Here is a 288358-nt window from a genome sequence, read left to right as displayed (position 1 = left end):
ATCTTACTGGAGTGAGATGGTATCTTAGGGTGGTTTTGATTTGCATTTCTCTGACTGCTAGAGATGGTGAGCATTTTTTCATGTACTTGTTGATTGATTGTATGTCCTCCTCTGAGAAGTGTCTGTTCAGGTCCTTGGCCCATTTGTTGATTGGGTTATTTGTTATCTTATTGTCTAATTTTTTGAGTTCTTTGTATACTCTGGATATTAGGGCTCTATCTGAAGTGTGAGGAGTAAAGATTCGTTCCCAGGATGTAGGCTCCCTGTTTACCTCTCTTATTGTTTCTTTTGCTGAGAAAAAACTTTTTAGTTTGAGTAAGTCCCATTTGTTGATTCTTGTTATTAACTCTTGTGATAATGGGTGTCCTATTGAGGAATTTGGAGCCCGACCCCACAGTAAGTAGATCGTAGCCAACTTTTTCTTCTATCAGACGCCATGTCTCTGATTTGATATCAAGCTCCTTGATCCATTTTGAGTTAACTTTTGTGCATGGCGAGAGAAAGGGATTCAGTTTCATTTTGTTGCATATGGATTTCCAGTTTTCCCAGCACCATTTGTTGAAGATGCTATCCCTCCTCCATTGCATGCTTTTAGCCCCTTTATCAAATATAAGATAGTTGTAGTTTTTTGGATTGGATTCTGTGTCCTCTATTCTGTACCATTGGTCCACCCGCCTGTTTTGATACCAGTACCATGCTGTTTTTGTTACTATTGCTTTGTAGTATAGTTTGAAATCTGGTATCGCTATACCACCTGATTCACACTTCCTGCTTAGAGTTGTTTTTGCTATTCTGAATCTTTCATTTTTCCATATGAATTTCATGATTGCTTTATCTATTTCTACAAGAAATGCCATTGGGATTTTGATTGTTATTGCATTAAACCTATAGAGAACTTTTGGTAATATCGTCATTTTGATGATGTTAGTTCTGCCTATCCATGAAGAGGGTATATTTTTCCATCTTCTAAGATCTTCTTCTATTTATCTCTTTAAGGTTCTGTAGTTTTCATTGTATAAGTCTTTCATCTCTTTTGTTAGGTTGATTCCCAAGTATTTTATTTTTTTTGAGGATATTGTAAATGGAGTGGTTGTCCTCATTTCCATTTCAGAGGATTTTTTGCTGATATACAGGAATGCCTTTGATTTCTGCATGTTGATTTTATATCCTGCCACTTTGCTGAATTCATTTATTAGCTCTAATAGTTTCTTTGTAGACCCTTTGGGTCTGCTAGGTATAGAATCATGTCATCTGCAAATAGTGACAATTTAAGTTCTTCTTTTCCTATTTTTATGCCTTTAATTTCTTTCGTCTGTCTAATTGCTCTGGCCAGTGTTTCGAGAACTATGTTGAACAGAAGTGGTGAGAGAGGGCATCCCTGTCTTGTTCCAGATTTGAGAGGGAATGCCTTCAATTTTTCTCCATTCAGAATGATGCTAGCCTGAGGCTTAGCATAGATTGCTTTTACAATATTGAGGTATGTTCCTGTTATTCCTAGTTTTTCTAATGTTTTGAACATAAAGGGATGCTGTACTTTGTCGAATGATTTCTCTGCGTCTATTGAGATGATTATATGGTTCTTATATTTAAGTCTATTGATGTGGTGAATAACATTTATTGATTTCCGTATATTGAACCAGCCTTGCATTCCAGGGATGAATCCTGCTTGATCATGGTGCACAATTTTTTTGATGTTTTTGAATCCGATTCGCCAGAATTTTATTGAGGATTTTTGCGTCTAGGTTCATTAGAGATATAGGTCTGTAGTTTTCTTTCTTTGAAGTGTCTTTGTCTGGTTTAGGAATCAGGGTGATGTTGGCCTCGTAGAATGAATTTGGAAGTCCTCCCTCTTTTTCTATTTCCTGAAATAGCTTGAAAAGTATTGGTATTAGCTCCTCTTTAAAGGTTTTGTAAAACTCTGCTGTATACCCATCCGGTCCTGGGCTTTTCTTAGTTGGTAGTCTTTTGATGGTTTCTTCTATTTCCTCAATTGATATTGGTCTGTTTAGGTTGTCTATATCCTTCTGACTCAATCTGGGAAGATCATATGACTTAAGAAATTTATCGAATGCCTTCACTATCTTCTATTTTATTGGAGAATAAGGATTCAAAATAATTTCTGATTATCTTCTGTATTTCAGAAGTGTCTGTTGTGATATTGCCTTTTTATTCCGTATGCTAGTAATTTGAGTTCTCTCTCTTCTTCTCTTCATTAGCGTGGCTAAGGGTCTGTCGATTTTATTTATTTTTTCAAAGAGCCAACTTTTAGTTTTGTCAATTTTTTCAATTGTTTCTTTTGTTTCGATTTCATTAATTTCAGCTGATTTTAATTATTTCTTGCCTTCTACTTCTTTTGCTGTTGGTTTGCTCTTCTTTTTCTAGGATTTTGTGATGAAGTATGAGATCATTTATTTGTTGGTTTTTTCTTTTTTTAAGGAATGAACTCCAAGCAATGAATTTTCCTCTTAGAACTGCTTTCAATGTGTCCCATAGATTCCGATATGTTGTGTCTGTGTTTTCATTTATCTCTAAGAATTTTTTAATTTCTTCCTTGATGTCTTCTATAACCCATTCATCATTCAGTAACCTATTGTTCATTCTCCAAGTGATGCATGATTTTTCCTTCCTTCTTTTATCATTGATTTTCAGTTTCATTCCATTATGATCAGATAAGATGCATGGTATTATCTCTTCTCCTTTAAACTGGCTAAGAGTTGCCCTGTGACATAATATATAATCTATTTTTGAGAAGGATCCATGTGCTGCTGAGAAAAAAGTGTAACTGCTTGATGTTGGGTGGTATATTCTATATATGTCAATTAAGTCTAGGTTATTAATTGTGTTATTGAGTTCTATAGTTTCCTTATTCAACTTTTGTTTGGAAGATCTTTCCAGTGGTGAGAGAGGTGTGTTGAAGTCTCCCATGATTATTGTATGGTGATCTATTAGACTCTTGAGCTTGAGAAGAGTTTGTTTGATGAACATAGCTGCACCATTGTTTGGGGCATATATATTTATGATCGTTATGTCTTGTTGGTGTATGGTTCCCTTGAGCAGTATGTAGAGTCCCTCTTTATCCCTTTTGATTAACTTTGGCTTGAAATCTATTTTATTTGATATGAGTATGGACACTCCTGCTTGTTTCTGCAGTCCATAGGAGTGATATGATTTTTCCCAACCTTTCACCTTCAGTCTATGTATGTCTTTTCTTATCAAATGCGTCTCCTGGAGGCAGCATATTATTGGGTCTTGTTTTGTGATCCATTCTACTAGCCTGTGTCTCTTAATTGGTGAGTTTAAGCCATTAACATTTAGGGTTATTATTGACATATGGGTTGTTCTTCCAGCCATATTTGTTTATTTATGTTACTTAACATGGTTTGTTTTTAGTCTTTGATTTTTTCCCCCCTTTACTGTACCACCTCCCACGGTTGGTTTTCATCGTTATTTTTCTTTTCCTCTTCCTGTAATGTTTTGCCAAGGATGTTTTGAAGAGATGGTTTTCTAGCTGCAAATTCTTTTAACTTTTGTTTTTCGTGGAAGGTTTTAATTTCATCTTCTATCCGGAAGCTTAATTTCGCTGGATACACAATTCTTGGTTGGAACCCATTTTCTTTCAGTGTTTGAAATATGTTATTCAAGGATCTTCTAGCTTTCAGAGTCTGTGTTGAAAGATCAGCTATTATCCTGATTGGTTTACCCCTAAATGTTATCTGCTTCCTTTCTCTTGTATCTTTTAAAATTCTCTCCTTATTCTGTATGTTGGGCATCTTCATTATAATGTGTCTAGGTGTGGATCTCTTATGATTTTGCACATTCGGTGTCCTGTAGGCTTCTAGGATTTGGGATTCTGTCTCATTCTTCAAGTCTGGGAAGTTTTCTCGTATTATTTCATTGAATAGATTGCTCATTCCTTTGGTTTGGACCTCTATACCTTCCTGTATCCCAATGACTCTTAGGTTTGGTCTCTTTATGTTATCCCATGTTTCTTGGATGTTCTGCTCATGGTTTCTTAAGAGTCTTGCTGAGCTGTCTATGTTCTTTTCAAGTTGAAATACTTTGTCTTCATTGTCTGATGTTCTATCTTCTAAGTGTTCTACTCTGCCGGTAGTATTCTCAAGTGAGTTTTTAAGTTGGTTTATTGCTTCCTGCATTTCTAGGATTTCTGTTTGTTTTTTATAACCTCTATCTCCCTGTATAGCTGATCTTTTGCTTCTTCGATTTGTTTATGTAATTCATTGTCGAAGTGATCTTTCATTGTCTGATTTTGCTGTCTAATGTCTTCCTTGAGACTCCAGATCATCTGAAGCATATATATCCTGAATTCTTTATCTGACATTCCATCTGCTGCAGATATTACCTCTTCTAATGTTGAGTTGACCTGCATTGCTTGTGGTCCTTTCTTTCCTTGTCTTTTCATACTGCTCGTGTTTCTTTCTGCTTGGTGAAACTGTTGTGTTATTGACTTTTTCCCCTGTATATTTATATTGCTCTTATATAGTTGCAAAGTCTCCTTCAAAGGTGAGGGCGGTGGCTCTGCCCCTCCTCCTATTGGGACAATGTGCCTACCCCGCCGGCAGGCCACTGGGCCTGTTCTGCCGGTCGGTAGCAGGTCTGCCTTCCTTGCAGGTGCAGGCGGCAATTCTGCCCCTCCACGGGCCGCTGGGCCTAATCTGTCTGTGGGTTGCAGGTCTGCCCCTCCGCGGGTTGCTGGGCCTGTTTTGCCAGTGGGTCGCAGGTTTGCCTACCTTGCAGGCACTGAGGCAGCTCTTCCCCTCCACAGGCCGCTTGGCCTGTTCTGTTGGTGGTCGCAGGTCCGCCTACCTAGCAGGCAAGGGCGGTGGCTCTGTCCCTCCACCAACCGGGGCGATGTATCTACCACGCTGTCGGGCTGCTGGGCCTGTTCTGCTGGTGAGTCGCAGGTCCGCCTACCTTGCAGGCGCTGGGGCGGCTCTGCCCCTGCACAGGTTGCTGGGCCAGTTCTGCTGCTGGTCGCAGGTCCACCTACCTAGCAGGCACTGGGGCGGCTTTTCCCCTGCGCCTTTTGCTGGGCCTGTTCTGCCGGTGAGTCGCAGGTCTGCCTTCCTAGCAGGCGCTGAGGCGGCTTTTCCCCTGCGCAGTTTGCTGGGCCTCTCACAGGTATCTTTTAATTCATGTAATTTAAAGAACTAATGGTTAGGTTAGATGGCAGCTGGATATAAAATAATTTTGTGAATTCCAAGTACAAATTGGGATTGGTTTTGTTCTTACTGTTGAGTTAGAAATATCTTCTATGACCCTCTAATATACTTTAATCTTTGGAACAATAAAATATTGAACTAATTAGTTAATTTGATCAATATAAGATATCATGAGAAATTAAAGTTCAAATAAAAATTCAGCTATATGGCCAAGAGACAAGTCCATGTATTTTCAATTAAATACTTTCCTATGTATAAATGCATTTTTCTTTATAACATTTAAATTAAGATGACCAAGATCAATCAATGGGTTATAAATGTTGTTTCATAATAGGTCAAACCTACTAAATAATATTATTGTCTTTAAATACATGATTTGGTAATACTATAGATGAGTCTTGATGTAGTTATTAATATGTAAAAATGTGTATATTAGAAAAGAGTAAAGAAAACTGGTCTAGTCCTAACTAAAGTGGCAAAATACTTTTCCTGTATTGTGCATGCATTTTGGAATCTGTTGCTTTCACTGCCTTGCATTGGTCAAACTACAGTCAGATTTCTCTCCTCACCTCAACTTTGGCTTTCCTCTGAGTCCAATAAAGCATTTAAATGGTGAACATCCTATCTTAAGAGCTCATCGCAAGAATGAGTTGAAGTCAGCAAGAAAATATCCTGCTTGAACCCCAATAACACTGTCTTTTCACCCCTTGCTCATTCATTATAAAGGAAAAAAAATCCTTGTTGGCTCTGCTTATCTTTCCTTATAAAAGAAAGATTTTGCTTTTGTTTTCTTTTGAGTAGCAACAGATCCTGAGATCAATGTGTACTCTCTATTGTGATAGTCTTCTTTTAATTAAATTTCTCTTTATCTAGACTAGATTTGTTTTTATTTGATATTCTGAAATATTTACTCCTACTTTTCAAAATCTGTTCACATTTGCAATATTTCTCATTATTATTTTGGATAATTAATGACTGTAAATAGCTATAAACATTGTCCTTATGTTGCCATCTGCTGTGAATTTCTAAATTATGTTTACTTTGGCCAATAATCCAGTCAAGGCTATAGCCATTTCTGATTCACATGCACCATTTCTTTTAGGACAATCAACAATGAGTCAATTTTAAAATGTCACCATCTCTGAGGTCAGACCTCAAAGTGAGAAAAGAAACAAAATGAGCAGAGTGTCTAGTGTGCCTAGGTTATTTTTGCCACTTTCCAGGAGTTTGTTTGGCAGCAGAAAAATTTGTGCTCCCAGAGCACATTCTTATACTCTGAGTTTCTGATTGTTACAGTTAATTTTTTTAGTATTCAAATGAGAGCTGCCAGTTTCATGGGGAGGTGGTGGAGAAAAAAAATTTTCTAAATGTATTTGCTATATTTATGTTAATTTTATTCATATGAAAATATTATAATCATTTGAATATGTTTTAATAATTGAATGCTTGACAAATTGCATAAAATTACACAAATATATATATTACCATGACTGTCAGCAAAAACTACAAATTACTATACCTGTTTGTTATTCTATACATAGTAACTGCATAAGGGACATTAAGTTCTGGAGATACTGCTCAACAAATTTGTGAATCTTTATTAACATAGGTGCATCTTTTCCTAACCATGGTATTGAAAGTTGGAGAGCTGAAGTGTTCAGATTTAGCCAGATGAACTGTAATGTCTTTTGTGGATTTGATCTAAATCAAACAAACAAGAAAGGCTTGCCTTACCCCTACCCCCAATAATAGGCTTAATAAGATTTCTGCTTATTCTTCTAGTAGATACAAAACTTCTGTTTATTCTGCCAGTAGCTATTCAGGGGAGAGGACTCACTCATTAGCTGACACTGCTAGACTGTTGCACAGGATCTGTGATGCAGCTGTATGTCAAAGCAGTCAGCTCACATTGTCAGAACCCCATCAGTAGGTCCCAAAATGCAGTGTCATCTACTCAGTACACACCCAAACTGTGACTTCCTTCAGTTGGAAAAAGTCTGCCTTTCCTCAAATAAGGTTTTTGTACATGATACATCATTTATTTTTTTAAATAATTACTTCAAACAGAATAATTTCATAAATTTATCTAGAATCAAATTTAACAATGTTTAAATACATTAAATTGATCATAATTATATTCAAACAAATGAAATATTTATAATAATGTATAACTATGTGTATAACAATATTATATGGTAATGTAAATATTATAAATATATAATAATGTAAAACGAACAATTTATTAAAAAATTGGCCAACTCAGTTACTCATATATAATAATAGAAAAATAATTATGTCTTGCATTTATAGAAACTAAATATTTATAATATTTTGTTATTTATATTTTATCATATCTTATTTTCTGTGCAAATAGTAACTATGTTGGTCAGTATTTGTTGTAACATTGTGTTCGTCAAATAGTAACGAATACTTTTTTTTTTTTTTGTGGTGCTGAGGGTTGGAATCCAGGGCCTTGTCTATTCAAGGCAAGCGCTCTACCAACTAAGCATATCCCCATCCCCCTGAATATTTTTTTTATAAGCTATATTTTCTAGTTGCAATCCATTTTAAAAATTAAATATATCTCATGTTAAAGAATCTCCCTCAAATGTGTTCATATATTTATGTTGCAAATATATCACAATAATTCACTGGGAATGACATTTAGAAAAAAATCTAAATCATTTAACTTTGTCAAATATCAGTATATTATTAATATAACATTCATTCTAATATTATTTATTTAATTTCAATTTTTACTTTTTTAGAGTTGCAGTACTTCATGGTCCCTTGTGTATTACATTACATATACTGTCTACAACACAAAATTCTCCATTAAAAACTTTTCAGTATGAATATAATTTTTATCTTTAATATGACTTTCTTAAATTGTAGAGAATTAAGTTTAAAATGGCTTTTAAATATGTTTAAATAGAGATAAGTTTAATAAAGAATTTATTGTCAAAACTATCATGTTTGTAATCTTCCAGTGTTCTATGTACAGAAAATTGGCAACAAATTCCTGGAGACTCTACAGGTTGTTTTGGCAACAATAATATAGTTTTCATAGTTCTGATCACTTTTGTTTATCAAATAGTGTTCAACCCCTGGATTTTGAAAGAACATGTATACATTAAATTTTAATGCTACATAATTTTATTTTTACTGTTAGTATTAACACATGATAAAATTGTTTATGAAATGTCAACTTTAGGATGAAAATTGTCAAAAGCACATCTTTGGTTTAATTGTTATTATTAATAACATTATTAGTAATATCACCTATAATTTCAAAAGTACTGAAATTTTTCCCAATTTTATTGTCCAACTTATAAAATGTTTGTGACAAAGTATACTTTAATAGAAAATGAACACGTATCTATCTTAGTTTGGTAATTGGTAACATATTACCATTTAGTCTTTATTCATTTATTTGATTAAAAAGTTTGAAAATAAATTTCAGGTCTTCTGATACTTCACCCCTAAATATTTTAGGATGTATATGAAAATAAAGGCAGTGTATTGCATAACACTTAATTATCATTTTAACACTATATTAAAAAGTTACCTAATTTATGGTCATATTCAAATTCCTACACTTAAACCCAAATTATATTTATAGTTTTATTAAATGAACTAGAATTCAAGCAAGATTCACATATTTAATTACATTATCATGAATTTTAGTCTCTCCAGATATTTTATAACACTATATGAGGCACTAAATACATGCAAGATAAAAAGACAAAGAGAATAAAATAGAAAGTCTAGAAATTATATAACATTTTATCTATGACCAAAGTAGAATAGTTTGAAAAGTTTTTTTTTTTTTCAATAAGTGGTTCTGGCTCAATTGTAAAGTTACATTTAATGTATGAATCTTATAGTTCATGCCAGGCACTAAAATCAATTCAAGATATAGTATAGATATAACGAAATAGAGAACAATAAAACACAGGAGAAATTCATTATCATGTAACAGTAACTAAGGTTTTCTACCATAGTCCCCCAAATTCTATTACTAAAATAGTAAAATTGATAAATTTTATCATATTAAAATTAAGAACTTCCATTTACTGAAAGAAACCAAGAAGACATGGTAAAGTAAGGCATGAAATTCAATACCAATTTGTAATACATACATCTAAATGTAGCACATTCTCTAGTGTGTTAGCCACCAGCATTCACTTCACAATTTGCTGGGAGCATTTATAGTTGACACAGTGCAGCTCAATCTCCCCTTTTAGCAAACTGCCCCCTGCTAAAGGCATCAGTCTTATCTCAAGTCAGACCTGTTCCCAGAAGTATTCTGCATCTAATGACATGGCAAAGTGGCATGAAACCTTGATTTGGCAATGTTCTATGGAAACATTCACAATTCAGAGGTCCTGGGGGGTCAGCAGAGGTCTTTGCTGTGACTCTGTCATACCAAACCGTCTGTATCTCCTTCATCCTAATTCTTCCCATTCCTTTCAGATTTTGGTCTTGGGATCACTCCATCATAAATTCCCTGCAGGCTTATCCCCAACTCAGTCTGTTACCCAATGATTCCGAACTGTGGCAATGACAAAGTGTTCTCAGAATTTGTAGGATCACACCCTAGTAGAAAACAGACAACAGATTTGAAAAGCAGTTCAGTAAAACGGATATACACATGGCTAAAGAAAATACCAGGCCTTTGTGTGTGTGTGTTACCAGAGGAAGCACTGGTAATACCTATATGAATACACCAATATGTATAACTATAAAAACATAATAAGGTAGAGTACTGGAGAATTTGTGAAATAAATATACCTGTCATATATGGATGGAAGAAATATGCAGTGGTAAGATTATGTTGAAAAACTGGTATCACCTTCTAGAGCTGTAACCAAACAAGTTTTTTTTTTTTTGGGGGGGGTGAGGTGGATAAACCCCAAAGAACTATATGGATTCAAAGAAAAAAAATTAAAAAAATGTTCACAGCAACATTATCACAGCAATAGTTATATATTTACTTATATAAGAGAAGAACAGGTAAATAGAGGTGCTTTCATGACATAGTATACTATAGAGCAAGAAATAAAATATCTAGGTACAGTGGCACACACCTTCAATCCTAGTGGTTCACGAGGCTGAGTTAGGGAGGATTGAGTGTTCAAAGCCAGCCTCAGCAAAAGTGAGGAACTAAGCAACTCAGTGAGAGCATGTCTCTAAATAAAATACAAAACAGGGCTGGGGATGTGGCTCAGTGGTAGAGTACCCCTGAGTCCAAACCCTGGTAGCCCCCACATCCAAAAAAACTAAAGAAAAAATAATAAAATACATTTTATATGCGATCTATGAATAGATTCAGACATAAAATAAGAATTCTAAATTCATAAATAAAATTCAAAAGCATCCAGAACTAACCTATAGTGCTATAAGTCAATAGGCAAATGTTTTCTCTGTTGGATTTGCTCTCTCAAATCCTCACATTTTTAGAGAAAAATTAGCAACCCAACTTCCAGCAGAGACAGAATTAATCTGGGGTAGAGGATAAATCCCAGGTCAGAACTGTTGCTATAAATAGTGAATTCCTTGAGGAAAACATGCAGTCCTGCCCTCAAGACACTATCTCAAATGAGGCAAGTATCCCGAAACTTAACTAGATTCCAGTAAAGAAGAAAGATCTTTGTGCAGTAGAAAGATCTGACAGAACTCATAAAGGAGTAAAAGCTGAGAGATCTGAATACAGGCTGAAGTCTGAATGAACTCTCCTTACCATTCAGAGAAGGAATAGGAGAGTCTAGTTGAATCCTTTTAGGTGCAATGGATTTAAACACAATTTCTACCCAAGCAATTAGCTAGCCTGTACAATATGTAGACACTGGGCAGCTCTTGAGAAATAATAAAATTAAGAAAATTTCACAAATAAAATTCAGATATCAGTAGCCACACAGTAAGGAAAAGACAGATTTATAGAATAAGTTCAGGAAATTTGTTTAATTAAAAAAATCAGAGTAGAGAATTGCTACAATGCCTTATCTAAAATATGCACTTTTAAGAAAAATTAAAGTCTTAAAAAGAAAACAAATTGTTTTACATTTCCCTAAAATTCAATGAGATCAAATTGAATTTTTCAAAATTATGCTTATTTACAACTCATTTGAGAGATAGGGTTGCAAAATAACCTAACAGAATATAATACAATAGGTAATATCCCTTAGAGCTGTGATGAATATAGCACTACATTACTCTTTAGAGGAGCAGAGAAAGAAGGAGGTAACCACACCAATGCATAAAATATGAGAAGAGATGAGATTGCAATGAATTTGAAAGGGTTACATGTGAGCTCCCTTGATGTATTAAAAGTCTCTGGTACCCCTGAAACAAAGTGAGTTTGCACCCATCTATTTCTTAGGCTTCAGTAAAGCTTAAAAATTGAAATGGGAAGAAAGCTGAAAAATATTTCCTCTGAAACACAGGTGTACCAGGCACAATATAATCTGAGGGTAGAACAGGAAAAACAAGTACATTCCTACCATTTAAGGATGTGGCAAGACAACTCAGAAACCTCCTCTTAGCTCCAGGTGAGCAGCTTCTTCTGTCAGTCATATGAGGATAAACTACAAACTTTAGAACTCTACACCCCACTCCAGGTCTTATGCTAAGTATGAGGCAGCACTCATCTGCAATGAAAAGGACCCAGCAGTTTGTGCTGTCTGTGTAATGACTATGTGCCTAAGTTCCTTGTGACCCAGGAATGCTTGAACAAGATCCTTCAGTCCCCAATTCTTTCTCTTTTACACTGACACTTCAAATACCCCAGGCATGTTAGGCTGGTGAGCAGTGCTTATGGCATGTTGTAACAAGATATAGGTCATTTAGGACATTTCAGTAGAAACTATCCAAACTAACAAAAAATAGAGACAAAGAATGCTAAAAAAATATGAAGAAAAAATGTGTCTAAGGTCTGCAAGATAAGAATAAATATTTTAAATGGGATAACGAAGTGTTAATAAATGGGACAGAAGAAATTCTTGAAGAGCTAATTAATAATAAAATATTTCAGCCCATATCCCATGCAGCTCACCACTCTGTAAGGAGAATAAATGCAGAAAAATCCACACCAATGTCTGAAAAGTAAAAGAGCCAAAAAAACAAGCAAAGTAAAATCTCCTTGAGAGTAGCCAGAAAGGGGGAGAAAAGTACAACAGATTCAGTGAACCAATCTTTAAAATTATGGCTGAAACTGAAGATAATGAAATCAACTTTTGAGGTACTGAAAGAAAAACACATTTTAACTGAGAATCATATTCTAGCAAAAACAATCATCCAAAGTGAAGATATTTCAAATAAAATAATAAAACTAAATAAAGACTTTTGAGGGCTGGGGTTGTGGCTTAGAGGTAGAACACTTGCCTATCATGCATGAAGCACTGGGTTCGATCCCCAGCACCACATAAAAATAAAATAAAGGTATTGTGTCCACCCACAAGTAAAAAAAAAGTGCTTTAAAAAAAGACTTTTGAAAATTGAAAAATAATTTTACTACAAAAAATGTTAAGTTTTTTTTTTATTATTATGTTTGAGGTGAAAAATGACAGAAAGCGTGTTCTGAGGAAAGAAATATAGGATGCTAGAATCAAAAAATGTATGGATAAATATAAAGGTCCTTTGAACAATATAATAAAACAGTATCAGAACTTTAAATAATAATAATGACAATGTAGTACAGGGGTTATAATTATATGCCACCAACAACTTAAGAATGGCATCTACTGTGACCTCTTTGACATAGAGTACTTCTATACTTCTATAGAGCACTTCACACAACATTGCAAGTTACATCTTATCAAGTACACGTGAGACATTCAGGGACTTTTAAAACTTCTATTTAGATATTTTCTTTCTTTCTTTAAAATATTTTCCTTTTAAATATCATTGAGTGTGCAGTATTCTCAGACTAGCTAGTAAGACAAAGCATTTTCTTTGGTGTTTCACAATATCTTTATACATGAGGGTATTTATGTAACACTAATCCATTTTGGATCATCTGTTATCTGGAAAATATTGCAGCATTCAAGCTTATTATTTTTATGAAAATTTCCAAAGAGCCATAGGAACACCTGGACACACATAACCACAGAAACATACATGTTGCCTTCAAGTGAATTATAGAAGAGGAATTGGACATTGGGAGCTAAAGACATGCCAGAGGAATTTCTCTGACACTTTTTCCCAGAGCTTCCCTTCCCTTCCTCTTTCTCTAGGCATCCCCATAAAGATCTTGGAAGGTATAGGAGATTAATTAAATTTCATAATTATTATATCTCTACCCTTACTTTGGCTAATGCCTTATTAGGTCTTTCTCAAGAACCTGCCAATATCTTGGTGTTAGATAATATGGACTTTAGTTTGAAGCCTAATGAGAAATAATTTTAGAATGAATTCAGTGCACATAATTCATAGTACAGCTTACCAGAGAATAACTTCAAGCTTTTGCATTGTTTTTAAATTATTCAGAATCTTTCTGTTCTGAAACTCAGGCACACATTTTTCTTACTTAAAGTACTGGAATACATAGAATATACTTAGCAAATACAGCAATTTTCTGAGATCTACATACTTTCTGCATCAAAATTTGCTTGTCTTTACTGTCACTCGTCTAGATGAAAAAAAAATATTCAACCAATGCTACGCATTACTAATACTTTGGAGAACATTCTTATGAGTGAGAGAGAGAGAAATAGAACTGATGTAAAACAATGCACACAGGAAATTTGTACACAATGAGGTGAAAGTAACAGTCTGATTCTTAGGTTAATTTTGACCTTTAAGTTTCTTATATATGCCTGGCAGTTTTCTGTAATTATGCACTTATTCTTCAGGATACTCATAGTAATTGGCAAGCATGTAACCTTTTTAAAAACATTAGTGATATCAAAATTGTCATTAAAAATCTTTCTCATATATATGTATATGTTATATAAATGTACAAATTTATATATAAGTATATATAATATACTTGTATATATTCATGTATATATTATATGTAATATAATATACTTTATATATTCATGTATATATTATATGTAATATAATATATATGTATATTTGTACATATTAGTATTAAAGCATATAAGTTTATGTACAAGCAGAGTCTTTGTAAATTTCTGTAAAGCAAATGAGTTTATGTATAAGCAGAGTGAAGAAGAATCTTATATTAGTACATTCTAGAGATTGTTCATTTTCTCTAGTAAATAAAAAAAATCACAAAACCAGAAAATGGCACTCAAAACATCTTAGTCCATTACAGTTGCAATACACTAGAATGTACTATGCTGAAAGAAACATAATGGCATTACATCCACCAAAAATGGCAAGCAAGAGAAGCATCACACTCACATCTGAGATAATTGAAACTTATATATTAATAGTCACCAAATCTTAATATGGTTCACCTAATCCAAATATGAACATATGACATAGACATATTTAAAACCAGAACACACCAGAGAAATAGCAACCAAGAAATAAGAAATACTTCATAAAGGATTAGAAATTTACCTGGAAAAGAAATGACTACTACTTTAGTTCAACACAAACATAAGAGCTCAAGAAATACTGCTTTGGAATTACAAACAGAATGCTATAAGATGTGGTCTCTAAAATCACTAGCAGAATGCTGGAAGGAAAGAATGAACAATATGAGAGAATAATATAAAAAAAAGATTTAAAAAGTAATAAAATATGCAACAAAAAAGACTGATAGAAATGGAATGAAAGGAACCAAAATTGCAATAATACAATTGAAATACACACTCAATGGTGATTGATGAATGAGTTACTCAGTTTTTCATGACTGTGATCAAAATATCTGACAAGAAGAGCTTAGAAGAGGAAAAGTTTTATTTGGATTCATGCCTTCAGAAACTCAACCCCATGGTCAGCTGACTCCCTTGGTTTGGGCCTGAGGTGAGGCAGACTGTCATGGCAGAAGGCCTTGTAAGAGGAGGGCTGCTCAGTGCATGGCAATTGGGAAGCAGAGGGGAGGGGATCAAGTGAACATGAGTAGCCAGGGACAAAATATAAAAATATAATCCCCACAAACATGCCCCTGGTGGCATTCTTCCTATAGCCAGCTCCACCTGACAATAGTTACCACCCAGTACAATAGTCTTTAAATTATTAACCTATCAAAACTATTATTCCACAAGTTAGATTATAGCTCTCATAATCATTTCACCTCTGAACATTGCTACATTGCCTAACATGAGTTTTTTAGTGTGCCACCTCATATCCAAACTGTAGCAATGAACATCTGTCATCCATCTGTACTGCAAAAGTTTAAAATAAATAAATTCTAAAAATTAGTAAAAAAAAAGATACTAGGTAATGTAGGAACAAAGTGCAACCTAAAAGATAAGTCATCATAACAATTTAAACAAAAGCAATAGGCAATACATGTAAAAATATGATTCAGAGCTGAAAAAAATTAATTATGCAGGAAAAAGAAAGGCTCATTTTGTTAGTTCATTTTATAATGTTTCTGGAGCACCTATTGTGTGCCAGGTAAACAACAAAATAGAATAATGTTTTGTCTCTCAGAACATATATGCTAAATAAAGTGGTGGGGGAAACAAACAAACATATACACAAATTTCTAACACTAGTCTACATCAGAATCATGAAAAGCAGCAATCAATGGACAAAGAGAGATCCAAAAATAAGTAGACATTTAAGATTGATGATTCAGGAAAGGCATCTGAGGATGTGACCTCTCAACTGGTTTCTGAGAATAAGATGATTATAATGCCAAGAGAATGGGCATAAATATTCAAAGAAGAGCAAAAACAGAGGTGATGAGACAGAATGATTGTTGCTTGAGGAACTTGATGATCAAGTTGCTGTCTTGGTCCATTTAGACAGCTATCAAGAAACACCATAGATGGTGTGGTTTATAAAATACTCACAGTTATTCTCACAATTCTGGAAACTGGGAAGTCCAGATCAATATTCTAGCAAACTCAGTATCTGTTAAGAGCCCAGTTCTCAGCAGGAATTCCTTGTTCATATACAGCAATATTGTCACTGTTTCATCTGATGTTGAAAGGGGTTAAGGGAGTTCTCTGAGACCTCTTTTACAAGGCCACTAATTTCATTTATAAGGTCAGTGCCCTCATGACCTAATCTCCTCTCTAAAGATCCATCTTCAAATATCATCACATTGGAGGTTAAATTAAGACATGAATTTTAGAGGGACAGAAATATTAAGTATACAACAGATGTGGCAAAGCATCAGGAAGCATGACACAAAATGAAGTTGTAATGATGAAACAAATTCCAATTTTGCAGCACCAGATAGGCCAAGGTAAAGAGTTTTTATAGTACTAGTACATTTTGGAAATTTCAATGATATACAATTATAGATAAATTTTTATATATTTACATATGTATATATACATACACACTATATATGTATATATATATATATAATTTTAAATATCTTATGTTTGTGGTTATAATCAGGCTTGTTCTAAAATTCTCTTTTTAGAAAATATGAGGAAGACTATCACATAAAATTTTCCTTATGATCATTCTGAAATCTGTGTCTTTATAACTGAAAATTTTTCTGAGACATGCAATGATTTTAAAAACTTCATACATAGTCAGGTAATCATAAAATTTTTGAATTCTGAGTAAATAAAATCATGTATTTTTGTGCATTTCATTTTTCATAATACTTTTAAGCTCGTGATTTTTCTTAACTATATTATTACTAAACATTTGAAGTACAAGAAAACCTTTCCTTTGCATTACATATATTCTGGTTTTATGCATCTTCCTTGTATAAAATACCACATCCTTAATTCATGATTTATTTATTTTTATTCTCATTGTTATATATGACAGCAGAATGCATTATGATTCATATTACAGTTATAGAGCACAATTTTTCTTATTTCTGGTTGTATACAAGGTATATTTATACCATTTGTGTCTTCTGCATACATATACTTAGGGTAATGATGTCCATCTCATTCCACCGTCTTTCTTACCCCCATACCCCCTCCCTTCCTGTCCTACCCCTTTGCCCTATCTAGAGTTCATCGAGTCCTCCCATGCTCCCCCTCCAAATCCCACTATGAATCAACCTCCTTATATCAGAGAAAATATTCGGCATTTGTTTTTTTGGGATTGGCTAACTTCACTTAGCATTATATTCCCCAAGTCCATCCATTTACCTGCAAATGCCATGATTTTATTCACTTTTACTTCCGAGTAATATTCCATTGTGTATGAGTATCCACATTTTCTTTATCCATTCATCTACTAAAGGGCATCTAGGTTGGTCCACAGATTAGCTATTGTGAATTGGGCTGCTATAAACACTGATGTGGCTGTGTTCCTGTAGTATGCTGTTTTTAAGTCCTTTGGGTATAGACCAAGGAGAGGGATAGCTGGGTCAAAAGTGGTACCACTCCCAAGCTTCAAAGGAATTTTCATACAGCTTTCCATACTGGCTGCCCCATTTTGCAATTCCACCAGCAGTGTATGAGTGTGCCTTTTCCTCCACATCATAATCAATACTTATGGTTGTTTGTATTCTTAATAGTTGTTATTCTGACTGGAGTGAGATGAAATCATAGTAGTTTAGATTTACATTTCTTTAATTGCTAGAGGTGTTTAACATTTTGTCATATATTTGTTGATTGATTGTTTATACTCTTCTGAGAAATGTCTGTTCACTTGCTTGGCCCATTTAGTCATTGCTACATTAGGTAATTTTGGTGCTTAGCTTTTTGAGTTCTTTATATTCCCTAGAGATTAGTGCTCTTTCTTATGTGCAAGTGGTAAAAATTTGCTCCCAAGATGTAGGCTCACTATTTACCTCACTGATTCTTTCTTTTGTTGAGAGAGCTTTTTAGTTTGAATATATCCCATTTATTGTTTCTTGATTTTGATTCTTGCACTATAGGAGTCTTATTAAGGAAGTAAGGGTCTAATCTGATATGATAGAAATTTGAGCCTACTTTTTCTTTTAATAGATGCAGGGTCTATGTTTTAATTCCTAGGTTCTTGATCCACTTTGAGTTGAGTTTTGTGCATGGTGACAGATAGTGTTTAATTTCATTTTGTTGCATATGGATTTCCAGTTTCCACAGCACCATTTGTTGAAGAGGCTGTCTTTTCTCCAATGTATGTTTTTGGTGCCTTTTTCTAACATAAGACAAGTGTAATTATGTGGGTTAGTCTCTGTGTCCTCTGTTTTGTGCTATTGGACTATCAGTATATTTTGGTGCCAATAAAATGCTGTTTTTGCTACTATTGCTCTGTGTTATAGTTTAAGATCTGGTATAGTGATGCCACCTGCTTCACTCATCTTGCTGAGAATTGCTTTAACTATTCTGGATCTCTTATTTTTTCAGATGAATTTCATAACTACTTTTTCTATTTCTATAAGGAATGCCATTGGAATTTTAATTACAATTGCAGTAAATCTGTATAATGCTTTTGGTAGTATGGTCATTTTGACAATATTAATTCTGCCTACTCAAGAACAAGGAAGAAATTTCCATCTTCTAAGGTCTTCTTTAGTTACTTTCTTTAGCCTTCTGTATTTTTTATTGTGGAGGTCTTTCATGTCTTTAATTAGATTGATTCCCACATTTTATTTATTTATTTGTTGGTTTGTTGGTTTGTTTTGAGGTTATTTTAAATGGGATAGTTTACCTCATTTCCCTTTCAGAGGATTTGTCACTGATATACAAAAATGCATTTTATTAATGGGTGTTGATTTTGTATCCCGCTACTTTACTGAATTCATTTACTAGCTCTAGAAGTTTTCTGGTGGAATTTTTTCAGTCTTCTAGGTATAGAATCACATCATCAGCATATAGTGCTAATTTGAGTTCTTCTTTTCCTATGTGTATCCCTTTCATTTCTTTTATCTAATTGCTCTGGCCAGTGTTTCAAAAACTATGTAAATAGAAGTGGTAAGAGAGGGCATACTTGTCTTGTTCCAGTTTTTAGAGGAAATGCCTTCAATTTTTCTCTATTTAGAATGATGTTGGCCTGGGGCTTAGCATAGACAGCTCTTATAATGTTGAGATATGTTCCTGTTATCTCTAGTTTTTCTAGTGTTTTGAACACATAGGGGTGCTATATTTTGTAGAATGCTTTTTCTGCATCTATTGAGGTCATTGTGTGGTTCTATAAGTCTATTGGTGTGATGAATTACATTTATTGATTTTTGTATGTTGAACCAACCTTGCATCCTGGGGTTGAACCCCAGTTGATTGTGTTGCACAATCTTTTTGATGTGTTTTTGTATTTGATTTGCCAGAATTTTATTGAAAATCTTTGCATCGATGTGCCGGGTTTCTGTTCTCTCAACTAAAAGAATTTTATTGAAAATCTTTGCATTTATGTGCTGGGTTTTTGTTCTCATGACTAAAAGGCTCAGGGGTCACTCCAGGTAAACTGGGCTAACGGGGCTGTGCAAAATAACCACACAAGAGACACAAATACCTTTTACTTTGGGGTCGCTGTGAAGACTCCTCTGAACTTAAGGGTCCTCAGGAAGAGAGAGAGAGCACGTGTTGACCCTTTTATTGAGGAGAAGCTATTCAAATGAGGCAAGGGGTCAGGTTTCAGGGGGCTGAGTCTATCTTCATGATGTCCACGGTCAGCAGGTTGATTGAAATCTAGGTAGGCCACACCCAAGGGTACAGTAAGAGAAAGGGACACACACAAGGCACTTCCATGGAAGATTCTATCCTAAACAGGGCAAGGGGTTATATTATAAAGGAACAGGTGAGGATAGCTCCACCCATGGGGCTGTAAGAAGACACACCAGGACATGAAGACAGTCACTGGAACCCTAGAAGAGCGGGGCAGTTTAGCAGCATGGGTGCCTGACTGCCACTCGTGCAGCAGGGGAGTTAACTCAGTCACATGCGATGTTGGTCTCCCACATGTATGTTCACTAAAGATATTGGTCTGAAATTTTCTTTCTTTAATGTGTCTTTTCCTGGTGTTGGAGTCAGGATGATATTGGCCTCATAGAATAAATTTTGAAGTGCCCCTTCCTTTTCTATTTTCTGAAATAATTTGAAGAGTATTGGTATTAGTTCTTCTTTAAAGGTCTTGTGTATCCATCTGGTCCTGCACTTTTCTTGGTTCCTAGGCTTCTGATGGCATCTTCTATTTCATTGCTTAAAATCGATCTGATTAAATTGTATATATCATCTTGATTCAATTTGGCAAATTATACAACTCTAGAAATTTGTCAATGCCTTTGATATTTTCTATTTTATTGGAGTACAAGTATTCAAAATGATTTCTAATTATCTTCTGTATTTCTGTAGTGTCTGTTTTGATATTCCCTTTTTAATCACATATGTTAGTAATTTGAGTTTTCTCTCTCCTGCTCTTCATTAGCATGGCTAAGTGTCAGTCAATATTACTTATTTTTTAAAAGAACCAACTTTTTGTTTTATCAATTTTTTCAGTTATTTCTTTTGTTTCTATTTTATTGATTTCAGCTCTTATATTAATTAGTTCTGTCTTATACTGCTTTGGTATTGATTTGTTCTTCTTTTTCTAGGACTTTGGTATGTAATGTTAAGTCATTTATTTGTTGACTTTTTCTTCTTTCAAGCAATGAACGCCATGCAATGAACTTTCCTCTTAGTATTTCCTTTATAGTGACCCAGAGATTTTGATACATTGTATCTGTGTTCTCATTCACTTCTAAGAATTTTTAATCTCCTCCTTGATATCTTTTGAAACCCATTGTTCATTCAGTAGCATATTATTTAGTCTTCAAGTGTTGGAGTAGCTTTTATTTGTTATTTTATCATTGATTTCTAATTTTACTTCATTATGATCTGATAGAATGCAGGGTAGTACATCTACTTTTTTATATTTGCTAAGAGTTGCTTTGTGGCATAATATATGGCCTATTTTAGAGAAGGGTTTGTGTGCTGCTGAGAAGAAAGTGTATTCGTTCATTAAAGGATGAAATATTCTATATATGTCAGTTAAGTCTAAGTTATTGATTGTATTATTGAGTTCTATAGTTTCTCTTTTTAGCTTTTGTTAGGACTATCTATCCAGTGGTGAAAGAGATGTGTCAAAGTCACCAAGAATTATTGTGTTGTGGTCAATTTGACTTTTGAACTTTAGAAAAGTTTGTTTGATGAACATAGATGCTCCATTGTTTGGGGCATATATAGTTATAAATGTTAAGTCTTGTTGGTGTATGTTTCCCTTGAGCAGTATGAAATGTCTTTCTTTGTCCCTTTTAGTTAACTTTAGCTTAAAATCTACTTTATTTGATATAAGAATGGAAACCCCTGCTTGCTTCCACAATCCATGTGAATGTTAAGATTTTTCCCGACCTTTCACCTTCAGTCTGTGGATGTCTTTTCATATTCGATGAGTCTCTTGGAAGCAGCATATTGTTGGGTCTTTTTAAAAAATCTAATCTGCCAGTCTATGTCTTTTGATTGGTGAGTTTAGGCCATTAAAGTTCAAGGTTATTATTGAGACATGATTTGTATTCCTAGACACTTTTGTTTATTTTTGACATTTAACTTGACTTGGTTTCTCTTTTGATTACTTTTTCCTTTAGTGTAATATCTCCCTTTGAAGATTTTCATTGTTGTTTTTCAACTCTTCTTCATGGAATATTTTGCCGAGGATGTTCTGTAGTGCAGGCTTTCTAGCTATAAATTCTTTTAACTTTTGTTTATCATGGAAGGTTTTTATTTCATTATCAAAGATAAAACTTAAATTTTAAGATTCATGGTTGGCATCCGTGAATATATGCTGTTCTAGGATTTTCTAACTTTCAGGGTCTTGGTTCAAAAATCTGCATGTAATCTAATTGATTTTCCCTTATATGTAATCTTATTCTTTTCTCTCATGTTTTTTTTAAATATTCTCTCCTTATTCTGTATGTTAGCTGTTTTCATTATAATGGGCCTTGTTCTGGGTCGGTTGTGATTTTGTGGATTTGTCATCCAACAAGCCTCCTGAATTTGGTTTTCTATATCATTCTTTATGTTTGGAAAATTTTATGATATTATTTCATTGAATAGATTCCTCATTCCTTTGGTTTGAACTCTATGCCTTCCTCTGTGCCAATAACTCTTAAGTTTGTTTTTTTTTTTTTTCATGCTATCCCATATTTCTTGAATGTTCTGCTCATGGTTTCTTACCATTTTCACTATATGGTCTACATTCTTTTCACTATCATATATTTTGTTTTCATTGTCTGAGGTCCTGTCTTCCAAGTGGTCTACTCTGTTGGTGATGCTTTCAATTGAACTTTTAATTTGGTTTATTATTTATTTCATTTCAATGATTTCTTTTCTTTTTTTAGAACCTCTGTCTCCCTATTGAAGTAATTTTTTGCTTCCTGTCTTTGTTTATGTAGCTCTTTGTCAAAATGATCTTTTGCTGCCTGTATTTACTCTCTTATATCATTCTTTAATTCAAAGAAGATTTTAATTATGTACATCCTAAACTCCTTATCTATCCTTTCTTCTGCTGTGGTAGCCATGGATTCTAATAATGTAGTATCTTGGTTTGTTTGGGGTACCTTTTTTTTGCCTTGTATTTTTATATTGCTGTGTGCCTTCCCTTCTAGCACTGCGGATCTAAGAGGTTAGCAGTTTTTTACCCTATAAGCTTATAGCACCCCTATGAGGTTCTAATACCTCACCACTGAGGTGAAGGACAATGTTAGAAGATCTCAATATAAATGGTATACACCCTAAAAACAAATGTTTGCTATTAATATGTTTACAGTTTGGTCACAATTCAATTATTATTGACAATATACTCATAGGTTTGTAAATGGGCTTACAGTTTCTGATGGTGGACAAAGTATCAGGGGTGAGGAGTAGGATGATATGCTGAGGATGTAGGAGGTGATATTATAGTATTATAATAATAAATATCTTAGGAAGTGTGAAAGAGAAATCTAAAGAGGAAGATTACTAGTAGGAGAAGGGAGAGGAAGTAATTTTGGGTATACAAATAAGTGGGAAGATAGTAGAGTATATAAAAAACACATATACATTAAGAAAACAAAAAATGTTAAAATAGTAAAAATTGGTGGGAAAAAAAGGAAAAAAAAGAATATACAACACAACTGTGATATACTATTCAGAACCCCCATTCCTCAAAATCCTAATGTTGGGAATATGATGGAGGGAGAATGGAGAGGGAAAAAATCTTGAAGGAAGAAACAGGGATTGTTTTGTTTGGAAATCAGTACCTCTCCTGCTTTCCTTCTCATCCAATAGGTGGTGTCATTGTTTGTTAGCTGGTATCTCAGCCTTCAGGATGGTGAAGGTAACCAGGGTGTCACTATGCCTGGTTAGGAGCTGCTGAGGAGAGAGGGGAGTTAGAAACTGGGTACCTGGCCAGTGGGAGTTCCAACTGGGAGTTGCCCCTACTGAAGATGGTAATGAAGGTGACCCAAGATAGAGGCTCCTGGTTTCAGAGATGGGGAGTCAGGTTGGGTGGGAGAAGCTGGACAATGGCGTTGGATGATGATTTCAGAAATGAGCTCTATGGCATGCAGTGTTTGGCTGTCGGCTGACTTCAGAGCCTGTGTGAAGTTCTCTGGTGCAGGCAGGCTACTGTGCTTAGGGAACTATTTCCACTGCTGCACAGTCCCAAGATGGTGGTGACCAGTGGAGCCCCACATTGGTAGATGGGGGTCCACATAGGAGTGGCGGCCGGAATTTCTTCACATGGGAAGCTACCAGGTGTTCTCTGTGGGAGCATCCATGATTTCTGCTCAAGTGGGTAGCTGAAAGTTCTGGATGAATGGTATTGCCAATGGTCCCTCTTAGGTACCTGGTAATCCTGTGTGGGCAAGTAGTTGGGAGACTTACTCTGATGCTGAGGCCTGGAGCCCTGGAAGGGCAAGGTGACCATGATTCCTGCACAGGAGCAGGAATATCTCTCTCAGAGAAGAAGTATTCGCACTACTTGAATCCCAGGTCACTAAGCCACAGAGAATGTTACCTCCCTCTGGCCCACCATCTTGGATCTCATCTCATGATTTAAATTTTATACATCGGTTTCTATATGGCAAAGCATATATATAAAGCTGTATATGAAAATACAAAAGAAAAGAATCCAAGATGTTCTAAATCCCCCAGCCTTTACCATTGTCACTTCTCTACCTCATTCAATGGCAACTTTTTAAGAACAATTTCCTTTTGTTTTCTCAATATATTCCACTTGGTTTTGTAGAAACAACTACTGTTTCTGTTAAATTTTATAATAATAGCGTTGCAAATATGACAAAATAGCTTAATTTTATGTATTTGATTAATTGCAGTATTTAATTATAAGTTCTATAAAACACTTTGGAGGAAAAATAAGTATTGGGGCTGGGGATGTGGCTCAAGCGGTAGCGCGCTCGCCTGGCATGCGTGCGGCCCGGGTTCGATCCTCAGCACCACATACCAACAAAGATGTTGTGTCCACCGAGAACTAAAAAATAAATATTAAAAATTCTCTCTCTCTCTCTCCTCTCTCACTCTCTCTTTAAAAAAAATATTTAAAAAAAAAAGTATTGATAACACACAACTCAACTATTTTAGTAGAACCAACCAGAAGGAATGTTGATGTATGTGTGTTTTAGTTTGTTTAAGATTGAACCCAGAGATCTATTGCCACTGAACTACATTCCCAGTGCTTGTAATTTTATTTTTGAGACAGGATTTCACTAATTGTTTAGGGTCTGACTCAGTTGCTGAGGCTGCTCGGGTCTTGAACTTGTAGTCCTCCTGCCTCAGTCTTCTGAGTTTCTGGGATTACAGGCATGCACCACCATGCCCAGTGGAATGATGATATACTGAAGAGTAGTTTATGAACCATGTGCAATTAGCACACTGTGGGAATTAGAATTTGTATTTTATAGAGGAAATGGAGAATATCAATTAATATGATTGGCCTTTTAGAGGAGGCTAAAGATTCTGTCTCTCTTTCTCAAAAACGCATGTACACATATGTTTTACCTCTATGTATATTTTTGTACTTATTTGTGACTTACTGAGTGTAAAAATAAATGAGGAAAAGTGCTAGCAGTGTATTCATGTGACCAGGACTGATGTAATACTGGTTATCTTTCACATGTGTTTCCCTGACATGATTGATACACTAGACACTAAGCCACTTACAACCGCTCCTTCAACCCCTGAACTCTCTGTTTTTATCACCTGATTTTTTTTCTTCTATCATTTCTTTATCAGTCCAGGAAATCCTCTCATGGCTGAATGGATCTAAGAAAACTCTACAATAGCTCTTAAGAGCACTCACCCTACATGTGGCTCAACTAGATCCACTTAAGGCCAGTGTAGGAATACCCACCAGTGTAATTTATGAAAAGAAAACAAGAATGTGACCCCAGACATATTCTATATGCCTCAGTCAAAAATTTGCACAGCCAATTTACCTGAAGAATCACATAGTTTTTTTAAGAGTTTATTTTCAAAACCTGTATCACATTTTATCAGTTTAGAATACTTTCTTGCCCCAAGTTACAAAAGACACCACTAAAATCCACAGTGCCATACAGTGTAGTAACTAGGATAATTTAAAAATTGCAGGACACTCAAACTGTGTAAAAAAATTACAACTTAGCAGGGCACATGCCTGTAATCCCTGCAGCTAGGGAGGCTGAGGCAGAAGGATCCTGAGTTCAAAGCCAGACTCAGCAAAAGTGAGGTACTAAGCAACTCAGTGAGACCCTGTCTCTAAATAAAATACAAAATAGAGCTGGGGATGTGGCTCAGTGGTCGAGTGGCCTTGAATTCAATTCACAGTACCAAAAAAAATATTAAAACTTAGTACCAGTATACAGGAATTAAATGTAAACAAAATACCTTAAGTCAAAGACAAAAAATAAAACAAAATGAAACATACATCATTCAGATGGCTTGCTATGATCTGAATGTTCATGCCCTTTCTAACTTATATATTAAAATCCTAATACCCAGGGTGAGGATATTAAGTCTGAATGGAATTAGTGTCCTCATAAAAAAGTACAAAGAAGACACAATGAAAATCAAAGTGCACCCTCATCAGATCCCCAACATACTGATACTTTGTGTTTGCACATTCCAGCCTCTAGAACTTTGAGAAATTTCTGTAGTTTATAAGCCACTCAGTTGACAGAATTTTGTGATAGCAACTCAAACAGACTGATACAGTACTTCTAAGAAGCCAATCCTTAAAAAGAGGCTCTGACATAGGATAATATTCAGATCTGGTTTTGTTTACTTAATGATTCTGCACAAATTACATTAATGAAAGCCATTATATTAAAGGGGGGAAAAGCCATAAGATTGAAATTTTTGTTCTTGTTAATAAATGTGTGTTCTTGCCAGGTATAGTGGTACACACCTATGATCCTAGTGGTTCAGGAGGCTGAGGCAGGATGATGGAGAATTCAAATCCACCTTCAGCAAAAGCTAGGCACTAAGCAACTCAGTGAGACCCTGTCACTAAATAAAATATAAAATAGGACAGGGGATGTGGCTCAGTGGTCAAGCACCTCTGAGTTCAATCCCTGGTACCACCCCCCTCCAAAACAAAAGTGTGCTCTTATATTTCAATGCTGCATCATAAGCAATTTTTTTTACATTATTGAAACATTTTTTTCCTCTTTTCCTCTATCAAGTTCTATAAAATACACACTTGGCCCTGATCCATCACCACAATCTTTTGTGGACTATGTGATCCCAGTACCTAAATGGGTCTCATTTTTACCATTCCTTCATTCTGTACCTCAGCCCACCTTCTCAGGTAGCTCTTAAATGATTTTGTACACATATCTTTCATATCTCCTATTCTCATAAGACAATGAATCTGCTGCCACAAAAATTACGTGATATTTTTACCTAAAGTAAGTATGTCTGCTTTGGTACATTCTCATTCTCATTTATTAAGTTTTGCTTTAAAAGTCTATAGTATTTTTTGCCTTTAAATTCAGAATAACTAGATTTTATGCAACAAATCAAGGTAGTAAATATGAACCTGACTTCTCATATCTGAATCAAAGAACGGTGTTCTAGAGATCCAGATTCCCTTCAATGTGGGCCCCACCCCACAGCTTGGTCATCCTCTGGCACGTGGAAGGCAACACCAGCCAGCAGTTTCTGCCCATTCATGGACCTGCTGCAGCCCATGCTCTACTCTCTTGCTGTGTTTGCTCTCATGTCTTCAGGTGTCTGATATCTACCTGTGACATTAGAAGTCGTTTCTGCTGCTCACACTTGTGGTAAACCCCTCCCAATTCGTTTTTAGCCTCCAAAACTTCAGTTTCTCACTCAGCTCTTTTACTTAGTTTTCCTGACTTTAGACTTTCCTTATGGCAGGTTTTGTGCTTCAACCTCATCTTTATGTTCTTTTAAGGAGAAGTTTACTAGACAAGCTAGAAAATGGGTAACAATTCAGAAATTATTATTCATAATATTTTTTAAATATCCTCTTTTTCCTTAAAAGCTATACAATCCCTATACAGTGCCTACAGATAGGCACCTGCATATTTGTTGACATTTTAGTGCTGCCTCCTACATACACTGGTGCTCTGCATTATAATTTAATTATATGTTTGGGAATAGGGTGGTGGTTGAAAAACCATCAAGTGAAATGGTGACTTCTTATAAAATAAAGAAATCTTTATTTCTTCTTCCCTTACAATAAATATGTGCATAAATATTAGTATGAATATGTGGGATTGAAAACAAAGTCTTCCCTTTTAGGGAGATAGTAGCATCTATGATTTTATCAGACATACTCTTCCTAGAAAGAGTGCAAAATGCCACAAACGTAGCTGAATGAAGGAAGGATTTCAAAACATAAATCTAGTACTTCATGCAGTCAAACATTCATTCCTAAAACACACATGGTATTAATTTATAATTGATATGGAATAAGATCTACTTGTGTATTCTCATTGGTTCTACGCATGAAATGATCTCTTCTTCATTAAGAATTGAGAATTTTCACTGTTGCTGCCAATCTGCAATAAAAGAAAAAGAACATATAACAGAAGCTGCTGTCTCATCTATACACCTTACTACTGTAGGCTGGTGTTGGAGGATGCCACTCAATACTACATCTGCCACGCCAGTCCACACAAAAACACTGTTTCATATAAGATTTCAGAGTAAACTAACTATCATGGTAACTCTGTATGTTAGTGTGTCTTTAGGTACTTTTGTGTTTATGCATGTAAGTGCCCAGGACACTTTGCAAAATCCCTTCTTTTAAGAGCCTTGTACCTACCTCATAAAAACCACCTCTGTTTTTTCTCTTTTTTTTTTTTTTTTTTTTTTTTTTGCACTGTTAGGGATTATCTCAGGGTCTTGCACATGTGATGCAAGTACTCTACCACTGAGCTACATCTCCAGGCTCAGAAAGCGCATCTCATATTTTGTGTATTCCTGCAGCACTGTCTCTGTGTTTTAAAACCTCACTGTAGGAACACATGAGTAATGTAGCTTAGGTCAATTTGAGTCTTTTCTTAAAAAAAAAAATGGTTATAATTGTACAGAATAGTGGAATTGATTGTGATATATTTGTACATACACATAACATAATTTGACCAACTTCACTCACTTTCCCCTCACTCCCTTTCCCTTTCTCTCCTCTCAATCCCCTTCCACTTTACTTGTGTGTGTGTGTGTGTGTGTGTGTGTGTGTGTGTGTAGTTCTAGGGATTGAACATTGAACCCAGGGCCTTGTACATGCAAGGCAAGCACTCTATCTATAGATATATCTATAGCTATATCCCCAACCCCCTCTACTTAACTATTTTTTCCTTTTTTCTAACTTTCATATATGAAAGATGACCTTTCTGAGCCTGGCTCTTTCACTTAACATGATACTCTCTGGTTCCATTCATTTTTCTGCAAATGACATACATAAATTCTTCTTTATGGTTAAATACCTGTGTTTACAGCAGCACAATTCTCAGCAGCCAAGTTATAACACCAGCCTAGGTGTCTGTTAACAAATAAAAAAATGTGATATGTATACACAGTGGAGTTTTTTGTTCTCTCACGCATTTTTTTTTTAATTGAGAGTGGAAGGAAGGATTTCCATTTCCTGAGATTATAAGTTTAAGATGATAGGCCTTTCATTAGTTATATTTCTTTGTTATGCGATGAAACCTTAAAAAATTGCAGAAATAAGAAACAGACTCTTGGTAGCACTGAATCTCAGCGTCAGTATCTGAAGACTTGATTCTGCTGGATTTTTTTCCTATTGTTTTGTGGGTTACTCAGTGATTCTCGAGGGTTCTTTCCAGCTACTAAGAAAAATGAATTTTCCTTTTGGTTTTCCTTCAGGCCATTTGAGTTGTGATTGTAGCACACATATCTAAAGACAAACAACTATTACTGAAATTGTTGGCTGGTAGTCTCAGAGTTTACACTATTCTCAGTGTACTTTAATCTTGAAAAGTTCAGAAAATGAATCTTCAAAACTTGGAAGAATTAGATCATCTCACAAAATAGTGGAGATATTCTTAAGATTATGGCTATTTTTCTGGAAGTGTAACCTGTTTCTAAATAAAAAATTCCTAATGCCAATGATAGGACTGCTTCCTGATTTTTGAAAGGTACTCAAAAGTCCAAGTTAGTAATAAAATTTACATCTTCCTTTTAGCAATAGATTATAAAAAATATTTATTCTACTTTCATTCTATTTGTAATTAAAGATTAAATTTTGCAAAATATAGGCCTTCAGGCTCTTAACACTTCCCCTTTTCTTACATTCTTAACATGCAGATAAGAAATACCTCAGGATTAATAATTAAACAAAGAACAAAATATGAACATTGATTAATACCTAGCATGAGCACAGTTTGAATCTAAGTGTCAGAAACTTGTAGACAGTCTTTTCTCATAAAAGAAGGTTTACACTACATGGATGTTCTCATACCTGAGGAGGAGCTTGAAATGACCACTCAGTACCCCCAGGGCAGCATATTCCAGTTGTTTACAGCTGGCCTGTGTTCTGACTGGCAGATGCCCATAAAATAGCAATCCTTGGGTTGTTAATGCCTTACAGATAATTCAAGGATTTTAAGCATAACTGCAGTGATAAGACCTCAAAAATGGAGGATATTAAGAAAAAAATTTTAAAAAGTAAATGAAAAAGAAATAATTAAAAGGAAAGCTAACCTCTCAAATTTTTATAACACACACACACACACACACACACATATATATATATATATATATATATATATATATAATTTTTAATTTTTATTAAAACCATTAGTTGTTTCTCTCTAATGGAAAAAGAAACAGTGATATGAAAGACCTTTTCTTTTTCCTTTCTCTCTCTATCTCCCTCCCTCTCTCTCATTTACTAGGAGAGAGGTAAAGCTGAGCCGGAATTTGCTACTCAACAGATAACTATCAGATGAAAGAAACTCCAAAAGCAGGAAGAGGTGTGAGAAATAGAAAGGCTGGTGGTCTATTTTCAGAATACAGTATTTAGCCTTAAATATAAAATTACTGAGATTAAGCAAAGCAGAGTAGAAAATAGAGTGGAACTAAACAGGCAGTTAACAGAAGTGTGTAAAAAAAAAAATGCACAGTCCTTTAACAAACAGGAAACAGGAAGTCAGAGGAAAGGGGCCATCCTGACCAACAGAGAGAGAGCCTGCAATAAGTACCTTGATGCATTCACCTCCAAAGAAAGCCTTCCAATCATAAGATAAGGGAGGAAAATACAACTAAAGATATGTTCCTTCAAATAAAATAGGAGAGAATAAAACCTAGGTGACTTTCAGAAACACCATACACCCCATAGTACTCAGCCAATGAGGAACTGAGGGAGGAACTTTGCACTCTAACTAATAAAAGGCTGATTGTAACTGCTCTCACCTAGATTCCCCATCTTGCAAAACTGTCTGTAAAAGTGTCCCTTTCTCTGTAGCTTTTTGCCTCAGTCCACTCTTTGGATTTAGACAGGTAAGCATATTCCTCACAGAGGGACTCAGCTATAAAGAAAAGAGAAGACCAAAATTTGCATTTTGGGAACAAGGAACTGTGGGCCAACCTGAGATATGTTTTGGTACTGGTCTGGGTGAGCAGCATAGATTTTTCTCTGCACCTTTCTGTCATTCACAAGGAAAGCATGATAATTTATACAAATTCTTCTATATTTTTACCAACTGATTTTGGAAAATAACTTTGTAAGTTTTATTTTCTTTTTTTTGAGCTAGCTTTGACATGAACATTCTAATAACACTTAAAGTACCTGAAGAAAAAGGTGACTAATAATAATATTTGTGTGTGTGTGTGTGTGTGTGTGTGTGTGTGTGTGTGTGTGTATCTATATCCAGGACCTAGGACATTTAAGTTTTTGGTTTTTTTTTTAGTTGTAGATGAATACAGTATCTTTATTTTATCTATTTATTTTTATGTGGTGCTGAGGCAAGCATTCTACCACTGAGCTACAGCCCCAGTCCCCCATTTAAAATTTTTTTTACTTATTTTCATGAGTAATATTGGGCTATAATGATATCAAAGATTTGACAACTGCTTAAAATAAATTGTAGCGTATTCTGAAAATACCTTCAATAAAATTGCAATATTTATTTGTTTAGTGGGCCAAATTCTTTCTTAAAAAAAAAAGCCAGGCACAGAGGCTGAGGCAGGAGGGTCACAAGTTCAAAGCAACTTTGTAAATCCCAGTCTCAAAATAAAAAATAAAAAAAGAGCTGGGGGTATTACTCAGTGGTTTAATACCCTGGGTTCAATCCCTGGTAGTAGATAAATGAATAAGAAAGAAAAAATAATGTAAGCTCACATCTTAAAAGCCTCCAATACCTCCCAATACCACTACCCTTTCACCAGGCTTTTAATCCTGTGAATCTTTGAGAGAACACAAACTATATCCAAATCTTGTCAACATCTATAAAATCACCCACCCTCTGCCAGAAACATAACCCTCACCTTGGTTTGTGTGGCATTTCCTTTAAAAATAGTTTATGGGTTTTGTTCCCTTTGCCTTCTGGAGTTTATGACCTCTAAGTTGGTTGACCTGGAGCATTTGTCTGCCCTAGAGGAGGGAGACATTAGACTGTCAGAGATGATGGAATGTTTTACAGTGAATGGTGTCACATCTAACAGGAATTTCATAAATTCCTTTCTTACAGGGGGAAGGCAAAGCCTGAAAAGTTAGGTCACATAGTTTTGTGTAAGAAATAGCAAAATACAAATGGAAACCATTTTTTTTCTCAAGAATTGCAGGAATAATGGGAGAAGGGGCAGTATGCAGATTTTAAAATAATTTCTTAAACAAATTTGTCTTTTGTAACCATAATATCTAAAGAAAGAATTTAGATGAGTGAATATCATTAATGTAGGAAGAAGTTTTTACCCCCCCCCCTCCACAACACCTCACATTTGGGTGTATGCCAGGGAAATAACTTATGGCTTCTTTGTGTAATTTGAGAGAAACTTTGGCAGTGCAAATAGCCATGAGAAAGTTTTTGAGGTTGCTTTGTTCTTTTGATGACTCATGTGATGTAAAGTATCAGAAATAGTCAAATGATTGCCAAAATGTGACACAGGGATTGCTAAGCTATGGAGGAACTGGTTCTTCCTCTAGTGATGTAGAGGGGACCACCAGAGTTGGAGCTGGAAGAGTGTCAAGGAAGGTATCAGAGCACTGGAGTCCAGAGCACTGGGATAATTGAACACTGTGGAGTAGAGATGGTGGGTGGAGAAAAGACCAGCTTCTGAGTTAAACCAGATCAAACATCAGGCTGCAATGCCAAAAAGCACAGCAGAACCCAGGGCAACAAACACCATTGTTATATAGAATATAAAAGGCAAATGACAATTCCAACATTTCTTTCCCTGGTTAATATCAGGGAAGGAAGACTAGGGGGATTGGTTTCCCAAGGAACTGACTATTCTTATCCAAAGCATACTGAAGCAAGAACACAAATAGTTCGTTTAAAACATCAAGCAAGTTAAACTTTAAATCAGATGATTTTTGTTATATTTCCCCTACTCACCAGTATATAAGGTTTGGAGAAAATCAGATTGGATGTAAAGAACATTTATTTTCTCTATTCATCTCATTTGAAGATGTCAAATATCACATCATCCCATTTGTCTCCCAGTAAGAAATTATTTCATCACGCAAGAAAAAAGAAAACAAACAAAAAAGAATGAATTGATGAATAATGTGTGTTGCTTCTTTTTAAGAACAATAGAAAAACATTAAACTTCTTTAATCAAAAGTGTGCTTTGAGTCAACATTATTAGGGGATATTAAAAAATCAAATTTCCTTTCCCTGAAATCCTAAATTTACATATAGTAAGACACATAAAAACGTATTTTTTTACATTTTTTATTATGATGTTTTAATATAATTGGCCAAAATAAAATAAAATCTATGGTATGATAGTTTCAATTTCTGGGTCTTAGTATTTGAGGCATGGATATAGTTTTCCCATCACCAAACATATTCTGAGGACTACTTACTCATAAGACAAACCTAGTGAGTTTTGAACTTTTTGCATTTTGCTAGAAAAAAGACCATTTTTTTAAAATATTGGGTAGCAGGAAAAGCTCCTCCCTCAAAGAATTTGAATTAAATCTACATTCAATTTGAAAGAATGTGAATTTTAATTGAATTTGAAAGGAATACACAAACTCATTTTTAGCAGGTTGTTTGGAAGTTTAATATAAAAATAAATCAAGTTAATTTTATGCAGCACTAAACAATTAAAGTAATTAAAGAGAAAACATCATTTTTGATGTTACCAGAAAAAGGATTTAACTATTTTGGAATGTACTGAAGTATAAACTCTTCTACAGGTAAAATGTTAAATCATAATTGCAACATATTAGAGAATTAATTAATTAAAATTCTAAATAAGGTGCTATGCCACACTTACATATAGAAATACATAATATCACAAATATGCCAACTTTCACAAAACTACATACTTAATAAAATTTCAACTAAAATTTCAACCAAGGTTTACATGTCATAATTCCAAACATTTTACTGGTGCATTAAAGAACCCAAGTTAACCAGGATAATTTGTAAAAAGAAAGACTAGGAAGGCTGCCCCCTTGAAAATGGCTTCCCTTTTGAATAAACTGAAATTTAAATAGTGTACTGTTAGCACTGGTAGATGAATTCTATAGTGAAGTAGAAGAGAAAATACAAAAGCACTGCCAGGTATTCATGGGACATAGGACAGAAGCAGCCTAATAGATCATTAACAAAATGAAGCACTTCTCAATATTCAGAGCTCTTGAAATGATAATTCAGGTAGTAAAATAAACATAAATGACATACTATACATGTAATCTAAAATCAGATTAAGAATTTTACTGTCCAAAAATATAACTTTTGAAATTTCAGTAGAAAATTTAGCTTCTTGGATTTTGAGTTCTGTTGTGGAGTGAACACTTTTTTTTTTAAACCAGATCCATTTAGTATCATCCAAAAAGTTAATGCATTTACTAAATTAAACTTGAAGACTTTTTTCAACAAAAGAAATCTGAAAAGAGAATATTGAGAGGGGCTAGGGATGTGGCTCAGTGGCAGAGTACTTGCTTCACACATGTGAGGCAATGGGTTTGGTCCTCAGCACCACATAAAAAAATAAAATAAAATAAACCAGCAAAATAAAGATATTAAAATATATATATATATTTTTAAAAAAGAATAGTGAGAGAAAATATTCATAATCATTATAACTACATAAGATTTTAAAAAGAAAGACAAATCAATAAGAAATTCAAGAATGAACCTATTGAAAAATTATAGCATAGGCTGGGATTGTGGTTCAGTGGTAGCGCGCTTGCCTAGCATGGGCAGGACCGGGGTTCGATCCTCAGCACCACATAAAAATAAAATAAAGATATTGTGTCCACCGATAACTAAAAAAAAAAAAAAAAATATTAAACTAACTCTCTCTCTCTTTCTCTCTTTAAAAAAATAAATTAAATAAAGGCATTGTGTTGTGTCCATCTACACCTAAAAATAAATATTAAAAAAGAAAAATTATAACATTTTACTGAAATAGAAACAAAAAATGAAACTAACAGAAATAAGAAAAAATGAATTTAAGTCAAAACTACACTGAGATACCATTATGCAACCATTTTGCTAACAAAAACTATTTGATAATGATAAATGTTAGGAGGATTTGGTCACACAGCATATCTTATACATGAGCATAGATATATACAAATATTTATAACACATTATCATTACCTTAAGTGAAGCATCACAGTCTTCCAAGAAAATAATTATACTCCTAAATTTATAATCAAGAGAAACCCATGCTCACATACAATAGAAGATATTATTATATAATATATTATTATATTATATTATATTATATTATATTATATTATATTATATATTTATATATATATATATATATATATATATATATATATGAATGTAAAAGGAATTTTTTAAAAATTGTTCATGATTTAAAGAATATCAGAAACAATCCAAATCTTTATGTTGAGAAATATCCAAATATGTTGTGGTATCTTAGCACATTGAAATATTATGAAATAATCAGATGAATAAACTATCATAACATGCACCAATAATTATGAGTCTTGTCAAGAGTCTTTACTATAAAAAATTACAATTCCAAGACTATGAGAAGCATGAAGGCTTTTAATAAAGTAAAAATAATTCAAATTAGAAATATACTTGTTGGGAATCTTTTGGGTGCACCAAAAGTATGTAGAAGAATGCATGTGAAATATGGATACAAGCTTTTGAAAGGTAAAACTAAATCCAATAAAGGAAAGTAGGGTAATGGGATGGACAATTCTATATATAGTTACAGATTAAGTTGTCTTCTGATAGGTTAATTTTCCTTAAAGTGAAAAGACTTAACTAAATACACATGCATGCCTGTGCATGTGTGTGCGCACACACAGACACACACACACATAATAAATGATGGCACAACAGTGAAAGTGAAACAAGTTTTATGTTTATGAGAGAAGGGAGTTCTAAGAAATTTTAATTAGCAATTACAGATGGAAAAAGTGAACAATATATACAAATATGATTTGATACAGAGAATGAATAGGTAGACTAATAAGGGAGGCAAAATCCATTCCCATTCATTTATTCCATTTTACTCTAAAGGTTAATGTTAGGGTGATACTTGGAAAAAATTCTGATCCTTTTGCTTCACTTATTGTGCCTATTATTAAGCAATCTGGTTTTATTTTTATTCCCTACCAGAAATACTAACACAGGATTTTAGGCACAACCAATTGCCTCTGTAGGCTCATGAAACTTCATCACATCGAGCAACCACTCCAGTAATGGTTTCTTCAAGTCAGGATGTCTCTGAGCACTGTATATATCATCCACCTATCATCACCCTGTCCAGGTAAGTCCTGTATTAGCAATGGAAACTCAACAGAGGGCATAATGGGCTATTAAAAAAGTATACTTTGAATGTCAGGATGTGATTTGTGTTTCATGTGATTGTCTTTTTCATGAACATAATCTCCTTGAATGTAAAAACAGTATCATTTCAAGAACCAAATCAGTGATACTTAGTAATATTTTGGTACTCCACAGAGGTATATTCAAGGAATAAATGAATGATTATTTTATATAATATGTTATGTATCTTATGTATCATAGACTGGCAAAAAATATGAAAGTAAACATTTCAATGTAGTAACATAACAATGTTTTCTGGGAGTCAAAGGCAAAGGAATGTTTCTGAGAATAGATCTTCATATGCTCAGCAAATTCAGTGTTCTCACACACATTTACTTCTAAAGAGCAGCCTAGACAATTATTTGTCTCTTCTAACCCTCATTTATTAGAGCTCTTGTTGGTTAACATGTTTGCCCTGAGTGAATCTTCACTTGGCCACTCTACTTTGGAAGCACTATTGCTGAAAGAAGTGGGGTTTTTGAAGAGATAATATAGTGAAGTGAAATGGTAGTGAATGCTTACATAAATATGAATACTGGAGAGTAAAAGAAAAGGACTAGAATGAATGAGTTGGTAAAAGAATACCATGAAGTCTTAGATAAAAAAATGATGAAAGCAACACTACCACCAAATCCATGCCACCAAGCTAGTGACTGAGGGGAATGGAGGCTGTACAGCCCAAGTGATATAGTCCATTTGGCTCATTGGATTATTTTCAATGACTTAGATCACTGGCATTAATTTTAGAAATTCTATTACCAACTCAACTCACCGTATTTAATTTCCCTATCCTCTTTACTGAATTCTAATGAAGGGGATTTTGAACTATAGTATTACATTTTAGATACATTGTTTGTAACATGAGCTGTGTTTGAAGGTTTATGGATGCTTACAGCAAGTAACTTATTAAGGGATGTCCAAAACTGCCAGAAAAAAGAAACATTGCCATGGTAGACTAGGTTTATGCTCTTTGTTCCTGTTAATTCCTCCTTTATTTCTAAAATGCATTACCAAATTCTCTGGGATCATAGCCTACATATATCTATTATTTAAATAAAGAAATGCTGTAAGTAAAAAAGATAAGGCAAAAGATAAGATAAATAAAAATAAAAGTTCAGGTGATAGAGCACATTGAAACATGGAGGTAGGGAATGCCTCTCACTGAACAGTAGTGAGGAGATAAATCACAATAGAACTTGAAAACACTGGAACTAAATGATAAATGAATAACACACTGAGAGAAGCAGAAGAGTTTGGAAGAAATTAAATATTCTATAACATGATTTTAAGACATCTATTTTAACTTAAAATATGAAATTGTGAGAAAGTTAGGTCTTTGGTCAAGAAAGGCACTTGTTCTGCTAGTCATGTAGATTAACCTAAGCACTCCATACATTAAAAAAAAAAATCACAGTGGCAAGTATTAAGGATTTTAATAAAAATGTGAATTATAACCTTAAAAAATCAGAGACCATATTTCTTCCAAACAGGCATCAGAACCTTGTTGAAATGGCATTAGCCAGTGGGAGGAAAAGCTAGAGTGAAGTTTGAAGTACACTGGACATTTATTTATAAATTGACCTCAACTTCTTGTCTGTACAATGGATAAGTGATAATTATGAAATGCTAATGAAATACCAAAAGTGTAAGGAAAGAGTTCTGAACTGAGGCTTAGGAAAAGTGAACTAAAGGAATTTATATAGAAAAATTAAATTAATTGTATTTAATATATTATTTTACTATATCAAATATATAAGTATATAAAGTTAAATACATATTACAATGACAAAAGGTCAGTAAAATAGTAGCAATAGTAATATTAGGCAGCATTATTATATTTTACTGTTGTCTGAATAGAAAATACTTGGGTTAATGACTTAACATAATTTAATAAAAATGCCTATACCCCAGTGATTAATGAATTTTTGTTAAAAAAACATAAAGTGAATAATTTAAAAAGAACTCTAATATTATATTTAAATAACCAAAGGCTGAATGTTTTCTCTGTATATGTAGATGATAACACACAATAAGAAGGGTGTGACAAATAGAAGTTCATTAGATTAGACAAAGGGGGATAAAGGGAAGGGAGAGTGATAGGAACAGAAAGACCATAGAATGAATTGGACATAACTTTCCTATGTTCATATATGAATATACAACCAGTGTAACTCCACGTCGTGTTCAACTGCAAGAATGGAAGCCTAATTAGAATAAGTTATGCTGTATGTATATATAGCATGCCAAAATACACTCAGCATATATAAAATTTTAAAAAATCTGAATAGAATGTTAACCACTTGGCCATAGTTTTCTCAGTCAATGGGCAAAAGATAATAAATACTATGACACACATATTCAGATTAGGTGAATTTAAAATACTGTGTAATGCAAAATTCTGGCTGTGCGTATTCCTACATACAAATGGATTGTGCAACCAAAGCAAAACTCTTACTTAAATCACATAAAAAAAATCATGAATATTCAAGTCATCTCCATGATGTACTAAGAATAAATATGAGCAATTACTATTTGTGTAATTATAAGACTTTTAATATATTACATTATACAATCCTTCTTATAAAGAAGACTACTCAGAGAAATAAAAAAAAAATTAACACTGCACTTTCTGAAAAAAAAATAAACCCAGCCATTTCAGAAAGTGCTAGGAGATTTCATTTCATCTATGCAGAATCTTCTAACATGTTAGAATTTACATTTCTTTAAAGCTCAAAAATCTATAATCTAAACAACTTTATAAATGGACACAAATATTTATATCTATACTAATGATGAGAAATGGGCAGCTGAGTTCCACTAATTACTGAGAACAAGCATGATGACATAAAAGCAAGTTAGGACTTAATTTGCAACTTGTTTTTTGGACGGGGTTCTGTAGTTGTCAGAAGAAATTTTTGACACAATAGTGAATCAATCTCTCTTGTTTGCTTCTTCATCCTTGTACCTGAAATATTACCTGGTGGCAGAGTGAACTGACCAAGGTGTGACAAAAGCAATCACCATTCTTCCTTGCTTGTCAGAGACACTTGATTTCATCCTATAAGGTAACCAAACATTTCCTCCACTGTGAGGACTTCTAGGATCTGTTGATTTTACTTACTTTTTTCTTCATCTGTGTTTCAAAAATGCTTTGCAGATACATCTCTTAGAACTTGTCCCATGACTCCTGTAGTGTGTGTTTGCGTGCCTTTTCCTCTGTGCTTATTGAAAGTATCTGCACACACATAAATCACTGCGAAGTCCTTGTACAATGAATAGAAAGATAAATGAATGATGTGCTTTGATGTGTTATGATCTGACAAATAATTTGCATAGAGTCCAGACAGACTCAACATCTATCTTGCTAGTTCTGATTATGTCGATTCTTAACTTTCTGAGTGTATACTAAATGAAAGTACCTGTTGACCATCTATCCATCAAATTGATTGCTCCTATTATTTCCTTCAAGTTCTTCAATATCAACTCAATTGTATCAGCCATTATGACACATTCTTTATAAAACCCTTTAAAATATTTTCAATGACCTAATATCCTTCATGGAATATTTTAAAAATATATCTAATGCTAGTTTTTTTCTTCTGAATTATGATATCTCAGAAGGCATCATTGTCTGTCACTACAGTACTCCATCTGCATTTGCCCACAACAGCTCGAGGCTTTGCCCAGAACTCATTATTTGTTGTTGCTTTAGTTAAATTAATTGATTATATATTTATAAATCAAAAAATCAAATCAAATTGAGAAAAGAGACTTTTATGCGAAACTTTAAGTCTTAAGAATATTTTCTTAAGAATAAATGTCTTCTTTTTTGTTGTTTTGTTTTGTTTGTTTGTTTGTTTGTTTTGGTACCAGGGATTGAGGGGCATTCAACCACTGAGACACATTCCTAGCCTTTTTTTGTATTTTATTTAGATACAGGGTCTCACTGAGTTGTTTAGTGCCTCCCTAAGTTGCTAAGGCTAGCTTTGAACTTTAGATCCTCCTCTCTTCACCTCCTGAGCTGCTGGTATTAGAGGTGTGCTCCACCATGTCCTGCAAGAATAAATTTCTCAATATGTATTGTACAGAACAAATGTAAAAATTAATGTTCAAAATGTTTTCTCTACATCCATTTCTTTTGTTAAATGAACAAATGTTTACCTCTGATGAAGTTGGGTCTGAGCTGAGGTTTGTAGGAAAAGATGTCTGTCTCTTGTGGAAGCTACTTAATTGCATTGTGGTATTCTCCTGTGATTTGTGATTGTACCTCAACAAATATGTAGTGATGAACAGCTTGAGTATGGAATTATTACTAGTGTTAAAATCTATGCAAACTTTATGTGGCTAATTTTCACTAACTCATATGATTAGATTATAATCAATAGTCATTGGAAGTTTATTATACAACATAAAAACTTAATTCTCCTTTAGATGTTTACTCTATATCATATTTTACAATTAAAAACAGTAACCTATTGTTAGATACAAACATGTAGACATCCTTGAATTTCAAAATCAAATTGTTAAAGATAAAGTCAAGTAGTTGCTTTCTACCCAAGACTTTACTTTTGCCAATTGGTTTAAGTGGCATAAAACCGTGAAGGATTGGCATTTTACTTCATAACTGAGATACATGGGCTTTACTCTCCAGATCCAGAATGTAAAGTTCATAATATATGAAAACATAAATAAAAAGAGTCAGACAAAGTCAAAATCATGGGGATAGAAAAATATCATTTGATTTTGTCTGTGGACATAGAAGCTGAGAAAAAGAAGTTACAGGATTCTTTGAAAGAATGTAATAAAACCCCTTAATTTATTGATAAGGACACTTTAGAACAATGGAAATGTTTATAAATGAAATAGCAAAGAGATTAAAATCTTGAAATTAGGGTCTTATGGAAACACAACCACAAGCCTGTTCTAGGCATGGCCAGAGGGTGCGCCTCCAAACACTTTATTCTCTCTTCCCTTTCCTTGACTTTTTTTCTTATTGCTATGAAAACTCTCTTAACACAGTGAATAAAAATGTGTTTTAAAAACAGACTTCACAGATACATCATCAATATTCTGTAACCTAGCACCCGGGTAACTGTAGGCAAATTGTTAAACTCTTCTGTGCCTTGAATTCTTCATGTAGAAATAAGAAATATACCACAACATTTGTCATGTGATATTTGGGAAATTAAGTAATTCAATACATGCAAAAATTCTTGAAAGAATACATAGGATATGTAATAAAAGTTACCTATTAATATTATAATAATTAGCTTCACTATCATGCTATCATGTGTCACCTCTTGGCATTTGTCTTCTTCAAAGGTATACAGTGTGCTTTTTTTCTACCTTATTTCTCACACTGAGATAATTATCCAAGATATTTATTAGATCACCACCAACTGGCCATATAATCTGTGCTGTTAAACTGCAATTTAAAACTGAAGATATTTTAATAAATCAATTCATCTAATATTTAGAGTTACTCCTGACTTAATATTTTACCTGTCAAATACAGGTTTCATTTTAAGAATAGCTCTTCAATTATTTAACTAGTAAGAGGAATGTGTAGAGGAATATGGGGCACTATATAGATTCAATAGGCTCCATAGCTTGGTAGAGGTTAAGGTCTTGCTTCAGTGGCTAGTTGGGTTTTTTTATCTGCAAGTAAAACTATTACAAGTATACAATAAAAAAATAGCAGAAAATTCTGATTAGGAACTTCTTCATATGGCAAAATTTCAGCAGTATCAAAATTATAGAAATATTCAATCAGATAAACCAACAGGTTTACAAAATAAAAATGAATTTCAGATAAAAGTTATAAATTGAACCAAAAAGTCTTTATATTTTATATAGTTTTTATATTTGTATTTGTGTTCATGCATAGCAAAATACACACACACGTTTTTATATGTAGTGAAACACAAGAGATATTTCCTCCACTTAAAGCACAAAAGTGAAACTATCAGAACAAATCATAATTCATTCTGGAAACTTCCTTTAATATGAAAGTTCATATTTTTAATATTTTAATAGATCATTCACTGAAATTTTTATTTATTTATTTATTTTAGTTTCGGCGGACACAACATCTTTGTTTGTATGTGGTGCTGAGGACCGAACCCGGGCCGCACGCATGCCAGGCGAGCGCGCTACCGCTTGAGCCACATCCCCAGCCCCCCACTGAAATTGTTTTTTTATGAGTATTGTTTGTTTTCCCTCTGGAAACGGCAGGCAGACAATTGTGTTTTAAAATAAAGAAAATGTAGGATGTTCTTCTAGTAATTTCAGAGAGTCACTTTTTTCTTATATATTAAGATTTTTTAAAATTTCTAAATTAAAATAGAAAACAAAATGGCATTTCTTACTAGGTTTTACCCTTTGCAGACTTATCGTCTTTGTCCAATGTTGTTCCTCTATGCAAAAAACTAAATAGTAGCAAGAAGAATATTCTCCCTGGTGTATCATTAAACTTTGAAAAATCAAACATAGTAACTTAAATAATAAATCCAGCGACAAATGCCAAAGCATATTGATATGAAAGGACTGAAAGTTTCTATTTATAACCTGACTGTATGCACTTAATGTCTACAGCAAAGACTGAATTGTTTGGGGTGGGAAACAGGAAAAGATATGATTGGTTATATTACAAAGAACTGAGTGACTGAAGCAAATAATGGCAGTGTCTATTGAATCACAATCTAGCAGAAAGGGGACTTTAGACAATGAACACCGACTATTTCTGTCTCCTTGGCAAAATAATTTCTTTCTTAAATGAGGTACTGTTTAAATTTGCAATTATGAAACTCCCACATTTTAAATATAGCTTTCACTAAGCTTAGAACTCAATTATATCTGACTTCTCATAATCTTCTGCCAGCCTGAATTTCTCATTGTAAATTCTAAAGTGGCATTTGCTTTTCCTCATGATGCTTGAGAGCTTGGTTAATGTGACTGGACCTATGAGAAAATGCTTTTTCTCAGTCCACAGATATACATGTATTTTGAGCCAGAGCTATAATTATGGGACATATACCAAGACAATACCATAATGTGAATCTTGTGAAAGAGATGGCTATTCTTCCCTGGGAAATACAAGATACCCAATTATTTATTTATTTGTTTGTTTTTATTTGTTCTAATTTGTTATACCTGACAGTGGAATGTACTTTGACACATCATACATAAATAGAGTGTAACATCTCATTTTTATGTTTGTATTAATGTAGAATCATAGGTAGTATATGCACACAGGGTAACAATATCTGATTCATTTTATTATCCCTTTATCATGTGCTTAGGTCAGGTGCCAAATAAGTCATTACCCTGCTCATACACCCTCCCCTCACTTCACACCCCTCTGCCTAATCCAAAGTAACTCTATTCTTCCATGGACAGCTGCCATTTTTTGTGACTTAGCATCCAAATTTAGCAAATTAGCAGGATAAAAATTCAACACCCATAAATCAAAACTTTCCTATATACTAGTGATGAATCTACAGAAAGAGAAATTAGAAAAACTACCCCATTCAAAATAGCCTCAAAAAAAAAAAGAAAATAAAATACATGGGAATCAATCTATTTAAAGAAGTGAAAGACCTCTACAATGAAAACAGAACACTAAAGGAAGAAGTTGAAGAGGACTAGAAAATGGAAAGACCTCCCAATCTCCTGGATAGGCAGAATTGATATTGTTAAAATAATCATACTACCCAAAGTGTTGTATGAATTTAATGCAAATCCTATTAAAATTCCAATGACATTCTTCACAGAAATGGAAAAAGCAATCATGAAATTCATTTGGAAAAATAAGAGACCCAGAATAGCCAAAGTAGTCCTTCGCAAGAAGAGTAAAGCAGAAGGTGTCACAATACCAGAATTTTAACTATACTACAGAGCCATAGTAACAAAAATGGCAAGGTACCAAAACAGACACATAGACCAATGGTACAGAATAGAAGACACAGAGACAAACCCACATAAATACAGTTATCTCATAGTAGACAAAGGTGACAAAAACATTCACTGGAGAAAAGATACCCTATTCAACAAAGAGTGCTAGGAAAATTGGAAGCCCATATGTAACAAATTGAAATTAACCAATTTTTATTTATAAAAGGTTACATTGCATCAAAATTATCTGTGGTGAGCATCACACACAGAACTATAAAGACTAGCTGCACAAAGTCAATAATAATAATAAAAATAGCAACAAACAGTTGAACATATACTAAAGGCTTTGCAGGAATTAACTCCTTTAATCCTCTTAACAGCCTTATTAGAGGCTATTATTATTATATTCATATTTTGACTAAGAAAATTGACACAAAATAAATAAACTTATTTTTCCAAAGTTAAACTGTTTAATGCAAGAGTTCAGATGTGAAACCAGGCAGCCTGACTAGAGGAGTATGCTCTGACTACCTGATGCAATAGACTGTTTTGTTGGCTGAGAGAGAGGAAGAACTTAAAGTAATGACTTACTCATCTTATTTGGCACCTGACCTATCACACTGAGTCTACAAACATGGTAAAAAATTTGGAGGCTGAAATGAAGAGCATTCATGAACATTAGAACTATGAACTCTGAATTGAGATAACTGACTAAATAAACAATATTTCAAGTAAAACTAAAGTTCAATAATTTTTTTCTTTTCATTACTGGGAATTGAATACAGGAGCACTGTATACATTCCACAAATGACCATGAAATGCCACTGGGACCTGGATACACTGGGTGTCTGTATTTCCTTGGTGCAAGGAGATTCCTTGGTGCAAGAAGGTGTCACCAAATTCTTCCTAAGTCTGGCCAGGGAAAACATGTTCCAAAAATGCACCTAGGGACTACATCCCCAGGCTTTTCATTTATTTGTTTGTTTGTTGATTGGTTGGTTGTTTATGTTTTGAAACCAGATCTTGCTATGTTCCTCAGGTTGACCTGGAACTTGTAATCCTCCTTCCTCAACATTATCACAACCAATTCCTAGAAATTATTATGATACTCAAAGTAACCTAATAGTCAAGATACTAAATCTTGGATGTCCAGTAAATGCATTCCATTATGTGTAATATTTTCTTCTTACAAAAAGGGGGTGGTTACTTTATATTTGCATTATAGTAGATTTTAAAAAGGATTTTAATATATTCAGTACTTCCACTCCTCAATAATGTAAATGTATACTTTTTGTTTTGTCTTTCAATAATTTAATAGATCTTTTTATATAATCTAGGTATAAATACTGTACTTCTTCCTCATCACTGATAAAAAGGAATATGAACATTCATTTATCAACCTGTAATATATTATTTTCTTGAACTAATAGCCTTTTGGGTAATCATTTAAGAAAGAAAAAATTCACAAGAAGTATTTCAAAATCTAATTCATTTTTTTCTAGTAAACGCTTCAAAATATTAAATGCTAATAGTTAATATTAATGTTGTTGTTATTGTTATAGGGTATGCCTTGCATACAGTTTACATTCTAGATAAAACAAGGATTAGTAAGCTGCCTGACACTCTATGTGGGCTTAACTGAGGCAAATGTTGGGCTGTAAACATCTTGATTTTTTTTTCCAGACTGGAAATACTATTGGTCATACAATATCTATTATAATTTTATCTATGCATTTAAGCAAATTCCAAGCAGTTATCTAAGACTAATGCTGACCTATTCTTTCTACACATGCGTAGAGATGACAGGTTCTGCTACTCAGGCCAAGATTTTTTTGGCCATCAGCTTTCACAAACGATCACCTGTCTCCATTCTAAACAACTGACTATTGAGAGGTGTGGATTTGTTCAGCAAAAGCTGTTCTCAGTTACCACCACCCCATCTTATCCAAGGCTCAGTTGAGAGACATTGTACGTAATGAAGGTGGCTTGAAATATCCTCCTAGTTTTCTTATCCATATCAGTACAAGGGTGAGGCTGGCATTTCCTCAGCCATCCACAGCATTACTTGAAATAATTTCACTTTCATCATATGCCTCTACCTCTGTTAAAAGTCAGAAATTTCCCCATGAAGGGCTGGGGTTGTGGCTCATTGGTAAAGCACTTGTCTGGCACCTGTGAGGCACTGGATTCAATTGTCAGCACCACGTAAAAATAAAGTATACAATTTGATGTTTAAAAAAAGAAAGAAATTTCCCCATGAAATCACTACTTAAATATACTACCTGGATATTGTCTTCTGTTTCATTTTCACACATTTTGTTCAGGAAAACTTCTAGGATAAATTGCCTCTATTCTTAGAATAAATAATAAGAACAATAATCATTTTGTTTATACCTTATAGGCACTGTGTATCATATCCCTTGATAGATTTCTCCTTTTTTCGATTGCCTATGAGAATGAATGAGCCTTTTTTAGCTCATACATCAAAGGGTATGGGTAATTTTGCAATGATTTTTATGTTTTACTCTGGACATTATTTTGTATAGGCATTGATTTTTTTTAAATTCTTGATGTTATCTTGCAGACTATTGACCCTTTTAAAGTGACATTTTTCTTGAAAAGGTGCATAAGATGTAAATAAAGTTAAGTACCATAATGCTCTTATTTATAATCCACTAAATCTTTTAACCAAAAGGTTCTCATCGATCTAAACTTCCTAATCTCATCCTCTGCAACAGCTGTGCAGTCTTCTTCAAGGCATCTAGATGGGTTTCCATGGTGCTTTCTAAAATTACTACTAAAGGTGAGTATAGGTCATCTACAAACTAGAACTTCACTTGTTAGACGCATGTTTCTGAGACAGAAGGCTAAGAAAAGAAAGACTGACACTTGCAGTTAGAAAGACATATTTCTAAGACATCTTAGTGAATAAGCACATCATGGCCAGGCTAAGACTATTTATGATGTAGGTTAGTGTGAAATAGAAGCAGAGCTCTCCATAGCATGGTTGTTCACCAGTACGAAAAAGTTGTTCACCAGGCCTAAGGAATTCATAATAGAGTATTTAAATCGCCTTTGATTTTACAATTGCATATTTCATTATGACAGCAATATTATAACAATAATTCTATCTTTAAAGTTAATAAGCATGAAGAAAAATTAAATACTCAAAATTGGCCTGCTATTGTAGAAAGTGGTGCATAAGAAGAGATTCCTACAGGGGCCAGCAGAGGAATGAAATAAGCAAATTTGCTAGAGTTCAGATGTGGGTAAATGGAAAGGGCACACATTTTCTTTACCTTATGATTGATGCTGTCAGGAAATAAGAGCTCTGGTAGTCTGAATTTTCTTGCCAGAAATATTCACAGTTTAAAAAGATGTCAAATAATTTTTAAAAGTACTTTCAAAATTAAAAAGCCAGCAGGCCAAAGAAAACAGCTTGGCAGTTTATGAATTTTAGTTTAAAATGTATATAAATACTTCAAAAGACAGCTTGTGTTTTTTAAATAAAACCTAGAACATTTCCAAAATAGGACTTGTATTTAAATTTTACAGAAAATCATGAACAGCTTAAAATATTTGTATTTGTGGAGCCATACATAGATTCAGCAACTTGTGGGTTTTATACATCTTTGCAATTTTGGAGCAAAGACTGAAAATCAAGTACATGTAAGTATTGAAAAATTTTATGATAATCATGATGATATGATAGTTGATGTTACAGAAGACATTTAACCTAATTTGGTGCATTCTAAAGAATAGCTCACGGAAGTCAGATGATGATTTTTTAAAAAGCTTCTTGATTGAAGCTTTCATGTATCACTTAGTAAGAACAGAAAAATGAGAGGTTGAGTCAGGTGGCAGAGTTTGTGGTGTAATTTTTGCACATATTAAATTACACATGACTTTTAAATCAAGAACAGAGGAATATTTCTAGATCTCATTTTATCATTCTGACTTTATCCAAAATCAAGTTATATTTTGATTGTGTTATCTCCTAAACAAGAATCTGCTAAATATCATGAAAATTAGACAAATGAGCTAATATTTGGATGATATTTATTGAAGAATATGAGTCTTAGAAGAATGGTCTTCTTTATAAATGCTGTTTAATTTATTTACTTGTTTTTATAACCCCACATCATTTTGAGAATGATCCTTGAAAATATAAAAATAATATATCATGGTAAAATATAACTTAAATGGATAAGAAAATTGGCTTAAAGTAACAGAAATATTTAGGAATAATGTGAATCTAATTCTGTCAATAGTATAGATGCATGTGTGTACACACATGGAAAGGATTGGAAAAGCAAGATCCTGGTAGCAAGTGAGTACCCACACAAAATAATAATGCATCTTTAAATTCTTATCCAATGGTTGGTCAAATATTTGGCTCTAAACTTGCTAATAGCCAAGACAAGTGGAAAATATGAGTGACTTTTGGAGTATTTATAAGGTAAGAGGAAATCAATGTTCTAATTTTATTTTTGAGACTAAAAGAAATGTTTTCTAAAATTTCACAAATAATTAATACTATCAAATATCACTTTTATAGTAAATATAAAGATGAACTGCTGTGCTTTTTGCAACATACACTCATAGTTCAAAGGTATCACATCAGGATAGAAAATCATCATGTAAGGAATAACATACAACATATTAAAGCACTGTAATACAATCTGGTCCTAATGGCATGGCTTCACTTAGAGCAAAGACTACAGGGTATTAACACAAGGTTTCTCAACCTCAGCCCTCTGAACATTTTACTCGGTATTCATTATGAGGGAGTGTGTTAAACCTTATAGGATGCTAACTATCACCAGGGGCCTCTTCCCAACAGATGCCTACAGCCCTTCTCTAACAGCTGTAACAAAAGTACTGAGGCATTGCCAAGTGCCCTTTGTAGCAGGGGCAAAATCAACCCTCATTGAGAATCAGTGTCCCAAGGAAATGCAAGGATTGGAAAAACCCTCAATAAATAGTATTCCTTTCAGGTAATCTTGTGAAAACTATGAAGCGGTTGTCATTGAATATTAGCCTGTCTTAGAAATACCTAGAGTAGAGGTATTTGTCAGATAGAACAGTATAGACAAGTTCAGGGATTTAGACTTGAAAATTTAGCAACACTGATGGAGAAACTCTTTACTACTTAGCAAAAATTCACTCTTTTTCTCTTTGGGCACACAATTAAATGGCACTTTTAAACTTCCCCTGTAAATGAGTTTCACTGAGTGACTGAGTTTTAGCGAGGGGAAAAGTAAGTAGATGTGCTAAGCATTATTTCTAAGAAAGACTGATAAGAAACAGGTCTGTGGGGCTAGGGATATGGCTCAAGTAGTCGTGTGCTCGCCTGGCATGCATGAGGCACTAGGTTTGATCCTCAGCACCAAATAAAAATAAAATAAAGATATTGTGTTCCCCTAAAACTAAAAAATATTTTTTTAAAAAAAGAAACACGTCTGAGCCCTACTTTTCTTTTCACCCACAGTCTTGATAAGTGCAGACAATGATGATCACCAGGGAGATGATGAATTCAGAAAATAGGATGAGACTAAGTTCTTTCATTACAAGTGGAACGGACCACTAGAAACACCTGTGCTGACGTGTTTTGAGGATGAGAAATACAATTTTATTGTGTTTGTGCCCATGAACATTTTGGAGTATGCATCTCAGTGGTTTAGCATATGCTAAATAATGCAATAAGATTGATCTCTTAACAAATGAGTGAAGCCAAATATCACATGGATATTTATATGTAGTATCAATTGAAAATAATTTTCATAAACATCATCTTTATCCTCAGTGGTGATATTATATGATACACATGATATAGCTAGACAATATAAAACATGAACTCAGCAGAATGAAAGAGTAAATAAACTAAGAATCAAAGAACAGATTATCCATCACTAAAATTCTGAAGAGAAGAGTTATGATGCTAACTTCCATTATTATTACCACTCCCAGTAAAGGAATATATGAAGTTAGAGCAATTAGATTTTAATTCTCAGGTCTCACTCCCTTTATGAAGCCTCTACAAATTTATCTCTCTGCCCATGTTAGTTGCTGTTATTTTTTCATTGACCATATATGAATTGCTACTTTATATTTTCCACTCTCATCTTCCAAAATCATAAAACAGACTTAGAACCTCTAAATCCACTGTTACAGAGACTTTGTTTTATTTGCTATCTTCTAGCATGTTGTCTCTGATTTAGTAAGTTGTCAGTAAATATTTGACCATAACTATAATAAAACATTTCCATTCTTTTCAATAATTATGAATGAAAAAAAATGATTTTTTGCAGAATATAATTGCAGGAAAATTTATATGATATTCACTTTTTCAGAATATTATTCATATAACTAATTATAAAAATAATTACAGTGTTATTTTAATATAGATGCTTCACTGAAAGTGTCTGATAAGCAAGACCAGATAGACTACCTTATAAATTAAGATAACACAGTATTTTATTTGGAATATTATAATAAATCATATCTCATAAAATTTGCTTGTAGAGCTAAAATAATATTTTTCTTAGTTTCAAATCCTGTGAAATACATTGTGATGCTCAAACTTTCTTGAGTCTAGTTTATTTCCCTTCAAGGAAAAAAATATCTAATAGTGAATTATTGTTAACTATCTTTATATCTTTTGAAAAAAATCTAATAGTGAATTATTGTTAAATATGTTTATAATCTTTTGAAACTTCTAGGTGAGCATAATAGCAAATATGTGATAATAGCTAATGTATGCTTTTAAAAATACACTCATATTTAAATGAAGGATATTTTAATTACATATCAAGTTTAGGGATTTTTAAAATTTCTCTTTTAACAGAAGAAAACTTAATTTTGTAGAATTGGTTCCCAGAGACTGTCAAGATGGTTTCTCAATTAATATTATAATTCATCTTAATATGTAAAAAATAAAAATTCATAAGATAGAACCAGAAGGGCTTTTTAAAACAAGTTTTCAACTTCAATAAAATTTAACCAACTTTATTTTTTCTCTCTAATTATGGGAAATATCATCTGTATTAAATCATATTTTTAATATGAAAGATATTTCTTCTTTTAGGTCATTTAAGATCTTTTTTTGATTAAAACAATATATTAAATCTGTAGCACACACCATTAGGATTTGTTGAGGTCTTTTTGTTGTTGCTATTGGTAAAAAATATTGTAATACTTACAACGTCAAAATACTTTAAAAGTAATGATACAAAGCAGAGCCTGGTGCATTTGCTTTCACTCTGTATATAGTAGGCATTCTGTGAGACAGAAGAAAAAGGATGTGAAATGTTACAGGTGAGGATCTAGGAATTGAGACTTACAGTATAAAGGCAGGTCATGTTGGACTTGGCAGATGGTTCTTTTCTAAATAAAATAACATCCAATCTTGCATTGGAAGACAGAGTTAAGCAGAAGAATGTATTTCAATAATAAATTATTTTTTTCATGCTAAAGATATATTTTCATACAAATGCTGAAACCTAAAACAATCTTGTGAAGTGCATTCAAGGGTTGAGGTTGTGGTTTAAGAGGTGGAGTGCTCTTCTTACATTCCTGGGGCATTGGGTTTGATCCTCAGCACCACATAAAAATAAAGTGGACATACTGTGCTAACCTATAACTAAAAAAAATAAATATTTTTAAAAAATAAAAAGCATTCAAGCTTTGTTAGACACACAAAAGCTGAGCAGCAGAAAAATTTTCACATTCACTGAAAAAAAAAAAACAAACAAAACTTGAAACAACAGTAAAATACCTTCATTTTAGTTTTGTTTCTTACTTCCAGTGTTGATGCAGGGATACTCTTCAGAACAGAAATTGCTCTTCTAAGAGGAAAGTGTGTGTCAGCCACAGCACTCTCTATCACAAACTTCAGAAAGCTAGAATCTCTGTTGACACTATAATTTTATTAAAAATTCCCTTCCATTCAATTGTAGAGTTGTCCTATTTGGCAAATAACATTATAGAATGCTCAATTATCTTGAAATTCAGATTAAACAATGAATTAGTTTTTAGAATCATCCCATCTCACATAACATTTTACATAGGCTAAAGTAGGCATTTATTTGAAATTCAAATTTAACCATGTTTTCTGTTTTATCTGTAAGCTCTACTCAATGGTATCTTTTCAAGAGATTAAATAAAAGCAGGATACACAGGTTAAGAGACACAGTGCCTCTGAACAAGAGCTTGCATTCATATAAAATTATATGTGATGAGATGAATCATAGTTCAAAAAAATATAATCCCAGGATTTTAAGGCAGATGATGCAAGTTAGAATCCACCTCTCAAATTTATGAGCCATGAGGGCTCTGGCAGGTCTCAGCATAATTGAGTCTTGTTCAAATTTTCATCTTGAGAATAATGTGAGTTTTATTTCTTGCACAGCATTACTCTGAAGAAAAGTTCACGTAACACTGAACACTAACAGGCCTGCAGTATGAAATATCTGTCTACACAATAAGTTGTACAGTGTTTTTATACTTTATGATTCCTTAGTGCAAAGTTTCTCTGAAACCATTGGGCTTGAACTTTCAGTTAGAATTTCAAATTTTTGATATTAATTTCAGGCCCTAAATGCCTCAGCTAGTATAGAAGGTCATGTAATGATATATATGGTAGGATCTAATAAAAATCCTATTAAACCCATTTTGTTTATAAATATAATGTAAATATTAAATTATAATCTATATATTTTAGCATTGATATTACAGTCTTTATGTGCACAGTTTCACATTGTAATTTCACAATACACAATACTATGTAAACATACATAGAACTGAGAGTAAATGAGTTAGGAAACAGAAAGTTTAATTATGCTTTTCATATCATCAAAATTTTGACTCAGGTAAACATAATACAGGGTCTTAGATGAATTCCTCTCTCATTCAGCAGATAATCTCTGGTAATCAGAAAGAACACTTGTTCCTGACTTGTGGGGGACTAAATTACCTATGTCACCTCTAAATGTTTATAAGTAACAATGGAGCACAAATTGAATATTATCTATTTTGAGCAGGTACAAGAAATCCCTGAATGACATCATTTTTTTTCTACGATGATTACTTTTATATATAATATGCCTGCCCTATGGCACCCAGATAGTTGTTCAAATATTTTTCCAAATGCTCTTGTGAAGGTGATTTTAGGATGAAATTAAAACTTAAATTAGTAGACTTTTGAAAAAAGCATATTGCTCTCTATAATGTGGGTGGGCTTTAGCCAATTAGTTGAAGGCCTAAACAGAATTAAGACTGACTTCTCCGAAGCAGGAAGGAATTCCGTCAGTATATAGCCTTTAGACTTAAACCTCATCATATTCTCTTTCTTCAGATCTTCCCTGATTTCTTTCTGGCCCAACCTGGATGTTTTGGACTTGCCCACCTCTGTGATCATGTGAGCCCTTATCCTAAACAAGGAAAAGTACACACACATACCAACACACCCACAAAAATTCTATGGGTTCTGTTTCTCTGAAGAACCCTAACTAATTGGCTATGATACTCTTTTAGGGGATCTACTTTCCTCAAGGAGACTAAGATACAATTCTTGTCACCTATAAATTTTTGATCAAATGCCATAAATTTGAGGCATAATACTTGAAATTAAATCTACAAATAATTAATGCACAATACTTTTATGTAAAAGCAAGGGATATCTTACTTAGTCCATATCAGACAAAGATGCATTGTCAACCTGCAGAAAGATGATGACACACCCACTTATCAGGGCTAAGTAACAGAACATCTCTGTCTCATCACTTCTCCCCACAGAATTCTGAGTGATGACAGAATGTGGGGCAACTGCCTAAACAAGGTATTTTCCCTTCCTTAGGTATAGACATCTAGGATGACTAACGGGTAGAATCTGTGAGTGTGAAAAGAGAAAACAGATTCAAATTTCATTCAAACTTTATGGTTTAAACATTTGATAGTATTGGAAATTCTGGAATTGTGGAGAAAGAACCCCCAGAACCATGTCCTCCATAAAATCAAGGAAAATATTGTGTTATAGGTTAGATATGAGGTGTCTTTTTGTTGCACACATGTAGTACTTATTGATGATTCTTTAAAGGTGTATGTATGCACAAATTTGGTCAAAATGCTGAAGGATAAAGTTGTTTTTCCAATGTGCACTTCTGTGAGCAATTTAAGAGTGATACAGGCTATCTATGTCTTTGCCAACTTTTGACATTACCAATATTTTTAATTTTAGTTCCATGAGTGGGTATTCATAAAGTAGCTTAATTCATATTTTTCTTGAATGAATAATAGTGAGGAAATTTTATATATTCATTGATTTTGGGAGTATTCTCATTTTGTGAAGTATGTCTTCAAGTCACTGATGCCACATTTTTAAATTATTGTGGCATTAGCTTATTATTCATACTATTATTTAGAGTTCTTTATAGGGGCGAAAAGTGAGTATTTTATTTTTTCTGTGTGTTACTTGCTCCTACTTTTTGACTTCCATTCTCTTAAAAGTGAGTAAATAGACAGAATTTCTTCCTTTTAGTATATAATAACATATTATCAGTATTTAAGAAGTATCTACTTGTTCAAAGAGAAGTTATGCTATGTGAATCCTAAATGCTTCCTGTTTAAACTTTTCCACTCAGATATATAATTACCTAGAATTGATTTTTATGTATGGTGTGAAGAAGGGGAAAATTTTATTTATTTCCACATTGAAATCTAATTGATACATGTATTTTTTAAAAACATGCTTTTCCTAATACTATGTTACCTTGACTTTTAGAATGCAGCAATTTTGGAAAGGGGCAACAAAACTCAAGAGGCACGAAATAAGTTTCTTATTTCTAAATGTTCTTGAAATCCAATTTTTGTTATCAGGACCCAAAAGCTGTCTAAAACTTTTTCCACTTCTATACTTCTACATTGTCAAACTGGATTTTAGGAGTCATTACTATTACTATTACTTGGGAAATCTGTTGTCAACTACTAGTCTGAAAAAAATCCAAGTTTCTAGAATTTCATTAAATATCCTACCTTCAATAATTATGGGGTCAAAAGGATCTGATAATATTAAATTTTAACTATTGGTGCTATTAGAGTTAATTAACAAATTATCAGAACCTCTATCACCAGAGTTTAGAAAGTTTCGAAAAGGAAGGGGCAACAGTATTGTCCTTGAACTGTTGAGACAGAGCCATCAGTTAATTGAGCTTTAGGAAGACAGGGTACTTTCTTTGTTCCCACCTGTGGTTAATTAAGAACTAAGCAAGTTGAAAAAGGTAGTTCAGAATGAAGTCAGAGAAGCCGGCCCAGGTGCATATTTTAAGATATGGGATGGCATGAACTTGAACAAGAAAAAATAATGGCTGAAACGAAGAGCTCCATGGTATCTTATATTAGTATGCTCTTAAGAAGGGTTGGGCCAAAATCCCCCAGCCTCCTAAAGATGCAGTCAGGTAGTGCCTCTGAAGCTGTCTGTAAAATGGGCTATGAGCAAAGCCACAGGAAAACTGTAGGTTTAGTTTCTCCTTTATTGGACTACATCCACTGACCCAAACTAAAAGTAAAGTTGTTATAAACCTCAATGTAGGGCTGGGGATATAGCTCAGTTGGTAGAGTGCTTGCTTTGCATGCACAAGGTTCAATCCCCAAACAAAGCACTAGAACAAAAACAACACCTCAGTGCAATCTGACTCCTCTTTTTTTTTTTTTGATTATCTTATTTTTTATTTTATTTTATTTTTTCCCATTTTTACCCCGTATACAGATTGCTGAATCACATCATTTACACTTCCATTGATTTACACATTGCCATTCTAGTGTCTGTTGTATTCTGCTGCCTTTCCTATCCTCTACTATCCCCCCTCCTCTCCCCTCCCCTCCCCTCTACTCTCTCTACCCCCTCTACTGTAATTCATTTCTCCCCCTTGTATTATTCTTCCCTTACCCCTCACTTCCTCTTGTATGTAATTTTGTATAACCCTGAGGGTCTCCTTCCATTTCCATGCAATTTCCCTTCTCTCTCCCTTTCCCTCCCACCTCTCATCCCTGTTTAATGTTAATCTTCTTCTCATGCTCTTCGTCCCTACTCTGTCCTTAGTTACTCCCCTTATATCAAAGAAGACATTTGGCATTTGTTTTTTAGGGATTGGCTAGCTTCACTTAGCATAATCTGCTCTAATGCCATCCATTTCCCTCCAAATTCTATGATTTTGTCATTTTTTAATGCAGAGTAATACTCCATTGTGTATAAATGCCACATTTTTTTTATCCATTCGTCTATTGAAGGGCATCTAGGTTGGTTCCACAATCTTGCTATCATGAATTGTGCTGCTATGAACATCGATGTAGCAGTGTCCCTGTAGCATGCTCTTTTTAGGTCTTTAGGGAATAGACCGAGAAGGGGAATAGCTGGGTCAAATGGTGGTTCCATTCCCAGCTTTCCAAGAAATCTCCATACTGCTTTCCAAATTGGTTGCACCAATTTGCAGTCCCACCAACAATGAACAAGTGTACCCTTTTCCCTACATCCTCGCCAGCACTTGTTGTTGTTTGACTTCCTAATGGCTGCCAATCTTATTGGAGTGAGATGGTATCTTAGGGTGGTTTTGATTTGCATTTCTCTGACTGCTAGAGATGGTGAGCATTTTTTCATGTACTTATTGATTGACTGTATGTCCTCTTCTGAGAAGTGTCTGTTCAGGTCCTTGGCCCATTTGTTGATTGGGTTATTTGTTATTGTCTAATTTTTTGAGTTCTTTATATACTCTGGATATTAGGGCTCTATCTGAAGTGTGAGGAGTAAAGATTTGTTCCCAGGATGTAGGCTCCCTGTTTATCTCTCTTATTGTTTCTTTTGCTGAGAAAAAACTTTTTAGTTTGAGTAAGTCCCATTTGTTGATTCTAGTTATTAACTCTTGGGCTATGGGTGTCCTACTGAGGAATTTGGAGCCCGACCCCACAGTATGTAGATCATAGCCAACTTTTTCTTCTATCAGACGCCGTGTCTCTGATTTGATATCAAGCTCCTTGATCCATTTTGAGTTAACTTTTGTGCATGGTGAGAGAAAGGGATTCAGTTTCATTTTGATGCAAATGGATTTCCAGATTTCCCAGCACCATTTTGAACTCCCACCAAACCCATGGGGGTTTGAAATAAATTACTAGAAACCAACCCATAATGTTTGGGTATTGGTAAAAAAAAAATAGATATAGTTTTCTAAACTTGTATATATTATCAGAAACTTAAACCTCTAGGATTGGCAAAGAAAATCCAAAACTAACAGTACTAAGAATGTAAATAAGGACCTATCCCTAAAATAATGTATTTAAAGTTTACCAATGCCTACTATAAATTGGTCCTTATGGAATCTAGATCTGGAGTAATCAAACTTCTGAAGACTGCTAGATAGTAAGTAACTAAGTCCTGTGGGTCACACATTCTGTTACAACTATTTAACTCTGCCATGCTGATGCAAAAGAAGCAATGGAAAATAGGTTACAAATAAATTTCATTAGGTTACAATAAAATGCTGCTTGCAAAAACTGGTGTTGAACCAGATTTGACCCTTTGGCCATAATTCTCTAGCATGAATATAAATCATGTTGTAAAAAAAAACATTATAAAAATAATTCTTCAATGTGTTGGGTTAGTTTTAAAAATCTGAAATTCGTTTTTATTCTGAATGTTGTCACATTCACTGTCATCTTTAATTTGCTTTCAAATCTTTAGGTAACACATTACTGAGATAATTACTATAATTATTTAAAGGCCATGAAAATCAGAATTCAAGTCCAATGTTAATTATCTTGAGAGACATATGACACTTTTACCTGAAAATGTTTTTTTTTTTTTCCTTCAAGGTTAAATGGGAGTTCTAGGTGGTATCTCAATCATTTGCATTTACATACTGGGAGATAATTGTCTGTCTCTCACATTTCTACAAATACTGCAAAAATACTAGCTGTTTTTGAACACACTATATTATCAAGGATGTTGGCAGGGGTGGTCTCATAAGAGGGTCTCCATGTGAATCAGAATGCTTTTTCTTGTATTCCACTATAATAAAAATAGTATCTTTCTGTGTGAGATAAAGGTGGAATAGATTTGCTTGCAGCCCTTATTTAAAAAAAAAACAGGTTTGCTAAACTCTATTCTATTCTATTTGGCTGTGACAGAAACATACCTCACCACCAATAGACTTAGGGTATAAAGAGAATCCATATGAATATGAAGGTAGCCCTTCTTGCTTGGTCATGAGAAATAAAATCTTTTATCTCTGATTCAGGCTTTCATGTGGAACTGTTGCAGACTAATTTGCTAGTTTGCAAGTGGGGTTAAAATTTGGAATGCACCAAAGTCTATGTAATCTATATTTTTTCTTCTTTTTTTTTGGAATTTTTTGATATAAATACTATCTAAGCTATATAATGTTTTACATTTTGTGTAACCCTCTTGAGGAAGATTAATATTTTTAAAATTTTTATTGGTGCACATTAATTATACAAAATGGTGGGGTTTTATTCTGGCATATAACTGTGTAGATTAAAACATAATCTATCACTTTTACCCTCCAGAATTTCTCCCATCCTTCCCTCCTGTCTTCCTTGATCCCTTACCTCCACATGTTAAAGCTATATAAAACAAATCCAAAGCCAATATCATACTGTATGGGGAAAAAAATTGAAGACATTTCCACTAAAATCAGGAAGAAGAGGAGGATGTCAACTGTCACCGCTCCTATTCAATTGAGAACTTGAAATTTCATACAGGGCAATTAGACAAGAGAAAGAAATAAAAGGGATATAAATATAGGAAAATAAGTCAATTTATTCCTATTTGCAGATGATATGATTCCATACTTTATAGACTAAGTTTCACTAGAAGACTGCTAGTGCTAATAGACAGATTTGTCAAAGTCATAGATACAAAATCAACATTCAAAAATCAAAAGTTTTTCTATACACCAATAATTAGTTCAGTGAGACAAAAGTCAGGAAATTACATCCATAATAGCTTCAAAAACTGACAGTACCTATCATCAATTTTTTAAATTAAAAACATAATGTATTCATAAGAGAATATGAAATTTCAACATATATGGATTAAAACTAAAGAAAGAGTAAAGGATTCTTACTCAAAATTTAAAAAAATCATCATAGTACTTCTTTTTCTGTCTTTTCCAACTGTTTTATTTTCTTATGAAAACCCAAATGATATTTCCAAAAAGTTATCTTTGATATGTTATAAATTTACAAAATCTTTTTTAAAAACCAGAAATCTAAGTAATTAAGCACAAAATGCAAGAGCTTTTAAAATTATGTCACCTGTGCCAAGCATTAGAATGTGGTTTATCTCTTCAGATTATTCATATTCACCTTTCTTGCATAGTCTACTTTAAATAAATAAAACAGGACTGAGAAATTAGGGTAAGAAATACACATTGTCCCATATTATATGTGAATTTCTCTGTAGTTTTCCCTGTATACCTCTCTGTTAAGTTCAGAATGTAGGTGAGTCAGTTCAGCACAGGTTTCCATCAGCTTTTAATAGCTAATGAATGGTTAAATTTTCAAAACACTTATTAAATGAGTATTAAATAATTAGTGGATGGGATTAGCTATATGAGTTTATTAGTCAGTTTTGCATTACTACAGTGAAATACCTGAGACAGTTATCTTTATAAAGAAACAGGTTTTATTTAACTCATAGTTTTGGAAGTCTAAGTCCATAGTATCTGCAGCAGTTCAGTTCTGGTGAAACCTGTGTCCCTTTGGGGACAGAAATGGCAGGAGCATGTGCTGGAGCAGTAACATGTTCTCGTTTTGAATCAAGAGCAATGAGAGAAACTGGCATCCGTAATTCCTTCTGCAAATATTCTCCCAATGATTTTAGGACCTCCCACTATTCCCACCTCTTAATAGTCAACACCATCTCCAAACATCACCACCGGAGACCAAGACTCCAATCACAATGGACCCTAAGAGGTCACCAAACCATAGCAATGAGATATTTATACCATATAAGTCAAGAAACATCACTATTTTTAAGTTCAAACTTTTTTTTCTAGGACATATTTTATGCCATGGTTAGTGGCAATAAATCCTACTCTTTGGTCTTTTCTTAAGCTTTCTGATGGATTTTGTATAATATCCCAAGGTGAATTGATATGACATTGTTTATTAAATATATATTTAGTTCATAATTTTCTAGTAATAGGGAAATTATTGGTGGTTCAACTAATAAATTACTTAAGGGAAAGAGGAAATACATGACAAAGTCCTGAATGGTAATCAGAATCCACAAAATTTTGGAAAAGTTGAGAAGAGAAATGAGATGTTAAAGAACAAAGTAGCAAAGTAAATATGAAAATACACAAGCTTAAAATATCCTGAAAAATAACTCTGCCACCCCAAAGTATGAGGGACAGGATTCATTCTTACAAATCATAGGTAACTAAAATCCCTTGATACTTTCTGAATCAAAACTATACTGGAATTTTATGAAAATCAGTCTGACAGTAATAAGAAAATTAGACATACATATCTATCTGCAAAGTATTTTTCCACATAAAGCAACAAGCTAGCAGAACATCATCTTTTTGTTAACATCAGGATTAAAAAATAAAATGTCACAAACCAAAGTGCATGTGTGCCTGAAACCCAATATTACAACAATCCAGATGAGAAAATAATATTCAGATGAAGGTCCTGTTTTTGAATTTTGGAAATGAAGTCATTAGGAGGAGTACCCAGTCCTATGCTACTGTTAAAGGATGATTGATCTGCTTTCAGACTGAACTGGTCTTAGAGATCCAACTGTTGTTAGATAAATAAATTAAAAAATATCCTTAGTGGTATGGGCCAAATATTTGCTGTGTATGAGATATTTAAGGACTGTGCTCCTTAAACCTGAAACCATACACACACTATCTAGGCAAGATATATTTTTATATTTATATATGCATATATACATTTTATATTTATATTGAGGATTTTTTATACTGAGGATTGAACCCAGAATTGCTTTACCACCCACATTCCCAGCCCTTTTCATTTTTTATTATGAGATAAGGTCTCACTAATTTGCTGAGGCTGAACTTGAACTTGTGATCCTCCTGTCTCCCAAGTTCCCCGACAATTGATTAATGTTTTATCTACTTTACCAAGGTATGATTGACATATAAGAAACAGTACATAGTTGATGCATAAAACTATGTGAGTTTGAAGATAAGTATATGAATCTGTCACCTTCATGAAGACCATAAACATATATGACCTTCAAAATGTCCTTCTATCTTCTATATTATTTTTTTTCAAATTTTAACATTTCAGATTCTTATTTAGTAGGTTTGGGATTATAACTAAGATTTTGTAGTTCTTGCAGGTCCCTGGGTGATGGCAATGCTGATAGTCTTTGAGTACCAATAAATTAATCTTGTGATAGATTAGTTGTAATAACCATTAATTATTATATTTCCCTGTGTAAAAGTTCAATAGGTAAAACCTATAATGCTTACCCTAGAATTCTCTTCTGATACTTCTAATGGAGCATGTCCCTGAACCTCAGCAGCCCCACCTGCTTGTTCTATACAGTGAGTGGCCTCTTGATCCAGAATGATCTAGAATAAATATAGTTACAAGTCTCCAAATGAGATCTGCTGTTATGCTACTCAGCTTCTCATTAGAAGCTGCTACTCAGCTTCTTCTACCTTTAATTACTGAAAGAGCAGGATCCCTAAAACTTTCTCCTGTGGACCAATAATAAAGAAACCATTTAGGGAATCTAGGGAACTTGCCTCATTGAAAAATAAAACTGGCACTCTAAATTGAGTATGACAGCCTTTATGCTCAATCATTTAAAAAACAAAACAAAATAAACAAAATCTCAGCCAAAAGAATAATCGAAACAAATCAGGTAGCTACTAGAAATTATTTACACTTTTACTTCATTTAACCTGATCCAGACAATCATCACCTTGAGAAATTGCATTCAAGTTACTGTTTCTGTTCCAAAAGCTGAGTTGAGCCCAGATAGACCTATTTGCATCTGTCCTCAGTGTTCTAGCCAGATTATTTTCCTGGGACCTGACTTTCTGGGTTATATAAATATATTGTTAAAACTGGGACTCACCCTTGGAATGTGAGCTTCTTCAGCCAAGCATCTGATAATACCAGAATAGATATAAATGTGTAGAATGAACAATTGCATTCATTATAAGTGGAACAAAAGAGAATACATTGTGTTTTTTTTTTCCCTATGACCCACTCTACTTACATATGAACAGAAATGAATATGTGAATCAGAAGTTATTGAGATTTGTACATTGCCAATTTTCAGGATGGTTTGGGTCTTCCTGGACAAAAATCAAAGAACTCTTCTCTGGCTCAAAGACAAAATGAATAGTGGGTACTAATTTTATAGTCTGAGCCTTCAACTCCAAAATGATACAATTTTTTTCATTATCAACTACTCAATATTTATGTTAAAACGTTTTTTGTGACTTCACATTCTAGGAATATTGTCAGAAAATGAGGGCATCTCCTGGTCATTCTAAATAAACATAACCCAGCAAATTTATAAATCTGTTTACACTGTTTCTATTACAAAATATTATTTGGATTTTATTTTAATATTCATTTCTGGTTTAATAGAATAATGTTGAAATATATGCATCTTGTTCTTTTAATGATTTCTTCAAACAAATAATTCTGAGGATTTTTATTTTCACAAAAAATTAAAATTTTCTTATATGAATAATACATTACTGCTGTAAAAATTTGAGACACCAGAGTGACATCATTAATTCCATATACCTTACCTTCAAACAATCATTCTAGTTTAGCTTGTATACTTGAGGTAACTATCTCTTGACAGCTTTCTATAAAACATACATATGCACATATAAGTGCTTTTAAAAGCATAATTTTATGCATTCCTTATTGTATAAACTTAGAGCTCAATATTATATAATATTTGCAATTTTTTTGTCTTTTTTAAGTTGATCAAAACTTTCCATTCTTCAAGAATGGAACTTTCCATACCAAAGTGTATCCCCATTTTAAAATTAGTTACATATAATAAATTATCCTTCATAATTTTATAGCAATTTTTATTTTCACTGAATTATTTGAGAATATTTCTATCATCTCAATTTTTTACTCATCATCTGTCCCATAACTATAAAATTAAATCATATTTTTGTTGACATTTATTTTACTTAACATTTATTTTAAAAATTACTTGTAGTTTTTAAATTATCATTAAATCTTGATACTGCATTAATCTCTGATTCACAAAATCTAATTTGACAGCTTTTAACAATTTCTGTTTTCTCAACAATTTATAATTCTTGACAGAATAACTATGAAGAACATAAGCATATGTTGAGAGAAAAATGAATGCAAATAAAATGAAAAATTAAGATAATAATTATCTTATATTAGACAAAGGTGCCAAAAACATGCATTGGAGAAAAGATAGCCTCTTCAACAAATGGTTCTGGGAAAACTGGAAGTCCATATGCAACAAAATGAAATTAAACCCCTATCTCCTACCATACACAAAACTCAACTCAAAGTGGATCAAGAACCTAGGAATTAAACCAGAGACTCTGAATCTAGCAGAAGAAAAAGTAAGACCTAATCTTCATCATGAGGGAATAGGTGCCAACTTTCTTAATAATACTCCTATAGCAAAAGAATTAAAACCAAGACTCAATAAATGGGATGGCCTCAAACTAAAAAATTTCTTCTCAGCAAAAGAAACAATCTGTGAGGTGAATAGAGAGCCTACATCTTGGGAGCAAATTTTTATCCCTCACACATCAGCTAGATCACTAATATCTAGGGTATATAAAGAACTCAAAAAGCTAAGCACCAAAAAATCAAATAACCCAGTCAATAAATGGGCCAAGGACATGAACAGATACTTCTCAGAAAAGGATATACAATCTATCAACAAATATATGAAAAAATGGTCATCATCTCTAGCAATCAGAAAAATGCAAATCAAAACTACTCTAAGATACCATCTCACTCCATTCACAATGGCAGCTATTATGAAGACAAACAACAATAAGTGTTGGCGAAGATGTGGGGAAAAAGGCACACTTGTACATTGCTGTTGGGAATGCAAATTGGTATTGTCAATATGGAAAGTGGTATGGAGATTGCTTGGAAAATTGAGAATGGAACCACCATTTGACCCAGCTATCCCTCTCCTCTATCTATACCCAAAGGACTTAAAAACAGCATACTACAGTGACATGGCCACATCAATGTTTATAGCAGCACAATTCACAATAGCTAAACTATGGAACCAACCTAGATGCCCCTCAGTAGATGAATGGATTTAAAAAATGTGGCATATAGACACAATGGAATATTACTCAGCATTAAATGAGAATAAAATCATAGCATTTGCAGGTAAATGGGTGGTGTTGGAGAAAATAATGCTAAGTGAAGTTAGCCAATCCCTCCAAAAAACAAATGCTGAATGTTTTCTCTGATATAAGGTGACTAACCCATAATGATGTAGGGAGGGGGAGCATGGTAGGAACAGATGAACTCTAGATAGGGCACGGGGTCAGCAATGCTGGTGGAATGTTATAGACATCATTATTCAAAATACATGTATGAAGACATAAATTGGTGTGAACATACTTTATATACAAACAGATATGAAAAAGTGTGCTCTATATGCATAATAAGAATTGTAAGGTATTCTGCTGTCATATATTTAAAAAATAAAATCAATTAAATATTACAAAAAAATGAATGGTGCATCCTTTTTCCATCTAGTCTACTTCATATTTATTTATTATAGAAAGAGTTTAAAACCCTATTTAAATGTTTTTGATTTTAAAAATTATCGAGAGTTAAATTGAAGAATTTATTAAGTTCCTTCACTTCAAGTTTTGTTCTGGTAGTTCTCTATTTCTCTGGTCTCCTCCCTTGACTGAAATAACTCAAAACTTGAAAACAACCCTTTTTAAGTTTTGGCCAGCCTACCCAGTTAGCTAAACCAAATGAAACCCTGGGAAGGACCTGCTGAACTAAGGCCAATTTTCTGAGTTACTTATCATTGATTTTCTTAGCCAATATTTTAGGTCTTGGGCACCATTCTTGTTTCCTTCATTCAATTTTCTTAAGTTTATCTTATTATTCTTAATATTTACGAATGTTTTGTAAGCAATTCCTTTAAATAGCACTTTCTTATTTTCCTTAACAACATATCACCCATGTCCATGATACAATTAGAAACATCAGCAAAGTTAATGCTGAGCAATAAACAAAACCTCACTCCATTATTTCCAGATAAATACAGTAAATCAGTGTCCTTAATTATTCACACTTGAAGATACATATCCCTCTAAAATTATTACATTAGCTTCTTGCATTCAAGTTCCTTGCCTTAGAAGAAGTCAATGTTTATAAACCAATATGTTGCACAGACTTTTAAGTATTACAACAGAGGACAGAATTCACACTTCATATACAGAAATAATGTCTTAAATATATTTCAATTAGTTCATGTTAAAATCATTATTCTTGCCTTTAAAATACATATCTGGGTTATTTTTAAGCTTTGACTTAGTCTCATAAAAACGTATATACCCCCAGCAAATTTTGGTTTGCACTTTTGTATTTGTTTCTGAGAAGACAAGTTGATGAAATGATTTCACACTTTAAATTGAACTTCACAGATAAAACATTATTTTGCTTTAAATGTTCCTAGTCTACCTGTACTTTCTTGTTGACTGCTAGTCCCCCCCCAGTAAATGAAGAGATTAAAATGTTTCCAAAAGTTAATGCATGAACTTTATTTTCAATCATTTTTAAGTGAGTCTAAGAAAATAAACCAAATCCACACTTATCTTTATATTTTTCTTTTCCTATTTTGTTGATAAGTATAATTTATACATAGCACATATTTCTCTTTTTTGAGAAAACAAAACTAGGGAAATAGGAGCTTATAAAAATTAAATGAATTTCACATTTGATTAAAATTGCATCATAAATAATATCAAGTCAGGAAGTTTACTTGAGAAACTAAACCAGAAACAAGAAATGGTCACTTTTCTCTATTTACAATTGCCATTGAAATGTGGGTGAAAGATCATTGCACATAATATTAAAAGTATTAATACTAAAATGACATATAAGTATGTAAAATAAGCATTCTGGCTCTCAATAGTTTCTTTATGTGAAGAGCCATCACTTTATGGATTTGTTTTCTACTCTAGTCCCTATATTTTTTCCTCTGAGTATTACCACATATGTGATTATACATAAATGAAAGAAAAATAATAAAAAAATGACTACAAAGTTTTAGGATAAATGTTTAGCAGGATAATTGTGTTCTTGTGTAACATATAGAAGTGAGATAAAAGCTACATGGAGGAGCTGAGGCTATAGAGTAGTGGCAGAGTACTAGCCTAGCATGAGTGAGGCACAGGGTTTGACCCGTAGCACCACATAAAAATAAACAAAGACATTCTGTCCATCTACAACTACAAAAATAGAAAAATAAAAAAATTTAAATCTACATAGAAAAAAATATGAGTTCCAAATTTTAGAAGGAAGAGTCTGAACTCACTGTGTTATATTCCTGTATTAACAAAAGGCATAGCACGAATATGGCACTGTAGGTTTGGTGAGAAGTTGGGGCTCCTCATTGTTATGTAAGAGCTGAGACTTAACACATGATCTGCTCATACAAAAAGGTATGGAAAACAATAATGACCGTAAGTCAAGACCTCAGCTTGTTGTTTGACCATGGTTAAAAAAATGAGACCTGGGGCCAACAAGAGAAAGAAAATAGAAAATAAAACATTGAAACTAATATTAAGGTGGAATATGAAACTATTTTGTCTAATTAAAAAAATTAAATCTACATATACGGAAATCAATAAATGTTATTCACCACATCAATAGACTTAAAGATAAGAACCATATGATCATCTCGATAGATGCAGAAAAAGCATTTGACAAAGTACAGCATCCCTTTATGTTCAAAACATTAGAAAAACTAGGGATAACAGGAACTTACCTCGACATTGTAAAAGCTATCTATGCTAAGCCTCAGGCTAGCATCATTCTCAATGGAGAAAAATTGAAGGCATTCCCTCTAAAATCTGGAACAAGACAGGGATGCCCCCTATCACCACTTCTATTCAATATAGTTCTCGAAACACTGGCCAGAGCAATTAGACAGACGAAAGAAATTAAAGGCATAAAAATAGGAAAAGAAGAACTTAAATTACCACTATTTGAGGATGACATGATTCTATACCTAGAAGACCCAAAAGGGTCTACAAAAAAACTACTAGAACTAATAAATGAATTCAGCAAAGTGGCAGGATATAAAATCAACACACATAAATCAAAGGCATTTCTGTATATCAGCGACAAAACTTCTGAAACGGAAATGAGGAAAAACACTCCATTCACAATATCCTCAAAAAAAATAAAATACTTGGGAATCAACCTAACAAAAGAGATGAAAGACCTATACAATGAAAACTACAGAACCCTAAAGAGAGAAATAGAAGAGGATCTTAGAAGATGGAAAAATATACCTTGTTCATGGATAGGCAGAACTAACATCATCAAAATGGCGATATTACCAAAATTTCTCTATAGGTTTCATGCAATGCCAATCAAAATCCCAATGGCATTTCTTGTAGAAATAGATAAAGCAATCGTGAAATTCATATGGAAAAATAAAAGACCCAGAATAGCAAAAACAATTCTAAGCAGGAAGTGTGAATCAGGTGGTATAGCGATACCAGATTTCAAACTATATTACAGAGCAATAGTATTAAAAACAGCATGGTACTGGTACCAGAACAGGCAGGTGGACCAATGGTACAGAATAGAGGACACAGAGACTAATCCACAAAGCAACAACTATCTTATATTTGATAAAGGAGCTAAAAACATGCAATGGAGAAAGGATAGCATCTTCAACAAATGGTGTTGGGAAAACTGGAAATCCATATGCAACAAAATGAAACTGAATCCCCTCCTCTCGCCATGCACAAAAGTCAACTCAAAGTGGATCAAGGAGCTAGATATCAAATCAGAGACTCTGCGTCGGATAGAAGAAAAAGTAGGCTCCAATCTACAGATTGTGGGGTCAGGCTCAAAATTCCTTAATAGGACACCCATAGCACAAGAGTTAATAACAAGAATCAACAAATGGGACTTTCTTAAACTGAAAAGTTTTTTCTCAGCAAGAGAAACAATAAGAGAGGTAAATAGGGAGCCTACATCCTGGGAACAAATTTTTACTCCTCACACTTCAGATAGAGCCCTAATATCCAGAGTATACAAAGAACTCAAAAAATTAGACAATAAGAAAACAAATAACCCAATCAACAAATGGGCCAAGGACATAAACAAACACTTCACAGAGGAGGACATACAATCAATCAACAAGTACATGAAAAAATGCTCACCATCTCTAGCAGTCAAGGAAATGCAAATCAAAACCACCCTAAGATACCACCTCACCCCAGTAAGATTGGCAGCCATGATGAAGTCAAACAAAAATGAGTGCTGGCGAGGATGTGGGGAAAAGGGTACTCTTGTACACTGCTGGTGGGACTGCAAATAGGTGCGGCCAATTTGGAAAGCAGTATGGAGATTCCTGGGAAAGCTGGGAATGGAACCACCATTTGACCCTGCTATTGCCCTTCTCGGACTATTTCCTGAAGACCTTAAAAGAGCACACTACAGGGATACTGCCACATCGATGTTCATAGCAGCACAATTCACAATTGCTAGACTGTGGAATCAACCCAGATGCCCTTCAATAGATGAATGGATAAAAAAAATGTGGCATTTATACACCATGGAGTATTACGCAGCACTAAAAAATGACAAAATCATGGAATTTGCAGGGAAATGGATGGCACTAGAGCAGATTATGCTAAGTGAAGCTAGCCAATCCCTAAAAAAATACCAAATGTCTTCTTTGATATAATGAGAGCAACTAAGAACAGAACAGGGAGGAAGAGCAGGAAGAAAAGATTAACATTAAACAGAGTCATGAGGTGGGAGGGAAAGGGAGAAAAAAAGGGAAATCAAATGGAAATGGAGGGAGCCCCTCATTGTTATACAAAATTACATATAAGAGGTTATGGGGGGAATGGGATAACAAACATGGAGGGAAATAAATTACAGAAGATGGGGTAGAGAGAGAAGATGGGAGGGGAGGGGAAGGGGGATAGTAGAGGATAGGAAAGGTAGCAGAATACAACAGTCACTAATATGGCAGTATGTAAAAATGTGATGTGTAACCGATGTGATTCTGCAATCTGTATTTGGGGTAAAAATGGGAGTTCATAACCCACTTGATTCTAATGTATGAAATATGATATGTCAAGAGCTTTGCAATGTTGTGAACAACCAATAAAAAAAAGGATGAAAGCACAGGATATAAGAAACCCAAGAAATAGGCATAATAGTAAAATGAGTAAAAAAATGTGTATTCTGGGGCTGGGGATGTGGCTCAAGCGGTAGCGCGCTCGCCTAGTATGCCTACGGCCCGGGTTCGATCCTCAGCACCACATACCAACAAAGATGTTGTGTCTCTCTCTTAAAAAAAAAAAAAGCCTAAGGCTTGAGACTTAAAAAAAAAATAGAAGAATGTGTCTTCTGATGGGAAATCCTGAAGCTAATAAAGAAAAGATTAATTACAATAAAATCATCCCTGTAAAAAAAAAATAGATGTCCAGGTTAGAAGTAAAGATAAGGACCAGGTTAAGAATAGAACCATCTGATTTTATTATCCCAACTCAATTCAATTCTATAATTACTTCCAGTGATCACTTTTAAGGATGGTTCAGAACAAAGAAACACCAGACTCAGTAAGTAGTCTCAATGATATTACAATTAGTAAGGAATACAGTGGCACATTGGTCCTACAATAAGACAAAACAATATGTTGGAAAGGCTAAATTAAGGCCACAAAACTTCATTTGGGACTTTGTAAGGCACATGATTGTTTCCTACACAATGAGAGGAACATTTATTTTAAGAGGAAGAATTAAAAGTGGGCATAAAGGATGTGTGTTCACAAAATTCATGGGCACTTTATTTGTTGCCTATTCACACTGTTGGAAAGGTAGGGACACTCACTCTAGATATGGGGATGACCAATCACCCAATACCCAATGCTGGACTGATGAGATCAATAGCATTTTATTAAGATATCTACTCACTCTGAGAGGAGGTTACAGCACTTCATAGGAAATCATAAAGGTTTTATTTGCAATCAGAATGAATGAGTAGAGTATGTGGGAGGTAGACTTCATAGTATCAAGAGGATCGATAACCCCTAAAAAGGACACCATTGGTTTGTTTTAATAATTTTGTAGGTTGGCAGAGAGCTGAATTCTACAACCCAGGAGTAAACAGAAAGTTTACCTGTTCCCTTTGATAAAGAAGGCTGTCTGGAGGCCTTTATTCATGGGAGCACAGAGGGGAGGGAACTTACTGTTAGACTATTAGAAGTCCTCTTGGTTTCACCAAATGCCAAAGCAGCACACATAAGAAACTTGGTGTTAGGCTTTACACTATAATCTGGCCATGGACAGGAAAAATGTGAGAAAATGCCATTTGAGACACACACACACACACACACACACACACATTACATGTTACTGAAATTTTGTGTTCGTCTTTATAGCTTTGAGGATGAGCAAGTCCTTGTGACTCCTCTGTACTGATATGTGCCTCTTTCTGATTGATTTCAGGGGTGATTTTACTGATGTCTATTAGTTGTCCCAGAAAACAATTCTGAGGTTTCAAACAGTCTGTCCTTCTAGCCAAGTCTATCTAGAGATCAATTAGGAAAGAACAACTACAAATCAGATGGGGACAGAGGAATATTTAGGGAACCTCAGTGAGCAGGAAGAGATCTGGCTCTGCTTGCCTTGCCAGTTAGTGACAGTAGCAGGCCAAACCATCTTGGTCCAGGAAGAGGGATACCATCTTATACATGCAGAATTGTGAACTCCCTGCCAGTAGTGACAGGAGTAAATGGTTGAGAGGCTGCCACTTAATCTGTCAGACATCACCACCTGTTATTTACCTGGTGCCAAAAGAGCTCTCTAATCCATATCTTTAAAAGGCCTCTAGGGATGGTTTGCAGTGACTACAGTGCCAAATTTATCCTGTCAGTGAAAGGCCCTGTGCGGTTGGAAAGTGTGTTTGAAAACTACTAAGTACTCTCCTGAGCTAACACTTTTCTTATAAAGTTAGAATTAGATACATTTAAGAATATATATTTTCCATTATTATGATGATATGATTATCACCTGTAATTTACATTTAATCATGATGTAGGTCTTTACTATGTTTCTCACTAAAATTAGTACTCTATATGCAGTGTGCTATTTAAAACCTGCCTTTGTGCTAAAGAAAGCATCTCGATACCAATGCTCTAGAGTCTTGAAAAAAAAATCTCTTAGATTCTTGTTTTTAAAATCCCCCACATATTTAATAAAATATGTCCTCATGTGTCGCAAATTATATTTTCAAATCTTTTCCAGTCAAGGGACCCATATCAAAGCAATGAAATCCCTTTGTAGAAGCCAATTTCCTGACATAACTCTAAATATAATTTTAATGCTCACAGATAAAGTCCTCAGACACTCAGGCTTTTATGCTTGGTATGAAGGCTCCCTTTTGTCTCTAAATAAATAAGAAACAAGTTATTTTTACAAAAGGCATATATCTGCAAGAGATTTATTTTACATATTCATATTATTACCCCCTGACCTCATCTTTGACCAATGTCTGTTAATTCTACCCACATCCTCAGCTAAGAGTCTGCAATATACATATATATTTTAACTCTAATTCACTGTTCAAAGTGAAAAATGCCAAAATTTAATAATTTCAATATCAGCCACTTTTAAGACACCACTTTACTTACGTAATGCAGATCAGTTGTTTAAAAACAAAATTTTGTATTTAAAGGACTAGATTAACAGTATCTTCATATAGGAAACAACTCATGGGCTCTGCATTGCATGTGGTACATAGTCCTGCATATTTAAAATACCCTTGAAACTCAAGTTACCATCTGTTAAGTGAACATAAGAATTCTGTCATAAAAGGATCGTTGTGAATGCACTGTTATTTTTGGCACTGTATCCTGGCTTCAATCAACAGAGGCTTAATAAATGTTACTTCTTACTTTATTGATTTTTCTCTAACTCTAATCTTCCTATAGTATATCTGTGTGTTTTGTTTTATAAAGTATTTATTTTACATGAGTTAGGTATGTTAATTTTTTAAAAGGCTTAAAATATGAATAATCAAATTGAAGAAATGAAATATACTAACAACTCCCCTTTTAGTATAATAATATTTTTCCTTATAGATATGAATTTTGTTATAATTATATCTTATGTCCATGTACATTTTTGTTAGCTATATATTTGTAACAAATATTTTTAGATTATATTACTAAACATAAATGTTTTGATTAATGCAACATATTAAATATCCTTTGTTGCACATTTAAAATATTTTCATTTAAAATTTTATTAATAATGCTGAAGGGCTGGGGATGTGGCTCAAGCGGTAACGTGCTCTCCTGGCATGTGCAGGGCACTGGGTTTGATCCTCAGCACCACATAAAAATGAAATAAAGATTTTGTGTCCACCCGCCAAAAACTAAAAATAAATATTAAAAAATTTTCTCTCTCTAAAAAAATGCTGAAAATGAATATCTATGCAATTTCATTTTATATTCATCTTCATTTTTGAGAACAAGTTCTCAGACTGGCATTTCTAATAATTTTTCTTCTTTTTTCTTTTATTTTTGGCAGATCTGGTTATTGAATCCAAGGCTCTGCACATGCTAAGATGTACTCTCCCATTGAGTTATATATTCCAGACTTCAGAATGGAGTTTTTAACTAATTGACATGAATAGATTTTTATATACATGGACACACACACACTCACACACACACACAAATGACAAAGATTTTTTTAATCTCTAATTCAAGTACAAAATACAATTGAAAAAAAAATTGTATGCATTGAACCTTTCATTATTTCTAAAACTTATAAAATAGTATTGAGTCTAATTAAACTTTTGTATATAACATTAACTTTTTTTTACCTTATTTACACTTTTATTATAAATTTAAAGACATTCCATGGTTTAGTACAACTTTTTTATTTTGTGGCTGTAACAATTATTTTCCGAAGAATCATTTAATTCAGATTGCTGTATTCATCAAAAGTGTTCATACCTTTCTTTTTGGTATATGAATATATTCACACTGTTAAATAAAACTACAACTTTCCCAAACTTACAACATTGCCTACATATACTATATGCAGATGCTCATTTGTTTCTGGCATAATGCATATGCAAATTTTGTAATGTTTAAATTATTCCCTCTACACTGCTGACTGCATATTAGTGTGTCATGCAGATTTTGTAAGACTTCCTTTTTAAAATTATCCTAGAAAATTGTATGTGTGACTGTTGCTCCCATTATATGTATTGTCAGAAATTGATAAGTTTCTCCCTATTTGGTACTTTATGGCATATTCTCTAACATTGGGGATTATCATAAAACTAAATTGCAAACCAACATATTTGGATAAATATTCAAAATGGAAACCAATTTTCAATACTTGTTATATGAATTTATTTGTAGCTAAACAAGGGCATAAAAATAAAGGATAGGCTATATTGCTATGCATATTTTATCATTTAAAGGTTCTATTTACAAGTTCCATGTTGTTTCCATACACAAGATGTTTACTTTCACAATAATAAGAACTTGCTTTTGATTTGGGGGAAAAACTTTTTATTCTCTTTTTAATTCTTTATTAATTAAATATAATATTGGGGTCCATTGGAAATAATTATATATGCATGAAATATAATTTACTAGTTAGTCCACACTACTTGCCCTGTTCTTCCCCTCCTCTCTCTCCCTGTTCCTTTTTCTCTGCTCTACGGATATCTCTTCCCTTACAGTTTTTATTTTTAAATTATTCCATTAAGGGTATATATATATATATATATAATGGCAGAAGTCACTGTGGTATATCCCTGGTACATATATATGTACACAGGAAATTCAGTCAGATTCATTCCATTGTTCCTCCCTTTTTCCATCTGTTATGGTTTAACTGTGGTGTTCCCCAGAAGTTCACATGTGAGACAATGCAAGAAGGTTCAGGGGAGAAATGATTGAGTGGTAAGAGTCTTAACACAATCAGTGATTTAATCCCTTAATAGGGATTAATTGAGTGGTAACTGAGTGGTAGGGTGTGGCTGGAGGAGGTGGGAACTGGGGCGTGGCTTTGGGTATATATTTGTATCTGAAGTGGAGTTTCTCAGCTTCCTGATCACCATGATGTGAGCTGCTTCCCTCTATCACTGTCTTCCACCATGATGTTCAACCTCATCTTGAGCATGGAGGAATGAAGCTGGCCTTCTATGGACTAAGACCTCTGAAACTATGATCCCTCAAATAAACTTTTCTTCCTCTACACTTGTCCTGGTCAGATCCTTTAGTCACAAGAGCAGAAAAAGCTGAAAAGAACACCATCTTTTTTTCCTATCCCTAATACCCCTCCTCTATTCCACTTATCCCTCTTCTATTTTCATGGAGACTTTTGCACTAAAGAAGATTGCCCTGTGGAGTTGAGGGAATTGGAGCTCTGACTTTGCAGTTATTTAGCCTCAGAATTAAATTCCTGAGCCTCAGTCTCTTATTAGGAAGTGACTTAAAAAAAAAAAAAAAAGCTTATCTCATGAATTGAAAACTGCTTCTTTCAAGAATCACCTAATTAAATATAACAATAAGCCCCTCATAAGGCTATTGTAAGAACAGATAAAATCCAAGGCTGGGGAGTGTGTTTGGCATATTTGTGTAGAATTTTATCTTCTAAGACTTGAGTTTTTCACATTTTTACCATAACAGAATTTGACAGTAAGCCTAATATGTCTTTGTTTACTGAAAAGAAAAGGTAATTTTTTTAAGGTCCTAGAGCTGATATCAATTTATGGTGGTTATTAGTATCAAAGTCATCTCAGAATTGAAGGAATATAATTACCTGAAAAAACAGCATGCGTTCAGAACAAGTGCATTGATGCATGACTTATAGTGTACAGTATAACCCCAAACAAGATCTATATTTTGTATTATTCTTAATTAAAAATTCTGGCAGTGGAAGAGATGTAGGAATTGCAGCTGATAAAGCTGAGAGCTACAGACAGGGAGACCAGAGTAGGGCAGAGAGTCTTTAGAGAAGATAAATTTGTAATAAAAAAGTTTGTGCTCATTTCTACACAATGCACAATTCTTCCTCTGCAAATTCCTTTTTAAACTGTTAGTAAGGACACCGATGGGAAGTTTTGTCCATAAATATGTGCCATACATTTATGAGAAATATTTGTAAAATCAAATATTTTGCTCTAGATCAATGATAGCTCTATACCAATTACTATTTCATTCAGTGGAATAAAACCTGCTTCGCTGTTAATGCACATAATGTCTCAGATCTAGCTATGGCAGAGCACAATAAAGGGAAAGAATTGATCCTGAAACAACTAATTTGTTCTCATTCCATTTAGAGTGTATGATTCATTGTATAGATATTTTTTTAATAAGCCAAACAGAACAACAAAAGCAAAAAAAAAGGAATAATAATGGAACTGTTTTAATTGTTCTGTGTTGGTAGTATTTCTAGGCAGTTGCCAGATAAAAATATGAATTTTATTTGGATAAATAGACCATACCCATTACTTAGATAATTCCAACAGATTGAATTTTAAGGATTATGAGGTCTCAAACAGTATAGACAACATATCTTTGACAAGTTTAGTATGGCTACATGATTGTTAAAAGATAGTCTTTTCAACAAAGGGTACTGGGAAAATGGGATGTTTACATGTAAAATTGAAATTGTTCCCCTACCTTATACCATACACAAAAATTAGTTAAAAATTGAAGAGTCGAATGCAAGACTTGAATGTTCTAGGGAAAAAAACACACAGGAGAAGACTTTCTTGACATTAGTCTTGGCAACAATTTTTTGGATATGACACCATAAATACAATAAAAAAATAAGAAGAACAGGTAAGTGAGACCAGAACAAACTGAAAAGTATCTTCACAACCATGGAAATGATCAACAGAAAGACAAAACCACTCAGATACATAATAAATCTCTATGTCTTAGAAAAGACATAGCTAATAAGGGATTAGTTTTCAAAGTGTTAAGAAATTACCAACTCAATAATTTTAAAAAGAATAACCTAATTAAAAAAATGAGCAAATATTTTCAAATACATTTCTCCAAAGAAGACATGCAAATAGCCAACAGATACATTAAAAGATAATTAGGAACATAATTATCTGGAAAATGCAAATCAAAACTACAAAGAGATACAACTTTACATCAGTTAGGATGAATATTATTAAAACACAAAGACAATAAGTGTTGATGAGATTGTGGATACATCAAAATCCTTACACACTGTGATGGGGATGTAAAATGGTATAGAAACTATGGAAAACAGTATAAAAACTCCTCAAAAATTAAAAACAGAACTACAATAAGATTCAATAATCTCACTACTTGATTTATATTCAAAGGAACTGAACCAGAGACACCTGAATTCCAATGTCATTGCAAAACTATTCACAGTACATAATCAAAATATAGAAACAACACCACTGTACATCAACAAACGAATAAAGCAAATACACACACACACACACACACAAACACATACATGCACACAGTGGACTGATATTCATTCTTAAAGAAGACGGAAATTCTGCATTTGAAAGAGTATGCATGAAATTGAAGGACATTATTCCAAGTGAAATTGACCAGTCATAGGAGGACAAATATTGCAGGATTCCTCTTATATGAAGTATTTAAAACACTCAAAATCATAAAAGTAGAAGCTAGAATGGTGGTTTCTAGGTGCTTGGGGGTTGGGAGAAATGGAGTGCTATTATTCAAAATGTATTATTACAATTATGCTAGTTGAATAATTTCTAGAGAAATCAGTGCTTATATTTAACAATATAGTATTGTACAATTCAAAGTTTGCTAAGAGAAAACATTTTATTTTTAGTGTTTGTTTCACAATAACAGACACAGGAAAAGGAAACACACATACAAAAAGTTTGGCAATTCTTAAATATGTTTACTACTCTGATTATGATGATGGTACTTATGTGTTTGCATATGTAAAAGCTCATCAAATTGTGCATATTAAATATGTACAGTTCTTTTAATATCAACTGTACTCATAAAAATTCAAATTATTAAACATTAAGAAGCACAGTTCAATGACATATTAGCAAAAAAATCAGATATACATGAGAAGATATAGATATTGAAATAATCAGATTATAATACAAAGTTCTTACAAAGTTAAAAAAGAAATAAAATATTTCAAATATTTGAAAAACATCATGAATAAACAAGCATCACTATAACCAACACAAATTTAGAAAGAATCCAGCTGAATTTCTAAAAATTAAATAATGACTAACTCAGAAATCTAACAAACTAGAAATTCTAGCAAATTAAAAAATTAATAAAATATTTGTAAATTAGCTGACCAATATGAATAAGTTTTCCAGAAAGAGGAACAGAAAAAGAGATGAGACCAAATAAGAAATGGTAATATTTTCAAAATACTAGATGAGGCATTATTTTTAAATTAGGTTTTCAGAAAGGAGAGTAAAAGGAATGCAGAATAGGTAATATTTATGATAATGCCTTAAAAATGATTAGAACTGCTGAAAGATACCAGTCTTAAATTTGGTAATTCTGATAAATACCAAATGAGATAATAAAAAGAAATAAAACTTGGATGATTCAAGGTAAAACTGCCAATAGTAACTGTTGAGAAAAAACATTAAATGCTACCAGATAAGAAAGACATAATCCACAAAATGACAATTAGGCTGACAGCAGATTTTCTAAGACATAAAAAACTGAAATAAATTTTGAACATACCTTTCAGTACAGAAGCATGTTCCTAGCAAAGCTGTATTTTAGAAATAATAGTTAAATAGACATTTTTTTTCAAACAAGCAAAAGCTGAGGGAGTTTACAATGTATCTGAAGTAAAAGAATTTGCATATTTTACTAGATAATGAAGGAAAATCACCAAATAAAGAAATTATTGGAAGAATGAAATGTGGGCAATAAACAAGTGTGTGAATATATTCAACCAAATTCTGATTGTAGATAATACTAAAATGTGAGAAAGAATATGAAAATCACTAGACAAAACTCAAAAATGAATAAAGGAAAAATGGAAAAAAATCAGAGTTAAGGCTTTAGTATGGTCTTACAAATTTTGAGAGAAATGTAAATATATTGCTCAAAGGTAGACATGGTTAAATATCTAGCCTCAAACATTGAATTAAAATGCATGCTTAAATCCCAATGGTAACAACCAAAGTGATAGGCACAGGCTATATAATTTCCAAACCAACGTAAGGGAAAGGTAGAATTAGAAAAATAATTTTTAAAAAGCCTCTTTGTGCAATAAGGGTTTGTGCAAATAAAAACCAATAAAAAGTGATAAAAAATTATCTGGAAATGTGCTTATGAATGAAAATAGTAATGACATTGATTTTTGTTCTTCTCTAGTTTTATGTCTTTTCTTTTTTGATCTTATGTCACTAATAATGCTCTACACTATAATATTGAATAAAGGTGCTCATGGAAAGTACTTTTTATTCAACTAATTTTCAGGGAAATGTTGTTAATGTATAACAAACGTGTATAATAAGCTTTTGTAGCTAGCCTTTAATGGATTAAAGAATTTTCTTCTTCAGGGTTTTTAAAAAATATTTTTTAGTTGTCAACGGACACAATACCTTTATTTTATTTATTTTTATGTGGTGCTGACAATTGAACACAGTGCCTCACATGTCCCTGGCAAACACTCTGCCACTGAGCCACAACCCCAGCTCTTTTGGCAGTAGTTTTTAAAGTAAATGCATAAAAGTTTTTCAGAGAATGTTTCATTTATTTCCTTTCATACATTTTGTGCAGGTTGTATTAAACCACATATAGTGAAAATATGTGAACTAGCTGCTTATATCAAAATAAATCCACTTCAGGGAGGTAATTTTTCATGGAAAAGAATAATTTTCAGATTCATATTATGATCTCATCATAAAGGATCTAAAATGTACAAAGATAAACAATATTATTTTAGAGTTAATTTATGTCTTTGAAATGTGATGAAAAGCAAGAAAATGATAAACATGAATCTAGAAGTGGTTGCACTACCTATCACAGAGACAGCTTCAACTATATTTGTAATATTCCCCTTCTTATTTATAATATTATATATGTTTAATAAGAATTAAATGCTTTATTATTAATAACATGTTTTTAGAAACCATCCTCTAAACTACACTGTGAATAACAATAGTAATTTAAATAAGGTGTGCTGCTTTTGCTTTACAACTGCTAATATAATAATTCAAAATGTTTAATAGCTGAATTTTATATGAAGCTTAATATATGCCATACTCTACTGAAATTTTTAAAAATATTCTCTCATTGAATAACATTTAATATTTTATTTCCCCTTTGCAGGTAAAGAAATTCATAATTGAAGGGATTAACTAATTTATGCAGGTATATCTGACTTAGATTCCATATCCATGTGATTAGCCCCTATTAACCTAATCTGTACAAACCCATATACAAACCCCTATTAACCTAATCTGTACAAACCCAAATTTTCTTTCAAGAATCCTAACCTTGGATCATACATAATGTGATATTTAATCTCAGCATTGCCTTAACTTTCTAAATATAATCTCAGAAATAATCAGAGTGCAAAATCTCATATACATAATGAATCTGTAGACTTCCTAGTCATTAAATATTTGCTCTAAGTGATATTTGAATGTATATTACAAAGAAAATTAGCTCAAGGAATATATCATAAAAATGTGTTCCATATAACATATTAAATTTTTTTCTGCATAAATTAGCTTTGTTATCATAAATCATTCTCTATGTTAAAAAATCACAAATAATCTTTAGTCAAATTCTACAGCTAATCACTCATCTCTAATCTTAGCCATGGATTGAGAAGAGCAGGACTGTGCTGGTCTTTAGGTCTTTAATGTGAAATAGGTCTCTATTAGTCCATAATACATTGGATTATGTCCATTAACTTGATCTTTTAATTTTTTTACTACAATGTTTACTGCATTGACACACATTTATTGCATTTTTGCAACAGTTTTTTAGTATTTCTTCCTCTACAAATTTGCTTGCTCTCTTATACCTTATTCTATTCTCTTTATGTATATTTATAGCTGAAATACTTAGATCTTGCACAAATCTTTCAATAGTGCAGAAACAAATAAATGAGAAATTAATAATCAGTAAATCATTTAGTGATTTTCTGAGTTGATTTTATCCCTTTTTGTTTGAACAATTAATACTATAATAGAAACTATGACTTCATATACTATAATATAAATTAGATTTAGAATACTCATCTCACAACCACAAAACTGTAAAATTAACATATATGGAAAAGTAATAGGAACCAGAATAGTTTTAAATCTGCATATTTTGTCATTGTATTATAGATGAAATTTAGCCTCATTGTTATCATAGTTTATAGTAGTGTTTTATAATGATCGTTTTTAATTTGCTTAGGTGGTATCGTATTCATGTGTCCCAATTTTTATTAATTTTATCTTTAGGTCTTTAATGACAAAAAATACTAGTGAACTAGTACTTATAGTTTCTATGACAGTAATACCTTAAAACAATTTAAAACCAAAACTATGAAAATGCCTTTTATTTAAAACTGTTCATCCTTTACATGAAGGAGATCCTTTGATGGCCAGAAAAATATAATGCTGATTTTCAGTATGTTTATAGAGTTGTGTAAAAAATTCTTTTTAGAACTTATATTATTCCAAATGGATCATTTGTACTCACAGGTCATTCCCTTTCTCCACCCCATGTAGAGCATCAGGCAACCACAATCTGCTATTTATCTTCAAAAGTTTGCCTTTCCTGGACATTGAAAATAAATGCAACAATTTGGCTGGGGATGTGGCTCAAGCAGTAGCTCACTTGCCTGGCATGTATGCGGCCCAAGTTCGATACTCAGCACCACATACAAACAATGATGTTGTGTCTGCCGAAAACTAAAAAAATAAATATTAAAATTCTCTCTCTCTCTCTCTCTCTCTCTCTTTAAAAAAAATAAATGCAACAATATAATATGTAGTCTTTAGTGATTGTCTTTTTATACTAAAGATAATATGTTCCAGGTTTATTATTTGTACTTTAGGATACATAAGTATTTCATTTATTTTTACTGGCAAATATAATTAATGAAACTAAAGGAATTAAATGACTATGCTTTATTTTGTTTATTCCTCAACTGATTCAGATTTGGGTTATTCCACTTGTTTGGCTATTTTAACCACCTTTTACATGCATAATACTCACCTGAAAAAATAATTCATAAATTCTATTGTAATGTTTTTATTTTCTACAAAGAAAGTAGCATGTAATGGGATTGTAAATTATATTTAATAAATTTTTTGAATAGAATTTTCTGGGCTGGAGAATGGTCATCGATGCTAGGTAAATCACCTATAATGGCAATTAAACCTGGAATTTGGGGCCTACCCCTCAAAAGTTCTGATTTAATTTATATAACCTGGGGTCAGAAATTTATAAAAGTATCCTGCATGACTTGAATAGGCTACCAGATTTGACAACCCTTATTATATAATTATATCCTTTTACCTAGCTTTTGCTTTTACCAAATGGATAAAAATATCTTCAGAAAGTTGCTTGAAGCACTGCTAGGCACTTTACGTTATGTGGGGTAAGAAGTTAAGTTCAGGTGAAAAAAACCCTGAGGTCAAATCAGGGGCAGGGAAATATCAAGTTCTCAGCCTATTCATGGTGCCTTGTGTGGACTTTCTCTGAAGAAAAAAATGATCTATTTTGTTTATATAGATCAGGCTTAAAATAAAATAGTGGAGAACAAATGATAATATGAAACTATGTAATTCTACCAATTAATTTTTCCAGAGGAAAATAGAGATGTTTATAGAGAAAATTTCTTAGTATTTCTCCCTGACTCACAGAGAACAAACCTTTGAAATTTTGAATCTCCAACATTCTTGTGTTTCAGACATCCATTTAAATGACTTCTCCTTAGGAAAGTTTCTCTAACCTTCCAACGTGAAGAGGTTGTCATATTATTAAAACCTATTTCTAATTGATTTTTTATTAATTCATCTGGTTATTTGGTTCCTTGGTCTACTGAAATGTTGGCTCTAAGTTTGAAGGGGTTCTGCCTTAATACTATTTTTTTTGTGTTGAATGAATGGTATATGTTCAACAACCATAAAAATGATCAGTTCTGGGCTAGGATGTAGCTCTGTGATACAGCAATTACCTGACACGTGCAAGTCTCTGGGGTTGACTCCCAATATTTGGGGACGGGGGAGTGAAAAATGACCAGTCTTCAAAACCTGCGAGAGTGAATAAGATCATGTTTGTGTATTCCATGTATATCATAATCTAGAGCAGGATGCATACTACTTAGAATATAATATCAGTTTTCTTGGAAATAAATTGTCTTTGGTGGTCAGCTAAACTTCATTCACTATAAATCACTGCTGATAGGGCTGTTATTAAGCACTCATATTTACTGAAAAACCCTTTTTACCAGGAAAGACAAATATCTCTGGCATTCTATCCAATTACTTGGCTTCTTTTTATGTCTTTCTCTTGTTTCTGATTGCTTAATGCACATTTAAATGCATTTATCTGATCAGTATCACTCGGAAAAGAAAGGAGAAAGTGAAAAGAGAAGCCATCTTTAAAGTTATTTTGCAACTGAATCTCAAAGTTTTAGACTTATAAATCTAATTTTATTGGAAATATTTTTAAAAAACCAAATAAGAAAATTTTGTATTAAGAAATTAATGGGCAATAATAATGATCATGATAACAGTTTTTACTTACGTAATGTCGAGTTTGCACTAACTCTTTGAAGCACTTTATATAGATAAGTTCATTTTAATATTAATAACTAACCTATGAGTTTAATACTACTGTCACCTTTATTTTAGACATAAAGAAACTGAAACATGGAGAAGCACTACAATTCTCACAATACTACATATTAATGATTGTCACTGGCAATCCTAATTCAGTATTTATTTTCCAGACCCCTCCGTGGGTTTTAATAGATTAAGAAAAAAGTGATGAAGCACCTTAATCCAATTGCACATACAAATAATGGACCTATGTCAAGAGGTCCTGCCCAGGAGATGCTGAGTTACTTATTTTTTTGACCTAAAATTTTACTGTACTTTTGGAAATAAAAACACACATATTATCACAGTGAATATATTGCTTTATTTCCATTGATCTAAGATGTAGTAAAATCATTCTGAATTAATGTAATAGCCATACTTCATTAAAGGGTAAAAATAGTGATACTGTGTGTAAAACAACAATGGATAGAATAGTAATCTAGGTGGATTTCTTAGATATTCTATAATAACCTTAAAGTTTTGCTAGCTCAGGTTGAAGATTAGAAAGGAAAAATAAAAAGCAAAATATAAATTCTACTAATTTGCATTATCCATTTAAGCTAAATGACTACATACAGTTGGCAGCCACATCACTTTATGTGAATTTGAATAGCTTATTTGGGAAGAAGGAATTGGAAACATAATTAAAATAAAATGAGGGCCCATACATTCAGGCTTATGATAGAGTAATGGCCCTAAAAGACAATCTGAAAAGCATAGAACAAATAATTTTCACACAAGTATATGTGTATAAATGCATATTTACATGCACATTCATTCACCATCTATATATACATATGCATTATATGATATATTCAGCTTTCTAGTAACTTAAACCTTGAAAAATTAAACCAATGAATATAACAAATAATTGCAAAAATTCAAAATAGTAGCAAATGCTTGGTCTTAGCATTATGTTGGAGTGCATGCATAGGCTTTTATCCTATCACTACTAAGTCTTCTATGAGGTTATTGAAAAAAATTTAAAGAGAAATAAAACCACAAAAATCAAAACAAAATTGACATACCATTAAGAAGAAAGAAAATTCAACATTTATTTGGACGAGATGATGGTTTAGCTTGCTGGAGGAATTAGCCATTCAAAGTTTTGTGGAAGAGGAACAGGATCTGGATTTGGTCAGGAATGATGGCACTGAATAATGTGAGTGTGGCAGTTAGCAAGAGAATGGAAACAGGAAGAAGTTCAGGATACCTATTCATATATGAAATGAAAAGATCTACTGTTAGGGAAAATTTGTTGGCTATTTTCATGTTCTAGATTCTGATGTGAGTTCACTATTTTAACTTTCAGAGAAAATCAATGAATTAGGTGCTAATTTTTATCTCCAAATGAGGAAAAACTTGAGTCTAAAAATCTTGCCCAAGATCTCCACGTAATGAATGATTGAAGGGAAATTTGAACCTATGTAGTCACATGAATGGTCTATGCTCTAAGGCACCATAGCTAGACTTGCTGACTCTCCTTCCTAACCAATAAAAATCAGATACTCACTTTCTGGAGAAATGAAGAAGATGAGATCCCAGGCACAATGGAAAATAGAAGTATGCAAGTGATTGGGAATAAAAGGGTAATGTTTAAAATATTACAAATACTATAGCCTATCAACTCCTTGCCTGGTGAGAGGATGATGAAACTTGGACTGGGAATGAGGAATTTGTGAGAGGTAAATCCCTTAGAAACAATTGCAAGATAGAATTGACAGGGCTAGTGATGGATGGGGATGTAAGCATTGAAAAAAGTAATGAAAATAGAATAACTTGGATTCTAATTCTAAAATAGGTGAGAGATGATGCCACTCACAATGGAAAATATTTGAGGGAAAGCATGTTTTCTAGGAATAGTTAGCATTTTGTATTTTACAGAAGATATTTGAAATACTTATTTGGTATTGAAATGGAAATTACACCTTGTCTTTTGAATACCTAGAAATGTAATGATTAGAGAGAGGAGTTTAAAATAAATAAAATTCATTAAAGATCACAATTTATTTCTGCAAAGAGAAGATACAGTGATGTTACAATAATAATACTTTCTATTGAAAGTATTATTTTTAGTATTATTTTTAGTATACCCTAAAAAGTAATTGGGAAGTGGAAACTAAAAACTATTAAACTGCCCAAACAAGTATTAAAATATTATGTCTGGTACTTCTTACAGGCAATTTCTCTAAATTCCTCCTACCATCTTTTTTGATTAATTATGTATTCCATACTCACTTATTTAATTACCAAGAGTTACTTTTTGATTCCTAATTGTTTTTAGAGAAGCTTCTGGAGTTTGAACTGCTATTTACTGAGAGTTCTGGAGAAAACAAAAACAAACAATAACAAAAACAAAGAATAAATAGATAAGGCTCTCTCAGAACTGGATGGACCTACTAAAGGATCACCACTGTGAATGAAGTAATTTATAAACATTTTAGTTCTAGTACACTTTTAGAAAATGATAGCTACAAATAATCCAATATAGCTTTCATAAAAAGACAAAATGAAAAATAGATTTAGTAAAACATTATATTATTTAGTAGGACGCAAAAATGATAGAATACTTCAAAATGGAAAACCTCAAAAATTCTGACATTGTTTTTACTCCAGTGTTCTAAATCCAAATAAATATTCAACCCTTGAGAAAATACACTTGGTGTATCTTTATTATGATTTTAATAAAGGATACCTAAAATATGTTCATCAACACAACATATGAAATTATATATATTAATGTGAATTGAGAGGTTTGCAAAATAATGCTCATAGCAGTAATATGTTATATCCAAAAGCTATAAGTAACCCAATTTTCCATAAGAAGAGTAATGAATAAACAATTTGCACAGAGGACTAAAAATATTGGATTACAAAATAAACATACAACATAAAAGCATGTTTTTAAAGAAAAAAGTCACATGTAGTCTGACTATATTTCTGTAAAGATTAGTAAATATGAAAATCAAAACTACTCTAAGATTTCATCTCACTCCAGTCAGAATGGCAGCTATTAAGAATACAAACAACAATAAGTGTTGGTCAGTATGGGGGAAAAAGGCACACTCATACATTGCTGGTGGGACTGCAAATTGGTGTAGCCAATATTGAAAGCAATATGGAGATTCCTCAGAAAACTTGGAATGGAACCAATATTTGACCCAGCTATCCCACCCCTCGGTTTATACCCAATAAATATTAACATCTATTTTTAGACAGATGAATATGTGATAAACTATAACCAATACCAAAAAATAATTAACACCAAATTCTAATAAAGTGCTTAAATCTGGGGTGAAGGGAAAGAGATGTGATTGCGGAATAGTTCTCAGTTGACTTGCAACTTCTATCTTTTCCTTAAAATAGATATCAGGTGTGGAAAGTATTATTTTTAAGTTAGATCTAAATATTGCAGCACTCCTGTATATGTCATTAATATATATAATTTTTGAAGTTTAAGAAGCAACATCTCTACAGTGGCCAGATCATTGTTGTCATTCCTGTTGAGCACAGAAGTCTTCTGAAAACACATGATAATTGCTATTTGCAGATTATCATCATTGCCATGAATGGTAAGGGTAGCATCATCTCCAATTTTCATTCTGTTCAGGCACAGAACGTTCCACAAACTCTGCCCACAGCTTTATTTTTGCCTTTGGCCTTGATTTAGCATGACACTAAATCTCCTCATCACCCCTTTTAGGTACTTTAAATCCACATCCAGACTAATTAATCATTCTTGGTTGTTTAACTAAGGTGTGTATTTGCCAGTGACAGCAATGGCTTCTAGCATAATTGAAATTCTCACTTAGGCAGTTGGACTGAGAATCTCTTCTGATCTGGTGTTCTGTGGAACAACTCTTTCTGCTTGCTCCTATTTCCAAATGTCCCTGACTCTTCTTTTTATTTCTCAATTCACATCCTTTGTCATTGAAGAATTTTGGTTCTAACCTCAAAACAATTTTTATTATTTGAGAGATAATTAAAGAGAAAGTTAACTCAGGGTTGGAAACAGCCTGGCAATGCAAGCAAAGCCTTCAGTAGGAGTGGCATTGTGAACACCACATGTGTTCCATTAGCATGCCTCTGGTGAGGTGTCACAGGCAATTAGCAACACCTATTTAGAACTCCCTGAGTACAGATCACCACATGAAGCATGCAACAGAAAAGTGAAAGGCAGCAATTAATTAAGAGTTCCAAAAAAATCTCACCAGATAAGAAACCTCCTCTCTCAGATATTATGTAATAGTTACACTTTGTAAGATTTAGAGTTCCTAAAGTCTGAACAAATCTTGTCTTCACACATAGGCAGGAAGCTACCATCAGCAACGCTGTCACTAGTGGCATTCTAAAATATTGTGAGACATGTATGTCTCATAACAGAAAATGGTTGAGTTAACTCATATTCTTAGACCACAATAAAAACAGAATTGAAGTGTTAAATTTGTACACAAATAAGTATAGAAAGGAAAAGGTGGGTTTTGTGCTGTGATGGGGCAAATGTAAGCATGGTGAAGTATCCTGATTATGGTGACTTGGTGGAGTTTTGTCTCCTGGGGCTAGAGAAAGACACATGACTAAAGAAGTGGATCAGAATCTAGGAAAAGAAACCAGAGAGGATGCATTGAAAGGTCTTCTTTCATGAAAACCCACAAATGCTGGAGAAGTTATAAATTGATAAATTCTTAATCCCTACCCTATTTTTTTAAAAAATTAAAGATTGATTTGTCAACGGAAGAGTTCCCAGAGAGGCCGAATGAGACTCATGAAAAGTAGGGACCATGCCTTATGTGATAGCAATAGACTTCAGTATGTGTCAGTCAGAGACATAGATAGGACACATATTCAAGAGAGAATGTGGGTAATCTGTAGAGCAAATCAGCAGCCCTTTGGTCTGTAGTATTAATATTTATAATATTAGCTCGGGGATGGACTAGAGATGGAGTCAGGGCAAAATTAGGTGAGTTCAAGCCAGTTTTTCAGCACTTGCACATTGCCTGTGTATCATGGTACTTTTGTGGTCAAGAACTTTGGCTGAGGACATGGGCCAGGCTGCTCACCAGTTGCTTGTATTGCATTTCAAAGGTTCATGCATGTTTCTTGCATTTTCACTCTCCATGGGCATTATCTTTATTGAGGCTCAATATAGCTTTCTTTTTCGGTACCCTCAAATTCCTATCTCAATTTCAATGAGAAATTTGTCATCCTTGGGAAAGATGACTATAGCCTAATACATGTGAAATATTTTTGCATTTTCTGCCATTTATTAATCTTTTTGGTGTTGAAGACAAAATTAAGGAGATGATTTTACTTAGGCTAATGCAATATTAAGAATATTTACCTATGAAGAGTATCTCAACGAAGAGGACATGGCCTGCATTTTACAGAGGCAAGTAAATAAGAAAGTTACTTGAGAGTTTTATAGGAGTCAAGAGGAAGTATGGAAATAGTCTTATCTGGGAATATACAAGGGCTGGGCGCTTCATCACCATTGACCCTATCCCAGGACATAGGATGGGGATTACTTCATAGTTGCTGCTTTCTGGAACCACAGGACTCAGACTTCATGGGTTCAACTGTGCCCATGAAGATGATAGTGTCCCATTATGGAGAGAGCACATGAGACACTCTTCATTAGTAAATGCTCTTCATATTGCATTAGCCAGGGAACTGGATAGGGTCAGTCCACAAAGCCTGAATCCTCTCTCTGAAGTGAGAACTACTAATGAATGACCCACTGTGTACCCAGTTGCATTATGGACTATAAATATATAATATAGGCAGTGTGCTCCTATTTCTCCTAACTGGTGTACAGCTGCTTGTATGCCTGTTCCTGGGCACTCTCTTTTGGTAGCTCATCATTGTATATTCAATACATGTGCTATTTCTGAAGTTTGCGTTCTGGAATCAGAATCAGAAGATATACAGAGGAGAGTTAACCAGGCTTCAACTAACATGTCAAATGTTTATAGACTAAACCTTCATTGTCATGAGTCACTAAACTGCATATGTTGTTTATTAAAATAAATACATTTTTAGATTAAAAATATATGGTATGTCCCATCCCATTATATTAGTATTTGTATGTATTGCCCAGTAGTTTTCCAGACCCCTCTGCTGGACTTTAAAAGCTTAGGGCCCTATCATCATTACACCATTTAAATATATCCTTGCAGCAACACTCTTCTGGGTGTTTCCCAAAGCTATCAAACTAAGTGTTGCTGTGGTTTGAATGTGACAGGAGGATGTCCACCCAAAGCTTCAGGTTCTGGCAACTTAGGCCTCAGGGTCCTGGAGCTGGGACTTTAAGAGGGGCTAGAGAGAGGTCCTTAGGTCAATTGGGGCATGCCTTTGAAATGTATTAGGTATTTTTGTAATTCTTGAGAGAGTGTTGTTAGAACATCCTGAGCCTGTGGCTACCTGCTTTTCATATGCAACTCTTCCTCCCACAGGTGCTCTCACCAGGGTGGGACAATATATGCTGTTAGGCCCTTACCAAAAGCCAAACCAGGGGGCCATCTGGTCTTGGATTTTGAAACTTCATAACAGTATGGTAAATAAACCTCCTTTCATTGTAAAGTTAATCTCCCTCAGATATTTCACTATAGTAATGGAAAACTGATTAGTAGGAGGTCTCTTATAAAATACGCTTCAAATTCATTTATTGTTTTGTTGATCCATAATTCAAAATAAAGCAGAGAAGTAATGGCATGAATAATAACTGAAAAATGCTTAGTTAACTTCTCAAACAAATTGACATTTTGAAAGTCTTCACTTATTAGAGTGAATATGTGGAGAGTTAAGTGTTTAATAAACAAAGGAGATATTTAGTGGACAGGGAGGCTTCAGGACCTTCAGATTATTCATTTTGGTTAACTGTCTCTAATTTTGGATTGTTAAATCCATTTTTTAACATTTTATACCTTTATTTATTTATTTATGTGGTGCTGAGTATGGAACCCAGCACCCTGCCCATGCTAGGCAAGTGAACTACTGCTGAGCCACAACCTAGCCCCCTGTTAAATCCATTTTTAAATAGGTGAAACACACTTTTGATTTAAAGTGAGCATTTTAAGCATAATAAATACAAACAGAGTAATACCTACCACCTCTTGTTTTTAGAAAATTATATTTAGAAAAGCAAAATTTTTAAGTAAAATATCATAATTTTATGATTCTCATAGCCATGCCATTACCTTTTTTACAGTGCATGGAAGATGAAAAGAGGGATCATTTTACTTTCAAATTAATTCCTATAATAGATCTAAAGTAACCAAAATATGGGTGTTTCTACCACGCGGCCTGCGCAGTGGTTTCATTAATGAGGTTCTGGCATTAAGTTAGTTAGAAGAGATCAAAATAAAACACACAAACCAGTTACCTTATTTATATTGCTAGGTTCGAGACGGCTGGCCTCCCTGGTTCCCGCCTGCAGCCGCCCAGCAGGGCAGCGAGGATTACTCTGGGCTAGCAGGAGAGAGAGAGAGCGAACACGCCGGGGAGTAGCCTTTTATTTGGGGGGACAAGAGATTCAGGGGAGAATTCCATCCAATGAAGGTTGAGGGGGGGCTGCACTCCAAGGTCAGGGTCAGTGATTGGGTCTCCAGGGTCAGTGGTTACGCACACCCCCACACGGATGGGCTCTCTCATCAGGAAAGGGTCGGGATAGCTCCGACACAGCCAGAGCGCCTCAGGCCCTTAACGGGAGTCACCCAATCACGTGTCAGAATGGCTCCCCACAGGTGTTGAAAAAACATTTGTGATTGTCATGATCATATCAGAAAAACATCTTTATTCCTTTCTTGGTTGGTCTACATGAGATTCTTTTCTGAAAGTTTAAATGTGTTGGACTAATTTATTTATTCATATATATATATATATATATATATATATATATATATATATATATATATATCTTAGTGTTGTCAAGTTTTGTTTTTTTTTTTTTTTTATTTTAAGATGCAAGCCAGTGGTTAGAAAAGCACAAGGCAACTTAGAAAAACCTATTCAAAGGTTTTAAACAAATTACTCTTGACTTGTCAGAAAAGTTTTATAATGCTCTATGCTCTTAAGAAACAACCCAGATTATTAAAAACATGTAAATCAAATGACTTTATCTCTTGTATTTTACGCACATCTCATTACAAGATAGATATATTGGGAAAAAATGCCACTGTGCAATTTTTATGTTTTAATATTCTTAGTGACATTCTTGAACAAATGTGCTTTTCCTGACCCTGGATCTTTGTGTTTTGTGATTTAATTTAAATTCCATATCTTGCCACATTTTGTGGGGAGGGGAGCTTGTTTTTATGCAGTATAATAAGTATTAACTGGTACACCAGTGAATTCATGAGATGAAACACAGAAATTCAGGCAAGTTCAAAAATCATAGAAGATACTCTTTTCTGAAAATGTATAATATTTGATTTGACATAATTTAAGACCCAGAAGGAACTGCAAAAACATCAGAAAATTTCATAAATAATTTACCTTGATTCCTTAAATAATAATATTCTATCACACTACATTTACTTTCTCTCTCTCTCTCTGAATAATCATTTAATCATTTCTGAGATTATTCTTTTCAAAGAACAAATCTACAAATAAAAGATTTATCTTTTATTTAGTATCTTTATCCTTCCATCTTTAGATTTACTGTTATTGTCTTTCATAAGTGTTAAAGATGAATGTGTTTTTGTCCTGTTTGTTATATGGATATAAACAATTAGAGCAATAAATTTCTCTCTATTGACTACTTTAGATGACTTTCATTAATACACTTCATATTAATTAAATTTTAAATGTATTTTTTTATTATTTTTCTCATTTGGTTCATATATCACATAAGAGTGTCTTATTGATTTTCCCAGCCTTATTCTTACTGTGTTGTGACTTAATTTCATTTGTTTAGAGATATTTTTATGTGTGTAACATAAACTCTCTGAAATATCTTGAGATACTGTGTACACAATTGGTTTTGTAGATTATGTAGATGATTACTCAATTAAAAGTATTTTTTTTTGGAGCTGGGGCTGTGGCTCAGTGGTAGCACACTTGCTTGGCATGTGTGAGGCACTGGGTTTGATTCTCAACAGTGCATATAAATAAATAAAATAAAGGTTTATCAACAACTAGAAATTTTTAAAATTTTTGAAAAATATTTATTATCAGCAGAACATTGTGGCATATACCTACAATCCCATCTACTCAAGAGACCAAAGCATGGGATTGCAAGTTCCAGGCCAATCTGGAGAATTTAGCAAGATTCTTTCTCAAAATAAAATAAAAAGGACTAAGAGTGTACCTCAGTGGTAGAGAGTGTGCCAGAACCAAACACCCAGAAAATGTATTAGCTGTCAGATGAATGATAAAAATTGCTAATTTTATAGTTTATAATAATCATATTAATAATTTTTGTGTCTGTTTCATTTAGTACAAGAGATATATTAAATTTTGCTAATGAAATGGTGAATTACAAATCCTTGTAATCATATCAGTTTCCACTTTGAATAATTTGAAACTATTAAGTGAAAATAGTTTATAATTTTATATTTTACTTGAAAATTGATTCTAAAAACCATGTAACAGCCTCATTGTTTATAATAATACTTTGATCTATTTTATTTGGAGTGAACAGAACTTCTCTGGTTGGGATTTTTCTAAGAAATCCATTTTCAATATCCTGACTTTCAACCATCAAAAGAAAAATTACATAGGACAGTATTAAATAGGAAAGGAAAACTTGATTCAAGGCTTTGCAAACAGGTGAGATGTCAGAGCTCAACCTCAATTCAACTCTATCAAAATGCAGCAGTGTTTTTTAGAGCCAGGGTGAGCTAGTAGAAAGTACTCCTCTGGGACATTAAGGGGAAGCTGATCGATGGGTTTGTGTCCAGCCCGTTGAGTTATTCCTGAGCTTGCAAATGTGTATAGATTATCTCTTTTGAAAATTGGCACTCAAAGAACTTTGGCTCCTAACTTCTGGCAGAAACTTGGAGAGAGAAGCTCTATCCATTAATGATTACATTTCAAAGGGATAGATCTTAGGTAGTACAGAAAGATATATCTGATTTAAATATGAAAGGGGCAGGGCTGGGGATATATCTCTGAGATAGAACATTTGCAATAATAAGTCCAAGACCCTGGATCTGGTCCCTAGCACTTGAGATGGGTGGACTTCAAAGGAGCATAAATAATTTAAATATAAAAATAAAGATTTTTAAAAAACAAATGATGGTCCAAATTTTAATCAAGCTAAAGGCGATATTAGGCTGTTCAGGTTACATGTTTTTAGATAAATTGTAAACACCTTCAATCTACAAAAATTGTAAACACATCAATCTTCAAAAATAATTTTATTACATATATTAGGTTGACTTTTTCTTTAAGCACTTTGAGAAAAACATGACAACACATTTTTTTTAATCATTGCAATTGAGAAGTGAACTCTGTTTAAATGCCATTACTTTATAAAAACACTTTCTTTTCTTTGGTGCTTGTTGTTTTATTGTAATGGATCTACATACAATATTGTTTTTATTTGTCTCTCCTGGGTTTATGGCATTTTCTAAATACAATATTGCTGTTTTCATTAATTCTGAAAAATTATCTTCAAATATGCTCTCTTCCCTATTCTCTTTTGTATGTCTTTGGATCTCTTCTAAAATTTATATTTGGTTCTTTTACAAGCCTGTCTAGAAAATTTTGATAGGCCCTTGTTTATTTCTTCACACATCTTTTTCTCTTTTTTTTCTTATAACACATAGAATATAGAAATCAGATTCCTTGCCTCTGCTGCTATAATAACCAGTGATATTACAGTCCTCTGCAGTAGAGGATGTTCTCTAGTGTTAGCTGCTTCATTTCAGCCAGCAGGACCAGATTCTTCAGCAGCAGTGAGTAGGATCTAGCTGAGTTGCAGCTCTTCATAGCAGGCTATGCCTTCTAGTATTACAGGAAACCTCAACAATTCTCTGGCATCTTTTTTGTGGGTTCTTATCTTTGTGAATTCAAAGGATGAAGTCCATGGACAACAGAGAGGAAGTGTGAAAGAATAGGATTTATTCAAGTGAGAAGAAAAGAAGCAGAGCTTTCACTGAGAGAGTGGGGTCCTGACAGCAGTATGTCCCTTAAATTGACTAGTCTTTTGAGTATAGTCTGATAAGAGGAATAGCTGGGTCAAATGGTGGTCCATTTCCAGTTTTCCAAGGAATCTCCCTACTGCTTTCCAAATTGGCTGCACCAATTTGCAGTCCCACCAACAATGTATGAGTGTACCTTTTTCCTGGCATCCTCGCCAGCACTTGTTGTTGTTTAATTTCATAATGGCTGCCATTCTTACTGGAGTTAGATGGTATCTTAGAGTAGTTTTAATTTGCATTTTTCTGATTGCTAGCAATGGTGAGCATTTTTTCGTGTATTTGTTGATTGATTGTATATCCTCTTCTGAGAAGTGTCTGTTCAGATCCTTGGCCCATTTGTTGATCGGGTTATTTGTTTTTTTTGTTGTTTAACTTTTTGAGTTTTTATATACCCTAGATTAGAGCTCTTATACACAATGGATTATTACTCAGCACTAAAAAATAACAAGATCATGGCATTTGCAGGGAAATGGATGGCATTAGAGCAGATTATGCTAAGTGAAGTTAGCCAACCCCAAAAAACAAATGCCGAATGTCTTCTCTGATATAAGGGAGGTGACTCAAAATGGGATAGGGAGGAAGAGCATGAGAAGAAAATTACCTATAGATGGAGAAAAGAGGTGGGAGGGAAAGGGAGGGAGAAGGGGAATTGCATGGAAGAGGGAAGGAGACCCCCTTCATTATACAGAATAAAGGTATGACGATGTGAGGGGGAAAAAAAGAAGTGGGTCACATTAGATTGGGTAGAGAGAAGTGATGGGAGGGGAGAGGAGGGAAAGGGGGGAAGGGAAAGTTACCAGAATAAAATAGACATTTTTATTGCTGTGGGTGTATACGTGACTGCATGACCAATGTGATTCTGCAACCTGTACACTCAGAAAAAATGAGAAATTATAACCCATCTGATTCAAATGTAAAAAAATAAAATAAAATAAATGTACTAGTCTAGCTTATATAGCTACTGGGTAGGGGCATTGATTAATATATAAAATAATCAGTTACTGGAAAAATGCCAAGACTATTGTTTAGACCTGCAACATTCTTATTGGTTGTACCCTTTAGCCCTTAAGTTGGAAATTTTTTATAGTCTCTACTCAGGTTCATTTTGCCTTCCATTTTCCCACTTCTCTGTGACAAAAGAGTTGACTGGAAAGTTTGAAATTTCTCCATAGGTAAATTTTGTGGAGTAGCCTGGAAAATATAGAGAAGGCTTTTTAGGGGGCATAACACCATAACGGCCTGCCACTGTCTATCCTATCTATTTAATTTCACCATCATTTATTAGTCTTTATTAATTTAATAATTTGCAGGCATTAATTATGTATGTGTTTCTGTTGACTTTTATTAACGTTTGTTCAATATCATTTATACCCAGAATGTTACATGTACTGCAAAATAAAATTTTATGTATACTACATATACTTACTGTACTTGGATTTTTTACATTTTTATCTTTGGCAATACATTCAGGCATGTATTTAAATTAATTTCTGTTATGGAGATTTTGCTTCGCTCTTCCAGATATCTAATGGCATTAACAATGCAGGAAAAGTAAGCAACACTAAATTTTTGAAGTAGCTAGTTTTAGGTTACTCCATAGCTGAATTTCAGATCTTTTAACTTTTCAGATTTGGGGATTGTGATTGAGAATTCTTAAGGGAGAAGATTTTATGTTTTTGTTTTGTTTTTCTGTGCTATCCCCAGTCATTCCAACTCAGAAACCTATCTTCACAATCACTCACTAAAAGAAGGTTTTGTTTGTTTGTTTGTCTATAGGTTTTTCTAGTACCCATACTGAGCTTATTGCTAATCCGGGTTCCCAGATTTTTCAGGGATATGAAATCTAAAATTCTCCCCAACCTGTTTGGATTCCTGGATTTGTTGTGAAAACTCATGCAACTCCCAAGGCCAACATCATGGTTAATGGAGAGAAACTGAAAGTGTTCTCTCTAAAAACAGGAACAAGACAGTGATACCCAATTTAACCACTTCTATTCAACATGGTCTTTGAATCTCTAGCCAGAGCAGTTAGACAAAGAAATTAAAGGGATATCAATAGGAAAAGAAGAGCTCAAACTATCTCTGTTTGCCAAGGACATGATTCTATATTTAGAAGACCCAAAAATCTTTACCAAAAAAAATTCTGGAACTCATAAATGAATTCAGCAAAGTAGTAGGATACAAAATTAACATTCATAAATCAATTGCACTCCTAAACTCCAATAACAAATCAGCTGAAAGAGAAATTAGGAAAACTATCCCAATCATAATAGCCCCCACAAAAAATAAAATACTTTGGAATCAATTTAACAATAACAACAACAAAAGGTAAAAGATCTCTACAATGAAAACTACAGAATACTAAAGAAAGAAATTGATGAAGATCTTAGAATATGGAAAGACCTTCCATGTTCTTGGATAGGCACAATTAATATTGTCAAAACGGCCATACTCCCCAAAGTGCTACACCTCTTGAACAAATGTGGGTTTAAAATTAACTTAGTTCTATTCTTACAGGGGACAGGTCCACTACAACGGCTTCCTATCACTCCAGTTCTTACAATTGGGCCAGAATGGTTTCACACATGTTGCTCAGAGTAATAGAAATAAATTTACTACAAGGGATAGAAAAAGGGAAAAGGAGGCACTCTCAAGGGAGATAGTGGGTCCTCTCATAGAGAAGAAAAGTGTACCCCTCCTCCCCTCCAGTTTTATTGGAAGTCCCAGGGAAGTTTTTGGAGAGTCCCACTCTGATCCATCTTTTGAATTTTGATTGATGGCACAGGGACTGCATAGACTACTTCCAAAAGAGAATAGCATGATGCTCATTGAGTAATTTTTTTAGGAAATTGAATATTCCTGTTTTTACCTCAATTTTATTTTCCCTTAATCAGTTTATTACCCTTTGTATAGCTCTTAGAAAGCTTTCTTTGAGCAGTTGCCAGGGTTATTGGTAGTTATGACAGTTTAGATGATAAGGAGGGTCCGGGCCACCTAATAAGGTGCAACATGATCTTCAAAGGGATGTAAATATGGCTAGGGGAGGTTCTGACAGATAAATTCCCCATTTTCCAAGTATTTATCTGTCAGATAAGTCTCCCAGTGATTTTCAGTCACTCTTCATTTTTTTCCCTCTCCTCACACATTCATGAATGACTAACTACCTCACCCAACTAAGTCCAGCTTTCTTACTTTGTCCCCGAAGTGAAAGTAAGTTCCTTATATTTTCTTTATTACAGAGAAGCATTTAGAAATGATGCTAACATTATATCCAACATTTCCAATGTTTCTCTTTAGTAATTTGATAGTTTCTTTCCCTCCAGAATTTAAACTGTTGTCAATATGCCTTGGAGATATTCCAACTGGTATGTACTTAATTGGGTATATATTTATTTTAAAACTTTTGCATCCCCTATTTTCATAACTCAGATTTGCTACATTTTTGCTTTATTTGTTAATTTTAAATTTTATTTATAATTTATCTTTGCCTAAAGAGCAGTGAAAATGATCATTGCCTTTTAGTATCAACAAAAATCATCTTTTAAAGGGAGTAAAATGTCCTACATTTTTTTTCCTTTGCTCTGAAATGGTTTCTAGAATGTATATATTACTATTGCTACAATCTTGGATAACTCTGTTAATATCTCTGGACTTCATTTCCTTTATTATACTAGGCATTAAACTAGTCTGTCACAATTAAACTGGTGCTTTTTAAATTTACATGTGGATTTGGTCTATCTTAGAATTTGCCTCTTCCCTTATGTAAGGATATTTACCTTGCATATCAGCGCATAATGTCTATGAATTCTGTAGATTGCTTTTATGTAAAGGTTTTTGTCCTAGGATAACACAGTAGTATATGAAAACCTAGACAGCACTCAGGGTTCCATATATTCTAATATGGCAATTTCATTGCATTTAGCTCAGTTGAGTTGTGAGGCAGATGCTAAAATAATTATTTCACTAAGTACTTTACAATGTTTTCTATTGCTCATTGTGGATTTCCTAACTATAACATTTAATTGAGAAAATGTGATAATCAACTGTACATGCTAGTGAAATGCATCCACAGAAAATAAATGAACTGCCAACATACTATCATGTACTCTGTATAACAGTGCTTTCCCTAACCCTTTTACAGTTTGATTATGATTCCAATTTAAAGAAATCCCCTGAAGACCAGCATACTTTCAAGGTCTGCTGCTTTTGCCATTAAACTTTGACAAACATGAATACGGTGGCATTATCTATTAAAAAGACTTATTTTCCTAGCTGCATAGCCATTATTCTGTGCAGTTAGAAATACATAACCTAGTTTATTTCAACAACATTTCATATATTGGTACTATGTAAAGGAATGAGTTATAGCTTGGAAATACAGAGAGGAAAAAAAAAAAAAAACCCCAGAGGCTTGAAGGTGCACTGAAGCTTTGAGAAAATTAAATCACTAACAAAATTGCTCTGTCAATTCAATTTACCTTGCACATTATGTACCGATGGCTTTCCAGTTCTATTAATGGGAAGACTTTTTAGATAATATCTAAAAGTATGCCCCCAAATTATTTGCCACTTGGAATATGCTAGAAAATGCAGTTAAAATGGTAAACAAGAAGGCTGATTGAATCTATTAACTGTGCTTGTATTACTCTCTTTCTTCTATGCATAGGAAGAAAAAAAAGATCATTTTATTTGTTTAGGCCTTAAGTGCATTCATTTCCATACAAAGTGGATATCCTAAGTGAGGTGTCCTTTTATGGACCAGTTCTATGCATTTAGAAGTTGGCACACATAGCATCAGAACATTAAACCGCTAATGCTTTTGATAATAATCAGTCGCAGTCAGTTTAAATTCCCCACAATATTTTGAAGAAGAAAAAAAAATAACATGGAGGGGAAATGATTCATCAGCTCCATCTTTCTGGAGGCGATAAATCAGTGCAACTGGAAGACCAGTTCTCTAATCTTGGTTTTGCAAAATCTTTGTAGAAATATAATATGGAATATGTAAGGCATGTTCTCTGAAAGTCTGTTTCCTGCATCTTTTAAGTAATATGAGAGAAAATAATCTTAATTAATTTTACCATCCTGAGTCATTAACTCTTATAATAGGCCATATGTTGTTATCTTTTGTATATTTATGTCCTATATATGCGAGGTGCTAAGCTGGTCTTTCAGTTAAAATTGTGCTTTTTATTTTACTTGTGGAAAAACTGGATTTAGTACTGAATCTGTCTCTTCTCCTTAAGATAAGGTTATTTGCCTTTCACATTGGTGCCTACTTTTCTATGAATTTTGTTCACCTTGTTTATGTAAAAGTTTTGGTTGTAGGATAACACAGTAGTATGTGATGCCTATGCAACACTCAGGGAGTAAATATACTTATGTTATTTTACAATAGTGAATTCAAATGAAATCAGGCCCTTACTAGCTACATTAGCAGATAGTCAGCATATTGCTCCTAATCCCACCTCCTCTATTTCTTCCCTGAGGAGGACCTCCAGACACTCAGGAATTGAACACTCAAGCACAAGTCCATTATTCATTCTCCTTCTCAAGAGGGAATCATCCTTACAATTCATCATGCTGTTACAACTGTTAATTTTTTTTTTTTTTTGCAATTGTGTGATGCCAGTGTTTAACACTAAACACCTAACCATCTGTCCATCTGCAGCGATACCACAGGTGTCTGCTACAGTCAAGTTTGCTGGTAAAATTTGCAGCAACCTTGTTTCTTCCTAGGCTGCTCATATCATTAAATATGTTAATACTCTGATGGAAAGTGTCAGTGTTAAAATGCTTTCTTGCCGTGTGAGGTGGAACACACCTGTAATTCAGTGGATCCAGAGGATGAGACAAGAAGATGGAGCATTAAAAGCCAGCCTCAGCAAAAGCAAGGCACTACGCAACTCAGTGAAACTCTCTCTAAATAAAAATACAAAATAGGACTGGAGATGTGGCTCAGTGGTCGAGTGCACTTGTATTTTATCCCTGGTAACCCCCACCCCCCCAAAAAAATGCTTTCTTAAACTAATCACCAATTACTCTTTCAAAAGACAAACACTTTTATCATCATTATTTTCAAATATACAGTAATGGACACAATGTGCAGAAATCTGAGTCCTAATAGTCATTCGCCATCTATCCCATGAAATATTTTTCCTTTTGTTAACTTAGGCACATATATCAACTTGAAATATGACAGATGAGTTTATTATTGTAGTATAACTTAATTTTAGTTTATATAAGCCTATGAAATATGAACATAAAAATAAAAATGTTAGTATGAAGGTAAATTAAATGTTTTGAAAGATTTCACAAAAGTAAGACACTTAAATAAAAATAGGACAGTTGAATGACAGGTCAGTATAAATTTTACAAACATTTATAAATTTACAAATGGACCAAAATTGCTATGTTACTTAGCTTATTAATAATCACACCACTTAGATAGCATCATAATTCCCAAGAGCACTGAATAATTTTTTATATGAATTAAAAGAATAAAGTTAACATGAAACTACTATGTTAGTTCTCAAACTGGATTAGTATGAGAACAAAAAAAACATAACTATTTGTCAGAAATCCTTAGATTAATGTATAATTTACCACATCTAGTTTCTGTTAAAGTAATGAACAGAAAAATCAAACTGTACTTTTCTAAAAGTTAAATAATGTCTGGGTGGGACCTAATAAAAGTTGTTCTACTGGTGACTTTGAAAAACCATGCTACTTCTTACTCACTTTCAAGCTTAGAATACATTTTATTAACACAACAGGAGAGGAAGCTTTAAAATACTTGAAGAGGATCACATAATAAAACTGTAGAAGGAATTTGCTTTCAAATGGCTTTGCACCTATCTTTAAAATCTTGTCTCATCTTAAAGAAACTCAAACTCTAACTTTGAAGCTGTGCTTTATATAAGAAAGACAAAACACCTTAAAAAAGAAACAGATTCAAAAAGAGACCTCAGTCTGTACTAGAAGACTGGCACATATATGTGTGTGTGTGTGTGTGTGTGTGTGTGTGTGTGTGTGTGTGTGTATAACATATATAGTATAAGTATATAAATATGCATATATATGTAAATATATATAAGTTATCTTTTCATTTATGGATATTTGGTAGCGGTTTCATTACACACACACTTCAAGTGTTGTGGGTGGAAGTACTATTTCTAAATCAATATACATTAATTCTGTGACTCTTCATTGATAGCCAATAATCTAGTTTCCCAGATTATAGATAGGCAGAAGACGTTCTACTCTAAGAGGGAGTTGAAAGAACCTAAAACATGTGACAAACTTTATAGTCTTTTAATTTTTCAATAATCTGAGCCTATTTTAGTAGTTACATGGCCTTGGCAGAAAAGCAAGATTTTTTTTTTTACTTTGCCATCAATTAGCAATGTGGATTTTAATAAGTCATTTAACTTGAACTGAATTCTGAGGTCTCTTGCAGAATTGAATATTCTGTAATCTTGTTTCTGTATTCTCCAAAATCCTTGCCAATAGTGAAGAGTTTTTTAAATAAGATTTATCACAGTATCCTCAAAATGACTAGGCTTTAGAGTCAAATATACCAGGATTTGCATTTCACTTTCAATATTTTGTAATTCTTGATTTGATTGCAACACTCTGCATTTCAGTGCCTCAGATTTCTTCTCCTTAAAATAAAACAATAACAATATGTATTACAGGTATGTTTCTAAAATAATACTTGCTGAATGAATGCTAACTTTGATGATTACTATTTAATGACTTCAATACAATATTAATGAACTAGAATAACTGAATTTTCATTATCAAAAATTTAAAGTCAACTATGAGAAATACAGCTTGTATAGTTTTATCAATTTTTTTCAATTTACATTTGTGAGATCCACTGAACATTGCTTAGGCATGTATAGATCTTCCTAGGGGCACAAGATCTCATTCATTCTTGCTTATTCAAAAGTGTTAATCTAGGAATTTTCTTCTGTCTACATCACCAGTATTAATCACTCTAATGGAGGTTTTTTATACTGTTATCTAAGCTAAGTTACAGAAGAGAGAAATGCAAAGGAGTTAATGGATCAAATTAATGAATTCTGATACAAGGAGAGGGCAAAACTGACAGAATACAGGAATTGATTAGAGATACAGGATTAGGGCTGATGGTTATCAAATGAATTATGAAGTAAACAGTCTGTCATGTTCAGAGCATGATCATTAGACTTTCTTGAATTAAAAGATTATAATAAAAGGATTGCTATATTTTCTGAAGTATTTTAGTATAATATTCTTAAACTATGTATGAGAAGATTTTGTTTCAAATCCTTTCAATCAATTTCAAATGACAGTCTACAAAATGTTTTTACTACACACTATTAGAAAACACAATTGTATTTAAAACAAATCTGCTTTTATTTCTACCTTTCAGTGTCTGTAGAAAGTTTCTTTAAAATATACCTGTCAGGTGATCAAGCTTAATACAGTAAGTGGCACTTATTTGTTTTAGTAAAACAAAATTGACTTTACTATAACACTCATCCATTGATTCAAGTGTTCTCTTCTTAGATATGTCTATTCTCTTTAGTCTACTAAAATCCTTCAAATGGTTTATGAGAGGAAATTTTCTAACATGTCTGAGTTGTCTTGTTTTAGTACAGACTAATTTTATTTGCAGGTATGTTGATATAATTTCATATCCCATATTCAAAATAAAGTCTAAATGAAATCTTAACCATCAATTAAACCAACTTCTCATGTGACCAGTAAAGTTCAAAGATGTGAAACCACAAGTTATGAATCCTTTACAGTCAGGTATCAAGAACACAGATATTGTTCCCTTTGTATATTTCTCACTAACTTGTAATATTTAATGATATATTTGGATACAAATTTATGTTTTGATTAATGGATATTTGGTAACCCATTACATGAATCTTTTATCATTTTATGGTAAATACTTTTAAAGTTATCTTTTCTATTTTGACATGCATAAATCATTATAACTAAATTCACTCTGCCAGGCCTAAGACATTTATGGTTAATGTTAGTAAAATAAATAGAGAATATACCCTCAAGATACCTACAGGAGTTCAAATGGCACTTCCAGTTTATAGTAAACTAAAATTCTAAGGCTTTTTCACATTGTTACAAAAAAATTTATTCCAGTTTATTAATATGATTTTTAACACTTGAATGTCACTATTTATGCTTTCTTCTTCTAAAATTGCAATCTTAGTTTTTAATCATTATTTTATCTTGCTGTGGTCTATTTGAATCTGTTTCTCAATAAGGAAATAAAATAGATTATATATTCAAATACCCCCCGAGCAAAATAATACTTGAACAATAAATTATATTAAAATAAAGCAAGTCTTGCCAGGCAGGATGGTTCACACATGTAATCTCAGTTGCTAGGGAGGCTGAGGCTGAAGGATTGTGAGTTCAAAGCCAGCTTCATCAATTTAGCAAGAACTTAAGCAACTCAGAAGACCCTGTCTTTAAATAAAATATAAAAAAGGGCCAGGGAGGTGGCTTAGTGGTTAAGCACCTGTTAGTTCAATCTCCAGTACTAAAGAAAGAAAGAAGGAAAATAAAGCAAGCCTTACTGAAAATTTTTTCATTAAATAAACCTGGAAACATTCCTCAGTAAGAAAATCTTACATAGATGTAAAAGTTAAAACACACTGGACATAATTAATGTTAGTAAAAATCTGATAGAGGGTTTGGACAATCAAATATTTAGTCTTAGCTTTAGATTTAGTGAGTAGATTTTTATAACATTTAAAGTGACAATAGAGTACAATTTCAATTATAGGGAAAATTTAAAACATCAGTATATATTTATTACTACTATAGAATTGGATTTTCATACTCTCTTTGAGACATCTCAAGCCTCACATTTCCTACTCACCTATCAATGGGAAATGGTTTGTATTATTGTAGAGATGATGGAATATATCAATACTCAAATAGACTTTGCTTTTTAATCCAATCTGACATACAAACTTTTACTTCATTATAGAAAATATAAGCCCTTCTACCTATTCTATTTTAAAGTAGAAAATGTGATTGCAACTTTATGTGAATTTATATTATTATACACTGTAACTAGACTAAGAATTTTGTGCCTTTTATTTTTTTCTTTCTCCTAGGTCCTATGTTTATTTTGCTTGCCTTGTTATATGTAATACAAAATTGTAATAGAAAAATGTTTTAGTGAATTACATAACATTTTACTGAGGAATTCCCTTAGTATTGATAAATGTGAAGCTTGTCTTTTGCTCAGAAGCAATGATTTTATTATGACTTTAGATTTTTCTGTTGTGGAAGTCAATGTGACTGCCTTGATTTTTATGTGTAGGTTTTCTCCTCAATGCATAAGAAATAAAATAATGTACTAAAATATTTTTTTAAAAATGAATATTTATAAAATCCAATTAAACATCACATTTATAAAAGCAAATGGTGATGCCTTCCATAATGCAATGTATATTAAGTGGTGTGTGAGATAAACAGCTGTCTACAAGATGTAGTTTGTAAATACACAGCTGTCTACCTCCCCCAGGACAAGGGACTATTTATATCAGAGGAGTGCTGTATTAATTTTACTCCCTGTGGATCCCCTGGGAGGTAACAGGCAAAGTAACACATTTAAATATATACACATACAAATATATACATATACTCATGTATATGTGTGTGTGTGTGTGTGTATGTATTTCAACTGACCCATTGCTTTTCTTGTTTACAGTTTTTTTTTCCAGATTGTTAAATTAAGATCAAAACAACTAGAATCTAAGATCCAAGGCAAATTTTTGTTTTCCTTTGGACAAAAACTGAACACTAAATTTTTATTTTCTTTTGGAAATATCTTGAAAAATAAATACTTCAGGGTATTGGTCCCATCTCAGCAGGACATTGTAAATAGTGTTCAAATATATCTGATATATTCCAAACTTCTGTAATTTTTCACCTTGACTGTTGCAATATCCTCAGCTTATACCTCCATCCATTCTGTAACACTGTTGGAGTACTTCATCAAAAATGCAGCCCTTACTTTAAGACATGCCTTCTGTTAAATCCTTCCCTCAGTTTTTCATCTGGGATTCAACTTCTAAGTCTTGGCTTTGTTACCCAAAAGTATAAGTCCTATCTTTTTCTATTTCTTGTACATATTGTATAGTATAATCAGTTTACCTCAATGTCAGGTTATGTTTTACTTATAATTTATATTTGATAATCAACTGAAAAATCTCTGCCTTTTTGTATCAAGACTAATCAATAAAAAAGGAGGGAACTGAAAGATGAAAGGTATTCATATTGTCACAACATCAGTAGGAAATGATAGAAACAGCACAGAAAGCAGTTACAATTAAAAACTCCAGTTTTAGTTCAATGCATAAATTGTTAATCAGGGATCTCTTTACAGTGACACCTCTTAGAATGGAGAAGTGTAAAATAAAGGGTTTTGCCTCCATTTGTTGTTTAATCACTATGCTATTTTACTTTAAAAACTAATTTATAAAGTAACTAATACTGACATATGCTCTTTTAGGTTGTTGTGTAAATCATTGCTGTTTAATATAAGCAATTGTGTGTAGCTCCTGATAAATAATAGACATTCAGTATATAGTCAATATGATTAATTAACATTTTTGAGAGATCTAAGTGACAAGTCCTAATGAATGAATGAAGAGTGTGAGAAAAACATCAATTTTTCTGTCTTGCACTCAGCAGAAATCTTTCCCTCACTGTTCACTGGCAATTTTTAAATTATTATTAGATTTGGTAAAAATGTGTCACTGAATCATCTCCTTTGTCATCAGATGAGATTATATAAAATAACAGTTACTTGTATACAACTAAGATAATCATATTCTTTGTTCAAAAAATGTAGTGTTATGGAATATAATTCCTAAAATTTCTGTTAATATAAAAGTAAACTTCAAAGCTCTTTTTCTAGTTTAGCAAAAAAATGTATAATGATTTTGAACTTTAGGTAATATAATTTCAATATAAATATGATAGATTTTAATAAGACATCAATTTAAATCAAAATTTTTAGAGTTCTGTGTTTTACTTCATCAGATATAATTTCTGAGTTCTGAATTGAGGATGCCTTAAAATACTTTGTATAAATAACTTTTCTGAAGATGTTTTACCAAAACAGGAACACATAGTTTCTCAATATGTCTCACACTACAGGATGGTAGGATCAACAGATTGTCAAATGTTGTCAGTTACCACTAATTTACTGGGAAATTTTGAGATTTATGTCACATTCTTTTAACTTTCTCATATATATATATATATATATATATATATATATATATGTATGTATATGTACATATACATATATATACACAATATATATATATATATATAAATATATATTTCTCAAGTATATGTATGTAATATATATATATATATATATATATATTATATATTGTATTTTTAGGGGTGGGAGTTGGAAAAGACTCTGGAAGTGTCTTTCTAACTCTTTTTAAGCTTTAACAAAAAGTTACAAGACAAGTCTCCAGAAAAAATGTTTCTTTGATGTTGAGATTAGTCTACATTCTTTGTCTTTGTGCACAGAGCATATTATGTGTCAGTCTTTTGTGGTGTACTTCTCAAAAGTGGGAAACATACTACATTTAAAAGAAACTCCAGAATACCAAAGAGCAATTCAAATATAGTTCTATACATGCAATTGGAATATGTAGACCCTTTAATTAACTTAAACTCATTTGTAATGTAACAGGAAAAAAATATATTTCTGATCACACCAAATAAAAAAGGTGAACTCCTTGATTGAGCATCTCCAGTCTAAAAGCTCAGTGTTGTAATTCAGCTTCAATAGGTACATTCCACCTGCATCATGAGGCATATTGTAAAGATTCTCCCCTCCCATTTCTTACCAGATGCAGCTTATGCCCAGCTAATATTGGCCCCAGGGAAAGATGGTTCAGAACCCTAAGAAGGTAAATTTAGGACAGAGGCTTCTGCATAAACTTTAAGTGAGGGGGAAAGATGATGGTTCTCAACAGGAAGTGAGACACTTGCGCTGTCTCAGAAGAGAGGCATTTGTGATTTTGGGGGGCCTCAATCAGGGTCATACCTCTCATGGTCACATTCTTTCCCAAGCTGAAGCCTGGATTTGGCACAACAGACCAGCTTTGATTGGTAACTTGACAATTTCTGTTTGACTAATCTTAAAATTATGTCCTGGGCCATTTTCTTAGCTGTCTTTATTGTTGCCTTCAGTTAGTTTCTACTAAAGCAACTCTCTGACTTTCAAATTTGCTCTCATTTGGTAATCAGTTGTTCTCGCTTGTCACTTATCTTGTTTCATTATGTATTTAGAATCACTTCTTCCTCTCCCATATTTCTCAAGCACATTGCCTTAGTCAGATTTTTATCACTGTGACGAAAATACCTGATAAGAACAATAGAGGAGGAAAAGTATATGTTGGCTCACAGTTTAAGAGGTCCATAGTCCAATGACTCCATTATAACAATGTATAATGGGATGGTGGCCAGTGTCTCATTGCAGGGGTTCTTCATCCTGCCAAGGAGGGTGTAAGCCACCTGAAAATTTAAAGTCTAAGACAATTAGTGAAGAACAGAAGACTAAGAGTCAGAAATATATTTACAAAAGCAGAGCCCCTGATATATCTAGTCCATATAAGAGCTGGAACTAGACAAAGGGAAGATGGTTCCAGTGGTTTATTTAAGGGGATACATCAAGGCAGGGATAAGGTCTCAATGGCAGAGTCTTGCTTCCTAACATCTTGCAGTCAGCAGGCTGATTGGCATCTTAGCAGGTCATACCCATCTTAGGTGCTTTGTGGGACATGGCATAACCAGATAGAAATTCACAGTGTCTTGGAAAATTGGCCAGAGAAAATGTCCACTGGTCATTCCCAGACCCCAGATGTCTCTATCTACTAGGCTTCGATGAGTGATGACCCACACACAACCCATGGACAACTAGTACAAACATAGTCATTACAATAACTGAAACATTAATCTTCACTAGTATGCCCTTCAATACCTTTTATCCACTGACTGCTCTTATTGCTATGATCAGTGATTGTATTCTCATAGCCACTCAAGTAGTATGTGCTTCAGCTCTCAAACTCTAAATATGTACATAATTTCTTCCTAAGAATCCTGCTCTAAAGTAGATTTCAAGTGATTAATTCATTGAGGATTGCTTGTGATCAACACTTGTGCAAAGAAGAGTATAAATGGGGTACACTGATGAAAGTATTGAGCTTTCAATAAAGGCAGAAGCACAGCATTGGCTGAAACAGAGAACTTGAGCTAAAATGGCCTTACACATTTGCCCAAAATTAAGCTGAAGAGACCCGGTCTTTGTTCTAACTCATTAATTGATAATTGTATGGAACTTCTACTTAGAGGGACGTGAATTGTGTGAGGCTGCATTCTGTGGATAAGGAAATCTAAAAAAAAAAAGAAAAAAAAAAGTTTTCACTGAACATTGTTCTAGTATGTGCACAGTAAAGTTTTTCATTGAGGGCATCTTTAAATGTATCACAGCATAGAACACATTAAAGAGAATCAAGAATACAAAACAACAATAACAAAATATTCCTGTAGTTGGAGAAATTATTAAACTAATATGTAAAAACCCCTAAGGAAGGTAAATTGGAGCTTTTAAAAGAACGTAGGATTCTGTACAACAGACCAACATGGGAGAAAAGACTTCCTACACTTCCCTAGGAATTTAGATCGTGCTATGACATGGAGCCATCTTAAGAAGGATTTCATTGTCTAGACTTGCTGCAGAGGAAATAAGTAAATCCAGCATCTGATATATCTGAAAGACCCCAAAGCCACTTTATAGATTCAGCAGATGCCCAAGCCAAAATTTAGTCTGGGCCCAGAGGAGTGACACAGATCCACTGCAAAATCTGCGTGGCCAGGGGCGTACCAGAGGGTGCTTCCATTTAAAATTGGCAGTTTGAGGTCAGTGGCAGAGAGAAAGACCAGTTCTTTGTGAATCTGTGAGGTGGAGTGAGATGTCTGAATCTGAGAATATCAGGAGTGGTACTGGAAGAAAGCTTGGAGACCACAGTTCCCACCTCAGTCAGATTGCATGGGTCCGGCTACCTCTCTGGCAATGAGCAGTGTTCAGAGGATTTATCTACATGGCTTGCACAATTGCAGTGCCCCTAAGTGCACTGAAAAGGTATTGGGACCTGGGGTGCACAGTCTAGATGGGTCCATGGAGCTGAAGGTGAGCGGTTTTGTGGGTAGTCCCTACTCTAGCTGCATGCTGCCTCTGGGTACATAAAACAGGTATTGAGGATGAATCTAATTCTGGAGCAAAAAAAATTTCCCTCAGTACTTTCAGGTGAGCCTGAGCAATAAAAGGCAGAGCTCAGCCTAAAGACTCTCCTAAAATATTTCTTCTGCTTGGGCTGGAACTGAGAAGGAACAAATTGAACGGTAGAGGCATTCTACAAACCCCTCCTAGCTCTTGGATTGGCTTCTAAAATTAGAAATCCCAGAAGAAAGTATCTCCACTTTAAATACCCTGAAAAGGAGAAATCTTTAAATTTTTTGGTTTTGTTTCCATTGTTTGGTCAATTGTTTTTTTTTTCCTCATTTTTTTCATAATCTAATTTTATGTATTTCTAAAATATTTTTGTAATATTTTTCTTCACCTCTCTTTTTTCTTTTTCATTTAAAACCTCCTCATTTTTTCTCCTTTTCCTCATTTCTTCCCTTGTGTCTCTTCCTTCCCCTTTTTTTCTCTTTTATTCTACATATTTAGCATTAATTTCATTATCATACTACCTAAATTTCAGCCCGTTTTATATGAATCCACCTTTCTTCTCCTAGGTTAATGACACTGTAGAGATCATTTAAAATAACCTATAATTATAGGATGCTGAGAGGAATCCCCAGCCCATATATTGTAAAGGGACAGCTGCTTACTAAAAACAGACCTTCACATAATAGTGCAAGAGATATCCATCCCAACCAATGAGAAAATGTTAAAGTTACATTATAGAAAACGTGAGAGAAAAAGGCAACAAGATGCCTCCAAAGATCCAAAACTTTTTAATGACTAAATTCATAGATATTGAAGCGAATAAAAGGTTGGACAAACAATTTAAGAAAACTACAGGAAATGAATGAGGGATTCAATATATAGAGAGAGACTCTGAAAAAGAACCAGAGAAATCTTGGAAATGAAAAGTTCTTTTCTGTCTCTTCCTTCCCTCCTTCCAGTTCAGCTAAAAGCCAAATCAATAGACTCAATGAACCAGAAGACAGAATTTCAGAACTAGAAGAGAAGATGAATTCACTAGAATTTAGTTGAACTACAGCATGATCCAGCTATACCTCCCTGGTATTAATCCTGAAGAAATAAAGTCAGCATACTAAAGAGACACATGCACACCCATGCTTAGAGCAGCACAATTCACAAGAACCAAATTATGAAACCTGCCAAGGTGTCTGTCAATAAATGAATGGATAAAGAAGTGTGGTGTACACACACACTGGAGTTTTATTGAACCATAAAGAACAAAATTATGTCATTTGTTGATAAATGGATGGAACTTGAGGTCATCATATTAAGGGGAAAATGTCAGACATAAAATGTAAAACGTTGCATGTTTTATCTAATGTGGAAGCTAGGGATGGGAAAGAAACAAAGGGAATTTTCATGAAAATAGAAGAAAGACCAGTAGAGTAGAGAATATGGATCTGAGGGAAGGAAGAGGGAAAGAAAGAGGAAGGGTGCTAGGCAATTAAATTAACCAAAACATGTTTTGCGCATACTTTAATATTTACAGTGAATTCTACTATTTTTTATAATTATAATGTCCTAACAAAATATTTTCACAAAATTTAAAAATATGGAATATATTTTAAAAACTTACATAAATGGAGAAAAACCATGTTTATAAATTATAATATTGGTTAAACTGTCATTTCTCTCTGTATTGAACATATTACATTATTTAATGTACATACTGACATTCAATGTAATTCTAATCAAAATCCTAAAAAGAAGTGTTCGAATGTATGTGAAAACCTTATTCTAAAATAAATATGGAAATGCAAAGGCCAAGAATAGCCAAGATGATTTTGAAAAATAATTAGCAGAATTATTCATTATACCATGAGATTTCAAGGCTTAGTATAATCTAGAATAAATGAGCCAGTGTGGCAATGTAAAGAAACAAACCATTAAAATGGAAAATAACTCCATAAATTTAATACATTTCTTAACACAAATTTAAATAAAGGTGATATCACACTTCTGTGTGACAGCTACTTACCTTTTCAATAAAGTCTGATAGTGCAATTGGATATCTATATTTATAATAATAATAATTTTGACCCTTACTTCACACCATATCCATGAATTAATTCCACTAATATTTTAGTGGAATTTAAATATGAAAGGCTCATCTGTGTGCTCTGGAACATGTTATAGAAGTATATCTTCATGACTTTGGTTCATTCAAATATTTCCTCAGATGGATTAAAACAAGAGAAATAAAATTGACTAGCTGAATTCCATAAACATAATCTGTTTATCAAAAGGCATCTTTACAAAAAATGAATCAGTAAACCAGTTACAGACAAAAGGTATTCCCAAGGAACATCTCTGACAAAGGTCTTTAACAAGACCATGCGAAGAATACGTAATCTCAATAATTTACTACAATATTAAAAAGTGGATAAAGGAATGAAAAGATACTTCAGAAAAGAAGATATCCAAATGCCCAATATGGAAAAGTGAAAATGCACAAAATAATTAGTCATTAAAGTAGAACAACTGGAATTATCAAAGCACAGACAGACATATCTATGTGATCCAGAAATTTCATCTCTAGTTGTATATGCATAAAAACTGGTCACGTATATATACAAGAATATTATGTACAAAAGGATCTAGAAGAATTGTAAACCCAAACTGAAAATAGTCCATTAACAAGAGAATAGATAAATGTATTAAAGTGTATTTGTATATAGCATTAATTAAAATAACAAGTAACATATAAAATGTATCCTATAGACACTACTGAGAAAGAAGAAGTACATACTATAAAATTTACATGAAGTTTGGGGAAAAACAGCCATTCTGCAGTGATAAAACTGAGCTTTGTGTGTGTGTGTATAAAGATATAAAAATATATTCATTTTAAAATGTCCTATAAAGGACATACAAAATATGGGTAATAACAGGGTAGGGGATATAAGGATAGCATTGATGTGACTGGTAAGATATACTTACTAGGACAGTATTTAGGGACTAGCTGTTACTGGAGACTTCACTTGTGGTGATCAGCAGCTCATTGTAGAGAGATGTAATATCTATGATTGTATTGATCCCAAGCTAAATAGTTGTGAAGGAAGTGCTCTGGAAGCTGAATGAGGAAGTAAGACAATAGATGCATTGAGCTGGTGAGGCCAGGCCAGAGAAACAAAAGGGAAATGCTTAAGATTGAGGTGATAAATTGAGATGAGAGAGTCATTCAGAGACAAGAGGTTTCAATGAGAGAGTGTTTAGAAATGTTAGCAAGGTTTATGGGTATTCTGTAATGTGGATCCCTCTCTTCAACTGTACATCTAGTGACCCCTTGGCTTTATGTGGTGAGCCGTTTCTTCAGACTGTGGTCACCATTACAAGATGGCGCTGGCTCCGCTGTGGTCTGTGACAAACAACTCCTTATTTGGGAGAGTTGGCACGTGATTCTTTAACACCCTATGAGAAAGCTCCACGTAGCAGCTTCGCATTGGGGCTTGGGATGCTTTATTAAGGCTGGGAGGGGCGTCCGAGAGAGAGAAGAAGAAACATCAGGGGCCTGAATAAACGGCTGAAAGAAGATTCCTGTTGTTGCGTCTTCCTTGCGGGCAAGGGGTCGCGACAAGTGGTGCCGAAACCCGGGAACCAGAACTTTCAGCCGTCAGGGGTGGTGCACCGGTTAGTCCCAGGTAAGTGGGATCCGCGACCAAAGCAGGGATAGTCCCAGTAAGTGGGATCCGCGATCAAAGCGGGGTCAGCTCCTCTACAAAGAAAGAGAGAGCTTTATATTTTATTGCAGCTGCACTGTGTACTTTTACTTTTGTTTTCTGTGTTTCTTTTGTTGCTGTGTCATGGGTGCCGCATCTTCAAGTCCGCTTCTCCTGGCCCTAGACGGCCTGTTACGTTCCAAGGGCCTGGAAGTGAAACATAGTACTTTACAAAGATTTTTACGGAAGTTGGATATTGCTGCACCGTGGTTTGCATTTTCGGGCAGTCTTACTATACCTAGTTGGGATAAATTAGGCAAAGATCTTGACTTTGCTTCTGAGCAGGGCATATTAGAGGGCGGGGTGATACCCCTTTGGAAAATGGTCCGTAGTTGCCTCACAGATGGCAGATGTCAGGAAGCACTTACTAAAGGACAGGAAGTTCTAGAACAATTACATGAGGAGAAATCGGAGACGGCAGGAAGTGAGGTATCTCGGGAGGATGGAAGTGTGCGGAGCGTGAAACAGGGGAAGAGACGATTGTATCCAGATCTCAGTGCGCTGCGCACACCCCCATGTGAAAGTGGGTCAGAGGAAGAGGAGGATGAGGAGGAGGAGCTTGGGAGGCTGTCTCGCCAGCTAGGGAGTTTAGCTATAGGAGAAGGGAACAAAAATAAACAGGAGCTCAAGAAATGTGATCCTCCGGATCCACCGCCATATGGTGGGGGTGTTTCGGGGAGAGCTTTCCATGCTCAAACATGGAGGGCTGTTAACGCTGAGATGGGTCTTGCTTATCCAGTTTTTCAGGATGATAATAGGGGAAGATTCCATGAGCCCTTAGATTTCAAAATTGTGAAGACTCTGGCGGAGTCTGTGCGCACTTATGGGGTGGATGCCGCCTTCACACTAACTCAGGTGGAGAGTCTGTCTAGATACTGTATGACTCCCTCTGATTGGGCTAGCCTTGTTCGGGCTTGTGTTTCCCCAGGTAAATATTTGGACTGGAGAGCATTTGTGCTAGAGGGCGCAATAGAGCAGGCCGCCCAAAACCATGCGGCGGGACACCCTCATTGGGATAAGGACATGCTTTTGGGGCAAGGTAGATTTGCTAATCAACAGACGGGATTCCCTCTTGAGGTATATGATCAAATTAATAACATTTGCATTCGGGCATGGAAGTCACTTCCAAATAGAGGAGAGGTATCTGGTAATTTGACTAAGATTATACAAGGCCCTACAGAACCCTTTTCAGACTTTGTAGCAAGGATGGTGGACGCCGCTGGAAAGATTTTTGGGGATCCTGATAGAGCCATGCCCCTTGTCAAGCAATTGGTCTTTGAGCAATGCACCAAGGAATGTAAAGCAGCAATCGCTCCTTATAAGAACAAAGGCATAGAAGCATGGATGAAGGTGTGTAGAGAGATTGGAGGACCTTTAACTAATGCAGGTCTTGCAGCTGCTGTCCTTCGGATTGCAAAAGGGGGCGGTGCTGCCGCCGGAACATGCTTCCATTGTGGTCAACCCGGTCATGTTAGACGTGAATGTCCCAAAAAAGACAATTCCAAAAAAGACAATTTTACTGGACCTTCTCACGGTGGCCTTTCCAATGGCCTTCGTCTACCGGGGTTGTGTCCAAGATGCAAAAAGGGGAAGCATTGGGCAAGAGAGTGTAGATCAGTGAGGGACATCCATGGACAGCCTATTTCAGCTGGGCCAAAAAACGGCCGACGGGGCCCTCGACCCCAGGGCCCACAAATATATGGGGCAGTGGAGAATGTCACACTCGAACCCGAGACATGGCCATCTCTACGCCATCCCATGAAACGCGGAGAGCCACTACAGGTGCCGCGGGATTGGACCTCTGTTCCACCTCCAGACTCGTATTAACACCTAAGATGGGAGTCCAATTGGTGGAAACTGAGTTTACAGGGCCTCTACCACCTGGCACTGTAGGTTTGCTAATTGGACGTGCATCCTCTATTTTACAAGGTCTTCATGTTTTCCCCGGAGTCATAAGTCCTGATACTGTAGGGATAATAAAGGTTATGGTGGAAGCTCCAAGGGGCATTGTGTCCATCTCCCCAGGGGATCGGATTGCTCAATTGCTAATTTTGCCTAGCTTACATAATCACTTCCCTGCTGATTCAAGGTCACGGACAGGGAATGAGATTGGTACCACCGGAGGGAATTGTGCCTATTTGTCATTAGATATGAGCAATCGCCCCACTTTGGAATTAAGCATAGAAGGTAAATCTATTGTGGGATTACTGGATACCGGAGCAGACTGTAGTATTATAGCACTTAGGGACTGGTCTAAGGGATGGCCAGTGCAGACTTCTGATCAATCCTTGAGAGGACTTGGATATGCCCAGGCCCCTCAGATCAGCTGTAGACATCTAGTCTGGAAGGATCCAGAAGGACATAATGGTACCTTTCAGCCTTATGTACTTGATTTACCTATCTCTCTATGGGGCCGTGATCTGATGAAAGACATGGGGTTCACTCTTAGTAATGACTATTCCCCAGTGTCTCAACAGATTATGCAAAATATGGGGTATAGGCCAGGTCTAGGACTAGGAAAACATTTACAGGGACGTAAACATCCTGTACAAGGTCATCAAAAGCTTGACAGATTTGGTCTGGGTTTTTCCTAGGGGCCGCTGGGGCTCAAATACCCATAACATGGCTCACCGAGGAGCCTGTTTGGGTGCCTCAGTGGCCTCTTCCCTCGGTTAAATTGGCAGCAGCCCATGCTCTAGTTAAAGAACAACTTGACTTGGGTCACATCCAGCCTTCTACTTCTCCATGGAATACTCCCATATTTGTCATTAAGAAAAAATCAGGGAAGTGGCGCCTACTGCATGATCTACGAGCAGTTAATGCTCAAATGCAACTTATGGGGCCCATTCAAAGAGGGCTGCCTCTGCTCTCCTCGGTTCCTCAGGGTTGGCACATTATTGTTATTGACATTAAAGACTGTTTCTTTTCTATTCCTTTGCATCCTAAAGACTCGCAGCGTTTTGCCTTCACCCTTCCCTCGTGTAACCACGAGGAACCAGATCAAAGGTTTGAGTGGGTAGTGTTGCCGCAGGGAATGGCTAATAGTCCCACGATGTGTCAGATGTATGTGGGGAAGACACTCGCACCTCTCAGACAAAAGTATTCCTCCATCAAGATCATTCATTATATGGATGATGTATTATTGGCTGCTAAATCAGAACAGACAGTTCATGAGGCCTATAAAGACCTAGTGAAGTTGTTAGCTCAATATGGACTGCATATCGCACCTGAAAAGATTCAAACAGGGGATTCTATTAAGTATTTGGGAGCAACAATTGGGTGTGACAAATTACGACCACAGAAAATCACCATACGAGCTCAGGATCTCCAAACTCTAAATGATTTTCAAAAACTGCTGGGAGATATTAATTGGATACGAGGATATTTACATATTTCTAATGTTATGCTACAGCCTTTGTATGCTACTCTTAGGGGTGATCCAGATCTTACTTCCCCTCGTAGCCTCACCAAAGAGGCTAGAGTGGCCCTTATGACAGTAGAAGAAGCTATACAACATGCTACTTTATGCAGGCTCCAGAGTGATAAACCTTTCCAGTTATGTGTGCTTGCCACTATGCGACAGCCTACTGGAGTACTGTGGCAAGATGGACCTTTGCTATGGATTCACCCACATGTATCCCCAGGAAAATCCTTAGAATATTATCCTGATGCTGTTGCAGCATTAGCACTTAAAGGGATTCAACAAAGCATTCAATTTTTCGGACAATCACCTTCTTCTCTTATTATACCCTACACTAAAGCTCAACTTAGTGTCTTGTGTGCTACTCTAGATAACTGGGCTATTCTATGTTGCTCGTTTCAAGGGGATATTGATAATCATTACCCTTCTCATCCGTTACTCCATTTTGTTAAAGAACATCCTATCATTTTCCCTAAAGTAACTTCATCCAGTCCCATTCCGGGGGCTGTTAACATTTTTACTGATGGTTCCAAGTCTGGAATGGGAGCTTATGTAATTAATGATTCTCCCCCTGTCCAGCATCAATTTGCTCCTGGAAATCCACAATGGGTAGAACTACAAATTGTTATTGAGGTTTTTAAACAGTGTTCTTTTCCTTTTAATCTCATTTCGGACTCCATCTATGTGGTGCAAGCACTACAAATCCTGGAGGCTGTGGGAGCTATTAGTGATGCCCGTAATGTATCTGCTTACTTTAATCAGCTTCAACAGCTTATCCGTGGCCGCACTGCTCCTTTTTATCCAGTGCACATCCGGGCTCACACCTCTCTTCCTGGTCCGTTATCGCAGGGTAATGCCTGTGCGGACTCAGCCACTAGAGGTCAGTTGATCTGTTTGGCTTCCTCCTTAGAGGAGGCTAAATTGTTTCACCAAAATTTTCATGTTAATGCTTTAACACTGCGCAGGCGTTTTTCTATTTCAAGAGCAGATGCTCGGCAGATAGTATTACACTGTCCCCATTGTGTCACATTTCTTCATCCCCCTACTTATGGAGTGAACCCACGGGGATTGAAGCCATTGGTTGTCTGGCAAATGGATGTGACGCACATACCTGACTTTGGTAGCCTCAAGTATGTCCATGTTTCTGTTGATACGTACTCTGGAATTATTCATGCTTCTGCTTTATCGGGAGAAAAGGCACGTAATGTCATTACTCATTGCCTGGAGGCCTGGGCGGCGTGGGGTGCGCCTACGTCCCTTAAGACTGATAATGGACCTGCTTATACTGGCAGACAATTTACATCTTTTTGTTCTACTATGGGAGTGCAACTTACTCATGGTTTGCCTTACAATCCTCAAGGGCAAGGCATTGTTGAGCGTGCTCATCGCACCTTAAAGGAAACTTTACATAAACAAAAGGGGGGAATAGGTGCTGAACATACTCCTAAAGAACGCCTGTCCTTAGCTCTCTTTACCATTAATTTTTTGAATTTGGATATTCATGATCGCTCTGCGGCCGATAGACATGTGTCCCCTCAGCCCTCTGTGATTGGCTATGTTAAGTGGAAAGATGTTCTTACGGGCCAATGGAACGGCCCTGACCCCGTGCTGACATGGGCACGAGGATCTGTATGTGTTTTTCCCCAGGATCGCACGGAACCGTTGTGGGTCCCTGAACGCCTGACAAGAAGAGTCTTGACGTCGGCTAACCAGCAACAGGAAATACCACAGCAATCCCGTGATGAGGATCTTCATTCTGCTAAGTGCTCTGGCTCTGGTGCTGATGCCGATGACACAGATGACACCAATGCAGTGGTGGGCAGTGGCACGGGCTTGGCCAATGCCAATGCCGGTTCATGGTAAGTCTAGGGTCCTCCCCACTCTTTTCTCTACCTCATGTGAGATGTCTGCTCCCTGTGCCTCTCCTAGAGGGGACGTGGATAGCATTTTTAATCAATCTCAAGTTAATCTCACAGGAGTTTTTTGTTTCAGCCTTGGGAACACTCATTGTATTAGTCTTAAGACCAAGAATTTGACTAACTGGGAGGACCCATTGCGGTCCAGTCAGGTTTCAGGGAGCATTCTCAGTGCTGTGCTGAGCCAAGTAGTCTCAGGGGAACAAACAGGCTCAGGAACCCCCGCAAATAGCTCTGCTTTAAACACAACTACCTTGGCTATTATCTCCGAGGTACTAATCCCAGTGCCTCCTTCTTCTAATAATCTTTATAATGCCACCCATTTTAAGGCCTCTCCTTACTGTACCCCTAATCTTGGTTTCCCCCCAACATTTACGCCTTGTCAGGATCATTCTTGGGAGCAACGTCAAGTTGCTAAAGGTTTCTCCCTTTCCCCCTCTCTTAAGAGGTATGTTTATAACTTTAACAACAGTGTCAACTCCTCTACAGGAGTGGGTTGGTCCTGGTTTCAATGGCTGATCTCCAATGAAAAGGGGGCTTCAGCTGATATTTCTGCACTGGCTCAATTGCTGGGAGCCAAAAGTTGGCTGGCTAATGTTTCTGGCACTGTTAGGGAGAGTGAACGAGGTAAAAGACTCACATCTGTTTCGTTCAACTCTCTGTTATATAATGCCGCATTGCCCCCTGCAATGGTCTGTGTCCAATCCCCGTTCTTACTCCTTTTGGCTAATGACACCTCGTCAGGGGTGCTGGATTGTTCTAATGTTACCTGTCTCTTATCTGAGTGTTGGGATGGTTCTTGGACTGTAGCGGTGGTTATGAAAATTCCAACTTTTGTCCCAATCCCAGTCACTGCGGACCCTGACGAATTCCCCATTGTTGAGCTACTTAGAGTCCGCAGGGATTTTGGAATCACAGCTGCTATAGTGACAGCCGTGGCGGTATCTGCTGCTGCAGCGGTCACGGCCGGAGTGGCCATGGCCAGTCAAGTACAGACTGCTGCCACCATTAATCAAGTTGTTCAACAAACTTCCACCATACTTGAATCCCAGAATACAATTAATCAACATATTTTGTCAGGGATTTTAGCTGCCAACCAAAGAATAGATTTACTCCAAGCTCAGGTAGAAGAATTGGCTGATTTGGTGCTTTTGGGCTGTGTTGACCAACGTGCACATTTATGTATAACCTCTGTCAGATTTAATGATTCCAGGAATGCCTCCCGTATCATTGGCGAATACTTGGCCGGAAATTGGTCCATGGCAGCGGAAGACATGATCCAGTCTCAACTAACCCAGATAGCTGTCTTGAACAGTACCCATGTCGATCCCGTAACTTTGGGCCAATTCACCGATTGGATATCCTCTGCCTTTTCCTTTTTTAAAGAGTGGGTGGGGGTAGGCATTTTTGGTGCAATGTGTTGCTTCGGTATGGTTCTCTGCTTGTGGTTTCTCTGTCGCCTCAAGGCCCGCAATGCTCACGATAAAGCTATGATCATACAAGCTCTTGCAGCTTTAGAAAATGGCAACTCACCTCAAGTTTGGCTTGCGCAAATTAAACAGTAAATCTTTGACATGGTCGTCGCACCCCAAGTCTTACGGACATTGCACTGGGATCGACATGTCTTTCCTTGTTATTCTCTTAGTGTTGGAAAGCCCTTGCACTCTGCCGGCTTTCCTACCATTGCACGCAGATGGGTTTCCACACTAGTGCTTTTCTATCGCCTTAAGACCCGTGCCTTTCTTTTAGGGTGTTACCAACTTGTTTGTCGTTGTATTTCTATACAGCCACAGTTCAGCCTTAGCTATCCCCCTTCGTCCACCATCGTCACGATACAGGATGCGAGGCAAGGCACTGCACTTGAGTGATCCTTGAAGTGGACCTCAAGGAGAGCATGTCCTATTGTATGCGGGTTAGACACGTCCACGCCCCGTCCCACGGAGAAAAGCGTCGGCTGATATGGCCTCAGATCTGGGGAAGGCGCCTCCTTGGGGCTGAGCCATACTATGCAGCCACTTCTGCACAGTGGGATAGGACCTCTACTCTCTCCTGTGTTGTTCTTAGAAAACAAAAGGGGGAACTGTGGTGAGCCGTTTCTTCGGACTGTGGTCACCATTACAAGATGGCGCTGGCTCCGCTGTGGTCTGTGACAAACAACTCCTTATTTGGGAGAGTTGGCACGTGATTCTTTAACACCCTATGAGAAAGCTCCACGTAGCAGCTTCGCATTGGGGCTTGGGATGCTTTATTAAGGCTGGGAGGGGCGTCCGAGAGAGAGAAGAAGAAACATCAGGGGCCTGAATAAACGGCTGAAAGAAGATTCCTGTTGTTGCGTCTTCCTTGCGGGCAAGGGGTCGCGACAGCTTTAGTCCAATTAAATGACAGATTTATCTTACATGCAGTGTATTCTATCACTGTGATGGTTCATGTGGTTTATTCTTCAGTTCAAGCAGCAACACACTCCAAAATTCACCCTCTAATGCAATTATGCACTTTTCTCCTCAAATCTATTAGTTATCAAGTTCTTCCCTGAAGCCTTTTGGGATCCCTTGTACTCTGGAGAACAACTTCTCTGCACTCTTCTAATAACTTCCAGTGTCCTACCATTTTATTAAACTTATGTACTTCCCTGTACATATCCCAACTACACAGAAATTCTTGAAAATAGAGAATCCTATCTTATTGCTGTTCTTAGGACAGTGTGCCATATCTTATAGGTCCATTGAATGGATATTTGGAAGAGTGCAAGTGGTTGTATCTGTCTTTTTTTTTTTCTCTTCCTAATTCACATTTAAACTAAAATTGTCACTCTCCATAGTGGGGATTTATAAAATAAAAATGTATGTGGTTATAAATGAAAGAAAATTAAAAGAATTTCCAAAGCAATTTTGCTCTACTTTGAAAATGTGCTTAGATTTTTACTTAGAACTTATATTAAAGCTGAATTAGCAAAAGCATCCAATATTGTAGAAATCATGACTATAAAAGAGTTGTTAAGTTTTTAATTACATGGGTTTATGTTTTAGATATCAGCGAAAAACCCAAAGATATTCTCATCTAGGACAATATAATATAAATGAACTAGTTATTCATGCACATTCATACATGTGTGCTTCTTTTCCACACTGCACTGTCCTTCTGGATTGCCCTTTCTACCCTTTCTCTTTGACTAAAACCTTATTTGTAATTTAAAATTTAGCCTAAAGACATAAAAGTCACAGCTTTTTCTGACCACTTGATTTCATATTTAAACTCAAAATAATTTTCCCTTTAGAAATTTATTTTTTAAATCTGTAGATTAACATGAAAGTGTTATTTAAAGATTTAATAAATACAACTATTGGGTAAAGCATTAAAGCCTCATTTCCACTCACTCAAATCTAACACTCCACAGTAGAGATATGTATTATTTATATTTCGGCAAACTGTCTTTATATCTAACTCTCCATCTGTCTACTTAAAAATGCACTCATGCACATATAACTTACACACACTTTCACATGTACTATGTAAAAAGATTTTCATCAAAGGTATTACCATGCTTTAATTGCTCTGCCCAGTGCTTTTCTTACTAAAAAGCATACCTCAAAGACCTCTCCTTGTCAATACATAGATACACATACAATACTTTTAACTACAGTCATGTTACTGTATAAAGGCACAACAGAACTTACATGCTTTTTCTAATTACAACTTTGTACCTGAGGACCAATCTCTCATCACCCTTCCACTTCTCCCCTCGTTATTTTCTATAACCACTCTTCTACAAACTGTTTCTGTGAGATCAGCATAGTTAGATTCCTCTTATGAGGGAGACATAATGCTATTGGATTTCTGTGTCTAGATTATTTCATTCAACAAAATGTCCTCCAGGTTCATAAACACTGTTTTTTTTTTTTTTTTGAAAACTTTGTTTTGTTTGAATTGAAAAAATGTTAAATTAGGAAAATAATTAAATTGTCCCTTTCATATAATTTTGAAAAATAAGACTTTATGTCATTAGTCTTATATTTGTTCAAAGTCAAAAGCTATTTTAAACATTATTTTATGCAGGATTTAAGAAAAAAGTAACAATTCCTATAACTTATTTAAAAGAAAGATGCATTATTTACATTATACTACAGTGAGCTTACTTTGTTTTAAATAATTGGTCATGCAGGCCCACCAAACACCTCAATTTACTTTAACTATTTAACATACCTTCTATAGGATGGATATGAGGCACTTGGTATCACGGAAGCAAAGATCAAAATATTCATCCCATGGTCCTGAAAAGTGCAAAGTTGAGCTCACTGAGATCAACAAAGAATCAAATTATAATGACATATACATTTTTTATTGGTTGTTCAAAACATTACAAAGCTCTTGACATATCATATTTCATACATTAGATTCAAGTTGGTTATGAACTCCCAATTTTACCCCAAATACAGATTGCAGAATCACATTGGTTACACATCCACATTTTTACATAATGCCCTATTAGTAACTGTTGTATTCTGCTACGTTTCCTATCCTCTACTATCCCCCCTCCCCCTCCCCTCCCATCTTCTCTCTCTACCCCATCTACTGTAATTCATTTCTCTCCTTGTTTATTTTCCTGTTCCCCTCACAACCTCTTATGTGTAATTTTGTATAACAATGAGGGTCTCCCTCCATTACCATGCAATTTCCCTTTTCTCTCCCTTTCCCTCCCACCTAATGTATCTGTTTAATGTTGATCTTTTCTTCCTGCTCTTCCTCCCTGCTCTGTTCTTAGTTGTACTCATTATATCAAAGAAGACATTTGGTATTTGTTTTTTAGGGATTGGCTAGCTTCACTAAGCATAATCTGCTCTAGTGACATCCATTTCCCTGCAAATTCCATGATTTTGTCATTTTTTAGTGCTGCGTAATATTCCATGGTGTATAAATGCCACATTTTTTTTTTATCCATTCATCTATTGAAGGGCATCTGGGTTGGTTCCACAGTCTAGCAATTGTGAATTGTGCTGCTATGAACATCGATGTGGCATTATCCCTGTAGTACGCTCTTTTAAGGTCTTCAGGGAATAGTCCGAGAAGGGCAATAGCTGGGACAAATGGTGGTTCCATTCCCAGCTTTCCCAGGAATCTCCATACTGCTTTCCAAATTGGCTGCACCAGTTTGCAGCCCCACCAGCAATGTGCAAGAGTACCCTTTTCCCCACATCCTCGCCAGCACTTGTTGTTTGACTTCGTAATGGCTGCCAATCTTACTGGAGTGAGATGGTATCTTAGGGTGGTTTTGATTTGCATCTCTCTGACTGCTAGAGATGATGAGCATTTTTTCATGTACTTGTTGATTGATTGTATGTCCTCCTCTGAGAAGTGTCTGCTCAGGTCTTTGGCCCATTTGTTGATTGGGTTATTTGTTTTCTTATTGTTTAATTTTTTGAGTTCTTTGTATACTCTGGATATTAGGGCTCTATCTGAAGTGTGAGGAGTAAAAATTTGTTCCCAGGATGTAGGCTCCCTATTTACCTCTCTTATTGTTTCTCTTGCTGAAAAAAAACTTTTCAAAAGTCCCATTTGTTGATTCTTGTTATTAACTCTTGTGCTATGGGTGTCCTATTAAGGAATTTGGAGCCCAACCCCACGATATGTAGATCGGAGCCAACTTTTACTTCTATCAGACGCAGAGTCTCTGATTTGATATCTAGCTCCTTTATCCACTTTGAGTTAACTTTTGTGCATGGCGAGAGGAGGGGATTCAGTTTCATTTTGTTGCATATGGATTTCCAGTTTTCCCAACACCATTTGTTTAAGATGCTATCCTTCCTCCATTGCATGCTTTTAGCTCCTTTATCAAATATAAGATAGTTGTAGCTTTGTGCATTAGTCTCTGTGTCCTCTATTCTGTACCATTGGTCCACCCGCCTGTTTTGGTACCAGTACCATGCTCTTTTTGTTACTATTGCTCTGTAATATAGTTTGAAATCTGGTATCGCTATACCGCCTGATTCAAGCTTCCTGCTTAGAATTGCTTTTGTTATTCTGGGTCTTTTAGGATTCATCCTTGGGATGCAAGGATGGTTCAATATACGGAAATCAATAAATGTTATTCACCACATCAATAGACTTAAAGATAAGAACCATATGATCATCTCAATAGATGCAGAAAAAACATTCGACAAAGTACAGCATCCCTTTATGTTCAAAACACTAGAAAAACTAGGGATAACAGGAACTTACCTCGACATTGTAAAAGCTATATATGCTAAACCTCAGGCTAGCATCATTCTCAATGGAGAAAAATTGAAGGCATTCCTCCTAAAATCTGGAACAAGACAGGGATGCCCTCTATCACCACTTCTATTCAATATAGTTCTCGAAACACTGGCCAGAGAGCAATTAGACAGACGAAAGAAATTAAAGGCATAAAAATAGGAAAAGAAGAACTTAAATTATCACTATTTGCGGATGACATGATTCTATACCTAGAAGACCCAAAAGGGTCTACAAAAAAACTACTAGAACTAATAAATGAATTCAGCAAAGTGGCAGGATATAAAATCAACACGCATAATTCAAAGGCATTTCTGTATATCAGCGACAAAACTTCTGAAACGGAAATGAGGAAAAACACTCCATTCACAATATCCTCAAAAAAAAAAAAATAAAATACTTGTGAATCAACCTAACAAAAGAGGTGAAAGATTTATACAATGAAAACTACAAAACCCTAAAAAGAGAAGTAGAAGAAGACCTCAGAAGATGGAAAAATATACCCTGTTCATGGATAGGCAGAACTAACATCATCAAAATGGCGATATTACCAAAAGTTCTCTATAGGTTCAATGCAATGCCAATCAAAATCCCAACGGCATTTCTTGTAGAAATAGACAAAGCAATCATGAAATTCATATGGAAAAATAAAAGACATATACATTTATTTATCCTACATGTAGTTACTGAACATGGTGCCAGGAATTGGGGAACATAAGTGATTGAAAATATGAGTAATTCTCAACCTCCCGAAACCACATAGTAGCTGGTAGTGGTGGAATATACCAGGCAAGTGATAAGAGAGAGATGCAAAAATGCAAATTGTTGGGAGTCGCCCCGGCTCCAAAGACTAACTTCCCCATCCCCCAGAAGAGCTGCCCAATGGTGAGCCCTACTGACTCACATGATCCTTACCTACCAATCAGAAAGCGACCCATGCCAACTGTCAAACCATTAAACCATTAAACTGTCATAACTGTCAAACCACCCCGACTCTATAAATATGCTGAGCTGTTCCTCAATAAATGGGCACTTCTCCGACAATGAGCCTTGTCCAGTTATTCTTTCACAAATGTTATAGTGATGAGTGACACAAATGGTATTATGAGACCACACATTGGGGAGCAGGCTGAGGCAGAGTTCTGGTCCGGTAGGTTAGGAAAAGTTTCAGCAGCGATCTGAAGAAAGGAGTTAACTAAGCAAATAAGTGGAAGGAAAAACTCTCCTGGCGAAGCAAAAGTACATGCAGAGTTAGGAGGATTTGAGGAGTTTGTGTGAGAGAGGTGGTCAGTCTAAGAGAAGTCAAGTTGTTGCAGAGCAAATTAAGCAAAAATAAGGGAGTTTGAATACTGCTAAAAGCTATAGAATAATGAGAATATTGGAGTCATAAATACCTTGATAGGAGCAGTTTCCATAACTGCTGAATAGAATATAGCCCTATAGTCTTGTAAAGAGAGAAATAGATGAGGAAATGAAAACATCAAAACTAGAAAATCTTCTGAGAAACTGTGGTGGAGAAACAAGGGGAGGCCTGTAGGTAAAGAGTGAGGAGAGTTTAAATGACCTTTTTACCCTTCTTTTTCTTTCTTTTTTTAATGGGAGCAAATTGAAAAATAATGGGAGCGCTTATAGCACTTATTAAAGAAAGGATTTATAACATAAGCTATTCAAGAAGGTAGGAGATAATCTTACATCAGAGGATGAACAGAGACTATTTTTATACAAAGGACATAGTATAGATAAATACATAGGTTGGTTTTGTATTTGCTCTTGGGAAAGTGATGAGATCCCACATACGTTTTCTCCTTTTTCATTGAAGTAGGTGGTTAAGTTAGGAGCTAAGAGCTAACTTTGAGGTAAATGAAATGGTCAAAGAAAGCATTAAATTTTTGAAATAGAAATAGTCATATATATTTATAGGATAAGAGTTGATCAGTACCTGTAGCAAATTACTGGGTATTGTGGGGACCTGCTCAAAGTTGACAACTATGAATTAATTATGTATTCAATCTGATCTTTCTCTGTTGCCTTCTTCAACACTGATCATCACTGCATGGTTTCATCAAAAAAACAGGTTTCTAATCAAAATATGAAGAGCTACCTACAAAAAAGTGAGAGAGAAGAAGGGAAGAACAGTTGTGAAGTTGAAATTCACATGATTTGATGACTACTTATATTGCCTGTGAAAGAGAAAAAAATAGTCAAGTGTAACTTCCAGATACTATTCAATATATATCTATACATATTTCTATATATCCATGGATAAATAGTAAATGATACAGGTGGAAATAGTATTACATTGGAAGAAAGAAAATGATGTTTCCTTTAGAGATGTTGATTTTAATGTTTTTATGGACACTAATAATGCAATACTTATCTGAATCTTGTATGAAATGAGCCACAAGGATATAGGATGATATAATCAGCCAATACCTATTTATCCAATAACTCAGACATCATAAAAATAAAAAATGACTTCCCAGTAGGCCACCAAAGGTAAAATTTGGCTTCAATATATTCTTCCAAAATACTGAAATAAATGTTTCAGAGTTTCAGGATATCAATTTAATTTGTTCTACAGTAGGATTCAATTGTTGGGAAAAATGTAAGCATACATTTCTTCAGTTCAAAAATGTACTTTTGGAAAATATTTTAACATGACTCAAAAATACACCTCATATCTTCACTGATTAATATGATAATTTGTACATATTAGATGGTGATTTTTGGTATTCAAGTTGCTTCTTTAAACCTGCTCTTAAGTTAATTGCTCTAGTACAAAATCAGCTTTTTATTGAGGTTCTAATTTGTCTAATCAATCAAGTATTTTGTTTTCTAAGTTGAATCATGAATAGGCCACACAAAAGTCATTTTTGATGATGAAAAATCTCTAACAAATTTAGGGTTTAATGAACTTAAACTTAGTTTCCAGAAAACGGATCTACCTATGAAAAGATAGTGATTTTCCACCCTTCTACAAACAAAGCAGAACTTCCTGCATACTTTGTGTGTAGGAGTAGGACACACTGGGGATTGAGCCCAGGTGTGGTCTACTACTGAGCTACATACATTTCCAGCCCTTTTCTTTTTTTAAATTTTGAGACAGGATCTGCTTAATTTTCCCAGGCTGCTCTCATATTTGCAATCCTCCTGCCTTAATCTCCCAAGTCTCTGGGATAATAGATGTGTGCCATCTGCAGAGCACTTTCCTGTACTTTGTGATATTGAACATTTAAAGATACCAATATAAATTTATCATATCTGATCAAATTTCAATTCTATTCCTAATAATTTTGAGGAAAACTTCATTTGATTTTTTAAAAATTTAATAGCATCTTAATATTAAAACATACAAATCGCCAGGCTCGATGGTGAATGTCTGTAATCCCAGCAGCTCAAGAGGCTGAGGCAAGTGGATCACAGGTTCAAAGCTAGTCTCAGTAACTTAGGGATACTCCATCTCTAAATAAAATATAAAAAGGGCTGGGGATGTGGCTCTGTGGTTGAGTGCCCAGTACAAAAAAAAAAATATATATATATATATATATATATATATATATGAATTGAAACTATTAATATGGTGTATTTCATTTTTAAAGTGGCTTTGTTTTAGTCAGCTTTTTCAATGCTGTGACTAAAAGACCCAACCAGAACAACTTTAGAGGACAAAAAGTTTGAGGGCTCACAGTTTCAGAGGTCTCAATCCATTGACAGCTGGATTTATTCCTCAGGTCTCCAGATGAGGCAGAACAACATAGCAGAAGACTATGGTAGATGGAAGCAGGTCACATGATGATCAGAAAGCAAGAGAGAGAGACTTCACTCACCAGATACAAATATATACCCCAAAGCCACACTCCATGCCCCGTCTTCTCCAGCTACAACCCAACTGTCCTCAGTTACCACTCAATCCCCTCAGGTGATTAATTCACTGATTCAGTCTTAACCCAATATTTTCTTCTGTGCACCATCTTTCATTGTCTCACACATGAGCTTTTGTGAACACCTCACATCCAAACCATAACAGAATGTATTTCAGTACTTTGCTGAAAGATTTTCTTGCATGTTTTAATTTGAAGGGTAGGCACATGCGAGGTCAAAATTTGGGTATAACTTTTAGGAAAGACTATTCTTTCATTACAAGAGAAAGTACACACACATACTCTACATTACACAAGCATGTCTCAGAGACTTTTTTTTTTTGCATTTTTATTATACCAAGATTATCAGTACTTCTAGAACTGAAAGTTTTAAGATATTAAACATTTGGTCTGTGTTTTATAATAATGTAGAATAATATAGTACATTCTATTTGCTATTTTAAAGTATAAAAAAGCAAACATTCAACTTAATACTAAAATGTTCATAACTCAGGAAACTTCTTTGTCGCAAGAAAATGCTTTCCTCTAATACATTACAACTTTCAATAGAGAATAAAATTCTTTGGTCAATATATTTAGTACAAAAGATTTAGTTCTGATAATTATTGTGACATATAAGTATCTGAAAGTTTCGGTTATTATTCTTTCAAGTAACTCTTAAGGGGAAAACATCTTCATAACCTCAGTTTTCACCTGGGAACTGGAGGAGTGCCTTAGATAAGGAGGAGATGAACTCCTGTTATCATCAGCTCCAAGGAGTCAATCTTGGTTCCTTTTAACCACTTTTCTGCTGGAACTGGAACTTATATGTGTCCCAAGAAAGAATGAAGATTTTACAAGTCTACTATCATCACCAGAAGATTATGTCTATTCCTGGTATTTCTCCTATACTAATTCTCAGAGAACAACAGAGAATAATGAGTCTATTAACAGTTTTAAGGCTTTCTTAACACCTGACCCAGAAATAATCTCCTGTGATATGAAAGACTGGTACAGTTCTATTTCCACAGGCCATGCAACAAATAATCCGAGATTATCACAGATTTTAGCCAGGTGCAGTGTCCCGCGCCTGTAATCCCAGTGACTCCGGAGGCTGAGGCAGGAGAATTGTAAGTTCAAAGCCACCCTCAGCAAAAATGAGACGCTAAGCAATTCAGTGAAAACTTGTCTCCAAATAAAACACAAAATAGGGCTGGTGTTTCAGGCAGCTTTTTTGCTGCTGCAACTAAAAGATCTGAAGAACAATTTTAGGAGGAAAAGTTTATTTCCGTGCTCACAGTTTCAGAGGTCTTAGCCCATACAAGGCCGGCTCAAATCCTTGGGACTCTGTTTGGAGGAAGCAGGTCACATCATGATCAGGAAGCAGAGAAAGACTCTACCCCCCAGATTCAAATATATACCCAAAGCCACACCCCAATTCCTACCTCCTCCAGCTGCACCCTATTGTTTCAATTACCTCTCAGCTAATCCCTATCAGGTATTTATATCACTGACTGGGTGAAAACCTCTTCAACCCAGTCATTTCTCCTCTGAACTTTCTTGCATTGTCTCACATGTAAACTTTTGGGAGACAACTCACATACAAAAACCACAATAACAGCTAGGGATGTGGTTCAGTGGTCAAGTGCCTCTGAGTTCAATCCCTGCCCACCCGCCATCCCACAGAAAGAAGATCGTCACAGATCTTGGCAATTTCTTCATATATTTATGTAAAAGCTTTCATATTTTCTCTCACAATTTCATTTTTGAAAGCTATTATTATTTTTGCTGGATCATGAGCCTTAGTCTACAAGTTGATGAAGCAGTTTTAATTTTCATGGAGATTCAAGTGCAGGATCCAAGCTAAAAGGCATTCCCACTGTCCGAAGTCTGAATTTTGCTACCTGAGTAAAGCATGCTATATGTTACAGAAAATCTTTCTAGGGTTAGACTTCATGTAAGCCATATTGCAATTAGTAATACATAACAGTCAATTCAAGGATTTGCTTTTATGCTTTATAATTTGTTATTTCCAGTTTTTCCAAATTTATTATGAAATGTTAGTCTTCAATTAATCACATTCTGAATTAAGGAGGAATATTTACATAGGCTTAAACCAAAACAGTCAGTAATACCCTGGCAAAGTTAGTTTTGAGAGGAAAATATGTAAACTATAAAAAGGCCCAAAAGTAGTCTATGAGAGTAGGAGATAGAGTAGAGAGAAAAATCATTAGAGACCAAAAGAAATTTCTGAAATATGCTAAATTTCTTCTGGAATTCCCAGAAATACTGGTAATACTCTGGGCTTGCAGTGTATAAACAGAATACAACTATTGTTAGACTTTAGAGAAAGTGTTAGCCAAGGGCAAAAGGTTCTCTGATGATTCTCATTGCCATTTAAAATCCCTAGCACATGGTTATTTTTCCTAAGAAAATAGTTACAGTGAAGCTGGGGTATATGGCATACATAAAAGGAATATAATTTTCAGTGAGACACAGAAAATTATAGAAATCTACTGTATCATCAAAGTTTTCTGCAAATTAATGTGTTGTTTCTAAAACAGAAAGAGGCACAGAGTTTTTTAGAAAGTGTTTTCATGCCAAAAAACACATCAAATATTAGATTTTTGTTAAACTAGGAGAGTCATAATTTGGAAAGTTTTGTAAAATATAAGAAAATTGAAACTGGCCTTTCAAGAATTTAGAATCATATTTATTGACTTAATTGAAATGTTGATTCTATGATTTGCTTTATTTTGAAAATGTGCTCACATGAAACAATGGTAGGGCACATTGTTAAGTAGTTCTGTATTTGATAAGAGCACCTAAGGAATTTGCCTGTTTTTCTAGGACAAGTTCCATACTATCATGCAAAGCACTTCTAATATTAAAGATGATTATCAGTCCATAGATGGCCATTAAACTCACAGACCAAATCTGAAAAACATTTGTAAGTATTTAACTGCTCCTGAATTGCTTTCACAGCTAGCTAAATCATTTTCTCTTAGTGGTAATTGTTTCAATGTCCCATTACAATAAAAGTTATTAAAGACTAATGACCCAAGTCTTGTTTTTCTTATAAAGGTGGAAACTTCTTTTGATGCTGTAGCATTTTCTTTATTATAATTAACTGGCTACCAGGTTTTTTTAAAAAAATATATATACAATTTTATCTATGTATACATTACAAATCAAATAAATAAAACCACAGTTTTGGAAAAGTTATCCTTTTGATTTATGACTGCATTTTCTGAAAATCATTTATATACAGAAAATAGTCATTTTCATGTTCAAATAAAAGAGGTAAAGAAAGGTGTCACCAATTGATGTGAAAACTCAATAAGTCTTAATTTTGTGGATTATTCTGCTAAGATTTGGCTTTCACCTTATGTAATGCTTTGTCTTAATTATGAAAAGTGGTATTCACTGGATATGATTATGGTTTTTCAGGTAACTTTTCTTATATAAGAGTGCAAATATCATATAGACTCTCTTTCATTGAAATCATTCCTTCAAATGGAACACTTTGTTGTTCCTTGTGTTAAGAAGAAATATTCCAAATGGCCTATCAAAATTTAAAAGAAATCTTGATAGGATATTGGATGAAGAAAAAATAATCATGATTTTGATAGTGTAATTACACTGGAAATTCATTTACATGCTCTTTTAACTATGTCTAAGTTCAGATATTTTAACTTTTCATGTACCATCCAAAGAGGAAATCCACTGAAAAAATACAAATAAAAGCAATCTCTTATTAATCACAGTACATGTGGCAACAGAGAAAAATATATAGTTCAGACTAAATGTTATACTTTTATATTTTTCTTGGGAAAATATCCTGGAAAAAAATATATATATATAAATATTTATTCACCTTTAAAATTCTCAATAAAATTATCAAGTTAGGTAGTACTGGTTAATTTCTAAATATATATGTATATATAATATATAATGTATAATAACATTATTATGTGTATATTAGCACCAGTAGAAAAGAACAAATGTAAAGTCTGACATTAAATTGAATTTTAACATGTATTTATAAAAATATAATTATATTTAAGTTTTTAGAGCATGTTCTAAATGTTACTTACTAAATTGTCTTCAGTTTGCACAATATTTTTCCTAATAATTCATTATTTTAATTTTGGAGAAAAGAGCATAAAGGCTATACATTTTAACCATATTCCTTTTACTTAATTTTTGCTATGTGACAGTTGCCACATAAAAGATCAAATATATTGAAACAGAAGAGATAATGATACTATTCAAATTATATGGCAAATTCATTTTAATAATAAAGTGAAATTATTTTAATTTAGGAAAAATATGTCTGTAATTTTAAACTAACTCAGTTTTCAGTGAGTGGCCAAAAACTACTGAAATACAAACATGGAGTTAATGTAATTTTACTGTGGTGTTTAAGGAACCATAATTGAGATGTGGTAGGCAAGTGTGCATTTTTTAAGACTGATATTGTTCGTCATAATTGAAAACAACTGATCATTGTTAGACTTGTAAACTCAAATTTTAAAGGGTGTCATAAAAAGTTAGATGTGCTTCTGATACCATGTCTGTTACAACAGGAAAATTTCTAACATGGTACATAAATGTGTTGCTTTAGATTCATGTTGAAAATAAATCCTAACAACTAACAACTTTTAACATGCAAAAGTCTTATGAGAGAGGAATTTTCCTGAGTCACAATGTCACACTTGACCAGAATATAGCCATATTCACATTCACTCCAGGTCCAACATAAACAAATCACAAATATTTCAGTGAAATTTATTCCTTGCCTTCAATGGACTTTGATTTTGGTGGATTTTTTGAGTTGGAAATACAGCAGTTTGGGCACTGATTAAAACTGAATGATTAGTTTCAATGGCTAAAGATCCCTAGGTATTTAAGTATTTTGTTATCACCTCTCTAGGCTTGTTTTCTTTTTCTACAACCTGTCTAAGGGGATATCCTGCTAACATCGGAAATAAAATTGTTTCATCTTCCCATTTTATTTATACAGTAACATAACAAAAAACTCAAGTAAGTAAGTTGGAATGAATATCTCTATTTGCTGCTCTTACTAATTAGAAAGAAAGAGTCTGTGGCTAATTGTTGTGTGTGTGCAAGCCTCTTTGTCCATGCAGAATAATTTCTATAGATTGGGGAGAGAAGAATTTATTGCAAAAACTAAACTTATTACTACTTCTCGACTCTGATTTACACCTTCAATACTTTCATACCTTTATTTTATTTATTTGTTTTTATGTGGTGCTGAGGATCCAACTCAGTGCCTCACACATTCTAGGCAAACACTCTACCAACTGAAGTACAACCCTCACCCCTACACCTTTGGTTTTTACAGAACTCCAAAATTAGAGTAACACTAAATGTGGAACTTTGCATGTGTATCATTTGTTCTTTTTCTCCTTCATTTAATTATTCAAATCTGTAGCCACAGATTTGACTTATTTTATTCTTTATAAACACAAACTGGCTATACTAACGTCTTTTTCCAGAGGTAACTAACTCCAAAGCCTCATAACATTAACATTAAATGCATTCGTTTTATTTCTCCAACAGAAACATCCAAGAGTAAATTTTTAAGAAAATATAGATTATGTTCATAAACTTAAGTTACAAGACAAGAATTAAATGTAAAAGAAATTAGAACCCTGAATGATTAGTTTCAGTGGCTAAAGATCCCTAGGTATTTAAACATTTTGTAATCACTTCCCTAGGCTTGTTTTCTTTTTCTACCACCTGTCTAAGGGGATATCCTGCAAACATCGGAAATACAATTGTTTCATTTTTCCCATTTTATTTATACAGTAACACAACAAAAAACTCAAGTAAGTAAATTGGAATGAATATCTCTATTTGCTGCTGTTACTAATTAGAAAGAAAGATGTATGTCTGTAAAATTTTTCTCTCTTAAATGGACCTAAGTTTAAAGAAGTGGAAGGTCTTCTTCACAGAAACAGTGTATACCTTTCTAGCCTCATAGCACAAGTGTGCAGGTTGTCTGTCAGGAAGATTAAATGAATGGAGGTCCCTGGAAATCATATAAACTTTCCCTCCCTCCCTCCCTTTCTTTCTTTCTTCCTTCCTTTCTTTTCCCTCCCTCCCTCCCTCCCTCCCTCCCTTCCTTCCTTCCTTCCTTCCTTCCTTCCTTCCTTCCTTCCTTCCTTCCTTTTATTTTTTTGTACCAGGAATTGAACCCAGGGACACTTAACCACTGAGTTACATCCCCATAACTTTTTATATATTTTTTATATTTTATTTAGAGACAGGATCTTGCTAAATTGCTTTAGGCATCGATAAATTGCCGAGGTTGGCTTTGAACTTGCAATCCTCCTGCTTCAGCCTCTCAAGTTGCTGTTTGAAGGAAGAAAGTGATAGAAACCCCCAAAGATCCTAAGTTTTCCAACATGAAGAGAGGTTAGAATGTGAATGTAGGTAAGCTGTACAGAAAACATGGAAGAATTCTGGCAGTTTCATCATGGTACTTGCAAGAAGCTGCCCACTCTCCCCCAAAGTAGCTATACTGATTTATGTTACCATCAGTATTGAATTAGAGTTCCTGATGCTTCACTTCCACCCCAGTATCATCAATGTTCTGTATTTTGATCATTATATTACGTGTGCAGCAGTATCTCAGGAGCGTGGTAATTTGAATTTCTCTAATGATACATAAGTAATGTGGAGAATCTTTTGCTGTCCTATTTCCTATCTCTGCTTTTTTTTTTTATGTAGTGTCTGTTACAGTGTTTGCTTTTGGCTCATTTTTAGTTTGGGTAGTTAATGCTAACTTTTTAAAGTTCTTTGTATATTTCAGATAAGTCCCTTGTCAGATGTATCTTTGACCAATATTTATTTCTTTTCTGAAGCTTGTCTTCTCATTCTCTTCACATTATCTTCTATAGATCAAAATATTTTAACTTTTAACAAAATCCAGGTTATCCATTATTGTGTGATGCATTGTACTTTTGGTATTTTATCCAGATTCATTGCCATTGTCATGGCCACTCAGGTATTTTCTTGTGCTATATTCTAGGAGTAAAAGTTTTTGAGTTAGCCATTCTAACTACCTTTCAGAAAGGGATACAGAGTGTATGTCTACATTTAGTTTTTTTTTTGTTTTGAATATGAATTTCCAATTGTTCCAACACTGTTTTTGTAAAGAATGTCTTTAATGTCATTTTATTGCCTTCATTTCTTGTCAAAGATCAATTGACAGTTACCTGGATTTATTTCTGCTTTCTATACTTTGTTCCACTGATCTATTTCTCTACTCCTTTGCTAGGTGTACACTGACTACTGTAGACTTATTCTCTCCAAGTCAGGTAGTGTCACGCCTCTGCCCCTTTGTCTCCCCATCATTAATTGCTTTGGTTATTCTGAGTCTTTTGCCTCTCTATAAAAGGTTTAGAATACGTCAATAAGCACAAAATAACTTGATGTGCTTTTGTAAAATTGCATTGAACCTTATAGATCAAGTTGGGAAGAACTGATTTCTTGACAACATCGAGTTCTGTTATGCTTTACTGTGGGATATGTCTTCATTTATTTAGGTTTCTTTTTCATTTCTCTCATCAAAATTTATTGGTTCTCCTCATATAGAGCTTGTATATATTTTCTTACATTTATACCTAAATATTTCCTATTTGGAAGGTGCGAATACAAATGATAGTATGCTTTTAATTTCAAATTCCACTTGTTCATGACTCTTATATTGAAAAATGAGAGATAAATAAGTCTTATATCCAGAAAGTATATTATTATCACTTATTAGTTCAAAGAAAATTTTTGTAGCCAGATGCAGTGGTGCAAGCCTGGAATCCCAGCAGCTCAGGAGGCTGAGGCAGAAAGATTATGAGTTCAAAACCAGCCTCAGCAAAAGTGGGGCACTAAACACCTAAGTGAGATCCTGTCTCTAAATAAAATACAAAATACCAGTGGATATATGGCTCAGTGGTTGAGTGCCCCTGAGTTCAATCCCTGGTAGTTCTCCCTCCAAAAAGAAATTTGTTAATTTTTTTGGATTTTCATAATAATCATGTCATCTGCAAACAAAGACAGTTTTATTTCTTCCTTTCCAATCTGTTTGCCTTTTACATCCTTTTATTAGCTTATTGAATTAATTTTTCCAGTATAGCTTTTTTTCTTTCTTGGTTCCAGGGATTGAACTCAATGATACTTAACCACTAAAACCTATCTCCAGCCTTTTTATATTTTATTTTGAAACAGGGTCTCCCTGAGTTGCTGAGGGTTCTGCTAAGTTGCTGAGGCTGGCTTTGAACTTGCTATCCTCCTGTCTCAGCCTCCCAAACTGGTGGCATTACAGGTGTGTGCCACCATACCCGGCTTCTCTCATTTTTTGTCTGTGAAACACTATTTCCCTACTTTACCTTAGCTTTTGAAGACTAATTAAACAGAATGAATAATTCCCGTGTAATAGATATTTTTAATCTTGACACTTTTAATGTTTAACTACTGTCTTTCCTGGTTTCTGAGGAGTAGTTGTATCTATTTTTTTTATTCTTATTCTGTTATATAGATAAGGTGTTTCTTTATTTCTTCCTAAGTTTTCTCACAGGATTTTTTCCTTTTTTAGTCTTTAATAGTCTGCAGTTTGAAAATTGTGTTCCTATTTGCAGCTTTTGGTCATTAATTCTACTCTGTCCTTAATATGTGTTTGGTGTCTAACATTAAGTTGGGCAGAAACTCCAGACATAACTTTTTCAATTTTTTCTTCCATTCCTTCCAATCTTCTCCTTCTGGAATGCTCATTATGTGTGTGTTAATGCCTTTTATTGTTTGCCTGGAGTTCCTTTAATCTTTGCTTTCCAGTTTTAACACTATTGAAATACCCTCAAACTCAAATTCTTTTATCATGTCCATTCTACTAGTGAGCCCATCAAAGGCATTCATAATTTCTCTTGTATTTTTGATCTCTAGTTTTTATAATTTTTTACAAATTTTATTTTTATGCTTGCATTGCCCATTTTTTTTTTCATTTATGCAGCTATTTTTCCACTTTCCCTAGCATTTTGATCATAGTCACTGTAAATTTCTGGTCTGATAATTTCAATATGTGCCATATCTTTGTCTAGTTCCAAAGCTCTTCAAACTGTTTTAATTTTGATCCAGTATTTAGGGCAGCTTTTATTACAGCTATCATAAACTGTTTTCATAAAATCTGCAAATGATAATACATCCAAGATAAATCATTCTTTCTACATTCATTTCTCTAGGATTTAAAGATTTCATCTTTCAAGCTGACCTGTTTCACAGAAGAAAATGGTGTACTCAAAAGGGGCAAATGAACTGAGTTTAATGAGATTTTTTAAGAGAAACAAGTGGGAAAGGCTGGACAAGTCACGGGCTAACACTAGTGGAAAGTTATTCTACTCCGTGGGCTTGAAGAAGGTGGAGAGGAGAGATGACAGATGGTTTTCATGTCCTTTGATAGGATAACACTTAATTGGTAATTAGTTGCAATTATACTTTTGGGAGGGAGTGTCCCCCAAAAGCTCATGTGTTAATCAATGCATCATTTTAAAGGGGAAAATGATTGGCTTCTGAGACCTGCAACTCCATCAGTGGATTTAATAATTTGATAGATTAATAATTTGAATAGGCTACTGGGTGATAACTGTAGACAGGAGGGTTATAGTTGAAGGAAGCAGGTCACTGAGGGCATGGCATTGAGGACTCTGTGCCTTGCCCCTTCCGGTCTCACTGGATCTCTTTCTGCTTCCTATTGCCATGAACTGAGCAGCTTTTCTCTGCCATGCCCTCTGCCATCATGTTTCTACCTTGAAGTCTGCTGGTACTGAACTGAGATGTCTGAAACCACAAGCCAAAATAAATATTTCTTCTACCAAATTGTTCTTGTAAGGCATTTTGGAAAAAGCAAGGAAAAACTTAACATGTGTCTCAGCTGGGAGTAGCACCCCAGTAGCTATTTTCTTCCCACTCTTTTGTATTTGGTTAACCATCTCAAGTGTATTTCTACAACTCTTACATGTCTAATTTTAGTAAATTAATTAAGATTTATCATTCATATAACATTTTATTTAAAAAAATTTGGAATCCTTTATTTGTACTTTTTTCCATATCAATATTTTTTGGTGAAAATGGTAGTATCGCATTAATATATTGAATATAAACAAAAGGTAAATATTGTAAATCTGAATTTAGGATTATTTAAGTTTTTATTTATACTCAGAGAGTAAGCTCAGTACCTCTACGGTTATTTCACAGAATTGTAAAGATTGACATTTTGTTATTTCCTTTGTTTCTATAAGTCTATAGATTATAGGCCAGGACAGAATCCTACAACAAACAAACAAAAAAACATTCTCTCTCTCTCTCTCTCTCTCTCTCTCTCTCTCTCTCTCTCTCTCACACACACACACACACACACACACACACACATTCATACACCTACTATCTGCCACGGGTTTAAATGACCTGCTGAAAATGTCACACATTAGTGAAAGAGCCTACACCAGATCTCAGCCCTTTTCACATTACTCTCTCCTCAGCTGGATCCAGGGACTGATAAGCTCAGTGCTTCTATGAAAATAATGTCTCCACAAGACTTAGATATACAGAATGAAGAGAAGGGAAACTTGGAAGTTGTGTGACAGACACATTACAAGTGAAACCATGATGCTTAGGAGCACGTTTTCTGTATTGTAGGAGAAATATGAAGAACACATTGACTGCCTTAGGTTTTCCTACATCATTGCCCAAAGCCCCAGCATGAATCTGGGTGCAGCGATTCCATCCTTTTCTAGCAGCACTCCTATTGACTATAACAACCTACCAACAACTTGTTACCAGAAAACAACAAGGAGTGAACCAAATTTTTGAATGAGCAATGCCATTTTGCTAACTGTCATATCCTTATCAAGGCAGCACATTTGTGTTTTGATTGTGTTGATTATTTCCATAGTAACAAACATGTTACACAAGGTAACTATAATCACCAACATCTAAGTAAACTGATTATTTGCAGAAATAAATTTTAAAATTCCATTTTTTTTCTTTAAGATGTAAACCCCAGTTCTTTTTATAAATCCCTAAGTTCCTTGCTTCTTTATGTTCTTGTTTATACTTACATGCCTGATCTCAGAAGGAACATTACATCAGCTTTCGGACCCGCTTGATGGAGCTATGCAGTAAGTTCATTTAATTAAAAAGCATGAAAACAGGACATTTTAATGGAAAGAAAAGGTTGCCAAAATGTTGGTAGAAGTTGAGTATCTTTCTTTTCCATAAATATAGAACTCAGGGAAGAATGAACTATCAGATTTCTATTCCACTAATCAGAGTTAAAAAAAAAAAATCGAGGGGCCTAATGCAGGTTAATCCACACCAGATGTGAGGGGTAATGGTAGGAATAAAAAGAAATGTTTGAATCTTGTTTGAATCACGTTTGAATCATGGCTTTCCATAATGAAAAGAAAATGGAAATAGTTTTCTTCCTCTTAAGCCAAAGCAAAACAAACGGTAAAACATGTAAAACTATACAAGGAAACTTTAATTTCACAATAACAACAATTATAATTTAGCATTACATATGTAATCACAAGATATTCCTTTTTCCATTTAAGGAGAATTCCTTTCACAAATTTTAGTATCAAATTTTGTTTCCAGATAAATTTTTTCTGTTAGGTATTTCCATTCAGTTCCAATGTTAGCATCAAACTCCAGCCAATCTTTAAAGCCCTGGCTGCACTTCTATTTCTTTTTCTTGTACTGTTTTACACAAATTGAGAGAAAAAAAAATAGAAACTTGAAAGAGCTATCACTCAAAAAGTCACACAATGTATTACTTAATTCATCTTAACTGAAATTCCGTGGTGTCATTGTATTTTTACACTATTTATGGTTAATGCTCATGCATTATTGACCTAGGCATCTTTGATAGTCAAGGGTCAGTGGTTTATCAGATTTCTGTTTGGATCTCACCTTGACTCAACCATTTCATCAGCCTTTGATAGGGCACGAGTCTATTTTGAATGGAAGCTCTTTGTTAGAATGAACTTTATTTGCTCTATTACAATTAAAGTATCTCATCAGATAAAATGGATGACATTGTAGATGCTTGGTCCTTGCTCAACACAAGGATCTCTGAAGTTTAATAGAAATACATACTCAAACTATTGTTATTGTAATTACTTATTTGTAATCAGAATTTATATTTGTTGTCATGGCTCCCCCACACTCTTGGATTACAGATTTCTCAACTATATTCCTATTCTACTAGTGAGCATCCAAAATTTAAGATAAAAATTAGCACAATCTCCAAAAAAGAAGACATTATCTTTATAATACTCTTGATTATGTTTGGCCTTTACATTATGTAGGAATAATTACTTAATGCTACCTATTATTCATACCCCTTTGAAAAGTTGTTTCATTTTTTTCTTAGGATCTAGTAATACCAATAAAATCTTTGAAGCTATTTTGATATTTTTCTGATATTTACGTATAAGTCCTTCTATTTGATGTTCAGATTCCTGAGACTACTAATCAGAAGTTACCTACAATATCATCTTTATCATTGTACAGGATGTTTTGCAGATATACCTGTCAAGAATGTTAGTGTGATTATGTTTACTTCAACCTTTAAGATATTTTCTTCTGTTTTTGGATTATTTTATTCCCTCTATTATAGAAATTCTAGGTGAAAGTTTCAGTTTATTTACCCAGATCAATCTTTCAACTCAAAAATTTTTATCAAATTGATATTACTTATTATTTTATTTTGTCCTGTGGAACTTTAGTTGTATTCCTTAATTTGGCAGCCTAATTAAAAATTTTCAAGGTCGTAAATTTTCTCTGAATCTAGTCCATTCTTACTATATGGCTTATATTTCTATCATCTTACTAATTGTGGTTATTTAACAGGTTTATTATCTCTATTAAAATATTAAATTAGTCTACTTAGAGAATTACTTTTATTTTGATGTTTCTCTTATGTTGGTTAATCTCAGATTCAATTATGAAAGATTTTCTTTAATTTATCCCTTATTATCTGAATATTTCCTTAGAAAGTACTTGTTACTCTTAATCTGCTATAGATTATAAATATCTACGATAGAAGACTACTTTAGTTCTTTGGTTGAATAACGTATTTAAGCATTCATTCTTAGGTTTAGGCTTAGTGGATTAATGTATGTTGTAACCAAAATAAATGTTTCATTGTAATAGTACCTTTTGTTCAAAGAAAATGATATATCTGTCATGAAGGGTCCTAATTTTAAAAATATCATTCAATTGTCTTTTAAAATTTTTGTATTGTGCTATGTTAATACAATAAACTTATGGCCACATTAACATTTTTGATAGAATTATGACTCGATATTTAAAAGTAATCATTCTCAACCTGTCAATTTTTTATAACCAACAACTTATACACAGAAGGAGCTGGAGTTTGAAAATATATTTTTAAACTAGGGTATAAGTTTTCAGTGTGTAATGTGTTTTGATGCTTCACCTCATTTCTTTAGAGAACTTGTGATTGTCCCCTAAGGGATACTATTTTGATGGCACTATATAAAATCCTGTATAGTGAGACAACCTCATTTTCAAACACTTTCTCAGCATATTTTAAAAATCAAAACAATAAAACATTCTTTCTAAATGTCAGGATTAATTGAATCTATTTTTCTGGCACATATTCAATAGTTACTAAGTACGCTTTCTTCTTTCCACATGCATGGTCCCATTTTCTCTGCTCCCCCTTATTTCCAGAAGTACCTGGAGTTTCACTCCTTGACCTGCCCTCACTGCAATAAGAGGCCATTTGCTTTCAAAATATAGATAAATCTTACTTTGTCATTTGTGTATAGAAAGACATACCATAATATGAACAGTTGTCTACCTCTTAAAATAAAGGGAAAAATTATGCTGAGTGACAATTCATTCAAATGTTTTCCACTCTTAATACTACCACCGTGTGTGTGTGTGTGTGTGTGTGTGTGTGTGTGTAAACTCTTTCACAGCAACCACAATTGTGCTTGTTGTAAGAGAGTAAATAATATAAGCAGCAGAAAAAATAATGTCTTTTGTTCTGAAAGGCAAAACCTCCTGACTCTAAAGGTGGACTATGTTTCAAATGAGGTCTTGAGGAGTACCCTTAAAATTAAAGTCATATGGCTGCTCCAATTACAAGTGAAAGCTGGGTACAGTGTCATAGGCCTGTAATTCCAGTGATTCTGGATTCTGACGCTAGAGAATGGCCAGTTTGAAGGCCAGCCTCAGCAATTTAGCGAGACCCTGAGTAACTAGTGAGAAATAGACTAAAAATAAAAAGGACTGAGAACATAGCTCAGTGGATAAAGCACCATTGTGTTCAATACCTAATATTCCTTAAAAATTACAAGTGAAATTCAGGCCCAAGGTAGACTTTGACTTATATAGTAAGAGATAATAATAATAGATCTTTATGAGAAGATGCAGCTATTAAGTGTTCCTGGGATTAAAGGCACAGTCTGAGGAATTTGGTCTAAGGGTTTGAAGAAATTTGGCCACTCTGTTTAAAGAAGGTAAAATGGTCATTTACTTGTATACCTTTCTAGTTCCTAGAAAAAAGATGTAAGCTTTAAGGAAGAATTACTCACATTAGCATTCATGGGTATGTAAACCACACTCTTAACATTGGCCTGTAAATATTAGTAAAAAATAATCTTGTCAATATCTTGAAAGTTTGATTATTATAGATGTATTAGAAAAACTGAGGGAAGAAACTCAACTAAAAGTCAAAGCACCTCTTGCATAAGGTAGGCAAACCAGTAACACCATAAAACAAAAGTCCTCAACCAGAGAAAGTTTTTCTTTCCTGTGAGATATTTGATAATATGTAGAATATATTTGATTGTTCTGACAAGGACTGTAGGAAACAGAAGCTATTTGCATTTAGAAAATACATTTCAGGGGAACTACTAAAACATTCATTAAATCACAGGATAGCTCTATCTTCCCTGACCCATGCAAAGAAATGCTGATAGTGCCTAGGTTGAGAACCTTCTATAGAGAAGTGAAAAAAATCTTCACATGATGAGAATAGAAGTCCAGGGAAATATAGTGACAATATCAAAGACAGAATAACAATTCAAAGCAGGACTTAGGGTACTTTTTGCATCAACAAAGAAAATGTGGCACAAAATGCAAAAGCAGGTGAGATTTAAAAAATTCTAAAGGGGACATCATTTTGGCATAAACAGAAATTAAGAGATTTCAGGAATACTGTGTATGTTACAAGATTATTTTGAGCCCAACTATTCCCCTGAATAATTACACTAGGTATCTTTATTAGAGAGTCAAATGATTTAAGTGTAAAATTCCATCATAAACAATAATTTTATAGATTAATATATAAAACTAGTGGTGTTAAAAATGATCAAATCCTACATTTGGAAATTATGGAAGAATAATGAGTTTACAGTGTAAGGAGATGTTTTCTTCTACTTTCTACCTTCTCAGATATATCACTTCATATTTTTTTCTGAAATAATAACAAATTTACAATGTCTTTTTCTAAGTTTAAATGCCACAGTCTGGCTGGGCACCAAATCATGAGCCACTCAAGCAGGAACAAACATTATGTCCAAAACTCCCGCCAATGCCCTGCATGCGGCCTTCTCCCGGCACACACTACACCAACAGGAAATCCCTCCCCCGGAATTTCCTCCTACTGTACTTCCCCAACCAATGGGAACTCTCCAGGAGTCCCAAGAGAGCTCCAAAGAAGCAGGCCTAGGCAGACAGCAGGGGTCTAATTTCCAATTGAATGCACATCTTAACATAATCATTATCATCTCAATGGCTTGCTGGGGTCACCTTTCAACCAAAAATGCCATGCTTCATTGTCATTCCTACTTGGCTATGGCTCTCAGCATTTAAACCTGTTTTATTTTTTTTAATCTTACCTTAAGTGAATCATGAACCATGTTAGACAATGTACCTCATCAGAGAAATAACATTATGTTTCATCATAGATGGATGACAGATTATTTACAATGGTTTGAAAAGTAATATAGCCATGAACAAATGGATTTCCTGTAAAAGTTAATGACAAAAATTATGAGCTTTTTTTTTGAAAGCTGTTTCTTTGTAACTTTTGGAAATATCAACCTTTGCATTGCTATGAATTTCTGACTAGAGGAAACAGAAAACTACCAGAAAGGTAAGAGTAGCCAGTTAAGTGTTAAAGTAAACATGGAAAAATGAATAACTGAGGGAAATAAGCAAGCATAGACATTATAGCACTATGTGCTGTATCTAAATTTTAATAAAACAGTATGTCTTATGTTTGATCCATAGAATCTCTGGTGATTATAATGAAGGAATGAATTGAAATCCAGTACTTTGGGGCAGTATTTCTCAGTGCTTGATATTGCAACAGTAAATTATTACACTGATGTGTAACTTTCATGGTCACAGATCTTCATAGTAGCAATGGTTTCAATATTTCTAATCCTTAGTATTAATTGTCTACTGTTCTTGACCAGCAGGGAGATTTGGGTCACTATTTTCAACATAAATCTTATTTATATTTCTATTTTTTTGTACTGGAGATTGAACCCAGAGGCACTTAACTAGTGAGCCTCATCCCCAGAACTTTTTATTTATTTATTTATTGGTAAGTTGCTTATGGCCTTGCTAAATTGCTAAAGCTGCCTTTGAACCTGTAATCCTCCTGCCTCCGCCTCCCAAGCCATTGGGATGACAGGCATGCCCTACCATACCTGGTCCTTCATAAATCTTAAAGTACGAAAAATAGGAAGATTTTTAGATAGGAATTCATCTGAACTTCTGGTCTTCTCATCTTGGCTGAGAGTCACCACAAAATCAGTAAATTGGCAGGGAATGATCATTATATGTCTCTTATGTTGTTGAATACCTAGCTGTTCAGTGCTCTTATTTTCAGTTACAATGATTTCTAATACATTAAGATTAAAGACTAAATCATTGTATGAAGAAAATAACAAATTTAAAATGACATGTCAAATATAGTGATTACAAAAGTAAAAATCATTTTTCAATAGGTTTTTGAGCCTCAATATTTACTGTAAAATATTGGAAATCATGGAATGCTTAGATTACATCACATGTGTTAAAAGCTTTATTTTATAAAGCACAATATGAAGTAATCAAAGGGTATTTCAATTTACAATACAGGTTTGGATCAAACACTAACATCTCAAATGGACAGTAGTAAACAAAATAAGAAATATTTGAGATAAATGTAAGCTCTTATAAATGAGAAAATAACTATAACAAACACAGATTTTATTAATTTGACCTATAAATATATTAACTACTTAAAATATTTTGCAAAAATCTATATTTAACTAATTTAATTGTGCACTCTAAAGACTTAAAATAAAATGTGTTAATTAAAGTCAGATTTATCTAAGATATGGATATTGTACATTGTATAATTAATCAGAATAATGTTCCCAAACACAAATGAAAGAAAAAGACTAGCATAAATAAGTGTGTCTACAAATGTATATGCATTCATTTTAAGCCAAAATAGAATAACCAATCAGAACTAAATTCTGATGATTTTATTCCCCTTCCAAAATGATGTATTTGTTCAATATTGAGAGCATAAATTTTATAAATATTGAACTCTAACATGAAATAGATTGAGTTGCCTTGGTAACCTCTGTTTTTAGCAATCCTGACCTAAAATTTTTAAATATATATAAAATGTTAAATATATTTATATACATTAAATATAAATAAAATTTTACATATATATGTATATGAACATATACAGTTCACATTTAATTACATTTGAGCACAAAATCTTTTTTAAAAATTTTTCTTTTATAGTTGTAGATGGACAGAATGCCTTTATTTTATTTACCTTTATGTGGTGCTAAGGATCAAACCCAGCGCCTCATGCATGCTAGGCAAGTGCTCTGCCACTGAGCTACAGCCTCAGCCCCACAAAACCCTCTTTTAAAAAGGAACATGTTGATGATTGTTTGCAGAATTTTACTTGTGTTTCAAACCTGAAGACTCTTATGACTTTTTGTCACCCACATTATGTATGTGTAATATATATATATATATAATTATGAGTGTGAGAATGTGCATGTATATGTGTGTGTGTATGTGTATTTAAAACATGTGATATACCAGTAATGAAATGAATCTTCTTGAAAAGAAATCAGGAAAACAATTCCATTCACAATGCAATTAAATAAATAAATAAAATGAAATACCTAGGACTAAATTTACCCAAGGAGGTAAATATATACAATGAGAACTATAGAATATTGAAGAAAGAAATTAAAGAAGACACAAAAAGATGGAAAGACCTTTCATGTTCATGAATAGGCAGAAGTAATATTGTTAAAATGGCCAACATACTAAAAGAAATATACAGATTTAATGTAATCCTCATCAAAATACCCAATGGCATTCTTCACAGAAAAATAAAAATAGTCCTAAAATTCATTTGGAAGAATACAGAATAGTCAAAGCATTTCTAAGCCAAAAAAAATATTAAAAGCATCACAATATCTAACTTCAAATTATACTACAGAGTTATGGTAACAAAAATTGCATGGTACTGGCATAAAAGCAGACATATAGATCAATGGTACAGAATAGAAGACTCAGAGACAAACCCACACAGATACAGTCATATGAACTTTGACAAAGGTGCCAAAAAAGAAACACTGAAGTAAGACAGACTTTTAAACAAATGCTGTTAATAAAATTGATCACCCACATGTAGAAGAATGAGACTAGAATTTGTATCCTGACCTTGCATTTAAAACAAAACAAACAAACAAACAAAAAACCTCAAAACAGGTCAAAGACCTAGGTAGGAATTAGAGAGAAGTTATGCAGCTCCTAGAAGAAAATGTAGAATCAATAGTTCAACATACAGGAACAGACAACAACTTTCCAAATAAGACCCTTAAAGGTCAAGAAATGATGCTAAGAGTTAATAAATGAGGTGACATCAAATTTAAAAACTTCTGCACAGCAAAGGAAACAATTAAGAATGTAAAGGGAGAGCCCACAGGATTGGAGAAAAATCTTTGCTAACTATTCATCTGACAGAGAATAAATATTCACAATATTTTAATAACTTTAAAAAATTAATAACAAAAGAACTATGGGCCATTTATTGTTTTAAACCCAAGTTATTGATCGGGTTATTGTTCTTTAGGTGTTTAAATTCTTTAAGCAAATTTTAGCATCATTCATGATGAAAGCCCAGAAGAATCTTGGGATAGAAGGAACTTTCGTCAACACCAAATGCTATATATGATAAAACAAAAGCCAACATCATACTGAATGGGGAAGAAGTGGATGTATTCTCCCTAAAATCAGGAGCAAGACAAAATGTCCACTCTTATCACTCCTATTCAATATATCTTGAAATTGTACTGACAGCAGTTAGGCAAGAGAAGATAATAAAAGGGATACAAATAGGAAAAGAAAACATCAAATTATACTGTTTGCAAATGGTTATAATGTTATACTCAGAAGACCCCAGAAGCTCTATCCAAAGACTTCCTAGACCTGATAAACAAATTCAACTAAGTAGTAGAATACAAATCAACATACAAAAATCAATTGCTTTCTCTACACCCATAATAAATTAGCTGAAAATTAAATCAGGAACCAATTCCATTCAGCATAATCTTAAAAATCAATTATTTAGAAAATAAAACTAACCAAAAGATGTACATTAATAAACGAAATAGGAAACACTAAAAGATGGAAAGACCTCTCATGTTTTTGGATAGGCAGAATTAATATGCTGAAAGACCATATAAGTAAAGTGACCTAGAATTCAATGCAATCTCTACTAAAATCCCAATTTCATCTTTAGAAATATAGGGGAAAAAAATTTATAAAAGTCACACAGAATAACAAGGCACTCAGGAGTTGCCAAAGCAATTCTGGAGCAGAAACAGTAATGCTGAAAATCATCTCAATATCTAGTTTCAAATTATGTTACCTCGGACCAAAACTAAAACCAGCATGGTTCTGGTATTTAAAAAAAAAAAAAAAGACATAAAGACCAATGGAAAGTATAAATCAGATATAAACTCACAGAGATGCAGTTATGTAATCCCCGACAAAAGTACCAATTAAGATTTATTGAACTGGTAAATGAGAACAGGAAAAAAAGAGAAGATACAAACAGAAGATATATAATCTTAATAATGACATGGAGTTTTAGGAAAGGAAAAAGTGAGGAACATAATAAATCAAGAATCTTGATTGACTCAAATCAAGCTTTCAAAAGGTTTGAAAATGTAAGTAAACCAAATGAAAGGAAGAAAAACCTGTATTTGTCCAGGGAAATGTTCAACAAGTTTTATATATTAAAATATTGTCATAGAGTGGTTAGAGAATTCTCCATAGTTAATGTAAAACTAAAAGATAATCCAAAAATTAAAAAATAGCTTCAAAAACATATAGACAAATGGCATAAGTATCACAAAAAATAAAATATTAGAAAATTATTTGTTTTTGTTTGTTTTATTTTTTTTTTGTAGTTGGACAGCCTGCCTTTTTTTAAAATTTATTTTTATATAGTGCCAAGGATTGAATCCAGTGCCTCGCATGTAGTAGGTAAGCACTCTACCACTGAGCTGCAGCCCCAACCCATAATTATTTGCTTCTAATTACACATCTTACAATATAATTTTCATAGTATTATATGTTCATTATTTGAATAACGGCTTTACTTTGCTAAAAATAAAATTTGTAGTAAAAGTGGGAAATAACTGACTAATCACTCTCTGGCCAAATAATAATCAAGATAAGGAGTAAGGGGAAAATTATATGAAATAATATCACTCAAATCACTGGTCACTGAAACTGGTGATTTTTGAGTGACAGGAATCATTGCAGTAACTTGTAAAATGGCTCAATCCTCCTGTTTGGAGGAAGTTCAGGACTAAGATAAAGGCAGGGAAAATCAGGATGGAGCTGGCAGGACTCCCTGAGGAGTCAGAGTTGGGATGCCAAGGAACTAAAAGAACCTAGGGTGTTGGAAGATGCAGTGACAAGAAAATAGAGTTACACAGATTTTAAGGAAGAAAAATAAGCAAAGAATTCTGATGAACTCAAATCAAGCCTTCAAAAGATCAGAGTATAAATTCTCAATCTCTGCAGTATGGAGATCTGTAAAAGGTCTCAAATATTTAGTTGAATAGTAAAAAGAAAATTTACGTGAGGAAATTAGCTAACACTAGGACAAAAATAAGGTTCTGGAAGAAACAGCAGCAAAACTATCTATAGATCACAAGGCCTGTACCTGATTTCCAGAGAGGAAAATTGACATATGACCAAGTATTGATTAGAGTAACAAGAATTGTTTTGCCTGAATAGAAGGAGGAAATTTAAACCTAGAATCCTAGAAGCAATGAAGCATTAACTTTACCCAAGAATGTTTAAAGGCCCATCAAAAAGGTTCAAAATGCTTCCATATAACTTGATCATATACCATAAAAAGTATTCATGATTATAGGTTATCTTAATATCTAGCATCCAAATAAGTAAAATGCACAATTCATAACTCTAAACAAAAATTAATAGCACTTAAAGAAATTAGAAAATATAACCTATATTAACCATACAGATAATACAATTAATAAACCAGATAGTATTAGAACACAGAAATATTAAAATATTTATCATCATTATATTCCATATATTCAAAAAAAACAACTAAAATGCCAAGTATATTGAGTAGAAACAAAAAATACTTTGTAAAATTAAATATCCCACTTTTAGGGAAAAATGCTAAAAAAATACACAGGATGAGATTAACAGCAAAAGGGATATAGTGGAAAAAATCTGAATAAACACTTGAGAACATAGAAACAGGTACAATGTATAATTAAATACAGAAAGGTCAAAGGCAAAATAAATAAATAACTTCAAGCTGCCAAATACATATGCAATATCTGTACATGCACACAATAGATGAATAAAATTTTGTAAATTTTGTCAATGAATCTCACTGCATGTAATACAGCAGTTTAAACAGAATAGTAGTTAAGGGACAGGAAGTTGAAATTAAGGGGAGAAACATATTTGAAGAAACAATGACTAAGACCTTCTATAAATTTGTGAATATAAGAAACTAAATATGCTCCAATCACAAGAAACACAGGAATAATTGCATCTAGCATCATTGTGATCAATTTTTATTACCTCTTTTGATGAACAGATAAATTATGACTGGGGGAAAAAGGTAACCTGCACAGAGGAATAAGGATAAAGATGAAAGTAGTTTTCTTGAAGGCAATAGTACAAGGCAGATATGACAGCTGAGTAGTAGTTTTAAAATACTTAGAAAACCTTAGTCTAGACTCCTTTACCATGAAGAGCAATAATATTACTGCTAAATGACTTGTAAATCATTCTGCTGATTAACAGCAAGAAACCTGTGAAACTGACCAGCATGTTCCTTAGTGAATAGAAAACCACTCAGAAGTTGACATACATCAGATTTTAACACACAATAATTTCTGAAAAATACCTGGTCCACTTTTGGAAAGAAATAGTACTGCTCCTGGCAAGTATTCATTGAGTAAAACTATTGAAATGCTCAAAAATAAAAAGTTCATGAGTTTCACTTCAGGACATTGAACATTTCATAAAGAGTTGAAGTCTGCTAATCTTAACAAGCAATTTCAGTGGTCAAGCAAGAGAACATTCCTAAGGGAAAAAAGAAAGCAAAATAAAGTTTTTATTTTTCATGTCACAACAATGCAATAATGGTATGATGTGTAGTTAAAAAAATAACAAAATATTTTATCAGAGAAAATTAGCTGGCCATCCAGTGTGCACTTTTGAAAAGAGAAATAGGGTGAAATAAAAATGTCCAAAGGAACTTTAGTTTCAAGATGTGGTGGTATTTCTATAACCTCTATTAAAAAAAAAAAATCTGCCCTTCATACCTAAACCCATCAGTCAGATGAAAGCTATAATAGAAAACATTTCTATTTACAAAACCTAGAAAAAGTATCTATCATTACATCTATAAAAACATGTATAAGCCTTATATTATAACTTAAAAATTTATGACTCAAAATAGAATTAACAATTTGACAAAAACTATGATGATGTGTATAATATCAACATGCTACCAGTTTTTCCAAAGATAATTCTAAATTGTACATCCAAATATTCATAAGTAATAATGGTTAGGGGAGTGAGATGAGGAAGAGTAAAGGGAGTCTGAGAATTTAAAATAAACTGCAAAAATCATATAATATAATATATATTTATATAATATATAATATATATTGCATGTATTATATATATACATATGTGTGTGTGTGTGTGTATATGTGTGTGTGTGTGTGTGTTGGAGAACACATAGAGACAGTGAGATACAAAGTATCAATTCACAGAAAATCTAGAATTAGACTTAAGGGCATGTGAAATTTAGTATATGAAAAGAAGATACATCTGTGCTGTGAGAGTGGTAAGTCCCTTAAGGAAAAAGATGAATATTTGAATAAAAGATACTAGGGCAACTTAAGAATCATTCAGAAAAAGAGAGAAAATTGAAATATCTCAGACCATTATCTGCTTTATGTAAGAGAAAAAAGAGAAAAAAAAAAAACATCTATAAAAATAAGATGTGTCATCTTTTACTAAGAAGAAAAGAATCCTTTCCAAAAGCCAGTTCTGCAAGGTTGGAACAGTTCTGTTCAGAGTGAAGTAACCATGACCAAAGTCAACAGACACATAACATCTTGAGTACAAATCTGAGAAGATTGGGCAAAAGATACTCTGAAGTCAAAAAAAGGCAAACAAATGGCTGTGAAACATATGAAAATATATTATAATCTAATAGTTTTTTTTAAAAAATATAATTTTTAGTTGTAGTTGGACACAATACCTTTATTTCACTTATTTATTTTTATGTGGTGCTGAGGATTGAACCCAGGATCTTGCATGTGCGAGTCAAGAGCTCTACCGCTGAGTCACATCCCAAGCCCTATATCTAATAGTTTTAATGAATTAATAGTATAGATGTGGGCTGGGGATGTGGCTCAAGCGGTAGCGCGCTCGCCTGGCATGCGTGCGGCCCGGGTTGGATCCTCAGCACCACATACCAACAAGGATGTTGTGTCCGCCGAGAACTAAAAAATAAATATTAAAAATTCTCTCTCTCTCTCTCTCTCTCTCTCTCTCTCTCTCTCTGTCTCCCACCCTCCTCTCTCACTCTCTCTTAAAAAAAATAGTATAGATGTATCATTATCACCTCTGTGAGTGGAAACAATTCTGAAAATTTGACAATGTTCCCTTTTGGTGAGACTGGTAAAATAAGTTATTTCAGATATCACTGGTGGAAATGCCTAACAGTCAATCGATGCAGTTAGAGAAGTACTTAAAAGTATTTAGCCTTCTAGGATGGTAATGTGAAAATATACATTTATGAATATGGGATGACATATGCACAAGTTTTTTAAAATTTAGAAAATTCAAAGAGATTTACAACCTCAATATATAAATGAATTACTGTTCATCACTGGCCTATACATCCTGCTTGGCTAAAATCAAGCAAAATCATTTGTGTATTCTATTGAATGAAGAAGAGAAGTAACTGAAATCAAGAGAAACTCCAGCCTCTGATTCTAAATCCCAACTCCCAGTCTTATCTACCCATATGTATGAGAATCTGAAAATTATTGGTTAATTAAATCACACATTTTTCTCCCTTCAAAATGTGAGTGAAGGAATCAGGAACACCAATATCTGACCTTTATACTCCTCCAGGCCCTCCTTTTTTCATTGCTACATTCCAACATTTGGAGAAGAGTCTTTCTTCCCCCTAGAGTCTGTCAGGGTCTATCCCCTTGTACTACTTTATCTTTCTTCCTAAAATGGTATTCAGTATCTCTTCCATAGATGAAATGACTGTGACTTCTGGGTGAGAGTGATGGTGTGAAATGGACTTTATTATTTGTTCCAGGTGAACACATTTTTACTCACTTTGAGAAACTTTAGAGCAATTAGTACACTTACATTCAAAAGGGACATAGTACTGCCTTTATTTAGCATAATAATGACAAAGCTAAAAGAATAAAGAAAGGAAACAGGTTATAGTCTACTGTTCCTTTTCCCCTGTTTTTCTCCAAAAATCCTTGATTGCTAAGGCAATGGTCTATAGTTCTATTACAAAAGTTACTGTGGTGACTACCACTCCAAAACAATTGAGCTGTTATCTGAAAAACCTTCTTCTCATAAATGTGGAAGAGGTTAGAACTTGGAGTTTTATTAGAATATCATTCTATATTTCTGAGTTTGACTTTGAAATTAGGAAGATATCAGATATAGTGGGTGTTTAATGTCCTAGCTTAGCATCTTGATGGCCACCTTAAGTGAAAACCTCCATTTTAAGGAAAAAGTTTCGCTTTCCCACCCAAGGGTGTTTCTGAGAAAGCCAATCCACTCATTCATACCAACCCAATCCTTAAAGCATAAGGACTTGCCCAGCTCTGATTCCTGAGCCTCCCTCATAAAAGTCCCAGAACTCAGCCTGTTTTGCCTCTCTCTCCTATAGAGAGATGGCCTTTATTTGTCAGCTCTGACAAATAAACTCTCCTGTGTATCTCTACCTGGTTTGCGTCTTTCATTTCTCTCTTACCCATCTCTCGTTCCTTGCTTTTCCTTCAGTGGGTACATTCAATAACAAATAGTTCTACTTTAAAATTAATCCACATTATTAAAGAAAATTTCTATAATATATTTTACTGTACTATAAAATAGATTAATAGAAAATTATTTATTCTTGTATTTTCTCAGTTCTTAAGTGCTGACAGCCTGGTGAAGAGAAACTCCTTCCTTGTATAATCCATACCATTTTTTGCTGTGAGATAAGCAAAATAAAAAAGAACACCTTTTAGTCAGGAAGGTAGTTCTTATCGTAGAGACAAGTCTTCAGCTAATCTCAGGACAACTTCTGTTTTGATTCTGTGACTTTAGAAATATTGAAGACAAGTCTGATTTTCCTTCTAAGTAAAAATGACACTCTCCGCTATAGCAGTGTGCACCTGGCTTTGCAAAGTCTTCTCAGCTTTGTCCATGTTTATCCCCTCTCTGTTGATTATATAGAACCAGATTCTTGGTGCTACAAGAAAAAAGAAAGAATAAGATGTGAGAATCATCAAGTTCCACTACAGAATATGAAGGGCATCTAGAAAGAAATCCATGTGCAAAATTGTCAGAAAAGTCCATAGCAGAACCTTTGCTCCCCCTTCCCCATAGACACTAGACACCTTCATTCCCAGTTTATGGTACAGAGATCATAAATGTTTTCCTAGGGGGAAAAATTTTAAAAAAAGACACATTCTATTAATTACAGTCCCTTTGAGTGGATGAAACTCCTGTACAGTCTTCTTCCCGGCATGAAAATCACAATAGGGCCATGAATTTCAATCACAGCTATGACAGGCCTGCATATCAACCCTTTCTCATGGATAAAGACTTCTTTTCCTTGTCCTGTGCTTCTCAGAAGGAAGCCAGGCCAAGGAACAAATGCTGAGTTTGATCTAAGGATGTTGGGCCCAGTATCTTCTGTTTTTCAGAACTGGGAGACAGGCCTTTGCTCATGTCTCCTCAGAAGTCATTAGTGGGACCCATTTTCTACTTCCTTTGTCTTTAACCCAGTGTTCATGCATAATTTCTTTTTCTTTTTTTTTAAACATCCACTATTTATTTATTTGTAAGCAGACAAAATAACTTTGTTTCTTTTTATGTGGTGCTGAGGATCAAACCTAGTTTCTCACACATGAAAGCAAACCCTCTACCAACTGAGCTACAACACCAGCCCCATGCATTATTTCTTTAGAAAGAAATCTTTCACCATAGGAGGTATTTCTCATGACACTTCTCTGCTATTGTTCCCACCATTTCTTAAAACCCCGAATTTCCAATTTGGGGCATATTTACTTACCCCTGGGAACCTCGCCTCTTCTTTTAAGTCCAGGCCATAGCAGTTTCTATTTCAAATGAATTTCTTCCAGTGGTAAAGATGATATACTCGTGTTCATTGCTCTTTAGTTTACCTGAGGACATTTTTGCTTTACAGCTTAATGTGGTCTACAAACTTGCTTTTCCTTCTGGAGAATATTATCTAAAGGGCTTCTCTAATCCTACTTGTGGTACAACTGCTGCTGTCGATATTGGTGCTGGTGGTCCTGGTGGTGGTGATCATGGTGCTGGAATGATGATGATAGAAGTCCTGTAGATGGTGGTGCTGTTGAGGGTGGTGCTGTTGACAGTGGTGTTAACAGTGCTGATGTTATTATTTATGGTACTAATGGTTGTGGTGGTTGTGGGCTGGTGATGGTGGTGCTAGCCATGTTGGTGATAATGATGGTGATGCTGCTGCTGATGTGCTACTGGTGGTGCAGTCAATGGTGGTGATGACTATTGTGCTGGTGCTGGTAATAACACTGTTGATGTCAGTGATGGCTGAGGTGGTGGTGCTGTTAATGATGGTTATGATGTTGGTGATGGTGCTGTTATGGTAGTGCTATTGGTGGTGATGGTAGAGATGGCACTGCTATTGATGTTGCTGTTAACAGTGGCAATGGTTGTGATGGTCATGGTATGGTGGTGATGGTGCTGCAGGTAGTACTGTTGATGGTGGTGCTGGTAGTGCTGGTGAAGGTGGTAATTGTAGTGGTGCTGTTGCTGGTGGTGCTAATTATGATTGTAGTGGTGATACTCTTGATAGTGGCGATAGCTGTGATGATCAAGATAGTAATGATGGTGCTTGTTGCTGCTGCTCTTGACGGTGATGTTATTGACAGTGGCAATGGTTGTGGTAGTCATAGTGGTGGCCATTGTTGTTGTATTGTTGATGGTAGTAATAATGGTGGTGCTGGGGCTTTTGATGGTGATGATAGTTGTGCTGGTGGTCATGATGCTATCAATGGTTACTCTGAAAGAAGTCTCTTATGTGCCTAGTTATGTTGTCACATTGGATACTTTTTTGCCTTTTGCCCAGCTCTTTTTGACTTTGTTTTCCTCCTCTTCGTACACTTCTTCTTTCTATTTCTGTTCTTACTTCTAAGCCAGTTAAGGGCTACATGAAAAGAATGGCAGCTAAATCCCTCTTTAATACCATTCTGCACGTGGTCTTGTAGGATCTCCAAGGAGGGGAAAACTCGGCAGCAGGCCATGCACCTGTAGCCACTGTCATGGGCCACAAGCCATTCTGGTGTTCTAGCTCTGGAACTTGTCTCCAGAGGCTGAAGATATATTGGTCTGTCAATATCTTCTGATGCCTCTTGGACTACATCATCAAAGCTGATATCACTCTCAGTTAGGAGTTCTTTTGTGGATACAACAGAGAGCTTGTCTTCTGTATGGATTGTCTCAGGAAATGCAATGGTTTTCATTTTTGTCTTTTTGCTTGGGGGCTGCCTTTCGTCTTCTGTGTCCTCTAAGACAGCCACCCCCCTCTTCATTCTAACATGCATATAGTACACTTTCATTACTCTTTCCCTTTTCCTCTTCTTTGAGGATGTACAGGGATTATTGGCCAAGTAAATTGGTAATTGGTTATATGCCAATGGCGAAGAACATTCTGATTCTTCCAACTTGCGTTCTACAGACATACCATGTGGTTTAGGATAGGAAACATGTGAATGTAATTCACTGGTTTCTAGAAAAAAAAATCCAAATAAAAGAAAATAACATTACTATAAGAATGTTCTTGTATGTAGGCATGCGAATGGGGGTTACATATATCAGTGATGCTTCAGAATTCTTTGTGTGTTATATGTCAACTCAAGTTTGTACATGGTACACCTGTGTGAAAAATGAGATTTTTGTAACAACATGTTGAATTTTATTATATTCTGGTATATATCTGGTGATTATTTTTGATGTTGTCAAAAGGGGGTGGTGATGATTGTGTGTGTGTGTGTGTGTGCTCGTGCGCACGCACTTGCATGTGCATGCTAAATGACAGTACAGAGTGTACACCGTCAGGTATAGGTTTTTGAATGGCTCAAAGAATATCTATCATTGGATATTTGTGTGAGAAAATTGGTATATGAAAGTGCTTTATTTTCAAGACATATGAGTTTTCTTAAGTTTCCTAGATATTGGTCTAGCATTGCAGAGTTAAAACAGGTTGTCTGGAAATATATGAAACATTTAATAAATTAAAATGTAAATCAATGAAATGAGAATGGTTGTATGTAGAAATGAGGGTGAAAGGAAGTATAGAGGCAATGTTGATGGAGAATAGAAAAAAATGGGTAGAGAAAAAAGAGAGTATTGTATGCGAGAATAAGTAAAGAAAGAGGAAATGGGGCCAGCTTAGTATGAATATTTATAACATATGAATATGTTTTAGTTGTGGTATCTGAGGGGGGAAGTTTCTGATTAAATTAGCATACACATCTCAGCACTAACCCGTCTCACCCACTGCTACCCCAGTGTTCACATGCAGCGTTGTGCTGAGGTTCTGACTCAGTCCTATTTTTGAAGACACATTCCCCATTCGACCCTCCTCACAGGCCTTGGTGTTAGGTCCTTTGGAATGAATCCTTCTTTTGTATTTCAAAAGTAGTGAAGTGAGCAGTGTTGGATAAGCAACTGGGGTCCCTCTCTGAGCTCAGATAACCTGGAATCTGTCTTACCCTGCTTATCATTAGGGATCAGTTTGCTGTCAAAGGAGACGCAGGTGAAATAATCTGAGGAAGATGAATTATCTTCTGCTGCCTGATCCCTGACTGGATCCAGCATATATGACTTAGGAGCAATTTCTTGAAACTTCTGCAATCCTGGAAAATAAAATAACAAGAAACATTAAGACACGCCACAATCTGGACTCTGTTTCATTCAGAAACAGGTATGTTCAGTGAACATGATATTTCAGGCATTGTTAACTGTCCATAAAACTAATTCTCAGAATCAGTAAGGTGATTTTCCCATTGAAATTTCCAAAACAAAAACAAACAATAGTTATTGACAATATGTGTGGTAGATATCATTGAAATTGGATATCCTGGATGTGATATTTTTGGAAATGAAAAAAAAATTAGTTGTAGATGGACACAATAACTTTATTTTTATGTGGTTCTAAGGATTGAATGTAATGCCTCATGCATGCTAGGCAATTGCTCTTTAACTGAGATACAACTGCAACCCAATATTGGAAATTTATACAGATTTTTGAAAACTAAACCATAAATAAAATATGACATATACTCACTAGAAGTTATTATCATTATTATTATTATCTAAATTTCTCATTAGAAATTGTTCATTTATAGGACATGGAGTGTGAATTTTAAAAACAACTATAATGACCTAGTTCATTCGTTCTATCTATCTATCTATCTATCTATCTATCTATCTATCTATTACCTACCTATCATCTATCTAAATATATATGTTCAGGGATACCAAGAGTTCAGACCTCTGGCCCTGGAAGTCTCCTCAAGAATCAGAAATTCTGATGAGCTTCCAGATGACTCCCTTTTCTCTTGGGTTACTGTATCAAAGCTGAACTTACTATAAGGAGTTCTTTTGTAGACATACGGGAGGGGTTATTCCTATTGGGATCTTCTTAAGAGAGCAATTGTTTGAATTCTTGTCTTTTGGTTGGGCAGTCTTTCCTCCTACTTTTGTATCCCATAGGCAGCCATTCTCCTTTTCTTTCAAATATGCATGAACTAAATTTTCATGACTCTCCTTCTTCATATGCACTGAGGGTACTTGTACCCAGATGCATTTGAAATTTGGCATGTGGAAAGGGGGATAAAGTCTCCAAGTCTTCCAAGTTCTATACTAGAGCACCTCAGAGGGTAAAGTACAAGGCACACTTTGATGATATTTATTGATTTCTAGGAAAAAAAATTGAATAGAATGAAATGACCTGTGTGTGGTCTGTAAAATGGGATTGTGTGTTTCTGTGATTTTTACAGAATTCTCTTTGTGGTATTTTTGTTATCTGGGACATTTTTTTGGTACACTGATATGGAAAATGAGATGGTGGTAGGTTTTTTGGAATCATGTCTGTTCTGGTATATAGCTGGTTAAGGTTATGGTGCTGGTGAAACGGGGATGTTGATGAGGGTATGTGGGTATGTACATGTTTTTGTGTGTTTTCTGATTTGCAATACATAGTACATACGAACAGATGCAGGTCTGTGAAGGGCTGAAAGCATGGTCATCAATGTACACTTCAAAGAGAAACTGTGCATATAAAAGGCCTTTTTTCCTTGGGACATGAATTTTCCAGATTTTGATCTAGCATTACAGGTATGAAACAAGTTATCTGTTTGAGGGGATGTGAGGTATTTATGCAATTAATGTTTAAAGCAGTGAATCTCAGAATGATTATATGTGAGATTGAAGGTATACAGGAGTACTTATGTAATACTAACAGAGAATGTGAAAGATGGATAGAGAAAGAAGAAATTGCATGAGAGAACAAGCAAAATGAAGAAGAAATGAAGCCATGCTTAGTTAAAAGGAATGAATCATGTGAATTGTGCAATCTGAAAAGGAAGGTATGATGAAATTCCCATACATGTCTTGCACTGTTTGCTCTCACTTAAAACTGCCCCCGGGTTTACATGCAGTTTTGTGCTGAGGAACTTTGTCGTATTTTGAAGGCACATTTCTTATTTGCTCCTCTAAAGAGGTCTCAATGTTGAAGAGGCCTCCCTCTGCCCCTAATCCCTTTCCTATATTCAGAAGGATAGTGAAGTGAGGAAGAGTTGAACTAGTCTGAGTTCAGATCCCACATTTGCATCTGCCTTACCAAGCTCATCTGTAGGAATGTGTTTGCTGAGAGAGGAGAGACAGGTGAAATATACTGAGGAAGATGAATTCTCTCCTGTTGTCTGAATCTTGATGACACTACATGGTGCAGGAGCAATTTCTTGACACTTCTTGAATTCTAGAAAATAATTACAACAACAAATATTGAGATATGGCATAATCTTGGTTCTGTGTCATACATAAACAGATATATTCAGTGAATATTTTGTTTCAGTCTTTGTTATCACTACTGAAACTTCCTTTCAAATGAATTAAGGTGACTTTCCCATTGAAAATTCCAAATTGAAAGCAAACAACACTTATAAAAATTGTACATGTGGTAGGTGTCACTGTGATAGAATATTTTGAATGTGATATTTTAGGAAATGTATACATATTATCAGAAACTGAACCATAGCCAAAATATTATATGCAATCACTAAAGATTGGGTATTATTATTAGCTGAATTTCTCCAAAGAAAATTGTACAAATAATGGTTATGAAGGAAAAGTTGTATAAAGAACCATTCATGTTGACATTTTTTATATCTAACTATATAGATACTTATAAATATGTATTAAGTATATGAGTATGCATGTCCATCCCAGGTCAGTAGCTTTCATGAGTTCTCACCCTAGAACTCTCATAGAGAGGAAGAAGTTGTCTGACTTCTTCATTTCTGCCAGGGTGCTGTAAACAATTCTGAACTCACTGTTCATTAGGAGATCTTTTGTAGGTACATGAGAGAGGTATACCTCTGTAGGGATCTTGTCAGGAAAGATTGTTCCTATTTTTGCATACTTTGGAGGAATCCAGAAAATCCCCCTTCAATTTTAACACACATATGCTAAGCTTTCACTATTCTTTCATTCTTCATATGCACTGAGATTTTACAGAACTCCTTGGCCAAAAAGTAGTGAAAATTTTGCATGTGAAAAGGGGGAGGAATTCTCCATTTCCTCTCAATAGTGTTCTAGATGCATCTTAGGGGAAAGAAGCCATGTAACAGAATGATGTAATTTGTCAGTTTCTTGGAAAGCAAATTTCAATATAAGGAGACAAAATGACCTGTGTATAAGCATAAAAAAATGGGTGCATGTATCTGGAATGTTTTAGAATTCTGTCTTATGTCTTTCATCTGAGGTGTGTACGTGGTACATGAGAGGGTGGAAGGTTTATGCAATTGTATGTATATTTTGTTACATTTCAGGTAAATACGTTTGGAGATAGTGATGAGTTATGTTTGTGTGTCTATATGTATGGATGTATGATTGGGAATGTGTGTGATTATATATGTTTGCATTCTTATTTATGAGAGTATATAGTATACATACTTAGGAGGTGGTTTAAAAAGAACAAAAATCACCATCATCCATAGACATTTGGGTGAGAAAAATCTATGTATGAAAATGCTTCTTTTTCAGGAAATACACATTTTCTAGTTCTTGGTTTACCATTGTAAAATTAACATAAGTTATCTGTGTGGAGGGATTTGAAGCATTTATAGGATTCATCTAGAAAGAAGTGAATCTAGGAATAGTTGTTTGTAGGAAGAAAGGGGCAAGGGTGTACATAATTAATAGTACTAAAGGAAAGAGGGATGGGGAAAGAGGGAAAACTGAACTACAGAAAAAATGCAAGGAAGGAGAATTGTGGCCATACATAGTTTGAAGTGTAACATATTAGTGTGTGAGCTGAGCTGTAGTTTTGCCATCTGAGGGGGGAGATTTTTGCATCTGTCTTACCACACTCCTCAGGAGCAATGAGTTTGCTGGAAGTAGAGAGACAGGTGAAATATTTTGAATCAGATGAATTCTCTTCTGCTGCCTGATTTCTGGTTGCTTCCAGTATAAATGGTTCAGTAGCAATGTCTTTCCTTTTCTGGAAATCTGGAGAATGAAAAACAACAACAACAAATACTGACTCATAGCATAATCCAGGTTCTGTGTTATTCAAAAATAAATACATTAAGTGGATATTTTTTCAGGTGTTATTACCACCATGAATGCTAATTATGATATGTTTACCATTCAAAATTTTGAAACAAATAGTAGTTATTAATAGTGTGTTAAATGTCACTGTGATTGGAAATCTTGAATGTGATATTTTTGAAAAATTCACATAATATTGGAAACCAAACCTTATCACAAATATAGTAAGTAGTCATTAAATTATGGGTGTTATTGTTAGATAATTTTCCTAATTAAAAAATGGGCAAATAATGGGTAATGAAATAAAAGTTTATTAATTAACTATTTCTGTTATGTTATCAATATACATAAACATATATTATGTATATGTGTGTGTATATATATGTATGTATGTATGTATATATATATATATATATATATATATCCATGTACAATATCTGAGTTCATATGTCCATGGCTGGCAGCTATTCAGGCTTTATCCCTGGAACTCTCCTCCATTGAGTGAGTTTTACTGGGCTTTCAACCTCCCTTCCTCTTGTCCAAGCTGAATGCACTGTCAATTTGGGGATGTTTACAAAAGTAAACACATGTGAAAGGTTTACCTCTTCAGGTATCTTCACATGAAAGGTGATTGTTTATATTCATGCCTTTTGTACTCTTGCCTTCTCTAATCCATGACACAGAAACCTTATTTTTATTTGAATATGCATATACTACACCTTTATGACTCTTTCTTTGTTCATATACGCTGAGGATGTACAGGGCACCTTGGCCAATAACATTGAAAAACAGAAATGTGGAAAGGTAGAGGAAATCTCCATTTTCTCCAACTATTGAAAAAGGTCATCTCAGGGGATAGAAGACACGTAAAACATTGATATACTTTATAAATATCTGGGAAGAAAATTTCAGATATAAGGAGATAAATGGCCTGTGATTAGGCATTAAAAATGGGGGTACATGTATCTGAAAATTCTCTTTTATTTGAGGTGTGTACATTGTACATCTCTATGGACAATGAGATGGTGGTAGGCTTTGTGCAATTATATGTATGTTTTATTAAGTATCAGATGAATAAATTCAGTGCTACAAAAGAGGAATGTTGATGAGTGAATGTGTGTGTTGATGAGTGAATGTGTGTGTGTGTGTGTGTGTGTGTGTGTGTGTGTGTGCATAGAGAGAGATGTACTTTTTTGTGTTTGGGTGTGATTATGTGTGTGTTATAGCACATGTGTTTCTGTTTTCTATTATGAGAGTACAAAATACATGTAAGTGTGTGCTGGTCTACAAAACACAGAAATACTCATCAAATATGGACATTTGGGTGATAATATCTACATATGAAAATGCTATTTTTTAAGGACATATACATTTTCTAGGTCTTGGCCTAGCATTGCAAGATTAAAACAAGTTATATGGGTGAAGGGATGTGGTGCATTTATTGGATTAATGTGGAAAGCAGTGAATATAACAATGATTATTTGTAAGAATGATTGACCAGGAGAGCACCACTGTAATAGTAATAGAGGAAAGATGGATGGACAAAAGAGGGAAAACTGAACTAAAGAATAAGTAAAGGAAGGAGAAATGGGGACATATCTAGTATGAAGGTTTCTAGCAGGTTATTTTGTGAGGTTTAGTTGTGCTGTCTAACGGGAAAGTTTCTGAACAAATTCCCACACACCTCAGCATGTTTCATTTCCCCCACAAGTGCCCCAATGTTCACATGCAGGACTGTGCTGAAGAACTCTGTCATATTTTGAAGGCACATTCACTCTTTGTTTCTCACAAGAGGCCTCAATATTAATGCCTCTGCCCTGAATCCTTTCCCCCATATTCAGAAGAATAGGAAAGTGAGCAAGGGTTGGACTAGCACTTCAGCAGTACCTCCTGCCTGAGCTCAACCCCACCTTTCCATCTGTCTTACCATACTCATCAGTAGGAAGGGTTTTGCTCGGAGGGGAGAGACAGCTGAAATATTCCGAATCAGATGAATTCTCTCCTGCCGCTTCCAGCATATATGGTGCGATGGCAAACTCTTTCCAGTACTGGAAATCTGGAGAATATAACAACAGCAAATACTGAGGTATGGCAAAATCTGAAATCTGTGTCATTAAAACATACATCGAGTGGATATTTTATTTCAGATATTGTTGCCACCGTGAAACTTTCTCACATGGTAATTATGAAATTCCCATTCAAAATTTCAAAATAATAAGTAGCTACAAAACAGTGGGCCGTGTTTTTTGGCACACACCTATAATCCCAGTGGCTCGGGAGGCTGAGGCAGGAGGGTCGCAAGTCCAAAGCCAGCCTCAGCAAAAGTGCAGTGCTAAGCAACTCAATGAGACCCTGTCTCTAAATAAAATACAAAATATGGCTGGGGATATGGCTCAGTGGTCAAGTGACCCTGAGAGTTCAATGTCTGCTACCAAAAAACAAAAGAAAAACAAATAAAAGTGGTTTTTGTGTTATTATAAAAAGTGGTATCTTCATTACTTATAAAAAAAGTAGTTTGTGTGTTAGATATCACTATTTGGAAATCTTGAATATGATATTTTTGGTAAAGTATACAGACTGTTGGAAACTGAACACTATCACAAATGTGATACATAATAAAGAGAGTGTGGGTGTTATTGTTAGCAAATTTCCCTCTTGACAAATTGGGCAAATAATAGATATGGAGTAAAAGTTTATAAATTTACTACTTTGGTTATGTAATCAATATACATGAATATATGGATATTTTTATATGTACATACATAATATCTAAATTCATATGTCCATGCCATCAACCATTCAGGCTTTTGCCTTGGGTCTCTACTCCACTGGAGGAATTTCTGCTAGGCTTTAAGCTTCCTTTCCTCTTGGGCCACTTTGTCCAAGCTGAAATCACTGTCACTTACTGGTTGTTTTGTAAACACATATGAGAGTGTGTACCTCTGCAGGTATCTTTTCAGGAAAGGCGCTTGTTCTCACTCTTGCCTTTTGGGGAACTTCCTCCCTCTTTTGTAACCAATAACACAGAAACCCTAATTTCATTTGAACATACATACTCTACATTTTCATGACTCTTTCCTTCTTCATATGCACTGACAAAATACACAACTCCTTCCTCAAGGTTATTGAAAATTAGAAATGTGGGTAGGTGAAGTAGTCTCCACTTGTGCCAAATATTGTGAAAAGGGCATCTTGGAGAATAAATGACATACAAAACATTGATGTAATTTATCAATTTCCGGGAAGAAAATTTCAAATATAAGGAATTAAAATGGCCTGTGATTTTGCATGAAAAATGGCGGTGCATGTATCTGAGAATTATCTGTCTTGTCCCTTTTATTTGAGATGTGTACATGGTACATTCTATGGAAAATGAGATGTTGGTATTTTTGTGCAATTATATGTTTGTTTGTTACATATCAGGTAAATATGTTTGGCGTTAGTAAAGAGGGATGGTTTGGAGTGACTGTGTTCGTGTGTGTGTTTGTGTGTGTGTGTGTGTGTGTGTATGCTTGTATATATGTGATTGTGTTGGTATGTTTTAGTGCCTGTTCTTGCCATTTTCCATTGTGAGAGCGCAGTACATATAAGTAGGTGCTGCTCTATGAAAGAAATCATCATCATGCACAGACTCTTGAGTAAGAAAATCTATATATGAAAATGCTTTTTTTTTTAAGGTATATCCAATTTTCAGGGCTTGGCCTAAGATTACAAATTTAACACAAGTTATCTCTGTGAAGCATTTATGGGATTAAAAAAAAAAATGTCCAAAGCAGAGAATCTAAGAATGATTGTTCATAGGCATGAGAATGTACCTCTATAATGTAAGAGAGGAAAGATGAATGGAGAAAAAGAGGACTACTGAACAAGGGAAGAAGTACAAGGAAGGAGAAGTTGGGCAATACCTAGTATGATGGCTTCTAACACATGAGTGTGTGAGCTTTAATTGTGCCATCTAAGGAGAAAGTTTCTGATCAAATTCCCATACACAGTTTAGCATGCCTCTGTCTCTCCCACAGCCTTCCCAGTGTTCAAATGCAGTTTTGTGCTGAGAAACTTTTTCTTATTTTGAAAGCACATTCCCTATGTGCCTTCTAAAGAGGCTTCAGTGTTAGTGCCTCTGCCCTCAATACCTTCCCCCTATTCAAAAGAATAGAAAAGTCAGCAGGGGTTGGACTAGCACCTCAGCTGTACCTGTTGTCTGAGCTCAATTCCACCTTTTTATCTGTCTTACCACGCTCCTCAGCAGGATTGACTTTGCTGAAAGTAGAAAAACAGGTGAAATATTCTGAATCAGATGAATGATCTCCTGCTGCCAGATTCCTGGCTGTTTCTAGCATGTATCGTTTAATAGCAATCTGTTTCCACTTTTGGAAATCTGGAAAATGAAGCAACAACAATAAATATTGAAGCATAGCATAATCTGGGATCTGTGTCATTCAAAAATAGATATATTGAGTGGATGGATATTTTGTTCAGGTACTTTTGCCACCATGAAATATTCTCATGATAAATTATGATGGGTTTACTATTAAAGTTTTTTAAATAAATGTAGCTATCAGAATTAGTTATTAGATGTCACTGTGATTCCAAATCTTGAATGTGATATTTTTAGAAAAGGATACAGAATATTGGAAACTGAACCTCATAAAAAAATGTGATATGCAATCAATAAAGTATGAGTGGTATTTTTTTTCAGCTAATTTACTACTTGAAAAATTGGGCAAATGTGGATATGGAATAAAAGTTTACTACTTAGGTATTCTGTTATGCTATCAATATACATAAGTATATAGATATGTTTATATGTCCATGTACAGTATCTAAGTTCATACGTCCACAACCAGCATTCAGACTTTTCCCCTAGAACTCTTCTCTATTGGGTAAGTTCTTTTGGGCTCTCAGCTTCCTTTCAACTTGAGTACACTGTCAAAGCTGAACTCACTGTCAGAGAAATACTGTTTTGTAGACACATGAGAAGTTTACTTCTGCAGGTGTCTTCTTAGGAAATGCAGTCATTTATATTCTTGACTTTTGGGGTGAAATTCTTCCCTATTCTGTAACCCATAACACAGAAGCTCCACTTTCATTTGAACATACATATACTACACTTTAATGACTCTTTTCTTCTTCACACACACTGACAATGTACAAGCATCTTTGTCCAAGGGCACTGAATATTAGAAATGTGGATGGAGGAGGAAATCTACATTTCCTCCAATATTCTATAAAGTATATTTCAGAAGATTGAAGACACATAAAACAGTGATATAATTTATCAATTTCTGGGAAGAAAATGTCAAATATAAGGAGATAAGGTATCCTATATTTGGACATGAAAATGGGAGTGTGCAAGTTTCTGGGAATTCACCTTTTATCTGAGGTGTGTACATGGTACATCTATATGGAAATGAGATGGTGGTATTGTGCAATTATATGTATGTTTTGTTACATATCAGGTGAAGCTGCTGGTAAAGAGGATGGTGGTAAGTGAGTGTATACGTACATGTATGTGTATCTGTGAGTGCCCTGTGCTTATTTGTGTGTATGTGTTTGAGCATGTGTGATTGCATTTTCCATTATGAGAGCACATAGTATATATAAGTGTGTGCTTGTTCATGATGGACAGTAATCAGCCATCATTATAGACATTTGGGTGAGAAAATCCACATAGGAAAATGCTTCTTTCTCAGGACATGCACATTTTCAAGGTCTTCATCCAGCATCATAAGCTTATCACAATTTATCTGGGTGAGGGGATGTGAAGCATTTATGGGATTAATGTGTAAACAGTGAATCTAAGAATGGTTGTAAGAATAAGGGGACAATGGAGTACCTCTGGAAAAACAGGACAAATGAATGAGAGAATAAGTACCAAGGAGGAAAATTGGGACTATACCTAGTTTGAAAGTGTCTAACACATGAGTGTGTGATCTTTAGTGGTGCCATCTGAAAGGGCTATTTCTGATCAAATTCCCATACACATCTTAGCATGCCCCATGTCTCCTCCACAGCTGCCCCAGTGTTCACATGCAAGTTTGTGCTGAGGAAATTTTCCCTATTTTGAAGGACATTCCCTATTTGCTCCTCCCAAGAAGCCTCAGTATTAGTGCCACTTTCTGGATTCACAGAGAAGCAAGCAAGGGTTGGACTAGAACCTCAGCTCTACCTCCTGCCTGAGCTCAATTCCACCTTTGCATCTGTCTTACCACGCTCCTCAGTAGGAAGGAGTTTGCTGGAAGTGGAGAGACAGGTGAAATATTCTGAATCAGATGAATTCACTCCTGCTGCCTGAGTTCTGGCTGCTTCTAGCATGTATTTTTCGGCAACAATGTCTTTCCACTTCTGGAAATCTGGAGAATGAAACAACAGCAAATACTGAGGCATAACATAATCTGGCTTTTATGTTATTCAAAAACAGATATATTGAGTGAATATTTTGTTTCAGGTATTATTACCACCATGAAACATGCACTTAGCTAATTATGATATGTTTATCATTCAAAATTTTGAAATAAACAGTAGTTGTTAAAATGGTTTGTGTGTTAGATGCCACTGTGATTGGAAATCATGAATGTGATCTTTTTGGAAAATACACAGAGTATAGGAAACTGAACCTTATCACAAATAGGATAGTCATTACATTATGGTGTTATTATTTTCATCTAATTTCCTTCGTGAAAAATTGGGCAAATAGTGTATATGAAAAGGTTGTGCAGTTCTGTAATGGTAATAGAGGAAAGATGAATGGAGAAAGAAGGGAGTATTGAATGAGAAAATAAGCATAAGGAAGGAGAAATTGGGCAAAACCTAGTAAAATGGTTTCTAACACATGAGTGTGTGAACTTGAGTTGTGCCTTTAAAGGAGAAGTTTCTGTTCAAATGTCCTCACACATCGAACATCTCCCTTGTCTCCCCCACAGCTGCCCCAGTATTCATATGCAGGCCTGTGCTGAGGAACTTTGCCCTATTTTGAGGGACATTCACTATTTACACTTCACAAAGAGGCCTCAATATTGGTGCCTGTGCCCTGAGTCCCTCTCTGCTATTCAAAAGAATAGAGAAGTGAGCAAGGCTTGGACTAGTATCTCAGCTGTACTTCTTGTCTGAGCTCAACCCCACTTTTGCATCTGCCTTACCATGCTCCTCAGTGGGATGGGGTTTGCTGGTAGTGGAGAGAAAGGTGAAATATTCTGAATCAAATGAATTCTCTCCTGCTGCCTGTGTATTGGCTGCTTCCAGCATACATGGTTCAATAGATGACTCTTTCCAGTTCTGGAAATCTGGAGAGTGAAACAACAAAAAGTTCTGTGTCATTCAAAAATAAAAATACTGTGTGGATATTTTATTTCAGATATTGTTACCACCATGAAATTTTCTCTCATGCTAATTATCATTAGTTTACCATTCAAAATTTTGAAATAAATAGTAGTTGTTAAAATGGTGTGTGTGTTAGAGTACAATGTGATTGGAAATCTTAGTTGTGAAATTTTTAGAAAAATATACAGAAATTGGAAACTGAATCTTATAAAAAATGTAATATGTAATCAAAAATGTATGGGTGTTATTGTTTTGTTGTTGTTAATTTCCCTCTTGATAATTTGGGCAAATATAGATATGTAATAAAGATTATTATTTAACTATTTTTGTCATATATCAATACACATAAATACGTAAATATGTTTGTATGTACATGTTACAATATCTAAGTTCATGTGTCCATGGCATCATCCATTCAGCTTTTTGCACTGGTACTTTCCTTCATTAGGTGAAGTTCTGCTGGGCTCTCAGCCTGTCTTCCATTTGGACTTCATTGTCCAAGCTGAACTCACTCTCAGAGGTTCTTTTGTAAACATATGAGAAGAGTTTACCTCTGCAGGTATCTTCTCAGGAAAAGCAGTTGTGTTCTTGCCTTTGGGTGGAACATTCTCCCACTTCTGTAGCCCGTTAAGACAGACACCCTACTTTCATTTGAACATACATATATACTACACATTAATTTTCATGACTCTTTCCTTCTTCATATGTCCTGATGTTGTACACGGATCCTTCACCAAAGGCATTAAATATTAAAAATGTGGGTCGGAGAAAAAATCTTCATTTCCTCCACATATTGTACAAGGTGATCTCAGAGGATAGATCGACTATAACACATTGATGCAATACATCAATTGCTTGGAAAGTACACTTAAAATATAAGGTATAACACAGGCTGTGATTAGGCTTGAAAATTGGTGGTGCCTGTATCTTGGAATTCTCTGTTTTGTATTTTATGAGGTGTGTACATGGTACATCTCCATGGAAAATGAGATGGTGGTAGATTATCTGCAACTATAGGTATGTTTTGTTATATATCAGATATATATGTTTGGTTCTTGTTAAGAGGGATGGTGATGAATTTATGTTCATGTGTACTTGTGATGATGTGTACTTCTTTTGTATTTTTATGATTGCATTTGAGTACATGTTTGTGCTTTCCAATATGAGGTACATAGTGCTGATCTAAAAAGAATAGAAACATGTTCACCCATGGACATTTGGGTGAGAAAATCTATATTTGAATATACTTCTTTTTTCAGGACATAGAAATTTTGTTCCTCTTGGTACAAAACAGATAAATATATAGCATTATGAATTTAACACAAGTTATTTGTGTGAAGGCATGCTAAGCATTTACGAGATTAATGTGGAAAGTAGTGAATATAAGAATGGTTGTGTATAGGAATGAGGGAGTGGGGGAATACCTGTGTTATGGTAATAGAGGAAAGACAAAAGGAGAAAGGGGATTATTAAACAAGAGAAGTATAACAATGGAGAAATGAGGCCATATTTGAAGGTTTCTAGTATGTGAGTATGTCTTGAGCTTTAATTGTGTCATCTGAGGAGCAAGTTTCTGAACAAATTTCCATACACCTTTTACCATGTTTCCTGTTTCCCTTACACCTGCATGGTTGTGTTGAGGAATTTTTTCCTATCTTGAAGGACATTCACTATTTGCTCCTCTCAAGAGACTTCAGTGTCAGTGTCTCTGTCCTGAATCCCTTTCCCCCATTCAAAATAGAGAAGCAAGCAAAGATTGGACTAGCACCTCAATTGTACCACTTACCTGAGCTCAACCCCACCTTTGCATCTGTCTTACCATGCTTCTCAGGAGGAAGGATTTCACTGGTAGTGGAGAGACAGCTGAAATATTTTGAATCAGATGAGTTCCCTCCTGCTGCCTGAATCTTGGATGCTTCCAGCATGTATGGTTCACTAGTAACGTCTTTCCACTTCTGAAAATCTGGAGAATGAAACAACAGCAACAACTACAAATACTGAGGCATAGCATAATCTGGGTTCTGTGTCATCCAAAAGCAGACATATTGAGTGGATATTTTATTTCAAGTATTATTATCACCATGAAGCATTCTCTTATGTTGATTTTACTATTGAAATTTTAAAAATAAATAGTTGTTATTAAAATAGCATGTGTTAATTGTTACTATAATTGGAAAGCTTAATTGTGATAGTTTTAGAAAGGTATACAGAATGTTGGAAACAATTTTATCACAAATGTGATATATAATCAACAAAGGATAGGTTTTATCTTGTCACCTAATTTCATCTTTATAAATTGGGCAAATAATTTATATGGAGTGAAGTTTCTTAACTAATTCTATTGTGCTATCAACATAGATAATTATATAAAGCCTCCCTTCCTCTTGGCCACATTGTCCAAGCTGAAATTACTGTCAGTTTAGGGTTCTTTTGTAGACACATGTTGGGAAGTTTACCGCTGTAGGTGTCTTTCTCAGGAAAAGTGATTTTTTTTTTGTATTCATGCATTTTTTATTTTTGCCTTTTGTAACTCATAGCACAGAAACCCGACTTTCATTTGAACATACATAATCTACACTTTCCTGTCTCCTTCCTTGTTCATATGCATTGAGGATGTACAGCTCTCCTTGGCCAAGACATTGAAAATCAGAAATGTGGAAAGGGAGAGTAAGTCTCCATTTCCTCCAAATATTGTATAAAGGGCATCTCAGAGAATAGAAGGCTTTTAAAATATTGTTATAATTTATAAATTTCTGGGATGTAAGGACATAAAATAAACTGTGTTTGGGCATGAAATATGGGGGTGCATGTATTTGAGAATGTTCTGTTCTGTACCTTTTATCTGAAGTGTGTACATTGTACATATTTATGAAAAAGGATAATATGGTGGTAGGCTTTGTGTAAATATGTATGTTTTATCACATATCAGGTGAATAAATTAGGTGCTGGAAAAGAGGGATGGTGATAAGTTAATGTGTACATGTGTGTGTGTGTGTGTGTGTATTTGTGTGTATGTGTGTGATTATGTGTGTATGTTTGAGCATATATGTTTGCATTTCCCATTATGAGAGAATATATATATATATATATATATATATATATATATATATATATATATATATATATTTGTGCTGGTATATGAAGAGCAGAAATCGGCATCATCCATAAATATTTGAGTGAAAAACTATATATTAAAATGCTTCTTTTTTAGGACATATAAGTTTTCTAGGTCTTGGTCTGGCATTGAAGGAAGTAGTAACACAAGTAATCTGTGTGAAGGCACGTGAAGCATTAATAGGATTGATGTGTAAATCAGTGAACTCATGATTTTTTTTTTTTAGAAATAAGGAGGCAAATGCATACCTGTATAAGGGTAATAGAGGAAAAGATGAATGGAGAAAGAGGGGACTATTGAAGGGGAGAGCAAAGAAGGAGATATTGGACCATACCTATTTGAAAGTTGCTAACATATGAGTGTGTGAGCTTTATTTGTGCCATCTGAAATTCCCATTTATCTCTTAGCATGTCCCCTGCCTCCATCACAGCTGACCCTGTGTTCACATGCAAGTCTGTGTTGAAGAACTTTTTCTTGTTTTGAAATATCATCTCTATTTGCTCCTCCGAAGAGGTCTTAGTTGTCAGTGCCTCTGCCCTGAATCCTTTCCCCCATATTCAAAAGAATAGAGAAGTGAGCTAGAGTTGGACTAGCACCTCAGGTATATCTGCTGCCTGAGCTCAACCTCACTTTTGCATCCAGTCTTACCATGCTCCTCAGTAGGAAAGAGTTTAGTGGTAGTGGAGAGACAGCTGAAATATTTTGAATCAGATGAATTTTGTCCTGCTGCCTGAGTCCTGGCTGCTTCTAGCTCATATTTTTCAATAGCAACGTCTTTCCACTTCTGGAAATCTGGAGAATGAAACAACAGCAACAACTACAAATACTGAGGCATAACATAATCTGAGTTCTGTGTCATCCAAAAATAGATATATTGAGGAGTGGATATTTTGTTTCAGGTTTTGTTACCACCATGAAGATTCTTGTGCTAATTATGATGAGCTTACCAGGTGTCTTAGCATGCTCATCAGTAGGAATGTGCTTGCTGGCTGAGAAGATATACTTGGAATCTTCTTCAGAAGTTGAAGTTTCTCCTCCTACCTGAATCCAATTCATCCTACATGGGGCAGGAGCAACCTGTTGGAATATCTGGAACCCTGAAAATGTAACAATAACAACAATCATTGAGATATAGCAAAATCTGTGCTCTATATCATTCCAAAACAGATATGTTTTGTGACTATTTTATTTCAGGCATTATTATGCTTGGAACTTCCTCTCACTCTAATTACAGTGACTTTCCCATTCAAAATTTCAAAGTAAAGGTAAACAACAATTATTGTAATCATGGATGAAGTAGATATTCTGTGATAGAACATCTTGAATGTTATATTTTAAGAAATGTACATAGATTATTGGAAACTGAATCATAACTAAAATGTGATGTTCAATCACTGAAGGATGGATATTAATATTAGTTGAATTTCTCCATGAGAAATTGTGCAAATTAAATATTTGTAGAATGCTTATGAAGAGCTGTTCATTGTGACATGTTTATTATATATATATATATATATATTCATAAATATAATAGATATATTTGAACTATATTATAAATATATTTACAAATATTATATATTACAAACATATACATTCATATGTTTACAAATATCTTATATGTATATATATATATATACAAATACATTTATTATATATACATATTTACAAATATATTTACCAATGCATTTACTATATATACATCATATATAATTTACAAATATATTTATATATATTGATATAAATATATAATAGTAATTATATATAGTAAATATATATTAATACAATATAAATATACAATAGTAATAAATATATAAAATATATATTTATTACTATTGTAATAAATATACATGTGTATATATACATATATATAATACATAATATATATTATATATTATATTTATGAATATATACATTTATAATAAATATATATATGTGTGTATATATATAATATATATTATATATTATATTTATGAATATATACATATATTCATAAATATAATATATAATATATATTATATTTATGAATATATACATATATAATAAATATATATATATGTGTGTGTATATATATATATATATATATATATATATATATATATATATATATCTCCAAGACCAGTAGCCATTTATATATTCCCGACCTAGAACTCTCATCCAGAGGCAGGATTCTGCTGGATTCTCAGCTTCCTCCCTTTCATCCAGGCTTTTGATATTCACTGGGAACTCACTGTTCATTAGGAGCTCTTTTTTAGGCACTTGAGAGATGTTGAACTCTGTAGGGATCTTCTCAGGAAATATGATTGTATTTTGCCTTGTTTCAAAGGCTTGCCTCCCTCTGTGTATGCCTTAACACAGCCACAACCCATTTCATCAAACCATCAAATACTAAACTCTCACAACTCTTCCTTTTCTAATACATTGAGGACATAAGAGGCTTATTGTCTTAGTGCATGGAAAATTTGGCATGTGGATGTGTTCAAATTCCGACTAGAGTCATCTTGTAGGATTAAAGGACAAGAAGAAAATTAATGCAATTTATTGATGTTTAGGTTTGAAATTTCATATGTAAGTACCTAAGATGGCCATGTGAATGTCTTTTCATGTGGGCGTGTGGAATAGGGGTACATGAACCTGAGATGTGTCAGAATTCTCTGGTGTTATCTGAGATATGTACTCATTACATCAATGTGGAAAATGGCATAGTCTTAGGTATTATGACTATATCCTAAATATGTTCTAGTTCCCATCAGGAGAATATTATTGTTGGTAAATGGGTGATTTGAATGGTATGCTTTTTTATGAGTATGTATATGGTGTGTATATTTGTGTTTGAGTTGTGTGTTTAAATGTGTGCTTGTGTTCTCTCTTAGGATGGACATAGTACATATAAGAGGTTGTGGGTCTGTAAAGGAAAGAAAACCTTGTCATCCATGGATATTTGGGTGAGAATATTTGCATATAAAAATGCCCTTCCTTCAGAACATGTGAGTTTTTGAGAGATTGGTCTAGCATTACAGAGTTAAAACAGGTTATCTGTGTGAGGCAATATGAAGTGCTTGTGGAACTAATTATCAAATAATAAACTGGAGAATGGCTCTGTGTAGGAATTAGGGGGCAAAAGAGTACCTGTGTAATACTAATAGAAAATAAGAATGAAGAAGAGGTGCTCACATGAGGGAATAAATAAAAGGGAGGAGTGATGTGGCCATACTTAGCAAAAAGGGGTATAACTTGTGTGTGGGTGAGCTTGAGTTTGTGCCACTGAGGAGGAAATTTGTGAACAAATCCCTACACACATCTTGCACTGTTCTACTGTCTCACTAAAAGCTGCCCTAGTTTTCAAAAGCAGGTTTGTGCTGAGGAATTTTGTTATGTTTTTGAAGAATCCCTATTTGTCCCTGCCAAGAAGCCTCAGCATTAGTCCCTCTGCCCTGAATCCCTTTTCTGTACTCTAAAAAGTACTGAAGTGAGCAAGAGTTGGACTGGCAGTTCAACTGTACTTCCATCCAGAGCTCAGATCCCACCTCTGCATCTGCTTACCATGCTCATTAGTAGGAATGAGTTTCCTGGCACAGGAGACACAGGTGTAATATCCCGAGGCAGATGAACTCTCTCCTGATGGTTGAGTCCAGACAAAGGCCAACATACGTGACTCAGAAGCAACTTGTTGAATATTCTTGACTTCTGAAGAATGAATCAACAAAAACAATCATTGAGAAGTGGCATTATCTAATCTCTGTGTCATTCAAAAATATACTTTAAGTGGACATAATGTTTCAGGCATTGTTAACACTTACAAAAATTCCTATCATCATTTAAGTCTTTGCAGTATTCTAAAACTAAAATAAACATATGTTAAAATTGTGTGTGTGATAAATGTCACTGTTAATAAATATCTTGAATGTTATACTTTGGAAAATGTATGCAGAATATTGGCAAATGAATCAAAAATAAAATATGATAGGAAATCACTAAAAGATATTATTATTATTATTAGCTTTATGTTCTCATGATAAATTCTACAAATAAAGAATATGGAGGATAAGTTTTATAAAGAAAAATTTATCTTGACAAATTTATATGTATAAATATATATACATAATATTTACATATTTACTTTTATGTGTATAAATATTTTTCTTTAGACAATAGCCATTCAGGTGTTTTATCCCTAGAGTAATTACTCCAGAGGCATACATTCTACTGGACTTTCACCCTCCTTCCTCTTTTTGTAGGCTACCCATCCAAGCTGAGCTCAATCTTGGGATTTCTTTTGCAAACACAAAAGAGAGGTTTACCACTTCGGGGAAGGATCTTCTCATGAAAGGCAATTGTTTGTATTATTACCTTTACCAGGAGGAATTCCCTCATTTTGATATGTCCCATGAAGAGACATACCCCATTTTCCTTCCACCGTGTACAGTTTATTAAAACTCTCATGATTCCATTTTCACTTCACTGAGAACATAAAGGCTCATGGGCCAAGGGCATTGGAAGTATATGGAAAGGGAAAGATGTCTCTGAATCATTCAAATTCTGTACTAGAAGCATCTCTGAGGGTCATGGGACATGTTGATGTAATTAATTGGTTTCTAAGAAAGAAAATTTCAAATATAAGGAGATAAATTGGCTATGAGAATGTCCCTGTGTGTGTGTGTACATGTGAAATAGGTATGTGCATATCATAATGTTTCAGAATGATCTGTGTGGTATGTGTTTTTTGAAGAGTATAATTGGTACACCTATGTCAAAATGTGATTGTAATAGGTCTTGTGGAAATACATGTGTGGTGTGGTACCTATCTGGTGAATGGTGCTGCTAAGGGAGAAGATGCTGAGTGTGTTTGTGTATATATGTGTTTGTGTTAATGTGTTTTTGTTTGTGGGTATGTGTGGTTATTATTTGTTATGATGGTACATAGTGCAAAATGAGTGACTGCAGGTTCTATCCAGGGCTGAAAGCACGGTCATCTGTGTACTTTTGGGTGAGAACATCTGTGCTTTCTCTTTAGGGCATATGAATTCTCTAGATTGTGTTCTAGCATTACAGAGTTAACACAGTATCTGTGGGATGAAATTTGATCTTTCAATAGGTTTAATGGGTAAAGAGATGAATCAGAGAATGGTTTTATATAGGAATTGGGGTATAGGGAAGCACATATGTAGTGGTCCTTATAGAGAAAGGGAAAGATGGATGGAGAAAAGAAGAGACAATTCAATGAGAGTAAGTATAAGGAAGGAGAAATGAGGCCATACCTAGTTTGAAGTTTTATAACATGTGTGTGAGCTTTAGTCTTGCTATCTGAGGGGGAAGTTTCTGATCAAATTCCATATACATCTTGCCCTGTCTCCTGTCTCACCTATCCACAGCTGCCCCAGTGTTCATATGCAGGTTTCTACAGAGGATTTTTGTTCAATTTGGAAGCTACATTCTCTATTTTTTCCTCTCAACAGACCTCAGTACTAGTCCCTCTGCCTTGAATCCCTCTTTTATATTTCAAAGAGCAGTGAGGTGAGCAAGGGTTGTACTAGCACCTCAACTGTACCATCTGCTTGAGCTCAGATCCCACCTTCGCATCTGCCTTACCATGCTCGCCAGTAGGAATGAGCTTTCTGGTGGGGGGTGCATAGGTGAAATATTCTGAGGCTAATGAATTTCCTCCTGATGGCTGAGACCAGTCTGGGACTGCTGCACATGGCACAGGAACAACCTCTTTAAACTTCTGAAAGTCTGGTTAGAATGAAAAAAAAAAAGCAATAAACATTGAGATACAGCAATTATCTGGGCTCTCTGTCATTCAAACACAGATGTGTTGGAGCTGGGGATGTGGCTCAAGCGGTGGAGCGCTCGCCTGGAATGCGATGGGCATTGGATTCGATCCTCAGCACCACATAAAAAAGTAAAATAAAGATGTTGTGTCCATCGAAAACTAAAAAAATAAATATTAAAAAACTCTCTCTCTCTCTCTCTCTCTCTTTAAAAAAACAGATGTGATTGGGTATTTTTTCAGACATTATATATGTGTGTGTGAATATACATATATAGAGAGAGAGTGTGGAGGGGAATTATATAAATAATCAAACAATTGTCTTTCAGAGAGATCTTTACATTGTTTAAACTCTCTCATGTGTCTACAAAAGAACTCCTAAATGACATGAGAAGATTTTGGACAGAATAGCCCAAGAGAGAAAAGTTTTCCTGTCAACCCAGGCAAACTTCTCCCATTGGAGAAGAATACTAGGGCCAGAACATCTAAATTGGCTGCTGGCCCTGGATATATATATTTACATCCATATCTGTCTATTCATGTATATATGAATATAATAATAATAATATAATAATATAATTTTAAATTAAATATATGTTTGTGTGTGTGTTTGCACACATATATGGAGCGAGAGAGTGATGGACAGTGGTACAGATATAAGTATGGATAGATAATTTCTAGCTCCCCAAAATGATAAGAATTCTTTGAGAATTCCTTAAGAAGTGGGCATGGTTCTGTTAAATCTGTTAAACATTCAGACCCGCCTCTCCTCTACCTCATACCTCTGTTAGTGACTTTATCTGATGAAAAGGTGCTGAAGATATTTTCAGGGGTGGAGTCCTGTGTTGTGTACCTGTGATCTTGGGTCAGCCCTGAAGGTCCCAACATTGCAGTTGATTTTTCTGAATCTAACATTATTGAACAAAAGGGGGAGAATCAAATATATGACATTATTTTAAATTAAACAGTCATTCAAAAACTACTACATAAAATAACACATATTTTGCTTGTCATCATGAAGATTATAGTTAACTTGCTTTTTAAGTTTCCAAAATCTATGTATAAAAATGTTTATTGGATTGATATATCTTTGTGGGGCTGCATTACTCAGAATTAACATTTGCTTTTATGAGTGTATCAGAGACTCAGAATCTTTCCTGGCACATAGGAAGTCACCTTTATTACTGGTTTGGACGACTTTACTCATCTTAAAAATGAATTTGACTCCGGTATGCAGGTAAAATGTTTTCGCTTGTCACCTCTAGATTACCATATAAAACTTCTGCATCTTCCTTCAAGAGTTAGAATTTGTAGGAAAGAATCCAGTGACTCCAACTTTTGTCCCACCTCATCTCCTCCAAAGAAGTGCTCCTTGTGGCTGCTGTTGGGAGGGCTTCTGCAGCACAAGGGCCTGGCGAGTGGTGATGAGTTCTTCGCTTAACAGGAGATTCCGCGAGTATCTCTACCACTTGCTCCAGACTGCACCTCCAATCTGGAGTGCCTATGTATTCTCAAGTGTCATAGCAATCCCTTGGCCGCCTTGTCACTGGTATGGCACATTCTCAGACTCACACAGTGTCCCCTGCCCACACAGGGTTCTAAGTTTTTCATCTCTTGTCATCACATCAGATCTGATCTTAAAATATTACCAACTTAAGAGTACATTCTGAGTCGCTGGGTTTTTTCCCTTGCATACTCTGTCCTGTTCAAACAATTTTACCTCTACCATGAATTTAAAATATATTATAAAACTTCCTAATTTCACTTATTTCCTTTTCCTCTATATTTCCAATGGAAAGGGCCATACTTTTGAATTCACAAGCTTTATTAAATAGCAAAATTTTAATTCTTAATAAATGAATTCATAAGCACATTAAGTCCTTTTCTTTGTCAATAAGTTTCAATTTGTTAAGCAAATTTTTACTCTCAAATTGCATCATTTGTTTATTTTACGTCACTGGAGAGTGTTTTGTGTATGATTTTGGTGTAGAGATGGCAAAATATAGCATTTGTGGCATAACTTTTATAGAAAGTATGCATGTTTGTGAATGTCCTCTGGCATATATATGTCTGTGTATAAGCTATTATTTTTACCATATGTATGAGTAAGTGTATAATGAGGTTTTCTTGTGTTCGAAGACAGTGTGAGTATATATCTGGGTGACATTGTTGCATTGTTTGGTACATGTATATTTCCTCTTGCACAGACTGTGATCTGTATGCCATGGACTCTTGAAGGACAAGCAGTTACACTGTAGCTGTGTGGTTTTAATGAGACTGGGACCTTATTCATTTTGGAAAATCTGCAAAGACTATCAGAATGTTATTGAATGAGTGGGACTCATGGATAGGAGGTAGATGATGTGAGCTTCTAGATTGTGGATTATGTAATCTGGAACAGAGAAGAGTTTGAAAGGGGGAAAATGATTTTGATAATGTCATGCATTATTAATTGAACTACACCATTCTACATTCTACTAAAGTAGGGTTATTTCTATGAGTTGAAGATTGTGTCATTCAAAGCATGAGGTTAGAAGAAAGCAGATTTGAGGAATGCCTGCACTGTGGAATGTGAATAGAAAGATTTAATCTGTGAGGGTATGAGTTTATGTGTATGTATGAGGGTCTAAGGAAATGGGGGTAAGGAATGGAGAATGAAGGAATACATGTTTATAGAGATAAATCTGAGAACCTATCATGCTAAGACTAGGTGGGTGAGGTAAAACTTCATGTTTTTTATGGAGATAGGAGGTTGTGAATGACCAGAGACTGAGAACCATTTTAAATCTCTGCCCCTTCTTCACCCATGAAGAGATAATAGTAAGGAACTTCACCCCTTCTTTCTGGAAGGCAAAAACTGTTATTAACAATATTAAGAATCCTCTTACATTCTTCAATCTGTACCCTCTGGTTGTCAGATACTTTCTTGCAATTACCAGTAGAGTGTCACTTTTCAGGTTCAGACCTAGTGAGTCTTCCCCTTTATTTTTAAGAAAACTATCATTTCTTTAGTTATGTCTTTTTCAACACAGCCCTATTCTTATATCCTTGAACTTGTAGACATTTCTTTTCTAGATTTCCCTTGAATCTCAAGGCTTTGTTATACATAGATGCAATAACCATATCCCCAAGGAAAAATAGAAGACCTGGTGTTCTTGCTGTGATCTGGGCTTGGGCTTTATTTTGCATGTATCAGTTGCAGACAGGATAGCTCAGTTGGATCTCAGCCACATTTATATTTCCCTTCTCACTCTTCACCCTCATATCTAGTTGAAACATCTACACTTATGGGTATTCTTGGTCTCAAAAGGAGAAAGAAGAGAAATGTTTGATATAAAAATGGAGTTTTCTTATTTCCAGGAGTATGACCAGTTTATGGATCATCTTTTTATATGCTCATGATTTCTGTTAAATTGAGTGGAAATTAAAGAAATATATTCAATATTTCATTCACAAAGTCGGTCACTGTGTGCCAGAAACTCATGGAGAATAGAATCTTTAAAATATGAGTATTAATAATGTTAATTTGGCCCAACTTAAGTGTGTAAATGTGGTCTTTATTGAGCTGGTTGCAGTGTGTATATCTTGTTACTCTGTTTTCACCTAGAGTGAAATTAATATTAAATATTTTAATATTTATTACCTGACTATACATTTATTATTCTGTGTAACACATCTCATGATGGTCATAGAAAGTTTAGTGATGCCTCCCTAAGATATTCATATCTTAATTCTTGAAACCTGTGAATATTATCTTCTGTGACCAAGAGAATATTATAAGTGTTATTCAATTAAGGAACTTGTGGTGAGATTTTTTTGAATTATAAGGGAGTATCCTACATATATAATCCTAAGGATATTTTTAAGAGTGAAGCCTGAAGGTGAAAAGGCAGGAGAAATGCTGTAACAACGGATTGAAGAAGTCAGAGTAAAGAAAGAGACCAAGGAATGGTGGGTGCAATGGCACATTCCCACAATCTCAGTGATTCCAGAAAAATGATACAGGAAGGTTGCAAGTCCAAGGCCAGCCCCCGCAACATTGTGAGAGCTTCTTTCAAAATATATATATATATATTTTTAAAGAGAGAGTGAGAGAGGAGAGAGAGAGAGAGAAGAGAATTTTTAATATTTATTTTTTAGTTCTCGGCGGACACAACATCTTTGTTGGTATGTGGTGCTGAGGATCGAACCCGGGCCGCACGCATGCCAGGCGAGCGCGCTACCGCTTGAGCCACATCCCCAGCCCCTCAAAATATATTTAAATTTAAATTAAATAAGACTAGAGAGGCACTGCTGGGTTGACTTGACCACCAATATTGAAAGGTGGGAGTGGGAGAGAGAGAATGGAGCTCTAAACCAAAGAATTCAAAAATCCTCTAGAGCTGGAAGAGAGGAGGAACATTCTGCACTTGAACCTCTAGAAGAGACCAATAGTGTCAATACATTGATTTTAGACTCATATGACATTACTTAGATTTCTGATCTCCCGGACTATAAAAATTCATATTGTGTCAAGCTCATGTTTGTAATGATTTGTTACAAGAGTTAGTAACAAAGAAGGAAACTCTCCAATCTTTAAAAATCTCTATGCACTTCATATTGAGCAAGTGGCTTTCTCATGGGAGGACCATAGATTAGGCTGTTTCTCTTGTTTTCTTGAGGGCAGGATAATGTCTGCGTCAATGACTTTACCTTTTCTCTGAACAATATAAGGAGCTGAGGATACTTTAACTTCTGGTCATTTTCTTACATGTTATTGACATCAAATACTTTGATTATACCTCTTTTATCAGTTTTGCATTAGTAATTATTATTTGGGGGGTTTAGAACATCAAAGCCTATTTGTATCCAACTGCAGAGTTACCCATTTGTTTGCTCACCATTTGTTCCTGATTATTATATTTCCTCTGCGTTCAAATTAATTTTTCTGATTAGATTCTTTCCATTAGTCTTTTGAAAACCTGTTTATCATTTTTGCCTTAAAATCTCTTTAATTATCTTTATTTTTTGTCTGACTGTGAATGTTCTTTATCTTCAATACACTATCTTGTCTATCTTTCCATGATTGATTTTGAAAAATTTACTGTTTGACAAATCACTCCTTAGAAGGTATTTTCTCAATAGTTATGTTGAAATTTTTATATTGGAGTTTTAAATTTTTGGTGTAGTATACTTGGGTTGAATTTACTTTGTCAATCTTATAGCAAGCTTAAGATGTTTCCCAATTATAAGAATTCTGACTCTAATCTCAAGAATTCTCAGAGATCTTTGATTTTATGCCTTTTTTTGTGTTATTCCTCAGAAATGTTAATTTGCTATGCATCATACTTTAAATTTTTATCTTGATTTATCTTAATCCCTTTCATATTTTCTATTTATCTCACTTATTTATATTGTAGGTAATGCTCTCTATTTATATCTCATTTGTTGTTGAAACTTACCTATATTTTCACTTCAAAGAAATAATAAAGGTTTAAGGAGACAGATGTGCCCATTCTTATTTGAACATTATGTAGAATACATATCTATTAAAACATCATATAGCACTCTGCAAACATGAACAATTTTGTGTGTCAATTAAAAAATAAATATAAAACTAAAATCTCAAAAATTAAAACATATTGGGAAAAATTAAAACATATTAGGAGATATACTGCCAACTATACAAACTGATTTCGTGAAACTTTTAGTCTGCAGTTCCAGAAAGGAAACAGTACCAGATGAACTCCACAATTAACTTACAAGGATATTGTTTGGAAAGAGTTGTCTCTCCCTTACTTTGGACACATGCTAGACTATTTTAATATTAGCTTCATTCCCATTGATGTGGGTGTTAACAATTGGTCATATACTGTTACATTAGTCTGGCCCTCTCCCTCAACATTCCAGGGCTAAACACAGGAATTTAAAAATGGAATGATCTCATCTTTGAAGTACTCTTTGGTTTATATTTTGGGCCCAGGGACCAATCACATAGGAGTCATGGAGAATTTTCACTCAGTCACAGAATAAATTTTCTAGGACAATATTTTTCATTTCTGAAAGCCTGATTATATAAAAATATTTTTTTTCTTTATAGTATTTTGATTTTTCTTATATCTATAATAGTTTTAAACATACTTATTTAGTATCCCTACAAAATAGTGAAGTAATTTGTCTTCTTCAGGGTTAAAACATGTTGCACTTGTGTTTAAAGTTTCATGTTTTTATATTTTCAGATTGTTAACTCATCTTCAATGAGTCATTATTTGCAGGATAATCTTAAGGATGGTTGATTAATAATTAATAGTTCTACATTTCCAAGTATCAGGTATTCCCAGGGAAACAATAGGCATGGTATAATTTTATGTTTGTTCTTTCCTTTTAGGTTTGACTAATATGTTGTGCATACTATGCCTATGAATTCTACCACCTATTCCCTGATAGGATTTCTGAAATTTTTTTTCACAAAATGTATCCACTGAATTCCTCCTCTTCACTCTCCAAAAAGTAAAAGATATTTGTGTTGAGATTCTGTCAATTGGACAGAAACAGAAATCACCCCCCCAGAGAGAGAGAGAGAGAGAGAGAGAGAGAGAGAGAGAGAGAGGGAGAGAGAGAGAGAGAGAGAGAGAGAGAGAAATGTGCCAGTAGAGCAATATTATGAAAGAATAGGTCCAAGCTATACCTTTCTTTCAGGAACTGAGCAGGGATGCTGAGCTGGATTTCTTCAGGTATGCTCAGATCCCCCCTGTACTAATCTACCTAGATTTTGCTCTTTTACCTTTCCCCTTATAAGCATAAAAGAGAAAGAAAGCCAAAAGGGGAGTTGCACAATTATTTCTATTCAGAAACTCTTTCCTCATGAACCCAAGCATTGTCCTCCAAAGTGTACAGAGATCGTGGCTAATATATGTGTTAAGTATGAACCTCCTAAAAAATGGAACAAAGATCATATGGATACAGTAGGAACTCACTTCATTTATTTTTCAAACAACAAATTTTCTGAATATCATGTGCTGAGCTCTTAAGAATAGATATGGCTCATGACTTCATAGAATATAAAATTTGTATCCTTCTAAAAACCAAACTTGTGTGCTCACTATATTATATCATAGGGTGTTGAGGTTTGGATTGGAAGCCATGCCACTCACTAAAGCTCTATTTCTGATTAGGTCAGAATTTATGAGATAGCATAATTTCCATTCTTTTGAGAAATTTTTCTTTGGACAACCTGCTTACAATGAGCCTGGAGACTCAGAGTCCAGTTCATGGTTTCCAGTGCACAGTCACAAATACAGAAGAACCAAAATTCCTGAGCAAACTTTAGAGCTCCACATAGGGACAAGAAATTATAGCAGAAACAGCTGGTTGCATTCTGCCTACCTCCTAACAGTTTTCTCCCCAACTTAATTCTCCATGCCCTCCACCCACATATACTTATTTTGTCATGTATAGTTATCTCTAGTTTGAATTGGGAAGTGGTATTTTTCAGTACTCCATGATTACACCTAGGCCCTACCCTCAAGATTCCTCATGCCTACCAGCCTGGGTTAAGACACATGGTGCTATTTGCTTTATTCTCCATTTTCATGCTCTCATTCTCTAGAGATTTAAACCTCAAATGAAACAATCAATTTTAATTTTTGAATAAATTAAATATTCATGATCTTACCTCACTGTCTCTATTTAAAATGTTAACCAAGCTCACCACCCATATCTATTATTTTATCAAGATCTCTTCTGAATATTTCTGGAATGTATATCATGCAAACCTTAAAGTAAAATGGTGTGTGATAAATACAGTGTGTTGGTACATTATAAGTTCCTTGCATGATGCTTAAAATTGGGTTAAGGTTCAACGTGTGACTCATTGGGTATTTGCAAATATCAATATGGGAGGAGATTTGAGTGGAAATGGTAGGTGTGTTTTTTGGCAGTGATGTTTGATACACATGCATGTAATTTGTTTACTGACCTGTGATTCAGGACTTGTGTATTTCTCTCTCTCTCTCTCTCTCTCTCTCTCTCTCTCTCTCTCTCTCTCTCTCTGTGTGTGTGTGTGTTGTTCATCAATGTAATTAATGAGAATATTCTCTTTGAGACTAGATTAATGTATTTGTGAATCATTAGGGAACAACCAAAGAGTTTGGGGATGTAAAAATAAATGTTTATAAGAGAAAGAATGCATGAGTTTTGAAAATACAAGTTTATATGAAGAGGTAAAGTAGATGAAGGTACTAATATGCATGTGTAGGACAAAGTAGGTAGTAATGTGATGCACTGGAAAATAAAAGTGTGAAAGCCTGATGTCTGAGAGGCTTAAAGTAGAAATATAGAAGCTGAGGTTTTGCCTGGCAGAAATATGTAAATATAGCAAAATTCATGCAACAGTATGTTCAGAATATCATTTTACTCTCTTCATAATGAAATTAGCCCAAATGCCCAGCAAAGTATAACAATGAAGGATTTATTTTTATTCTCATTAAATATGCAATAATGATAAAATACACATGACTGTCATATGCAGCATGGACAAATTGTACAAATACAATGATGAGTTAAAGAAGTCATACACAAAGTGTTTATTTTGTATTTCTACTTGTACAAAGTATAAAAAACAGAGCTAATGAATCTAAGATCATCTCGAATTCAGAGTAATTATTCCTCTTTGTACAAAAGAGACAAACCTGAGTACAGAGGACTCATGCACATATGAAAGTTTATAAGGCAATCAGAGATGAGGATAGGGAGTTCAGATGGGTATATGTAGGGATAAGTGTGATAATATTGGCTACTTACATCTGATGAGTTCTTGACCTGGATATGTCTCTCTTATGGATCTTGAGTCCAATTTTTGAGGATCCTACCACTTGGGGACTGTTTTAAGTGTGAGTACTTTCATAACTTCCTGACAAAATAACAAGCTTTCTGCTTGGTCACACTGACATGCTATTCACATGTGTTCCTAAGTGTCTCTGATACTTCTATTCCCCTCAGTTCACCTCATGACAATACTTCAGAGCATCTTCATATAAATTCAACTTCCTGAGGAATTCAATAAAAAGAAGAGATATATATGTTCAAAGTTTATGTGTATTTACCTATACTTAAGCATATAATAAGAGTCACTGTGTGCCGCCTTCAGCAAACACACACGGTCTTCATCCTTGTGGATAGAAAATTTATTCCTAAAACTAAAAAATGTAAATGTGGAGTAATACTTACTGTATACATTCATGACATGAGTTATTATAATATGTCATTTGTAAATGGAGCCGAGACAGATATTTTCTTTTGACCACGGCATACTACTATATTATATTTTTCACTCTTTCTTGTAGTTAGTGCTGATCATGCCATTGAGTTTTCTATGACAAATGAGTGAAAGTGACAAGTGCCACTGCCAGACATGAACACACAGACATCTGTACATCTCCATGCTATTTCCTTGTCCAGCTGATAGGGATGTTGATAACCCAAGGTTATATTTGAAAGCTGGATGTTAATGATGACAAAGTATCTTTCAGTCCCAGTTCATGAATCCATGAGTTACACTGTAGAGGACATTTGCCCTTTCTTTCCTTTATTGCTGCTCCTGAATTGTTACTTGAGAAAGAAGTAGAATCATCATTTAGCTACTACCTCTTGGTCTGCTCTCATGAAGGAGGGTGTAATTTGTTTTTGAGAGGTAAGTAATCTAATAATATATATATGAATGGGTGTATATGCTTTGTGTGTCTCAACTTACACAGCTTACATCTTGAACATGAAATGGATTTTATTGATGATAATTGAAGACAACTTTGCTATTCAGGCATCTCTACAAGGGACCATCAGAAAACACACAAGACCCCACCCAACCTTGTTAAAAATATCAGGTTGTCCTCAGAAATATGAGCCACTGTTTAGAATGTTGCGGTGGGCTCTGGTCAGTCCTGCATTGAACAATGGACCTACCTCATAGGAGTTCTTTGTTTACAGTTAATCTCCATGGTAAGCACAACTGTGTCATTTCCCATAAAGAGCCAAATCCCATTTACTAAACTTAGTAATCATGGTTAAATACTCTCTGTGTATGTTTGTGTCCTTTTTGTTTTCTTATTTTTAATTTTATTTATTTATTCTTTTATTTATACCAGGATTTGAACCTGAGGGTGTTTAACCTCTGAGATACATTCCCAGTTCTTTTTATTTTTTATTTGGAGACGGGGTCTCACTAAGTTGCTGATGCTGGCTTTGAATTTGCAATCCTGCTGTCTCAGCCTCCCAACCCACCATCTGGCTTTATTTATTTATTTGGACATTTCACATAGGAGCCCACATTTTCATCTTCACAGTCTAAAACAAAACAGTTTTTGCTCCTGAGTGAAGAAACTTTATATGACTTTATATCTATTACTGAACAATAAGTTAAGTGTGTGTATGTGTGTTTAATGATTCCTTCACTTCTATGAGCCACAGGTTCATCTTCATTAAAGGGAAAAAGTACATTAGAAAATTTGTGAAAACATCATTTGTTTCCTCAGTTCCCTTAGGAAGAAGTCAAATAAATGGAAATATGCTTCAAAAAACAAAAATCAGTCTAGACCAACCAACAACTGTGTTTGTGGTAGACACTGAGTAAACTTGTATAAGTACCCAGGCCCTAAGCCACAGAGACAAGATCTGTATCCCCTGAACCTCTTTCGTCTCAGACTACCTGAACCTTCAGGATGATGACAGAAATTACTCAATCATTTCTCTCATTTTTCTTCCCTTATTCAGTCTCTATCTTTCCCCCTTTCCACTCCTCTACTCCACCACAAACCAGATATCCTCTCTTCATCTCCATTTTTAGAAGGCATTTTCTAGTTACCTTTTACCCAGAAAATATGTTAATACATACCCCTTGACTTCTTGGCAGAAGGGGGGATGAAGTTTTTTTCCAGATGTTTTCTCTTTTGTTTTCTCTTCATATTTTAACTCTTTGGAGAGTTATTCAGGTCAATTAACTTTATGAAGCTCCACTCTCAAAGAGTTAGATGACTATGCTAAGTAATGAAATTGGTAGCTTCAAGAATGAGAATTACACAAGGAATGACTATCAATTTACCAAATCGCTGTCCTGACTAGTGCTCAGTACAACATCAAAATTGATATGAGACCAGTTATCAGTCAGACCTCTGAAGTGTATTATGACCCATTATGACATCAGCGCTGTCCAGGAAACGAGTCAGTATAGTACTGCAGAATTTCTGAAACTCATCACCTAAGGAAACATCTTTTATCGAATGGAAATTCTGTCAGTAATTTGAATTTTCATATTTTGTAATTGTTACCAAAACTGGAGTAGAAGATATATACATAAAACAAGAAAGATTCTTTATGTGTCTATTGATACTGCATTACTCAATCTCTCCAATGGTGCCAATAAGGCAGTATCAGGAGGGTTAGGCTAAGAGCATCACTTGTCTCATAGAAATAGTAAATGCTATATCTCATTAGTACTATTTCAATGATGTAGAAACATGTGAGATATATATTGCCATAGAGGTGTGGATTTGAGAATCTTTACACCTCTAGCAGCTATTGGATTTCCCCTACTGCTGGCAATAGTCTCATATGTTTTCACACCACACTTGTCTTTTCTGCCACTTTTCCTCGGTGCTTTACCAATGGTAGAGAGAGGAGACAATCCTCTGCTTCGAAACACCTATCATTTGTCTAGAATTCTGTTCTTGTGAAGCCCAAAATCTCATTCTCTAGGATTATGACCCAGGGCTTGATCTGTCTTCTGGAAACATCTAGGTCCTGTACAGAGTTTGAGGTCTGAGGTAGTTTTATTTTACCTCCTACCTGGTGTAAAAATCACCTCATGTTTTAGGGTATATATATATATATATATATATATATATATATATATATATATTCCCAGTTCTCAGCAATTACCATAATCTGGCCTCCTTTATTCTCCTTCCACCCCATGAACTTGTTCCTCTGGGCTTTCTCATTATTCAGAATAGCAACTAAATAATAGAAATATTTAACAATGACCTGTTCTGTAAGCCACTAAAAAAGTAAAAATAAAAAATAAGGATCATCATACATACATCGAATTGGTAACAATTAGAGGGTCAAACTATATCACATGATTATAAGGATATAGGGGAATGAGGAATCTTGATGAACTAAAATAAAAAATTGATTTATATAGGTATACTGGAGAACAATTAGGCAACATTCCATAAAATAAAATAAACATATAACCTATGACTCTATAATACCCCTTTAAGGAACTTTTACAAGGTTGATATCCACTGTTAGGGGGAATTTGAAATTTTTAGATTCTAACTCAAAATGATTGAATAACAATATAGAATTCATTTTTAAAATATTTTAAATTTTTTATTCTAATTTGTCATATATGACAGTAGAATGTATTACAGTTCATATTATGCATATAGAGCATAATTTTTTATTTCTCTGGTTATATACAAAGCATATTCATTTCTAAAGATAAAAGTCATGCTGATTGAAGTATGGCATGGCAAGGAGCATCAGGAGGGAACCCATGACCAGGGATGAAAATAACCACAAGGTTTCTTGAACAGGCTAGTATATAATACACTAAGGATATTGTTAACTCAATAATCTACAATGGTTAAACAAAACAAAAATAATAATTTCATCCAGCTTGAAAAATGACTCAAATTAGGTCTAAACCTAAAGAAAAAAAATGGTTATTCTTACTATAAGAGTTTCCTATTTCCTCTATAAATACTTTCTACAATTTCATGGCTTAAAATACAAATCATTAATCTTTATAGTTCTGGAATCAAAAGTCTAGTATGGGATCTAAAGCCTAAAAACCGTAGGGCTGCTCCTGTCTGGAAATTGTACCCAAGGATTCCCCACCTGCATTATTTTTTTCTTCATCTTCCAGACCTGCCAGCAATCCTTCACTCTTGTTCACTTTCTTCATCTTCAAAAAGCATTACTCCAGCATATGCTTCCATTGTCGAATCTCCACTCCAGTTGGCACCCTCTTAGCTGTCTCTTGAAGACCATTGTGATTACATTGGCCACACCCAGATAATATCTCATCTGCAAAGTCTCTGTTATCATGCAAAGTAACATATTCATAAATCCTAGGAATTAGGCTGTTGACAATTTTGAGGGGTAGGAGAGAAAGTTCATTCTTCATCCCACTACAATAAAATAAAGTCAGAATGTTTCAGAGAGAATTCAGACTCCTAAATTAAGCAAAACAACAAGGAAGAAAGTGACATAACAGCTCTGTAAGTATATTGAATAAAACAAAGCAGAATGAAATAAAGAAACACAATTGCAATTTGAAATTAAACATAAATTAAAGTAACAGAAGGACAATTACCTAGGAATGTTTCATGGTAGAAAACTTAGGCAACCAGATTAAAAGAACAACACAAAATGCAAGACAAGATGATAAGTCAATGCAAATAAATGAATATGGAGAATTTAGAACTGTGGAAAATAGGGAAGTCAAACAAGTGAATAACAGAATAAATACTCAAATTAGAATCATACAGAAATGAAATGAAGGTTAAAAATTTAAAACTGGTATATCAATTTAAGCTAATGTAAGATGAAGTGAAAAACACTAATATTAATTCAAAGGTAATAGATATTTAAAAATAAAAGCCAAAATATACAAAAAAAGTAATAACTACTGTTTCTGAAATAGATTAACAATTTAAACTTTTAATACAGCCAACTCTAAAATAAATAGAAATGGCATGAAATAGATAAGTGCAAATTTCAATGCAAGAAGCAAGAAGAACCTTGACAGGAACCATCATGAAAAGCTAATAGAAGTGGGATAGGAATGACCTGGATGGATCCACTTATATACATTATCCTAGGAATAAGGTTCAGTCTTCAGGTCCTTTATGCACTGGTCTAAGAGTACTGCTTCTGAATTTTCTTCCATCCTGTCTAAGGGACAGAAGACAGACAGAAGTGGGAACATGGGGTTAAGCAAATGATTCAATAACAATGGGCCCACTGTGCTGAGCCTCACTTGCTTTCTTTTCTAAGGAGCAATTTACCTGTAGCCCTGCCTAGCTTACATATATAGAATATCACATTCTTCAGCAAACTACCTGTTATGTGCAGGAGAAATGCAAACCTGAAATAATGTTGATAAGAGAAACCCAAGTTATTCTGAAAAGGGAGGCTTTTGGGATCTTTTTCACAAACCAGATCCTGAAACTCAGGGAGATAAAAATAATTCCTCCTAGACATAAAATCTGTTAAGAATTTATAGTTAAGAATCTTATAAGTATTTTGGTCAGCATGAACCTAGGTGACCTGGAGTTGTCATGGCAATGGGGATTTAAAAGTCTGACGTCATGTCATCTTGCTTTTAGTCAAAAGTCAAGTGGTAGACCTGGGCAGAACTCTTTAGAAATTTCTTTGGGATCCCCAATAAAATTGGAGTGTAGGAGAGGCATATTGTCCCCCGCCTCTCTGAGATGACCCACTCTTTCCCTTTAGAGTGTTCTCTTTCTCTTTTCCTACCCCTTCCATAAACTTATGTCTGGAACTGAGTAACAGGTCTGAAATCTTTCTAACTTGACTGCAAGAATCAGGGTTTGCCAGGAGGGTCCTTACGCTGTCTCATTTTCCTGGAAGGCCCCAGCCCTGTAAAATTACCAGGTGCTCCAGCAGCATCTAAATTTTTGTGGTATCTCTACATGATGTTTCTCACCTTTGTTTTTTCCCCTTAGCTCTTTTCCTTTCTAGAAAACTCACATAATTTCCTGGGATTAATTATTATTGTATTTGGTGCAATGTGTGGTTGATCCTTCAACTTAAAAGTTTTTCAGATCAGAAAGTTTGATGTACCTATTATCTCTGTATAGCTGATCTAACCTGGTGTTGGATCCCCAGTGCCCTTTTCTAAACCAAAATAGGTCATATGTGGATAATCATGAGATTTTAAGAGCCAACAGAGTTGTCCATACTTCAGTGTCCATCAGCGTTACTTGAACATGCATCCAAAAATGCTTGACAATTAAATCAAGCAAAGTCAGAAATTATTCAAAAAGTCTTATATGAATATGATAAAAATGATGAGATGAACACTGAACCCATTAATATACAAATATAAGACAAGTATAGAAATTCTGATCTGAGAAAACAGTATGAATTTTCAGGACTTTCACAGAGTAGAAATAGCTACAATAACAGAAAATAAGGACAGAGAAAGAGGGTAAGATGTGGTAATTTCTTCAGCTTTAATGTTAGAATTTAATTTATACTAATTAGATTGAAACTTAACTTTGTATCAATTTCAGTATTTTAAAGCTTTATTCTTAATTGCATGGGGAATTGTGTATTAATGAAATTGCTTTTATTAAACATTTAAAGTTAAAAACATTGTTAGATTCATTCCAGTTTCATTTTTTATTCAAGAATTCTTAAATTTATTATGTGATTTAAATGATTATTGTATGATTCAATTTCTGGAGAATAACTTCTGTTTCTCTTTTCAATATCCATTCCTCATATCATATATTTTAGCATTATATTGATATATATTTAATATGCATAAAACTACTTATTTTATGCATACAATTTAATGAGTCTGACACAGCTACCCATTTTTCTTTCTATGTGTTTATAGGGATAGGTATGATATTTATTTGGGAAGAGGTCTAACTGATGTTGAGAATGGTTATATTTGATTATTAAATTATGGAATAATTTTTAATTTTAAATAACTTTTGAATTTCTATTTTAACATGTGTCAATCATAGAAAAACACTAGTTCATGCTAAAAAATATAAATCTGGGGAAAATATTTTGAAACTTTTGTACAGTTTGCATTTCTTTTGCTAAGTACTTCTTTTACTAAGCACCTTTGCTTAATTATTGATTATGACATTGACAAAAATTTCTGATTTTTTAAGAGTATACAGTAGTCTTGATGAACATGTTAACCTTGCTTTTCTGTTATAAATACAAGATGAAATTTAAGTGATAACTAACTATGTTGTAATTATGTAAATAAATAATCAACCATCAATAAAAGCACAGAAACACATTCAACAACATTATTGACTGTTGTGGTTTAGATCTAAGAATGTCCCTGGAAAACTCATGGGTTAGACAGGGCAGTAATGTTCAGAGGTAAAAACCTCATCAAGTGGATTAATCCACTTGGAGTATTAATAATTTGAATGAATTACTAGGCAGTTAACTGTAGGCAGATGAGGTGTGGCCAGAGGAAATAGATCATTGAGTGCATGATGATGGTCTATTAAATATTGTTCCTGGCTTCCCTCTCTCTTTCTTTCTCTTTCTTTTCTGACTGCCATAAGCTTACAGCTTTCTGTCTCCACACTCTTTGGCCATGGTTTTCTGCCTCACCTCAGACCAGAACATACTGAGGCCTCTGAAACCCTGAGCAAACTAAACATTTCCTTCTCTGTGTTGTTCTTCTCAAATATTTTAGTCACAGTGATGAAAAGTTGAATAAGACACTGAACTACTTAGTTGGGAAAGCTATTCAATTTGTAAGATGCCTATGAATATAATTCTATCATTTAAGACTGCCCAAAGCCATACTCTGTCCTAAAGATATTATCACAGGTCAATGTCACCAATTCTCAAGACAAAGAAGAAGAATTTTTCCAGGAAAGAATCAACAGGTAAAATACTACTAGTGGTTTTGTCTAAAAACAATCACCTATTTTTTTTTTAATTTTTTATTGATTATTTAAAGCATTACATAGCTCATGATATATCATCTTTCATACATTAAGAGAACAACAATCACCTTTTGAAAAGCACTTTCAGACTTTTTGTTTTCATAGCATAGGCCCTGCAGAATTTAAGGGAATCTTAGGCCAAGGCACAAATTCTTCTAGATAGACACCTACAATTTTTACATGAAGTTAAAAAGAAATGTTTCCAACAGAATTTTTAGTAGGAAAACAAATGCTAAAAGCTATGATGTTCACCAATATGTAAACCTTATAGGGGCATGAGGTTATGGGCTGCTGTTTTAATTGCTCTGTCTCTAGTGTCAGCAACAGTGAGAGGTTTGAAACTATCAAACAGATTTATCTATAAATCTATAAAATAATAAAGATTAATAAATTCTAATAGTACAGTGTTGATTTTATCTTCTCCCTTTTTGCTAACCTGACCTTTTCCTGTAACAACTGAAAGAAGATGTAATATAGGTCAGAAGACAGGGAAAGCAAAAGAAATCTGAGAGAGACAGCTGATATCCCAAATCTTTTCTCCTTTCTACTCACTAAAATTCCACCATGACACTACATTGGATATGTATCTTGAAAAGATAGCTAAGTGAGTTCCTCTAATTAGCCTGGATCAGATTTATAAATGTTAGACCAAGAAGTTTAAGATTATGATTGGGAGAGAAAATTTGAAATCCACACTTGGTACCTGTTGGAGTTTAGGCAAACAAGTTGAACTATATCCCAGGTTCTGCACCTTAAAATTATGGTGATCCTGTTGAGTCAAGGATCAAAGGATAAGAATTCCAGTATAATCCTGGATCTTGTCAAAACCCAACAAATGTAAGTCTGTAGTCCATTATATTCTGAATGTTTTCACATGGAATATATGTATAAAATATACAAATCTATTTAAAATATCAAGCTTTAGCACTGAAAACTTGATAAAACTAAACTGAAGATATTTTAAATACATTATTTGGTTTGAGCATTTATACTATTTAAATATTTTCCACATTCTACTTAATTTTAATGATGAAAGTAGTTTTAGTTGATTTCTTTTCTTTGTTCTCTTTCATTAGCTGAAAATTGCAATTCTCATTTGCCTTTTGCAATCTTATGAAAAATTTGCTTCTCAAAGTATACTTGAGAAATTGGCATTGTTTTGCCTTGAAGAATATGAGCCTATTTTCTTTATTTAAATGCATTTTAAAATAGGTTTTCCAACAAATTAGATGCAAGAAATTGTATCTAGTTTTTGGCAATGACTGTCTTTTACTACCTGTGGCGATAAAAACATCTCTTCCTATGGTGATAAAAGGATATTTAACATTCTATTGTGTCAAATCATCTGTAGTTAAGTTAAATGGGAATTTGCATAGTAGGAAAAAGTAACGTTCTACAAGTTTTTAATAAACTAAATCATCACAGAAGAAACTAGTTTACTTACTAACAGATAATTTGCAAATGTAAATCTTTAACAATTGCATTAGTTCTAACTGCCTGGTGCTAAAATTTGAGATTTGATATCCATTCTAGTTTGTTATATTATTATTATTTTATTTTTAATTTACCTTTATTTGTTCTAATTAGTTATATATGACAGTAGAATGCACTTTGATACATCATATATAGATGGAGTATAATTTCTAATTCTGATTGTACATGGTGTAGAATTCCACCAGTCACATATGTATATAAGGTAAAAATATCTGATTCATTCTAGTATCCTTCCTACCCCATAATTCCTCCTCTCTCTTTAAACCACAAATTCAAATTCATCTGTATAATTTAGCACTTGTATGTCAATAACAAATTTACTGTGTTTGTTGCTACAAAAAACAACTTTTAATCAACTACAATTAACTCATATTTTGGGGGGTGTTAAGATTTGGATGTGAGGTGTCCTCCAAAAGCTCATGTGTGAGACAATTCAAGAAGGTTTAGACTACAGATAATTGGGTTATGGCAGCCTCAACCCGATCAGTGAATCAATCTCCTGAAGGGACTAATTATGTGGTAATTGAAGGTGGATAGGGTGTGGCTGGAGGAGATAGTTCCCTGAGGGCGTTCCTTTGGCACATATATTTTGTATCTGTGAGTGGAGACTTTCTCTGTTTTGTGATCCTCCTGTGAGCTGCTTGCCTGTGCCACAGGCTTCCATCATGATGTTCTGCCTCACCTGAAGCCCTAAAGAATGGAGCCAGCTGTCTGTGGACTAAGATCTCAGAAACTGTGAGCCCCAAATAAATATTTCCTCCTGTAAAATTGCTCTTGTTGGGGCTTTTAGTCACAGCAACAAAAAAGTTGACTAAAACAGTGTGTGTGTGTGTGTGTGTGTGTGTGTGTGTGTGTTTTGTACTGAAGATTTTAGCCAGGGATAAACAATCACTGAACTAACCTTTTTTAAATTTTTGAGACAGGGTCTCACTAAGTTTCCTAAGCTGGTCTGGAACTTGAGATCTTCCTGCCTCAGCCTCCAGAGTCACTGAGATATTATAGTTGGGCACCAACACACCTTGCTGATATTTATTTTTAATGTGAAATTATGGAACTGAATCAGTAACTTAGGAGAAGCATAAATGAGGAAATCTGAGACAACTATATGTGACAATGGCGTTAGGCCTGAGCCCAAGCAAGTCCATTTTTAAAAACTCCAGTTTGAAAACTCCAGTCTCATCAGAAGCACCTAACAGAGCCCTCCAGTATGGCCTCAGACAAGTTACTTCCCCTCACCCTGATAAAGAGTGAAGCCTCTGGTAGGCTGTCCTCACCTGATAAGAGGGAAAGTTGAGAAGATCAGGTGAATACCACCAGACCAGATGTTTCTGACCCCAGGGTAAATGATGTCATGAAGAAATCCAGTGGTAGCTGATGAGGATTGAAAAGAGGGTCAAAACCCCCCAAATTTAGTATAAATAATAGAGCTGATGAACAGGGATTCAGCCAACCGAAACAAGAATGCACTGGAACTGAAGAGCCTGATGAGGACCTGGACTGACATCCCATCATTGGTCATCATTTTCCTGATCCTCTGTGTGATCCTCACCTCTCTCAAACTCTACTGAGGTAAGAGCAGTAGAGAGCTGCAACTTCTCCCTATGAGACCCCAGGCCACACCAGGAAAAGCCTGCCATGGTTCAGGACTGATCACTGTGGTCTGAGTGAGTGTGCATCTGCTGGACTTAAAGCCTAAGGCTTAAGACTTTTGAACTTAGTAAGCAGAGGTAATGTCTGTCATTGGCCTGTCATGATTAACTGTTTTTGCAGTGCTTAGAATTAATATAGAATTGTTTGCTGTGAATTGATTATGTCTATTGCAGTGCTTGGCATAAACAATTGTCATTTTCTTGATTAAGAACCTAGAGAGTGAAATTATAGTGATTTATTTGAGTGAATAAAGCATTGGAAAGGGCAGAAGCGCATGGACATTCTTTATTTCTCTCCCTCGCCTGCATAAGTCTCAATTTTGCCCCCTCATGGCACTGTAATTCAAAAATTATTTATAAAGGAAATACTTTGGGACATACTATTAAAATTAATTTAAGTAATTACTTGTGTAGAGAGAAGCTTATATAAACATAGCTTGAATACACTAGCAAATCAAAGAGAAAACCAAACATACCTCTTCAAAGAGTCTTATTCAAATGTATATTTAAATAATACGAAATAAGAAATAGTTTTTAAGTGGAAAACTTCACAAAAATGGTATTGGTCAATCACTAAATATAATTTATTACCTTCTAATGCCTAAAAGCAAGTTTATTCATTTATCTATTTTTGTTTTACTTGTTTTGTCTCAATTATACAAAATGGTGGGTTTCATTGTTTACAATGTTTACACATAAAGATTAACAGTTTGATTAATTTCACCCCCAGTGCCCCATCTTCCCTCCTGTCTTCCACTCACTGTACCCTAATTGTCTCCATTTTACTCTCATAGAATCTCTTTTATACCCCTGCTCCCATCTCCATGTGATACTGTCTTCTCTTGATCCAACTTTATTAAAATTTGTGGTGTCCAATTTCATCTATGTTTCAGCAAGAAATAATTTTGTTCTTTTTTTAATAGCTGAGTAAAACTCCATTTTGAATATATATCCTCTTTTCTTTATCCATTTATCTGTTTACAGACACCTTGGCTGATTTTATAATGTGGCTGTTATGATGCTGTGATAAACAAGGGGATGCAAGTATCTCTAAAGCATGCTGTTAGTTCTTTCACTGGAGCATATAGTAGGTCTACTTTTAGATTTTTAAGGAAAGTTTGTACTGTTTTCCATTGAAGTTATAATAATTTACATTCCCACCAACAGTGTGTACTCCTTTTCCGCCCAGGCATCCTTGCTGAATTTATTGTTATTTTTATTCTTTATAATTGCTATTCTAACTCAAGGGAGATGGAATCTCAGTGTAATTTTGATTTGCATTTCCGTGAAGACTGAAGATGTAGTCATTTCTATTTCTTATTTTGAGAAGTGTCTCCTCCCTGCCCACTTATTAATTGGATTGTTTGTTAGTATTGATTTTTTTTCTTTAGTTCTTTATATATTCTGGAAATTAATCCTCTGTCCAAAGAGAAGCTAGAAAATGTGTTTTCTTTTGAATTTTTTAAAAAAAGTTTTGCTAGTTAAAGGCCTAGTGGAAAATTGTTTATCAGTGAATGGATCTAAAATCTGTAGTGAGTTGTTTGTATATACAGGTTAAATTGGTAAATTTTAATTTGATCATTTGAATAACAGATAAAAAATGAGTTTTTCAACCCAACAGTAAAAAACCTGCTCAACATTATATATAAACCCTCCATATACACAGGATAGTTCATCACTTAAAGAATTAACAAGGTTAACACACCTCAGCTTTTTTTTTTTTTTGTCTTTATTTCATTATTTTTTTTTTATTGGTTGTTCATAACATTACAAAGCTCTTGACATAACATACATCATACATTGGACTGAAGTGGGTTATGAACCCCCAATTTTACCCCAAATGCAGATTGCAGAGTCACATCGGTTACACTTCCACAATTTTACATAATGTCCTATTGGTCATTGTTGTATTCTGCTACCTTTCCTATCCCCTACTATCCCCCCTCCCCTCCCCTCCCAACTTCTCTCTCTACCCCATCTACTGTAATTCATTTCTCTCCTTGTTTATTTTCCCATTCCCTCACAACCTCTTGTATGTAATTTTGTATAGCAATGAGGGTCTGCTTTTAAGTAAAATTCTTAGTTTAAACATTTCAGTATGTATTAAATAGTTCACTACAGACTTTAGATGTACTCCCTGATAAAACAGCTTTTTATAAGAAATCATTAATCTGCACAGTAAGAAACACCTTTAAGTAAGTGCATTTAAAACTAATTTATATATTATACATAGTAGTTTATGAAATAATTTAAATCACTGAACCAAAACAGGTAATAATCCATCTTCTTGGTTGCATCTTTTCCATGTGTTTCCAAATACTCACCTTGAACATTAGTGTCACACATTGAAATAATGGATCAAAATAATTCTTCCAAAATCACTCTTTAAAGAAATATGTCTTTTGAATTATTTATTGGTTTCTTTGCCTAAGTTTTAGCTGACAATATATTTGCTTTAGTAGTTCCTTTGTGCTTTTACTTGCATTATGATTTGAACACAAATATCCTTAGAATAGTTTTCCTCTGAACTATTCTTTGACGACTTATTTCAGTAATACTGTGTCTTCCATCTTTACAGGATTCAAGAGAGCTCTTAGCCATTTTATTTTTGACAAATTCATTAAATTATGCTGAAAAAAGGTAGAACATTGATATTTGCAATTCATAGATTTTTAGAGAGATGTTACCTTGCAAATATAAAGGTAAGCAAAGTAAACTATGTTTATGGTCAAAGAGATGATAATTGTCAAAGTAGAAGGAAACCCCAAGTCTCATAATTTCCAATGTTGTGTCTTAAAGGCTATTTTATGTTAAATGTCGTTATTTCTGTAGTACATCAGTAGACTAAAAATGAAAAGAAAGAAATGTTTATTTTATTTCTTACCCTTTGCTATAGTTTCTTGATTTTCCTAAACTTGCTAACATGCCTAAAGGTTCCAACACAAATTCTCTATTCCTCTCTCTTTGTTAGCTCTTCTAAAAATTCTTACTTAATTCCTTACCTCAAGTCACCTCTAAAGAGACAAATGGATCTCAAATTTACATCTCCCACATTCTTCTATCTCTAAGCCATTGAAATTTCCATCAGTTGAGCAAGCAGCACCAAAAATGTTAATATGCAAGAAAAAATACAAATTATAAAATTTAAAAAATAAAGGATAGAAATAATAAAAAATGTGAATCTAAACATTAGTAAGAAAAGGCTTAATTCAGGGGGATTATAACATTAGGGAGAACACTCTAATAAGAAGATGTGCAAGTGTTTTAAAGGGGCAGAAGTGACTTTCTTTTTATAAGAATGAGCAAGTAAGACTAGAAAAAGCTAGGTGTTGGGGAGTGGGAGGAGCAGGTAAAATCAGAGTTTGTGTTCCTGATTATCAGGAAGATCCATAAAGGATGAGTTGTTTCATGTTTCAGAGGTTCTTTAACCTGAGAAGCAAGCTAAACTTCAGAGGGAAGAGTAAAGCCCAACTAAATTTTGGTTAAATCACACTACTGAGCATTTTTTCACATTAGTCTGTGAGATTAATTAGTTCATTTGTTAGGTAGAGAATAGGGATTTAAATATCTGTATCTGTCCTTGTCATATTTAATCAGGGGTATCCTTCCCTAGAGCTAGCTAAGTCATGTGCAGAAGAATGGTTCTTTGTAGCAAGCTGCTTCCTGGTACACAAAATGGTAAATTTCTTAATGTCACTGTTTCTGGGAGTGCAGGGACACTGTAAAGTTCAATGCCATCAGAACAAATAACAGGTTTTTATTTAGCCTCATAGAATATTACTTTACTTCATGAAAATATTTTATCCTTCCAACTTTTTCATTCTCACCAATAATATAACCACGTGCCACGTGTACTACAGCTCTATGGACCAGAATCCACTAAGAGGATATTTGAAGTAACAGCACTTAATGAAATAGCAGTCACATCAGTGGAAGGAAGATACCAAAACACATGACACGAATTATTGGCCTTTCTCTTTGTCCACATATTTCATGTCAATCATTGTTTTATCTAAAATAACCCTAAACTTTGGAGGATTTTTGAAAAATCTTCAGAAGTTCAAAATATCCTTTCTACAGCTTTACATATTACTCTCTCATGTCCATTCCTACTGTCCTTTACTTGTTATCCCCTGGACCAACTCTGCTCTCTAAAATGCTATATTACCATTAACCCACTCTGTCCTCGACTGCTCCTCGGTGTTTTCTCTGTACTGTTTTTGGCATTATCAAAGACTCTGCCTCCCCTGTGGCTTCTCCAGTGAAATTTGATTTTCTTCCCACCCAATGTCCTTGCAGGTTGCAAGTTAAATACATAATCCAGACTATTATTATATCAACTTTTTTTTCCTGAAAACTCTCCTCCCTTGTGTTATTGTCAGTGAATAAACACTTAAGTGCAAGCAGAAGATGTATAACTGTCATGCAGGGTATGAACTTAACTTTTTAACCTGTAGGGATGTTGATTAGGAGAGGAAAAGAAAATTTAGTTGAGAAAACACAAGAAAAGCAGCTAAGCAGCTTCTTTGGTCATTTGCCCTCAACAGCGTCACCATACCTAACAGTATCCTTAACATTGTCAACTTTAAACATCTGATACGTGAATGATTCATGCTCTACTACATCAATCCCCTGTTCGCTAAGTCTTTAGTTTTTCATATTTCTCTTAATTATTTCTTGCATAGGTAATCTGTTGACATAAAACAAACAGACAAAAATATCTGAAAGTATTCTTTGAGAATTCCTGTTCCTTCTCATCTAAGTCAAGACTTTCTTCCATTCTTAGTTAAAGTAATCATTTTAATGAGTGTCTTGGATCACTGTTTCATAAAATAAGCAAGAAGAAAAACAACAAATACCATTTATTTTAATTGTCTTCCCTTTCCTTTATAGGAATTAACATAGTTTAGACACTATTTTTGACTTGCACTTTTAACTTATTCATTTCACCTGGAAATCTTTTCAGAAAAACATATACATAGAATCATTTTCTTTTTTTTCAAATTATTAACTGTACATCATAGTTTATTTAACCAATTTCTTATTGTTGGAACCTCGTGGGTTTTCTCTGTCTTTTGTATCAAAAACTTATAATTGCATAACCTTAGACCTATGTCATTCCTTGCATTTGAGATTACAGACTTAAACAGTATGTATGATTATGTCTTCATATCTGCAAATAACTTCATTTGAATGGACTAACTGGGTAGTGACCATAGGCAGATGGGTAATGATTGGAGGACTTAAGTTACTGGGTGTGAGCCCTTGAAGGGTTCTTCTTCCCTGTGGCCCTTTTCTCTTTTTGCTTTCCAACCTACTGCTGTCCTTCTAACTTGATGCTCTGCCTCAAGGGACCAGAGCAATGGAGTTAGTTAGCCGACCACGGACTGAAACTCTGAAAGTGTGAACAAACAATGAATTTTTTTCTTCTAAGTTGTTCTTGTCAGGTGGGAACTTTGGTGGGTACTTTGGTCAGAGAGATGAAAAGTTGACTAATACAATCTCTTTCCTAGAATTACACAGACTGCATTCCCAAAAAATTAACTCAAACTGGTTTCCTCTTCTCTTTCTCTGTTACATTGTTAAATTTTTATATTTTTCTGATATTATGAACATTAAATGACATTTAAAATGTAGATTTCATTTTCATGTCTTTTAAATGATGTTAAGCATGTTTTCAAATATTTAATGGTCTTTTGTTAGTTTTTCTGTGAATTATAAAACCATATGTCCTTGGCCTTTTTTTACTAAGTTGTTGGTCTTATAAATTCCTAGGAGATACTTCATCTTTTGTTCAACTTCTGCATTTTGAATTTATCAATATTTTATTTTATAGATCCAAGATATTTTATTTTTCAATTTTTACCTTATAATTGACATTTTTGTCTGCATATTTATGGGAAATAGTATGAGAATTTGACATATCTATGTAGTGTGAAATGATCAAATCAGAGTAATTAGCACTTCCATCTCTTTAAACATTGATCATTTCATGTCTAGGAAACTTCAGACTCTTTTAATTTACCTATTTCAAAATATATAATAAATTTTTATGGATTATATTTACCCTATGATTCTATTAAACACCAGAATTATTTCCTCCTATCCAACTGTATTTTGGTACCCATTATCCAATTTATATTTAAGTTTTGAATAGTAAATAATCAGTATTTTCCTTGCTCTAAGCCTTCATAGGTATTTATCTATATGTTCTCTAGTGTTTTCACAAGTTGACATTTATGTTTCAACCTTTGCTATTTTGGGTAAAATAACTTACTATTCAATAATTTAATAGAATCTTATCAAAAGACTATTATTATCCTATTCACTGGAGCACCACTTTCATATCAAATTTTCATGTTTATTTCAGATTTTTTCATAATTTTGTCTATTTTCTTTTTTTTTTAATTATTTTATTGTTGGTTGTTCAAAACATTACATAGTTCTTATTATACCATATTTCACAGATTGATTCAAGTGGGTTATGAACTCCCATTTTTACCCCATATACAGATTGCTGTGTGTCTATTTTCTTGTAATGCTAAAGTTATAAAAGTTTAATAAGTGAGACTATTTGGTATGTTTTGGTACCTAAAGTAACTGATGTTCCCGTACTATTCTTAATTTTTAGGGGTTTTCCAGCCAGTGCTGATTAATTATTTTTCTACATAAACCTTAAAATCAACTAGAAAAATTTCAGAAGAAGAACAAAATAACTCTGTTGATACATTTATTAGATCGGTATTGCATTCACAAATTGACTTATGGATAATTGAAATCTTTTTGATGTTAAATCTACATATCTAAAATCATTGAAAGTATTTTAATTTTTGAATGTCCTTTTGATTCCTACAGAATTTTACTTTTATAAATTGCATAGCTTTCTTTTTAAGTTTCTTCTTCAGTATTTTATTTTCTTTTTTAAATGGAAACTTCTCTTTCAATAACTATTTTTGTATATAAAGAATGTTGTTTTATATGAGTTACTTTTATGACTAGCCTAACCTACAATTCTAATTTCTCTAGTATGCTTATTTTTTTCTAATTATTATGACTAATATCACAAAAAATATGTAAAGTAGGCATAGAGATAATGAAAAGTTTTGTCTAGCCTTGGTTTTAAAGCAATGTCCCCTGTTCTTCCCCACCTAGTAAATTGTTGAGTTTTAAGTCAAAATAAACTTTCTTTATGTGAAAAAAATGGTTTTCTATTTTAATTTTGTGTAATCATTTTGAAAATCCAAAACAATGTTGAATTTTTTCCAATTTTGTCAAATGGATATAATCATATGGAATTTACTTTTTTATATAAAGTGGTGAATTTTATAACTCTGCTTCTTTACATTGCATAGTATTAGTGTTTCTAAAATAAAGCCAGTGGGTTGATGTTTTGTTGTCTTCAAAATATTAGAGTTCTTAATCTTCTCCCTTAGTTCATAGATTTTTTCTTCAGCAACATTCATTCTGCAATTCAACTCATTTTTTTAATCAACTATATTATTTTTCAGGTCCAACATTTTCAGGAATTATGTTCAATGACATATGTTTCTTGATTATGGTTCCAATATTACCCACAATTTATCTTGTCTGGTCTTATAAATCTCCTTGTTCTGCTAATGATTGTCCATTATAATTTATTGTCTTTCTCATACAGTGCCTGTGCTAAAATCCCTTTTAATATTTTTCTCATATCTCACTTTCTCTTGAGCATTGGCCTTGTTATCCAGGTAAATTGAATCTTTGCAGAAACACAAATGTCCATGTTATAGACTACACAGTTTGGAGAACAGATGTGAGGTGTTTCTCAGGCTGAGGACTCAAGAACTTCATTCTCCATGGAGTAATCATTGTCTCTTGTAATTCAAGTAATTCACTTGCTACCTAAGCTAGATTATTCTAAACTCATCCTGATTTTAATTCACTACTCTTTTCCAGTTCTGAGTCATATGTTTTTATTTATCTTATTTTGGGGAACAATTGTGGCACTAAATTTAAAAATCAAGGATAGAAGGCCATGATGCACCTAAGTACATGCCTCCTGACCTCACTCACATATGCAAAGCTTTGCTCTTTTATACTATTGGATGCTGCACTTTTAAAGTCACGATATTACCAATTCATATATTATTTGTTGAACTTCATATTTTCACAGCTTTTATAATAGTTTAACAAACTCATGAGACTCCTCAGGCATTCTTCATTGTACAGTTCTGGGGGTTGTATAATGAAATATGAATATAAATATTATTTTATCACACTTTGAGAAATTGGACATCTTAATGTCAGTTTCAATTATGATTTTCTTTCTTTGGTCATTAGATTGACCAAAAATAGCTAAAGATTATAAACTCATTGAGGCAATCCCTGGCTCTTGAGTTTAAGCATCAATACTATGTTTAACATACATTGGATAAAAGATACCCTTCTGAAAAAATGAACACTATAGATCCATATATAGAAAAATGGAACCGAAGCTTGTCTCTCAGTCTACACAAAAGTCAACTCAAACTGTATCAAAGTCCTAAGAATTAGACAAAAAACACTGAAGTCAATTGAATCAATGCTTCAACATAGAGATGCAGGAAATCCTACTTACTTCCTCAGTAGGGCTCTATAATAAAAATAATTAATAAGTGGAATGGCACAAAGTTAAAAAACTTCCACATAGCAAATCAAAGAATTAAGATCATGAAGAGAGAATCTACAGTATTGGTAAAAATATTTGCTACCTAATGTTTCAATGAGTATGAATATACAAAATGTATAAAAAAACGACTGGGGAACTGAATTAGAACAAGATATATTCTATGCTTTTATAATTATGTCAAAATGGATTCTACTTTCATGTATAAATAAAAAGAACCAATAAAAAATTAGTATGTAAAATCAAATAACCCAATCAATAAATGGGAAAATTAACCAGTTTACCAAAGAAAAAGTACAAATTGCCAGCAAGTATATGAAATAAGTTCAATATCCTTAGCAATAAGGAAAGTAAAAACCAAAACTACACTGAGATTTTATCTTATTCCAATTAGAATTTCAGTCATCAAAAATACAAAAGTAATAAATGCAGGAGAGAATGTGTGGAAAAAAGAAACCCTTTAACACTATTAGTTGGGTGGTCCACTAGTACAACTGCTATGAAAAGCAATATGAAATTTCCTCAAAAAACTAAAGGATCTACCATATGACCTGACTAAACCACTCCTTGGTATTTATCTTAAAGAGTGAAAGTCAGAATACTGTAGCAGTACATGCATACTCATGTTTACAGAAGCACAACTCACAATAGCCTAATTATGGAACCAGCTAAGGTTGTCTATCAATGAAAGATTGGATAAAAAAATGTGATATGATATAGTATATGATCTATATTATACACACACATTGTGATTTTATTCATGCATAAAGAATGAAACTTACATCATCTACTGGAAAATATATGGAACTTTAGAGCATTATGTTAAACAAAATAAACTAAACTCATAGTCAAGGATCATATATTTTCTCTCCTATGTAGAAAATAGAGAAAACAGAAAACAAAAGGTGGGAAGGCATCATTAAATTAGAAGGGAGAACAGTAGAGTAGAGAGAGGGGATCAGGGGAGGATGGAGAGAAGGGAAAAGGAAGGTATGGGGGAATGAAATTGACCAAATTATATTGTTATATTGTGTTCGTGTATAAGTATGTACAAATTAATTCCACTATTGTGTATAATTACAATAGAAAGATAAAAATAATTTAAAAACTACTGTTGAAGGAAAATAATTTATCTTAATTTAATAAGTTTTGATAAGATGAATGAAGTTTGATAAACCACCAAGGGCAGAATTATTCAAAACCCAAAGACCTGCCTACATACAGTAAGAGCCTTTACTAAACTTAGCTGGCTTCCAAAGAGATGGCCCAATGACTATCATCCCCAGAAACTTATGGGGAAAGTATATATTAGTTTATATTGCTGATGTTGCATCTGCTAAAATGTCTTTTTTTCCTCCTTGAATAAAAGAGGAAGGATTCTGTTTCCGTTGGTGACTCATGGCCATTTAGAAAATCACCATCCACTTCTGCTTTTTAGTTGTTCCTCAAAATGTTGAGAATTTGTCATTCTAAAGAATAGTACTTGACTAGATAGAGACTGCCTACTTTTTTCCCATCCCATCAATGAAGGATAATTAACTTACTTGTATAGTATGTGTTATAAATCTATCTCAGTGTATAGGTTAATTCATTTAATGGTGAACTATCTATTTCTAGTTCCACTCCTAAAATTAGGAATTGAATTTATAATTAGACCAATGGACAACTTTTTGGGAATCTGTATTTCTCTTTTAGCTGGGTTTTGACAGCTGGTGTTATCAACAGACTCGTAACTGTGGTCATATCCTAGATCATGCTGGTTCTGCTCATTCAAATTAGCTAGTAAGTATCCTGTGCCAGGGATCTTTCTGCACACTGGTGGAAGGATATAAGATGGCATCCTCTTCCTCCAAATCAAAGTAGAACTCTCTAGACACAGCTTCTGTCCGAGAGCTTCATTCCAGTCGTTGAAGTCCCTCACTTGTCCAGTAACAATATCCAGTTCAAACAGGGAAAGGAGGAGAATAAAAACTCACCAGTAGTAATTCATATGAGTTTGAGTACTTTACTGAGACCTGAAGAAGCTGTCCCTTCTGGTTCCATGTATGTGCTCTTGTTGTGCTTTCCTTTAATGGTTGTTATTCTTGGTTGTACACTATAATCACCCGTGGAACTTTGAAAAATACAGTTCTTTTTCATACTCTAGCCATGGCCCTTGTCTGCACCTTTGTAAGACTCTGACTGAATGGGTCTGGAATGTGGCCCGAGCATTGAAATTTTAAGAAGACCCCAGATGATTCAAACATATGTTACAGAATGACTATTGCCTCATTTTTTTTTTACAATGATTTTTCTTACAATCTAGTAAGACCAGATGTGAGTTCTTTCCCAGGGATCAGGACCACCAACATAATTAGTTGCACACAGTGCAAAAATGAAAATACAAAGCCAAAGGACTAAAAAACTTAAAAATTGTTAAGAATCTCAAGACTCTGCTAGAAGAATATTAAGCCAAGCATGAATATCTTGCAAACATGGGCTCTATGCATAGGTCTCATGCCCAGTAAGCTAGACCCATCTGAGAGCCAATGTTAATAGTGAAGGATTTGCCCTGTTACAGGTCACTTTTCTCTTCCATAATTTCCGTCTCCCTATTTGGTATGCTTAGTCTTCTTGCTAATTATTGTGATTGCATTTTCTATCCCCCCTACCCTGCTTTGGTGAGTAAAGGTAGTATTAAGAGAAATTTGAGCTATGGTAAAATCTTCTCTCTTTCCTTGACTATCTTTTTTTTTAAAGTGACCTTGTCCTATTTATTTGGTTATTGCTGAGAAATTTTTATGATGATGTCAGAAAAGTATATTTCAAATTTTATTTCAATAGGTTTTGGGGAAAAGCAATTGGATATGGCTTGACTATAACATTTCTACTCAGAAGACATTTCACAATTCTCATTTTCTCTATTTTTATATTTCTTATATTTAAGTAATGAAATGAATTTGAAATGAAAATTAGAACCAGAACAAAGAGAGTTAGGACGGATCCTAAAGCCAGTATTGTACAAGAAATGTGATTCTTAAAACAAACCGCACTTTTTGGGCTAAAGAAAAATGTAACTTAATATAACTAATGAAAACTTAAAAATATATGTATCTAGTCCTATTTGACTTTCTGGAATTATTTATTTCTGTCATTCATGCCTTTTAATTATAGCTCCTTCTTCTACCAGAAATTCTAAAAACTATAAAAAAGATACTCCACAATATTTGTTTCTGGAAATATATTCAAGAATCATAGAAACATAATCCATAATAATCATCACATACTTCAAGATGAAAGCACACTTGACACTTGGGCCAGGATTGCAACTGTATTTCAGGACCCAGCATTCCCTTTCCCTCAGGAAAGATGGAGCTGTCAGCAGGGCTGGCAGGCCCCTGCATCTCACACTCAGCTGACCTTGTGGTGTGCAGTGGATTTACAACACAGTGAGTGAGGAAGGAGCCAACCTCACTATGATATAGCGCATGTCAAATAAAGTGGGAGAAATGCTGCTCAGTCAGGATCTCCGGAAGACTTTAATCCTCACTAGACCAGAGCTGAAGTTTATGACAAGCAGATGTGAAATCTCCACTGGGAATTCAGCTGCCAAGGGCTCAATAAAAACAAACTGAAAAGGAAAATGAAGCCCACTAATATGAAATGTAATAGGGATCCTAATGGGTTAATGTGATTCTTGTTGTTCTAGAACAATTCCATTATTGGTATAATTTGTTGTAATACTCCCTTCCTCTTTTTTGACATCTTCTTCCAATGATCTAAAGTGAAGTTCAACTGCAAATCCTTGAGGGAAATTTTCCCTAATGATATTAACATCATTTTTTCTTTTTTCTTTTTTTCCCACTTATTATTAATTCACAATTAATATATATTTAAATATATGCACACACACTATATTCTTTTCTGTCAATAAGTCATTTACTTTATGTTTTAGAATATCAATAAAAAATACACACAGATGGCTTACTACATGCAAATTTTGTCATACCACCTAGAGTGCTCCAATAAGTAGTGCCATTGGGAAAGCCATTCAGTCATTTTGATCCCAACAATTCTGAATACAGTATTGTGACTCTACCACATAACAGTCTGTAAAGTTGAGTATTGTTTAAAATATTGAAAGGTGGAGAAATTTGTTGATTCTGTATGAGGAGTTACTTTAAGTAACTATGATCTTTGTAAACTTGGAATACATTTATTGGAGCTAATATTTTTAAACTGGATTTGGAGGCCTGTTGCACTATTTCAGAAGAGTAAAAAGTAGCAGGAAAGAAGGATATATAAATTAGGAACACAGAAAAACATGGCACTGTGGGAAGCAAAGAAAAACATTCTCTTTAGCATCTGTACCAAGAATGTGTGGTCCAAATCTCAGGGGCTATTTTTTTCTTTTGAGGTGATAGACACAGGTCTTAAATGTCTACCTAGATATACAGTCCCACAGAACAAAGCTTTACTGTAAAAAGTAGGCAGATACTGAGGTGAGAATTTAATATTAAAAAATAAAATGCCAAGTAAAAATACTTTCACCAAGCCACAACCCGACCTTATGGTAAAAGTTTATTATTCTCTATAGTAAAAACAGAACCTGGAGATAATCCAATTAGTTAGATCTTAATTTTAGCATGCTAAAAATGTATGGACTTGTGTTCTAATTTTTTAAAATAGATAATACAATATTTAAAAAAAAATAAGTAAATTCTTGGGTTTTTGTTGTTGGTGGTATTTTTATCCTGCCATTATTTAATTAATCATTTATTTATTTATTTATGATTTGAGCTCTACAACTTACCATGGATTTAAAAGTAACATGAACATTTCCAAGTTAACTTTTGTTACTTTTAAAAATTTAGGCCACTCCCATTACTCATTCGAAGGACTCTTTCTATTATTCCCAGAAATAAGTACATATTAACTATCACTTTCCTAACATATCCTACATACAAGCAAAAGCCTTCTGTTGCTTATCCTGCTTTATCCAAAAGCTAACATTAATTTATGAATTCATGTTCACATATGGAAAAAATTCTAACCAGTTACTTAATGTTTTACCAATTTTATTACATTTCTGAAGTAGTTTTTTGTTTTAGCTTCTCCAATACTTCCCTAATGCAGTCATGGAGCATAATAGCAAAGGTTGTCAGAGCTTTGAAAGCACAGTGGATTAAGAGACGTGTGTGACTGTATAACTGTATTGGGATGAGTCAAGAATTCTGGCATAGATCCCAATAAAGAAGTACATATTTTCAAAATCCATGCAATGTAAACCACTTAACAAATACTTTCACTTAAGAAAAACAATGACTTCAGGAATTTATTTTAAAAAGAGTTCTTCATTTAAAAAAAGAAATTATTTTTAAAGAATATTTGCCTCATTTGTTTTGATTTAAAATGTTTTCTTTAAGTCTATTATGTTGTAAGGTGTTCACTTATATCAGTTTGCCAGGAGGCAAAACAAAATACAGATAAAGTAATAATTTATAACATGTTTTATGGCCAAAAGCTCTAAGCCTCTGAAACAGGGGTCCTGGAGGACTAAGCATCCTTGGATTGAGGTTAAACAAAAGCATGTGTTGCCCTCCTGAGCCCTGAGCAGTGAAACCCATGCTGCTTATTTTCTTTCTGTAGGGCATTTCAACTGACTCCTAAATAAAAGAATTTTCTGGAACACACAAAATCATCCCACAGCTGTCAGGTCAATCCATTGCTTCCTTCTCTGTTTGCTGGGATTTGGCATTTCTAATTTAATCTGCCCTCTTACTTCATTTTTAAAATTTGTTTTTAAAATATGTGCAGCACAAAATCTGTTGAAGTTGTAAAAAAAAAAAAAAAGCAGCTGCTACTTCTAATGGCAGGTGCATAAATAAATACATTGAAAAGGTGGAAGCAAGTCAATTGTCCATGGACAGATAAATGGATATACAACACATGCTGCATATGAGCAATGGAATATTATTCACCCTTAAAAATGAAGGGGATTCTGACACATGCTGTAACAGGGGTGAATCTAGAGGAGGAAATCAGGAATCAAGATTTGCCTCATGCAAACCTTTACTCCTTTTGTGATCAAAGTGATTCAGCCAATAACAGCCAAAAATTAACTGTGGCTGAAACATGGATGGTATATTTGAGTGGTCTGCACATTATTTGTCCTAAAGAAACAACATAATAATCAGGTAAGAAAATTGTAATTAAATTCTGATGAGAAAAATGATGGAGTTACATGAATATTGAAGAAAAAATACATTAATTAGTTTCAGCTTTGCTCGGGGATATTTAGGTTTATATACAAACACATGCAAATTGGACACATACGTGCAAACAACTGTAAAAATACATTCGGTACTAATTTTTTTGCAAGACAGAGAAGTCTTCTGTTCTGTAAGTAAAAAACTCTGGACCTCTTAGGGCTTATTTTCATAGAGAAAAAAATAAGAAAACAGCATCTCAAAAAGTACAACATGTATATGCATTATTAAATCTGTTATTATATGAATAATATCTAGCATAGGGCATAATAGGCAGAAGACTCAATAGCTTTTTGTTTCCTTTCACCCTGTATTGCCAATGGATACAGCATGTAAATAGAAGAATAAAACTCAGAGAAAATAAGAATATGAATTTATTTGAAGAGCCATTTGAATAAAAATGAAAAATACAGAGCATCAATAAAAATTTTGGCTAAAGCTCTGTGATTAAATGTGAAATGTCAGGATGTTTCTTCTATAGGGAGGTATTTCTGAAGGAGTCATGGATTATATGGCAATCTATATCACAAAATCAGGAGAATTTTATAGAGCTCCATATTACATTAAGATCTAGTCAATTCTCAAATAAATTAAATATCTTAAGGAAAAAAAAATAGTTTAATAGATAATTGACACTGATTATATATTTCTATATATTACAATTGATACTATAATTCTAACACGTAATTGATATTCCTGCATTTTTCCTATAGAGTTATAATGGCCTTACAGACATAAGTTATCACAGTCATTCTCACGAATATATTACCAGAGAAGAAACAAATGGGAAAAAAAGGAGAACTGAGAATATAGTGATCTGGAAAGGCTACAGGTCATGAAATTTAGGAAGCAATTGTCCTCAAAGTCTTCAAGTGCAAATCTCCATTAACTGTGCAACTGAAGTTCCTTACCTGAGGCCTGTCCACAAAAGAGAAATTTAGAAATAAACTTGATTCTATAGAAAAAAAAGCCAAAAAGAAACCAAAAGATTAAAAAAATGGAATAACTCATTTTAATTATTTTCATTTACCTTGACATACCAGGTGATAAACACCTACACTCCTATTAAATTGTAAAATAAAATGGTTTCTGGAAAATAGGATTGAGTTGAGATTCTGGGCCTAAATCTTTTAACCTATCTAGTTTAGTGACTTCCATTAATTAGAACTAAGTACAACACAATTAAGTGGAAATATAAACTTCCTAATTCTGATAAACTGGCTATAAAAGAAATATTGCATGAACCATAAAGGGAAGCTCTTGAATTCTGGGCATGGGATCATGGTTTTTACATGTCCATATGGCTTCAATCATGTGAAATGTTGTGGATATGCCCCCAAATATAAGAATGCCCACTTTCTAAGTATGAAACCTTGTAATAGAATAGAACAGAGTACTCATGGTGTAAAATTTCACAGAATCTCTTCAGTTCTCTGGATATCAACTTCATTATCTCTAACTAAAGATTAAAGTTACTGAGATTAATTTTTTAACTTGAGAGTTCCTCAATCTCTAGGCTATTCTTGTATTGAGTCATGGGTAAAACCACTTTTCCTCAGACTCTCAGTTAGGAAAAGTATATTCCTGTTCTCACCCAAGATATAAAGGTGCATTGACTATAGTACACCCAAGACATAGTAATGCTTACAGATCACTATCCTGGCAATATTAATCCAAATATATGTCACTCTTCAGTAATCTTTAGATAGGCAAGCAATGAGAATTCTAGGATTTTATTTAACAGCCTTATTAATCTTTTTCCACATGGTAGAAGTGCTAAATAAAGCACTATTTGCTTTGAGTTTTAAATCACTGTATGCTATTTTTTTTACTTATTATTTAGAAGATTCAAGTGACCATTTATAGAAATGAACAACAGGAGTTTAGGATGCAGGAATGAATAGCAAAGGTACTGCTAGTTTCATAAAGAAAAAAGGTATATCTTCCAGAAAAACTTTTCCAAATAGATAGTCCTAATTTTTAAAATAGGGTAGCTTCAATATCACTTAACCTCTGCTCCTATAGCTACAGTAAATTCTTCTTAAATTGGGAAGTTGTTCTACTACAACCAAAAACCAAGTACCTAGTCAGTCAACTTTCCATCGTAGGGCAAATCAATTTTGTGGTGGCTGCTGAATCACTGACCCATTAAGAAGCGTTCATTACTGCCAATAAAACAATCTGACCCCATGTGGAAATATCCTTAAGCTTTATGGCTTTCAACAAAGTGTTACCTTTCCAGAACTTTTTATGAGTTTAAGTAAAAAGTTCTAGTGTGCTATGGCACAGCAGGGTGAGTATACAAAAAAGATAAAGTACTGTGTATTTCAGAAAGCTAGAGGAAAGAATTTTAGGTTTGTTTACCATACAGAAATAATTAACATTGGAAGATCAAGATATGTTGAACCTGATTTAAACAGTATACAATGTGTACCTGTATCAAAACATCATATAGTACCCCATCTGTATGTGCATGTTTTATGTTTTTATGTATCAAGTCAAAAATAAACTCATATTTAAAAAGAGGGCAAAAGCCTAGAAAAACAGAAATATTGTGCCTAATTAGCCATAGTCTTCAATATTAAATAATATGGCTGAATATAGAAAGATAAAAGGTCACATCAGGTATGGCCACAGCAACTGCTTCACAATTATCAGTCATAAAGCTTTATCTGTGGCTCTACAGTGGCTCCACAGTCACTTGATAAACATTTGAATCCTTTGTAGCCCACACTTGTAACCAAATCAGTTTATAGATTTCAAGAAATCACATAGGTATTTCTAACAGAAGAGCAGGAAAACTATGGTTTACAGACCAAAATTAACACACTGCCTTTTCTTATACAAATAGTTTTATTGGAACATAACCATGACTATTTATTACTATAACCTGTGACTGCTTTCTTAGTATAATGGCAAGGTTGAGTAGTTGCAATGGACACCATATGATGTGAAAAGTGAAACTATGAAGTATCTGGCCCTTTATAGAAAGTTTTTCAAATATGAGACAATGCATTTATTAATACATTAATTAAAGAGCTATTTGAACAGTTACAACTTTGTAAAATGTTGATTCTCCCAAATCAACAGGAATACTCCAGTTCATTTTTCTGTTTTATAAATGATTTTACTCTTAAAATAAGAATTCTATGATTGTATGGTTAAAAAAAGAATTCTATATATTTTAAATACACATAATATGATTATAAACATTAAGACAAAAGAAAGAAACTGCATCTATAAATAGCATACAAAATATTTATTTGTTTCCATGTTTTTTAAGTAAATAGTACACACACACACATATACACACACAGTTAACCCTACACAGTTTTACATAAAGAGACCAAGAAAAATGTGTTCTTTTGTCTTTACAATACCAAGACTGAATAAATCAACTCCTTAGACAACTAAGACTGAAGATGGTTTCATAGGTTTAAAGTCTTACAAACATGATGTTACTAATTTGTGGTATTAAGTATCACATAATCTGTCCTTTAATACATTTGTTTTTTCAACATATACTACTAGTGACATGAAAACATCTGCTCTCAATTACTTGTGCACTATCAAAGATATTTCTTTTCATCAAACTTCCCTATTGGGGGGAAAAAGGCCCACTTTCTGGAGTCTCCTCCAGTGACTTATGTGATAAGTGAGGAACATTGTCCTTAACTAGACCAGAGATCATATCTATCACTACAAAACTAGGAAAGCTCTGTTCAACAATGCTTTCTAAACCTACTCCATTCTACTTGAAGGACTGAAAGAATTCTGAATCTAGAGGGAAGTGCTAATAATCTTTTGTTCCCCTGTGGCAGAGTAGGAACTAGGATGAGTCATCCTAGTAAGACTAGTAAGACTAGGATGAGTCACCAACGTTGGCAACAAAATGTAAAGGCTTGATAATTAATAGAACAAATAAAAAAAGATGATGAATATAAATAATATTTTAGTGTAACAATTAAAAACCCAAAACTTACATTAAAAATCCATAGGAAAAGAGAGAAAAGTCATATTGCTAAAATACAATATGAAGAAGGAAATATAACAATGGACATGTCTGAACCTCAAAAGATAATTAGAAACTATTTTGAAAATATATATTACAATAAAATAGAAAAATATTGAAGACAAATTTCTAGAGACATATGACCTGCCCAAACTGAATAAGGAGATCATACGTGACTTAAATAGATCAATTTCAAGTAATGAAATAGAAAATGCCATCAAAAGCCTACCAACCAAGAAAAGCCCAGAACCAGATGGATTCTCAGCCAAGTTCTACAAGACTTTCAAAGAAGAATTAACACCAGTACTCCTCAAAGTATTCCATGAAATAGAAAAGGCGGGAACCCTTCCAAACTCATTCTACAAGAGTAATATCACTTTGATGCCAAAACCAGACAAAGACACATCAAGGAAACAAAACTTCAGACCAATATCTCTAATGAACATAGATGCAAAAGTTCTCAATAAAATACTGGTAACATATTAAAAAGATAGTGCACCACAATTAAGTGGAGTTCATCCCAGGGATGTAGGGTTGGTTCAACATACAAAAATCAAGAAAAATAATTCATCATATTAATACACTTAAACACAAGAATCATATGATCATCTTAATAGATGCAGAAAAAACATTTGGAAAAATACAACACACCTTCATGTTCAAAACACCAGAAAAACTAGAGATAGTAGAAATATAACTCAACATTGTAAAAACTATATATGCTAAACCCAAGGCCAGCATCAATCTAAATGGATAAAAATTGCAGCATTTCCTCTAAAAACTGGAACAAGATAAGGATGTCCTTTTTCACCATTTCTTTCAACATTATCCTTGAAACTCTAGCCAGAGTAATTAGACAAAAGAAATAAGTTAAAGGGATACCAATAGGTAAAGAAGAACTCAAATTATCACTATTTGCTTATGACATGATTCTATATCTAGAAAACCCCCAAAAAATCCATCAGAAAACTTCTAGCAATAATAAATGAATTTAACAAATTTGTAGGATCTAAAAACAACACCCATAAATCAAACACATTCCTATAAAATAGTGATGAATCCACTGAAAGAGAAATTAGAAAAAGTACCCCATTCACAACAGCCTTAATAAAATGCCTGGGAATCAATCTAACAAAATAGGTAAAAGACCTCTATTATGAAAACTACAAAATACTGAAGAAAAAAATTGAAGAAAGCCTCAGAGTATAAAAAAGATCTCCCATGCTCCTGGATAGACAGAATTAATATAGTCAAACTGGCCACATTACCGAAAGCATTATACAGATTTAATGCAATTCCTATTAAAATCCCAATGACATCCTTCATAGAAACAGAAAAATCAATCAAAAAATTTATTTGGAAAAATACGAGACTCAGAATAGCTAAAGCAATATTTAGCAAGAAAAGTGAAGCAGGAGGCATCACAATATCAGAACTTAAACTATACTACAGAGCTATAGTAACAAAAATAGCATGGTATTGGCAACATAATAGATCTGTAGACCAATGCTACAAAATAGAGGACACAGAGACAAACCCACATAAATACAATAATGTCTTACTAAAAAAGATGTCAAAAACATTCACTGGAGAAAAGATAACCTATTCAATGAATGGTGCTGGCAAAACTGGAAAACCATATGTAGCAAAAAGAAAGTAAACCTCTATCTCTCACCATGCACAAAAATCAACTCAAAGTGTATCAAAGACTTAGGCAGTAGAATAGAGACCCTGTGCCTAATAGAAGAAAAAGAGGCCCAAATCTTCTCTATGTCAGCCTAGGATCTGACTTCCTTCACAAGACTCCTAAAGCGCAAGAAGTAAAATAAAGAATAAATAAATGGAATGGATTCAAATTAAAAAGCTTCTTCTCAGCAAAGAAAACAACCAATAATGTGAGGAGAGAGTCAAAAGATGGAGAAAATCTTTACCACATGCACCTTCAATAAAGCTTTAATCTCTAGGATAGATAAAGAACTCAAAAAACTTAACACACACACACACACACACACACACACACACACAATAAAAAAATAATAACCCAATCAATGAATGGGCTAAGGACCTGAAGAGACACTTCACAGAGGAAGAAATACAATCGATCAACAAATATATGAAAAAAATATTCAACATCTTTAGCAATTAGAGAAATGCAAATCAAAAATACTCGAAGATTTCATCTCACTCCAGACACAATGAAAATCATCAAGAATACAGGCAATAATAAATGTTGGCGAGGGTGTGATGAAAAAGGTACACTCATACATTGCTGGTGGGAATGCAAATTGGTGCAACCACTATGGAATGCAGTATGGAGATTCCTTGGAAAACTTGAAATGGAACCACCATTTCACCCAGCTATCCCACTTCTTGTTTTATACCCAAAAGACTTAAAATCTGCATACTGTAGTGACACAGCCATATCAATATTTATAGCAGCTTAATTCATGATAACTAAACTATGGAACCAACCTAGGGGTTCTTCAATAGATGAATGGATAAAGAAAATGTGGTATATGTATTGAATGGAATATTACTCAGCTTTAAAGAAGAGTGAAGTTATGGCATTTGCCAGTAAATGGATGGAGTTGGGGAATATCATGCTAAGCAAAATAAGCCAATCCCTCAAAACCAAAGGCTGAATGTTTTCTCTAATATGCGGATGCTAATTCACAATAAGGCTGGGGGCACTAGAGAAGAATAGTGTTACCTTAGATTAGGTAGGAGAAAGTAAAGGGAGGGGAGCAGAGGGAATGCAGGGATAAGAAACGTAGTAGAATGAAACAGCCATTATTACTGTATGTATATATGTGACTGCATGACAAATATGATTCTACAACATGTACACTCAGAACAATGAGAAATTATATCCCATCTATTTATGGTATATCAAAGTGCATAAATGAATTGTACTGTCATGTATAACTAATTAAAACAAATAAAACTAATAATACAAAAACCCATGGGAGACAATATATCAAAATTATAAATTTAAAAACAGAATCAGTAGCAATATCAATCACATATAGAGTCATATGAGGCTACAGGCTAAAAGAGTTTGTAATATTTTTTCGAATAAATTTTGGAGTTTTAGTCTTCTTTAAATTATGCACTCAAAGGCAAATATGTTTCTTACCTCATTCTAGCCTCAGCCCTATTTTTAATCAATTACTAAACATTCCTCAAATGATAAGTAATCTGAAGAGTCCCCTTCTAAGTGATTGAATTTCAACAGAGAGAAACTGGCAATTTTACTCAACCCATAGTATTTTCAGATGATATTGAGAATGTCCATCCAAGAAAATATACTTCCTCTTCCAGGTTTTTCTTCCTACCTCATTTCTCTCCTCTCTTCTGTATTTCCTTAACATTATTTTCCTCAACATAGAGGTGGCTGGGCAAACTTGGTGATTCCCCTTGAATTCAGGGATGAATTAATGACAATTTTTGCTCTGGGTCCTGTGCTACCAGGCTACCCTCCTCCTCCCCTCACGGCCCCCTAAAAAGTGGATAATTTGTTTAAGTGTAGGGAAAGTTCAAGAGAGAGTTGATTAAACCTTTTTCCCCTTTTCTCCCTTTAGCTAACAAGGAACAGAAGATTTTGAGAATTTTAATTTAAATGTCACCACTTATTGCATCCTACATCCCTTCCAGTTCCTCTAGGACATGGTTCAACTAATCTGTGAACACTATGCTCAGCTGTGCCAGAATGAATGAAAAGACAAAGGATTTGTGGTAATTTCCTTTCTAGACAGTGCATAAAGCAATGAGGATCCTTGGGTTGATTAAGATAGTCTTCAGATTCCCCTTAGCTTGCTCAAAAATTAGCTTTCTTCCTAACTCTAGCGGATGGCCTCCCTTTTCTTAGAACATTTACTTTAGAAACTTTCTATTCCATTATCCCACACATACACACCTCTTTGGAGATGTAAAACTTCTCTTAGTTTCTGGCCAGATTTACAACTCCAGAATCTTTTCCTCAAGGAACTGGGAGTCATCCTTCAATATGCAATCATAAAATAGTGTGTTCAGTGAACTTGATACTCCCAGATTCATATGTTTAATCTCTTAACCCCAAATCTATATTGAAGATGGGACCTTTAGTTGGTGATTAAGGATAAATGAAAACATAAGCTTAGAGTCCCGCTTCCATAGAACCTGTGTCTGTGTAAAATTGGAAGAGACACCAGAGTTCTCTCTCTCTCCTTTTGCCTTGTTAGGACATAGTAAGAGGCAGCCATTTGTAATTCAGGGTAACTGGCATGACTAGAACTCACCTTGCCCTTGCTCTTAGACTTCCAAGACTCGTAAATTTGAGAAAATAAATTTCTGTTGTTTAAATCAACCAGCTTGTGGTATTCTATTATGGCAGTCCATGCAGATTAAAATAGTGCCCCAAGTTCTCAGTTTTCATGGAAAGGAAAGAGATTGACTTAGATAAATCAAACAAATATAACCTAATTACATAGAAAAAAAAAAAAAAACTTCTAATATTTTCTACCACTTTCCTACAAACTTGCACTGGCACTTAAAACGTCTACCTTTTGTTTGAAACTAGTGGAACTCAATCTCTCTCCCTTATTACAATAATCTGGAATAGGGTCTGTTAAATTTAGCTGTTTAATTTAGTCCATTACAGTTTTTCAATGATGAGTTTAATTTTCATTGTAGTTTGTTTAACCTCTGCAAATTCTTTGCCATGTGTTTTATTTTGTTAAGCCAAAGTCACAACTATTTTATTTATTCTTTTACCTACTTACTCACTAATTACTACGTTTTTTTTTCTATTTTTGAGATATCATATTGCTATGTTGCCCAGGTTAATCTCACACTGCTAGGCTCAAGTGAACCTTCATTGGAGTGCTAGGATTGCAGGTACAGGCACCCATGCCCAGCTTAGCATGACTGGTTTAAATGCCTATGAAATAGGTTTAATAAATTCTGAGGTGAACACTACATCTGTAAGCACTACATAATTTCTGACTCATTGAATTTTTCTCATTCAGACATTCCTTATTTTAATATTTGGATTTGTGCTATATGATGATCAGAGGTAATCATATTCACATAAAAATTCCATGAAACAGGAAGTTGTCTGTTTTCCAGAAAACTATGTCAGATAAAAATGTCACTTTTTTTTCCAAATAAATTGAGAGCATAGTGACCAAAAGACACAGTTTGCCCTGTATTGTCTTTGTTTTAGAACTAAAACCCCAGTGTCCCTGGAAACTCATTCCCAGGTAAACTGGCATAATAGATTTGCCTTTTTCTTTTGGTTTTCTCTAGGACTAGTTATTTACTAGGCCTAAGAACATGACTACCTGCAAATGATCAATGTGCTCCCTAGAGGGCTGATAAAACTGTAAAAGATAAGGATAGTAAAGAAACAGGAAAGCAAAAACAATACAGAAGAAAGGAAAATAAAGATAAAGCCCTTCCTTATGCCTACTGCCACATGAGAAAAACTGTGATTCTTGACATATTTATTTCCAATTATTAAGTCAACTTACACAGATGTTGTGTTTTTCATGCACATATATAAAAAAATAGCTGCATTTTGGCATATTTTCAAGTTCACTCATCCTCCATTGAATGCAAAGATGCACTAGTATCATCTGAGTAATAAGGATGCATTTTAGAACAGAGATAAATGCTTTAAAGCAAAACCAACTCAGCAGACTCTCTGAATAAAAGAAAAATGAACAACAACTTTAATAGTGGAACCAATCACTGAACAATCCTGCAAATGTGGAAAGTGTTAGAGTTATTGCTTCTGTGAGTAGCCCTAACATTTTTATTAACTTCCAAATGCATAATAATGACATTTCAAGAAAATTGCCATACTTAGAGGCAGATTTTAAGAAAGAAGCTATTCCCTGTGTCCAGCTCTATAGCTATGATAATAAAAATTTCCCGTCTGTGGCAGCACTTAGCTGGCCCAATATTCTTATGATTTCAAATTGACAGACTCAAGGACACAGACACAGACACAATGAAACTTGAAATTCCTCTACTGGTGTTGCAGTAAAAAGTATACTTTCAACTTACAGAGTTATTTCCTTTTATATGTAAAAGAAAAGAAATGTAGCCAGGCGCAGTTGCACTCGCTTGTAATCCCAGCAGCTCCGGAGGCTGAAGCAGGAGGATTGCTAGTCCAAAGCCAGCTTCAGCAAAAGTGAGGTGCTAAGCACAGTGAGACCTGACTCTAAGTAAAACACAAAAAAAGGGTGGGTAAGTGGCTTAGTGGTCGAATGCTCCTGAGTTCGATCCCTGGTAGCCCCCCCCAAAAAAAAGAAATACAAAAAAAAATTCATATTGTTTTGTCACATGTGTTTTTCCTTTGCAATTCTACCCATTTCAGTTTTTTTTAAATTCTTTTAACTTAAGTTTTTAGATTTCTAAGTTAAAAAGTGGTTATTACCACTTACTCAGATGTATATTATTCTTTTTGGAGAAAAATATCACACTTGTTTATTCATGTCTATATTCTTTGATATAGAGCTTAGTTTTAGTATGTATGTATATATATATATATATATATATATATATATATATATATATATATTCTAGTTTTGCATTTTCTTCAAAACTATCAGTAACAATTGACAACAAAGTCTCACTCATTTTGTGTGTTTTTTACTTTTATTCTTTAGAACATTTCTGAAAGCATTGGATAATATTTTCAAGAATTAAGCATATAGATATATTTTCTTTTCTTTAGTCTCATCCTGTCCAAGGTACCCAGCTCCCTGTGCAGCTTGTCCTCTGTTGTGGTTAACTAGCTGTTTAACTCTAGCTATATGAGAAACTCCAAGAAGCCTGAGGAACTGCAGATGTCTTGGCCCAATATCTGGGGATTTTAGTTCAATGAAGAGCAGACATCCTTGATGACTCTCAGCAAAGCCATCTAAATGAATTAATTGCTTCTTAATTGGTAAATTTATACACGGTATAAAATAACATTTTTCTTTTAAGTAGGAAACCTAAAGCATATTCTGAGATTTGAACAGCATGAAGGATAACCTATCACCTTTTAAATCTGGCTTTCTGTGAGTCATGGGTCTATTCTTCTACTTAGAGTCCTTCCTGGAATCTCAAGGACTCTGATGTAATAAGAAATTAACTCTGCATGAGAAGAATGAGATGGTGAGGCAGTGACTCAGCCCCACTCTGTGGTAACAACTAGATGTGCTGAATAACATGTAGAAAGGATACCAAATAGACTACAGGAGCTCCAGAGTACCAACTGGGCATCTGGCCCTATGCTGGGCATGGAGGGTAACAGCAACTGAACAGGATTTGTGTCTACAAAAAGCATGAAATTGAATAAAGCTCAATATTTCAAAATCTGTGTTGCCATACACTACTGAGATCATACACTTTTTATAAACTTCCTTTCAGGGCTATCTTTTATGTTTTTATAGATATGATTTTTCTGTCTATGATCATCTATTAAAGGAGAAGCAGAAAACTTACGTAAGTTAGTAAAAATTTTTCCATAATCTGGCTCCCCCATCAGTATAGCAGTATACCTGCAATAGTAGAGGGAAGATGCTGCTTTCACTGTAAGAATGTTCATGTACAGATTGAGATGTCTCCTGTTACTCCAGAAAAATCACTTGTATTTTTATTTTCTTTAATAATAATACTTTCTTCTCTTATTCTAGGAGCTGCTCATTTTAGCATTTACACTATATTTGCATCTGAAAGATAGATAAAAAAGCCTAAAAGAGAAAAGAAAGCCATTGTGGGGCTGGGGTTGTGGTTCAGCAGTAGAGTGTTCACTTAGCAGAAGGACCTGGGTTCGATCCTCAGCACCACATAGAATTAAATAAAATAAAGATATCGTGTCCAACTACAACTAAAAAAAAACCAGAAAAAGAAAATAATTTAAAAAGAAAGCCATTGAAAAACATGTGTGAAATTTATCATATTGAGCTTAGATAAGTTATAGTAGCCATGGTCTGTTTTCTTCTTCATGATCCTTTAAACTTGATTTTTGTTAAGCTATTTAGTTAGATTTGTAATGTTAGTGGAAACTCTCCTTTCTAAAAGGAGAATAGGGAGAAAATTTTCTGCTTGGTGATAGTAAAAGCTAAGAAAAAAATGTTGTTACAAAACTGAAGGTAGCAAAATTAGAAAGGTAAATACAAGCAAAATAGTTAGGTCTTATTCAAATTATAACACTAGTGCCACATTCCAGAAATGTACTCAGTAACATCTTGTGAGCTTCTTGTCAACCAGAAGCTTGTGAGACCTGAAGTTCTTTGGGATTAATTTTAAATTTCAAAAAGCAAAATTATTTTATAATATTGCATTTTGGGGGTATTTTAGTGAAAAAAAAATCTTTTATGAGCACAGTTAAAATGAGCCCTCAGCTTGAAAATATCTTTGTAAATATTTTTCCTTGCAAAAAAAGGAAAAAAAACCCTAGTAAACTAGAATCATTCTTTTCATCTTTATTATATAACTTAACACATTTTTCCTAACTTTGTCAAGTAAAATACATCATCAGGAGAACTGCTGTTATAATTGAAATGAAAAAGCATAATGAATAAATTTAATAATTTTGATAAAAATTCAAATTAGCCTATGTTCTCATTTAACTTGCTGAATCTAGTAAGGCACCTACTGCCATTTTAATAAATATAAGTAGGTTAATTGGTGTATATGAATTCCTAAAATAGCATTTTAGAATTTTTAGTGCCATTGCAGATAAAATTCATGAAATCCATTATATTCTTCAAAATATGCAAGAAAGAAACCTCCCAAAAGAGTATTAGTACCTAAAGGGAAGAGCTACTCTTGGATAAATTATATCATAAAGCACATCTATTTAAATATGACTGAGTCCCACCCTCACTCACTGTATTTTTTTATCCACTGGAAATACCTCCTTTTAAAGAAGACTCTTTTTACTTTTAATGAAATGTCTTGAAGTGAAAAAAATCATTGTGTACAATATTCAATTTGCAAATGATAAAATTCTAATAGAATTGAAAACTAAAATATGTGTGATACTTTATTGCAATTATAATTGCTGAATATAGCTAAAGTGAACAATCATTGTTTAGCAGACTCTCATTTTTCTAGCAATCTACTATATACAAATTCCTAAAGATACATATTTTCCTTTTTTGTAAATACTGACTTACTATGCATTTTAGTAGTGAATTTTTTTTAACTTCTGCAGTGATTATGATGATGTTCAGATTTGTAAAACACCACTCTTTTTTTTCTTTTTTTATTGGTTGTTCAAAACATTACAAAGCTCTTGACATATCATATTTCATACATTAGATTCAAGTGGGTTATGAACTCCCATTTTTACCCCAAATACAGATTGCAGAATCACATCAGTTACACATCCACATTTTTACATAATGCCATATTAGTAACTGTTGTATTCTGCTACCTTTCCTATCCTCTACTATCCTCCCTCCCCTCCCCTCCCAACTTCTCTCTCTACCCCATCTACTGTAATTCATTTCTCTCCTTGTTTATTTTCCCATTCCCCTCACAACCTCTTATATGTAATTTTGTATAACAATGAGGGTCTCCCTCCATTTCCATGCAATTTCCCTTTTCTCTCACTTTCCCTCCCACCTCATGTCTCTGTTTAATGTTAATCTTTTCTTCCTGCTCTTCCTCCCTGCTCTGTTCTTAGTTGCTCTCATTTTATCGAAGAAGACATTTGGTATTTGTTTTTTAGGGATTGGCTAGCTTCACTAAGCATAATCTGCTCTAGTGCCATCCATTTCCCTGCAAATTCCATGATTTTGTCATTTTTTAGTGCTGCATAATACTCCATGGTGTATAAATGCCACATTTTTTTATCCATTCATCTATTGAGGGGCATTTGGATTGGTTCCACAGTCTAGCAAAAATGAAACTGAATCCCCTCCTCTCGCCATGCACAAAAGTTAACTCAAAGTGGATCAAGGAGCTAGATATCAAATCAGAGACTCTGCGTCTGATAGAAGAAAAAGTTGGCTACAATCTACATACTGTGGGGTCGGGCTCCAAATTCCTTAATAGGACACCCATAGCACAAGAGTTAATAACAAGAATCAACAAATGGGACTTACTTAAACTGAAAATTTTTTTCTCAGCAAGAGAAAGAATAAGAGAGGTAAATAGGGAGCCTACATCATGGGAACAAATTTTTACTCCTTACACTTCAGATAGAGCCCTAATATCCAGAGTATACAAACTACTCAAAAAATAAGACAACAAATAAGACAACAAATAACCCAATCAACAAATGGGCCAAGGACATGAACAAACACTTCACAGAGGAGGATATACAATCAATCAACAAGTACATGAAAAAATGCTCACCATCTCTAGCAGTCAGAGAAATGCAAATCAAAACCACACTAAGATACCATCTCACTCCAGTAAGATTGGCAGCCATTATGAAGTCAAACAACAACAAGTGCTGGCGAGGATGTGGGGAAAAGGGTACTCTTGTACATTGCTGGTGGGACTGCAAATTGGTGCGGCCAATTTGGAAAGCAGTATGGAGATTCCTGGGAAAGCTGGGAATGGAACTACCATTTGACCCAGCTATTGCCCTTCTCGGACTATTCCCTGAAGATCTTAAAAGAGCGTACTACAGGGATACTGCCAAATCGATGTTCATAGCAGCACAATTCACAATTTTTAGTAGTGAATTTTAACAAAATAAAAAGTGGGGTTAAGGATTAATGTATCAAGTTTATGTTAATAATGGAAAATAAAAGTGTTTGAAAGCATAAATGAGCTGTGTGGTCACTGATGAGTCAAATTACCAGTTGAAGAGTTTCATGGAGGAAGACAGAGTTGATTCCTATTTAAAGTCAATGTATGGGGGCTGGGGATGTGGCTCAAGCGGTAGCGCGCTCGCCTCGCATGCGTGCGGCCCGGGTTCGATCCTCAGCACCACATACCAACAAAGATGTTGTGTCCGCCGAGAACTAAAATAAATAAATATTAAAAATTCTCTCTCTCTCTCTCCCTCCTCTCTCACTCTCTCTTAAAAAAAAAAAAAAATAAAGTCAATGTATGGTCAATAAAACCTAACAGATACAGTAAAAATACAACAAAACAAAGCAAACAAAATGACCACAACAATAGTCACAAAATCTTGAATGTGCCATGATTTGGAATAATAGAATTTAGGTCTTGGCAGTTCCATTCAATCACATTTTGCCTTGATCTAGGGAAGTCTATTACCATAAAGGCTTGCTTCTTAATCTGTTAAAGGAGAAGTTTATTTCAATGATCTCTAAGTAATTTTCCAACTTTAACGATCTCTGTATCCATCCGATACAAAATGATTTTAATAAGTCTTCTGTGTAGAGCAAAATTTTGCTGATTGAGTCTGACTAAATGTTCTGTTGTTGGAGAGAAAAATATAATGAGAAATCAATGATAATACGTGTAATAAAAGTGAAGTCAGAAATTCCATATAGTGACAGTATATACAAACAACTTATGTATTTTAAAATATTTTATAAAATCTCTACTAAGATTAAACAATTCAAACATATTTATATATTGAAAAGGTAAAATATGTATTCTAGAAATATCTTCAAGTCCTGTCATCTAATTTAAGGAGCAGGAAATGGAGGCCCAGAAAGACAAAGAACTGCCTGAGAAAACAGAGTTAATGGCACAATCCCAACTCATATGCAGGTTTAATTTCCTAAATTGCACTGTTTTTCTACAACTTAGTGATAACTCTAATTTCTTCTAGATAAGGAATATATTAAATGGCATCAATTCTGTGCTGTAGATTTCTCAACTAAAACGTATTATTCACAATATATATGACCAAATGTTCATTAAATATGAAAATTAAAACTAAATAATTCTACCATTGGAAAGGAGATAATTAAACATGTTGTTCTCTGATCCCTTCTGAAATCACAAGGTAGATATTGGAAAGGGAAAAACAAAGATAAACCAACAAGGTCAATGATTAGAAAATATGATTATAGAAATGAAATTTGAGTATCTAGAAAACAGATATATGAATATTAAATGAATTTAATCTAAAAAGACAAGTACTAAAGTAGCCATGGAAGAATTTCATAAATAATCAGGATAGTTTTTCTGATTTCTTTTTTAGCAGATTCATTATTGGAGTTTAGGAAATCTATTAATCTTTCTATGTTGATCTTTTATTCTGATTGTTTGCTGAATTTGCTTCTCAGCTCTAGAAGTCTTCTGGTGAAGATTTGGGGGACTTCTAGATATAGGATCATGCCATCAAAACAGAAATGATTTGATTTCCTCTTTTCCTATTCATATCCCTCTAATATTCTTTCCTTGCTTGATTATTCTGGCTAGAGTTTTTTTGTGGGGGGAGAGGAGGGGTAGTGGTGGTTACTGGGGATTGATCTTGAGGCACTTGACCACTGAGCCACACCCCCAGCCCTATTTTGTATTTTATTTAGAGACAGGGTTTCACCGAGATGTGTGTGGCACAGTGCCTTGCTTTTGCTGAGGCTGACTTTGAACTCATGATCCTCCTGCATCAGCCTCCCAAGTTGCTGGGATCACAGGCATGCGCCCTTGTACTTAGCTTCTGGCTTCAAGATTCTGGATAGAATTTGAAGAAATATATTGAATATGAGTAGTGAGAGTGGGCATCTTTGTATATTTGTACCATCATTGTGTATGCATGAGGTTTCCACTGACTGCTTGGGGTTATCTTCAGGAACTGCCATCTGTGGGTTCATGCATCTAATGAGAATTGAAGTAACTGGCAGCTCTGGAACTTACAACAGTGGATCTTCCTAGAGATGCTGGGGTAAAGGAGCTACTTCTCAGTCCACTGTGATTTTTCTGACAGTGGTTGTTAATTAGCCCAGAGGCCCAAGTCTGAATGTGAATGGTGTTTCTGTTAGATGTGGAAGTGCAGAGTTTGTGGCTAATTAGGGCTTTTGATTACTGTAGGAAAACACTGAGTGTGAGCTTCCCACCGCTGGGGCTTTTTTGTAGTGGCCCTATCTAAGGGCCTAGTGGCTGTCTCCAACTCCTGGACCTGTGATGCAGGCTGTCTGTTGGAGGTGTGTGGCACAGAAACCTCCACCCTGGTTGCTGAAAATCACCAGAATTTCACCTAGTCCCATTCTGAGGTAGGATATCAGTTGGCTAACCTTTTTCTGATCTCCTCCAGCCAGTGACCATGAATTGCTGAGCAACCACTTCATTCCACAGGGATTTCTTTATCAGGGCATAGAGCCAGAGCCAGTGCATGTCTGAAATTGTGGGTCCTGGGGGTTCTGGGTAGAGCCAGAAGCCAGGGAAAATTCACTGGGGTTTAATCATCACTGCAGGGTGTCAGTTGGTTCCACTTTCACTTGAGCTCCTGTAAAGGTTGTGGGAAGTGCTAGGTTGGGATGAGCAACTTCCCCATAGTGATTTGCTTTTAGGTAAGCTCCAGCAACTCCCTTTGTCTGTGGTGAGGAGAAGAGAGTTTTGGTAATCTTCACCTAGCAGCAATTCCTCTAAGAGTTCCTTTTAAATAGATTACGGAGACATTGCATTTCAGAGGCATTCCATATGGTTTTGTGGTTCTCTGTAGGTGGGGGAGAAACTATTGATTTAATTGATCATTCAGGTAGGCTGAATATCTACGGACTCTGTGTTGCCCTGCCTAACACACTTTTAAGCCTACAATTTTGGCTACAGTGTACAATGTGTCTCCTTCATTGTCTTTGCTGTTCCTGTTTCATTTTAGTGTGGTCTGCTTTTAGTTCCAGCTGTTGTTAAGGAAGTAATCTTATAAGCTTTACCTTGCCTTTCTCTGTTACCCCTCTCAGCTGACACCACCCTGGTTGTGGTTCAGTGTGAAAAAAAATTCTGTCCTTATTTTATGCTCTGGTAAACAAACTCCAAGACCCTCCAAGTCTCAAACTGTCCATCCAGTTTCAGATTGTTTACTTTGTTAACCAACTCTCTGGTCAGCTATTCTCTCACTGATTTGTTCCTGGATGGTACAGTGTTCAAGGGTTGCTTTCTGAGCTCATTTTCTTGCTATTGGAGTGCCTAAGCTTCTTCCTGTACATTTTCCAGCACCTGCCTGGCCAAGATACCTGAGCCTACTGAGTATAGGAGAGGGAGCGTAGAGATAAACCACAAAATTTTGAACCCAAAAGAACTCATTTTCGTAAGTTTTTGCCAAGAAAGCTAGTAGAGAATGGACTTTATCCAATCAAGAGTTGACAGGAAAACAATTGCCAAAAGATTAGCAAGGGCCACTGCATTTTTTTCACATATAGGAAAAAGTTCAAAACAATCTGGACCTCAGAATTATATACTAGAATCCAAATATTAGATGTTTCAACTGTATATAGGTGAAGGTAACAACTTGGATAGAAAAACAATTATTTGAAGTAAAGTAGGTTTGGTAGTTGACTGTGGTTAATCTGCTAAATTATGGTATTCAGAAACTAAAGCAGAGCCCTAATCAAATAAAGACAAGTTAACATATTTAACAATATCAAGGAAAGCATTATAATATCTATTTTCCACTATCTATTATCAGGACACGAGAGAAGAATGGAAGATCAAACTTGTTCATTTTAATACTTCTCATTGTAGAGAGATAATAGAGGTTGTTTAATTTAAATACTGTTTAAAGTAACAGATTATTTCCCTTGAAAGTAAAAATGAAAGTTTTAAAATGACTTTCCACATCTTAATCTTTCCAGATTATTGGCTGAACATGATTAAAACATATAATACTGGTTAATTAGCAAGTCTTATAAAGCAAATACAGCTGAGCTTCTCAATAAATGTGTCAAAATGCATACCATCATGCTAACATACCACAATGCCAATCCCACCAGGCTTGAACCAGCCATCTCCCCAATTATATGTATCTATGAATGATCATCTTTTGTTCACTTTATTACGTCTTAAAATATTATCATTTTCAACCTATAATGATGTGAAAAGTACGTTTTACCACATAGCACTAAGTGCACAGAATTCTAATGCCTTTCCTTAGTCATTCTCAAACATAATTTGTTAATTTTGTCTGATAATCCAATCTAAATTCTGGCAACATCCTAGAAAGTATTAAAATGAAAGTCAACAAGGTCAATAGAATTTTTAAAAAGGAGGAAAATTTAGTAATTGTGGCAGAAATGGTCATAATTATAAACACAAAAATAAATTATTCTAAATTTCTGAGTTTTGCATAAATTGCTGAAATGTTTCATGAAATTGTTTCCAAACAGATGTGATATCTATGATGGTAAGATTCAAAATAGTAGCAGGCAAATAAACTCACTGTTTATGAGATTCATTAAATCAAATTAAAATAATATTTAAATTTAGTTTAAATGTTCCCTTTATTTTGCCCCTGGTAAATACTGCTATGCAACTGAAACCATATTGTATAAGGATCTTTTTAAAATAGTAAAGAATGTCATTGAAATTTTGATGGGAACTAGTCAATCTGTAATTTCTTTGGGAAGTATGAATATTTTAATACTAATAATTTCTAAAATTCATGAACATAGAGGTTTTTACATGTGGTTCTTCAATTTCTTTCATCAGTATTTTGTAATTTTCATTATATTGCTCATTCAATTCCTTGATAAGTTAATTTCTTGACATTTTTAGGTTTTTCTATGTACAGAATCACATCATCTGCAAATTGACATGATTCAATATGGTCCCTTTCTGTTTGCCTGCCTTTTATTTCTTTCTCTTATCTAATTGCTCTGGCTGAAACTTGCACTACTACACTGAAGAAGAGAAGTGAGAGTGAAATGTGGTACATATATACAGTGGAATGTTACTCAACCCTAAAAAATAGTGAAACCCTATCATTTTTGGTAAAATAGATAAAACCAAAGGACTTTGTGTTAAGTGAAGTAAAGTCAAATACAGAAAGAAAATTACTGCATGTTCTTTCTTAGATATAAAAGTCAAAAACAAAACAAACAAAAAGTCAATCTAAGTATAGAGCAGGGATTACCAGCAGTTAATAATGGGAAACAAGAGATTTGAGTAAAGAAATTCTAGTGTTCCAAAGTATAATGGGGTGCCTAGAATTCAAGGTTGACTACAATATATTTTATGAGGATCTAGAAGAGCAGCTCTTAAAGGCTTTAATCATAAAGAAATAATAAAATTCTAATTATCCTGATTTGATCAGCACTTGCTCTCTACATGTGCTAAAATATCATACTGTGCCTTAAAGATGAATAAATTTATTACATGCTAATCAAAAAATTTTGAATAGGGAATGATATTCAAGATATTCAATGATATTCAAGAGGGCATGATATTCAAGAACCATATTCAGCATGGTTCTTCAAAGTAACAGATTAGTCTCTAGTTAGGACATTTTACTCTCAGGACAGTTTGAGTTCATAGCTTTCAAACTTTTTCCCAAATGACTCTAATAATGTCATTATTGTGGCCATATGTGCTGTGACTCAGGGTAATCCTTTAAATTTAGAAGACTCCAGCTTAATAGTCTCAGATGGTGCTATGGAAGAATGTTCCCCAAGGTCCAAGGGAGTATTTTATCAAAGTTCAAGAGCTATAAGTGAGAGAACTAGATGATATAAATTATATTGATGGGAATTTAAAAGATCAAGTTTGAAATTCTTCAGAAAACACTTAAAATTGCAAAACATTTAGTATTGATTTATAAATGGATTTTTAATCCACCTTTATTATCTTTTAATAAATCTGTAATAAAATATTCAAATAATTCATATAATGAGAGAGATCTTATTGTAAATTTCACAATGGCAATGGCATACATTACAGTAAAAAAAAATGTACCTAAGAACAGGACTCATTATTTTTATAGCTAATACATTTCACTGAAGTGCTAAATTCATTTCCCTCCCTAGAAATTATGCAGTTAAAAACTCTACATTATTTAAAGGTTACAAAATTTTAAGTTATCTCTCCTTAGTATGTTAATAAGATAATACCATCTACTATTCTAACTTACTTTAAAGGCACATATCGGATGCATAGCTTACATGACAAAATATTACCTGGAGCAGAGTATGCAGTAGAATTTAATAATAACTGAGCAATGGATAGAAAACTTAGAATTATATTTTGTTTTATATTAGATATTAACTAACAACAGAATATTAGCTAACAACAAGAAGAAGAGATTTACTAAACAGTGAAATCTGGAAAGGCAAATAACTACAAATAACTGCAAGAGCTGGAGGCACAGACCTTCAGGAATACATTCCATAATTCTTAATAGGACATGGAATGAATCTTTTTTTGTTTTGGAACTCTGTTTGAAGTCTCAAAGCTGAGGAGAGTGGGTGCATTCTATAAGGTGGCCTTAGATACACCCCTTCAGATCTTTAGACTTTCAAAGGAGATGACTGAAAAGCCCCATGACTGTTACTCCATTATCTACTCTTATGAGTAAAAAACAATAAATAAATAGGGCTAGAGTTTTCTGTTTTGTTTGATTGTTTTGCCCTGGCTTGTGTATTGTTCACATAACTGTAACAAAATGGCTGAAGCAATTGGTTTATAATCAAGTTACTCATGGTTCTAGAAGTTTCAGTTCAATATCAGGTGGCACTATTGATTTGGACCCCGGATGAAGGTAGCATTCTATGGAGGGAACATATGGTACAGCAAAACCAGCCATCCCATAAGGCCCACCTCCTAGTCCATAGCACCTCCCAATAGCATCCCCCTGAGGAATAAGCCTTTCACACATGGATCTTTGGAAGACACTCATTTAAATAGAGCTGCCAGAGATTGTGGTAGGAGGTAGTAGTTAAAAGCAGTATTAACAAGAGAAACTGGAAAACATACTGAGCAGAAAGCCAAATAGAAACTGGAATAGAAATTGGTATAAAGTCAGAATAGTAATAAATGTCTCAAAACAGACAAGTAATCCACTGTTTCATAAACACCACTGATTATGGGCTGACTCAAGTATGCAGGTCGAGAGCACCAATAGCTTCAGCTTGAAAATTTAGTGTAATACAAGGTAATGATTAAAGCAAGTCATTTAATTCATTTCCTTAAAGCTTTGTAGAATCACATTTTATCTTAGTTGGATGAACTACATTGAAGTTCACAATCAAAGAGCATGTCTTTGAACATAAGTAGAACAGTAACTGTTCTACTTTTTATTTCTGTTTTATTACACAGAAATGAAAATGGGTAATGTACATGCAAAACTTTTACATGTTTTATTTTTAAAAAATTAGCTAACACAAATAATTGTCAGTGAAATATGATATTCTCTGAGTACATGTAAATATATCAGGTGTGGTTTTTGGAAAAAGTGTTAATATAATTGACAATTTAATTTTAGTTTCTACATGTCCTCTTAGAAAAAGTATAATTTTGCTTTAGGAACATAGCTTCCCTGGAAATATTGAGTAGTAAGTTGTGGGCATGAAGTTTCTTGGTTTGGATTATCCCAAACCAGATGCCAAGATGTGGTCTTGTACACGAGTAGTTTATTGAAAGGTGATAAGAAAGCAGCAGAAATGAGGAAATGAAGAAAGATAGGGAAGACAGAAAAGCCAATATAGTTTTTAACAAATAGTCCATTATTATTGTGGGCAACTCTAGATGAAACTGCCTCAGAATTGACCTATGGAAGGACAGAGAATTCTGATTCTGATTGGCTGAGAGACTTAAGGATTTCTCCAATCTAAATTCCAGGTACTTCTGGATGGTTTCTCCTGCAGCATTAGCAAAAGCCCCAATCAGAGAAGCAATGGACTCAGATATTTTCTTTTTGACATAGAATCTAGGGGAGGTGTCCACTGTAGAGTCAACGAATTCAGAGGCAGACAAAGTTTACATAAAATGAGAAATCACCAGTGTATGCCAGTTTCATCCCTTGAAATACCAAATCTTCGTATGCCCTATATTACTCATGCCTGATGACATGAGTCATCAGTCAGCCAAAATCTCTGAAACACCATAGGGTTAATGAAACAAGATAGAGTATTCTAGCAAAAAGAGGACAAATGGCAAAAATTAAAATTAATCAAATCTTTTCTATCACACTGATGTAATGTTTTTCCCCCCAATGGAATGACCCATACTTAATCTCTAAACTATGTGATCCCCTAGTTATTTTGGATTTCTGCAGTTGCATATTTATTGTTTCACTGATTGTGGAAATATCAAGAGGTACTACAGTGTCTCCCAAACTTCCCTTTCTGTAATATCTATTGACAGTCCTACAACCTCAAGTATTCATGATTTATCCATGTTGATTATATTAAACAATACAATAATACCTTTTTTCCCTTTTACTCTATTAAAATAAGCAAACATATATTCTTGCACTATCAGGAAAATAGTTTGATATTTTATAGGCATTGGTTTAATGTACACTGTATCCTGCATCAAAAATACATTGAATTTCTGCCCAAGACTGTAATCCTTCTGTTATTTTCTTGGCTGAAATTTAAGAAGCAGCCCCAATTTTCTCCCAGTTGGCAGTTTCCTGATGATGTGGTAGGAACACAGGATTACCTCTCTACATGCAACTGTCACATCTATTATTATAAAATTGGTCTTTTTATGCAAGGAAATGTTATGGTGGTTAACATTTGTGGTAGACATGCTGCTCCTATTCTTCCTATTCTCCCAATTAAGGACAAAGTAAGCTTGGGATTGTACCTTTATCTTTGGTGATTGTTCTAGCACTCTACCATTGGGGAAACTTCTAAGTCATTCAATATGGCTTTGGGTACACTCTCATATTTCTTTGGAGGGATATCACATCCCAAGATCCGATTTCTGATATCCCTTGTGATATCTGATATCCCTTGCTCATGGGTCATATACTTTATTTAGATAATGGCATTGGTTGGAGCTCTGTGAGAAAGAAAAGCAAATTCATGTCCAGAATATATAATTTCCTAGTACAAACAAATCTATCCCTACGTGCATATATAATTACATGACCGGTGTAACTCTAAACCATGTATAACCAGAAGAATGAGAAATTATACTTCACTTACATATGATGTGTCAAAATGCATTTTACTATCATGTATAACTAGAATGACAAAAAACATCTATGACATTTCTAAAATGAAAAGGGTTCAATAGGTCACCTCACCATCAAATGGGCAATTGAAATTCCTGAGGATTAGAAACATATTGAAATTGTTTATTGTTATATTTTGAAAATGAATGTGATATATAGAGATAGTAGAAACTAAACAATCTTTGGTAAAAGGAAAGGGAACCCATGATATTGAAAGGTTGGGACTATGCATAACTTTCTTCTCTGTCATTATGGCCTCTTAAATGAATTTCACATTGGAAAACTGACTCAGGTTGGAAACTGGACACAGGATTATAACTTTTAATTGGAAAATCAGCCCCTAAATTCTTCTTCTGGTATATACTAAATTTGTAAATGAGCAAAATTTGTTGGTTGTTCTTTAATTTTGGCCCTGTAGATTATATGGCCCAAGAACCATCTACCTAATATCCTTTAATTAATCTCTTCTGCCTACCATACAACTATTTATGGCATTTTCATCTACAAAGTTTCTGGAGGAATAGGGCAGCCACTTGGTCTCTGTTATTGGGGTTTAGTCATCTTCATTGGTGTTAGTGTTTACCCTGCTGGCTGCCTTCTAGAAAACTTCACCATCAGTTTTCCAGCCTTTCATAGAACATCCTCTTCAGTTTGCCCATTTCTATTGACGTTTAAATTTTTTCTCTTGCCAAAAGTCACTGTCATTCTACCACTTATGTCTGATTTAACATGAATCACCAGTTTTTGCCATATACCTAGAAGTCATCATAGAAGCAAGTTCTCAGCAACTTCTAGGGACCTTAGATTTTTTTTTAATCCTTATGTCTTAGAAGTGTACACCAAAGTAAGTAAATTCACAATACAATTTGCTTGGACTACTTTTTACATTTTCTAGTAATTTTTTTTTTCTTTCAGCACATCAATGTGAGTAGAATGGGGTATTCTCCACAAACTGCTGCTTTCCTAGAGAGTATATTTGGATTAAATATTTCCTCTCTGGACAATTGTCTTAGGGTTCCATGTGTTCCTTTATCAAGGCTCCCATTTTAGTATGAATTATTTAATGTTGTGAATTCTTTCTACTTTATCAGTAGGTTACTATAATTATTCTTACTATGTGTCTTAATTGCTAGAGTTAACACAGGATGCTGTGGCCTAAATATTTGTTTCTGTCTCAAATTTATGTGCTGAGATCCTAATGCCCAAGTTAGTAGTATTAGAAGATAAGATCTCTGAAATGTTATAAGGTCATGGGAGCAGAGGCTGTAAATAGGATTAGTGCCCTTATTACAAGATTCCCCAGAGATTACCCTTGTCCAGACAGATTGAGAAAGGGGGTCTCTATGATCCAGAAAGTGTAACCTCACTATAATCTACCAGTGCCTTGATCTTGGACTTCCCAGCTTCCATAACTTTAAGAAATAAATTTCTGTTGTTTATGAGATAACCAGTTTATTATATTTTATTTTAGTAGCTCGAACAGACTAAGACACACAAGCTGTTGCTTCCTGGCAAGAAAGGTGCTATCACAATCCAATATCATCCACTCAATTTAATTTACCAAAAACGAGTCCTTTGTTGCCTTCTGACAGATGAGTAATCTAATTCCAGAATCTTGTTTAAGGTTGTTATTCCTAGGCCAATCTCCATTACCAACCTTCATAGTATGGTAGATTGTCCAGGAACAGAATATTCAGAAGCTTAATGAGAAAAGCTGTCAGCATGTACATCAACTGTTCATAATGGCTACTCAGAGATGAGCCTAGGTAGTTTATAGTGTGGGCATCATAAATGTCTATTAGAATCAATCACTCATCCACAAAGATAATTCTAAAGAATTGCTCATATGTTTCCCCTGTGTGTATCAAAAGATAAAATATATAAATTTTAATATATATTTAATAGATTTTTATACTTTTTATTATAAATTCAACATCAGAAAGGCAAGTGTAAATGTGTTACTTGAGCCAGCACATTAAACTTCAAATGCTCGGGGCTGGAGATGTGGCTCAAGCAGTAACGCACTCGCCTGGCATGCACGGGGCACTGGGTTCGATCTTCAGCACCACATAAAAATAAAGATGTTGTGTCCACTGAAAACTGAAAAATAAATATTAAAAATTTCTCTCTCTCTCTCTCTCTCTCTCACTCTCTCTCTCTCCTCTTCTCTTTCTCTCTCTCTTTAAAAAAAAATTCAAATGCTCTAGAAAATCCTATTTGTTTAAGCCTCTCCTATGATTTCTCCTAATGCAGTTTTTAGACATACATTATCCTAAAATAAGTTTTGGAAGACGTTCTTTACATTAATATCCAGTCCATGTGTTTCAAAATACAGTATCAAAGATGACATGCAAAGAGTAATAAATTGATTGAGTTTTGACATTTATAATGGAAAACTATAAAATTGCATGAGGGATAAAATCTAAATGAAGATATATAAATGATGTGTTGTAGTCACAGTGCAGAGAAGAGGAAAAGTAAACTTGCACCACTATTATCAGACATTAAAATATCAGCCATTTTTTTTCCCTGAAAATTACAGTTCCTATTTCAAGTTTATGGGAAAGTGAATGAAAGGATTCCAAGATTAGTGCATAAGCACATTTGGAGAAAATGTTAATTCTATCAGTGTAATGTAAAGATCATCTTATTATGAGTATATAATCTTAAGTTAATATGTAAATAATAACAAATTTTTATTTATAATTATTTGCTTGGGAACATGTGTTTAACAGTGTGCATCAACATTACACAGTCAGATAATATTTTGGTAATGACAGTAATGGAAAACTTATCAGTATTCTCTGTTTCTGACTACTTCTCAGCATATTCTTTCCTTTTGTTGTTAAATAATGAAGACTGAGTTTTAAAAATACTTTTATTTATTTTTTTTTAATATGGTGCTGAGGATCAATCCCAGTGCCTCACATGTGCTATGCAAGTGCTCTACCACTGAGCTATAACCCCAGCTCATATTCTTCCCTTTTATAAAAGAAAAATATCTCTACTTCCCCAAGCAATATTTTATTTAAAAAGAAAATCCTTCACTCTCAGTAATAAAAATGGTATGCTTTTGTAACCTAAAATTTTATAAGTCAACATGGAAAAATTTAGAATTAAGGAGATTTTGTTTTAAAAAACAGTTTAAGAATAAGTGAAATGTAGCAATGCATAGTTGAAATTTAAAATGAAAAGAAAATTCCAAAGAGCTCAAAAAAATGAAACCCCTATTTTCTAAAAATATAACTTCATTAGCATAATTTCCACAAATTTATTCCATCACTTTTAGCTGTAGCTTTGCTTGTTTTTTTCTTTCTATTTTCATAGAAACAGTGCAAGTATCTCAATCTAAGTTAATTGTTGTCTCTCATTTACTTTGTTGATTTTCCTGTTGATTTTCCATCTGGTTATAATAGTATTTTCATAAACTTCAGAAGAAAGATTAGTGGAAAATTTTTAAAAATATTTCATTTTTAATTGATGAATAGTAATTACATATATTTATAGGATCCAATGTGATATTCCAGTACATGTATACTTTATGGAAAGTTCTAATTGAAGTTATTAGATATCCTTTACCTGAAATATCTATTATTTCCTTGGTTTGATAACATGTAACATTCTCTCATAGCTATTTTGAAATATCCTATAACTCATTGTTAACTGCAGTCATTTCACTGTGCAAATAGAACATCAGAATTTATTCCTCTTCTCTGTGACTTTAGCTATTGACCAACATTTTCTCCTTTTTCCTGGTTTCCTTGTCTGCTTTCCCCCCCTTTTCCATAATATCTCATATTCCTGTGATTCAGTGAGTCTCCATTCAAGGAAAATACAAAAGTACATCTGCATTCAACAGGAAAGAAACTATGATCAGAGTCGATTCATGACATATATTGGGTAAAAAAAAAAAAAAAAAAAAAAAAAAACCTTAAATTTAATACAACTTTACAAAGGGATATAAAATATCTAGAAATGTAAAATGTAAGTATTCATGACATAGGCAACCACATCAAAAATAGCATCCAGCATCTTATTATTTTTGTCTGTAAGTAGTAAATGATTTTGGATCATCTTCTCAACAGGGCCCCCCATGAGCCCAATAATAAGATAATAAGAATAATGCTAATAATGTGCTAATAATAATTACATATAATAATAATAATTGTGTTATTACATATATAGGACACTGTTAAATCATCACAACAAACTTATTATTTCTATCTTACATACAAGAAAACTAAGACGCAAAATCTGGGTTTCTAGCTCTTAAGTGTATATGTAATACCACCTTTAATCTCACAATATTTCTTCCTGGTTCTCATCCATTTACCAGTCTCAATTCTTTATCTCAGGGATACATATGTCTTTAGTCTTTTTTCCTTCCTTCCTCTGAGATCACCTCTTACACCCACATCTATCTGCCACCACAGGTGCCACTGCCACCATAAAGCCTTTGTGGTACAGATTTTTCTGAAGGGACAAAGCACATGAGACTAAGCTTCACATGTCAGCATCAATCATCTCTCTTATTGCACTGTGTAGTTCATTTATAAAGATAAAACAAATTCATCTTCCAAAACAGACCTAATACTATGAAAAATTGTTAAACTGACAGCAAACAGAGGAGGTTATAGGATTTTCCTTCTGAAACATTTGATAAGTCACTAAACACCAACAAAAGCATGATCTGTGAATTCAAAATTACATGCAAAGTGTTGGCCACAGAGGTCGTTAAAGCTCATCTTTTTAAAAATACCCATTGCAGCTGGGCATGGATTAATGTGTCAGTAATTTCAGCACTTGTGAGACTGAGGCAAGAAGATTATGAGTCTAGGAGTTAAAGGGCAGCCTCTGCACCATGGAGAAACTTGATTCAAAAAACAAAAGTCATTTTATTTGCTAACCAAATGGCTAACGGTGATATAAAAATCATCTTAACATAGAATCCTATAAAAGTTGGCTCAATATTTGACTAGAAAAAATAAAGGGCTAGCAAAAAATTTATGACAAAAGAGATTAGTATACTTGGATAATCAGTTTTCCAATTTTATATTTGTAATTATCATGTAAATTATTTGCAAATTGTTGCTTTAAAACTCTGCAAATTAAATCCTAACACAGGATTATTGTTTTCTTTTTTCTTTATGACTTTGAAACATGAAAATACTAATGAATCAAAAACAGAAAAACCAAGTGAAGTTCTTCTCAAATAGTAGATCTGTAGTTTTCCGTATTGCACAGGCATTATTATATATTAAAAGACAAAAATATTCAGGCTGATTTGCAGGAAAAATATGTAGAAAATGGATTTATCTTGATCCTAATCTAAGTAGTTTTCTTTTTCTCTTTCAGTGATATTATTTGAAAAGAAGAAATTTCTTGTGTCTGTCCTTACAATATAGCCCAGAACAAGGTGAAATTTTAATGCTGAAATCTTAATGCCACAAATTTCACAACTACAAACTTTAAATAAAAACCAAATAAATAATTGTAATTAATGAATATGTTTCCAAAATATACAAAATGGACTCATGAGCAGGTTTCTATATATGACAAGATTTTAAGAGAAAAAGTAAATAAGTAAATATGGGATATATAAATATAGCCATGTAATCCAAACATGCAGCAACCTGATGCTCTCATTTGTTCTCAGACTCTGTTCTTTTCATCATTATGGCTGATCACTGTAGAAAGGGAAATAGAAACTAACAAAGAGGCAAAAGAAAGGGAGTGTTAAAGGAATGATCTCTCCAAAGTGCAAGATACCAGGAAAGTAAGAGCATAGGTTGAAGAGTTAGCCAAAGAAAGAATGGAATGAATAAAATTGATTCTTCTATGGAGAACAGAAATTTGGGGGAACTTAAGACAACTAAACAGAGCTGCCTACTGAGATCTTCTGTGTAAAAGTAGATACATGCTCTCTAGAAGAGGATTAGAAAATCATGAGACATTCTTCCAAGGGATGAAAAAAGAAAAAAGAAACCAAAGAGGAATTAAAATAATGAGAAAGGTGAAGACGCAGTTGGCTGTGATCATCATGACTTTGAGATTTTGTAGGTAGAATTCAAAGTTTGGTTGTGCTGGCAAAGAGCTGACTTAGCTCAGATGAAGTATCCTGAGATTCAAGGAGGAACTGTGAAATTTGTGTTCTATGATCATAAGTGGGAATATGACATTCATCAAGATGAAAATGGCCAAGAAAAAATAAAAATTTGAAATAGCTATGGGAGCCATTGAGAAAGAGATAGAGAAACCTTAGGTTAACTTCAAGATAAAGGTTGATTCTGTGAAAGTTTTGGTAATGTGATCTTTAAAACTATCACCACTGGGATTAGGTAACCTTTCTACTTCTCCCAATATATTTACAAATAATACGTTAAATTTATGCAGATTACATTGTGTTCTAGCTTTGATGATAACTCTGTCAAAAAGGTCTAAAGCCAGGAGTGATGGTGCAGGCCTGTAATCCAAGCTACCCAGAGACTGAATGAAGTAGGAGGATAACAAGTTCAAGGGCAGCTTCAGCAACTTAGCAAGACCCTATCTAAAAATAAAATAAAAAGGGACAAGAGATGTATGTGAGTGGTAGACTTTGCCTTACATACACAAGTCCTTGGGTTTCAATCACCAGCCACTCTGCCTTCTCTTTTTCCCTACCCCCACCCCACATTTTAAAACAAGAAAGTAGGAATTTTATTTACGTGGATTCATAGGGCCTTAATTAAATAGTGCCTGATTTTTTTTGACATTTCTTTCAAATTACCAGCTTTGTCAAAGACCTGTATGATATTAAGAGTTTGATTCTGAGGGGTGGCAGTTAGATGGTCCTGGAAATATTGACTAAATTCAAAGAAATGAACAGCAAATGCTACAAATGAAGAACCTTCAGAAATTGTTTCAGTGGTTTTTTAGTATTACATTTCCAAAGGAAAGAAAGCAAGATTTTGGATTTTCATGACACATTACCAGGACACAAGTGCCCATCTGCAACACTTGTAGTCTAATCAGTTTTCTGTAAATCTAAATCTACTTTAAAATATTGAAATTGCTTTAGTATTTTCTGAGGGAGAGAATTTAAAAAGTGGAGGGTAATTATCTGTCATCCCTGGGGATGAACATGATTTTTCCAGTCCCCAAACTCAAATTATAAGAAAATAATACATTCTTATATATTATTAATAAAGTTTTGATTCATGTGCATAGAATTATCAGATGGCAGAAGAGTTTTAGGCTTTGACTACCCTCAAAGGCTCTATGTATATCGAAGCACCATTGATTCTTGAGCCCCCAAAATGTAAATAACCTACCCAGAATATGCATTAAAAGAGAATTCTTTCTGGATAGTATGAAAGTGCCAAGAATGATATTGTTTTAATGTATTTATTTTATTTATTTTTTCATGTGGTACTGAGGATTAACCCAATGCCTTGCACATGCTGGCTAGCTTTCTACTGCTGAGCCACAACCCCAGCACAAGAATGATAAATCTAACACTTAATATCAGTAGGTCAAAAGAGAAAAAAAAATGTGTCTCAAAATAATCTTGGGGGCTGGGGCTATAGCTCAGTGACAGACAGCTTGCCTAGTATGTATGAGGCACTAGGTTTGATCCTCAGCACCACATAAAAATAAACAAATAAAATAAAGGCATTCTGTCCATCTACAACTACAAAAAATTAATAATAATAATAATCTTGACTACCAATGTTTATGAATACTTCTCTGCTACTCTTGGCACAACTTTCTTCCAAAAAACACTGAGAAAACTATGATTACCAAATAAAAAGAACAGTGGAGTATTGTGATGGTGCTACTTTATTTTATTTTTGAGAATATTAGCAACTGGTTCTGAAATATTAATATCATAGTAATTTATTATCACCTTATATGCTATTTAATTTTTATATTAAACTATGCTATATCCATATGCAAATATACCACAATGAATTTCACTTTTATATGTAATTATAATGCACTAATTTAAAAGCATAACAATAGAAGGGAAACTAGTAGAGTAGAAGCAGTGGTGGGACTGAGGAATGAAATTGATCAAATTATGTGCATGTATGAATATGTAACCATGTATCCCACTACTGTGTATAATTAGAATTCACCAATAAAAACCATGAAAAGAGAAATTCAGGTAAATAAAGAACAGCATTATGTAAGACATTCACAGAGTTTAAAATATGATCTTATTTTAATAGGTAACATCCTTCAAAATATCATAATGAATTCCTTTGAATGTAGTAAACTATATTGCAGTATAATACTTTATAGTTAGGATAGTCCTTAAACATTCTCAAAGAGAAATATATTTTTCATTGTAGTATTGTTTGCTTTTTTAATGATTTGTTTTTCTTTAGCACTAACACTAGATGGAAGTTTTATTTATTTGTTTGCATATAAAATACAAAGCCATGTAGAGGAATAGTCAAATATTTGCATAAATCATTCAGGGAAGACTTTTTGAATAGCTATGTGAAACTCCTACTAAACAGGTGACTAAAATTCTGGAGTACATTCCAAGTGTATGTGAATGACCTATTATCGGACAAAGTACATTAAATTGGAACAGCAGTGTTATTCAAAGATTTACAGATGAAAAATTAGTTAATGTTCTTCATAAAAGCTCTTTACAGATCTTCTGAGGTAAATGAAAATCTAGTGCTCTTTTGAGAAGAATGCAAATCTCAATATGATTTTTTGAAGTGCAAATATTGAACTTCAAAAAAATTTATTTTCAATGCAGGCCACTTTCAACCCAGACCAAACCCCTGGAGGTTTTACTAGACTGTCTTTCTAAGGTACACAGAGAGACTATTTAAGAAGCCCTGGTCTAAGCTAACTGGATAATGGTGTGCTAGGGTAGTATAAATAATATTATCCTTATAGAAAATCCCTCAGGAAATAAGAGAAACCACAGCTTCTAGCTTTAAGAAAATAAAATATAATTGAATTTATTCATTCAATGGTTTATTCATTCACCAAATGTACAGGTATTTAAAGCTTACCATGTGTCCAGAATTCATTAATAAAGAAAACAGAGCCTGTTATTTTTTTATTAGAGAAATATAAATATACATAGTATTTGGGTTCATTTTGACAAAATCATCAATGCAATGAATTTGATTTCAATCCCTGCACCCACCTTTTCTTTTCCTCTTCTCTTCTTCTGTTCTCCTTCCTCTGTTCTACTGGTCTTCCATTTACTCCTTCATTTATTTTTTGTTGGTACTTTCTGCATATACATAAATAGTAAATTCCCTTTGGTATATTTATGTATACATATAGCATAATTTTGTTTAATTCATTCCCAACTTCTTCCCCTTTCCCATCTTCCTCCCTCCTTATCATTCTCCTCCTTTTACTCTATTGATTTTCTCTATACATTAATGATGTCCTATCCCTTCCCCACTACCTTCTTTCCCTTATTTTGCTCTGGCTTTCACATATGAGAAAAAAACATTACATCCCTGATTTTTCTGAGTCTGATTTATATCACTTAGCACAATATTCTCCATTTCCATCCATTTACCTGCAAATTCATTATTTCATTCTTCTTTATAGCTGAGTAAAACTCCATTCTGTATGTACACCACATTTTCTTCATCAGTTCAGCTATTGATGGGCATCTGAATTGATTCCATAATTTGGCTACTGTGAATTGTGCTGCTATAGATATTGAAGTGACTATACAGCTATAGTATGCCAATTTTAGTTCTTTTGGAAGAACTGGGTCATATGATGTTCCCATTACTAGTTTTTGGAGGAATCTCCACACTGCTTTCCAGAATGGCTGTACTAATTTTCAGTTCCAATATAGGAGTATATCTTTATCCCCACATTCTAGCCAGCATTTATTATTATTTGTGTTCTTGACAATTGCCATTCTGACTGGAGTGAGATGAATTCTTAGCATAGTTTTGATTTGCATTTCCCTGATTTCTAGGGATATTGAACTCTTTTTTAAAAAATGTTGGTCATTTTTATTTCTTCTTTTGAAAAATTTCCGTTTAGTTCATTTGTCCATTTATTGATTGGGTAATTTTTTTTTTATATGGAGTGTTTCAAGTTTTTTATTGTTCTGAATATCAATCCCCTTTCAGGGGATTAGCTGACAAATTTTTTCTTCCATTCTTTAGGCTCATTTTTCTTGCTCTTAATTGTGTCCTTTGCTGTGAAGATTTTTAATTTGATGGCATCCTGTCTATTGATTCTTCATTTTGTTTTTTTGGATTTTAGGGGTCTTGTTAGGAAGTCAATGAATGTACCCATATGGTGAAATGTTGACCCTGTTTTTTTTTTTCTAGCAGTTGAAAGGTTTCTGGTCTAATTACTAAGTCTTTGATCCATTTGGATTTCACTTTTGTTCACAACATGTTCTTTCATGGAGCTTACATTCTCTGCTATGGCATACATGTACTCCACAGAAGACTTTCAGGCAGTGAAACACCACTTCAGAGCATAATCACATACCCTGGGAAGAATGAAGAGCAAGAACATCACAAAGATGGCTATCTCTTATTTATTACCAGAACTTTCTTTTCAAGATTCCTCTTCACTTGTACACATGCAATGGACAAACTAAGCTATAATCAGAGCCTCAACATTTCTGAACAAAGCAACTAGTAGATTATAAAAGCCACTAGCTACTAGGGTCTGTGTTTATCTTGCCATTGCTATACACTTCACAGTCTATAAGTGATGATGTAGGTGTCTGTAGATATATAAATCTACAGATGTGAATGAATATATAAATGGGTTTGTTATAAATTGGACTAAAACATAACAGATATAGGACACACAATTTACCAATAATAGTCAAGTATATAATACTCATTTTTTTGTCAGTTTCACAGCCAAGTAATTTCACAGAAATGGATTTCAAAACAAGCAATTTCCTTTCCCTGGTTGCCTCTGTTGAGAGGCAGTCAACTTTGCAGTTAGGTATATGCAACTTAATGCATAGCCTGTCTCCACTATATAAGACCGAAGAGAGGAGTACTATTATTGTCATTTCACTGCAGCAATGAGTGTCAACCATGATCTTATACTGATGATTCTTACACTCAATGTCTTTGAGCCACATTTTACTTCAAGTTTTTTTTTTCCAGATGTGTTTTGGTCTTAATTCATATTCCCCATCAGAAAGAGCAACACAAGATTTTTGCACTTGTTTTTGTTGATAACTTATAGATGCAATTTTGGAAAAGAGTAGATTGTAACCTGAAAATCAGTTGACAGTTTAATGAGTTAAGTGAGAGTACAACATGTTTGGAACTTATTCAATGACATGGGCTATTTTTTTTTTCAGAGAAGAAAATAACATTCAAGTATTAGAGAATGTTTGCTCTTTTTTGTTCTATTCAGAATGTAACAAAGACACCATATACTTGGAAGTTCAATCTGCTTTATTAACATTTTCCTTCATCCATTCTAAGCAAGCAACAAGATACTTCCTTATTTCAAGCTAAAAGCACAATCTCACTGGAAGCAGAGTTGGGAAGAGCATGCAATAACACACCATTATTATCACTTCCACCATATGGACTGAAATGGTATGCCTAAATAACCCCAAAATTATGAATAAAAGAAGATGGCCTAAAGTGAAAGGCAGTGAGTTTAGAATATTCATTAGTATTTTTATGTAACTTTTTTCATATACTTCATTTTTAGTAATAGTTTACTATTATTAATATTTAATAACAGTAACTATTATTAATTGTTATAATAGTAATAGTTGTTTCCTGGAAATTTAATAATCAGCTCTCATGAGCAGGTATATAAGCTTCAATACAGCACTTCTTAGGAGCTCCTAGTAAGCCTCCAGGACTTATGTGCCTACTACTTTCCTCCTGGTTTACTAGGAACAGTCCTGGTGCTAGTACTAATAGTTCCATGTTCCAGAAAACTCTTCAGTCCCAGTAAACTAGGGAAATCTAGTTACCCTAATTCATGGGCTATCCAGTATAATTACAATAGCTTCATGATTTTTAGTGGATCTAAGTTTTTCCTCTGAATCTATAGCCTATGCCATTTCTTTTCCACATAACAGCTCTTCTCTTGATCTTCTTCCCTCCATTCCTTCTCTTATCCATGCCACAGAGGAAAAGGTCTAGCTTAGTAGGTAAATTGTACTTCTTTCCTGAAATAGTTTTCTTCTTCTATATCTATGAAGGGAATAAATGTGTCATTTTATATGTCCCACCCGTAACTCTGTCATTTCTATGTGCTACTTTTCAGTTTTAATTTGTTATAATTGATGTCCAGTCTAAATTCATCATTTTTTTAGTGCTTGTTGAGACCATGACTATGACCTCATTAAGACCTCTTTTTTTCTCCCTCATTGAGTGGTGGCTCCCCATAATTATTTCAAATACATGCTGTGAGAATTAAATGAGATTATGATCATACATTACCCAGTACAGATGTTCAACAACTGTTATAATAGTATTCTCATGACTGATACTACTTGGAAGTTTAGCTTATGGTTTGTCCTTTCAAACCAGCCATTTCTTTTCCCTGGTAGTCCCTGCTAAGACACAGTGAACCTTCTAACAAAGTGTATGTACGTTATTATATAGTCTGTCTCTATTACATATAACTGAAAAAGGATTTCTATGATTGGCACTTCACTGCAGTACCAATGGTTTAACTGCTTCTGTATCTATATTTTCCAGGCAACCCTAAACATAACTGATTATTACACCCAATGTCTTTGATCCACATTTTACTTCAAGTTCTTTATCTTTCAGATATTTTTCATTTTTAATTCATATTCCCCATCAGAAGGAGCAAGATACTGCTTTTTACTAGAGCTACAGATTCTTCTCACCTTGGTACTATCCTGTTAGTTGAAAATCCATGAAAACATTTAAAATGTGGGTAGTGGGGAATTGCTCAGATTTAAGAAATTGTGGAACTAACTCAAAAGATGATCTAAAAGAGAAGTGCACGATCTAGATAGAGCAGAGATCAGCAAATTTTGGCTACCACATTCTGCATTTAATAAATCTTCCTTAGAACCCAGCCATACCTGGTCATTGCTCATTTGCATGCAGTCAAGAACTACATTTGTGCTACAAGGTAAGAATTGAATAGCCTTGACAAGGACCATATAGCCTACAAATCATAAAATATTTGCTATCTAGCTATTTGAAGAATTTTGGCAATACCTGCTCTAGTGTTAATGAAGGAATATTTTTGTATTTTTATCTTGTGTGGGGTAGATGACTTGGGAAATGGAGAGAGTTATTCCAGAGCTGCTCCTAGATTTTCGAATAAGAAAGATAACTTACTCTTGGTCCTCCCTCAAATAACATCACAAATATTCTTTCTGGGAATGACTAGAAACCAGGACTGTGCTTATTGCTTACTTTAAAAGAATCCCCTAAAACAAGTGTAGAGAGAGTTCTAAGCCTGCATTGTCAGATATTGATATGTTTATTATGAAAATGCTGGGATTGTTTCTGTTTGTCATACAGCTTTTGGAACATCATCATCAATTTTGGAAATTATATCTAAGTTCTCAGACAGTGAAAGATTAGCAAATTCTAGTGCTCTGGGTCAAAATTAAATTAGCTCTTTCATGAAAAAAAAAAGCTTCTCATATTTTGTGTCAGAAAGAAATCATGAGTATGTGTTAAGGAAGTTGTAGTATGGCTTGAAATTTATGTAAAAAATCAAATGTATTATTTGTCAAAGAAATGTGTTAATCATACTGATATTTTCTTATGTGCATCATTGCAAAGTCATTTAAATCAGAATCATTTTCTTTCTGCTTCTTACATTGTTTTCCTCTACAGGTTTTCATTTTAAAACAAGCAAATTATCATGAATATTGAGTTTTGTGACATCTGCTACAATTGATATAGTAGAAAATTAGGTTAGACTGTCTGGATTCTTTTTCTTCAACAATGTTTTTAGTCTCCTTAAACAAGGAGACTAAAATCATATTCCTGCCTGATGCACTAGCAATAAAAAGTGTTAGATAGTACTAAGAAGATCTTCCAATATTAGCATATTATAACCAGTTCTTTAAAAGGCATGTTACATATGTTCCTAGTTGAGTATTTGTCCTTTGAAAACTTTCCAGTAGAAATGATAGAGTTATGGGTGGGACATAGAAAATGACACACATATTCCCTTCATAGAGATAGAAGATGAAATATTTCAGAAGAGAGTACAATTTACCCTCTAAGCTAGACCTCTTCCTTTGTGACATGGAAAAGAGAAGAAATGAAGGAAAAAAAGAGCAAGTTGGCTGGGGTGTAGGACCAGAATTTAAAAATTGTATATACCATTCAGGGTTGTATACTTTTAACACACACATAGAAAAACACATGCACATGCACATAAGGTGTCATTCATGGTTTCAGGAAAATAAAAAGTCAGATATAAATAGTTGTCCCACAAGTCTATTTAAGTTCTATGCCATAAGTATGGGCATCTTCTCATTTTTCTTCTTATTGTTTCCATAGCACAATGTATTGTAAGAATGAAGCAGATACTGCTTTTTCTTGTCATTTTGAATGAGCTATTAGTAAAAATCAGTTTTAACTTATAACAAAGTCCTGCAGTGTGAACAGGAAGAGGGGTCCTGATGCCATTGATGGAGAAAGTGTTTCATCCACCATCCTTCACTGAGGCAACTCTGTCTCATCATATTCTGATTGATGGAAATGTTCTCTCTGTGTGAAAACCATACTCATTCTTTAGTGCAAATGTTTCCATCTTTTCAAACAGAGCATTCCTTGATTTGTACTAGCAAAATTAATTAAACTCCTTTTACTAAAGTACTCTGGAACTTTGGTTTTAGCTTTAATTTAGCATTTATTGCCCGGTGTGACTGATGCAGAATAAGGCAGAGCACATTTGACTATGAGTGAGAGTCAGACAAGATTGAGGACTGTGAGCAGATACTTGTCACAAATAACTTTTTTAATTTACATGAACTACCTCCCTTATGATTTTATCCCAGGGCAGATACTTTCTGTCCTTCCTCTTGAAGACTCTCAACTATACACAAGATGACTCCCTCCAATAGGCTGTAGATTTTGCTGAACAAAACAATAGGGATATAAGCCTTAGTGTTTACCAAATGAGCAGAAAAACTTATACGAAATGAGATGAATTAAAATTTGCTCCATGTTTCTTAAAGTGAAATGTTTATTGAACAGAAAAAGATAATCGGGCATCTTATACAACTATTTGATTGACATTTTCTGAACGAGTAAACAAAGAGACCGTTGTATACATGACACTATTTAGTAATTCATGAATTCTCCTGTTCAAGAGAGTATACTTTACCTGTACAAAACAGTATAACCTGTATCAAAGTGTTGCAAGAAACAGACTGGCCGAGAAGCAGTAAGCAGCATTCAAGAAAGGAGGAGAACTCCAAACTTTATTTTACACTGACGGGCCCAGAGGAAAACAAAAACTCCAAATTCTGAGTCCTGATCTGCAGTTTTTCACAGTATTTATAGGTTATTTGATGTCATCTTAGACCCATCCTATCATTGGGGCTTTTATTCTCTTTTTTTAAAAAAAATCATAAACTGTGTGGCAGAAGGCCTTGTGTAGGGTCTCTAACATAAGGCATGCTTAGAGAAACCCATAAGAAAAAAAAGGCTTTTTTCACAGGCATCTTTTACATGTCAAGAAAGAGTATTCAGACTCCTAGGGCAGTTATTTACAATCCAAAAGGTAGAGTCCCATGGTTACCTAGGCTTCCTGGAGAAAAGTTGAATGAGGGGAGTAGAAAAGACCCATCCCCATGGATTGGTTTCATACTATATAATGTTTTTATAATTTCATTTTACAACTCGGTCTGGTCTTGCCATCATAGAAATATATAACCTAATAGGATGATAATATTTTAAACATTAAATTTATTTTTCTTTTTAAATATTAAAACCTTTTGAACATTGAGAGAATTATTGAAAATAATGTAATAAAGGAAAAATTCCATAAATCTACAATGCAGAAGCAATTTTGACCCTTGAGGAACATAATTTCTCTAGACATTATATGTGGTTTTGATAGGTCTATGTGGAGAGGTAGACAAATTTCTTTTTAACTTCTTAATACATAGAAAAATTTGTTTATTATTCCTTTATTGGATAATTTCCACTGAATAAGGTTTCAATTTCCAGATAATTTCCAGAACACGTGGAGCCAGTAATATCCATTGTTCACGAAGAGAGAAGGTACTGCTTGGAGCAAAGCATTAATTGCTGACTTGTTCAAAACAGACTTCAAGAAGCTCTTGTCAGAATAGTGGAGACAGCAATGCATTCATTTGCAAGACCAGGATTTTAGCAAAATAACAAAGAATTTCTTGATTTAAAACACACAAAAAATTTAGAGAAATTAACAGAAAGAAGAGGAAACTCTGTAGTGTACTGCAGAGGTTCAGAGAGAAGAGCAGGAGCATCTATACTTCAATAAGGAGTCTGGTCTTAATTTACCTTTCAGCACAACAAGGAAACTTCAAATGAGTTTAGCACCCTAGGCTATAAGATGACTTAGCTAAGATTGGTTATGAGTGTTGAGTTTCTTGGGAAGGCACATTTTAGAGATGTAGAGGGAAAGACAGAATATGGGAGATAGAGAAGGATCGGGAACAAGAAGTGGTGTTACTTCATGGCACCACCTTGGCTTCTGCTTCACAGTGAGCTGATTGTTCATCAATTTATCCTCTAAGCTCTGAGGAACATCTCTGGATAAACTCCACTGGGAGCCATGCCACAGAGGAGTTCTTTAGAGTTTGTTTAGAGATCATGTTTATATCTGCACAGGTCTAAGAGAAGAGTTAGTCCTTGGTTATGGTGTAGCTGAATATAGAAGTGAAATAAACTCACATCATAGATTTTTTTTTTTGATACCAGGGATTGAACCCAGGGGCACTCGACCACTAAGCCACTTCCCCACCCCTATTTTGTGTTTGACTTAGAGACGGGGTCTCACTGAGTTACTTAGCGCCTCACTGTGGCTGAGGCTGACTTTGAATTTGAAATCCTCTTGTCTCAGACTCCCCAGCCGCTGGGATTACATGTTTGCTCCATGGTGCCTGGTGCATCACAGGACTCTGATGGCCAAAATCAAGCAATTGTTAGCACAAAGTTATTAAGAAAAAAAAAACTATGATCTTAAGCCAGAGAGTGACATAAACCAAGGGAAGATCTAGGATATAGTAGAGTATATAAAGAGCAGAAATAGAAATTAAGGAGATGATGGCACTAATATAGACACAAAATAAATGGCTAAATTAGAAATGATAATAGTATTGATGGTGACAGGTCTGCAAAGGAAGAACTAAATACACTATAATAAGGACTCTACTTGATATTGGGATTCAGAATAGGAATACTTCAAATGTTACTTGGAATTTTGAGAAAAAGTGACCAGGTGACTGTTGGCACAAGCCAGGGAATGCAGAATACCAGGAGGAATGTTTAGAGAAAAATGAGAGATTAAGTATATTTGGGGCCTGTTGAATTTAAAGAAATGACAAAATACATTAGGTAATTGAGATAGATATCATTAGAATTCCAGAGGAAAACAGATCAGATCCTGATAAAGATCCCACAATTCACACTATGCCACTTAACAATAAAGGCCAACTGAGAATAATACTGACCTGTGATAATAAAAAGATCTCGTCTCACATCTTGCTTTTTATAGAGATTTATAAAAGCAGCATGTTAAATGAAAATGTTCCCCATAAAATCTTTTCTCAATTGCAATCTAATCCCTGCCTCTCTTTTCCATATTTTTAAGAATATGTTTAATGCTTAAGATGGTTTCTATAAAGAATCTTGCAAGTGTCCTAAGAATATACATCTAAGCAAGGCTTAGTTGACTGAATATTGCTTATAATATTCTGAAAAAATTTTCATTTGCCTCATTCTCTTTGTTGTAGTTTTTTAAAATTATTTTACTCCCTCAGAGCAGCCATGTTTTTGATCTATTGCATTGGACTTCCCTGGACCTAGGAGGATTATTTGGTGTTCTACAGTGTCCTAGGTTGGTTTCAAAAGTTCAGTGTGGAAATAAATGATTCAACCAACAAAAGGCAGATAATTGGTTTTAAGAGTAAGAGAGAAGTAAGTTGAGGTAGGTTCTTAGAAAAGCAGATACTTTCACACAGTTTGCATTGCATCTGGGTAATGGGCAGTACCTGTGAGAGCCACATAATTACCTGCAGTCTGAACACCATGCTCCTTACCATTGGGAGCTGCAGGCAAGGGACAGTCACCTCACTTGGTAGTGAGAAAGGAGGCATTGAGGTGTATGAGGATGCCTGTCTTCAGCCGTCGGTATTTCATCAGTGACCATAATGGGCTGAACAACTCTCCCCCACATTTCCTGTATTCCTTAATTCTAATGTTTGTGTTGGGGAAGGAACTCCAAAAATCCACTAATATTGGGTTTTCAGCTAAATGTAATGGGCTAGGTTTTCATGTAAGCTAGAAAAGTAAACAAAAAGGCAAAAGTATAATTTCATTTAGAGTAGCACATGTAGTTGACAGTCTCTTTAATAAAGATGGAAAATTATGGCAGGAACAGGATCTCGTCTCACATCTTGCTTTTTATAGAGATTTCTAGACTTGGTATTTAAATTTAAATATTATTCTATAAGACATTATTTTCCTTAAGAGGTAAATAGTACTTTATGCAAGAAAGTATATATGATTGCTGTGTGGAGTATGTAACTATAATAATACAAAACTCTATTATAATACTAGCTTCTGAAAGTCGTTATTTTATTTCCAATGCCACCTTAAAATGCTAGTCACATTACATCTTACCAAAGCATTCTCATTTTTAGAAAATAATCAAAACCACAGCTTACAATCTGAAACATAAAAGATGCAGAAATATGCAAAAATAAGAGTTCATACCTTTTGTTGATTTCATGTAAACAAACCTGTACTGAAGTTCTACAGTGTGTAATTTCACTGCAGGACAGAGAACCCCTGTCACTTTCTTTTGACTTGGATCTCTGAGTTGATGTCGCTTCCTAAAGAATCCATAAGCACGCAAAACACATAAGCTCTGCCTGCATTATAAAAGAATATTCCTGTGACATAATGTAGCTGGTGCCTTTTTGTTGCTTTTTCGTGATTTCATGTGAAATATGCCTTTTAATACTATTATAAATCTACTTTGTTTTGAGTCTTAAGTGTTATCACACTATGCTTCTAAAAATCTATTAAAGTGGTCAAACAAGCTGGCTTACTAAAGAGTGTATATTTTAATTACAAGTGAAGTATGTTACAAATCACAGATGTGTTTGAAGAAAGTATTTATCTAATGTTAACTACTCTAATCCAAGATAAGGTATAGTAAAATCTTTGTCTACTCATATTTAACTTCTCTTTCCTTGCTTAAAGTAAAGTAGGCAAAGTTTATTATATCATTCTTTTATATAGCATCCTACATTTCTTGGTTTTATTTTTATTCATAAGAATTTGCTAATATAAAAGGATATTTTCTTTGCTCTATCATGATATTTTATGACAAATATGTTATCATTTATATGTAAAAATCACATAAAGACATTTGGTGGCCAAGGGTTTCTAATAGGCAATTCTTTTTTCATTAAAAATGCCATCTTTTGGGGCTAGGATTGTGGCTCAGCAGTAGAACACTCACCTAGCACAGGCGGGACCTGAGTTCGATCCTCAGCACCACATAAAAATAAAGGCATTATGTTGTGTCCTTCTATACCTAAAAAAATAAATATTAAAAAAATGACATCTTTTAAATAGTTCTTATGTTTCAGGTCCCAAAATGTATGTGTGTGTATGTGTGTGTGTATGTATGTATATATGTATACATGCATTTTATATTTAAATATATATACATACACACATATATAATGTGTGTGTGTGTGTGTGTGTGTGTGTGTATTAGCTCACACTCACCAGTGGATACAGGCAGTTGTACTTTCACAGAAAAGTGATAATAACGTTCAGCATTATTGTGAAAGACACATACTGCCTATCAAATATTTGACAAATATATATATGATAATAGTAATGAAATCAAAGAACCTCAAGGGAAAGTAACTTTATTCTCCGACACTCATCTATTATTTGTATTTGTTATATTTCTACTGCATTTTATAAGAATTCTCAGCATGACTATAGATTGTGAATGTGTAATCTAACTGTGGACCATAGGACAGAGTTTGAGTCTCCTATTGTTTTGTGGGCACCTACTGATACTAGATTGATATCAATAAGCATTCCTTTCTGGTAACCCAAAACAGATAGTTTTGCAAGGTGGCTTTACTGATGGAAATTTTTTTAAAAAATTCTACATATCTACTACTCTCCAAGGAGAGTATATAATAAGACGTTAGAGGAGTTGTTTCAATTGTCATTTTTATATGATTTGTGGAGTGTTTTCATATAATAGCAGCACTATTCTTAGCTATAGTTACTACATATATCTGTAGTTCTAAAACAAGTTATTTACTTGTCAAAAGGACACAGCCCCTTCCTTCTTTCATTTCTTTTTTCTTTCTTTTTTGAAAGAATACACATTATAGATTTTGAAGCAATAATTTTCTTTGATTTTTCTCATTTTAACTAATGGCTATTTTTTTCAGTAAACCGGCTGAAGCAGAGAGTTGAAAAATTCTTGGGGTTTGACCATGTGCAAATTTCAAGGACTAATGCAACTTTTGCCAGGATATTCCAGAAGACAAAAACCACAATTTACAAATATCATATTTATTAAAAATAGTTTTCTAGATAATTGTACTTAATCTGTAAGATTAATTTTTAAAATGTTCTCATGCACTGTCTCCTGCAGCATGCTATCTTGATAGGTTTTCTCTTTTCTATCATAATATCCTTTCAGAATGTAATAATTTAAGTAAAATGATTGAAAATTTACTTTACCATGATTACTGGAGGATTCTGTTCAATAAATTCTCTTACACATCTCTCTAGATCTTTCCTTCTAGATTTACAATTTTTTCCTCATCTTTATTTCTTGCCTTCCCAAATCAGCCCTCTTTGCCCGCCCCCCCCACACACAAATATGCATACACAAATTCCAAACTTTTTAAATATCAGGTACAGATCTTACTTACAGACAGAAGTGTATAAAAATACACAATTATTTGTTAGTCTTCTAATTACACCTCCTATTTCTGGAAGCAGCATCTAAATTCTGTTCATTCAGTGCCAGAAACTGGAATGAGGAGCACATTACCCTCATGTGGTCTTTTTTCTAATTCTAGTTCAATTCATGTCTTCCCTATTTCTGAATTCCTAAAGTAGAAACTGAAAATGTCTCAGTTTACTCTTTGAAATATGTATTTCTTCAAATAAATTTACAAAAACTGCAATATATTGACACCCAAATCAGACATATATAGTCAAAGAAATATTATTGGCCTTTTTAAATTATGAATTTTTATGCAAAAATCTTTAAAAAAATAGTAGTAGACTGAATTCAGGAATGTATAATGATAATTAGAGGAAATAAGGACCAAGTATGTTCTAATCATAGCCATACAAGGAAGGTTTGTGACTAATTTCTTTATGGAATTCCCCAAAGTGAGCCATAAAATATCAAAGACCAAATAATCATCTAAAAAGGTGCAATTTTTTAAAAAGCTTAATAATTCATGATTTTAAAAGAGAAATCTTAGTGAAAGCAATTTGATTTGTTTAATTTGGTAAAAGATTCTTTCAAAAATTTTAAAATTAACATAATGTATAATAGTGAAATGTCAAAGATATCCCTTAAAGTTAGGGACATCATTATGCTCTTATTTTTTTTTCTGGTTTCTTTCTTTTTTTTTTATTGGATGTTCACAACATTACAAAGCTCTTGACAAATCATATTTCATTCATTAGAATCAAGTGGGTTATGAACTCCCATTTTTACCCCAAATACAGATTGCCGAATCACATCGGTTACACATCACATTTTTACATAATGCCCTATTAGTGTCTGTTGTATTCTGCTACCTTTCCTATCCTCTACTATCCCCCCTCCCCTCCCCTCCCATCTTCTCTCTCTACCCCATCTACTGTAATTCATTTCCCTCCATGTGGAGTATTACGCAGCACTAAAAAATGACAAAATCACGGAATTTGCAGGGAAATGGATGGCACTAGAGCAGATTATGCTTAGTGAAGCTAGCCAATCCCTAAAAAACAAATACCAAATGTCTTCTTTGATATAATGAGAGCAACTAAGAACAGAACAGGGAGGAAGAGCAGGAAGAAAAGTTTAACATTAAACAGAGACATGAGGCGGGAGGGAAAGGGAGAAAAAAAAGGAAATCACATTATTCTCTTTTTAACATGTACTAGAGAACACAGGTAATGCAATGAGACAGAAAAATAGACTGATAAAGAAAAAGAGAGGAAGAGAGTTTGATTTAAGGATTAGAATAAAAGAAACAAAAATCTCATATTCATTAAGTCTGTGATGTATTCTTTTTTTTTTAAAGACAGAGAGAGAGAGAGAGAGAGAGAGAGAGAGAGAGAGAGAGAGAGAATTTTTTTAATATTTATTTTTTAGTTCTCGGCGGACACAACATCTTTGTTGGTATGTGGTGCTGAGGATCGAACCCGGGCCGCACGCATGCCAGGCGAGCGCGCTACCGCTTGAGCCACATCCCCAGCCCAGATGATGTATTCTTATAACATCCCAAATACCTAGAAATTATTTTAATTAGCAAATATCTTCTATTAGATAAATGGGTGAAAGTTTATTGCATTAAAAATCAAACTTGTTCCTAAAATCCAGTAAGAAGCATTTAGGAAATAGAAGCTTCAAAATTTATTATAACAGAAATAAAAAGTACAGAATAAATGGGAGCAAAATAAACAAAAGCACAAAAGAATTTATTGAAAATTTTATAAAAAGTTATGAAAGAACATTGAGGGAGACTTAAATGCAGAAATAGACTATCTTAATGGATGAGAAAATCATATAATAAAATCATCATATTCATAAAAATTAATCCTGTTAAAATTTTGAATTGAGTTTAAAATACAAAGGCTGATCTACAAATTTATATATAAAAAAATAATGAGCAAAAGAAACAAAAATATACTTACCAGGTACCAAATTTTACTTAAAAGTTTTGTAAAATGTTCCTAAAAGCATATAGTTTTGGAATAAGGTAAACAAATATGCCAATGGGCAAACTCTAGAGCATAGAAATATATCCATTAATATTTGAAAGTTTCACATATGAGAGCCTTTCAAATCAGAAATGCGAGGAAAGCTGGAAATAAAGTTATTGAATTGCTGCTTCACTCCATAAAAAACTGTGCTATAACCATGTAACATATCATGAAGGTAGTGAGGTAAAAAAGTGGACTCAGTAATTTTGTCAAATTTTTTTTTTACTTTATCTTTAAAGCTAACAACAGTAAAACTGTCTTATGTCTGATGATAAACTTATTTCTCATGGGGAAGTGGGGCAGGGGATGTCTGCAATTATTTTACACACATAATAGGACTGAAAAACATTACAGATGTTTACTGTGTGGTTTTTCACTATCATGAAATAAATATTTTTTAAAACAAACTATGTCAATATTTTATTTTTTTCTAATTCATGATATTATCATGAAAAACCATGTGTCCAAAAAAGATGCCACAAATTAGTAGTGGAGTAACATTGGGGACAAAAGAATGAACTGTGAGGTGCTGAATTAATGTAAAGAAATGTCAATATGACCTCTTTCTTGCTTATAATATGTACATGAGTAAACATCATAGAAGCCCATATTGAAGGATGCCTAAAGCCAAAAAATCTAGTATTATTCAAAAGTGTCAGTGTCATGAAAAAAAAAAAAAGAAAGAAAGAAAACTGGGAAACTTGCAAACTTCTGAAAAGACTATACCCACATTACCACTAATTGTAATACTATATTCTGAATTGAATCATAGCACACAGAGAGAGTGTTGGAAAAGAAGAGGGTGAAATCTAAATAAAGTCTAGATTTTTTTTGGTAGCATTGTACCAATGAAGATTGCTTGGTTTTGATGAATGTACCATAATGATGGGAGGTGCTTACTTTAGGGGGAGCTGGGAAAGATACATTGGAAAACCCCCTCCTTTCTGTATAATCTGTCACTATATTTAAAATTATTATTATTATTTTAAAGAAAACATACTTAACCTTTTAATAGGTCTTTATCATGTAAAATGTGAACAAAATGTTAGCTCATTATTTTAAAACAATTTAATAAAACAATTTAATTTCAGTTTTTCTCAATTTTCTACTCATTTCCTTTTAAAGTAAAACAAAGTAATAATAAACTACATAAAATTGAGACTGATTTAATCAGTATTTAAAATAGAAAACAGCTGTTATTCATGAACCTTATTTTATGTAAGATTTTTATGCAGAAGCCAAGTACCAGCAAATAAATGATTATTTATTAAAAATTAAATGATATAAAATAGGGCTTTCCGATATAAATTCCCATCAAAAGGGAATAGTATAACTTGACTGTAAAATTAAGGGCATGGTATATTTTCAAGAGATGCTTTTAAAACAAACTATGTCCATATTTTATTTTTTTTTTCTAATTCACTTTCTAAAATATTTATGGGACCAACTAAAATATGTCCTTGCATAAAAGAAAGAATACAAAAAAGTGTGTTAAATTATCCTTGTCAGTTCTTATTCTGTTCACTGACATGTTTTTTCCTACATCTGTTAAAAGAGTTAATTGTTTATTTTTAAGTGAGAAAAGAATTGCAATAGATACTCCAAGAAAACAAAGAGCCAAAGAAAACTTCCATCTGAACTTATATATTATTTTAATTTGTGTGGTGTGCGTATTTGTACATGTATAAGGATTTCATAATAATTATGTACATTTCAGGTGCTGCCAGTGAATGGATAGAGAAAAAAATGTTGGGATATTAATTGGTTCTTTGCCCTGCAATGTATACAATTAAGAGCTGAACTTCATAACAATTATTAATTATCTCTGATTTTGTTAACACCTTTTTTTGTTTCTTTCACACCATTTTAGATATTTATCATGTAATTAGATTTTCACCACTTTTATGAAATAATTTTGACCCTCTAGAGCAGTCATTTACAAACATTAAAATCATCTGAAGAGCTTGATGAAGTAATCTATTAGGCTAGACCAGCAGAATTCCTGATTTACGAGGTATGAGGTGAAGAGATATTGATGTTGTGGCACCAGAAATGCACATTTATTTATTTATTTATTTAGGGTACGGGGATTGAACCCAGGTGTGCCTAACCACTGAACCAAATCCCCAGCCTTTTTAAAATGTATGTATGTATGTGTGTGTGTGTGTGTGTACACACACATAAACACACACATATGTGTGTGTATATATATATATATATATATATATATATTTTTTTTTTTTAATGTAGAGATAGGGTGAAAGCAGTATGAAGATTTCTAAGAAAACTTGTAACAGAACAACCATTTGACCCAATAATCCCACTCCTCTGATTACACCCAAAGGATGTAAAATCAGCATACCACAATGACAAAGACACATCAATGTTTATAGCAGCTCAATTCACAATAGCTAAGTTGTGGAACAACCTTGATGCCCTTCAGTAGATGAATGGATAAATAAATTGTGGTATATATACACAATGGAATATTATTCAGTCTTAAAGAAGAAATAAATTATGAAATTTGCAGGTAAATGGATAGAACTGGAGAATATCATGCTGAGTGAAATAAGCTAATCTCAAAGAACCAAAGGCAAAATATATTCTCTGGTATATGGATGCTAATTCACAGTAAGAGGCTGTCCATTGTGGTATTTTGGACTAAACACAGGGGACTAAAGGGAGGTGAGGGGGTATTATTACCCTATTAGCATATATGATTACATGAGCTGTGTAACTCCACAATCAGATGAAGGAGAAATTATACTCCATTTATGTATGATGTGTCAAAATGCATTTTACTGTCATGTATAACTAGTTAAAATAAGTTTTTAAAAAATTTAAAAAATAAGAGAGTCTCACTAAGTTGCTTAGGGCCTTACTAAGTTACTGAGGCTGGCATTGAACATGTGATCTTGCTGCCTCAGCCTCCTGAGCCACTGGAGAAGTGCACATTTTTAATGTAGCTGTCACATGTTTCTGCTCCAGCTTTAAAAGTGGGTGTCCATTACACAATGCATATATGTATCAAAACATCACATTAAGGTGTTTTTTTAAGGTATATGTTTTGTGTATACCAGTTAAAATATGTTTTTAAAGTGTATGTTTCAAGTTTCTTTCAGCACCCAATAAATAAATAAGTCACGAGTTGATACTTGGAAATGTGTCTTTTATGAATCAGCATTTAAATTGAAAATAAATAAGCAAAGAAATAAATAATATGTTTACAAAGGTCATTTATTTTCCAAAAGTCTCAACTCAATTTAACTACCATTTGACTGCACAGTTCTTCATCTCTAAAGCAGGTCTATATTCTACAAGTCAATATATAAAGTCCTTTGAATATAAAGAAAAGAACTGGTGAGACAGAAAGGGATTCTTCATGAACGTTTTCCACCTGGTGAACATATGAAACATCTGTGAAAGAACAAGTTCACCACAGATGTTTCTTGCTGAGTGGTACATGAGGCAAATATACAGTTTTGTGTGAAGTAGCTTCACACAGAAAATGTGCCATACAGAGTTGTGTTTTTATATTTCCAAGCTGCAGGCACATCTATAAATGATTCTGCATCATCTCTGCTAGGTATTTGGGTTTTTTTTATATTTTTATCATCATTTGTAATCTAGTTGCATGAATGAAGCCATGATGTACATCATCAGAGCAATCAGAATCATGTTAAAATATTCATATTATTCCAACATTTTACCAGTTGGTATTTCATGATCTAAAAATCTCATCATTATTTATTTATTTATGAATTGCTCGATGATTGCTAGACAATATGAAATTAGCAAGACCCATGTAGAAATGGCCTCATCTGAAGAAAAATGCATGTTTCTATTCACAAATCTCTTTAAAAAATGTGTACTATTTCAAATTATTTGCAAATAATCATAAGCTCATTAAGTGATATAAAATATTACTTCAGATATGCATCAAGTCTTTCAAATGGTTTTCTAAAAATTATTATCAATAATAGCAACAATTATTAAGTAATAGTATCATTTATTTTTAAAAAATTGTCTATTGTGCTGTGGATTTTTTGAAGAGTTAAATTTTTCTGCATATTTAAAATAGGTTTATAACTTTAACATTAAAAAAAGCTTCACATATGTGAAATTTACTGAGAGAAATCCAAATTTTTTTTCAAATGATATTTTAAAAAACCTTCTCATAACCTTTGCCATAAGTTTAAGATGAAGTTATTATTGTGATTTTGTATGGGGAAGGGTGTTCAAAGAAATGTTGTCTCTCACCAAAATCATACAACTAATACAGTCCATAATCAATTGAACTCAGGTTCACCTTGATTGTACTCATTGTACAAATAAGTAAAGAACATAGGTTTGAGATCAATGTTTTATTTTTTATGGAATAACAAAAATACAGTGTATAACATGAAGCTGGAGAATAGAATTTCACTTATATTCATATAAAGAAGCAGCACTTAGACTCTCCAAACTTTGTGAGCATGAGACATTAAAAATAAATTATAATGCTAGAAATCGAGAGAGGAGAACTCTCTTCTATTATAAAGTTGTCTGTTTACTGTGTATGACATATTTAAATGATATATATGTGTATATGTGACATGTATGTATGAATAAATGCAGCTCTTTAACAGAACATTATCTCACATAGTTATTTTTGTGGAAAGAACACTTAACATATACTTTTAAAGCATTTTTCAAAAATGCAATATATTGTTTTAAACCATAGTCACTGTGTATATACTACACCTCTAGAACCTGTTTGTTCTAACTGAAAATTGTATATTCTTTCACCAACATTTTGCAATCATGAAATCAACCCACAGGCCCACCCCTGGATAACCATCATTCTATTCTTTACTTCCATGAGGTCAACTTTTGTACATTGTACACATGATATCATGCAGTATTTATCTTTCTGTACCTGGCTTATTTCAGTTAATATTATACCCCCAGTTTCATCTATGTTGTCAAAACAGTGGGATTTCCTTCATTTTATTATAAATATTACTCATATTATAAAAATTTATGAGCTTCAAGTGACATTTCCATACATGCATACGTCATGTTTTAATAATGCCCACCCTTTCTAACTTTTCTTGCCCTCCTTTCCCACTCCATCCATCCAGTCACTTCTCCTCTCCTAATTCTTTGTGTGGCTAAGTAGAATTATACATTACAGTACATTTTCTTTATCCATTTATCCATCCATGGAAACTTAGGTTGATTTTCTTTCACGAACATTGTGAAGAACACTGCAGCAAACATGGGAGTGCAGATATCTATTGGACATACTGATTTCATTTCCTTTGTACATATATTCAATAATGAGATTGATGAATCATATGGTTGTTCTATTTTTAATTATTCGATGAGAATCCACATTGTTTTCTGCAATGCTTATCCTATTTTACATTCCTGCTAAGAGTGTGTGAGTGTTACCTTTTCTTCACATCCTCACTAACACTTCTTTTCCTCCCTTTTTTGGATCATAGTCTTTCTAACATGTATAAAGTGATATCCCTTCATGGTTTTAACTTATATTTTCCTGATTATTGAGAAGTTTTTTTCCATGTGTGTTGGTCATTTTTATGTCATCTTTTGAGCAATATCTAAAATCAACTCAAAAGATTGAAGACTTAAAATATAAGACATCACATCAAAAAAGTATTAGAAGGATATCTCCATGACATTGGTCTGCGCAAGCACTATTGGATCTGAGTCCAAAAGTACAGGCAACAGAAGCATAAATGGACAATTGAGGTTACAACATATTAAAAGTTTTTGCATAACAAAGGAAAGATTTGATTAAAGGACAACTTACAGAATTGGAGAAAATATATGAAATCTATACATCTGACAAGGAGTTAATATTTAAGATATATAGTACTCAACTCAAATAACTTAGCCAAAAAATAAGAGAAATGTTCTCTTTGACTTTCTCCTCTGGTAACCTTATAATCTCAACTATATTTACATTTCCTTCTCCTTTTGTTAAATGGTGGCTTCCTAGATGTTATGGTTTGGATATGAGATGTTTCCCAAAATCTGCTTTGTTAATTTTGAAGATGAAATTATCAGATTATGAGAACCTTGATCTAATTAGTCAATGAACCCATTTGATGGACCAATACTATGAGTGGATTCATAGGTGGCAACTGTAGGTGGGTGGGGCATGGCTGGTAGAAGTGACTCACTGAAGTTGTATCTTGGGATTATTATTATTTTGGGGGTTATTGGGAAGTGAATCTAGAGGTGTTTAACTACTGAGCCATATCCCTAACCCTTTTTCTGTTTTTTTTTTTTTATTAAAGACAGATTCTCAGTGAGTAACTTAGGGCCTCCCTAAGTTGCTGAAGCTGGCTTTGAATTTGCAATCCTCCTGCATCAGCCTCCCCCACCCCTGGGATTACAGGCATGCTGCATCACACCTGACGGATTATGTATGTTTCTCCCTGGTTTCTCATGCTCTCTCTGTGTCCTAGTAGTCATGAGATGAGCAGCTCCTCCCATCCCCCATGCCTTTTATCATGATGCTCCTTTATCACCCTAGGCACAGAGCAATGGAGTTGGAGAACCATAGGCTGAGACCTCTAAAACTCTAAGTCAAAATAAACTTTCCTCCTCTAAGGTTTTCTTATTTGGTATCTTCTTTATCTCAATGAAAATCCGACTAACACCTTACTCTTCAAGTTCTGTCTGACATGCAATTCATCAATATTCTGACCTTTTCCTAAAATGAATACCCTGAAAATTGTTACATCCTAAAACTATTCCTAGAGTATACCAGTTCACTTGAAGTTGGTGTCACTTTTCATTCAACTAGCTTCCATTTGAGAATACGCCTCCAGTTTCATCACATCTTAGACACTGCTTGCTAAAATAGATGGAAAATAGTGATATAATCTTAATTTTGGTGACAAAATAGCATAATTATTTTGAGCACTTAAGCTGCATCTTGAAGATCCTTAACTGGCTTCAGAAATTAGCATTGAAAATTCTGCTAAAGGCAAATTTCCCCTTTCCTTCTACTCAAATTTCTGTTCTATCTTCATATTGTTGTCTCCTCATTTATTGGACTTCTTCATCCTCATCTTTAGAACAAAAACCCAAATATATTCATTTAGTTGGTAAATATAGCCTTTGTTTGACTCTGTTAACTTACACTTTCATGTAAAACAAAGACAATAAATGAGATCAAGAAAATTTCTCTCCTTCTAAGAACACTTGAATTTCCTAAGGTATAATATATGCTTTACTTAATGGTCAGGGCCCATAAGTCACTGAAGATTAATCATTCTGATATCATTTGTTCACTTGCTATTTTTTATACAATTGACTTACAGTACTGTTTTTAGCACTTTTATTTGATGTTTCTTTGCCATTATTGTTCCTGTTCTCTTCACACAAAGTGAGTGCCACTAGAGTAGTCTGACTGTCTTCCCACTGCGTCCACCTATCTGGAACAGATCAACTAAGATGGGATCATTCAGCTTTTAAATGCCTTCTTACTACTGCAACTCATTCAATCTGCCACCCCAATGTCTGTATAAAATAGGCTAAGATGAACTAGGCAGTTCTTTGGAAGAACTCAGAAGATTAAATTCCATTTAAATCAAGATCTTAGTTATGTTTTCTTTCTTTTTTTTTAAGACAGAGTGAGAGAGGGAGAGAGAGAGGAGAGAGAGAGAATTTTAATATTTATTTATTTTTTTATTTTATCGTAGGACACAACATCTTTGTTTGTATGTGGTGCTGAGGATTGAACCCGGGCCACACGCACGCCAGGTGAGCGCGCTACTGCTTGAGCCACATCCCTAGCCCCAAGTTATGTTTTCTTTCTAAGCAGTCTCTCTGAAGAGGAAATGATGGAGAACAAATTTATTTCTTGAATAAAAATAAATGTACGAGAGCAGAGAACAGCAACACTCAAATTATTTCTAATGAAGAATGCTATTAGCAGCAAACTGCTCTTGATCAAGATTGGAGAGGTGTTTTGTGAAGAGAAGCCCTGGAAAGGGAAAAAGGAAGGATTAAAATAATTTAGGAAAAGTAGCCTACAGCTATTCCTTCCTTCACCATTCACTCCCTCTTCAATAAGTCTGTTGCTCACTTTCTCCTTGATTTTATTCTCTGTACTTCATGCTTAAAATTCTAAGACAAGGTGTCTCAAAGTAACAAAGCAAGTGGAGCTGTCGAAAGAGGAAGGGGAAAATTGCCAGAATGAGTTGAGACAGCTAATGACTGACAGGATGAGCAGAGACTGAGGAAATGGCTTTCTTTCCGGGCTTCTTGTATTCACACTCGATTTTTTCCCCACTAACAAGCTCTTCCCACCATGCTGCAGCCTGGGAACCTGAACTCTGAGAAAGCATGCCTCCAAGCAGCACATAGGACCAAAAGGCTGATTTGCTTTTCTCATCTCTATAGACTTTTTGCTGTCAATAAATATTCGTGTATATGTGTGTTACTGGGTACTGAAACTTGCACAAGCAAAACAAGCAAGGTACCACTTTGCTATATCCCCACCCATGAGTGTGTTTTAAATATAAATTAAAATAACATACATCAGGTTTTCTTACTTTATAATTTCCCTCTGGTAAACTTTATTCATAAAATCACAGTAGAGATTTCAGCCTATCTTTCTGGAAGGGCCAGAGGAACAAGAATCAACAGGTACTTAAAAGAGAAAGACCTTATTAGAAGACTACTAATGTTTTTTATACATATTTTTTCAGAGATTCTTGTGACCATTTAGAAGTGAACAACAAATATTTGAAGCTACAAAGAATAGTATGTAAGAGAAGTAGGATATTTCTTACACATAGGTAGATCAGGTTTCTAGCTTTTAAGATTACTATATTCCTGTAAATAAGTAAAATACATCTGAATAACATTTCAGAGATAAGATACCAAACATGACTAAACTATCTGGACTGGCACCTCAAATTTCTCTAAAATAAATCTATTCTGAAGTCTTAATTCTCTATGACATTTCTGGTGGTTACATTTTACTTAAGTGGTATCTTGAGCAATGAGTGACTGATCCAGTGTTACATATGTATTCCTAACAGTTTGGCCAAAGGAATAGTGGAAAGGGAGACGTTGGTTGATTATCTAACAGAAGGGTGAGGAAGGGTTCCACTTAGGTGGGAAAAGACAATGAAGCTTTAAAGAGTAGATGGATTCCCAATTTGATTAAAAGAAAAACTTAAATGGTCATCTCTATTGAAATCCAACATCATTTCATTATGCAGAGACTTAACAGTTCAAGTTTCAAAAACTACTTGATGAAAAATTTGAAAGTACTTGATACTTTGAGATACTATATATATGATAGTAAGAGAAAATATATTGTATTGTGTCAAGTTCTTTTTTCTTTCCTACAGGTATTCATAGAGAAAAATTCCAAAATATGCTCAGGACTGTAAAAATAGTTAATGAGATATGGATCATATTTTATGCTGAATCACATAATAGAGAAGTTAAAGACATTGAACATTGTGAAAGAGTCTGCCTAGCAATCTTGAATTCAGTTTTCAATAAAGTGACTTGTTTATTAAAATAATGTTTTATTATAATCCACATTTATTATATTACCTGTATATCTAGCTGGTAAAAACTTTAATACTAATGTTTTATTTTCTAAAAAGAATACAGTCTAGTTGTATAGCCTACTTGAAATTTGTAAATTTAAGTGACTTTCATAGGGAATACAATACTGAGAATTTTAAAATACTGTCCAATCAGAAAAATGTAGGGTTTACTTGATATTCTGAACATGGTGATTTTGAAGTCTTTTAAGTTAAAATTAGAAGCTTTCAAATATAAAACTGTATTTGTAACTGTGAGATCAGACATATTCTGCATTTATGCAATAAAAATTACGACTTCAAGAACAAAAGCATTTCCCTCTTGAAAACTTTCCTAGTTTTGCACTGAAATGAAGTTACGCTTTTTCTTTTATTGTATTTTGAATTTCCTATCAAAAAACTTTATAGAATTATTCTACTGAAACCTCTCTGTCTTCTTTCAATTGACCTTTTAATGCATAATACATTTGAATACTGGGCTGCATAGAGATTTAGAAACTAAACATATGGGCATTAAATATACATGCCTGAAGTCCAACCAAACTCATGTAATATGAAAACCATGAAAATTGTGTTGGATTTTTTCTTTTCTAATCACAATTGATTGCAAGATTAGAAGATATAACATTCATATGAAGTTATTTTTTGCTCTTCCTACAGAATCCACATGTCCTAGAGAAATAAATACATGGACACAACCCAGAGGGTTCACATAAACAACTCTATAAAATAAAACTCAGCATCCTGCATCCTGCTTCTTATAAACTCAGCTAGTTTTAAAACAGATAGTTGAAGTGGCAACTCTTATTCACAGATTTTTTTTTTTTTCAGAGAGAGGCTGATTAGAGATTTCTGAAGGGAACACAGTAGATTAAAGTTAAGAAAATTTCATGCCAAAGTCTTCTTTGGTCATAGATAGAATATGGTAGAATATGATCACACACACACACACACACTCACACACACACACACTCACACAGCAGACCTAGGATTTTTGTGTGCTCAAAAAATGTTTCATCTTTCCAATAAGGATAGTGTATTCCTACTTTGTCCCATATTTGGATTTAGCTGTAGGGTTCTATCCAGATGAAAAAATAAAAATTTAAAAGATCACTTTATTTTTTTTCCATTTCTTTAACCTCATAAACTCCTTCCAACTTCAAGACCCTCAGTATTTGTCTCCATTATCATTCTTCTATTACTTCTTCAAGTTTATCATAAACATCATCCTTTCCACAGTTTTTTCCAATGCCTCAAATTAATTGGGGCACCTGTTTTATTGTTTCATTGCAGACTCCACTTTTATTTGCTAATACTCATTGAAACGGAGAATGTATTATTATTCAAATAATGTATTTTATTATTATCTCATCAAGCTATCCACAGTAAGTTAATTATAAATTCCAGTTCTAAAGAAAATAGTACAGTCATCAAAAATATATTTGAATAAATAACAGAAAGAAGAATAATGCCATCTTAGAATTTTAGCCCAGGTGAACATCTTCTAAAAGATGTTCCACTGCAATTTTTACATTTTAACACCCTCTGTCATTTTAATTTTACCAAGAGCGTTCTGTGACCCTCTGACCCTCTTCTCAAATAAACCTTATAGATAAGATAACCTAGGTACTAGATTATTGCCATTTCCTTGCTGCTACTTTTAAAATAAAACTATGAACGCTGTGCTCTTCATAAGAGCAAGCCAGTGCAACTGCCGTACACTTCTCTATTTCATACGGCCTCCCCGGTACCTCTGATAGGAGCACCTCTGTCTTTTCTGGACCTCTCTCAGTCCTCCCCCTTTATTTTTTAGTCATATATTTGAAGAACTGCAGAGTCCAGTGCAGAAAAGCTGAGACCAGATACGATTTCTAAATTATGAATTTTATGTAAGTCCTGTGCCCTGTAAAGGGTATAGCTCATAGTTGTCAATCATTTGTCAAATATGGATAAATATTTGTATAATTATAGAAAATGAAGATGCAAAAAAATAACAACAAGTATATGTTACTTAAGTCTTTAAAAGAGGCAGAAAACAAAAGAGAGGAAAAAATACATAATAATCCCATAACTCCTCAGATAATACCTCTGGGAGATCCAGGTTTTAAGGAGTATACATGTATATAACTCAGAGAAGAGACCTCTTTACAAAAAAAGTATACAAAATTAGTTAAAGACTGGCATTGTGTAGACATATATAGAATTGAGAATTCATAAAATAAATCTATACATCTATGACCAATTGGTTTTACAAAGAGTGCCAAGTCTTCTGAATGAGGAAGAAAGAGACTTCATAAAATCATTTATTTTTAAAAATAAAAGTAACTGTGAAAAGCATCTAGTCCAAGGTTTTTTAAACTTCAGTCATTTAAGATCCATTTTCACAAATTTTCATTTCCATATACTACTTTTTCTATGATTTCTTTACCATTTGTTTATTTAGTAATGTATATTAGTCTGGCACAGTTCTTGTCTATGATTCACGTGTTTGAATAGCAAGTTACATTTTTTTGTGATGCAAATCAATATACATTTACAGAAAAAGCTTTTCTTTTTGTTTTTGTTTAAGAAGATTTCCTCTGTGTCCAACCACATTTGCCTCAGGTCAAACATGTGCTTGCAGAGATGCTGAAATGAAATAATTTCTAGTGACTGGAGAAGAAGACTTTTATTGGAGAGTTAATGATATAGGCATAAGAAATCTCGGTGGTGAAAACTACATAGAAATCCTGTTATTTATGAAAGCCAAAGCAATTATCGTTTTTTTTCTTTTTTAAAGCAAAGTGGTGAAAACAGGTAAGCATTCATTTGTTTGTTTTTTTTTTTTTTTTTAGGGAGTGTTTTTATTTTTTTAAGAAGAATGACATTGTTCATTAGATTATGGAAATGCTTACTGCACTCAAAAGTCATTTTAATCAAGTGGAAGAAAAAGAGTAAAATTAAGTAATAAAAGAAAGTGAGTGAAAGAGTCAGGCCCAGGATTAATAAGAGACCGAAATAAGATTTTGCTTTGGTCACCCCTTCTAGGAATCTATAAAAACTTTCCTTTTCATTTCCCTAATCACAATCACGTTCTAGGGACAAAGTTGTTGCTACATAGAGAGGCAAATACTCCACACTTCACGTGCTAAAATACCTACATTAATTTTTGCACTTTGTTTCCTGTAAGCTCCAGGAATCCCAGATAGGTTTTATTCTCAAACTGCTGTTATCACTTGGTATCATGTTATGTACAGGGGACAAGTTCACTATTATTGAATAAATGGCTAACATAGTAAGCATAAAAACAGATCCCTGCCAACAAATTATTTTAACACTTATTGTTAAAAATGTGGATAAATAATACTGCTACATAATAAAATGAGTAACATTGATAATATGGGAGCATTCATGAGGAAAACTATCTAAATATAGATTAAACAGGAAAAAAAGTAAGTTTTTTTGTAAACTTTTACAAGAGTGTAGTCTTCTTTGTTTATGAACAACTTTATAAAACCATCACAAAATGCATGTAACCAGTTTAAACCCCAGGCACAACACCTCTGAACCTTGATTCAAGAAACAAATCTTGTGGAGGGCATTAGAGACATGGTTCTATCCTGTCATCCATTAAGTTTTATTTACAGTGTGATGTTTTATGTCCTTGGGACTTCTGTTAACATAAGGCTTTTAAATATATTCTTTATAGCCAATTTATTTCTTAAAATATTATTTTAGATAAAAATCCATCTGTCTTAGCACTTTGCCAAAATTTAAAATAAAATTTATTCATATATTTTTAATTGGATAGAAAAGATTTGAAGCACTCACTATGTATGAAGGATAAGAAAAGGGTTCTTGAAGAACTAAATTCCCAGTCCAGGAAAACAAAAATACTATAAGAGCAGAGAGAGAGAGAAATCTAGGAGGAAAGAAAAAGTGCTTTACAACTTTCTGAGTTGCCGGGCTCAGTGATGCACACCTAGAATTCCAGCTACTTGGGAGTCTGAGGAGGAGGATCACTAATTCAAAGTCAACCTCAGCCAGGGTGAGGTGCTAAGCAACTCTGAAAGACCCCGTCTCTAAATAAAATGCAAAATAGGGCTGGGATGTGGCTCAGTGGTTGAGTACTGATGAGTTAAATCCCTGGTACCAAATAATTAATTAATTAATTAATTAATTAAAACTTCCTGAGTTGTAAAGTGCTTAAATGGGTATAAAATTATAGAAAAGACCAGAGATACTATAAACTTTTTGTTTATTTGTTAGTTTTTGGTTTTGTATTTTTAAATAAAGAAGAGAAGTATCTAAGATGATTTAGGAGAGGGAATCCTGGGCCAGGCTGTTCACGGTTTTATAGACAATGATTAGGTATTAGTATTTCATTCCATCTTTAATTAGAGTGCAGTAACAATTGCATAAAAGAGGCTGGCAGGGTGTATAAGATCTGGAGATCTAATCCACAGCACAGAAACAGCAGTAAATAGTATTCTCTGTATGCTTGATATTTGTCAGGAGACTAGATTTTAGAGGTTCTCATGACCTAACATTCAAGATGGTCACTACGTGAAGTTGATGGATGTGAATAGTAATCATTTCAAAATGTATATAGGAACCTCACATTGTATCCTTGGAATATAAACAGTTATTATTTATCCATTATACCTCAATAAAACTGAAAAAAATCAAAAAGAAATAAAGATAAAATGGGAGGATGCCAAAAAAAATATTTGGGTACTTGGTGAAGAATCATTTAGAAGAACAGAGCAAAAGAGACAATAGAAACAGCATAAAAATCACAGGAAGTCTATTCTATTGTTTGGGAGAGAAGTAGTGAAATTTTATATTAGGATACTGATCATGGAAATGCATTGAAATGGAAGAATTAGAAATATAATTCGGAAATGACTATTGGTATTGAAGGATGATATCCAAAATGACTTCAAGTTTCTGACTTGACCAACTATATGTATAGTTCACTAGAAAAGAGAAAAATAAGAGCAATGCCTATGGCTAAAAAAAATTCAGAGATTCATTTAGAACATATGGAGATTGAAATATTTGTAAAATATTTAAGTTGTAAGTGAGAAGTGGGTAACTGGATATGTAAGTTTGTCATTTAAAAGTTTATATTAATTTTGTGATATAAATTCAGATAATATGAATCAAAACTACATATAAGTGTTTGATAAAATAGTAAATATGTGGGATTGTATGAATTTAAAATACAACTTTGGGAGATGTTTACAGCTGACATTTGAAATAATGGGAATAAATGAGATCATCTATCGAATATGTGTGGAGGAAGAAGAGAAGAGAACCTGGAGTCAAGCACAAGGTCTCTTCAATGTTTAGACTTTAGAAAGAGAGAATGACCCTCAAAATTCAAAGGAACATGAAAACATGGCATTGCACATGCACAAGTGAAAATGCTGAAAACATAAGACATTCTACTCAAATAATGGGAAGATTAAGAGGGAAAACATTGGGATTTTAATAGGAATTGCATTAAATCTGTATAATGCTTTTGATAGTATAGTCTTTATGACAATATTAATTCTGCCTATCCAGATGCATGGGAGTTCTTTCCATCTTCTAAAGTCTTCTTCAATTTCTTTCTTTAGTGTTCTATAGTTTTCATAGAACTAGTTTTCATAGAAAAAGCAATCATGAAATTCATTTGGAAAAATAAGAGATCCAGAATTGTCGACATGATCCTTAGCAAGAAAAGTGAAGCAGGATGCATCCCAATACCAGAAGTTAAACTATACTACAGAGTAATAGTAACAAAAATGACATGATATTGGCACCAAAATAGACATGTAGACCAATAGTACAGAATAGAGGTCAGACAGACAAAACCACATCAGTACAGTTACCTGATACTAGACAAAGGTGCCAAAAACATTCACTGGAGAAAAGACAGCCTATTCAACAAATGGTTCTGGGAAATCCATATGTAGCAAAACGAAATTAAACCTGTATCTCTCACTTTGCGCAAAAATCAACTCAAAGTGGATCAAATAATTAGCCTATAGAAGAGAGCCCCTATGCCTGATAGAAGAAAAAGTAGGCCCAAATCTTCATCATGATGGCCTAGGACCTGACTTCCAACTCCTAAAGCATAAGAAGTAAAACTAAGACCAATAAATGGGATGGATTAAAACTAAAAAGCTTCTTCTCAGCAAAAGAAACTGTCAATTGTGGAGAGCTTACAGATTGGGAGAAACCTTTACCACACACACCTCATATAGAGCACTAATCTCTAGGATACATAAAGAACTCAAAAACTTAACACCAAAAAAACAAAAAAAAACCTGACAAATAAATGGGCCAAGGAACTGAACAGACACTTCACAGAAGAAGAAATGCAACCAATCAACACACATATGAAAAATTATTCATCATCTCTAGCAATTAGAGAAATGCAAATCAAAATACTCTAAGATTTCATCTCATTCCAGTCAGAATGGCAATGCTCAAGAATGCAAGCAACAACAGGTATTGGTGAGGTTGGGGAGAAAAGAGTACACTCATATATTTCTTTTTTTTTTTTTGATTACTTATAATGAATATTTTATTTATTTTATTTTTTTATTTTTTTAATTGATTTTATTATTTTTTTAAAATACACGTCAACAGTGGAATGCATTACAATCCTTATTACACATATAGAGCACATTTTTTGTATCTCTTTATATAAAATATGTTCATATCAATTTATGGCATTATACATGTACTTTTTTGCATTACAATTATTTTTTTTTCTTTTTTTTTATTGGTTGTTCAAAACATTACAAGGTGACACTAAAAATTGATGCCACCACTTTGGAAAGCAGTGCAAGATTCCTCAGAACACTTGGAATGAAACAACCATTTGAACCAGCTATTTCACTCCTCAATTTACACCCAAAGGATTTAAAATCAGCATACTACAGTGACATAACTACATCAATGTTTATAGCAGCTCAATTCACATTATCTAAACTGTGGGACCAACTAGCTGCCCTTCAACAGATGAATGGATAAAGAAAATGTAGTACATATACACAATGGAATATTACTCAGCCTTAAAGAAAAATAAATTTACGGCATTTGCAGGTAAATGGAAGGAGCTGGAGAATATCATGTTAAGTGAAATTAAGCCAAACCCCCCAAACAAAAAGTGCAATGTGTTCTCTAATAAGCTGATGTTGATCCAAAGGAGGGTGGATAGAGAAGAATGAAGGAACTTTATTGGGCAGAGGGAAGTGAAGGGAGTGTGATGAGTGTCGGGGCAGGAATGATGGTGGAATGAGATGGACATTATTTCCCTATATACATGTATGATTACAGTACTTGTGTGACTTTGCACCATGAACAGCCAGAGGAATGAGAATTTGTGCTTCATCTCTGTACAGTGTGTTAAAATGCATTCTACTGTTATGTATAACAAACAAATTTTTTAAAAAATAAAGTACATGGGAAGATGAAAAAAAGGGAAAACATTGCATTAACTATGTGGATAAAATTCAAGACTTTGATAATGGTAATTTTATTGACTTGATTTGAGAGTATGTGCTAAAGAAGAGGAGACAACAGATGTGTACCTCTTTTGAGGTTTTATCTTTAGAAAAGCAAGAGGTGTTTTCTCCTTCAGTTAACATGTAAGATACTAGAAGAGTTTTTGTGCTAATGGGAATATCTCTCATCAGAGGAACTGAATAATACACAAAAGAGTCAGGGGCAAAAAAAAAAAAAAAATAGAAGTATAATGTCCTCAGAGAAGCAATGGAAGATTTGTCTCTAGAATGGCCTACCCAGATTGAAGGTCATCTTCTTGTTTCTTTTTAAAGGTAATAAATAGGAAATTCATGCACAGATTTTGTGCTGAGAATTTGAGGCAAGTATCCTTTAAATATTTCATTATTTTTTTCTTTGGTTTGTGGAAAAAGTAAAATTGTAAAATATTCATCACACAGAGCAGCACAGTAGAATCAACAGAGAAACAACAAACTCTTCTTCAAACGTTACTACTGGAAATCTATCAAACTGTGTAAATGTATTGCATGTTATATTAATAAACATGTTCTTACAGGGTCATGCTATATGCAAGAGACTGAGTTTTCCCTCAATCTAAACAAGTTGATTTCAAAGAAGTTTTGAGTAGAATGATGGTAACCAGAGCCTGAGACGGAATGGGGAGAGGTTGATCAATGCACTAAGTTAGATCGCAGCAAGGAGTTCTCGTGTGCGACTGCATAGTAGGGTGACTACAAAAGCAATTATGTATTGTACACTTCTTAAAGCTAGAAAAAAAGGACTTTTCAGCACAAAGAAATGATAAATGTTTCATAAGCTAGGTATATTTAATCTGCTTTTAACATTACACAATACACATGTGTTAAAATATTACACAACACCCAATTAATGTGTACAATTTTTTGTACTTAATGTTAGTGAGAAACAAATGTAAATTTAAAAAAGAAATTAAGTTTTAATTTTCTTCTAAGATATGCTGCCTACTGGAGTTGGGACCAAGAGATAGAGAGTGATTCCAAGGAAAACTATCATAAATATGCTTATTTTCATAAAACCCATAGTATAGACATCTGTTTATTGCTTAATGATCATATGGAAGTTAATATTATAATAGGAACCTAGATTCAGTAGCTAAAATACCTGTATGTTCATGAACAAATTATTTAATCTTTCTGTGCATCATTTTTTGTCATTTGTAAAATAATACAGTAATGGCAACTACCTCATATATTAACCTATTTAATATACCAAAATTATACAAGTAATTACACATATTAAGTAATCGGAAGTCATCCTTAGTACTATCATTATTTTGATATATAATTTAAAATTTTTAAGAGAAAATATTCAGCAAAATATAAATAAGTTTCTCATAATAATATACTCAACACTTTTTTCTCAAAGAATAACTTTTCTTCATTGACACAATACACACATTACAGTGTAAAGAGTAGAAGGTGTAAGAGCTGTTTTCAATTTAATGATCAAAATATTTTAATCACAAAATGTAGTAATTAAAATCATTAAAGAGAAATATTTTCCACTAAATCGGCAAGAAACATGATTTGCCTACTTGATATCCACTGCCTGCAGTCTCAAAGGAGGTCTTCCTTTGAGAATGTGCTCCCCTCTAAGGCATATATACCCACACAAAGGGCACCATATCCAAAAGACTCCTTCACTCTGAGTGTGTGTGGGCATGTGTGTTTCTTCTTAGCACAAACTGACTAATACAGAAAGGAGGAAGTGACTATAATCAGGTAAGTAAAGAAGTTTTGACTTCTAAAAAAAGATTTGTTTTCATATGACACTAAGTCTCAAAGTTAAAAATGGTTGACAAACTCCCTATGCATCCCTACACCCAGAGGACTCAAGTTATCACTTGGCTGGCTTCTTTTCATCATCTAGAAGTGAACTCTAATGTCAATTTTTAAGAGGACGACTTTTCTGGTGATTCTATGTAAAAGAGTACATGACCTCTAACCCTACAACCCAATGATAACTCATATAAAATCTTATTTTCTTTTCTTCTTAATACTAACATTTGAAATTTTAATTTTTTAAAAATGGTTATCTTTCCACTCACTAAGGGAAAAACTTTTGGATAACAAAAATCTACTCTTGTGGGAAAAGTTTCTTGATAACAGAAAAGTCAGTTGTCCCATGTCCTAGTATATTCTTAGCACCTGGATTATTTGTTGAATAAATACATTATAGAAATGTCTGTTTCAAAGAATTCTGTTGGATTAAGCCCTCACAGTGACTAGCTGCTGTCTTTGTACCTTACAACTGTCATTGTCCACTGTCATCACACATGAACACATTATATTGGTCATCAAAGTTAACTAAGAATATTTAGTATCTCTATTATTTTACAACACAGAATTTTAAGGCTGCATTTCTATGTGTGGAGATGTGGACATGGACAAGTTTGTCTCCATGTTTGGGCAGAAAGACTTGCACATTCCTGTGATAGATAAAGAACCTTTCCAATGAATGAGTTGTTGTTTGTTACCTTTGAATAAATGACAACATGAATATAAATCAGAAACAGCATGAATAAAAAGAGGAATAAAATCAACAAAATCTCACTTAAAATTGTTTTTGTTGTTTTTTAAATTTTAAATGCATATCTTAAATGCATTGAAGAGTATGACAGACTCTACTAATTACCTACTTACTATGTTTTCCCTTTTTTATCAACATTGCCTAGACATTGTTCAGGGTGGCAGCTGACCTGCCCAATAACTGTTGAAGTTGTCATGTGGCAGAGCACAGATCAAAAAGATGAGTACATAAGTTTACTGGATCTCAAGTTTTGTTTTGAACCTGGGATACCAATGACATCAGAGATGCCACATCAATTTTAGACTGACTTTCTCCAAACTACTATTCATGTGAAGAAAACACATAGTTATTTGGTTAGGATACTGATTTTCAGGTTTTGCTACATGCATCTAAAATGACTAATTTGTAGATTCAGTAAAATTCCATTTCTCTAAAGACACAATATGAAGTATTATCTATATTTTGGTCATCTAAAAACTAAAACAACTATAAAACATAAGCTCCCAATCATATTTAGCAATTAAGTAGCGGAGCTAGAGAATTCAAGTGTTTGGAATTCGTATTTTATGCAATCATTCTGATTTTCTTCTAATTCCTTACCTCCAGCTGGCTAAATATCCCTTCTATCTTACTTCCTCTAAAGCTAAGATATACATCCTCATCTTCCTGTCTTTGCAAGTCTCCTCAAGGGTACTATCTATATTAGATTAGCTTCTTCTGGCTGTTCATCTCTTAATCATCAATTTCCTTTTCTACCTCTCAGTGAAGGAACTAACAATGTCTATCTATGTACCGAGTCACCTGAGCAACTAGCTAAAAAACAATTAGCCTAGAAATATAGAAGCAAGACTTTAATAGTACAGATTGTTAGAAAAATTTACTTTCATATTAATGGGAATAGATAATAACTAATATTGTTGAACGTGTATATGTATTTATAGTGACAAATAGCATTTATTGAATGTGTGCTATGCCCATGTCTTAAAAATGAATTACTTATTCATTCAATCTTCTAAATAAAATTATCAGTTCAGTATTATTATAATTAAATTGAACTGCAGATATTAAGGAAATCTAGTTATAAATTCATGTTCTCAACCACCAGAATAAACTCTCTTCCTTTTTATATTGACAAAATATTTTACTTTATCTTGACTTAGATAAACCTTAAATTACATGGAACTTTAGTGATTAACTCTCTTTATGTGTTCTGATATATGTACCACTCAGTCTTACCTCTTTCTCCTTATTTAAAACTTGCTCTGTCTCCTATATTCCTCATCTTAGACTGACATCTGATTGCCAAAATTATTTTGTACATCTTTATATTCTTATGAATGATGACTTTAGTTGGGTGACTTTCATTATTTGTCAGAATTATTTTAAAATTCTAACAATGACCTCAGATTCACATTTCTCTAACTTTAAAATTATCCTATCTTGTAACTGAGGATTTTATTTATTTCTGGCATTGACCTTAATGGTTATCCAACCTGAGAGTTTTTAACAACTTCAGTACTTCACTAGTATCCTGTTCATTATTTGTCAAGAATGCACTTGAGCAAAACCCTTTATCCCCTAGCAACTTAGATTATTATACCATATTTTTTCCTAAACTTAACTGAAGTCTGGTTTCCACTGTGTCTATAAAATACCTTTAACTTTGATCTCTGACATTTAGCAAGTATTCTGTTTGTGATTGTTCCTGTTATCATAGTAAACTGATGATGTCAGAAATGTGAAATTAAAGCTAAAGCTCATCAACTTCAGGAGAAACACACCACATCCAGTCTCCACAACATCAAATCCAACTGCTTTTGTCATTATGCATTGATCTAACTGGATTAGATTAGTCAAAAACAAAAAGTAAATTTCATTTCCATGATCTATTTATTTTGTTAGGATTGACACAGCATTAATCTACATTCAAGCAACAGATTCTGCCTTATAACAATATGTTTTTTGCATTTTCTAGCAACCAGTCTGACAGATATTTGTATTTACATAAGATTGGCAAAAGGAATTGAAGAGTTTTCAAAGTATCTAAATAGAAGAGAGAAATCTGAATAAAAACAGTGTAAAGAGAATAATTTTATTGTGTAGACTATAATTTGGGGACAACAGAACTTAAAAGTTATCTGGACATCACATTGTACCCCATAAATATATACAATTTATACGTCAATCAAAAAATAATTAATAATCATCTAGTAAATGCAGAACCCTAGCCAAAAAAAAATGAGCCCAATCATATAAAGAACTCCATCTATTATATATTATCATGGATCTGAAAAACAATATATGACTTTTAAGTATGTATTGTTTCATGAAGCTATTTCTTTTCAAATTGTACTTTGCCTCTTAGTTTGCCTTATCTGCAAGGGCTCTGTGTCCTATTTTAAAACTCAAGATTCATGGAAGTATATAAAGGAATGATGTGCCAGTACTTTTAAAATTTTTATTTATTGATTGAACCAAGGCCTAGTTTATGCTAGGCAAGCACTGTACCATTTAGCTACACCTCTTAACATAATGTGTGGTAAGTTTGAGATGGAATTGTTATGGGAAAAGAGAATCAATCTTCTGTGGAGCTGTGGAACAATTGTTCCACCACAAATGTTCTTTTGAGGGTTCATCAATCCAAGGGCTAAGAGGAGCTGAATGGGCAATATAAATGAATGTAAGGCACCACTAATTTCTCAATTCAATTGTTTAAAATATTCTCTTTACTCATTCATTGACTCCCCAAAGAGTAAATATTCTAATATGTTTGGTCTGTGTACTTCTATATGTAGTCTTGTAAAGTTAAATTATTTTTGTGTGGTTTTTTTTTTTTTTTTTTGAGCTCACCAAAACAATATTGTGCTACTTATTTTTCACTGTCTTTAAACTAGGCATGTTGTTTGCTACATGTGTGCTATTCTGGTCTAGTTTATGGTACTTCTGAGTAGTGTTCCACAGTGTGCATCCATCCCGTCTGCCTAGCCATCCTGAAGGTATGCATGTCCAGAGAGGCTTTTATATGCTGGTATCACAAGCAGTGATGTAATAAATAGCCTCTGCATATTCCCTTGTGGACTTATGTAAGAATGTTTTTGAGCTCCATCTCTAGGATAGGGACTGCTGATTCATAGGGCATATGAATAATTAATTATATTAAGTACTCCTTGACTGCTTTCCAGAGATCTGCCAGTAATCCACATTCTCACCAGCAGGACATGAGGGTTCCTGTAGTCTACACCCTGCCAAACCATTGTTATTATCCAAGTCTATAATGTAGCTCAAGTGACAAATAATTATATATTTATCATTTTCCTAGCTACCAGTGTATATGATCACTTTTATGAGCTTATTGACCTTTCAGACTTCTTTAAATTCCTACTCCAATCATATCTATCATATATATTGATGTTCTTATATTTTTTGAATTTTAGCAATTTTTTTCTATATGAAAAAATACTATTGTGCATACAAACTACTTGGAGAATTTGATGAAATTATAAAGTATGTATTTTTATTCACTAGGCTTCGTGTGAGTTCTGGCATTTTTTATTGGCTCTAGCAGATGGTGTTTCTGGTCTGTTATCCACACCTTATGTGAAAGGGTTAAAAGTCTACTTAATGATTTGTGAATCTTTAATCCATTTACATTTTAGAGTAAGTATATCACATTTCTTAAAGTTTAAATTTGCAGTTTGGTTGGAATTGATCAAATTAATTTAGAGATAATTGTTTTGTTTTCCTATTGTCATTCATTCAAAGCCAGTAATGTTTCGCAAATTCAGACTGACAAATACTTTTCCACAAAATTCTTTTGTCATCTTGAGTCCTTGTGTCATCTTGTCAACTGAGTCCTAAATGCACTGTTTTCATACATTTTAAAGGGTGTTTTAAAATAATTTTTAGTTTTTTATATCCCATGTAGAGAAATACTCCGTTGTTTTAATTATATTCATATTCTATTCAGCAAGTCTAATGTTTATTGCAGATGTCGGCAGTCATTGCACTTACTGAAGAAATGTATAAATATTATTTATATATATTTTAGTTTTATTTTTATTATGAATATCTACTTTATCTAGTAATATATCAATGAATAAGTAAAAAATATGTGTGCCTATATAATAAACAAATCTATACAACATAAGAAAGTTCTCAGGTAGTCCTAATATGTTGACAATCATTACCAAATGTTACTGAACTTTTACAAGTGTTTTTTTATTTGTTTGTTTGCTTTCTGTTGTTGGTGGTGTTTGTTTGTTTGTTTGTTTGTTTTGGTATCAGGGATTAAATCTAGGAGTATGTAACCACACATTCCCAGCCCTTTTAATTCTTTATTTTGAGACAGGATCTAGCTAAATTGCTTAAGTCCTCACTAAGTTGCTGAGGCTGGCTTTGCATTTATAATTGTCCTACCTCAGCCTCCCAAGCCACTAGAATTATAGACATTTGCACCATACTCAGCTCAAAATTCCTTCTTTCATGCCCTGATTTCAAATAAGTGTTTTTGTTGTTGAGGTCATTCTTTAATATGTTAATGGAATGTCATGGAATATATTGATAAATTTTTGGTGTTAAATCATCTTAATTTCTGTTGTAAATCTTTTTTGATAATTATGTTCTTATAACACATTTTAAATTTAATTTAGTGCTTGTATTATTTCAGGTTTTACGTATACATTTACAAGTGAAAAGAGCCAATACTTTTCTGCTTTATATTTTTAATTGAAACTGAACTAGCTTACTAATATGTGCTTGGAAGGTTTTTGTTTTTGTTTTTGTTTTTTTTAGTTCTCGGCAGAAACAACATCTTTGTTGGTATGTGGTGCTGAGGATGGAACCCGGGCCGCACGCATCCCAGGCGAGCGCGCTACCGCTTGAGCCACATCCCCAGCCCCTGTGCTTGGAAGTTTTGCTTTTACTCTTCAAGAGTTTGCATCAATATTTTAACTATACTTGAATATTTGATAGAATTGCAATGAAGCAATTTGAGTCCTAGATTTTCATTGTCAATAAAACTTAAATATTACTTTTATTTTTTATTAGTCTCTTTGTATTTTTATTTCCTACATTTTAATTTTGGCAATTTGTATTTTTCCATAAGTTCATGATTTTACCCAATTTTCAAACCTAGCACTTTTTATAATTATTAATCTTTTCTACAAATGGCTTTGGGCTTATTAATCTCTACTGATCCTCAATCTCCTATTAATACAAATTTTTAAAAATATGTCAATTTACTTCTAAACATTGAATTTTTAATATAGTTTGGGGTTCATAATTTTATTAATCACTAATTGTATAACATTGTGATTTACATAATTTATTCTGTAAAATATTAATACTATATATTTACTTAAGTCTTTTTAGTGGCCCAATTCATGCTTTCATTTGTATAAATTCTTATATAATGATTGCAGATAGCTTTATAATTAGTAGCTCAAGATTTATTCATTAGTTAATTCATATCTCAGATACTTTGAATAATTATTTTCTATACTTGATTTATCAGTATCTGAGAGTTATGTGTTAACATAGCTGATTTTTCTTTTTTTCTGTAGTGTTCCTCTTGTTTTATACAGTTCTGGGGGCTCTGTGTTTGTATGCATACATGTGTGTAACAATTATATTATCTTTCTGTATTGTTCCCTTTTAGGAGATAACTATTATCTGTTTTCAGGTAAGTTAAATCATTGCTTAATGCACAATAAACTTTTATAATATTTTTAATAAAATTGAGGTAAATTATATAATGGTTCTAACAACTGAAAAACAAGATATTGAAGAGTTCAAGAATTGTAATTGTCAATAATATGTCATTTTTCTTTTAAATTGTCTCTGAGATTGAATGTGTTCCAGAGGTGTAAGATCCAATTTACATTGAAGAGTAACCTACAATATTACTGAGTCTATGTAGCCAGGATTTGCATCCAGGTCTTCAAGGTTCAGTTTGAAAATGAGAGAAAAGAGGGAGAGAGACAAAGTCAGAGTCTCATATATACAAAAAAGAGACCAAACGGTAGGAAAATCACACATGGAGAGAGCAAGGGGCAAAGAAGCATAGGTTGAGAGAAAAGTTGAGAGGGGGGTTGGGTCAGTCCCATTCTTTGACCTATTACTGAATGCCAGACCTGGGGATACATATTTTGTACACTTGATTTTTGTTAAAGTGCACAAACATCCCACAGAGCCATGTTTTTCTTTTTAAATTTTTTTTAAATTTATTTATATGTGATGCTGAGAATTGAACCCAGTGCCTCACACACTAGGCAAGTGCTCTGTTACTGAGCCACAACCCCAGCCCCCACAGAGTCATTTCTAACAAACCAAAAGGAGCTATATGAAGCAGGCTTTTCCCACTATTTCATATATTTATGGCTTGTCTTCAGGGTCAAGTCAATTCTGAATGAAGAGATGATTTTGCATAATCCACAAATTTATTTGTTTTTACCAGATTTTAGCAGAATTCTTTAACCACATTTTTAGTAAAAATAATGCAGCAAAAATTTGTCTTTGGCAGTTATAAAAACACATCTCCACTCTAATATTCTCTTCAAACTTCATTACAAAACTATATCTAAATAAATGAGTAATGACTGCATTTGGAAGAAATGCATTGTAGAAACAGAATTTACATTCATTGGTAACAAAAGTGCTTAATCTTTTCTAACATGATTTTTTTAAAGATAGAAATTATAATGTCATAGTTCTTTAGTGTAGATCTTTAGTCAGCTTTTCATTGCTGCAACAAAAACACCTGCAAGAATAACTTAGAGGAGGAAAATTTATTTGGAGATCACTGTTTCTGAGGTTCAGTGCACAGTTGGCCAACTCCATGACTCTCGTCGGATTGAGGTAAGGCAGAAAATTATGAATGAAGTATGTGTGCAGTAAAGCTGCTTAACTCATGATAGTAAGGAGAGGGAGAGAGAGGAGAGTGAACAAATGTAGTTCAGGCCATGCCTTCAGTGACCTAAAGACATGACTCATGGGCTGGGGATGTGGCTCAAGCGTTAGCCGCTTGCCTGGCATGCACGCAGCCCAGGTTTGATCCTCAGCACCACATACAAAGATGTTGTGTCTGCCGAAAACTAAAATATAAATATTAAAAAATTCTCTCTCTCTCTCTCTCTCTCTCTCTCTCTCTCTCTCTCTCTCTCTCTCTCTCTCTCCCCCTCCCTCCCCCCTTAAGAAAAAAAAAAAAAGACATGACTCACTTGTCTATAGTTACCATGATTTGTTCATTCAAATTATTAATCCATCAAATGTATTAATCCACTGATGAAATTACAGCTCTCAAAATCTGATCATTTCACTTCTAAACACTCCTGCATTGTTTAACACATGATCTTTTCAGGGAACATTAAAGATCCAAATAATAAATGTGAATGCTAAAAATGCATTTACCTTAACTGCCCACATTATTATATAATGTTTCCTTTGGTGCACACGTTCTTA

This window comes from Spermophilus citellus, assembly GCF_964194105.1.
Source record: "Spermophilus citellus genome assembly, chromosome: 1".
In the NCBI taxonomy this organism is placed as follows: Eukaryota; Metazoa; Chordata; class Mammalia; order Rodentia; family Sciuridae; genus Spermophilus; species Spermophilus citellus.
The sequence above is the reverse complement of the archived record's forward strand: the minus strand, read 5'-3'. Positions refer to the sequence as shown.